The sequence below is a fragment of the Corella eumyota genome, chromosome 4 (assembly GCF_963082875.1).
Source record: "Corella eumyota chromosome 4, kaCorEumy4.1, whole genome shotgun sequence".
NCBI classification, from domain to species: Eukaryota; Metazoa; Chordata; class Ascidiacea; order Phlebobranchia; family Corellidae; genus Corella; species Corella eumyota.
Genome location: NC_137493.1, coordinates 13,313,417 through 13,594,936, shown reverse-complemented (window position 1 = coordinate 13,594,936; position 281,520 = coordinate 13,313,417). Strand labels below are relative to the sequence as shown.

Below are 281,520 nucleotides of genomic sequence, written 5' to 3'. Positions count from 1 at the left end.
TTGAGTTTATGTTTTTCTTTTGACGTTTATTTTCTGCGAATTTTTATTTGATTACATCCACCCATATTTTATAGTTATGTTAAAATATTAAGTTAAAAGGATAAAATTATATTTAAAAGTGATATTGATTCGTCATTTAAAAAAAATAGTCTCAAGTATCAGCGGAACACTAACCAGCAATTGCGACTACGTTTAGACTAAAATCCAGCAGACATTTGGTAAAAATTTTAAAAAAAGTATGTCCGAACAACTTAGGCCTAACTTGAACTAGACTAGCCTTGTCTTATTGCACTTATTTGACATAGTTATAGAACATAACTAATAACTTGTAGTTCCGGCACAAATGTTGAAAAAACTGCTGGTCGGCTGGCAAAATAAGGTACTACGGTACAGTTGTGAAACCGTAATATTTAAGGTTAACTTTTTATGCATAGGCTATGAATACATTAACTCTGTTATGGTATAGTTTAATGCTGGTGATCAATGTCATTCAAACGCGTTAAAATAATGCTACAAAACAAAAATGCTATAGTGAAAAAACGTCCGTTTACAACAAGTAATGTTAAAACAGGCTCGTAAAAAAGTATGCAAAAAATAAACTTGTTAAAATCTGGAAAACAAACGCAATTGTTACGCAACATAAATCCTACTGGACCTTTGTATCAATAGAAATCAGGCAAATTTTATATTATAAAAAATTGTTAGTAAAAAAACGTATTTTTTTGTTAACTTAATAAAAATCGCATGCTAAAGATGAAAGAACAAGTTGACAAATTGGTAAAACAATTGTTTTTTAATTAAACTAATACACAAATCTGTGTTGATATGTGTAGCTTACCAAAATGGTTTACAGCTAAAACCAAAGTTAAACGACTACGTAAAGTTCAAGCGCAGTTCATTTGCTGAATTAAATATATTAACACGTATTATTTTATCAACATTTAACGATTCGGAATTAAAGAAAACGTCGCTGTTGCTACAGAACATTATTAAAAAAATCAGTGGTGACTGCTGGCATTTTTATAACAAACGTGCATAAAGGCAGTGGAGTGACGTCAAATCAGGTTTTGGTGTGGTGTTTTTACCATTTCTTTTTTCGGCCAAGGGTACTTTTACTGTAAAAATTAACAGAAGGTTAATTACAAATAAAAACTTGCCAAATTTTGTAAAAAAAAATTCTTTTTCATTTTTAAACCAAATAATACACATAACTTTTTAGATTAAAATTTAGTTATTACCTTATATTTTATATATTTTAAAAATATATTTTTTATTAAACTAATTACAAAAGTTTTAAATTTTTATTTGAAATGTTGATAATGCAAACGTTACAATAATGTTAGTAGGTCGGGTTATTGCGAAATATTAAAGAACGAAAAAAAACAGTAACTTAACAATAATATATTAAACATTGTTTAAAATTTACTCATATATATTTAAATATATTTTGTTTTAGTAAATAAATGTGTTTTTTCTGTGTTTATAATTTTGTATTACATAGTACTGTTAGTTTTTAAATTGTAAATCAGCAACATTTATTAAATAATTACTAAAAAATTCTTTAAACTGTAGGAAAAACCTTAAAAATTGGCAACACTGGCATTCCGGGGGAAAATCCCCGATTTGCTACAAAACTTTAAATATTTAACACAAAAAATATTATTCGAAAAAAATTATATTATTAATCCCCAATGTCTTTGTTAAAGATGGCAAAAAATGTCCATGGTTACTTTAGAACAGTACGCTGGCATGCCATGAACACAAAAATGTGATTAAATAGTTATTAAAGGCTGTGATGTTATATTTATAGCATGCGATAATGGTATGAGGGCACAAAATAGGGTGTATGTTCAATAGCTCTTCAATATTATTTCCACACTTTTTTCGGATAAAAAAACAAACTTAAATTTCGGCGATGATGACATACCATCACCTGACTTAGTTCTAGAACAAGGTTTTTGTTTTTCTCTTTTTATCAAAATTTCTGTAGTCGACCAATTACAGAGCAGAGAGTAAGCCATGCAAAGATAAAAAAAAATATCGAAATTAAAAAAGTGCAAAATAAGGGAATTTAACAACCACCATAAAAAATAAATATCTTTGAAATTAAAATTTAAATCAATTTAAAAAAAATACCTTTTAAATAAATACTGCCCACTTCTGAACATCTCCTAACTCCTAACAAAAGATAACACAGTTTTAGAATCTCAAAATCAATATTTTAATTAAATTACAAAGTAAATAATTCACAGCATAAACATAGGCTATTTCAGGACTTTTTAGCCACTACAACACACTGTCTTTTTGTTTGTTTTAGTTATCATTTTTTTTGTATATATTTTTATCCTCAATGTGGGAAGGTTGAATGCGCGACCTAAACATAGAGTAACATCAGTTACTCCAACCCAGTCTCGAGTTGCCTGTGGCAGTTTGGGATATTATAGATTATAATTGCCCGGTAATTATGCTGCTGATTAAGTGCTGGCTCAGCAGGAGTTCATACCGCCTTATTCAAGTGCGCTACAGCATGAGAGCAGTGAGAATTAAACCCACAACCTCATTGTGGTGTAGCAAGTGTTCCTACCAAAAACCACACTGCCGAACTCCTTAAGCATTAATGCAGTAGTAAAACCAATTAAAAGATATAATAATTTTAACACTTAAAAATAAAAACAATTTAGTATTAAAAATTTACATTTTCCAATTTGTTTCATTCTTAAAATTTAAATACAATACAAAAAAGCACTAAAAATGTGCCTTTTTTAACTTACCTTTAAAGCTGTGTTAAATCCATTTAAAGTTGTGGACCACTGTGAAGTTAACTTTGCAAATCTATTGGCTTGTGCTTGTAATTTTTTCATTTCTGTGTCGAGGTTTTACTTGGTTGACATATGCTACTGACACCCTAAAATATTCAAATAAGTATTGGTAACCAGAAAAAATAAAGATACTCCATTTAAAAACAGAACAAATTAATATTTATTTTATTATTACTTTCTATTTTAAAACAAAAAATTTTAAAAAATATTGATTTTGATAAGGACTGCCAATCTGCCAATTGAATGCAAGCTTGGCAGATGTTCAAACCAGTTATAATTTTTAACTTAAGGGCGTTAGAGTATAAAAACAGTCAGAATCAAACACAAGACGTTAGGTCAGTAAGTAGTGAAGCCAAGTGTACCATATTGCAGACTTTCAAATGTAACACTAAAATAAGGGAAGACAGGGATAAAGGGAAGAACTAATGGGAGGGAAGGAGGGGCTAAAGTGAAAGCATTTTACAGTTATTTTTATTAAGCAGTGAAAAATGTCAATGCAAAAAGGCATTAAGAAAGCATTGACAATTTCTGCTGCTAACAAAAAATGATTGCAAAATATTTTTTTGGATCTCTATTACTTTCGCACGCCCGAATTTAACAAGGCGTTATAACCTAAGTATGGCAATTGTTCAACCAGACATTAAAAATTAGTTAAAATATGTTTTAATGAGTATAACTTAGTCCACTTTACGAGTCAGATGTGTTAATGGGTAAACTGAATAGGTGAGGGTTAGGGTAAGGGTTTAATTTATGCAACCTCTTTGTTTAATTACATGTGCCGCATTTTGGTTACACACCCTGTTTATGTAGGGCGTGCGAAACTAATAGAGATGCATTTTTTTTCTTGAGCCTTTCCTTCCCCATTTTATTTTATTTTAGTGCTTCCCTTCCTCCCTGTCTTCCTTTCACCCCTTTTTTAGTATTGGCCTTTAGAATTGGGGTAAGAATTATCTAATGAAAAAAAAGTTATAATTGCCTTAACCCTAAGTATAGAGTTATAGAGTTATAACCAAAACCAATATATTACCGTGAGTTTATAGCGGTCATCATTCCCTCATTGAATTTGTAAACAGCAGTTATTGCGTCTTGGTGTCTCTTCGCTTGCACGGTTTTCATCTGCTGTTGTTTCGTGCGGTGGTTTTTAACCATTGAAGACAACATTTTAAAAAAGTAGTTGAAAACTAAAAGCCAATCTCTGTTTTTTTCTAGTGATATAATTCATTTACCAGTTACTTGTCAGCTGATAAAGTGGGATGTACTAAAACCAGACACCCGACACTTTTAAAAACTATTTTATAACCATTATTTTTTAATAAAAACGACTGGGGCAAGTTAATTTAAGCGTTCTTATGTTATTTTAGGAGTTTTTGTTAAAATATATGTTTATTTAGTTGGTTTTTAGAGGTGTCTGATGAGGATGAAATTGCCGCAAATTTCGGCACCCCTAAATTTTATAAAGTTTGCCCCAAATTTCAACACGTTAAAACAAAAACAAAAAAATTGTTGAAGCAAGCTGAAACAATAGTCCTAAAGTCGGAAAAATCATTTTTATTAAAAAATAACAACGATAAAGTGAATTTTAGAGGTGTCTGAAAAAGTGTCGGGTGTCTGGTTTTAGTACATCCCTGATAAAGTTAAACTATTTACAATTTCACGGTGAGTTTTTGGTTAGGGAAAACCCGAAAATAATAAGTGTTGCCAAGTATATTTCAGTAATTAAAATTCCTATTTATTATATTATTAATAAAAAATTTTAAATTTAAATTACAAAATAAATTTTAAGTGAATAAAATATTTAATTAAAATATTTTAGTTACTTTTATTCCTCATTTAAAAAAAATTCACATTGTTTAGCGATGAAAAAAATTATTAAATGTATTTTTTTCTTAGTTGTTTAATTTTTTCACGTGACGCGTCCCAATAAAATGGCAGTCTCGCCGAACACAACATAAATTTTAATTTAAATTGGTCAACTTTAATAAACAAAAAAACTTCACTCAAAAATATGGCCTAAAAATAAACTACCATTTTTTTCCAGCAACTAATAGACAAAACAAAAGATCATGTAACATAAGACGACATTCCAGCTATGTTAACCGTTTTATGAAAAAAATTTCATTACAATATATTAAAAAAATGCAATGTTGGAATGACGAAACACGCCTACATGTTTTTTAGATGTTTACTAATACATAACCAGGTCAAATTTTTACCAGTCTTGCCAAATGCGTCATTACATAGAGGCATTGAGGAAAAAATGTTAAGAGTAGAAAACACCATTGTTTTAAAATGGCTTAAATGTTAAATTTATTTTTTGGTCGAACCCGTTAAAATTTCAATTGCGCAGCGCGGTTTTAAATTCCTACAGTGAGTCACTTCTCCCAAACAAGATCGCGCGAATTTGCTAACATCCTATGACGTCATAAGGGCATTCAAGACTGACAGGTAAAATTGAAACGACGTTGGCAGGCGGTTAAAAAATTGTGTTTTTATCTAATTTATTCGTGGTCTTTGTTTTTGTTTAGTTAAATGTAAATGTCGATCATAATTTATTCGATCGATGTCAAATGTCAATTTTTTTCACTTAAAATGCAGAATCAAGGCGATAGAAAAACATTTGATGAAGGTAATAGAATTTACTCGTCTATTTCAATCCAAGTTACTGAAAACCTTTTTAAAAATAGAATAAATATTTCCCTTTTTTGCAAATAAGGTGATATTTTAATTGTTATAGCATAAATATTTTATTTAAATTGAAACACCCAAATTCTGAAAAAAAAATATTATTTCTTTATCGGATATTTAGATATAGTTACATTTACAATCTTTTATTTTTTTTAAATTATGTCAAATAAATATGGTAAAAAATTGTTATATTTTTTGTAAAATTGGATTTTAAAACAGTTATGTAGTAAATAAACCTTTGTTTTTGTAGTAACAACTTAAATAATTAATACATCTAGTCAAGAGAGGTATAAAAAAAACAATGAGCCAAAAATATTTCCAATTCAAACGCCCAAAATAATGCTGACGTCATAGCAAAGCCATAAACAACTAAAAGCTAAACTATTACAATAGCAGAAAAATTATTTTAATCATGCCTATTTATAATATGGGTTAAATATTCTTACCTATTTCAACAAAATGATTAAAAAAATTCCGCCAAAATTTCTGAACTTTAATTGGTATTTTGCATTAGGAATTTTTAGAATATATGCCAACGCAGCAATAATAGGAAAAATAGATCATAAAATTTTTTTTTTAAATATTAAATTATTTTAAAAGACCAACGACACAATAAGAAAAAAAAACTGATTGCGTGTGGCACGACCCGATTTTTAACGTGATATTTTGAATAGGTGGAAGACATGCTTAACCGCTCTGATAGTCGATTGTAGTCTTGTGATTCACCTAGCTCAGTTTAGCGCCCAGTTATTCAAAATAAGTATGTGTATTGTATGTGCTAAAAGCGAAACGGTTATAATGCATTTCGAGTATATATTTTAAATTAACACCAGTAATTTGAGCCGGTATTGTGGTATTGAAAGTAACTGGCTGTTGAAGCTACGACGCCAATAATAAATCAAAATGTAACAATTGCCAAATTCTCGGCTGCAGCTAAAAAGGGTGATTTTGGTTTTGAAATTGCCACCTAATAATATTAAATGGTCTAAAACCTTTTCTGGGCGCAGTTGCAAATTTTATTGAAAATAGTTATAATATTAATAATTCAAAAATTCATTTTTCATTCGACAATTTTTGAGATCAATACTTAGCTTACTCGATTTAGTTTTAATCCACAAATCGAATTAGAAAGTGAAAAGACTTAAATTATTTATTTAAATTCCAAATGTTAATTAAATTAATTGAAAACTTTAAACTACTACATAAAAACAAATTCAAAATATCGGCGACGAACGGCAAAAATACCTGCAACGAGCAATACTCTTTCGCCGATAATAAGCTGTTAGTAGCAAGGCCGAAGTTAGTTCAGATTTTTAGCGGTCGTCACTTTTACACGCACGATCAGCTTTGCGTAGGGTGGCCTCTTTACCTTAACTCGAGCGTCTAATAAGGAATGTTTAGTCACTGGGTATTCAAGTCAGTTCAACGGCAAATTAAGAACATAAAAGTTTATTGTGGTAGCTGTTAAAACAAAAAAGATAAAAATAATGAAATTGTACAGTTTTTTTTGAAAGCTAGGGAAGACAAACAATTTAAGTTATTGACATTAATTTTATACAGAGCCTTTTTTACTTAACCACTGTTGTTAAAAGCTTCCTAATATCTAACAAAAATATGTCAATTGATGTTCCTTTTTTTCTATAAGGTACTGTGCCATTAGCGCTAAAATTCGAACAATAGTGACATTGAAACTTGATCTACAGCGTCAAGACGGACAACAGAAAGGTATCCTCTGAAATTGAATACGCCAAGGTAGGTTAGTTAGATTAGGGAGAATAAAAACAAAATAAAAATAAGCGCCATCTTTGTGGATAAAAAAATAAAATACGACAACGTTTTATTTTTAAAAAATGAGTCATTTAGTTATGTCTGCCCCTAATTAAAACATCAGAAAAAGTTACAGTTCAATGAATTTACGTATGAACCAAGCGAAGTATATTCATCGGTTAATGTAACAATATTACCACATAGAAAAGTAAATGTACTAACACAACAAAATAAAATAAGGCTGTAACTTATCCCTGTTTTTGTATTAGAAAATGAAGATATTTACAGTTACTAGAGTCGCTTATCTTGTATTTTTCGCCGTGACTATGGGTTTGTGTCGAGTAAATGGATATATGAAAGTGGTTCAGTGTTCACCGCCCATTATCCCAGAAAATCACGACGATCTTACAAAGTCTATTGGCGAAGATTGTAAATTTTGTTTAAAAAGATCATCACCAAGTAAGTTACTTTTTATTTATAAACAATATTAAGGGCAAAAAACAAATAAGATAATTTGATTCTTCGAATTTTGCTAACGTATTGTGAAGACCAAATTATTTATTAACTAAACTTAATTCAAACTCCAAGTTTAATTTACGTAATATGTGCTGTTCATTAGGCCTAGTGTCATTTTTGTTTAACAAGTTTTGATATGATCGATTGATCCAATTGGTTTACAATTAAGAAGCCGATTTACTTTGTCGCTTCGATATAGAAGTGAAGTGGGAATCGAACCCTTGACCGTAAAGAGCAAATAATATGTAATATCCGTCACCACCAAAAAAAATCAAAAATTTTACAACATTTCAAAAATGTCAGTTTAGTTGTCAAAAAAATAACAATTGCTGTTTATTCCTTCGAAATTTTACAAGGAAATCACTTGTTTTGTAGTACGTCCCGTTCCATTTACGAACTTGACTGACATAAAGAGAGACGGTTATAAGTTCAGCTGGAAGTATAACGGGCCAAGTAATTTTAGCGAGGACGTTACCGTAACTGTGTACGCCTTCTTCAATAGCGAAAGGTAAAACAATAAAAAAATGCTTCTTTTAAAGCATTTTATTAACCTGATTGATTTGGCTTATAGCTATATGTAAGTTATGTATTTATATGTATTAAACTTGACATGTTAAGAGCTATATTGAAAAGTTTTGCAATTTTGTAGGTGATGTATAGCACGTTAGTATGGTTGACACTAAATCATAAAATGGCTTTAAACCTTTAAAAAGTGTCTTTGGTACTTACAGTTTAATTAAAAAAAAACTGAAAAATGATAAACATTAATAACCAGGGTACCATATTTTTTCGTGTGACGTAGAAAGTACTACGTAGCGTAATACAAGCTATTACTTTCTACGTAATCACAAACAGGGCTTTTCTTTTAATAAATTGATTTTTTTTTAAATTTGTGTAACTTAAAAAGTAAGTAAAATTATTCAAAGTTGAAACCGTTTTTGTGTTCAATGTCACAACTTTGCTTAATTTTTGAGTATAAAAATATCTCCGATATAGGACTTTAAGGAATAAATTAAATAACCGTATAGTAAAATAAAAAAATTTCAAGTCTGTCATTCAATTTACCGCCTTATTAATTCACCTAGAGAATTATTTCCTCTTCACGGATGCTGTGGTGTCCCTGCAAAGGAAGAAAGATGCAGATTTGAACAATGTGATGCCGGAATGAAAGTATATTTTGGTGTTACTTTTAACGGAACAAGAACTGTGGTGGATAATTCAAACAATCAAATCGACAAATGTCTAAAAACAGGTTTGCTAAAATTTAAGTAGTTTTTCAGGTTTTATTATAGAAATGTTGAGGCAAAAAGGAATGGAAGATTTTACTAAAAAGCAGCATTTTCCACATGTGATATTGTACATCTACTACCTTGGATTTTAATAACATGATTAACTGTTATTTAAAAACACACCGCTTCATTTCCTGCTACCTCACAAAACCATAAAGCAAAACCTAAACTTGGACCAGATGGGTTTGTTGCTATATTAAAATTAGCAACAACATAACTGACTGTCTATGAAGTTTGTTACGGTTCACTTGTAAAAGCGCTTTTTGAGCGGCACTAAAAATATTGTGACGCATTCGTAACATCGTGCAGGCCTAGATTTATTTTTCCCTGCTGCTTTTAAAATAAACAATTTTGAGGCACATTGCCTGTAAAAATCCTTGAATAAGCTCCGTGGTACTTTTATACAAAAATAACTGTTTTTTGGATCTACCAATTTATTTTATATTTTTTAGAAGAGGAATTTTGTCAAAATAAAACCTGTTTTGAATACAATGTCAATACCGGTACCTACGAATTAGTACGTTCGATTAACAGCCATTTTGAATCGACTAGCAGAAATGAATATTTAGAAACATATTCAACGAGCTGGTTTAACACCTATTCATGCACTTTTGATCTTCCAAAAGGTAAGATACACAATCAACACATCATGCAGACATTTATTGATTGGCCTTGTGTATTGTTTAGCATGAAAACAACTAAAGTGGGTCTACTTACATGATAGCGGTCTTTTTATGAGTTCCACCCACTTGCTTTTAACTAATTTGTATACATTTTCTTTTTTGCCATTTTTAGCCCAGGTTATGGAAAATGGAACTTTAATGAGCAGCTCGTCCAAGGTGTTCGGTCGCGACGTTTACCTTTTGTCTGATTACACATGGGACGACGACGTGGTTTACAAATACAATCAACCTACAGAGCACAACTGCATAAAACAAAATTACACACCGCTGACCTTCATTGATATATCGCGACCGACTTCGGACACTAGTAACTTCACCTGCTTGGTACTTAAGATTGAAAATACCGAAATAACGCGTCAGAAGATTAACTGTATGCCTCATAACAGTAAGTAAACTGAGCGATACTTTATATATTAAAGCCCACTAAGTTAAAGGGTATATGTAATTCAAGAAACATAATGTAGTTAAGGATTCGTGACATTATGTTTACGCTTGAATTAGTGTTGTATTATATCGGAAAGTTATATTGAAAATACAGAGATCAGCCTTAAACGAGGCATAAAATTCAAGTACACCTGGCACATTACAATGCTGGCGACATTGTTGCAAATAAGCAATTTTTATGTTGTGTAACGGACTCTTTCTTGTTTAGAAACAAACATTGTGCTAAAACCACCCGTCCGTGTGCAAAACACGAGCTGGATTATGATTGTTATAGTATCTACTATCGTTGGCATTTTTATCTTGTCTTTACTTGCGATTGGGGCCTGCAGGTGTCGAAAAAAAATCAAACGATTTTTCCAGCATACACATCTTGTTAATGATGAAGCAGTAAGTATTTACGCTACAGTTAACTGATAAATAAATAGTTATAAAGCGTGCAGTAACCAGTAGGCTTGGCACGGAAATTCAGATTGCAATTTTTTTAAAGATTACTCAGTCTTATTGTAGATAAAATGGCGTTTTCAGGCATTTGTTATTAACAAAATGTTTATTCGGTACATTGCGTTTTTGGTAATATGTTTTTAAACCTTTTTACTCTTGCAAAACGGGGTTTAAGCAGTTATAAACCTGGCGCTTAAACTTAATCTAAATAGATAATAACACAATGTTGTAAACAAATCTGTTAAACTTAGGCTGCATGCCGCAACCAGTTTATTACAACACAATTCTGCAGAAACATTTCTAATTTTACCCTTACCACTCTTTTTAAGCATCAAATTAAAAAATACCTTAATTTGTTTTTCTGAATTCAAGGAAAAGGTTTTGCATTCCGACGGTCGTTTTAAAAAAGCAACTAAACCAGAAGTTGAACATTGTGACGTCATGATACGACCTATTCCCACAAAAAAAGGTGTTTAGATTTTTTATTACATGATTTCTATGCTTTGAATTTTTCGAATTTGTTTTTGCAAAACTGTTAGGCTACTAAAGTGAAACAGGTTATCAATTAGCCTCCGCTGTTGCAAGTTTAATTTCTTTAAATAATTACTTAACGTTCGTTGCTTTAACGAGTCTATTATGTTTCAATTAAAGGACAGCTGAAATAACTAAGGTCACATAAAATTAAAATTAGTTAAAATTACAGAACAAAAAAAAAGAAAGTATTTTTGAACGTAAATTGGCTACTATAACAACAAATAGGGCTTTTTATTTGAAATTGGCGATTATAAAACATTAGAAGTTTGTGTCTTTAAAGTCACTTTAAAAATCTAGTTTATTTTTTAACCCGTTAAAGTTTAACAACCCCCGTCCATTTTACCTGTCAAGATTCAAATTACCCTTAATCAAGATCACAGTAATGGCGGTGGCCCTGCCCTGTATATATATCACTTTACATAACACAATAACGTTCACGCATGCTGCTTAACCCAATTTCCTAAACTGCCATTAATCAGTATTGGAGCCTTATTTTCTATTCATCTTATAGAATTTTTCCAGCGATATGCTTATTGTTTTGCCGCTATGTAACCGCACTGTCATACACAGGAAAACTATAGCAAAAGATTAATATTATATTCAAGGTAATGTTCTTATTGTATTTTAGTCGAATCTAGCACCAAAGATTATGAAAAATTAAAGAAAGTTGTTTCTGTTGATGATGCCGACATAGGTGAGCAACCAGGTAAGCAACCTTGAGGCAAAAAATCATAAATTGTTTTATCAAAAAGAAGTTTGATGTTAAATAATAACTAACATATAATTAGATTTCAAATTAAGATAAATATCACAAGCTGACCTCTAAAACATCGTGTTTATTTTTTTAGTGACCGACAATATAGACCAAGACAAAGTTGAACTGCCAAATGCAAACGTGCCATGCGACTCCGGCATGTTAAGTATAACCGAGAGTGAAAGCGAGACCAGCGGTTTGCCGATCCAACGAAAAATATCTGTGGTAAGCCGAGACAGTGGTTATGCCCATGCACATTCTAAGTCAGACGATGTTCCCGTGTTTAAAAGCTTGGACGAATTTCGCTCGTGGAACCGCAGCGAGGAGGCAAATAAATGTTGTAAGCTAAATGGTAAACCCGCTCCCAAGCAAATGGTGGGCTCCTATATAAGTAAGACGGTATTGGAGAGTCCAACTTTCGAGACGTCGTCAGACGAAGAAATAAGCCTACTTGCTAAGCACTCGGAGATACCAGAAAAAATTGCAATATAAACCTAAATTTGGTTAAAACAATTGTTTTTTGTCAACTATTTTGCACGAACTTTATATAAGCATTCGTACATTGAACTTGCATATTAGATACGATAAAGATTATAGACTTTTTACTATGCTAACTGGTAAAGGGGTGTATGTACCTGTAAATTTACTCATTACTGTTACGGTCCACGCCATTATTTTTTACTTAAACTCTATATACCTTAATTAAACTTAATAAGCTCTATATTTGTTACTTTTACGGTTTTACATCTTATTACCATGGCCATGGGTCTTTAAAATTTAAAGAAATGTTAAGTACACCCAATGATTACAAAGGTTTAAAGCATTGCCCATAAAGCTGCCTAATTTTTGTACACAACAAACGTTTAAAAACCGCTATCCACTGTCAGTTTAGTTAAATAGAAAACAACTTTAAATATACACTGTTAACCATTATCTGTATTTGTTAAACGTATACATTTTTTAATTCTATTTTCTACACAAGTAAGTGTAGAAAATGTATAATCACCTTTTGGCAAAAAATAATCTATAAAATACAAGTAATCTATAACATACAAGGCCATCACCATTATTTTAGCTGCCAGCCAGCAATTTTTAAATATAAAACATATTATATACAATCCTAAATCTATTAAAAAAAAAATGCTGTAAAATATTAATATTTTTTATTTTCTGTTACTTTTGCCTGAAAACGCTCGTTAACTCCACCATGTAAATAAGAAAAAAAAAATTCTAAAATTTTTTATATTCACCTTTTCAAAATTAAAATTTTTGCACGATACAGGCCCTTTGCATGAATATGTATGTATGTTGTTTTAAAACTAATATGCTAAATATATATTACATAATAAAGCCTATAATGTACCAACTATAGTCTGAACCTATTTTAGAAAAATGTGTTTTAAAAATGTGTCATTTTTGTGCATGCTTTTTGTATATATTTACATTTAAATGCTGCAATTCGTGTAAATGTTTGGCTTAATCAAATGACAAAACTATCATGTTGTTTAATAGTATCCGAGGCAATACAAGCAGACTTAATATTTGGTTATTTTTTTTATAAAAAAATAAATAAAGATAAAAATACAAAAAAAAAACAGTTTTCTAAATGTAAACGCGTGGGTTTACAACGAATAGTAAGATTGGCCTTTTTGGTCAGTATACAACACTACCTGATCAGAAATATTTTTTTACCTTACTTTAAGTACTAAAAGGAAAGCGTGTTCAACTTATTCGTACGCGCCGGGCTCAAAGGCGAATAGTGTGGAAACCTTTCGGCCCAAGGGCAAATAGTGTGACGTTAGTTCGAATCGAACCCGAAACCTTTCTGCTCTTAATCCGACGCCAAGCTAAGAACGCCAACTAACGGTTGTAAATTTTGGCGAAATAAATAGGTTTGTTTTAGGCATTTTAAGTCAAGTTAGCAATTAAAATATAGTAGTAAGGTTAACTAAGCCCAGTAATAACGGTTTAAAATGTTTGGGGTAAAAATTTATTCTAGAACCAAACTATTATAATTTTTTTAAATCTTTCTGTGGTAGCATTTACAGTAAACAGCCAAGCTATTCTTTGAAACCACTTTAACAAACAGGCTTACGTATTACCTATTCAATAAACCTGAGAACCTATCTAATTAAATTATTAACGACTTAATTATTCACCTGCTTTGGAAAATTTGGTTGTGGTAATATTCCTCCTAAGGCAATATATTTTTCTGTGGTCAATACAATAACGATACATAGAATCGAGAAAACGCCGTAAATGGTCTGTTTTAGACTTGTGGTCAAAAAATTAAAAACAATGCGATTTATTGAATTAAAGCTGGCAAAAAACACTTTTTACGTTTGTAAAATAACCCAGGCTTTGCATTGTTATTACACGCGTACTTGTAAAGGGGTTTTTGAAGGAATTAGTAAAGTAATGAAAGGTAAGACGCAAAACCGCATGCCATTTTGACAGAAAACAGAATTTAAGCGACAGTACTGTACTTGCTTAAACACTTGTGTTATAACAGCCTTATGGTATAAGAAAAGTATCTTGCTAGATTTTTGGCTAAACGAAAGTATTTATGACTAACATTTGAAGTACTTATTTACAGTTAAAAACAAGTCAACCTCAAAATTAGCTGTACTTGTTGTTGTCAATAGTGCACACAAATGTAAGTGGAACTACTGCGGTTAAGCAGGTAAATCATATAATTGTAACGCCCTTTCAACGTAAATAGACTGTTTTTCTGGTCTTTTAGTCCAAATATGTATTGCGTTCGATTTAGATTTAGACAATGCACGCTGGCGTAATAGTAAACTAACCGCCATAAATGAACTTTTAAGAGTTCGTAATACATTTTTGTTAATCTATCCAATTTTGCAAAAAATATTGACATTCAGGGCGGAAAAACTGGCTCTAACATTTGGGGTGTTTAAAATGACATTGACTTTTCGGGCGTTTAAATTTGATCTATTTTGAGAGTTTAGCGAATTACGTATTAAGTAAAGTGCAAACGTCAAAAATTAGGTACCGTCGTCAAACTATAAAAACACACCAAACTAAACAGCCAAGTCTTTATCGAACAAAAAACTATTTAAACATTAAGTGAAGTACCAAATTTAGAGAAGTCTGCATTTAAAACAGAATGTGATAGCGTATTTAAAAAAATAAATTTTTTGTTGCGTTTTAAAATTTGATAACAAATCAACAGCAAAAAGTCCCTGCCGTTAAATAGAATTTCCTTTTTCTTAAAATTGGGCGTTTTTTATATTAAAACCTGTGATTCTTAGAGGGAAGACTTAGTGCAGTTAAAACAACTCTAATAGCTAGCCGATTTATTTAGTCCTATTTTAACGTTTTTACAAAAATAGGTGATAGATAGGTTATTATAATACTAAACTATTGAAATAGACAGATGCCAGATAATAATTGGGCTTTATTATTTAACTTTTATTTTTATTATTTAGGCAGAAATATAGAATTGCTAAAAAAATGAATAAACTTTGTATAAACCTATGTTATATTTACATACTGTGTAGCCTGCTGTTGGCCACCCTAAGCAAAGGTAATCGAGTAATGAAAGTGGTCTCGTGTCCACAACCCACCATTGCAAAACATTATGACGAAACAATTAAGTCTATTAACGAAGATTGTGAATATTGTTTGCGTCCTGGAAGAACGCGTAGCGAGCACAACGGTAAATCACATTTTCACCAAAACTTGTTTTTATTTAAAAATCCTAAAATGTTATTACTTTCTTTTTAGAAAACCAGTATATTCACAACTACCTAAAAGGTTTAAACAGAAAAGAGTTATCGTTATCGTGGAAATATCTCGGGGCATTAGACAAACCAATTACCATAACAGCGTACGCGTATTATAACAACGAAAGGTAATAATTCTAAACACATTTTAATTTTTTTCTCTTCACATTTTTTTGCTTAAAAATTATTTTTTATTAAAGAAAACTTTTCCCGCTATCTGGATGTTGCGGCATCCCTGCGCAAAAAGAGGGATGTAGATTCGAATCTTGTGAGAATGGAATGGAGGTGTATTTAGGTGTTACGATTAACGGGACACGAACTACTTTTCAATCTCCCAAATCATTTACAAAAAGTGTCGTTTGTCCAAAGGAAAAACTGGGTATGTTAAACTTTAACAAATAACGTGAGCAATTTATTTTAAAGAATATTAAGAATTTATACCCGCTAAAATTACCAAAAACCATTTGACCAAATGCGCATTTCTCTTAAATCAAAATTTCTAAAAAATCATTTACCGAAATACCTTTCAAAAATTAAAGGACGATTCTTAGATAGGGGTCAGTTAAGTTTAAATGGATGTTAAAACAGTTGTCCCATTGTTGGTAAGATGACGTTTCCAGTCAAATGTATATTTAGCAAATTGGTTTTTGAGTAATATGATCATAATCCACTTAATCCCGCATATTTCTCAGAAATATCTGTCTGCGCCGATAGGATGTGTTTTGCCTACAATCTAAAAACAGGAGACTACTACATTAGCCAATTGATAAACAGGTATTTTATGGCAACTAGCAGTAAAAATTACGAAAACCCTTCCTCCCCAATATGGGACACCGTTCAAGTGTGCACTTTTGAACAACCAAGAGGTTTGTAAACTCTTTAATACAGGTCTAAGCATGTATTTGTTATTGTTTCGCTTTTATATTTATTTGTTTATTTTTAACGTAAAAAACTTTACTTTATAGCTATAAGCCACCCATGTTAAGTCTTAAATTGCCTTGCCAGTTTTGGTATACTTTCTTGGCAAAATTGAGGTGCTTTAGCGTCTAAATATTAACCGCCTAATCATTTCCCAGATAAAGTTATTAAAGGATTAAGATCGAAAAATTCATCCACCGTCTTTAATCGTGATGTGTACTCACTCAATTCGTATCGGTGGATCAACAACAATTTACACGATGAAAACAACTTCACTGTAAACTGCATGCACCGTAACATCACGCCAAAACAATTTCTTGACCCAAACCAATTTGACGACGTCGGCTCTGGGAATAACCTTTGCGTGGTAATTAAATTAAAGACGCAAATCACGAACACTGACGCTAAAGTCAACTGCATGACTAATATTGAAGGTAAGCACTCATTACCGCTGAGTCAACAGCTTATTTCTCTGTTTGTTTTCTGCTGAATCAAAAATATGTCACTCGAATTTTTTTCTGCGGTTGAAAATACCTGATTTCGCCGAACTAACGCAATGGTAAACTGTTTTTGAAAGTTGCTAGACAAACAGGGGTACATATTCGATAGTAAGGCATACCGCTTTCTCCATTGACTTATTAGCCTAAAGATATGGGGTTTACCACAATAAATACTCCTTAATCAGCGTTTGCGGAAAGCTTAGTTTGACTTAACATGTACTACCAATGAACAACAAACTTTGCTTTTTTTTAGCACAAGAACAATCAAATACACTTACCTCAGAGATGACAATTGCAGTATTAATCGTCCCTGTAATATTGGTAGTCGTAATTGGCTGCCTTGTTTTCTTTTATTGGAGTTCTTGTAGAAAGAAGAAAACCGAAAAATCTAAAACTGAAGAGGTAACAGACTTTTTACTAAAAAAATGGCATTTTTATAAAGTCTAGCAACAAACTACTTTAATCAAAGCAAGTTTGGTTGTAGTCAGAATTGGCTTAAAAGCGCAATTAGCAATGGGCATACTGTTGGAATTTTCAGTTCGGCAGGCACATGTTTTGCTTTAATTTAAAATCTAGCAATAAAAATCGTGTTGCTTCCCAATTAACTTTAAAAATCCAAGATTTAAAAAAATGTTATCTTGTTTTGTTCGTTACTTATTTAAAAATGTATTGATTAGATCAATAACACATTCCTGTGTATAGTACAACACGTTTAATGCGATTACAATCAGTTTACCACGGGTTTTGGTAAAATTTAAATTCCGACGAGATAATGTGACGTATCGCCAGCATGAATAATCAAGTTGACATCATTAAGTAGGCGGCCTTCGAAATTATGCATCTGTTATAGTATGTGACTATCATTAAAGGCATGTTTAGTAGCAGTTGGTTAAGAATTGCTGTTTTTTTTGTATATACTTTCTACTATTTCTCTTTTCTCCTAAAAAATTAAACAACAATCGTGCCTTTAGGAATCACATTTTTATCTTTAAATATACTTTTATTAAGGTAGGGCGCATTTAAACCAGGTAAATCACATCCTATAACAGAATTAAAAAGGCAGGCCACATACTTGAACAGCATAAATAAATTTTTGGCGTTTGTTGTGTGAAGGGCAAAATCCAAGGTTTAATTTTCAATGCTTGTTTGTTGTACCTATTGTGTGAAAGACGTTAACGATACCAGGTACTGCTGCCAGGTCAAATATGGGAGGCTTATTTAATAAACCGTATCAGAAATACAATATCACATCAAACTTACAAACGCCCCTTAAAAGCAAATGCATACTACGAGTTGCTTAATTACTAGTACCTTTTACCAGATCAAAAGGCTACCCTAAATTTACAGTAAACACTAATTTGATATTATTTCTTGCTAAACTTGGGTTCAAATAATACGTTCAAAAACTTGAGTTCAAAAAATACGCTTAAAATTTGCCTTTTTATGTTTAAGGAACGCCTGAACGGTGTTACTAGTTAAAACAACTACAGGACCACCCACCTTAAACAAAGGAATAAATTTTAAATCGGTGCATGACAACTGCTTGCAGCTAAAGCTATTTTTGTTTGAACTTTTTATTTAAAATTGTTTTAGAAATTTGGTAACTTAAGCTTTGACTGTGTCTGTTCTTTTAAGCATTTTATTCAGTGTTGAGTTTATGTTTTTCTTTTGACGTTTATTTTCTGCAAATTTTTATTTGATTACATCCACCCATATTTTATAGTTATGTTAAAATATTAAGTTAAAAGGATAAAATTATATTTAAAAGTGATATTGATTCGTCATTTAAAAAAAATAGTCTCAAGTATCAGCGGAACACCAACCAGCAATTGCGACTGCGTTTAGACTAAAATCCAGCAGACATTTGGTAAAAATTTAAAAAAAAGTATGTCCGAACAACTTAGGCCTAACTTGAACTAGACTAGCCTTGTCTTATTGCACTTATTTGACATAGTTATAGAACATAACTAATAACTTGTAGTTCCGGCACAAATGTTGAAAAAACTGCTGGTCGGCTGGCAAAATAAGGTACTACGGTACAGTTGTGAAACCGTAATATTTAAGGTTAACTTTCTATGCATACGCTATGAATACATTAACTCTGTTATGGTATAGTTTAATGCTGGTGATCAATGTCATTCAAACGCGTTAAAATAATGCTACAAAACAAAAATGCTATAGTGAAAAAACGTCCGTTTACAACAAGTAATGTTAAAACAGGCTCGTAAAAAAGTATGCAAAAAATAAACTTGTTAAAATCTGGAAAACAAACGCAATTGTTACGCAACATAAATTCTACTAGACCTTTGTATCAATAGAAATCAGGCAAATTTTATATTATAAAAAATTGTTAGTAAAAAAACGTATGTTTTTGTTAATTTAATAAAAATCGCATGCTAAAGATGAAAGAACAAGTTGACAAATTGGTAAAACAATTGTTTTTTAATTAAACTAATACACAAATCTGTGTTGATATGTGTAGCTTACCAAAATGGCTTACAGCTAAAACCCAAGTTAAACGACTACGTAAAGTTCAAGCGCAGTTCATTTGCTGAATTAAATATATTAACACGTATTATTTTATCAACATTTTAACGATTCGGAATAAAAAAAAACGTCGCTGTTGCTACAGAACATTATTAAAAAAATCAGTGGTGACTGATGGCATTTTTAAAACAAACGTGCATAAAGGCAGTGGAGTGACGTCAAATCAGGTTTTGGTGTGGTGTTTTTACCATTTCTTTTTTCGGCCAAGGGTACTTTTACTGTAAAAATTAACAAAAGGTTAATTACAAATAAAAACTTGCCAAATTTTGTAAAAAAAAATTCTTTTTCATTTTTAAACCAAATAATACACATAACTTTTTAGATTAAAATTTAGTTATTACCTTATATTTTATATATTTTAAAAATATATCTTTTATTAAACTAATTACAAAAGTTTTAAATTTTTATTTGAAATGTTGAAAATGCGAACGTTACAATAATGTTAGTAGGTCGGGTTATTGCGAAATATTAAAGAACGAAAAAAACAGTAACTTAACAATAATATATTAAACATTGTTTAAAATTTACTTTATATATTTAAATATATTTTGTTTTAGTAAATAAATGTGTTTTTTCTGTGTTTATAATTTTGTATTACATAGTACTGTTTGTTTTTAAATTGTAAATCAGCAACATTTTTTAAATAATCACTAAAAAATTCTTTAAACTGTAGGAAAAACCCTAAAAATTGGCAACACTGGCATTCCGGGGGAGAATCCCCGTTTTGCTACAAAGTTTTTAATAGTTAACACAAAAAATATTATTCGAAAAAAAATTATATTAATACCCCAATGTCTTTGTTAAAGATGGCAAAAAATGTCCATGGTTACTTTAGAACAGTACGCTGGCATGCCATGAACACAAAAAAGTGATTAAATAGTTATTAAAGGCTGTGATGTTATATTTATAGCATGCGATAATGGTATGAGGGCACAAAATAGGGTGTATGTCCAATAGCTCTTCAATATAATTTCCACACTTTTTTCGGATAAAAAAACAAACTTAAATTTCGGCGATGATGACATACCATCACCTGACTTAGTTCTAGAACAAGGTTTTTGTTTTTCTCTTTTTATCGAAATTTCTGTTGTCGACCAATCACAGAGCAGAGAGTAAGCCATGCAAAGATAAAAAAAAAATATCGAAATTAAAAAAGTGCAAAAAAAGGGAGTTTAACAATCACCACCAGCAACATGCAAAGAAAAGTTAAGTGCCAAAATAAGCCAAAACCATTTTAACTTATGCGCCTGCTTAACAGCCAGAGGTTACAAGCAATAAAACTGTATTTTATCACTGAATTTCGTGTTAAGTTATTGCAAATTACAGTTAGTTGTAAAGCATTTTTCAATAATTTTTAGTTTTAAACTTTTTTAACTTTTCTTTGCCTGTTTGGCCGATTGTTATATAGTACCATATAAAAATGAATATCTTTGAAATTAAAATTTAAATCAATTTAAAAAAAATACCTTTTAAATAAATACCTTTTTTACATTGCTTAACAAAAAAACTTTTAAATGTTTAAAAAAGTAACAAATGTTTAAAAAAGTATGATCGTGAATTCACGATCTAATTATGCTAAACCATTTTCAGAGGAGTTTTTTGAGTTTACCCTCTCCCCCCTCAAAAATTGAACCTACAAAATATCTTCCACCCCCAAAAAAATACCTTCTTCAGGCTAAAATAGCCTCCCCGCAAATAAACCTAATCAGTGGATCTCTTTAAATAGATTTAATTTTGTTGGGGAAATATCCAAAAATTGACCCCTCAAAATATTTTCAAACCCCCAAAAAATAACTTCTTCAGGATAGAATAGCCTCCCCCCAAAAAAACCTAACCAGTTGGTCTCTTTAAATAGATCTAATATTATTAGGGGAATTTCAAATAACATTTAAATATAGTAAAAAAAATAAAAAACTGAAAGCTTACTTGTCCAATTTTTTTTCCTCGGTAAGTCGTTGAAGGTTGATCTCATATTCTTGTTTTTCTTTCTCGAATTGTCGTTGACGCTCGTCAAGGTTGGCGTATTCGGCTTCCAATTTCTTTTTCATGGTCTCGTGTCGTCGTGACAACTAAGAATCGAAATGTTTAAAGTTTAGAAAGAAATTGTACAAAAAAAAAAATATCTGACAATTTTACAAAAAAAATTGTAAAAAATATTTTTGGTCCCTACATCCGCTTCTGAGTCCCTTAGCTTCTGCTTCTTTTCCTGCACCTTCATTCGGAACACCTCCTCCATCTCGAGCTCCATCTTCTTCATCTTTTGCATGTGTTCTCCTTTCTCTTCTTCCATCTGGGCTAACGGGGATCTAACAATAAAAAAAATTATTTTAAAATAATTAAAAATTACCTTAAAGTTGGTAAAAATGGCACTGGCATTTGCAACAATTTTGTAACTTGTTACTTAATTCAAAACACTCCATTACAAAAATATTAGTTTAAGGCACATGTCATTGCTTTAATTGTTAGGTCTGGATTACTGTAATATTACTAAAAACCAGTTTACTTAATTGAAAAAGCATAAAATGGCATTTTATCAACCATAAAGCCTGTATAAGTTTATAAATATAACTAAAATCAAAGCACTTACTTTGTTTGTGATTTTGGCCTTCCATCATTTGTCGTCGTAGTAACACTGCTCAACTTTCGACTTCTGTAGTTCTCGTAGTGAATGTTGTTGGTAACATCCTTGAGGTCTTGCATGTGTGTCCTGGAATTTAAAAAAGGAAAAAATAATAATTTTAGCCAAATGTTTAATGGTTTAATGCTAATTTTTTTAATAACACTATGAACAACAATTTTACATTGTACATAAATGATTTTTTTTTTAAATGACAGCATTGTTGGCAAAACTTTTTAGTTTTATCTTAATATAAAACAAAACTACCCCTCACCCTCAAGTTACCCCCTTTGGGCATTTTTATGCCAACCAAGGGTGGTAAATAACCGCTACAAAATATCTAGCAAGTATATACTGTTGTGATCAAATAGGTTAATTAGTAAATTGACATTGAAATTAACTTACCTGATGAGCATATCTCTTAATACAGTGAAGTCGCAGTGATCAATATTTTCAACTAAAAATAAAAAAAAAAGTTGAAAAATACTTTAAAAACAATTACAATTAGAAAAACAGGGTTAACATTTTTTTAAATAAAAAAAAGGGTTAAAAAGATATATATAATTTAAAGTACTAACAAAGTTTTTTTTTAATTACTAAAGAGCCAATAAACTTATATTTTTTCGGTGGAATATCATAAAACGAATCTTACATAAAAATGTACTGTTACATTAAAACACATATCACAAGAGTTAAATTAATTATGTGGGGTTAAGACTGACCTTCAGCGACCCCCCATGGGTATTGACGACCCCTCACCCTTCGACCCCCAATTTCAAGAACTGTGTTGCTACCGACAACTGCAAATGGAACTCGACTCTAAAACAAAACAAAAAATTTCTTCATTTAAATTAATCTGCAGTGTACTGTACAAAATAACATTTTTTCCCATATTTTTGAAAACCATTAAAAAAATTGAGTTTTTTAAAAACAATATTTTATCAAAAATGTATGTAAACATTTTTTTTATAAAAAAAACGGAAGGGATTATTTTTAGAGAATGGTTAGAGCTTATTGCCTGTAAAATGGTTACACAAATTCCAAATAAAAAGAAGTGCTTATGATATGAATTGTAAGCATTTTAAGAGGAAAAGTGTATACAAAATAAAATATACAAAACAGAATACATAAAAGACTTTTATACATATTTTTAGATATTTGCCAAAAGTGTATTTTGTGGTCATAAAGTAAATTTAGATAGGGAAACCTCTTAGCTTGTTATAAATTATTAATCTAGTATAAGGGTATTAGAACATCTGTGATAAAAAAAATCAAAAAATGTTAACCTTTAATTTTCTGTTGAGTCGATTTTCCTCTTCATCCTCACATTCAGGAAACTCGTAAAGTTGAATTTTGTGTTCGTGGATTTCCCTTAGAATCTTAAAAATACAATAAATATATTATTATAAAAAATAAATTAAATTTATTTATGTTAGACAGGGATCGACGTCAATTTAAAACTGATTTTAGTGTTTTACAAATCTAACTTTGTTTTCTTTTATATATATATCGGAGCTTAGTGAACTATATGTGTACAACTTATAAACTCCATATGTTAGTTGCGACTATATAACAACAGTTAAAATACATTTTTTGTATGGCAAAAATCGACCAGCATAAATAATAAACAAATTATTGTAAACACCTAATTTATATCAAACTTAAAACTTTGGAAATATCAACAAACTAAATACTTCAAAGCAACAAAAAAATTAAATTATAATTTTGTCTCCAGTAAGTTTGCAGTTCAACATTAGTAACAGGCAATAATTGCAAGTTGTAAATATTATAATTATCGTAGCACACCTGTTTTTTAAACCGCGAACATTCTTCTGGGGTCATTGTGTCAGCCTTTGCAATTAGAGGAATAATGTTAACTTTGTCGTGGAGATACTTCATAAACTCAATGTCTAAGGGCTTTAATCTAAAATCGAAAACAAAATCAAAATACTGCTACTAAATCAAGGTTGATTTTTAAACATTTAAAGCTGCATTTTTTTATTACATGATTGTATTGCAAAATTATTAAAATTGATTTCTTTTTTCGTTATAGTAGTTAGGTCTTCCATACAAGCTACATTTGTAAAGGCTTATAAATTGGTCATATAATGTCTAATAATCTTTATTTAATTTAGTTGTTTATAATATTTGTTTTTTGTCTATATCTTTATCCTCGATGTGGGAAGGTCGAATGCGCAACCTAAACATATAGTAACACTAGTTACTCCGACCCAGTCTCGAGTTGCCTTTAGCAGTTTAGGATTTAGACTTACTATTAAAAAAGTTTTAAAAATAGTGTCAGGACTTTAAAAAAAAAACATCGTTTACTCACCCATGGCCTGTCGGGGCAATAAAGTAAAGACAACAATGAACCCGATTGTCCCCCATTGTACTTCTCGTTACTTTTGATTCAGCGTTGAGATAATCTTCAAATTTACTCTCAATATGACCAATCACCGGTTGCCAACTAAAAAATTAAATCTTCATTAAACTTTGCATTTTAAAATAGCCTTTTTTATAAAAAATTTTACATTGTTTTATTGTTTCTGTTAAGAAATAAAATTTTACATTGTTTTATTGTTTTCTGTTCTATCAAGTTTTTATAACCTATGATATGCCCCCTTTATAGGAAAATGAATTCGAACAATTAAAAAAAAATTCAACAATAAACTATAAAAAGAAATTTTAAAAGCTAATAAAAAGAAGCGTTAATAAAAGATTTTTATATACCATTGTATTAGCTAACCAGTAATCTAAATAACAAAATATTGTATACAAATAGCCTATTTAAATAAAATTTATTACAAAATACCAAAATTTCACATTAGCTTAAATCGTTTTATTATGGTTTGCGAAAAAACTTTTCAACCGAAGAATGTTTTTATAAGACATTTTTCGTGGTTGAAGGAATATGCACTCAAGCAAGACTAGATTATTATGATGTCATGAATGTGGTATGCAAGAAAATAACCAGACTTAGAATTTAAATTATTATTATTACAAATTTACCAATTTTATAGAAAAAAGCATAACTCAGTGTTCCATAAAATATTGTACAAAATTTGCAACAAATGACAAGTAATTTTTCTTTGATTAATGTTTAAAAATGGCAAACTAAGAATTAGTCTTTCTCTAATTGAAAGCTTAAAAATTAAAAAACTGAAATGATTACCAAATATGGAGATAATTTGGTGAAAAAAAAATTACAATCTTTAAAACCAGCAGAAAAATGAATGACTAATTAGTAATCACACCATAATCATTAATCAAATGTGAATTTAAGAAATTTCGAGGCAAAATGTTAGATAAACTCTAAGACATTTGAAGGAAAACCTATGATTTTTAGTGTAAAAAGATTGTAAATCAATTGACGCATTGCACATAGCGGTTTGTTTTTAATATGCCTTATAAATGACGTATCCACACACAATTTGCACAGCTTTAAAAACTAAAACCAATTCAATTTACAACACAGGAAATGCTTGGTATTTGCAAAAAGAGAATTAAACTAAAAATTCCAAAAGCAACTGTAATCACAGGCACGCCAAAGTGCCAAGAAGTGATTTTAATACCAACATTGGTAACACATTTCCAAATTAAACTTTAATATGCTTTAAACATTAAGATTTAAAATTATGTGTCATTATAGTAAACAACAAAATGACTTAGACTTAAAGCACAAGGGATAATACCCATGTTTGTTTTAATTAAAAAAACTAATTAAGAAAAACAAAAGTCATGTTTTTACGAAGCTCTCATAACAGGATCTGAAATTTGGTAATTATTACATCAATATTTACTATAACAGTAATTGCAGGTCATGTCAGTACATAGGCAAACATTTAAAATTTAAGCAATACTATACTTAGTTCAAGTTTAAACAATTAACACGGCAGTACATTATAAAACCTTAAACAAATACTAAAACTAACAAGAACTTGGTTAAGTACACTTTAACTCTGAATGACCCTAGTCCCTTTACACCAGCAAAGTCGCACCTAAGTACTATTTTCAAACAAAAAATATTGAGGCAATTTTGCCCTTTTCGAGCAAATGTCAAACTCGTAAAAAAGTTGCCAATGATTTGTAGCATTACATAATGTTATTGCTGTTATGTTGTAATGACATATTTCAAATTCTTATAAAATGACAACTTTAATAATGCCGAAAATAAATGCCCTCTGGTTATAGAACAATTTAATATTTATACATAGCAAGATTGTAAAAATATTTTGCAAAATAATGCGCTCTGCAAACATACCGGTAACATACAAATTGAGGTAAAATTTTTCAAATTGTTTTGGTGTTTTATAAAGTTGAGTCGAAAATAAGTAATAAATTACTGGAAAAAAAATTAAAATTTAACAACTAATACTTTGTAAGAAAATTTCTGACTTAAATATTATAAAATTAAATAAAAAATGAATACTATAAAATCACACCACGCTGTTAAAAGTAAACTGTCAAAATATAACAAAAGAAATTTTTGAAAAAAAATTTTAATTCTTTTAAAATTTGAAAATACCATATTGTAAGTGGCCTTATAATCTAAACTATAAAACACTATTAACATTACTAAGAGTCATAAAATTTTTTTATGGCCTTGTCATAAACTTTGTCTAGCCTAGAAGAAGCTTGAATTTAAATTTTACTTACCAGTTACTATTGTCAACTGCATCTCCAAATCCTGGGGTGTCACAAATTGTTAAACGTAACGAAACTCCATTTTCTTTTATCAGAACCTTTGTCGTTTCAACCTTGCAAAAATGGAATTTTTTAAATAACAGAAAATGCAAATTTTAATTAAAAAAATTCAATTAAAAAAGGATCCAAAAATAAAAAAAAAATGTTTTAAACCCATTTTTTTAAAATAACAAACGGGTTTACGTTTTTTTTTACAATTTAGTTGATTATATATTTAAATTAAAATATTGGTGCCTTACTTTGACTGTTTTCTTAACTCTATTAGAAGGACCTGGGTACTCTGGGGCGTAAAGATCCGACAAAAATAGAGAATTTATTAATGTTGACTTTCCCAACCCAGACTCACCTATAAAAAATTTTTTTTTTAATTTTTATAATTCACTATAATTAATTTTTTTATATAGTTACATTGGTTAAACATGGTATATACATGGTAATTAGTGTTTAGGATGCACTACATGATTAAAACTATGTAATACAACTAAGCAATGTTTATTTACTTTGGAATCTTGTTAAACAAGAGGATATCGAGTAACCGGTCATATAAATACAATAATGAAGTAACAGTTTAAATCAAAAAACATATGGAAATACAAAGACTGTATAAACATATTAAATAATTATACATATGTGAAATTTTTAAAACCTAAAAAAATTAAAAGTAAAAAAAATTTTTAAAGAACATTGAATTTTTTTTAACTAAAATAGATTGTTTTTTTAAATTAAAATTTTTGAAGCCGCTTTTTTAAACTGCATTATAATATATGTATATACTGTTAAAAAATATAAATTTGACTAATATGAGTATTTAAGTTTGTAATTTATGTTACTTACCAACAACCATAAGAGTGAACTCGAATCCTTGTTTCACAGACTTTCTGTACAGTTGGTTTGGAAGGTTTGCAAATCCAACATAATTATCTAGTGCTTTCGTTTGTTGCTGTTAAAAAACATTTATTTTAAATAAAAAAAAAAATCAATAATTAACTATAAACGTAAAGTTACTTTTGTTATCTAGTTTTAAGTTGCAAAAGGCAGTTTTAAGTTGCAAAATGGGCTTAATAGGTGTTTTTACCGTTAACAGCACCTTACTTAGGGCCATTTGATATAAAAGCAATGGGAATCTAACCCATAACCTCACAAGCAAAGTGTTCTAACCATAACACAATGCAATCTGTTTTATAAATAGTCTAAAAACTAATTTCATTTTAAAAATAAACATATGGACAGGTTATTAAAATACAATTATAATAAAACAGTTTTTTATACTTACTGCTAATGGTCAATTGGGTAGAATTGTACAATTTCATTGAAGAAAAATATAAAAATAAAAATTTTGAATTTAAAAAAAACAATTTTTTTGTTACAGATGACTCAAAAGTAAATACAAAAAAGTTTTCGAAACTGCATTAACTTACCCATTTCTCCACTCAATAACACCATTCTATGTTGAAAAAACTCAGTTAAACTTGTTTTCTTTTATCCAGAAACAGCAAAGTGTTGTCCAATTTGAAAGATATCAATTTACTTACTTCAAACTAATTTTATATATGATATCCAATTACTGTGACTTTAATTAATTGTCTAAAAGAAATTGGACGTTTTGTTAACAACAGAAATAAAACACGCTTCAGATTAAGTTTAAAAATGTAAGTTACACAGTTGAGCAAATGAACGTTTAAAAATTTGCATAATTTCGAAAAATAATTTGAAAGATTAAAGGTAAATTTCGTCTTTGTTAATCAAAAGTCAGAATAGTATATGTTAACTATGTTCGATAAATATTAAAACAATTGAATAAATATATCAATCTAACTAAATCTCTATATATATACAATTTGCACACATACTAGATTTATTATTTCAAAGTATTGCTATAATTTTGGATCTATAAATTTGTGTTTTATAAAAATCTTTGACCATGTATATTAGTAACTTAAAAACAGATATATTCTTTTAAATAAACAAAATAAATTAAAAAATTAAAAGCACCATATTAAGAAATTAATTTTAAATCTGTGTAACAAATTACTAAATATGTTGTTTTATATAAAATAGAACTAGTTTTGCTGAATATTAAGTATATATAACATAATTAATTAAATAAATAAAGGCTAAAATTTCTAAGCTACTATATTTAATTAAACATGATTAAAATAAGTTTATTTAAACAGTTTTTTAACTTCTTCAAAAACAATTTCTGGAGATTCGGTAGACTGTACCGTTCGAACTTTTCCCAATTTTTCATAGTGTTCAATAATAGGCATAGTTTCGGTGACATAAGTGTTAAAACGTTTTATCAAACTGTCGATATTGTCGTCCGTGCGTCCGCTTGTTTTTCCGCGATTTAAAATCCTCTCCGTGCATACTTTTTGCGGACACTCGAGGTACAGAACAAAATCAACATCCACTTTGTCTCCCATTTGTTCCTCCCATCCAGTCAGGTTATCCTTGTTCCTCGGAAAACCATCCACTAGGATTTTTGTTTTTCCGGAGGCAAAAACTGCCGTTTCAAGAAGACCGCATGTAATTTTGACAGGCACTATCCGCCCTTCTTTAATATAGTTCGATATAAGCTGCCCAACTTCTGATTTTGGGTTATTTCTTTCGGCGCGCAAAAGATCGCCAGCTGACAAGTGAGTATAGCCTAAAGTTTGGACGATTTTTTCACACTGCGTACCCTTTCCTGAGCCTGGACCCCCAAGAACAAAAACTATCTGTGGTTTAGTCGACATAACTGCAAAGCATTTACGTGCAAACACTATGAATGAGGTAACTTCGCCTAGCATAAAAACTACAAAAGATAAAAGTTTTTACAACCGGCTTTGTGTGTAAACACGGAGATATCAGCGTGACAACAGCGCCACCAAAGACAACGCCCAATTTATTACGTTCCCGGTCATTTTCCTCATTTCTAGATTTGTTTATTTTCAGTATTAGAACGACAAAATAAATGTTTCATTCTAAAATAGTGAAAGTAGACCAGAACACAAGGCTTAGATTTATGCTTGTATTTGTAGTTCAAATTTTAAAAAGTTTATGTTATAACAGCAAAGACGTGGCTAAGCGGTTAGAACACTTGACTTTGCAGCATAAGGTCTTACGTTCGATTCTCACTGCTTACTTAATGCAGCGTCCTTCAAGTAAGGAGCCAAAAATAATATAACTTGTGCCCAGACCGAAATTCATCAGCAGGTTTATTATCTGGCAATAACGGTTAGTAAAGTCCAAAACTTCAAAAGGTAACTCGAGACTGGATCGGGATGACAAAGTTTACCCTATGTTTAGGCAATAAAGTCGTTTTTTCCACATCAAGAACAATTTATAAAAAAATAACAAACAAAAAACACATTGCAATTTACCAAATTGAAATAGCATTTTATTTTTGTTACATATTGTAATACTACGCATTTTAAACAAAACATTGGTTCAAACTTAATAATACAAAACGTAACAGCGCAATAATGGCTTTAGAAAAACAAGTATAAAATCACCAATAAGGTAAAGTTAGGTAAGAAAAATAACTTTGCTCATGAAATTATTTTCTATAAAATTAACAACAAATAATTATACCGAAAATGAATAAAGTAGTACACTAACAGTTAAATGCAATAAATAAGGAATTGCATTAACGCCATAAACTTTAATTTTTTTATACTATTTCTATAGATTTCACAAAAAAATAAAATTTCAATTCAATAAACAATAAAAATTTTTCGTAATTAATTTGGAATGCAGAATTTACCTAATTAAATTCATTTTTTAATTATTAGTACGTATTTATCATTTGAACAGTCAAATTTATCATAATTGCTAAATAAACGCATGAAAAACTAGTTTAAAATTATAAAAATAACAGCAAAACTGCTTACGATACATAAATATCAGTTTTAAGGCCAAAAATTACCACTACTTAGTTTAACTAACACACAATGTATAAACTACGAGGTGATAAGGAATATTTTAGCATACCTAAGTAAATATGCAACTGCCGAAATAATGTAAAATAATTTTAAAAAATGAATCGCAAATCATTTTTGCTGTGACAAGAACCCGTATCAAATAAATTCGGTAATCGTGCATGTGACCGAGAACCATTTTACCGAACAGACATATTCCCGAAAAAGTTAATTTTAAAAATTAGATTTTACCGAAATGTAGGTCGACATTTTTTTTAAAATTAAAAAGACTTAAAGAAAACAAAGATAAAATAAAAAAACTACGTCCAAACGTCAGTTAATTAGGGTTTAAGGCATGGAGTTTTCGGCATAGCATCTATTCGGTAAAATATGTTTCGGTATTATGCCAGATATCAAATATTTAAATGTGTATATACCAAACAAATAAAAAAAAAGTAAAAATGAAAAAGAATTGCACAGCTTGCAGTGAAGACTTTTGCGCGTATTCTCCATTACGTCACAATCTCGCTTCGCCTATGACGTACTTCGTGACGTCATCACCGGTGTTGCATTTCGTAGTCGCGCGAGGTTTGCTGGCGGCCGCCGTGACGTTGATGGTTCACCTGGCGCTGACGTCGACGCCGTAAAGTGTCTGCGCCTACGTCATCAAAGTTACGTCATAAAATTTGGTAAAGAACGACTTGCACATTTTTGTAATAATTATAAAAAATAAAATATAACGATTAAGAATATTTAAGAGAAAAACATAGGGTGAAGCAGTGTAATGAGGTGGTTAAAACACGTGACTTTACTACATAAGGTTCTGGGCTTGATCCCTACTGCTTCCACACCTAAGTGTCTATTAAACAAGACATTAAGAGTCCTAACTTCGGACAAGCCAGTGCACAATAGTAAATGTTGGGCTTGGGCAATATCACAAGGTAAATAATATCCAAAATTCTTTAAAGCAAGACCGACCCTAGTTAAAATTATTAAAAAAAATCAAAATGTAATTAAGATGTTTGTTCTTACCTGGTAGTTGCTTGTGTTTAGGTAATCTTGGGTTGTTACTTGGTGTATGGACACTACACACTTTAATAAAACCTGCCATCAGTAAAACTAAAGCGAGCGACATAAGAGCAACTGCCCACCAGTATTCCTGTAAAAAAAAATAAGTTTTTGAAATATGAACATTGAAATTAAGAAAAAATATATTTAAAAAAAATCGTTAAAAAAGAATTATATAAAGTCTTATACATGATTTTAATAAACTGTGTTATTTTTTGACTGTTTTGCTTTTTATTTAAAAAAAATTTTTTTTAGCTACATCCAATAATTTTAAACGTAAAGTAACAATTTTTACCCCGACTCAAGTTGCCCTTTGCAGTTTGGGATATTATAGATTATATTTGCCCGATAACTAAGCTGCTGATTAAGTGTTGGCTCAGCAGAAGCTCATACCGTTTATAGCGACTTACTTAAGGGCGCTACAGCGTAAGAGCAGTGGGGACCGAACCCAGGATCTCATGTAGTGAAGTCACGTGCTTTATTCACTTTATAACACTGCTTACTTTAAGTGTTCTGGCCTATACACTACGCTGCCGAATTTTATTAAAGGCAAAATCAAATTTAATTAATTAAAAAAGGAACCCGTAAATACCCCAAACATAAATTAAAAAATAAATAATGTACTGTAAAAAATGTAGGCTATACTACTAATCAAATAAAAAAACAACAAATATAAAAAAAAATTATTCTTACTACTATCCAATTTCTGATGGTGCTGTACAATTCTGGGTTGAAAATCGCGTTCTTTAAACGAGACAACGGCCCATCCGCGTCGACTTTCCTGCATATTGAGAACACGTCACAGTACCCTGTAATATGACGTCATAAACATTTGGAACAATAGAAAATGAATCACAACGAGTAATTGACTGGCTTACTGTACATGGGTATATTTATATATACATACAATTTATGCTAAATTATAATATTTATTAAATTATTGAATTATTAATCTATGTTTGTTAATAAAAAACAATTTTCGTTAAAATAAGTTTGAAATAAATTTCTTTTTAATTAAAAAATATAAAAACAGTTCATTGGCTAATTTTTTTTTTTGTATAAATCTTTATCCTCGATGTGGGAAAGTCAAATGCGCGACTTAAACATAGAGCAACATATTTTACTCCGACCCAGTCTCGAGTTGCCTGTGGCAGTTTGGAATATTATAGATTACAATTGCCCAATAATTATACTGCTGAATAAGTGCTGGCTTAGCAGGGGTTCGTACCGTTTATAGCACTTTACTCAAGGGCGCTACAGCATGAGGTCAGTGGGGATTAAACCCACGACCCCATGTGTGGTGTAGCAAGTGTTCTTACCACTACACCACGCTGCCGGTTTTAGATGGCCCATTTCTAATATTGTACAATATGGTATAAAAAAAATAATAATTTAAAGTAATGAAAAATCCAAAAAGTTGATATCAAAAATCCTTTAAATAGGATGTTATTTTACTTAAATTAAATCCAACATAATAATTATTTCAAAAAGTTAATAAATTAATCTGATTATTTTAGCATATGACCAAGTATTAATCTTACCATTAAAATTATCACATGCAGAACCAGGTTGAAGGAAAATAACACTTCTGGTTGATATGGATTGGTAAGGTTCTTCTTCTATACTTTTACACGTATCCGGATCACCTTAAAAAAAATAAAAACTGACTAAAAAAAATTAAAATTTATGTTTTCAAAAAAATTAAAATTTATACCGCTTTCAAAAATTAAAAAAAAAAATAAAATTTTATATTCTCGCTATCCTATAAATATACACGAAGAGTAATTAAAAAATGAAAACAATATATAAATAAATAAAATTATTTTATGTCAAAAAAATTCTTTTTATGTTTAGGCTGTTACCATAAAATATTTAAAATTAAAAAAAAAATGAAACAGTTATAATTTAACTTTACATTCGTCACTAAAATTCATACAAAAAAATTTATAATAACAATAATACAAATAAATAAAAAAAACAGAAGTGAATTTAAGTATAGTAACTATGTCGTTATATGTTAACTATAATAGTTATGACCTTTGTAAAACAATTATTTAAATTAAAAACAAAATTTTAAACAATTAATTTTATTTTAAGTAGTTTTTATTAAACAAACTAAAAAAATATTACCTTTAACTTGGCAGCATGTATGACATAAAGTAGTTCTATTTTTAGGATCTTCAACAGGAGGAGAACATAAACATTGCTCCCATTCTGGATTGCTTTCACATATTGAACCAGAACAATCCTATATTAAAAATTGAAAAAAAAATTATTTTTTTATAAATTAAATATTGACGGTGTAAGGGTTAGAACACTTGACTTTACTACATGAGGTACTGGGTTCCATCCCCACTGCTTTAATGCCATGAATGCTATAGTCCGTTAGAGACCTGCCTGCCAGAAAACAATCGGCCAATTAAAATTAACAACATCTCAAACTGCAAAAGTCAGATCGAGACTTTGTCAGGGTAACCAATATAACTTACTCTGTTTAGGCCACGAAGTCGGCCTTTCCACATCGAGGATAAAAAAATATATAAATTTTTTGTCAAAAATGATTAAAAAAAAATGAATATGTAGCTATTAGCTCAGCTAAAAAAAAGTGAAAACACAAATTATGTGATAGCCTATACATACCCCATCTTTGCATATTTGTGTATCATGGTTGCATTTGATTGTTCCAGTTTTAGATACAGGAGTAGGACAGTTAGTCATGCTACCAGTAAACCACAATAAAAAATGTTAAGGAAAAATTAGTGAATTTAATTTTTAAAGCAATTAAACAACAAAATTCATCTCTAAAAGGGAATAAAAAAATGAAACACTTGTACTTTATGGTCCACTAAAAATTTAATACTCTAAAAAAAATTGTTAAAGTTTAAATTTAAAAAAATTAAAAAAATATTTTTTTATTTAAAAATTAACAAAAAAGGATATTTGCAAGTTTGTTCCTGACGACATTCAGTTAAAACAGAACAAACATAACTATTTGCTCGACTTCTACAAGTAACCCCATCACAGCAAGGCCCTTGTGTTAAACTAGTAACAACAAAATAAAGTTCAGCAAAAAAATTTTTTGAATTTTCAAAAAAATGTTTTTTTAATAATTTTTTACTAACCTGCATTCGGCGTTGGGTTTTAACCTACATCTTCTCTCGACGTTTGGATCACCCGCAGGAGTGCAACAATCATCTTTTAGAGCCTCACAGCCTTCAATAAAACCACAATCACATTCCTCTCCTTCATCTATGATATTGTTTCCGCATATAGGCTGGTTTGAGGCTAAAATCGAGTGAAAAAAAAATTGTGAAACGAAGTTGTCAGAAAAATAATTTCAAACAAAAAAATTTAAACTTCGTTTGTTTTTTTGTTATTTTCAACAAATATTGTTTGATATATTATAAAACTGTATGAGGTCTCAAGTTTGATTCCTACTGACTTCCTAGCTTTTTTAATCAAGTGTTACGTAAATTTACTTTTAATAAAAAATAAAAAGCTATTCTAGGTGGTTAGATAATAATTTTTTTTTTAAATACGACAAACTATTTTTTTATTTTAAAAATAAAAATCAAATAAATGATATACTCACGAACAAAACAGATATCTTTTTTCGCCTCGAGAACCTGACTAATATTCCGAATACTACAAGATGAAAATAAATCGTTGTTAGCCTCGTTTCCACTGGTTGCTCGGGGAAACATGATGTAATTTCCTTCTTGTCTCAGAGTAATGCTTCGGGATTCGCCGGGTGTGCACACTATTCCACTGTCATGCTGAGAAAAAAGACAAATTTTTTTTTAAATTACAAAAAAATTCAAAAAAAAAAATTTGATTTGTTTTTAAATTTTTTTTTTTTGTGTAAAAAATTGTTTGTGTAGTTTTATCTGTTCATATTCAATAGTTTTCATGCACGGGAAAATAAAAATAAAAAATTTTTTTTGCAAGCATTTTGTGCAGTAATTGCATTAAGTAAAACAGTTTATTTTTATCAAAATTTTTAAAATAAATTGAAAAAAATTTGTCCAAATAATATATAAATTTTTTTTTAACTATAAACAAATATTAAAAACTATTAACAGTAAATTTATTTATTAAAACCACTACAATTAATAAAAACTATAAATACATAAAATGGCAGCGTGGTGTAACAATTGCTACACCACCATGAGATTGTGGGTTTAATCCCCACTGCTATCATCCTGTAGCACCCTTGAGTAAGGCGATATAAACGATATGAACTCCTGCTGAGCCAGCAATTAATCAGTAGTGTAATTATCGGGCAATTATAATTTATTTTATATCCCAAACTTCCACTGGCAACTCGAGACTGGGTCAGGGTAACAAATGTTACTCTATGTTTAGGTCGTGCATTCGCCTTTCCCACATCGAGAATAAACATATATACAGAAATAAAAAAATAATAAAATAAAATGTTTATTTATTAATATTAGAAACGTTTACTTACAGGAGATCCAAAATTATGACCCAGTTCATGAGCAAACGTGATGTGAGTAACTCTTGCCGGCATTATTGCACCATAATTCTTAAAAGTTACAATCCCTGTGTTTAATGACTTTGCTGATCTGTCAGAGTAGGTTTTAAATTTTTCGCAAATACCACCACTTGTGCCTGCGCAGAAAACTTTTTTTTAGTTGCGCAGAAAACTTTTTTTTAGTTGCGCAGAAAAAAATTTTTTAGTTGCACAGAAAAAAAAATTTTTTTTTTTAGAGTTGAAACCATATCACGTTGCCAATTAAAATGCAGCCAGTAGGGCAATAAACTAATAAAACTTTACAGAATTTTAAAACATAAAGTTAAATTTAAAATACAGATTATGCTATAATGAAAAGTAAAGCCTATTAGACTCTTTAATAGGCTTTTTTTATTGTCAGGAAATTAATAGCCTATTTATTTAGATTTAATAAATGGAATCCATTATTCACACTAATTAAAAAAAAATTAAATAGTCAGCCCATTAAAATTGTATTTACAATGGTAGTTATATATACCGGCAGCGTGGTGTAGTAGTAAAAACACTTGCTACACCACACATGAGGTCGTGGGTTCAATCCCCACTGATCTCATGCTGTAGCACCCTTGAGTAAGGTGCTATAAAGAATATGGACTTATGCTGAGCCAGCACTTAATCAGCAGTATAATTATCGGGCAATTATAATCTATAATATCCCAAACTGCCACAGGCAACTCGAGACTGGGTCAGAGTAACTAATGTTACTCTATGTTTAAGTTGCGTATTTGACTTTCTCACATTGAGGATAAATTTATACGCAAAAAAATATATATATAAACCAATGATTTTTATTTCATAATTAAAAAAAGACAAAAGAAAACAAAAAGGCCAAAATCTGAAAATAAAATTTATTTTTACCAGAAGCCGATGCAACCCAGGCAAGACCGAGCACACCGTTGTCAAAATCCCTGTTTGTAAAAATATAAGCTAAACAGAAATCATTGTGGTTTTCCAATGAGATGAGATCCAGAAATTTTTCCACTCCAATGTTACTGTCATCAAAAGGTGGAATGTTTTGATCAGTAGTGTCATTTATCTAAAATTAAAAAAAAAGTAAATTAAAAATATAATTTTTTTAACAATTTTGAGCATTTATCTATCCTCAATGTGGGAAGGTCGACTTTACGACCCAACATAGAGCCACATTAGCTACCCTGACCAAGTTCCAAGTTGCTTTTGGCAGATTGGGATGTTATAAAAAATAATTGCCCCATAATTAAGCTGCTGACTAAGTGTGATTCAGCAGAAGTTTATAGCACCTTACTTAAGAGTGCTACAACATGAGAGCAGTAAGGATCGAACCCAAGAACTCATTTAGTGAAGCCAAGTGTTCTGGCCCATATCACACTGCCGACCAATTTTAAGTTATTTTTCGTTTTCAGAAAAAAATATATATAAAACATTTTTAAAAAAATAGTATGTAAAGAAACACAGGTGATGGAGTTAAAATGAAAGCATAGTATAGTGTTAGAACTGTTTTTAAATACAAAGTTCTAGGTTCGATCCTCACTGTCTCCATGTCAAAGCTACACAAAGCTACAAGTCAATCAGCGTACTAACATGAAAGAATATGCTAGGTCTTTAATATCGAGAATTGCCAAAGACAACTTAAGACTGGGTTAAATTTACAAATGTGACTCTATGTCAGAGCTTTTAACTAAACAAACATATATTTTAAAACATAATTAAATACAGTACTCTCTTACCCTTAATCTTTTCACCATAAAGTTAATATTCCTTATAATCACCCCCGTATTAGTCTCGAAAGGGGTGTTAATATAAATTTGATTCACGGCTTTGACATGCTCTGCTATTTTGCTAACAATAAGCTCTCGAGATGGAAAAGCCTTCCAAAACACCCAGTCTGTTTGTACGTAGAGCAAGCATGTTGTTTTTTCTTGATCGAGGGCACGCTTACGCCTTAAAGGGGTGGGATCCTCAAACTGTTAAAAAAATGATAAGGACCATGAATGATTTATTTACTCATAAAATAACAAACTTTTACTTATATAAATAATTATTTAATATATCTTAAGAAGAAATGTTTTATTTTACAAATGTAGATAACAAAATAACATTTTACTAGTCCAGCACTTGCCCTACAGGCTTATCTTAAATTAACAACATATCACAAACTGCAGTTTTTATATTTCTAAGGCTTATAAATTGGACATATAAATATTGCCATTATGATCTACTAAATATAGATTACAATTTCAAATGCATCTTAAGTTTAGTAGTGTGGTATAGCGGTTATAGCAATGAACTACAAGCGGAACGGTTTGGGGTATAGGCCACTGAAAAGCTACACTATTCACCCTTGGAATTTGTCACATGTCATAATAGGACTGGAATTTGTCATAATAGCACACCTTTTCCAATAAAATTACATAAAAATGTATATACTTAGAATACTTTAAAGTTTTTTTATAAAATAATATGCTTACTGAGTCATAGACAGAACTGTTTTGAAATTTCATCATCCGATGTAAAATATCATCTTTCGAAGCACCACAAGTGTGATGATCAGAATACCTTAAAAACAAAAACAGTTTTATTATCTAAATTACTTAAACCAACTCTTTAATTATGTGTAAAATTTTATAGGCCTACTGATAAACATTACATCATTTATTTAGATCACAGAAGGCCCACATTGAAGAATTATATATGAGTCAATATTTTTGTAGGTAACAAGAAAATCAAGTTAGTGATTAACTTAAGTAAATAAGTATATAAAGCTTTTATCTTTATAAATAGAATAACGTCCTAAAATACCATAGGCAACTGTAAATTTTGCAACCTTTAAAAGTAATAGATATCTATATATAATGGAGCTTAGTGGACCATTCAGCTTATGCATTATACGAGTATGTCCAATTTAAAGACGTTCAAAATAAAAAAAGGGCTTTTTGTATTACGTAAATAAATTAAATCACAGACATTTATTAGTTGCAACCATATTACAACAGATAAATTACACCAAGTAGGCAGGCCATTTGACTAGTCAAGTCAGTTACAAGAAAAAATCTTTATCAGAAGGAGATACTAAAACACAATTTGAAATATCCGGATAACATTACAAACGTAACAACACAAAAAACTAACTTACTTGTTGTCACTGTTCGGAAAAATTACTGCCCTGTCGTGGTACATGACAGAATGGCCGTTAAATCCCCCTAGTGGAGACTGTCCCTCGTCAGCCCCATGGAAATTGTAAGTTTCCTCGACGTAGTAAGTCCCACTGGTTGGATCTGTGATAACCCCACGAAAGATTCCGTCTATTATACTACCATGAACTTTGCTCTTTTCAACACCTATGTAAAAATGTCACAGTTTAGATTGGTAAAAATTTATATTTGCCTAAAATCCCAATTTTACTGACGAAGAGACAATTTGTATAAACCACTTTTTATTCCGATCTTTTATCTGAAAAATAACCTTTAATTTTTGAAAAAAAATTAACCTTAATTTTAAGATTGGTTGAAACAAATATGCCCAAAAACCCAATTTTATTTGCAGCGGGGCAATTTGTATTTACCATATTTTACTTTCATTTTTTACCTGGGAAATTAACTTTAACTTTTAAAAAAATACTGGCCAAATTTGGGCTAAATATCGTTATCGAATGTCCCTTGATCACATGGATTTCCGTTACAAGCATTGCTTTTTAAATCATATACCCCACTATAACATGATTTTAAAAATGTTAATAAACAAATGTATTATAAAGAATGTTATAAAGAAAAGTATGTTTTACATAGCAATCTATTGTATTCAAGTTGAACAGATCGACATTTTCCTATTGTTAGGGTTTATTATTCCATAAAATACAATGCATTAACACTCCACATACTAACATATTACATTTTATAATATATTTTTTAATTTTATTAATTTTTTCTTTATTACAATTTTTTTAAGGGACTTACCATAAAGAGTTCCATGATAGAGATGGGACAAATCAGGTTTAATTCCCTCCCCCCTTCCATTTTCCATAATAAAATCGGGATGAAATATTGTGTTGTCTTTGAAAAGTCTAAGATTAAAACTCCTAAAAAAAACAAAAAAAATAAAAAATCACAAAAAATTCGTGTATTCAGAAAAATAATAAACAAAATAATATGATGTTTTAAAAATAAAATAAAAAAAAATTTGATATATAAACTTAAATTTTTAAAATATTTTTGTTTAAAATTTTACTATTATATTAATAAGCACAGATACATAGAGCAAGACTGCATTTAAAAGATTGTCATTTACATTTCCCAATAATAAATTCTGCAAAAAAAATGCCAAGCTAATTACCTAATGTCATACCACAGGAAGTCCTATTTTTTGATAAAAGAATGACTTAATCAAGCATTAGCACAATGATGTAATGTTTTTTTATATAAAAGGCAGAAGAATTGAAGGCCTTAGTGCGTCATTTGCGAACCTAAGTAGGCTGGATATAATCACAGTTGAGATTTTTTATTTACTTTGCAATGGAAAGGCCCTTGCAGTTACAATTCAAGGCACTTGACTGTAAAATCCTGTGCTTTTTGATCTTGTGACCATTTTAAATGCAGTTTAAAAGTTTTAATTTTGAAATGCAAATAATAAGCCTATTAATATTGTGTTTTACACTTTAAATATCCAATAAAACTAAATTATTAGCCTATCCAATTAAGTATGGTACCGCAAACATCAAAAATGTATAACAAATACAAATTTTTTTAAATAAATTTTGAAAGCATTAATTTTAAACTTCAATAAAAAATCATAAAAATAATTTATCATCCAATTTAGTTTGTACCACATAACAAAAAAACATTTTTTAATTTTTAATTGTTTTTCTATAGGCTATAAAAGTTCAAAATATGACTAATTTATTATTAAGCTTACTTTTTAAACAATTTTTATACTTTTAAAAAACCATTTTATAAATCGTTTTTGGGTCATTAGGTAAATAAATACTAAAGCATAAAAACCAGTGAAGCATAAATACTAAGAAAAATTAATAAACAAAATTTAAATTTAAAATTAATAAGCCTACATCTAATTCAAGTTTAAAAATTAAAAATAATAGGCTATGTCACAACAGGAATGAGAATTATAATTCAAAACAAACAGATTACAAAGTTTAAATTTGTACGATAATGTAAACAATGTCTATAAAAAGATTGGCTTAATTTTATCGTTATATTTATAGCAAAATTTAAGACTTAAATTTTAAGGTGTGGCGATGTCTATAATTTAGGTAAAAATATATTTTCAACAATATCAAATACAATATAAAGAAAATACATTAATATTAAAACTTTGCTAAAACTAAACAATACTGTTAAAAAATAAATTTTCATATTTTAAATATAAAAAAGTATTAGAGTATATAGCCTATATAAAAAGTAAAAGTCTAAAATATTAAAATTTGATTTGAAAGAATACAACAAAAAAATAAAGATTATAACTAAATATGACCAATGTTTATTAAACAGATTTATCAGAAATTTTCTTAAAACCTTACATTAATTTTTAATGACTAACACACTTAACTATCTGACCTTTAGTTTCTCAAAAATTAATTTTAAAAAAGAAAGTTTTGATTACATACCTTCCATGTGAACTAAATTGTAATTGAATTGGTTGATTTGCTGCTTGTAAAGACCTTTTCGATCTTCTATGTTGTTGTTCCAACGTTTGTGTGTCGTAATTTAGGTAATCAAAATAAGAAACTGACTTGCTCATTCCAAATACAGAACATCCTAAAATAGGTGTAAAATAATTTATTTTTACTTATTTATCCAAGATGTAGAAAGGTCAACTTCATGACCAAAACATAGAGTAACATCAGTTACCCCGACCCAGTCTTGAGTTGCTTTTGGCAGTTTGGGATATTGTCAGTTATAATTGCCTGATAATTAAGCTGCTGATTAAGCGCTGACTCGGCAGGAGTTTATACCGTTTAAGGTGCATTACCCGAAGGTGATACAGCACAACAGTAGTTAAGATCAAACCCCAAACCCTTCTATTACAAAGTTATAATAAAGTTTATTAACCAAAATATTGTGTAAGTTATTTCTTTATACAATGGCCATATTTAGATACAACCCATATTTTGTTTTAGTTACTACCCAAATTATGCTTTATGTTCTCAATGGCCGAAGTTTAAATGATGATACATTATTTCTTAATTAGTTATTATTTAAATAGCTATTGTGTTAACAAAAATAATAGTTTAAACTCGAACTTACCTTGTATTGATATCAAGAACAACGTCACTAAAATACGAAAAATAATCATTTTTTGAGCACACATAAATATTAAAGCTATTTATAAAATATCTGTAACAATACAAAGTTAGCTTTATTAAGTTAGCTTTCTTTATATAGTAATTTATATATCTTAAAATACACAATAACAGCTGATCAGACAGACAAACAAACAAGAATAACTGACATACATCATAAAGCACTTTTCTACAACCCATTATGACGTCAGAATGAAGTGATTCATGTGAGAGATTTAGTCGCTATGTTTATTTTTGTAAATCTCTTTTTTTAGGTTTCCCGGTGATTTCTACTTTATCCTCAATTTGCATAATATTTTATCTTTTTAATGACAAAAAAGAATATCTTACACTAATTTAAAAACTAAAATCTTTAAATTTGATTTGTTATTTTTTAATTATTTGTTATATCATCTAACTTTAAATAAAAAGTTGAAAGTAAAAAAAAATATATTGTGCGGTTTTAGCTATATTTTGGTTTAAACTTTAATAGTAAATTGCATTTTCTACTGTAAAATGTTTAATTTAGCCTAATATTTTATGCATAAAATTATAACTAATCAAATAACTTTTATTTACCATTTGATGCAACCTTAAGATTTAATAAATTTAGAACAAAATGTCTATCCTTTAATACATACCTATAAGTGATATTCAAGCAATAAGAAAAGAACATTAACAAAATAGCAAACAGATTGTGTTTTTTTGTAGTCTTATTATGATAATTTATGTTTTGTAATATGTAAAATTTAAGAATAAATTAACCTATAAACTTTAAGCAATGTATAGTTAAGTCCAGACCAAACATTTTTAAAAAATTTCAAATATTTTCAACACTTATTACCAAAAATTAAAAACCAATTTTAAACTTTAGCCTAATGAGAAGTCAAAAATTAAAAAAAGTTTCTGAAAATCTCATTTTAACGAACAAGACCCGATAAGGCATATGCTAATGCTCATCCTTTTTCTTTCATTATTTCCGCTTGTTAGAATACACACATACCAAGTAATTGCCGACAATTACAAGCTTTGAAAAGTTGGCATTAAAAACTGATTGCCATAATATTGTAAGGCGCGTTGAAAATTTAACATAACTCAAGATTTAGTTATAATTTTTTCCCCACGAGAAATAGGAAAAATAATTTTTAAAAAACTGATAGAATCAGAAATATTTGAAAGGCATATTCGTTAATTTATAAAATTTAAAATATGAAAGAAGCTTATAGTCTAGTTTAAAGTTTAATTTTTTAAATAAAACATATTGTAAAATACTCATTTATTTATTAAAAGTTATGTAATTTTTTCTAAGACTGGGCAAAAAAGGTTTTAAGGCCTAAGTGAATGTAGAATAATTTAAAAAGATATAAAATTAAGGTTACTAAAAATAAAGATTAGGATTTACCTAAAGTTTTAACAATAAGAAACTAGGCCTAAGTTCTTATTGCCTATCCAATATAATATTATATAAGCAATAATTATATATATATATTAAAAAAGCAATAAAGGTCGTTATTTAAACTTATTAATATGTTTTAAATTTATAGGTTAGAGACAGACTTTGTCCGAAAAAAATAGGCTTTTTTATTTACATAATTAAAACATAAGAAATAGAAAAACCTAATTTTTACTTCGAATAAGGTAAATATAAATTTGACTTTAAAATTCATTTACAAATTCAAATGCCACGTTAATTGCTAACGTCAGTTATTAATTGGATCATAAAGGCCAAATCGTGCAATAACTAAACGTTTTTAAATAGTGTTTAACAAGAATATTAATATATATTAAAACAAAAAAAATCAAGTTATAATGGGGCAAATTTTTAAATTAAATGTGTAAATTTAAGCTTAGGACATTTAATAGAACTTAAAGAGGCTACAATAAAGCAATAACTTTTTATACAATTAGTAATTATCATGTTTTATATAATATAATATCTTTTGGTGTATATAGGCTGCTGAAGAATATTGCCGGCAAGCTGTTTTGGGAAAAAAACGGATAGAGAGTTTCCTTCATTTAGTCGTAAGTTAAACTGTAAACAATGAATTTTTAGTACGACCAACTAAACTTAAAACCGCATGGATATAGTCCACATAAAATAGGCGTAAAAGTCCATATAGCATATATTGACCAAACCCATTTTGTGTATATATACTAATTGCACGTAGATCGTGATAGTAAAAACATATGTTCAACAGTCATAATCAAATTATTTCAATTGTTGAAGATATTTCTAAACCGGATTTAATATACACATACCCAAAACATTACAAATCGGATGCTGAGGTCTTATTTTAGGAGCAAAATCTGTTTATGTTTATAGTTGCCCAAACTTTGAGGCGACCTAATTGGCTGATAGTCTTTTTACCGATGTGACGTCACAAATGTTTGTCACCGGAAATAAAAATCTAAGCCAATAAGACGCGAACATCTCATAATCAAAATTGCTGGCTAAAAATCGAGTCATTTAACGAATTTAGAATTAAAAGTTTAAATTTAAGAATGAAAAAATTCGTAATTTTTTTGTGTTTAACTTCTAGGACTGATTTTACCAAAAATTCCCAAATAAGTTAAATTATTTTAAAAATTCTGATTCATACAGCAGCTTTGATTTTTAATTAATTAAAATTTTGACATTTTCAGTTTCGCAAGTTGTAAAATCCATAGTCATCCTATGGGCTACAGTATATTGCAATAGACTAAACATTTTTTGCATACAATTTAACAATTAATTTTGCAGTAATATAAAAATAAAATTTTTAATATTTTTTTTAACTTGTAAACCTCATGATATCATTTTACAATAACTAAATTTTAAAAAATAGTTTATTTATTTATAATAAAAATCATATATTATTTTTAAACTGGTTTAAAATTTTAAATAAAAAAAAAAAACGATAATAAAAACAAAATGTACATTAGCAAAAATATAATATTTGATTTTAAAATAACATTACTAATGTTTGTTGTCGATTTGTCAAAAGCTGTCACAAAAAATTCAGAAAATAATTTATTGCGCAATTAATAAGTTGCAACACTTTTAAAACTGCTCAAGCAAATTGCATAAAATTTAACTTTTAATTGAAATTAATGTAATGTAGTTTAAAGTTATTATAAATAATTTAATTATTAATATGAAAAAGTTTGATTGTGTATATAACTATAGGCAATAATTGCTTTTAAATATGTATTTATATTTATTATTTATTCTAAAAAAATTAATTTAAATGGATAAGATATTTAAAATCAACTTTTTCATTTTAAATTTTTTTTTAAGAATTTTAATTAAATTGAAAAGTTTTATTTCCACAAGTTTAAGTTAAATTAAATTATTCATATGTCCTTTTGAGTGACCCTACTTTAGGTCACGTGACATCACGACCTTCTACACGGAAAAAACTCAAAATATTCAAATAAAAATTCGGTCGTGTGTAATTAGCATGTCTGTTATGGATTAAATTATTGGGGCTAAATAGGTCCAACGGAATTATTTTTTGTCCAGTGCGTCACTTACACTAATTACACTCTATATTTAAATACAAAAATAAGGCTATATTAAAAATAAATTGTACAGATCGGATATTGTAAATATAGAACTAAAGTTTAGTTTTGTAAATACTAAAAAATCTAGCTGTTAAACAATCTATTATTATAAGAACTTTATATATTAAAATATAAATTATTATTCATTTTTTACAGCAATGTCATGACAATAAAAAATAATTTATTAAACGAAGTCAGCTGCCAATTAATTTACATCACAGTTACTTAACGCATGTGTTGTACGGATGCCAAGGCAATGATAATAAAGCGTGTAAGGCTGACAATGTAGAACACTTAATTTGCATTCAACATTAGCGTTTTCCAGGAGCTAAACAGTGCCTTAGAAAGGTCAGCTTTAAGCCTTCATAAGAAACACGACTGTTTCGAAATAACGTTATTCTGTGTACTCGGAACGGCCGACCGCATTCTACGAAACGTTTTAGATAATTATTTAGAATATTAATGTTGTGATCTTAAAAATTAAGGAGGCATGTGAGACTGGTGACATTTAACGTTTTGATAGACGCTAGGTGGCGACAAAGATGCATTACTGTAAGCCGAAATATCGCACCATTTTAAAATAATAAAACGATTAGGTAATGGCAATTATAACCAATTAAATTAATTTAAAAAGTTCTTAAGACAAAGAAAAAATTTTACATAAACTATATATATAAAAAATATAATTTTAACGTAATTATTGGCATTTAAAATTATTTTTAATGACATTTAAAAAGTTCAATCAAATTTTAAAAATATAATTGATCTTAAAAAAACAAATCTAAACGCTACATGGCAACACACGAACGGGAGTGGTTTCGTTGTATTTTAATAAAATTTATTATAGCCATTTAAGATCACGCTAAAACAACAATCTACAAAAACAAAATGTGAAAAATAAAATAAAAGAATAAATTTAATATCACCAAATTTAAAGGAACTCTTTATAGAACTCTAAAAATACAAGTTTAAATGGGCAATTAGGCCTCTATGGTAAGCCTAGTTACCACATACAGTTGGCATTTTAACATTAAGCACAAAACAAAAAATGCAAAAAAAAATCTCTTGCGTCATAACAGTGTTGTTAGATTTGAAACTTAGTGATCTATTTGTAGGAAAAAAAGGCATCTATTTATTTACTAGACCGCCGTAAAATAACTAACTGACGCACTCTAAATTCTAGACCCCGCGTCGCTGTCACTTTACCGGAACAAAAAAATCGCAATTGACGTCACAATATGACCTCACAATAGCGGAACGCCGTACGGAAGGATATATCTTACTTAAAACCTTTTTAAAAACCGCCAAAAAAATCGGTAAAAACGTTAATTACTCGATGACTCATATTTTTCAAAATTTTGTAAGTCCGTTTTGGTGTATTTGTTTATATATTTATTAAGGTAAATTTAGCTTAAAATCATTTACGGATCATTGAAAACGGGCATGTTTAAATCCGTATACACAGTATTAGGCCCAGCCTGCGAGATGGTATGCTAATTTACCCTCTAGCTATATTTTAACCTTCGATGTTGCTGAAATATTGTGCGGTCGATTACCGGACTTGCGTGTTCATCCGCCAGAAACATATTCTTCCGCGTAATTGCTTTTTGTTGGTTTCTTAATTGTACCAGCAGGATATTATTGTTCCGATGACGTGTTTAAAGATTTTTAACATAATTAACAAACAAACAAATTCTTAGAAAACCCAGCAAAATGAGCGGTTCGTTGTTTAATTAAATAATTAAGCAAGTTACACGAATTAAACAAATTCCTAAAACCCAAAACGGCGCTGTATTTAAATAGAAAACGTTGTAGCATAAATAGAAATTAGAATATATCCTAAATTTTGCAAGGTGAGGGGAATGAGAGAAACAAGTAACATTAATCTTATACTTAATCTCGACTAAAGGAGAAACTTTTTGACGGGATTAACGCTTTGTTGCGACGGCAAATTTCAAATTTAGGAAACCAAATATTGGAGAGAAATAATTTCCCATTTAAATCTTGTATAATTAAAGGTTATAACATGTAAACTTTTAAAAGGCCTCTTTTTTCTTGGCCTGTATGGGTAAATAAAAAGTAAATAAATATTATTATTAATAAAATAAATTTATAGCTATAAACAATTGTTTACCATTTTAATAAACTGAATATACTTACATTTATTTTTAAGTTTAACTCAATATTACAATATATAAACTTCTGCTACCATTTAAAACATTGATTTACCAAACTAACTGGTATAAAAAATATAAATATTGTATTTTTTATTGTTAAAAATACCCAAAAAATTTAAAGAAACTTTTAACCCTTTTTCACAGGTTTAGTTAGATCCGGGTTAAAATTTAATTAAAAAGCTGTTCTATTTATTGTTGGTATACAAACTCTAACAAACAATCAACTGCGTACGTGATATTAAAGTAATTGTTGATGACCCTAACTGTTATATGGTAAACAATATAAACTTTAATTTCATAGAAAGCAAGATAGCTATCAAAATCATAATATTGCATTTGGTTCAATCCCACCCGATAATAAATTGACAAATTTAACCAAGACTCTGTGACGTAATTATTGTGTTTATTTATTTTGTGCGATTCTTAGCCCTAGGGTTTAATATTACGTCATATCCTAAATTCTATGTCAAATTGAATTTTAACAACCGCATTCTAATGCTTAAAATTTTATTAAAAACATCAGAAAAAACATTTTACATTTTTTCAACATTCCGAAGTTAAGTAATAAAATACTTTACAACACAATTATTATGAGTGTTGTAGATTATCAAAGAGCTTGTTGTAATGTTAACGCCTTTGGGGTAAATTTTCTCCCAAAATTTTAGAGTCATTGTGGTTTAAGCTTCCAAACTGATAAAATTAGAATCATCTTCTAAATTTAGAATAAAATGCAATTTGTTGTAACGACAAACCCAAAAATAGAACCACTTTATTCCAAATTTTTTAAGCTTTTCAAGTTAATAATTTATTAAATTAAATAATAATAAATTTAAGCGCATTTAGGACATAGCAATTTTAGTGGAAATCTACTAGCCTTTAACATAGGTTCATTAGCATAAGGAGCCTAGGGCATGTTCTCAAAGTTTTCCGATCTCAGAGTTTAATTTCAAAACATTACTAAGTATATGCGATCCGATTAAACCAGATTAAAGATATAAAAAATACTTTGATATTTCCTAAAAAGGCGCGACTTCACCTATATGCTGCCAAAACGCCATATCTTATCTTAAAATCATTTTAGAGCATTAGCAATACGGTTAACCTAAAAGGCGTAGAAGAAAATGCGAATAAACACACAAATAAATATAAAAATAAATTGCACGTACACTTATGGTTGCATTTAAATATCAAATTGTTTTTGCCAATGTTTGTAATATTTATATTAACAACACTGAATTATAATTAAAATTCTTGCGCGCTACTAATATTGTATAAACCCAAAATGTCCAAATCAAATCTCTTTTTATAGCACATTAGCGTATTTTAAAATCAAATTTAACGTTAAAGATAGCAATCTATTATTACTGGATCAGTGTCGCGGTCCGCTAAACCTGTACGGCAAAATGCTAGGCTAAACAGTGACGTACTTTCAATACGTAAGCTTTAACGGCGGTCCGTAATCCTGACGCGTTTAACAAAGCTTGAAAATCTCTAAAAAAGCGGCCTGGATCATTTTAAACGTCATTAGTTGCGCAAAGTTTAGGTCTAAAGATACATTTTACGCGCGAGCAGGCACACTACCTATTTCAGGCTAAAAATTCAACTTTTTAGTGCGTAGTTTGCCTGTTTCTAAATAGACATCAATACCATTTCCTTTGTAATATATAAAAATACCTGATCAGCGAAGCGAAAACGCACAAGTTCCTTTTCCTATAAATGAAAACGGGTTTTAACAATTGTTCGCACTAAACGCAATAAAAATTCAAACAGTCTTTCAATTTGGGAGTTAAAAAATTTTGGAATTACCATCAAAAAAACGAATATGAAACATAAGCTACAGCCGCCGCCATACTTCTATTCGTAAGTTGTTGTTGTTGTATAGGCTAACTTTCATGTAGTTATTAGTTGCTTGGTTTAGATTGGGTAATATAATATGATATTGCATCCTGTAAAATAAGGGACTATAGAGATCAGTAAATTTTCTGGTAATTCTTTTCCCTAATTGTTAAAAGTGTAGGATAATAGGAAGTTCCCCTAACTGTTAAAAGTGTAGGATAATAGGATAAAGGTGTTTTATGCCTATTCTGTATTTTGATAGAATTTAGAAAGTATAATGCCTTTAAAACTTAGTGTGAATAGCCTAAAGTACAATGGGCTATTGTATTAGAGCTATGAATCATTTAATAGCGACAAGGTCTTTTTTATTATAAGCAAAAATGAATACGGCATTATTCTATTATTTAAATTGCTTTTGCAAGGATGTAAACAACTCTAAAATAATATTTTACAATAAGAATATAATAAATTGGTTTTTAAATTTCGTTTAAAATATATTCGCATATTAACTCAAGGCGCTAATGATGTTGCCATTAAAAAAGCCAACTCTATTTACAAAGCATTGAAAAGCACAACCCGTGTCACAAATAATAGGTCCTTTTTATTTTTACTGGTATAAAAATATTTGTTGTTTTTTTTGGCGTATTCGCTTCGTTTCACTTATTTTAAACAAATGTTTTTTGTTAGCTAAGGCATTTTTAAGGGTTATAGAATAATAGCATAAAAACTTGCCGCTTGAATTAGCCTGTTAAACGCGTCAAAAAAACAAGTTTTATTTTCAAAATATATTAAGTTTTTGGTACATTTCTATAGTTTTTTAATTGGCAGAGTTTGATATATTTAATATACTTAAAATTTAAGAGAGTTTTTGTTAAAAAGCACAAAAATTAAGCTAATTTTTATCAAATTAATGTTAAAGAATTTTAATAGATCTCTAAAAGATTATTTGTGCATTAAATTGGTTTGTATAATTCAAGAACATTTCTCAAATTCGCCGATATATTTTTAAAATCCCGCTAATGTCGTTTATTTTTGGGTAACGACATAATCGGCCTAAAAAACAAGCGAAAAACGAGAGAAAGAAAGAGAGAGAAAAAAAGAGCGCGGCGAGGAGAGCATTAGGAAAAAAGAAGGCCTACCTATAACCAAGCGTTAAGCGCGGAGCCTTTATACATACAAAGTTTAGGCATAGAGAGCAGACATATACGCCATTTTCTATTATTTACTAAAGTTTTCTCCGAAAAGTTAGAGATATTTTTTTGAGTAAATTGCAAATACTTAATCAAGAAAAATGGCGCCCAACGGAAAGCCATCGTAAGTAACAAATTTTAAGTTGTATTTCAGAATTAGATTTATTTTTAATTTAAGTAAGACTAAAAAATCTAACTTGTTTTTTAAGCTTGTTTATATTTTTTTAATAAGTGTAAATGTTTTGCGTCTTTAAAAAGTTTTAACCTTGATTGTAATTGGGAAATAACAATTTTTTACGTTTTGTTATTTTCAAAAGAAATTTGTAACGTGTTTATTATTAAATAAATTTGTTTTTTTTTCGAAGTAACTTAACTCAATAAATTAGGCGTTAATCATTTTTTTAATTAGTGTTTTATTTTTTTTAGCTTTTTTTGTACAATATTAAGTTTTGTAAATTAATTTTAAGTGACGTTGTTGATTAAAAATTAAATTTTAGTTGGAATTTTAATGAGTCCGTTAATTTTGTCAATTTCAAAAAATCGCGATAATAAAATAACCTCTAATTGGAAGTCGAAAATTACTGATAACGTCATTGTTTAGTTGGACAGTGGAAAATTACGGCAAAGTTTGAGCAATTTTATTCCAATTAAATGTAATTACGGGCTTCGTAATATGTAATTACAACGGGCCTGCATTTGATATTTGATTTTTCAGGTTTTTGAAAACTTTCCAAAAAATTTAAATTTCGCTAAATTATAGTCATTTTAGTCTGGGCCGTTACATTGCAAAAAATCTCAAATTTTTGCCTTTTTTTCCTCTGCGAAAAATGCAAATCCGATAAAAAAAACTTTGGCCTGCCTTCAAGCTACGCTCCAGGCCGTTCGCGGAAAATCGCGCTTAAGCTCGCGTCCTGATTGGTCCAAATATTTAATTCGCTAAGCCTCCGACTTCTAGGTATCGGAGATGCGTTAGGCCAGTCACGTGACTTGCAATGCCCTTATATGGGACGACACGCAGACGCATTCTTGTCAGGCCGTGTCTGCGACCCAGATAAATGAATATGCCGCACGCTATACTTACAAACATATCGCAGTCCAATAAAAATATTATTATTCTAATTAATCAACTCAAATCACACATAAAAATCCAACCTTATCTCGATTTGTTAAGTCATCATTTAATAATCACCCGCGCAATATCGGCTTGTATATATTTACAATATACATTAAGACCAGGAGGGCATATGTGTTCACATAAAAAAATGTCATAAAAACGTGCAAAGTTTGCGACCGTTTTTATTTAATTCGATTGTGGGTAATTATAACTGACACACTAATATTCTAACCTTTACTCGACCTATCCAGTAATAAGAATTCGGGTCATTATCCGAAAATAATCCGTGAAACCAAATTAGAAACTAATCGGTAAATGGCATCTTTTTTTTCTGCGCAGAAGTTACGTTATGCAACACCAGAGGTCGCCACTACAATCGATGATCGAAGTGGCGCCACCTAAAGACACAAATATCCAAGTCAAAAACGAGTGCATCCTTTTTTCACAGTCAATTATGAGCGGGTAAGTCTATAATTTTTCAAAAAAAAAAACACTTAATGCATAGCACGATAGACAATGAAAACGTTAAAATGCTTTATTTATGACGTCACAGACGGTGGAACCCATCGAGCAGCGTGCAGCCGACAGAGCCTACGCCGACAAACACGGACGGCCCTGAGCCCCGAATCCTTTCAAAGAAACGACGCGATTTGATAAACGCCGAAATTCGGGAACTCCAAAATTTGCTGCCGCTAAAAAAGAGCGCCCGAGAGCGACTCTCTTATCTTGGAATTCTAGCGCTTACCAACACATTCATAAGAAAGGCTACTTTCTTCAAGAAAGGTCAGTATTTAAACTAGGCTATTGTCCGGAAAGAATTGAGTTCTATTATCGTTAGATATATCCTGAAATCGGAGAAAGTGTTACAAAATATCCGTTAATAAATATCTACGTTGAAAAAAAAACAGATCCATTCTATAAGTATAGGTGGAGTTTTCCAAAAATTTGAATTGTGTTAAACAATGGTATATTAGCATGGTTACCTAAGAAGCTGACGCAATATTTTTATTGTAATCAAGTTCCATTCTCTGTGTTTATTGTTTCCTGTTTGTTATAATTTTGCAAACGTTAGACATTCAAACGCATTGTTTCTTTGTAAAACAAACGCTTGTTGTTCTAGAATGCATCAGTTGCGACGCGTCGATGAGTTGCGGACTGGTTCCGGAATTTTCCGCATCTCTGAGTGGATTCCTTCTGGTTTTTAACCGCGATGGTAAAATTCTTTACTCGTCCGATAACATCCTTGACTACCTCGGCAACACAGTGGTAAGCACTTTTTAATAAACAATTACACATAATAAAAAACCTGAAAAAGTATCTTAGCGACTTTCGCGTACTAGACAAAAATTCAAACTCGATTTTAAACATGACGCCATTTTGTTTTTTTGTTAAGGTTGAACTAGCTAGCCAAGGCGACAGCATTTTTGACTTTGTTGACAAGGACGACCACGACCAAATAAGAGCCCAACTTGACGTTCCACCACATAACGACCACGGTGAAGGAAGGGAATTGTCGTTCTTCTGCCGAATGTCGACATCTCGCTACATGAAAACCCAAATGAGAAGCTGGAAAAATAAGGTAGGTCAAAAACTAAAAACAAACCCATTTTATATCATGTACTAATTTGGAAAAACATGTTAAAATCTTGAACTGTCCGCTATTTTAAAAGTTGACCTATCATGACCATTGCTTTGTCATCAGATTGTTCACGTGACCGGACGCTACCACAGACCGGAGATGAGCAACGATTGGTCAGAGACTGTATTCTTCGCGGTGTGCACCCCGGTCGAATCCAAACCAGTGTCCGATGTACGTCATCACCCAAGCCCACGAGCAACCGAATTCAAAGCAGTGCATGGACCAGACATGAAATTCCTCGAGGTATGAAAGATTCATTTTATACAACCAATAGAAATATTTTTTCAAGTAATAATAATAAAATAACTTTTAAAAAGGTGGATTTTGTTAATGTTTTTTTTTTACAGGTCCCCAATACAGTCGAGGCATTACTTGGATACAAACCCGAAGAATTGGAAAATACAAGTTGGTATCAGTGGGTGTATCCAGAAGATCTGCCACAAGCAAAGCAACAACATCTTAAATTTGGTAAGTCAACAACATTTTCCTACATTAACCACTTACAAAACTGAAGTACTGTTTTGCTAACTGTGTCATATTGTTTACAGTTAAGGAAGAAGGTTCGGCCTTTGCCTGCGTTGTTCGATTGATTAAAAAAGATGGCTCCTATGTGTGGATGGACATCACTGCTGAAAAATCACAAGAGACTATCGGAAACTCTTTTGTATGCAACTACATCGCCATCAAGTAAGTCTTGAGTGTACGATAAACGAAAACATTTTTTTTCTAATTAATGTCTGTGTGAACGTTTTTTAAATAACTATTTTATTTTTGCAGTGAAGAAGACGTTCCATATTTTCGCATACACCACAACTTCCTTCCATTTCCCGAACATTATACCGACGAACAGCGACAATTTCTCGCCTACAGATCCACCTTGCTCAGTGCCGCTCTTAATACCGAGTCCAACTCCGCAACTACATCACCAATGACGTCACCTGGAGCCACACACGTGGATGGTTCTCACTACGCAATGGCGTTCGGAGAGAATGTTGATACAAAATCGATCCTCCGAAGACAACTGATCAAGCGAAAGATGAGCTCGATTGAGAGTCCGGTGGAAGTGAGCGCCCCCTATGGACCCGATATGTTCTCGATACCTCCTAATAAAATGCTGATCCGAGCTACTTCCGAGATGCAATACCCAGCAGCACCCAGTTATCACACGCCCCTCCAACACTCTACATCGTTCCCTGAAGCATCATACCACCCTCAAATGCTGTACAAACATGGAGCGGATGAAACATTTATGGCGCAACTGCACGGCGGAGGAACTCCACCATCCTCATACTTGTACGAGGGTGGGTACACTACATTAGCCCCAGTCCGACCCCAGGCTTTGACGATTCGTGGCATTTCACACCAAAGCAACTCGAATCCCTCGTCGCCGGACGGTAACCAGCTTAACCAAAATAACAACGTTTACCATCGACGATCTTACCAACCGTACATGGCAAACAACAACGCCCAATATTCCCCAGGACACTCTGTCTCAAGTCCGATCCACGAGACAGATTACTACCAACAAGGAACACCATCCCCTGCTTGCTCCCAAACTTCTCCCCATCCTGCCATGCAGCAAAGAAAATTGTCCAAGGTTTCTTCTCCTCCGATGCGTCAATCCGTCGATGGTCTCTTCCGAGATGTCAGTGAAATTATCGAAGGCGACCTTTGTAACGGTACCACCAACCAGGTTTCGTACACAAACAACCACAGTCCTGTGTACCAGCAAAGCGTGCATTCACCCCACAGCATGCACAACAACAACGTAGCGTATAACAACCAAGTTTCGTGCGCCAACAACGGCATGCCCAACTTGTGCCAAACGATGAAAGAAGAGGTCCACTCTCCCCCAATGTGCGGGATGATGTCACCCACTTCAGCGGCCCAATACAGTCCCCAGTCGAACTACCCCAGTTCCAACTACGGGAATGTATCACCGGCACGCAGCTCACCCGGCTTCCAAACATCTTGTGTCGGGGACAGCTACAACAGCAGCAATTTGGTCAACAAGCGATCATATCCATCGTGTGGAGATCGTTCTTACCAGTTGCAATATTCCATCTCTCAGGCTCAGCCAAGCACCATGCAGCAATATGCAGCCGCAGCAGCGTTTTACGCAGCAGCCCAACATCAGAACTCGCGTGTTGATATGGTTGAAGGTGGACCAGAATGGATGAAAAAATACGGCAACATGTCGGCTATGGTAAGCACCAGTTTAGAATTTACTCCGACCTATACTTTTAAATTAGTTAACCTATAGGACAACTGTAGCATATATTAAACCAAATTTTAACAATTAATTTTTTTGATTTGCAGGAAATGCTCTTTTCCGAGTCGGAAGGTGCCCCCTATCTTGCTTGAACTACGACGTTCCCGTCAACAGACTTCTGCTTAACAGCGGGAGGCTACCGACGGTGAACGCTCGTGCCAAGAAACGTAACATGTTGGTTACGGCCTAGTCTTCCTATAATAGGAAATTAACTTTATTTGTAGAAACGACCACTCTCTAGAACACAGTCGAAAGGCTGTATGACTTTTTTATTGTTGCTAACCCACTGAACTTACAAACTCCACTAACAAACTTGTATTGACTAGATTCCATTTGTCTGAGTGTAAGCTCAGATAAAATGCAACGGACTAACTGACAAAGTTAACAAAACTAACCGTCAGTAAGTCGATGTGTAAATTATTATTTTTTGGACCAAGTGGTTAAAGTATTCTTCATTCGGATAAGTTTGAAAATCAAAAGAGATCGTCGTCTTTAGGTCGTAACAGCCCCAATTAACCCCTTACCCCCTTTCCTATCTTTTCTACGTGGCAACTTGGCACTAACAACACCTTGCGTTCAAAACAGATAGGGCTGGCTCTGCGCCGCCAAATTACACTAGCACAATTTCTGTAAGAAATAATTCAATGTTATGAATCGTTTGATTCCTTTACGTATTTTGTTTTAGTTAAATTTTTAAGTTTTTTAATGTTAAAAACACCTCATTTTTGTTTGCATGGAAATTAACAAAGCAACACACACATTTATGTTTTTTGCGCGCGAAAAATATTGACATAAACTCACAACGGTTCATGTCGATATAGTTTAAAACTTTAAACCACAATTTGCCGATCTAAGTTTTGCTACTAAAAACAACGAAAATTGCTCGCTGACTTCAATTAAGGCTTAGCGAAGCGTTTCCAAAAAGTTTCTGGTTATGCTTCAGGCGTAAAACTTGGTTTATACGCCAACAAATAAAGCAAAGAAAAGGCAAGTCAAAATAACTCGCGATTTTTTTTTACAAAGTCGTGACTGGCTTGGGCTAAATTTAAATAGCGATCGTCTCTCCTTGTCACGCGAGCGCAAACTAGATCTGTTACGTCACAAATAACACAACACAACACTCTTAAACACCTCCACAATGACTACGCATAATTAAAAAAAAAGTTTTTTTTTTTGATTTACATAAAATTAATTTGCACATTTTTTTTTTTTTTTTGCACGTGTGATTAATGTGCAATACCTGACAACGCAAGCCACCAGCCCATGTTCCCCTTTTTTAATTTTATTTGATTTTTAATTTTCAATTTATTTATTTCATTTCCCAATTGATCCGACCACAAAAAGCATGACGATTTCTTTTGATTTGAAAACCCATCAGAATGCATGGAAAAGAGTTTTGTTATTTTAAGTTCGCCAACTTGAGAACATTCTCGTTTTAAAACTAGCACAAAATTACCAAATTAAAATTACCCATACTTTGGTTTGGAAAAGCCGGGCAGGTCATGTGAGTGGTGAATCCTTGCGAAGGTAAGTTCGCTTGGCCAAGTGCCATTGTAATCACGTGACTTTGCCAGCCAATTAGAAGAGCTACGTGGCTTTGTCGAATTGGAGGCCGAATCCTTGCCCTTGTTGGTTAAAAAATCATGGGTCGAGGTAATATCGCCCTTATTTGCACGCGAATGTTTTCAAGTTGGCTGAACGTATTTTGGACATGGTGATTAGAGGAGGTAGAAAAAATGTGTTTTTTAGTTTGAAATCTTTTATTTTTTATTTAAAAAATCGTGTATCTAAAACCGTCCGTCCCCAAAAAAAGACGGCCTGTAAAAAACATTTAATTTTTCTCATTTTTTTGTTCGGTTGATATATTTATTCGTCACAACTTGTAATTTATTCGCTTAGCTTTAAGGTGTAGTTAATATTGTGAATTTATAATAAGTAAAGCCACAGTAAGTGGACTTTTAAAAGACGCGCAAAGAGAAGTTATTGTTGTTTTATTATTGTGTTGTTGTTTTATTTATTTAATGCTTTATTATTGTAAATTATTCGAAGCTGTATTAAATAAAATCAAAAAAAAAATTTTGTGCTATATTTTTATTTGTTATTACTAAGTATTAATAAAATAGGAATTTATTGACATACTTTTATAGCATAAAATAAATTAAAAATTGGTAAGTTTAACCCAAAAAATAGATTGTTGCCTAGAATAAAGTCTAAAAACCTTAAAATAATGTATATACCTTAAAAAATGGGCGATTCACATAAAATTTACATTTTGTTGGACTTATTTAGAGAATTTATTTTTGCAACAACAATCTTTCATTACATCTATTCAACGAACAAAAAACTAAGACGGAATTTCCAGACCCAATTTAAATACAGACCAAAGTAACCAAACTGTAAATTAAGTTCTCAAATCAATTGAAAAAAAAATTCCAACTGAGGCAGTAAAAAAAAACTTTGACCACAAGGCTTCACAAAAGTTTAAATTTTTGGTTTTTAGTTGCTTAGCTACTCGGGCTGTTAATTTGTTAAATGAATAGCGCAACAGCTTCCTGTTTTTACATGTTGTAAGATATACGGCGTTACAATAGACTATTTAGCTGGGAATTTCCACAGTCAGATAATGATAAAATTTACATTGTAAGTGAACCTTGAACAGTAATTCGACTCCTTTTTCCTTTCTTTATTTTCTAGGAATAATAAAACAAACTTTCCGAGGTGGAATCGTTATTTTTTTCTTGAATTTTATTCGAAAAACAACCGATAAATTAGTTTCTCCTTATATAAAACGCAACGGTTTTAAATACAGGTAAGTCTGGGGCCAGCCGCGTTGCGTCATCATTTAAATTTAAAAAAAGGGGGCACGTAGACCCATAAAATAAAAAGAAACCCGATACCCGACCAGACCCCCAAAATTTCCAAAAACTCACGAAAATGACGTCACTTTCCCCGTGACGTCATCCAATGTATGAGGCAAAGGTTAGATACCCAGTATGGCCGTATATTTCTTTTGGTAAGACACAAGTCCGACAAGAAAAGGCAAATTTCGTCGCAGCCGATGGGGTCTGTCCCTTTAACGCTAAATCTCCGCGACTTAACTCCTCATCTACCTTCCTCTTCTTCTTCTTTGAATTTGGAGTACCCCCTTGGTCCCCACCGCCCCCTAAGTTCGACCTTACCACTACTTCACCCACCGGTAGCGGACCCACTTTCTCGTACGAACTGGGGATGGAGCCCCTGACGTCATTCGTCCCAATGTCGGCAACAGGAATAAAGACACGCTTAACGTTGTGCGACTTCTGGACAATCTCGACCGTTTCGACGTCATAGAATCCGCTGTCAGGTTGGCGCATGATGGCGCACGTGCGCTGCGTTTGCTCCATGCAGGGCGAGAACGTGCAAATTCGACCTCCTTAAAACAAAAAATTGGTATTTGGAATATCAATAAAAATGTGCCTTTTTAGGTACTTTTGTTACAAAAATCGGAAAATTTAATTTTTAAATGCATTTTTTATGTTTAAAGCGGGACTGAAATTCAGTCAGTTAAACTTTAGTTCCCCTTTTATTGGTTCCGCTTTAAAAAAGTTATTACTCTGTATTTTGTATATTCATTATTCCTGGAAAAATTACTTAGTTGCAGTATTATATTTAATAACCACATTTTACTTGCACAAAATAGTGCTTACTGTATATAATAATAACGGTTAACGAGATTTACAAAGCCAATCTAAGCCTAAGAGACTATTAAAGGATCACTAATATCTAAATCAGTTTACGGAGCTCAGTTAAATCTCGGTTAAAAATAGACTTTAATGTAATTAAGATATAAACCGAGGGCCTTAAGTCTAAAATAGGGCTTTAAAAGATTATATTAATAATACCAATACACTGAGAGATAGATTGTGAATAGAGAAATTTTTTTGAACTCGTGAAATAACGGAATTTTACCTGTTTGTTTTAAAGCCTTAGCAGCATGCTGTATTACTAGATCAGGTCTGGGCAAATCCAGGAAGACTGCATCGGCTTGATTCTCGATCGGAAAGCCTAAGTTGATCACATCTCTATGATACACCTGTATAATACCAAAAAATATTAATTTCTTTAAAAAATTAAAAAAAAAAAAAAAAAAAAGCAAAAAAGATGATTAAATAAAAAAAAGAAGAAAATTTACTTCAAAGACATGACTAATATCAAGTTAAAAAGAAAATGTGATATAAGTTTTGAAATACTATTTTATATTTACTGTAACGTTTTTATCAAGTTTGTGTTCTTTAAATTCCAGTTTGGCTTTCTCGTATCTTCCTTCGTTGAATTCGCAAGTGTGTAAATGGCCCGTTGGCGCTACCGTGCGGATGATAGCGTGCGACAAAGATCCACTGCCAGTACCTAAAATCGAAACAATAAAAATATTTTTTTTAGTAAAAGTTCGGTGGTTTGGTATTGCGGTCATGGCATCGGACCACCAGCCGAAAGGTTTCGAGTTCGAGTCCTACCATTGCCACACTATTCGCCCTTGAGCTCAGCGTTTACGTATTGCCCAAAAACAAGTCATAACTGCACACCCTATTTGAAAAAAACATTACAAAAAAATATTTAAAAAAACCCCACCTGACTCACAAACGACCGAACCTGGAAATAACTCCAACTGAGAAACTATCATTGAAATATCAGGGGTGTACAATATTTGAGTGCGGTGGGGTAAACTCACTGTCCATAATTCTGGCGTTGGATTTAAAATGTAAACCCAACCCTAAAAAATGTAAAAACCAGGTTAAAAAATGTTAGTAATTTTTTCATTTAAATATAGTGTGCCATATTATAAAGTGTTCGTTAAAATTTAATGACAGAGTCAATTAAGAATTGGCGATAAATTACCAAAATTATATGCCCCAATATGCCTTTATACCGAAAAAGAAATATTTTATTAGCGTTCTTTTTAACCCTAAACCCTTTTTTATAAAATATCCTTTAGTATTAAAAAAAGTCGATCTAAATTTCAGAAAAATATAGTTTTTTGAACTTTAGTTTTCGATAATGTACGCATTCGGTAAAAAATCGTTTTTCGAATTGCAGTTTTCGGTAAAAAATACATTCGAAAAATGGTTTTCGGTAATACAACATTTATCTTAAAAAAAATACCCTTGAACAATTAAACTTTGTTCCAGTTTTGTGTCCAATCAAATCGTTGTGTTTTAAAGCTCCAAATTTAGTCTGCGTTATTTCATCACGTGACACCTTTACAGGGATCATCGAGTCGTGACCCATGAACACTATCACAAGATCACCATCTTCGACGTTTTCCTTGTACGAATCAAAACCCATGACGTCACAGAACAGTGACTATAACGTCACAAAGAAAAAATATTTTTTTAAAAACTTAAAATTTTTGCCCTAAAAATTTCTGTCAAAAAAAATTTATTTTTGTCAAAATTTCAAAAAAATTCTTTATCTAATTAAAAAAACCTTAAACTAAACAATGTATGCTTTTACCACGTGACTTCTGCGACCACGTGATCAGATCGCAGTCACACACGAGTAAGCAACGGTCACGTGTCAAAAAAATCTACCACAAATCAATCGAATACAGATTATTTATTATTACAAGCAAAAACAACGACATGTACTAAAAAAATCGCGCGATGACGTCACCATCAATATTATGATACTACATTTAAGTTAACTGAATAAATCTTAAGGTAAAATTTCCTATCTTAAATAATAATCCCATTGGCCTAACATGTATATTGCAATTTAATCGAAAAATTTGCACGAAATATTATTGTAATTGTAAATTCATTTAAAAGTTGCAAGTATTACAATATTGATTATTAATTATAATAAAAACCACATCACCAAGCATTAGTTGGATGCTGTTTACATAATTTTCACACCAAAATAAAATCAAAAAAATAAATCTAAAAACTGAAAATGCATTTCCTAATTTTAATAATCATAATTTTTTTTTTGCAATGGCGGATCTCAGTTTAGGTGGAACCCCTTTTCTATTGTGGCGGCCAAAAGTCGTTCCTTTAGGATTTTTTCGGAGGAGTAGTCGGGCAATTTCAGGTAGTGAACACAAGTGTTAACGGAGGGGTAACTGCCGTCGCCCGAGTCGACCTAAAAACATAAAAAAAATTTTGAAATCTGACCAAAATTTTTATCAAAAACGGTTCAAAAATTATATTTTATAGTTTTACATTATAGATTATAAAATGTAAATATTTTATTATTTTAACAACCTAATTTGCTAAAAAAAAAACAATGTATTTTAACAATATATATTTAAATGACGTAAACAAACGGATCACGTATGTTGTCCGGCTCTAGACAAAACAACGTTCCGTTTACCATAGGAGAGAATTTAGGAGGACGGTAGTTTAAACGAGAGAATTCAGGAGAGCCGTAGTGTTATTATGTTTTGTCTAGAACCGGACAACATACGTGACCGAAACAAACAATACTAGCAGCACTTGGTCGGCATTGAACCAGGGACCTTCGAATTCACAAAACGTATTTTATTACCTTTCTGACTATAGTTAGTCTGGGAGTCAAGTTAGCAAGTCCGCCAGGTGGCAGAGAAGAGCAGCCAGTCGTAAATTGAAGGAAACTTTTTCGTTCGTCTCCGTTTAAATCACACAGAACGTTCACAAAACGTAAAAATCCAGGACTAAAAAAATTTAAAAGAATTTTAAAGTAAAAAAAAATTGCAAAGATTGCTAAAGAGTTTATTTAAGTTTGTTTAGAAAAATCTTTGTAGATTTAAATTTTTAAAAATTTTTTAAATTTAAAAAAATATTAAAAAATTTCAAAAAAATTTGAGATTTTACCTTTCTTTAGTGAAACCAAGTTTGGGTTCAGTATAAGCAATAATATCTTCTTTATTCCAACTAGGAATCTGTTCTCCACATAACATTATCTTTAACTCACTTGGTGTGAATGGGTACAGGTTTTCAAAGGGAAAGACCAAATTAAAACCATCTAAAAAGTAAAAAAAAAAATTTAAATCAAAAATGTATTTTTTTAATTTATTATTCAAGAAATAACGAAATAAAAAAATAATATTGTTTAACGTTTTTTTTTATAAATTCACAAAATGTACAGATTTAATTTCTTTATTTATCTATGTTATAAGAAAGTCGACTTTACAGCCTTAACGCGTAGTAACTTTGGTTACCCTGACCTAGTCTTGAGTTGCCTTTAGCAGTTTTAGATATTATTGACTTAATATTTTGCCTTATTATTAAACGGCCCAGTAAGTTCGCCTTTGCAGTTTATACCACTTTAAGAATTTTACTCAAGAGCGCTACAGCATAAAAGCAGTAGTTATCGAACTCAGAACCCCATGTTGTAATGCCCAGTGCTTTTTCCAGTGTATTATGCCGCTTGTTTAGCAGACTTCTTAAAAAAATATTTATTACAACAAATTTTTAGTAAAAAACTGACCTTTGAAAGCAATAATTTGTTTTTCTATTCCTTTTTCGAGTATAAATCTAATAGTTAGATCGATATACTCTTTAGCGTTGTCTAGTGTCAGATCAATGTCGCAACCATTTTTCACTAGAGGGTGTGAAGAGTATTTGTAAATATCGGATGATGGTAAATATTCCATTGACAATCTAAAAAATTTAAATTTTTAGCAAACTTATTAACATAAAATATTACTAATATAAATGATTTGCTAAACAGAGTTAAAAAATAGCATATTTTCTTACCCTAGGTCATCGACCTTGCATTTGACCCCATTATAGTCCAACATAAGTTCGTTGATCTTGGTAAGCTGCTGCTCAGAGTTCAACTTTTTGTTTTGTTCAATTTCAATTTTTTGTTGATGCAAATTTTTTAGTTTACTTAAAAATTTATACCTAAAAAATTTAAATTATTAATTTAATTTGATACAGTATTCAAATAAATTATTAAAATTAAAATTTTTAAACATTAGTTTTTAAAAATTTAATTTTTTTTTGTACCTAGCTGGATCTATAAATTGCAAATCTTCGAAAGTAAGAGAAAAATTGTTTTTCTAAAAAAAAAATACATAAATTATTAAATTAATACAAAACTATTTAAAAATAAATTTTATTTAACAACATAAAAGTAAAAAAAATTAATGAACTGACCAAGTTTACCTTATTAATTTGATTTATTTTGTTACTTGGCAGCAACAACTTTAAAAAAGTTTCCGAAATTGGAAGATCAATAAGTCTACCATCCTACAATACAAAATTAATTAATTTTTTAATATATGTATAACTAGTCAATGCAACGATAACCAACTCAATCCTAAGACAACTTAACCTGAGTCAACTTAACTTTAAGTCAACTCAACTTTATGACAACACAAACCTTGAGACAAATCCACTTTAGACAACTTAGCATACAACAACTTAACTCAACCTAAGACAACTCAGCTCAAAGGCAACCCAACCCTAAATTAGCTTAACCCTAAAACAATTCAACTCAAAAACAACTTAACTCTTAGACAACTCAACTCTAAAATAACTAAACCATTAGACAATTTAATCTGATAACAATTTACCCACAAGAGTTTTGGAAGAAGTTTAAAAAATGTTTTAAAAATAATATAACTAACCTGCAAGCATTTGGCTAGTAAGGACCCAAGAAAGTTAAAAATCTTTGTAATATTTTCCATGTTAGTTCCATCTTGGGGTAATGGGGCTGGAAATAACCCGCAAGACCGTTGAACGTAATACCCCGCCTTTTTTACCCCCTCACCAATGTCAACCTTTCAAAAAAAATAAAATTATATATTTTTTTTTGAAAATTTTTTTTTAAATTTTTTTCTTTTAAATCTTTCACCTCTCTTTTGTTGTCTTCCACAAAGTTGTCATCCACCATCCACATCCCAAGATCTTTTCTCTGCAATTCAGCAGCAACAAGAGCATAAAACTCTAAAGTGGGACCCAATCCAGTTCCTTCCTCCCCATTAAACTCAACCTAAAAAATCAAAATTAACTTGAGTTTAGTTCTTATCTTAAGCTAAGTTTAATCTTAACTACAAATTCTAGGTAATAGTTGGCCTTTAGAATAATTTGCCTGTGCATCACAAACAGAAGTTTTATTTATTTCAAGGCCTTAATACAACAAACACGGTAACATATATTCAAAAATACATATTTGTAAATGCATACATACATTCTAATAAGCTTAAATACATGTTAAAAATAATACCTCTAATATTGACTTCTTTGCTGCATGAGCTTCTAATATATTTATCGCCCAATCTAGAATATTTCCTGAATCTCGTGGCACCTTCGTTCTCTCGTGCCGTAATCTTCCGAGGTGGACTAGATCCTGGATGCCGCCTTCTCCTGGTCGTGACATGGCAGCGGCCACTGCTGCGGCAGCAGCGAGTGCAGCAGAACGACCTGGGCCACGATTTTGATCGAACTGTGATTCGGTTCTGTTTTGAAGCCAGACTATTGACCTGAAAAGTAAAATTAGAAAATTTATTAAAATATTTATTTTTGAAAAAAACTTTGTATTAAATTTTTTTTTAAAAGCAATAAAATTTTGACCAAGGCTAGTTGTTTGACAAGACTAGATGTTTAAATTACTTTACCCTATTTAAAATAAACACATATCCAAATCTGTATATTTTTATAAAACTAAAGTTCATTTTACCAAAATTAAGGTTAAAACATTTCCTAGAAAAAAGTTCAAGTAAAAGGAGCTAACAGAAATATCTCATTATCAATATCAGATTGTATTAACACGTCACTAATCCAAGTTTATACCGGCATAATAATAATAATAAAAAAATACACAAAAAAAACAACCAAGTTATTTAGTCTACCTTGAAGTTCCGAAAGCAGTGCATGAAAAGAACTTGTGTCTAGATTCAAAAGGAAAGAGAAAGGGGGCTTTCCCCATTAGCATACCACACCAATCTGGCAAAGCTCTACAAGCTAGGCACAAGAAATCCTAAAAAAAATTAATTTAGAAAATTTATAAAAATTTTTTTTTTTCAGAATATGATAGGTAATAAGAATAAAATAGTCCTGTAAGAATTTAGTTAAACCAATTGATCGCCTGCCCCAAAAACCAATTTAAACTAATTGATTGCCTGCTAGATATTAATTGTTATAATTTAGTTGCAAATCTTAACTAATATTTGCCTGTTACAATTTACAAGTGCACCACAAATGGCAGTTGTTTTAATATTTTAAAGGCCTTTAGATTGGACATTATATAACCTTTATTATGCATTTACATTAAAGACTTGGAATAAAAGTTTTAATGTACATGGCCTTGAACTATAAGTTGAAAGGTTTCGGGTTCGAGCTGCACCAATGCCACACTATTCGCTCATGAGCCCGGCGTTAATGAATAGCTCAGACATGTCCCAAACCACACACCCTTACCCGATAAAAATATAAAAAAAATAATATTTTTTTAAAATTTAACAATGATAATTACCTCAATTTGTTGATTCAATTTTGTGTTAATTTTCTTGCTTAAAAAGTCGTCTGTATTTAAATTTGAATTATTTTCATGTTCGTTTTTGTAAAATTCGTACAAAACTTGCAACAAACTTAAAACATCGCTGATATTTTCAGTTTTTTGATCAGCAAAACTTAAACTTGAAGTTGTAACTTGAGATATTATTTCTGCCTGAGCAAAATCTTCCAATTTCTAAAAAAAAAAAAAAAAAGTTTTTAAAAAATATTTTATTTACGTTTTTGTCTTATAAATGTTAAAATAATTTTAAAAATATTGTTTGTTTTTTTTGAAATTACCTTTTCAGATCTGTCGACATCTTTTTCTGAATACACAATCCTGTAAACAAAAAATTTAATTAATTTATTTAAAAAAAAAAAAATTAAAACTAAGTTAATAAATAATTAGTAACTGGAATAACTCTTTGATTTAAATTAATTTTCTTAAAGAAAAAAATTTCTCAAGTTTTATAACAACCATTTAATTAATCAACATAAAACAACCAAAAAAAATTACCATTTTTAAACCATTACATTAAACAACAACCATTCTCAGAACCTTCACATAAACAACAATCATTTTCAGAACCATCACATGAATAACAATAACCATTTTCAGAACCATCACATAAACAAAAACCATTTTCAAAACCATCACATAAACAAAAACCATTTTCAGAACTATCACATAAACAACAACCATTTTTAGAACATCTCATAAACAAAAACCATTTTCAGAACCATCACATAAACAACAACCATTTTCAGAACCATCACATACACAACAACTATTTTCAGAACCATCACATAAACAACAACCATTTTCAGAACCTTCACATAAACAATAACTATTTTCACAACCATCACATAAACAACAACAATTTTCAGAACCATCACATAAACAACAACCATTTTCAGAATCATCACATAAACAACAACCATTTTCAGAACCATCACATAAACAACAACCATTTTCAGAACCATCACATACACAACAACCATTTTCAGAACCATCACATACACAACAACCATTTTCAGAACCATCACATAAACAACAACCATTTTCAGAGCCATCGCATAAACAACAACCATTTTCAGAACTATCACATACACAACAACTATTTTCAGAACCATCACATAAACAACAACCATTTTCAGAACCATCACATACACAACAACCATTTTCAGAACCATCACATAAAAAACAACTAATTTAAACATTCATTACATAAACAACCATTAAATAAATTACATACGTGTAAGTAGGATCCCATATTTTCCTCAATTTCTCTGGTTTAGTTGATCCATTTGACAAAACATAAAATCTTTGAACACATTTAAAAACCGATTCTTCAGAATCAATGTTTATTTCAACTTGCTCACTACTACCATCTTGTGGTGGGCCCCGTAGTGTAAGTTTTAATTTGTCGGGCACCTTTAGGTTGGTTGTTAGGTTTTCTGAACCACTAGGTGTGGTGTTGCAACCTAAAACATAAATTCACAAAAAAAAATTAGTCCGGGTGTGTGGCGAACCGTTTCGCTATTCGCTCTTGAGCCCGGCGTTTACGGATAGCTCAAAACACGTCTTAACAGCACACCCTTCCCCAATAAAAAATATAAAATCTATCACCTTAAGGTAATATAGAAAAAAAAAAATTATTCACAAAAATTATGGAAGTGTGGTATACAAGGCATCGAAATTTCAGCCAAAAGGTTTTGGGTTCGAGCCACACCAATACCACATTATTTGCCCTTTAGCCTGCCGTAAAAAATAACTTAAATACATTTAAAAAACACACTCGTACACAATAAAAAATACAAATTTATCACCTTGTGAAACAAAAAAAATATTCAAATTTAAACAACACAAATTTAAAGAAGCGGTCGGTCAAAATTTTTTACTAACTAAAAAAAAAACTTTAAATATTTTCAAACCAAAATTTTAGTAAAACTTCAAAATTTTGAAAAATAAAAAAAAGATTTCATAAAACGACAATTAAAAATTTAATAATATTTTACAAAACACACAAAAAAATCCCCTTACCTGGAACTGGGACCTCGAGATCGACAGTTTGTTGCAAGTTCATTCGACCAGGTCTTGGATCAAATGCCGGGATGAGATCACTCAACTGATGTTTGATTGTAAAATCATCTTCCCATGACCTCGAAGTCGTGACCTTGGTGGCGCTGTTAAGTAAGGTCGAGTCAGCACCTAACATGGTGGCTCGAGGGTCAAAGTTGTTCTCTCCCTCCATCTAGTGAAAAAAGCAAAATAAAATAAATATTTTTTTTTAATTAAAAAAAAATTTTAATAAATAAAAAAAAAAAAATTGTGAATATTAGCAAAAAAAATACTATTTTTTTTATAGAGTTATTATTCTGTAACAAAACTTTATAAAGTTAACTCACCAACATATCTTCAAAATCATTATCGTTAAGATCTTCGTTCTGATCAAAATCAGCAAGAATTGCTGAGGTAGCATCAATGTTAGGCAAGTCAGCTACTAATGATCTTAAAAAGTCTAAAAAAAATTAAATTTATTTAGCAATATAGTAAGATTAATAAACTAGTTTTTGTGTATAACTTTTAAATCAATTTTCTTGAACTGTCAATTTTGCCTTACTATATTTTTTTAGAGTACTAATAAAACATAAAGAATCAGTCCATAACCCTAACATAGAGTTATCTAGTATTTATTTAAATTAGTAGCTTTATAAATTATAACCTATTTAAACCTGTATATTTTATGAGTACCGTATTTTCACATTTACAAAAGTAGACTATCCTAAACTTAGGTAGCTAAATACATTTTTTAAATTATACACAAAAGCATTTTTCAAAACAAATTTAAAAAAAAAATTTATCAAATTTTTTTTTGAAACTTACCTCCTGCATCGTTTTCGTTTCCAGTGTTGGCAGCCAATACTTGAGACAGGGCTTGTAACACCGAACTACTTGCCACGGTGGTCGTGTTGGGTGCAGCACGTGAAACCGATGTTACAGGTGTTGAAAGATTAGGAACACTTTGTGCAGTGGTTAGAGGACTTGACACTTCAAAAAAATTATTTTTTAATATTTAAAATTTGAATTAAATTGACCCGGAAAATACTTTTACTTATTATATTTACCTAATATTTTTTAATTTAAATCTTTTTGCTGTTTATTTTTAGTCAAAAACTAAAAAATTAAATTATCTTAGGTTTGAATCCCACTGCTTTTATGCAATAAATTTTTTGAATGATATTAACAGAATAAACTCCTGCCAATTTCAAAACCAATTGGCTGATTATAGTCAACATAATTCTAAACCGCCAAGGCATCTTGAGACTGAGTCAGACTCAAGACTGGGTTAACATTATCCCAAACTGCCACAGTAGACCAGAGACTTAATTAAATTTACAAATGTTACTCTGCGTTACATAACTTGTGAAGTCAACCACCCTCGCTTTATGATAAAATAAATATAAAAAAAAATCTAATTATTTGTTGTAAATAAATAAAAAATAAAAAATTACCATTTGTATCTTGATCATCTCTGTTCGCTAGAGCCCCCTCTTCACTTGTACTCAAGTTGTTGACATCCAGAACTGCAGGAGCTCGAGTCATGCTCCTTACAAAACTCTCCATCAAGGAGGATGCCTCATCCGAAGAAGAGAGATTCGGAACACTTACACTTGCACTCACCTTGAGTAGTATAAAAAAAAACAATAAAAAAAAAATAAGTTTTTTTAACTTACTAAACTTGGATAAGGCAAATTTAGGTAAGAAATTGTGAATTTATTTAACTTATTTAACTTGAGTGGTTACTTATCTTAAGTTACACAAATTCAAATAAAAATAAGTGTTAAAAAATTAATTTCTTATCTTGAGTAGTTACTAAACTTGAGTAAGGCTTGAATAAAGTAAAAATGTTGGAATTTAAAAATAAATAATTTTTTTTAAACTTACAGGTTCTCCTGGAGATGGAAGAAGATTGTTGGTTGAGGAATTGTTTCCGGAAGATCCTGATCTGTGAGATGTACCACTAGAGGGCCGAGATGCAGAGAACTTCTGTTACACAGGATCAAATTTTAATTTTTTTGCTTGAGTATAAAACTTAATTTTTTACAAAAATTTTATATTTTCTTTACCTTTCCAGAGTCTCCTCCATGAACAGACTCCAAGGAGACACTCTTCTTTTCCTCCTCATCTTTCTCCTCCTCCTCCTGTTGTGAGAGGATGCTGAACATGTCTAGGTGGAGGTTGGAGAGGGAGGAATCAGTGCGCAAAGATTCACTGGAAGAAGACTGAACACTTTTCCTAAAATCAAGTTTTGTTCGACAAAATTAAAATTTTTTTTACAAAATTAAATAAAAATTTAAACCCAAAATATTACAAAAAAAATAAAAAAAAAGAGAATAACTAAAAACAACATATTTACTGTCCTTAAAAAATTCAAGTCTGCTAATTTAAAAATTAGGCTCTGACATAAGTGTTAAAGTTTAATAAAATAAAAACTCACCAAAGATTTTTGATATGTGATTTTGCAGCAGTAGGAGGTGGATTTGGAGAAGTTGAACCATTCAAAGTTGAATCCTAAAAAAAATTAACATTTATGTTAAAATAAATATAAAAATATATAATGGTGGTCTGTATATATAAGTACGTAAGTATGTCCAATTTAAAAGCCATCACAATAAAAAACTGCAGTTTTTGGTGCTCAAGTAAATTATCACTGGCTCATATTAGTAGTAAGTTTTAACTTATTACCATGTTAGAAATTTAAAATACAGGCTGTAGGTTGGCGACTGGTATACATTATAAAACACATAGGTGTGATAACATATGTTTAAAAAAAATGTATTTATATAATTGTTTAAATTTTTTTACTAGAAAACTATAATATTAAGTTGTAAAAAACATAACGTAAAAATAAATAAAAGACAACAACAGGATTTGAACCTTTAACCCCAAGGTTTTACTAACCCTAAATTTTAGCAACGACAGGCTAAGATTTTATGTGTTTTTTAATGTTTAAATTTCTCAAAAACTTACTTCAAGAAATTTGGGTTGTCGGGTTGGTCGCCGTGACAACATTCTAGAACTCTGACTTAATCCTCGATTGCTTAACCGGTCACCCATGACTGCACTGTTCCACGAATCTTTCATCTCGTCAGTAGGTGGCAGTGGTGAGTCGTAAAGAAATGACAGATCAAATTCGCCTCCCGGTGTTGAATCTTCAGCGCCCTCGAATGACGAAATTGAAGATATGGAAGAACTCGACTCAGAGCGAGCAACCGGTTCTTGAGGTTTTGGCTCACTTAAGTCAGATTTTTGAGTCAACTTTGTTGAGTTTTTCGAGTTCGGAGTCGCCTTCTTTGACTCTTTTGTTGCTTTGTGGAAGACTCGCATCATCGAGAGCACAGATCTTTGAGATTTTTGAGATTCAGTGTCACTCGAGTCAGAGCGAGCTCGATTTCGAGCATTTCGTCCACTGTCATTTGTGTTTCTAGGAAAACTCTGACCTCTTGAGTTAAGTGCAGATCTGAAACTCCTGTTCCCAGATGAAGTGGAGTCGGAGGTCCTTCTAGCTAAGCACTGAAAAATTAATAATATTTATTTTTTAGGAAAAAAAATATTTGTAAAATATATTTTTTGTAGCACCTTAAGGTGGTAGGTTTTGTATTTTTTATTGGGGAAGGGTGTGCTGTTATGACACGCTAAGCTATTAGTAAACGCTGTTTGTAAAAAGAGTGAATAGTGTAGCAATGGTGCAGCTCGAACCCGAAACCTTTCGGTTCGTAATCCGCTGCCATGACCGCTTAACCACATTGCCGAACATTTTTTGTACAAAAATATATATATTAATATAATTAAGATAATTGAATGTATGTCCAATTTACAGGCCCACAAAATAAAAAAACTGCCATTTGTGGTGCACGGATAAATTTTATGGGCAAATATTAGTTGAGAGTTGTGACCACATTCTGACAATTAAAATCTAGATCGTAGAGCAGGCTATTGACCAATATTAAAAAAAAACATATTTTACACTATGATTTAAAAAAAATATTAAGATAAAAAATGTTGTCAAAAATCTTGCTAATGATCCTTCAACTAACCTGTTCATATCTTCTTCTACTTGATTGGGCTCTGTTATTTCGAATCAGGGACAGTACATTCTTTTTAGTGGGGAGGGCTGCAGGGGTGGTACTGTTGTCATCTTTTTTAGGGCAAATCTTGATGTCGTACTTTCCCTCTGCCCCCATTCTGTATAAATTTGTCGTCCCATTGTCCCATGTAACATCAATCCAACCTTATTAAAAAATAAAAAAACTAATTTTTAATAAAATATATTTAAGTTTATTAAATGATTAAAATCGTAAAGTACAAAAAAGAATTAGCAAGGACTGTAAAGTACAAAAGAATATTAGCGAGGACTGTAAAGTACAAAAGAATATTAGCGAGGACTGTAAAGTACAAAAGAATATTAGCGAGGACTGTAAAGTACAAAAGAATATTAGCGAGGACTGTAAAGTACAAAAGAATATTAGCGAGGACTGTAAAGTACAAAAGAATATTAGCGAGGACTGTAAAGTACAAAAGAATATTAGCGAGGACTGTAGAGTACAAAAAAATATTAGCGGGGACCGAAAGGTACAAGAAAATAAGCGAGGACTGTAGAGTACAAAAGAGTATTGTTGAGGGCTGTAAAGTTCAACAAAAAATTTGCAAGAACAGTGCATAGTAAGAGAGCGAGTCGGCAAGGACGGTAAAATCCATAAGAAAAAACTGCTGCTTAAGGTGTGAGAACAAATTATTATTTAAGTTGTAACCATACTATGACAAATGATATAACAGTAAGTGACAAAATGGTAAAAAAACTTTTACTTTTTTTAAAATTTATACTTTTTGCAAAATTTAGTAATTTTTACATTGGTATTTAAACATATCTTTTATTTTAATTTTAGTTTTACTTACCATTAACTACTGCAGCATTAACAGTTCCGACTCCATGTCCATCCTGACTCCTCCACTTCCAATCAGGTCCTCTGATCACCCTTGTACCACAAATCATCTGTTTTAAAGCCTATAACAAAACAAAAAATACATTTTCAAAAAAATTTAAAAATTTAATTTGAAGTAAAAAAAATTTAAAAATATTGTTTTTTTTTAAATTATTAATGTTGATGATTTGTAATTCAAGATACTGGTATATATTGATGATTTATTATTGAATAAAATTGGCCAATAATTATGCTGAAGTTCATAGCTTTTATAGCTCCTTACAAAAAGGCACTACAGCTTAAGAGCAGTAGGAATCGAACCCAAGACCTCATGTAGTGAAGCAAAGTGTTCTGACCACCACATCCTGCTGCCAGTAAATAATAATTAATGAATTAACATATTAATTACTTACTTGATTTTTAAGTAGCTTTCGTTGTTTTCTATGACTAGAGCCTGGTCTATCTTCACAAGCACCAGTAATACTTCCATAAATTTCAAAACCAGCGATTGAAATATAAGCCATCTGATCACTTGAGTTATTTCCGTTTTGTTGAATCCTAAAATGTCTATAACCTTTTGTTTCATCAGTTTGTAGGGGAATCGGCCAGCTTGCAGTTGATCTGTTGTTAATTAAAGATATTTTTTTAGGATTATTTTGATATTTTAATAACAGACAAAAAAAAAATTAAAAAAAAAAAATTAAAAATTTTTTTTTTGTGATTTTATTTTGCAAAAAATGTTAAAACACCAACCCTGGTTCTTGTAAGGCTTGGTCATCAGAATGGGTTACCAGAGTGGTCCAAATTAAACCATCTTTTGAACCCTGAAATAACCAATTTCTTAAAGCTGATTTGCTGTAACCTCTAGCATGTCTTATTGTGTACATTGTTGGTATTACCCACATTGCTATAACATAATAATAATTTTTAATTTAAAAAAAGGCTAGTAACTTTAAGAGGTGTTTTTTATACAAAAAAAATGTCTATTTTTTAATGACCATGACCTGTTTTATAAACATAAGTTTTTTTTGTATTTTTGTATTGCATAATAAAAATGGTCAGAACACTACATCCCTGTGTTTGATTCCCATTGCTTTTTAATCTGTAACATCCTTGAGCAATGCTCAATAATCAACACTAAATCGTGCCAACCCAAAAAACAATGCACCGAATAATTTTAAGGCAATTCTGATTAGAAATATAGGTTAGAATAAAAAAACTGCTTTTCTATGTTTAGATTATAAAGTTGACCTTTCCACATCAAGGTTAAGTAAATACAAAAAATTATAATAATTATTTATTGTGTCATAATTGCATAAAAAACTAATAAAAATTTACCAAAATCCATAGAAATCCATGAATCAACATCATCTCTAGTGTGACAGTTAACAGGGTTTGTTTTTCTGCTTAAAACATCCTCTAGTTTCCCGTAAGGTAAACTTTTACCATCTGACGATGTCATATACACTAAACCATGCTGGGATGGATTCGACCACTCGAACGCCGTTCTAGAATTATTTAAATACAAAAAGTATTTTAACTAGAAAGTAAATAATTTATAAATTATTAAAAAAAATTTTGTTATTAAATTTATGATTTTTTTATAATAATTAATACAAATGCTATAAATATCAGCTAAAAACAATTTAAAATTCTACTTCTTCGAATAAAAAAACCTTTACAAAATTTTATACATTTATTTTTTTTTTAAATTTAAAATAATAAAAAAAAAAATTTTGCAAACTTTGCGTTTGTTCCTATCCAATAAACGATTCCATTCTCATCAAAATCGCTGCAATAATTAAACGACAATTTTCCCTGCTTGGCTTTCTTTATATAATGGTGATGTGAATATTCATAATCATACCATTGCTTACATACCTAAAAAATAAAATTAATTTAAGATAAGGTTTTTTGGGTAACTTAGGCAAGTAATTTTATTTTAAGTAATTTTTAATTAAAGCAATAGAAAATATCTGTACACTGTATAGTGTTATGCTAGTTTTTATGCTCAAGTAAAGTATACAAAAAATAAAAAACAACTTCATGTTGCTAAACTGCAGTTATTGTTCAAATTGTCATTTTTGTTAATTAGGCATGGGGTTGCGATAGAAAATTAAGTTAAAAAGGCCATAAAAAGATGGTTTCTTTTCAATTTAATTAACCATATGTCAACTCCACCCTGAAAACTTAACCTAATAACACCATTTTTATTTCCTTATTTTAATAAACTTAATACTCAAAGGTTGCATTAACTTTGAGTTAGGTTGTCATCAAGTTGAGTTGTCCAAATTTAAGTTTACTAGATTTGAGTTTTCCAGAGTAAAGTTGTCTATGGGTTAACTTGACCGCTTACCAAAATATAAATCGTAACCCATAGTAAGAAGGCCCCTGTTTTGGGGTACTTTCAATGGGGGCCAGGGGTATTTTCTTTAAATATAAATTAACTTAATAAAATCACGAAAATTACCATTTTTAGCAAATGTTTTTTCAAGTCATCCACCGTCGACAGGGTTTCCATTTTCAAAGTCCTTCCTGTGTAATCGATCAACGATTTCTCACTATCACCACTCGATGTCCCTCTTTCCATTACAAATTTTAGTTTACGAGTTAAAAGGTGAAGACCACCGTTCAGGTTGGTATGTTTGTATATGTAAAGTGGCAGACTAAAAAAATGTAAAAATGTTAATTTTAAATTAAAAAAAGTAATGTAAAAATTTACATTCAATTTTAAGTTATTAGAATAAGTATTTAATTTACAAAACTATGATATTTAACAGAAATATTTCGAAAACCAATTTTTTATAACAAAATTAAAAAAAATTTAGGTCATAGTTTTTTAGAAATCAATGGGTATTTCCCAAAGAGGGGGTTAGAATAAAAAAGGATTAGTAAAAAAATGGCTAATTGTCGTAAAAAAGAGGGCTTTTTCAGGCATATAGTTTTTATTAAAATGACAGCAATAGAAATCATCGAAATTTTTTTTTATTTTTTACCGTTCTATAGATTCCAAAACTGAAATCAATTTTTTCACTAATTGTCTGATTGGAAAGTTTTTTTCATTTACAAATATTTCATAAAATGCATTTCTGCGATCGTCAAGTGAAACTGTACCATCAGTTTTCTCCTTCAAAATTAATATAAAAAAAAAATTTAACTAAAATAGTTTTAAAATTAAGTTTATGTTTAATATCTGCAAAACCCCAAAAACCCTTGAGGTCCCAGGTTCGATTCTTACTGCTTAAACATAGTACTTTGAGCTAGCTCAAAAATTAATTGGCAAGTTAATATTAGATAATATAATAAATAATATCCAAAACTGACAAAGACAACATAACGCTGGGTCAGAGTTACACAGTCATCTATATATAATAAATCTGTTTTTTTTAATATACTATAAAATCTTTGTGTAAACATTAATACTTTTGGCATGTTTTAAATCATTAAATTGATTTTGTCATTTTTTCCTGTCGCATTGTTGTAATATTAATTGTATATTATATTTATTATTTACTTTTATCAATGCGCGAAAAACCAAAAAAAATAAAAAATTAAGCGGTTTAAATATGTATGTCTAATTTATAGGGTTAAAAAATAAATAAAACTGCAGTTTGTGGTGTGTGGGTGAACTATTACAGTTACAGACAAATATTAGTTAAAAGATGTGACTATATTATAACAATCAAAATCCTAACCATAGAGCGGGCCATCGACTAGTTCTTGCCAAAAAGGTTAATAAGTTAAAAATTTTACTAATTATTTAAAATAACTTACAGTAATTGATTTTAATAAAGCTGGAATTAGACCGCTGCTGTGAATATCAAATGGGGATAAAGATTTATCTTCAAAAAGTGAAGTTCGAAGATCTACTAAAGCACTTTTGTATTCTTTTAAAGAAATACCTAAAAAAAAATTAAAAATTGTTTAAAGCAGAATAAAAAAAAGTTGTCTATAATTTTTTTTCAATATTTTAAATTTAAAATTTAAGAGAGTAACGATTATTTGACCAAATGCCTAAACAAAACCATATTCCTAAAAATGCCATTTTACAATTAATAAAACTTTTTTATTAACCCCCTATTTACCCCAAACCTCCCTTAAAAAATTCTTATTGAATTCCGATAAATTTTTAACTTAATTTTTTAATAAAATGTCGACTTTTTAAAATTGTAATATGTTTATTCTCCAAAATAGGTGGATATCAAAATTTAAAAAAAACTTTTACCCAAATCATCGGATTTTTCGTCTTTATTCGAACAAGATTGTTCAAGTGTTGATGCAATAGATTGTAAGTGGGTTACAACTGCACGTGGCACACCACTCACCACTTTAAAATATTCATCGTACAAATTCCTGGCCAATCTTTGAGTTTTTTCCTGAATTTCTTCCTAAAAAAAAATGTTTTCAAATTTTAGAAGCTCAAAATAAATTTAAAAAAATATATTTTTTTTGAAAAAGATTAAAAAAAATTTTAGTCGTTATAGGTATGCTGCAAAACATTATGTTATCGTGAGACCTGATATCTTAAGTTTAATTCCCACCACTGGTATGTACTATTAAAGGGTTATTGTTTTAAAACTATGCCATAGCATTAAAGTATTCTAAATTTAGTACTATATATATACTTTAAAGTTTTTCATTAAAACAAAAAAAATGATTTTTTTAAACTTTTTTTTTAAATTGTAATTTTAAATTTTTTTAACTTCTTACCTCTTTAGATTTTTGCTGCACTTTTTTTCCTGTCCACCCACTGAGAAAGTCAGTTGGAGTGTTAGAAGTAGGAGTAAAATAATGTTTGGTACCCCTGTTCGACTCAAACTTAAACCCAGAAACTCCTTTTCTTAACATTGTACACTACAATAACAAAATAAATAAAAAAAAAAAATTTGATACTTTAGACCAGTGGTCGGCAACCACCGGGCCAAGGCCCGGTACCGGTCCATGAGCAGTTCGTTACCGGGCAATATTTTTTCCAGGTTAAATGCTTAGAAACAGAAACGTCTTTTCTTTTTGATTTGTAAGTTTATTTTGTAGTAGAAAAATTTAAAAATGTTTATTATCGATTTGATGAAGGAATAAATTGCAAACTTATTTGCGTCCCTTGATACATCATTATTAGCTAAACTGATTGATTTCTTTGACCCAAAAACGCAAAAACAAAGTGTTTTTTTAAGGCTGGTCCGCAAAAAAGATTCCAGTTTTAAATCGGTCCACAGTGCGAAATAGGTTGCCAACCCCTGCTTTAGACTATAAAAAACACTACACTAAGGCATTGAGTATCCCTACATTAGGTCCAAGGTTTGATCCTCGCTGCTTCCATGTAAACCTTATTAAGTAAGATACTACATACACTATTAAAACCTGTCAAAACCCAAAAACAAATGAACAGCAGGTTAACTAATAAGCACAAAATCTGATTAACTTCTATTTAATGATCAAATCTGTTTAACCAAAACTAATTAAATTGCAACTTAAGAAAGCATCAAGGTAAATAATTGTTCCCTATATTTACTTGTAAAGTCGGCCTTTCCACTTTAAAGATAAAAAAAACCTAAAAAATTTGTTAAAATAAATTTCAATTTTAACAATATTTTACCTGTTGTCCTTCTGCATTACTTATCGTCAATTCCTCTTCTTTATTCGAGCTCAATATCCAATTTCCCATAGAAATCTTGCAACTTCCGGACTTACTGAAGATTGGGGTCACTTCATCAACCCTTGAGGTCTCCGAGTATGCTCGCTGGAGCTTGTCCATAAATTCACCTCGATTTTCTAAAATGAATGAAATTTAATTGTAAGATAAAAGATAATTGTAAGAGATTTTAAAAATTAAAAAACAAATTTTTATGCTTTTAAAATCAGTAATAAAATATTTTTTTGTTTTATCTATTTTACTGAATCATTTTAAACAAAATGAAACTTGGCAATATTATTTTGGTAATTTGTACTCTGAGTTTAAGAAAATTAGTATGTTAAAACCATTTTGTCCTTACATCAAAAAAAAAATCCACAGCAAAAAAATAAAAAAAATATCACAGCAAAAAAAATAAAAAAATTTTACAGTAAACAAAAAGAAAAAAATATCTACAAAAAATATTTACAACAAAAAAAATTACAGTAAAAAAATTAATTTTGTACCTGTGCTATCTGTCCCTCCTTCAGGGCTGCCAGAGGAATACATCGTCGACAATTTCCCATCAAGAATATATCTAAACCATCCGTTACTCCCATGAGACAACTCCAGTGCCGTGGTATCATTCCACATATAAACACAGTCTCTTCCCCTTATCAAAGTCCAGTATTTCAGCCATGAGTAAGTTATTCCTGATTTGATGGAGACTGCATCAGGTAACAGTGGTTTGTTAGGTAATTCTTTACCTAAATAAAAATAATCTATAAAAAATTTTGACAAAAAAAATTTTTTAACATATTTTTTATACAATTACAGATTTATATAATGCTTATTTAGATAAAGTTTTTGAAATTACATAAATATTTTCTTAAAGAGTAAGCATTGGCCAACTACTTTAAAAAGTAAGCATTAAGGTCCCCTCTTACTTAAAGGCAAAGCTTTATGAGTCTTCCCTAATTAGAGGGTAAGCACTTTTTATTTGAAAAGAGACCCCTAATTTAAAGGATAAGCACATAAAGTTATATTTACTTAAAAGATAGGCTAATTACAAGGCCTTTTTTTTAGAGGGCCTTAAGAAAAACTTTTAAAAAACTGACATTTAGTAAAAAAAACACAAAAGTCTAAAGAGTAAAAAGTTAAAAAAAATTTTCAAAAATTTAAAAAAAGTAGGGTTTTAAAAATTTATATAAAATTTTAATAAAACCGAAACTTGAAATATTTATGTTATCACGTGCCTTGTGGGAATTGAACTTAAGATAGTAGGTCCACAATACAGCAAAAAAATCAAAATAAAATAATAAATTAAGATTATCAACCTTCTTTTTTCTCAACTTTTTTCTCTTCGATCTTGATTTTCCCGTCTCCAATTTTCTGACTTATGACATCACAATTCACATCAATTCCATCGCTTTCCCCGGCAATCATGTGAACTTTATTAATCACCCAATCACGCATGAGCGCCTCGGAGAAACTTGATTTTCCTTTTTTGAGTAAAGATTCTAAGATCTCTAGCGCAGCCAAGTGGCCTTCATCATCACCCTAAAAAATAAATTGAATTTAAATTAGAAAAAATTTTAAAATTAAATATTAAAAGAAAAATGAGATAAGAAAATTAAAAAACAGTTACAATTAAAAAATGTTCACTATTTTAAAATTAAATATAAAAAAAAAATTAAGATAATAAAATTTTGAAACAGTTAGAATTACAAAAATGTAACTTTATTTTAAAATTAAACAATAATAAAATGTATTGAAAACTTTGTGTATTCAAATATTACAATTATTTAAAAAAAATTTTTTTAAATTATTCCACCATTATTTTTAAGTCATTAAATAAAGCTAAAAACTACCAAACCTTATTCAAAAAATCTAATTCACAAATAAAACCAATTTACAATAAACAAACTTTACCTCACTATCTAAAGCTGTAGAAACCACATCAGCAAATTCTTCGACAATATTAGGTTGTTGTTTAACCACCGAGGTGATCTGTGTCGAAGTTGCAAAGTTGAGAGTTTTACGAAGAAGACAAAGGGCACTGAAAGAGACTTGCTGGGATAGGGCGAGATGATATGTTGATAGAAATATGGGCACAAGTCTGAAAAAAAATTAAAAAAAATATTTATATCATTAGTACTGGCATGGTGTAGTGGTTAGAACACTTGGTCTTACAACATGAGGTCATTAGTTTGATTCCCATTGCTTTCATGTCATAACTCCATTGTGTAAGGTGCTAAAAACAATATGAACTCCTACCCAGCCAAAAACCAGTTGTTATTATGTAATATGCTCAATAACATCCAAAACTGCCAAAGACAGCTTGAGACTGGATTGAGATATCAAACGTTACAAATATTATTCTATATTTAAGCTGTGAAGTCAACTTTTCCACACCAAAAATAAAATTTATTAGATATTTAGAGCTTAAGTTTCAACATTATGAGCATAAAAATTTTATAACATTCAAAAAAGTTATCAATTAAAGTGTTTGCTTACGTTTCTAAGTAGACTGGGACCATTTCTGGATCTCCTTTGACAATTGCCTTTTTCTCGACATCTCTCTTTTTCTTACTTTCCATCTCTTTTAATTTTTCATCAACTTTTTTCTTTTTGTGTTGAGCTGCTTCATCAGATTCAATCCAAGCTTCTAAAAATAAAAATCAAATAAAAAAAAAATAAAATTAATTACAACAATTTTAAAGTAGTATATATAATGTAACTGAGAGCTTCTGATAATTTTTAAAATATTCTATTTTAAAGGGCCATAAGGCCAATATTGACAATTGACCTTTAACATATTTATATAAATAATTTATAAACAAATTGGATCACTTGTACTTTACAATTCTCAGAAAAGCATAGGGCCCGTTCAGTCTAAAGGCAAATTTACAATAGCCAAAAGTACAAGAAAAAATTAGGCAGTATTGTAAAATATGACAAAGAAATTGCCAGAAACGTGAGCACAAAATTTTTCTGAGAACTGTAAAGTACATGTAAATCAACAAATTTAGTGTGATATACTGAAAATGGCATTAAAAACTGGGTTATAAATTATAGTTGCATCTATGCTACACTTTTTGTCAGTTACCCAATTATAAAACCTATTACCTTAAAGTGATAAAAAAAAACTAAAATAATTTACCTGGATTTTCAAGTAGTTTAACGACCTCCCGATGTCCCTCGTCGCTTCTTTCCTTTGCTTTCTCCAGTGCCGTTTTACTTTCCTCGTCTCGCAGAGTAACATCACCTTGATGTAGAAGCAGTGTTTTGACTACTTGTGGACGTCCGAAACATGCTGCGTAATGGAGCGATGATGAGCGTAAACCCCTGTTTACATCGGCGTCTCGATCACACAAAAATTCAACCTTAATAGAAAGATAAAAGTTGATATTTTTTTAAATTACGATAAACTTTTATTTCTCAATAGTTGTCATTTTGCAAATTATTGTTTAAATCACCTCTTAATAAAAAAAAAATTTTAACGTCTTAATAAAAATTTTAATTTAAAAAAAAAAATATTTTTTTAAAATAAGAAAATAAATTTATTTGTTTGGGGTTCCTTGTTTAACCCAAATTTCACTAAACCCTAGAGAACTTAACTTAATGACAACATAACAAGCTGATAAATAAGTTTTAAAGATTAGGTTTAGATGTCTATATGTTGAGTTGTTCAAAGTGAGATTGCCGTTTGGTTAAAGTGTCTGATTATTCAATTTTGTTTACATGTCTAATATTTTAGAATAGAAATTGAATAATTACCATTTCCTGAGTTCCGAAAGCTGATGCCCAGTTGAGTAAAGTCTGGCCAACATCATCCATAAAATTTACATCATATGCTAAAAAAAATTTTTAATAGAATAAAAAAACTTTTATAAAACTTAATTAAGAAATAAATTAATATTTAACCTTTCAGTACAAAATCATTTCTTACTTACTAAACTATAAACGTTATAAACAGCAACACTTAATGCTGCAATTTAACTTAATTAATCAGCTACTATTAAATCACATGTTATAATGTAGTTGCAACAACAATTTGCCAGTAGTATTTTGCCTGTGCACTACAAAAAGCAGTATTTTCATTTAAAGGTCTATAAATTGAACACAAATATTTATATATAGTCCACAAGGCTTCAATCCCTAGGCTTCCCTTTTAGCATATAGACTTTTACATACAAAATAATCGTCGAAGATTTTAAATATATTAGTATTATTGCTCAAAGAAATAGTTGTACAACAATTACTAACACAATTTTATTTATGTATCTACAAATGCTTAGAGTAACAGTTTTAAAACAAAAATTAAAAAAAACGAAGAATTTTTTATTTCAAATAACTTTTTTCTTACCTCCACTTTCTACTGCATCCACTAGAGCATCTGTGTCTTTACTTCGAATGCAATCAATAAGCTGTCGATGTGACCTTTCTCCATCCAACATCTCCAACCTCCGGACTCCAGAGCTCCTTACGCATCCGAATATAAAGTGTTTGGGAATGCAATCTCGACCTTCATAGAGGAGGATCAAAAGAAGATCACATAGCCGCATCGTGTCAAGGCAGCATCTACAAATGTTTTGAATTAAATTTTTTTTTAAATTTTATTTTAAAAAAAATTATTTTTATTTTTTAAATTTAATTTTTTAAATAAATTTAAAATTGTTAGTATTTTTTTGAATTATGTTAAGTAGAGAATTAATAGCCTATTCTTCTAAACGTCTTAAAATTTCTTGAAAATTTAATAAAAAAAAAGTTAAACAATACAAAATCACGAACAGTTTTTAAAAATCATAATACTTATTATATAATGGCATTGACAGATGGTTATATACACTTAAGGTAATGTGTAGACATATATAAAACATATTTAATCCCTAGCATTAAGCTATTAGCACATTTCTATTTATAGAATACACAAAGTGCTGATGTAAACAATTTTTAAAACATTTAAATTTAAAATGAAATTTCCTTTTTAAAATGTCTCAATAACAGACAAAAAAAATCAATATTGTTATTAAGAATAATTATAATGTCAGTTTTTGAAACATTTTTTTGGAATTAGTTTAAATTCTTTTAATCAACCCAGTACTGAAATATCATGATTCATAAATTAAATGGGCTTTATTAAATCACGCTATTACATTATTTCAACAAAAATAGAATCACTCTATAAATAAATGATTTTTAAAATGGTGTAACAAATTCACAAAAGCTAAAAATAGCTTAAATTTTAGGCAGAACAAAATGTATTAGTCTTAACAAAATTAAATAATCAATTTAAGCCTTGGTTAAAGTTTTACATAATTGAATTTATTGAACTACCTTTCATCGCCATTCATTGCTTCTTGTATAGCACTGGGCAAATTAGATCTCAATAATTCCTAGAAAAAAAAATTAAAATTTAAAACTTAAAAATAAATTCGAAGATCTAGAAAATTGCTTTTTTTATTTTTAGTTGTAAAATTTTTTTGAAATACTGCAGTGGACTTATTAGAACACTTTTTTAAATATATTAAAAAAGTGTATTACAAAATGTTATATCTTTTTTTTTTAAATTGGGTAGGCTTTTTCAGATTGAATATTGTATATATAGGCTATACAAAAAAACACAAGATATAATATTTGCTATGCCAAAATATTAATTAAAAACATGTTAAAAAAACTTAAATTTCAACAAATATTTAATAAAAAGCTTATAATTACCTAAAAAAAAATATATTTATAGTTTATTTAACAAAACTGTTTTTTTATTTATTTTAAATTTAAAAAAAAAATTAAAACTTACATGAGTAATAGATGCAGAACCTCTACACAATGTAGATAGAAGATTTATAATTGTCGTAATTCCAAAATTGTTTTTCTGGTCCGGTGTTGAATTAACTTGAGCGCCACCCGATGTCGAGTTTAGTGATTTGTTAAGCGATGTGTTTCCAATTTTACTTCCGCAACTAATTTAAAATAATAATAAACTTTTAAAAAATACTACAATGAATCTTCTAATCTGATATTTTTCAGAGTAATGTTTATAAAAAAAAATTGCATATATTTATTCTCTATGTAAAAAATTCAACATCATAACTTTAGCATAATGTAAACTTATGAGTTGGCTGTTCCAGTTAAGAATAGTATTATTAATTATAATTGCCTAATAATGAATTTGACAAATTTAAAGCACTTTACTAAAAGAAGCTACGACAAAAAAGCAGTGGTAATCAAACTCAGTACCTCATGTAGTAAAGCCAAGTGTTCTAACCACTACACCATGTAGTAGATATAAATTGTAACACTGTTTATATTTAAATTCATTTTTTTATGAATTAAAACAAATCAAGCACGCTATTAAAAAATTGCCATAAATTTTTATAATGTTTTCATACTTTGCCAGTCTTTTAATAAGTTCAGAAGTCAAGCCATAATTGTTAAGCAACTCTGGGTCCATGTTTTTTCTTGTAAAACGATCAGCAAGTGAGGAAAAACATCTCAAAGAACCGTCAGCAACCTTAGTTTAACAAAATTTAATATATATATTACTTAAAAAAATACACTTTTATTTTTACCACCCAATTTAATATTAATTACAAATTGGTCTAAAAATAGGTAATCTGTTAAATGTATTATTTTTAACTAGTTAAAAGCCCGCCTACGGTTGGTAGTTTGATTGTGTTGTAATATGGTTGCAACTCTCAATTAATATTTGTGTGTGGTAATTTACCCATGAACCACAAATGATAGTTTTTTTTATTTTAAAATCTATAAATTGAACATATATATATATTGTCCACTAAACTTTATTAGATATAGATGAGTTAAAAGGTATATAATAGGCTAGTAAAATAGACAAACTAATATGACTACAAGCTAACTTAATAATATTAATAATCATAATAATAATAATATACATTTAACAATAGTTTAACAACAAAAATACATTTTTTAAATAAAAAACAAATCAATATAAAAAAAAAGTTCTAAAAGTATAAAATAAAAATGAAATACTTACGTATGGATCATCTGAACGTAGTAATAATGATAAAGCATGAACACAATCTGGTAATAAAGTGCTGGTGTGTTCAACTTTGCTGCATAATCTTGTTACCACTGACATTGCTGAGTGTAGAGTATCCTAAATTAAAATAAATTTTTGGTAAAAAAAAAATTTAACCTAAAATATTAAAGTTATATTTTTTCATAACTTGAAAAATATAGCCTTGAAAAAATTTATAAAGTATTGTAAAAGTATTAATAATTTATTTAGTTTTAGGGTAACTAATTGTGTAAACATTGATAATATAAATAAACAAAGCATTAAAAAAAAAAAATAACTTACATTTGTTTACATACAATTTTAAAAAGTTTTTAGCGTTTAAAAATAGTTTCTGCCAACCAATCAATGCATATCTTATTTAAAACCACAATGTTATGACCATAACATTAAATCAACTAAAAACTGTAAAGAATTTACAGGAAATACATAGGATACCTTATGCATCACATCGTCACAGTCACAAATAAAACTTAAAGTTGAGGTAAGTCCACCAGAATCAAACACAACTCCTGGTTCACGAGTGCAAATAAATTCCAACACCTAAAAATATATATATTTTTTTTAAATAAATAAAATTGTTTTTCAGTAAACAATACAATATATATACATACATTATTTAGTTTTAAAAACTGCACCAATTCCATATTTAAAAATGTAAAAGTCAAAATTGATTTGCCAGTTAAACTAGTATATTGAAAACTTAAATACCAATTAGAAATCTGCTTTCTAATTATAAAATTTTGAAAAACTTACATAATTACTCATAATGCCGACTAGTGTTTACATTCAAAAAAAACCTAGCCTTTTTTAGTATTTTTTCAACTGACCTTAATACATTGCTCAGCTAAATCTTTGCTTGTTCGATCTTGTTTGTTGACCGATTTTAATCGGTTGCAAATGGCTTTAATTGTGCCCTCGACACCCACAATCCGTCGAGTGCACTCTGCAGATACATCAAGGTAATATGTAACAGCTCGAGCTGCAACCTCCAAGATGTTGTCAGGGGCACTTTCATCTAGGAAGATCTTGCAGAGAGCAGGAAGAAAGCTCCTTGGTGGACACCTTAAACAGAAATTTGCAACAAATTTATGTTTGTTTAAAAAGGTCTAGAGAATTTTGAATCGTACAGCAAATTTGTATATATATGTTTATAAATGTTTTTTTATGTTATTTTATTTTTTATGTACAAAGGTCCAATTAACCCAAAACATAGATCGACATTTGTTTCTTTGACCCATTCTTAAGTGAACTTTAGCTGTTTGTAATATTATTTATTAACAGTACAGGCTAAAAACTAAGCAGAATTATTAAGTAAAACTGTGAATGAATATTATTGCAAGTGGCCTTTGTACATAAAAAATAAATTAATGGCAAGTTTAAACACATCCCTCATAAAGTCCAGTCTTAATAAGTTAATAAAACCAATTTAATTGTCTGTTAATATATAACATGTAGTTAAATCCTTAAAACTTACATTTCAAAACATCTGTCCACGTTATCAGACATTAGAAGAAGCATGCATAATTGTTCGAGGGCAATCATCTGCATATCCCTTTCTTCTCCCATTCCCATTTGCAGCCATTCCAACAAAGTGTCAGGGTCCACGTCCGCCATTGTCTAATTGTCTGATGTTTTTATTTAACTACAAATTTTTATTTCATTTTACTATTGTTTATTAAAAAAAAACTTAAAATTAACTACACAATATTTTTTTCTGCATAATTAGAATATATTGAATAATTTGGTTTAAATCTTTAGTAGAAGCCTAGCAAACTAAAATTAAAAAAGTACAGACATACAAACAGGAACAAATATTACAACAGAAACGACAGACGAGACAGCCAGAAACTGTGACGGTTTTTAAACAAGTATCTTAAAATCAAGTTTAAAATTAACTAAACGAACTAAACACATCTTTTTCAACCGTGGTTGATGCTTTAGCCTAAAGTTTTCTACACGAGAAAGTACTTAAAACTAAAAACCTTTCAACGAAACGCTTTAACAAAACATTCCAGAAACTGAATAATTTCAGAGTTGCCAGATTATATTTGAAACAATGCAGCGTTGTCAAACTAATCAGAGAAATAAATATTTTCCAACTTTTTTATTTATATTTTTTTTTATATAAAAATCCGATTTAACAAAGTACAATTTTTTTTTTTTTTTTGTTTACCTAACACTATATCAGGTTTTCAAAAACACTAAAAATTGTTCAATTTACGTTCAGTTAGTAATATTAATTTGAGTACTAATTCTTTTAAATGTACTACCTATCTTTAAAAAAGTGGGATTACTAATCCATTCTTACTATCATTCTACAAAACTTTGTGTGGATATTTAAAGGTTATAGACTCTGGCATGTTTAAAATCACTAAATATATTAACACATTATTGCAATCTTGCATAAACTTTTATTACAAAACAATTAAGTATTTAAAACAGTTTCCATATTTCATTTAACAATATTAAAAAAAACTGTTACTAAACAAGATGGCCCTTGTTTTAATTGTAAATAATATTTGCTTTTATTAATGACAGTAATTGCTGCCATTATGAATCATTAAAATGGATTCTGGATCTTTTATTTTATTTTCCGGTTGAAAGAATCATGGATCTTTTATTTTATTTCTCTAAAAATTAACAAAAAAATTAAACTTTTATTCAAAATATGGTAATATTTTGCAATATCAAATTATTTTAATTATATTTAAAAAGATTTAGGAGTTATATTACTTCTAAAAAACAGTTGTTTTCATTTTTAAGAAAATTTTATTTGTTATTTAATTTCGTTTAAATTGTAATATTTTACATTAAATATATTTCTAAAAATAATTTACAAACAAATGATAATTTAGTAAACTTACCTATCTTGTAAATATCACTTAGTTCTTCACCAAATTTTAAATCACCATTACCATTTAAGACATCACAATTACTCTATCTTAAGGATGCGATAGACTTCCACTTCTTCTGAAAGCTCAGTGTTTTTCAGGTATCTTTAAAGACTACTAAAAAAATTAACCAAAAAAATTTGAATTAATTTTAGTTTTTGTTGATGTATTTATTCCTTTTTTATTTTTACAAAATTTTTTAAAGGAAATTTAAAAAGTATGTTTTTTCAAGTTGAATTAATGTTTTATTTTTTTAATTTACATTTATTAGAAAAATTATTTATTGCAACTCAAATTAAAAAATATTTTGTTAATATTTAATAAATTGTTCTACGCTCTCGCTAACAGATTTATGTGTTTATCTTTAAAATATTTTTGTGAACTTTAAAAGTCATATAAAATAATTCAAAAAAAAAAAATTTTTAAACAAAAAAATTGGTATTTTAAATATATTATATATATTTTATGGTTTAATTTAAGTACAGTTCATAAACTAAACTTAAACGGTCGATATTATTTTTTATAGATATTATAAGGCACATAAGTACCAAATATGTATGCCGTTAAGGTAAACATTTGCACAATAATTCAAACAATTTTAAGATAAGGACCAAATGTAACAACCTTGATCAAAAACAATAAATCAAATATAAAAGGGATCTGTAAGGACAAAGTTTAATATTATATATACCGACTAATATTCTAAAAATGATTTGGAAACACTAAACAGTTATTTCCAGTTAAAGGTTATTGAAGGTTATTATAAATGTCTATGGTTAATAGGCTATAAAGAAAAATTAGAATTGATTACAACTTTAAATAGATTTGGTTGTATGACAGTATTAAATATTGAAAAACAGTTGTCCACTATCATATTTATGCAAGCTCACATTTTCTACATTATTGAAATTTATAAAAAATACTGTTGGCGTTATTCAATGTACACAAGTTAATAAGTAAACTAACTGTTTAAATTTATTTTTAAAATTTCTTTCATTAACGAAAGCTATTCATTACTCAGTTACAAACAAGGTTATAAACAGTTATCATTAATTTAGTAAAAGATATAAAAAATGTATTTTTACTTTGTCTTTTTTGGCATCCTGACCTTAACATCAACCCAAACTAAGGTAATAACAAAATTTAATTGTTAAAAAAACTAAATTTTAAAATATTTAGTAATCTAAATAAAATAATTAATGCTATAATTGCTATATTTAAAATGTTGGGACCTTACATTTAACTAAATTTTTTTTTATAAATAGACAGAAATATTATCAGTACCTAATTGGAGTTTTAAGTCGAAAACGTGCCTTATTTTTGACAAAAAACTTAATGGAGTTAGTCCTGGTTTATGTAAGGCAGGAACAAGATACATCCCAAATAGTAAATTGTGCCTGCCTTGTTTTGGGCAGTATACAACTTGTGTGGCATCATGTTCAAAAATTTGCAACTATCGTTTTAAGTATATTCAAATTTTTATGTTAATACTTTTATTATCGTTTCATTTGCTTAATGTTAAAACACAAACAATGCTAGAGGATTCACTTATAATTTTAGGACAAGTAAGGCAAAAATTTGTCTTTTAAGCAAAAATTTATGTTAGATTTACTTTTCAGTGAGTGCAAGTATTTGAACTTTCAAGAAACGACTTTAAAAAATGACATTTCACAGACAACAAGCTATTTGAAACCAGAAACTATAAAAACAAATCAAATTTCGACTCTGGTAAATATATTTTTTTTAATAAAATAAAAATTTTAAGTGTAAACGTTGAATAAATGTTTTTTTTTTCTATCAACCCAAAAACTTTTAATTTTAGACAGCAGCAGCAAAAACCACTATGAAAACAATGGCAAAGTTACCTGAGAATAATGCACCTGCAAATGAAATCGAAATTTTAATAAAAGTGATTATCTCTTTGATGGTTGTTGTGTTGATTGTTTTTGTCATTGCTTTTTGCTGGTATACCCTCTTTAAAGACAAATCTGATGATATCCATTGGATTCGCACATAATGAAATAGCTGAAAAAACCCAAATAGTTAAAACATTGAATTAATAAGTTTTAATATGTGTTTATTTGAATAGTTTGCATAGATTTTTAACAATATACACAACTCTGTATTTCACTTAACTTAAACTACACAAACTAGAAATTTTATACAAATACCTATTTGATTATTGCTGCATGTCTGATATTATATATTTCACATCGGTTTTGTAGGTTGCATATTTAATCATAATTAACTAAGGTTTGTTCTATTATTTAATATAATAATTTATAAATTGCATAAATACATCATTTTTACTTCTATTATCGATATTTAGAACAACAGCATTTGTGACATTACATAAAAGTTTTTTTTGTAAAAACGAATTTTTGTAAAACGTAAGACTTAATTTGAATAGTGTTTTTTACTGTATAACTGCTGAACCTTGTAAAATGGTTTATGAATCTTTAGTAACCATTGCTTAGTTAGATGAAAAAAATTTTCACATAAACATCATGATTTCCTAAGTTAACTTAAAAGATAAACTTAGAAATAAAATGTAATTTTCCATAATATAAATAGCCTATATAAAAAAAGTAAAATAAATAAATATGAAAATACAATTGACTATTTTTGTACACAAAACATGGTTCCATGACCAGGTATTATATAATCCGCCAAAGATAGAACAATTTTTCTATTGATCTCTTGAGTTGTATGGTCCTCACTTACAGATTTCCAAATTGAATCATCTTTGATATCTGCTTCTTTCTCAAATAAATCTCCAGCAACTACCACAACTCCTTTGTCTTTTGTCTTTACAACCACTGAAACATCTTGATGCATATGCCCTGGAGTTGGGATAACGTAAACATCATCGGAGAGTACATATTTTGCACCTTCAGCTTTAAAATCAAAATCCTCATAATAACAACCCTGCGAAATGTCAAATCCAACTATAAATTTAGCAGTAGGGAACAAATTCAAGTTTCCAACGTGATCAGAATGACCATGTGTACAAACGACAGTTTTAATGTCATTCAATGCATACCCAGCACTGTTAATGCTCTCTGTTAATTTTTTAGTGTTCCATGGACCACTGGTATCAACTAAAATCGGGCCTTTATCACAAGTTATTAAAGTAACTGTGCAATTCGCAGCAAACTTACCGTCAGCTTCCTCATTAGAATACCCAGTTAATAAAACATTTACACTAGTCATGACGAGTATATTAAAAAACACAATCTAGAAAATATAGAAAAAAGGCTATAAAAACATAATTTAGTATACTGGAATTTAGTTAAAACTCAAAACATATAATGAAGCTTAGTCAAATTTGAAAACCTTTATAAAAAAACTGCCATATGTGATGCTTGTTTAATTATTGAAACTATATTAGTTATTATTGGAATATATATTAGATATGACCATATTACAACAAGTAAAATGCAGCAATTTGGGCAGACAATGAAATAATATGTTTAACTTTATTTAATCATGTTACACTAAGCAATAACAAATGCAAAAAATAAAGGAATTTATTTTTAGTTAAAATACATATTTGCTTGTGCCTACAAAAAGAAAAATTACTAAAAGTGCAACACTTGTTGTAATATTATTAATCTTTTTGATCCATAAACCCACTATTCCTTACATCTATTCAAAAAAAAAACTTTTTTTTATTTTTGAAATCTACTAAAAATCCAATAGTAGTTGTGGTAATATTTTCTCGATATGCTCAACTTCACATGTCGGTGATTCCTCATTTTCCGCTTGAGTTGCAGCCCGCATCACTGTTTCCTGGATAAAAACCCTTATCAGTTCTGTTACCATGGCTCCCGCTGCATCCTTACTTGACAGTTTTGTTTTATCGGAGTCTTTAAAATGTTTTTGAAATAATTTTACTACAAAGGCCAGCTTAAATGATTTTCCATCTTCTGATGCCATTGTTAATATTTTACCAATTTTGGCAAATTTAAGTTTTTAGCATCTGAGCACGGCAAGCTCAAGCTGTTTATCAAGTTTTTTTTAATATAAAATTTGCAATCTTATCTACAGATATACAATGCATACTAAAACATGTGTTAGCTAGCTCTTATGCAGTTATGCATACAATTCTATAATTTAATACTTACTTGCAGTTTAGGAAATAACTAAAGGATTTCCTGCTTATGATTTATATATTTATTTAATTTAATATACAGTTACTTTGATTCGTGCCATGTTTTGGGGAAATCACGTGACTTTCTGCTTTTAAACAAGACTCATAACCTTGTAACTCGTTTTCAACCGTGAAATTAAAATATATAAGGTTGTAAAAATTATTATTTGATATGGTCACAATATTATGTTAAAATAATCAAAAACAAATTTGGATTATTATGGTAATTTTTTGTATCAATATCATAGTCATTTTTATGGGTCACATGTTCATCATTACTACTTTGTTTAAATTACTTTCCCATCTGCCCATAGCAGTTTCTATAATGAACGTGACGTTTTTAGTTGTCTGTAACCTAATGGTGATAAAAAGAGTGGCTAAGATAGATTGCTAAAAACTACTTTATAGGATACCACTTTTGAGATAAAGTAAATGTCCACTAACTGTTAAAATGACTTGTCTTTGTAGTCTATAGTCTTGATATCTGGCGCAGACATATTAACTTTAACGCAAAAGTTCCTAGTAAACCAATGAAACAACGGGGTATCTAATATTCAGTAAAGTGTCACTTATTAAAAGTTTTGAGCCATTGTTTGCCTAAAAACAGGGCAAATTAAGTTGCTAAAACGAAATATTTAAACGTTTGTGCAAGTTAAAACTTAATAAAATTGTTTATAAACAAACGATGTTTGTGTTAGGTTAGAATTAACATCATTTAACTAAGTGAAAAAGTTGATTAACATTTTTTACTACCTCACATTTTTTAACTTAAATGGATATCTATGAAAACGGAGAAAATGCCTATAATATGACAACGCAATTACCAGATAAAAGCAAAAGTTCTAAAAATCGTAAACAAAGACAAAAAGCAAAGAAAGGTGCGAAGGAGAACAAACCCGAAGAATATGACGAGGAATCTATTGCTGGTTTACGAATCAAAATGGAAAATGCCAGAGCTGAAAATGTATGATATTAAACAATTACATAAAGTATTATTAGATGTCTATATTGGATACGTCTTTGGTTTAATTGTTTTACTATGCGTTTTAAAACACGGGCATCATAATGCTGGCATTAATTTCCATATAAATAAATTTCTTTAAATTACGGACCGAAAGGTTTCAGGTTCAAACCCTACTGAAGCCACAGTGATTGCGCCAAAGCCTGGCATTTATTTAATAAAGGGCAGTGTGGTGTAGTGATAAGAACACTTGCTACATCACCATGAGGTCGTGGGTTCAATCCCCACTGCTCTCATGCTGCAGCGCTCTTGAGTAAGGTGCTATAAATGGTATAAACTCCTGCTGAGCCAGCACTTAATCAGCAGAATAATTATCGGGCAATTACAATCTCTAATATTCCAAACTGCCATGGGCAACTCGAGACTGGGTCGGAGTAACTAATGTTACTCTATGTTTAAGTCGCGCATTTGACTTTCCCTCATCGAGGATGAAGATATACACAAAAAAACGACCTCTTTCTTCAAAACATTAAAATGTAAAGCAACTTTAGAACCACAAGGAATAATTTATATTTTTTTGTGTCACAGGATAACGAACTAGTCAACAATTTGCGCCAAAAAATCTGGCTTCTTCAAGATATTGCTGCTAGTGTTAAGTAAGTTGGTTTTAAATGACTATAAATGCAAACTAAATTGCGTATCAGCATTTAAAGTATTTACTTTGTCTATTTATAGATCCAAAGTGTCTACTGAGAAGTTAAGTTCCATTCTAAAAGAGTCTAACAAGGTTGTAAAGAAAGAAGCTGCACAAGTAAGTTGTCGTTTTAGCTTCCTTTTTATATCTTTAGTATGGATGGCCAGTTTAACGAGGTTTAAAGGCTATTTTTAACTTACATGGGTCTATCTTTATTTAAATATTACAGTCCATTTAAGACTGTCTACAAATACTAGATTTTGCAGGCTGGATAAATAACCCCCAAAAATGTAAAATTTGAACTTCCCGACTTATTTTTACCCCCTGTAAAAAAGTCGTAATGCAACACTAAAGTAGAGGAGACCCCCTACCTTTAAAAAGAATTAAAAAAACTGTACAAACTAAGACTAACTAATTTCCTTAATAATTCATTATTAGGTTGTGATCTTAGATGCCCCTCCATTGCCTAACCAATCATTGGATAAAATACAAGAGGATGTGCTGAAGAAGAAATTAAGAAAGTTGCAGAAAAAGAAGGACGATATAACAAAGCTTAGGGAGAGAAAAAATCAAGGAGAAAAACTGGAATTGACTCAAGTATATTTTACCTTATAACATATAATTTATTTTTAAACATAACTTTTTAAATTTAACATTTCTTGTCTGTCTTTTATTAGCTTGCCAAAATTGAAAAAGAAAAATTACTCGACGACCAAATTGATGACGTAGAAGAAGACATGTTTCAACTGAAACGTCGATCAAAGTAACATGTGACATCATAGTGTTATGCGTTTGTGTGAAAGAATGTAGAATGATCGTTCCTAATTATGTATTTATTACAATAAATCGTATACTGTTTCTTTGTGTTTTGTGGTAATAAATTTCCAAGAAAAAATTATTTTACGGTCTAAAACATTTTTCTACTTTTTTTTATTCGGCCAATGCGTTGCATTTATCTATACGCAAAATCTGGGTGAATTGCAAATAACGTTACCCAGACAAGGCTTAAACTACAGACCATAAGGGCTACCAGATATAAAAGTATAAACACCAAACAGTAATTTAAACCCTCTTTTTAAGGTCCAATACGTTTATGTTCTTTGAAACTAATAATTTTTAGTTAATAAATTAAACAACTCTTTAAACAATATAAAGACTGTGAACTGCCTAGTAATGCAGCCAGTTCAATATTAGCAAGCATATCGTGCTAACACCGAGCGTCTTGCATTAGGAATAGCGATAAGTTAAAACATAAAACTTACAAAACTGCCTAGTAGTATGCAGCCAGTTCAATATTAGCAAGTTTATCATGCTTGCCAGCACCGAGCGTCTTGAATTAGAAATAGCGATAAATTAAAACAAAACGTAAAAACTTACAAAAAACAACGCAAACAAATACCATTACATATAAAACATGTTGCTTTAACTTTATTGTGTAGTAAATAAAAATATGGCAGGTTTTTTAACTGTCATTATTTTAGTCTATCTGGTTGTTGCAAATTATGCTTAATCAAACTTTTTTTATACAAGTATTGTAACTAACAAACACATAGCGAAAGTTGGGCTTTAGGTCGTCATGTTGGTTTCAACATGTTTTGCATCTTATTTATTTCTTTATAAAAAGGGACCGCTCGTTATAGAAACCTAAACTGTTTCGGTAGTTCTGAACAAATTAGGCTTACACGTTTTCGATTTCGTGCAAACTTTGTACGGCACATAGTCCATAGGTTACCACACTAGACTTTTATTTATACATTTCATAGCAAGCACCATCCTAAATCGCTTTGCATAAACATGATATGGTGAAAGTATTAGCAGTCGAGACAGCAGGATTTCCGTTACTATCCGATGCGATTTGGCCTAATACGGGAAACTTTATGTTTAGTAGTCAGCATTTTTCTAAGTTTGACAGGGTTCGAACGGTAATTAGTTTTTTAAACTAATGAGGAATGGGCAATACATCTTAAATTCGTGACCATTTTGTAAATGTGTCGTCATTTGAATAAGTAATGTATTATAAATAAACATTTGACTAGTTTTTTTTCATGTCAAGTTATTTTTAGATTTTAATCCAAAAAACTTAAATAATCGTTGCTGCCTTTTAAAAAAAATGGTTTCAATCTGTCGGATTATAGTATTTATTTATAATCTTATATTACATCTCTCAACAAAAAATACCTAAAAATAAAAACTTTAAAGGTAAATTGATTCGATTGGGGTATTACCTTCATCTTTTCAGATAACAGTGACGTATATATAGATGACGTCATTTTCTTAATTTGCTGATAAATTAAAAAAAATTATTTTGTATTTTATATTCATGCTGACGAAAAAAAAAAGTTCAAAAAATTTAATAGACAATCTTCGTTAGTAAATGTGTATATAAAAATAATAAAATTTTATCGTTTTTGCTTAGGCGTTATATTCTTAATTTATTTCATTTCTTAAAAAAATTATTTTTGATTTTTGGGCAAAGTTTACAAAAATACCTTAGTCATGTCCTTAATGCATTTAACCTAATTAACCAAATATGCATAATTAATTGGACACTTATTCATAGACTAGGATTTCCTATTACAAAGGTATGTCACGTGAATGTAAAAATGCCCTTAAACTGCCAGCTAAAAAATAATCACAATGAAAAATATGAATAACCAATAAAAGTTTTTCTCAATAAGAATAATAACATGCTTTGTTCAAAAATTTTTAATAATAATAAGTTTTAGCGTAATAACTAAACTGAAAATATGAATATCAAGTGTCTGCACTTAAGAGATCACATAACTAAAAATACCCTACAAGATTAGTCACAAAACAATAAAAAATTGCTTGAAGTTATATGACTTATAAGTACTTAAAAATTTCCTTTTTGTTAACCATATCTTATTTAAGCGCAGACGACATGACTTAGTTTGCAAATTGTAAATTACCTTACATGGTAATTAACCAACTAAAGACAAGATATAAATATACGGGTTATGTCATTCTAGTGAGTAATAGTGCATTCTAGTTGCTTAGAGGATGTGACAAAAATGAAACTAACTTAAGGAAATGATCCAAAAAAACTTAAAAATTTTAAATTTTAAATATTTAAAATTAAAAAAAAAATATCTCTAATACGAAAAGTTATATTTGATTTAATAAATTACGAATTTAGGCCATCAAAATAAATACGCCTTTTTTGTATACATGTATGAATCATTTTGTAAAAATTCAACTAATTAAAAATTTGTTCGTTAAATTAATTTAATGTCAATGTTTATATTTAAATTATAGTGTTTACAGAAAAACTTGCTAAACCTAAAACCATGTTTGCAAACATAATTCGCAATGCTTGGTACAAATGATTCATAAATTTGAACTCGACATTTATTTTACGTATGACCTCTGGTCAAAGAGAGGGTTCAAATTTCTTAACTTTAGCCTAAGTGACCTTTATAGTAATGGCTAATAGTAGGGCAACGATTTTGTGTCAAATATAAGTTCTAAAAATGTATATTAGATAAGTATACAATGAAGTATTGTTACATTTATTGAAAAAGTTTACAGTTAAGTAATCTTACAATAAAACCCTTTCACATGAATAACTTTTATTTTAATAACATTTACTTAACTTGCACTAACAAATTTCAAGTGCTTTTAATGCAACATATATATGTTGATACCGTTTATATAATTAACATTTCTACAAAAGCATTGGCGCACTGTTACCCGGTCAAATGTTAAGATAATAGTTATGCTAATTTTAACCTGACATTTCAAATGCAAAATATAATTCTGTGAATACGTGAATCACTAATAAACGTGTCCAAGCAAGTAATAACAGTAATTCAACAAAAAAACACGAAAAAAATCACAAGTTTAGCGAACAAGTCATTTTTGCGGTGACGCATAATTAATAAAAACAATTACTTTTAGATTTTGTATTCTGCTGAATATAATACAAAAGCTTTTGCAGTATACCTATGTGTCATAGGCAACCACGTGACAGTTTAAATCGTTTTAGTTTAAAAGTCACGACGTGTTGTATTTTGATAGTGACGTCACATCAAACCAAAAAAAGTTGAGATTTTTTTCTTTGATTTTCGGGTATATAAATGTAGGCTACATTCATGAAATTTAAGTCATTCTAAGCCAGTTAAAATTGATGCAGAATTTAAAGATAGTATTTTAAGTGAATAACAAAATTAAATTATTAAATAAAAAATAAAATTAATAAAGTTTTTTTAATTTTTTTTAGACTTAAATAAAATACGATAAAAAATGCAGCTTTATTTAAAATCGAAATTTTCCGAATTATTCGTCGCCTTCTTGGTTTTTGTGACCCAGGTCCGGGGCCACAGCTGGCTGGCCTGCACCGATTACGCGGAGAAAAACGCGGGGACCTGGGACGCCAGCAAGTGTAGGGGGTTCCCCCGAAACGCGGAAATTAAAGCAAATAAAGATGGCGTATTCGGATTCGATACAGGTAGAATTTTTATTTTTCAATTTAAATTTAAAAAAAAATTCAAAATAATAACGGTATGAGCGCTATGTAAATTGTAAATAAAATTGATGACAGTCGAATTATAATATCAACAACAAAATTATTATAAACGTTGACATTTTTTTAATTTATTATTTTTTGCGCCGAATATTTTATATTAAAAGCAAGGCAATTTTCAACGATATAAATTAAAAAAAAATTTAAACATTTAAAATTAAAAAAAGATTAATTCGTCGGCTTTAATTGGCATTGTATTATAAAGCCACTATAATATAACGCGGCAATTACGTATTTAGGTTACGACCATCAGCCTAACGAGAATAACGCATGCGGTCAACCTCGCAACGATGTCGCTTATTCATCAAGTCATCCTATGGCTGTGTATTATCCAGGCCAGCAAGTCATTCTAGTGCACCCTATGAAGGTAAACACGTAATATTGACCTTATCATGACGTAATAATCGTTGTTATTAACGTATTTGTTGTGTATAAATAAGGTAAAGTTGTCTGATTTTCGAAGAAATGTTTTTTTACTTTTTTGTAGAATTTTTTTGAAAAAATGTATTTAAATTACAATCACCTTTTCTAATAATTGACTTTTGATTTTTTTTATGTTAATTAATTTTTAATTGTAAAATTTTTTTGGTCATTTATATGTGACGAGGTTATGATAAATAATGGGTTTACAACGATTAATTATCATTTTAACATTTAGTTCCAAAATCTATTTTTAAAACTTGGCAAAAGTGTTTTGGCATTTAGACTTCCGTTTTTATAATTGAACAAGCTTTTTGCATTTCAAAGTAGTTTAGCAAATTTTTTTTCAATTTTTTTTGGCAAATTTTTAAAATAAATTTATGTCAAAAAATTGGAGATAATAAATGCATTTTCCTATATTTACATTTTTTAGTTCTTTTATCTAATTTTTATTTTTTTTGTAATTTTTTGAAATTTAAAAAAATATTGGCTCGCCTTTTTAAGATTTGCATATCTAAATGCGCCTTACTTTAATCATAAACTAAATCTAAAAAAAATTTAAAAATTTTTTTTGCAAAATTTGTTGTTTAACTAGGTGTTGGTTTTTAATCTAAAATCAACATCACGGGTGTAACCGGTGATTCACTTTCAAACTAATTAAGAATAAAAAATAAAAACTAAAACCCGGGTTTTCCCGAATGTCGTTTGTTTATACAAAATGTTACGCTCACTTAGTAGAAAATCACGATTTGTTAAAATCCTAAAACTACAAATATGGAAATGTTTAATGAATACTGCTTTTAGTAACTCCAAAAAAATATAAATTTAAATACAATTAAATTTTTAGTTAAATTTTTATTTTTTTGTTTAGAACCATGGTGCAGATGGTTCTTGCGGTACAATTTGGATGCCAGACTCTGGATCCTGGGTGTACGGAGTTCGATCCCAGGCGGAAGACCCTACTTTAAGTGAATTTCGTGCCAACGTTATCGCCGAATTAGGTACGAAAAAATTCTGAATACCTGACAATTAAAAAAAAATTTTAGTCATTTAAAATTTGAATTTTTTTTCAGGCCGATCGCCAAGAGGTCTTGATTTCGGGGGCGACACTTCACTCAGCAGCGTTTACCCCAAAGCGGGTTTTGGTAACGCCCCAAGGTTTTGCGACAACACCGACAAAGCGTTATCAACTTACAGTTTTAATGTGCCCAGACACTTAGGCCCAGGTAAAACAGTCTTTAAAATTAAGCAAGGTAGCATATACCATGATTAATAATGCAAAACTAGTTTTGATTACAGCTTTGACGTTTTTTACTCTTCATAATTCTAGGTTTTGTTAAATATATTTTATTACCTATATTTTAGGACTTTATACTTTCATGTGGGGCTGGTCTTTCAACGATGCCGGAAATCTTTACACAACATGTTATGAAGTCGAGATTGTGCCTGACAAAAGAGCTAGAGATGCTTATTTAAGGGTAAGCAAATGTTATGCTACATAAACCACCTGATATAGTGAATTAATGCAAATTATTACGTATGGCTGATCATTATCACCTATTGCTAGTTCTGTTTAACCACAAGGTTTTTAAATCGGAACTGTTTTAGTCAAACTAGCAACCGCGTATTGTGAGTCATCCAAAATTTTTCGCCTTAGGCATTTTGATGTAACCTGTCAACGATAGCATAAGTAGATAGTGGTTAAAAAATTAACACGGCGTTCATTGTTGTGTTTTTTGCAGGCTTCAGGTTTTAATAACCTATACGAACCATGCGGTGGCTTAACTTCAGAGCCAAGCATACGCGGGAACACTAATCCTGGATGCACTACGACACCTGACAGCAACCAACGAGCGTACGCAGCAACCGCTGGAGGGCCTGTGCCAACAGCAAGGCCAAGCGGTCCCATACCAGACGAATACGATTACTACGACGACACCACAACAACACAAAGGCCGACAACGACAACTCGATACAACCCAACTACCCCTTACTCTAATCCATGGTTAGGTTTTACACAAAGAAAAACTACCAAGAGCCCGTATATACCACAAACTACTACTGAGAGCCCGTATATACCACAAACAACTACTGAGCGGGTATACGAACCCGGATACGTACCAGCAAGCGTATACCCTAGACCAGCAAAGCCATCAAGGTAAACAAAACGAAAAGGTTGTTAAGTATTAGTTGCAATATCTTTTTTGCTTTTTTTAATGAAAATATTTTTATTTTAGTATAAGGATGAGCGTACGAGTACATATGAAATCAACACAATTTTCTGGCGAGATGTGGCTCCCTTCTTCTTTGGATAACACGATTAGAAGATACATTAATGTCGATTTTACATGCGAAGTAGATACGGCCAGCGTAAGTTTTTAATTTCAAAAGATTTAATTTGTAAAACAAAACTGTTGTAAAAATGTGCAGTAATGGGCTATAGTTTTACCAAAAATGTTCTAAGGTAAAACCTAAAGTGACAAACGATGTACTTACCCCTAATCTTTCTCTTAAAAATGACCTTTAATTTCTATAACAATTTTGACTTAAGTTGTAGTAAAATATCATTTTTGGAATTTTTCTTTCAAAAAAAATATTCATTTGGTCAAATGGGTATCAGTAAATGGGCTGAAAACGTAAAAAAACATTTTAAAAACCATTCAATAAAAAATCGACCTTTCCAAAAGAATTTAAATTTCTTATTTTTACATTACAACTTCTTAGTCCTTATAAATTCATGTTGATTTTTGCAGTTTTGGAATTGCCTTACTATCTCTGACATGGAAGAATCAACCAAGTCAGGCCACTTCGAACTTTTGCAGCAAGGCTACAAAGAAATTCAAAACAACAGAGTATATTACCATGTATCATACAAACAGCCTTGTGACTTGTCGCAGCACCCTCCTATAGTTAGGCTGGTACAAGAAGATTTGTATTTCTAACTTATATAATTTATGCTATAGAAAGTAAACCTGAACTATCGACATTGCTTTTTTTTATTTTTGGTGATAAAAATTTTAACCAAAATTATTTTATATGAATAATATATTAACATTAAATTGCTAATTAACAGTCGATAACTCAACAAAGTACATTGAAAAATTGTTTCGTTTATTTTTTTACTAATTTAATATTTTTGCTCTCTTAATTAACTTTCTAAACGTTTTTTTAATTGTTTGTTGAAAATAAAAATATGTTTATACTACTTTAAAGTCATTTTTTTAAATGGTATATTTATGTAGGCTAAGGCAATGCAAAATGCTATTTCTAATATGAAATATCCACTTTTCCCGATTCCTATTATTTATCAAGTAATTTTAAAAATTTTGACCATGTTAATTAGTTAAAATCGTGATATAACGCATTGTGTATGGTACCTAAATGACTGTCATTCTAAATTTTTAAAAGTTGTTAATTATAATTTCAAATTTAGATATGGAAAAATTTAGCAGTTCATCTACCCAGAAAAAAATAAATTATTTAATTTATGTTGTAAAAAATATTAAGTCATGAATATTTCAAAGCGAAAAGCAAGGAGCGGTGTTAGAATTAAATTACTGTTTTATTGAAAAAAGATTCGTTGGCCTTATCTTATAAAGCTTATATATAGTCCAACCGCAGCTATTTAAACTTAACCAGGGTTAAGATACTATTGTATTCAAGGCAACAAACAGGTTATCAATGTAGTAAGAGTATTCAGTAAAATAAGTAGGCAATTGCGTGACGTTTTACTACTATATGGTGTAATTTCCGCAATACAACAGTCTTACATTCAGCTAAATAGTGAATTGAAATCTTTTAACAAAAGTTAAGCAGTAACTTTGAAATAGATGAAACAAAAATTTCAAGTCGCAAGGGACTTACAATAGGTCAAGTATAGGCTTAGTGTAAAAGGAATGGGGACTACGTTAATAGCAAATCGGTATTTAAATTAAGTAAATCGTTTTACACCGATATACTTAAAACAGCAAATCAACTAAAAATAGTTCAGGCAATAATAAAACACTTGTATATATTTACCTATTTTTGCAAAGCTATTGCATGCTTTTTAACTTACCGGTTTCAAGTTCATTTTTTTTTGTTTTACAACAACAGAAATTCAGGTGCATTTTGCGACCAAATTAATGCCCTAAAAATGTTCCCACATTTTTAGCGAGTCGTTTTTTAAACCTAATTCCTTCAATCAATGTAATTGATATTGCTTGTTGGCTGATGTTCAGTAGAAATCCCATATGACTTTCTCTGTAAACAAGCAGCCTACGTATAAGAAACTAGTAGCATTATATTACGTAATTGATATACCATATATGTGCCAGCGATTTAAACAGATAAGTACAATATTATGAATTGCAGATAAATTAATTAACTTCATTTTGGAATATAATATTTTAGCAGTGCCGATTTTATATTGCTATATAGACAGAATAAGTAACATTTTTAAATGGCTAGGATATGGAGGCTGAATATTAATATCTAATTTTTGTTGTAGATTATTAACAAAAAAAAGGATATACCATACTATTGAATAAACACTGTATAAATCCATGAGTAGGTTTTTAAATAAACGATTTAATAGCGTTTAAAATAAATATAGATTTGTATACATTTTAGCAATATGTAAAGGTAATGGCTTTTTGAAACTAAAATATGAATGAATCGAATCTGTTTCTACAGCCTGGCCGAAATTTGAATCAACTTCAGGTCGACAGCAACAGAAGTTTGTCACATATTTATTCCAATCAAAGAAGCAGGTATTTAAAATTAAATTTTTAATTAAAATTTGACGGAATATGACAACATTGCTTTTTAAGGCAGATATTAGGTTACCCAATATAGTACTGTATAACATCAAACTTGAGTGTTCGTTTTAAATGATAATTAAATATGCTAACACAGTAAGATAGTTAGCAGTTTACAAGTTTCTGTTAATTTAAATGCTTAATTTAACTATAAGGCTAACATAAGGTTATTACCAATATGGTGGACAGTTTGTATTAAGCGTATTAATATAGCCATTGTATTTGTTAGTATAGTAATCAACAACAATATGCATTTAGTATGACTCATAGAAAAAAATAATAACAGTGTAGTAGTAGCTGTTTCAAATTAAAGTATTTGTTATCATTTGTATGATATTTATGTTGTTTTATTTCATTTAAGTAGGGTATTTAGGTTTATTAATAGTCCATTGAATATAACAAATTCTCGCTTTATATCGGGGAATTTTGTGACAATGTTTTTTTAACTGACACCCACACACAAAAAACTAATCCACGAAAGTGTGCTCGTTGTATTCTCAGCTCACCTAAATGAGATTAATAATAAAAACATAAGAGACGAAGCGAATATTATTCAATTCGAAACAGCTTACATTTAAAAGGAACAGCGGCAATTTGCCTATCACCTTATGCGCCGATCAATAGAGAGTAGGCATTAATTTGTCTAATCTCGAATTGAATATAGCATATGTCTAATACAAAAAGAAGCGCTATGCTTTTCTATAGAAAATACACCTAGCCGATGCGCTAGGGTAGCAATTATAGGGTTAGAATAAAAAAATTACGGTTCGTGTTATATGTATCTAAGTAACATTTGTCTGTTATGATAAACACGGGAATTAATAAATAATAAGGCTAGGCTATGTTATGATATTCGTCTAGTTATACTTTTTATCGTAAAGCAAAGGGGTATATAGAACTATAAATGTAAAAATAGGTAAAAATTGACCAAAAAAAAGAAGATATGAATTTAAAATTTTGCGCGCTTTGATATAAATATTTAAACTAATTAAATGTTTTTAAAACATGGCAAGCAATAAAATTCATACAGCAAAAGACGGCATGGTTACTAATACTGTAAAATCGGGCGATGTAAAAAATGGAAATTTTCTGCAAGTAGATACAAATGATTTGTCAGCTAACGGTGGTTCTAGTTGTACGTTAAGTAAAACTGAAAGGTAGGATAAAAAGCCATAGTAAAAATAACTCATATTTTTGTAGACTCTTAAAAAATTTTTAAAAAAATTGCAGTTTTATGCATATCAGTTTGTCCTCAATTAAATATGGCCGAATATACAGTCTAAGCGTTGAAGATTTTTTTAAGTTTAATTTATTTTTAGATTAAATTTGGAGCTATTTGTCAACGAAAGTACGTTTACCGAAAGAGTTAGATATTACTTCATCAAAAATCAAACCACAAGTGCGAATAGTCAATATTCCTTAAAACGCATACAATTTAACATTTACATTTTAACGGATATGTCTAGAAATAAAAGCAAATAAAGTCTATAAAATGACGTTTCCTTTTTACAGGTCTTCGAATTCGTTTATTCAAGTTTGTTTTGAAAATCACGACGGTCGTGTTGTATTTGATTGGTTCTGCCATAGATTCTGCGGTAACAACGACCTGGTTTGTATTTAAATTGATTTTCTTGTTATTACTGGGATTGTGCATTGTCTTTAAAGCTTATTGACAAAATTAAAACCAGAAATATTACACCAAATCGAGTATTAAAATATAATCAAATATATTTATATATCCTTATTACCAATTTTTATTTGATAAAAGAGCTATAGAATTATATTACTTGCTTTTTAATTAAAAATCTAGCTATTTAAAATTAAAAAATCACCCAAATTTACCTACCATCTACTAACTAAAGTTAAATTTATAAACACATTTTTACATTCCATACCCCTATTAAAAACACATTTAAATTCTTATTATAGTTGTGGAAGATGTATACAAGAGCCAGTTGGGCCAGACGGTTTAAATCCAACTTGGATTAATCAATATAACTTTTCATGGCTGCCTATTATATGGACAGAGCGTCCAAAACCAATATGGATAGCACAGGTAACAAATTGTTTAAATAAAATCAAAATTAAAACATATTTAAAATAAATGTCACATAGATTCAAAAATGTATTAACAATTGTATGAAATATTAATTTAAGTTTATATAACAAAACAACCTCACAACCTGTAAGAAGGTTGCCAGACATTTGTAACAATAATCTTCTTTTTAATAATTAATAGAATTGAAATCGATAATCTTTTATGGAAAATACGTCTGATGTAATGGTTAAGCTTGTTACGGTTTAGTAAAAATTATCACTTTTTTAACGAGGCAACAAAGCGGTCTTAGTGGGAATCAAACATGAAGGCCTACCTTTAAAATCCACTTTTTAGTGCTTCAATACATTCTATATTGTTAGGCAATATGTGCAATTACAACTTTTTTTTAATTTGGCTTAATTTTTAAGATGATGCTTTTTTATTTAAAAAGGAAGAAAAATTTGGCGTTTATAAGCAGTTTATAAACACTGTGTTTAATTTACAAAAAGGCTCAAAAAAGGGCAGTGGTGCGGCTCGAACACTAAACCTATCGTCTCGTAACTAAACGCTGCATACTACGTTCTTCTTTTCTAATGTTATAAAACAGGTATACTTGATTGCAGGTTGTTTTAGCTATCATCAGCTTGTTTCATGAAATAATCAACACCTTTGCAAACTATAAGGGTAATCTATCACAACAACTTATCAGCGTCAATTGGTTTATAGAAATAATATGTACAGTCCCCTTCATCGTTACAGTATGTAAATTTTTAAAATTTTGTGTTTTATTAATTTTTTTTCTGATGAAATTAACCGTTTGCTTGGTTTAGATATTTGGGGAGTATTTGCAATGCCTTTTTGTGCCCGTGTTTTTAAATATATGGCTTGCCAAATGTGGATTAGAAAGCATTATTGTAAGTTCTCTAAAATTACATCTTAATTTAAATAAAATGTGGATTTTTCTTATATATGTAAAAAAAAACTTGTAATTTAGAATGATCTACATAGAGTTGCTCACAAGCAACAAAGCGCAATGTTCAATCAAGTTATCGTATTACTTGCAATATTAATTTGCCTTTTTATAACATGGTAAGTTCAAAAACATAAACCTAATAAATAAACGATTACTTATTAACAAAAAATGGTTTACTTATCAGCAAATTCAAAACTATATTCTTGCTGCACTTAACAACAAATTAAAGTACAAAAGGAATTAACTATACGTTGATAACGGTTAAAAATCCACTTTTTATTTACCGAAGCTTTTAAGCAGTGTTAAATAACTAAACATAGCAGCCTAAAGTACTGAGTTTGATCCCAATGCTGCCATGTTTATTGGTGAACAATGTTACCTCATTCTATAAATGTGACCCGCCTACTTAGAATAAATATAGCCATTAATAAGATAGTTTAAAATTATGGACTTATATTTCTGTAGGCTACTATTTTGTTTTACAGTATATGTGGTGTCCAGCATCTCGAACGTGCTGGTAAATATCGAATCGATTTATTTGATTCTATGTGGTTTGTGGTAGTAACTTTCAGTACTGTGGGGTATGGAGATATTACGCCAACTATCTGGCCATCAAAGCTACTGGTCATTGTAATTATTTTTGTGGCGCTTGGAATAATACCGAGTCAGGTATAAAAATAAAGCTCAATTATTGTGTTTTAAATACAAGTCTTTAGACCTAATAGTACACACTATTATTGAAATGTTTAATGTTGTAGTTTAACGTTATGTTGTAGGTTTGAATTTAATACCTACTTTATTTTTACTTATTTTGTTGCCTTTCTGTACCTCGATGAATAATTTATCAATTTCAACAAAGTGTGTAATTTCTTACTGACGACAATCCTCAATTTTGATGAAAAATAACGTTACTGATAAATTTATTGAATTAAAAATATTCCTAAAACCAACGGCGTGAACTTTAACATATCGGTTTTTTATTTTAGGTTGAACAAATATCTTTTTTATGGTCTGAGAGGCAAAAGCAAGGCGGCGAGTATAGCAGACAGAGAGCAAAAACAGAAAAGCACGTGGTCGTATGTTCGACAGGTAAAAAAAAAGACGACGCTATGATATTAACTTTTAATTTAAAGACAATACAAACAAAATTTTAAGCTAAAATTGTTACACCCTATAGCTTATCACACCAGTTTGAAAGATTATGCTTTGTCACCTTTAAAAACCATTTAGCTAATAGGAAATATTACTTACTGTACCCAGATATAAGATAGCATAATACTGTGTTGTTTGGTTTATTAGCCTATTTTTCCTAAATACTTAAAAATTAATTTATCCGAATATGATTCTTTTTTTATCAAGTTCTACGTATGGATGTGACACTAGACTTCTTAAACGAGTTCTACGCTCACTCTATATTACAAAATTACTACGTTGTTCTTCTATCACCTTGTGAGTTGGACGAAACGTTAAAAAGGTTTCTTCAAGTTCCCATATGGGCTGAAAGGGTCATCTACATCCAAGGATCGCTGCTCCGTGATGAAGATCTTATCAGAGTAAAGTAAATAACATTTTTGGGAGAGGAATTTTTATCATTTATTTTCTGCAAAGTAAAAGTCGTTTACCTTACAGAATGGATGCCGCTGAAGCCTGTTTTATTTTGACATCACGTCAGGAAGTCGACAGAACGGCAGCCGACGAAAAAACAATTTTAAGAGCAATGTCAGTAAAAGACTTTACACCGAGATGTCCTTTGTTTGTCCAAATATTACGACCTGAAAGCAAGTTACATGTGCAGTTTGCAGACTGTGTAAGTTAAAGTTCAGACTTAAAAACGAATACCATACTCTAGTTTATATGGTTTATTAAATCGTTAGTTTATAACTGCTTTCTTTTAGTAAGTTGTACATGTGGGAGTACACCTTGTTATGCAATTAACAAAATAATTTGTATTTGGTTTAGGTGATTTGTGACGATGAATTTAAGTACGTTTTACTTGCAATGAACTGTTTTATTCCTGGTATATCGACTCTTATAACACTGCTAGCGCATACTTCTAAAGGACAGTAAGTTTAGATACATTTTGTAAGCTTAAATTTAACGACTTGTAGAGCTAAACAATTTTTAATTCAAATACTTCTGCAAAAATTTGCCAAAACATTTCTGAAAAAAATCTTGCAAAAATTTTTCTGCAAAAAAATTAGTAAAAAAAATTTTTTCTGCAAAAAAAAATTGCCAAAATATTTCTGCAATAAATGGCCAAATACTTTTTCAAAAAAATTTTCTAAAACACTTCTGCAAAAAAAATTATTTTTTTGTTATGTTGAGAGAGGGGAAGAGTTTAAAATCCGACTGGAAACGAGAATTTGGTAGAAGCGCGGGAAACGAAATTTACAGCGTGGTTGCGCAAAATAGCAAATTCTTCAGCGATTACGTTGGACAAAGATTCAACAAGGCTGCTATGCTGGCCCACTCTAAGTAAAAAACAATCTATTTTACAATCTGAATACCAGATAATCGTTACTTATTAATATTTAATAAGACTAACATCGTTTGTTTTTTTACAAATATATTACAAAATAAAAAAACGTATTTTTTTACTATGAACCCATTTTAAGGGGTAGCTCTCCATTGAAAAACATTTAAGAGTGGAATATTAAATTGTTCTGTTACACTTAATTAGATGCCTAAATATTAATGATTTTTTCCCTTTTTTCAAAGCATAGTTGGAAATACAGTCCGACAGCGTGGTGTAGTGGTAAGAACACTTGCCACACCACACATGAGGTCGTGTGTTTGATCCCCACAGATCTTATGTTGTAGCGCCCTTAAGTAAGGTGCTATAAACGGTATGAACTCCTGCTGAGCCAGCACTTAATCAGAAGTATAATTATCGGGCAATTAAAATCTATAATATTCCAAACTGCCACAGGCAACTCGAGACTGGGTCGGAGTAACTGATGTTACTCTATGTTTAAGTCGTGCATTTGACTTTTCCACATCGAGGATAAAGATAAATGCAAAAATATACAAAAAATACGGATATGTAGATGCTTTTCTAGATTATTTAAAAACTTTCTGTTTTAAATTATGTCGAATTTTTTTTCAAGATGTGGGGCCACTTTATTTGGGGTTGAGAGGTACGGAGAAATAAAAATCAATCCCGGAGGAGACTTTGTAATCGATTCGGAGGACCTTCTCTTCTACATCTGTTTAACGCAGGAGGAGGATGCAAAAATAGTGAAAAAGCAAAAAGAGAATGAAGGATCTGTTAAGAAAAGTAACGGACAGACAGGCATAGAGCTAAGTAAGCTTTTTTACATCTTCTTATTGTAATATATTTTATATTTTATTGGGTAAATTGCCTTGTTTTGATTTATTTAATAGTTTGGCATAGGTGCGGTTTGAACCCCGAACCATCATTTGATAACTATAATGAGAGATAAAATAAGTTTAAATTTGTCCCCCCCCCCCCCAAAAAAAAAAATAAATTAACGCAACGAAAGTGGTTTGAAACCATTTATTAAAACGAAAAAATAAAACACAGTATCTGCAATAAATAATACAGCAGAATAAATTTATAAATTAAATAAAAAAATATTAATGCACGGAGGCGTAACTACGCAAGTACATTACATTTGCTACTAACTAATAGCTTTTGTTTTTCAGAAATTGAATATTAATTTTTCTGACTAAATGTAGTCATTTTTCGTATTAACATAAATGCTATTGATAATGTGAGCGCTTCAAAACGCCAAACTGTATACTGTGCACATAGTGTCTAGTATACCTAATGTTTTTTAGTCTAAATGTTTACATTTGGAAGCTTACTGTGCTACTATCTGCCTTCCTTTTTTCTCCTTACAGTAAAGCTTTTTCCACTCTGCCTCCATTGGGTTTTTGACTGGTGAAGATGTGGCGTTGTTTTTCAAGGAAGACAGAACGCCTAATATGTTCTTGTTTTGTAGTTGGTAACTTTTACGTTTAACCCGTCGACTCACTTGTTGTGAGTACACAGCTAACCAGTAATCACTGTCCTTTGCAAGTGATGTGGCAGTTTTGGTGGTGTCACTTTTAGCAGATCTCATTTTCGTGGTGGTTACATCATTTATAGCAACAGTAACGTCATTGGCTGAAGCTTTAACAATCGCTATCTTTTCTTTCAATGCCAATTTTGATAATTTTGGCGTAGCTAATTCAAGACTGGCTGATGTTACCTTACTAGGCTTGCTCCAATATTGCTGAGGCTTACTGAAAGGCATTGCTGGCGAGTCAAGCTTTGTCTTGACCCATTTAATATTACGAGGTCTTGGTATTTTTGTAGGCGAATTCAACAAAGTGGTGCCACGCAAGAATGGCTTGCTAGATGGTGGTATAGGAGATAAGCGGGGTTTGTAAGTAGACAGAAGTGGGGTTTTCTGTACCGAAATATCAAAGGGATTTAGTGGAGTAACTTTGACATTTGAGTCGCTGTTGATATTAACAGATAGATCTGTAGTTTGGGTTTCATTGCAAATAAAAACCGTCTCATTTTTAGGTTTTATTGAATCTTCACACTGCGTTACTTTGGTAGTTCGATTACCGTCCAATGCCTAAATACAAAAAAAAATAGTCAAGTTAGTTTATTTAACGAATAAGGCACTTAAATATTGAAAAAAATTATTTAAACTTATAACATAAAATTACTTATTTAAACAGCAGAAATAGAATTAAATACCTTTAATAAATCTTTAAGGGCTTCATTGCATAGAATTGCATTATAATTTGATCTTTGTGCATCAATTCTATAATAAAAATAAAAATTAAATAAAGTAAAGTGACCTAAAAACGTAAATTTTGTAGAAAACTGAAGGTTTGACTTACCTTGAAATAAAAGTTTGTAAAACTTCTAAAAATTGGGGAAAAGCATTCAAATCTTGCTTTAACTCAATATAATGATCTTCGAGTTTAATAATTCGCTGTAATAGATTTGTCATGGCCATTTTTCGGTGGAAAAATGAAATTTTTCTTGTGAAAATAAACGATGCTTACTGTACTGCATACAAGAGCGAATAACTGATTTCCAAAAAATCAGCAAATTTTTCCTTAACTTTTTTGATTGTGACGTCTTGTATGACGCAATAAAAGAAAATTAGTTGAAATAAAAAAAATTCCAAATTTTAAATTTATAATTTTCATGATATTTTATTAAATACTGACCTTCATAAACCGTTTTTTTATGTTATAGTCAAATATTCCCCTGTTGAAATTGTCGAGTCGATTCCAGTAAAGCCAGATTTGTTAAAAAGGAAATTAAATACCAAGAAAAACGAAATACAATCCACTACAATGGGAAGGTATGTAAACTGTCCGCATATATGTTATCTAAATATTTCATTTATCTTACATTTTATTACTATTATTCTGCATATAAGACTAGCGGTTCAAGCCTTCACAAAGTTTTATACCTAAAAAATTACGAGAAAGATTTTTAATACCAAAACTGTTTGCTAATATCTTCATATAATAACCCATTTACAGAACTGAAATTGGTTTTCCGCCTGTTTCTCCTTACGTGGGTCATATAACACCAACAATGTGTCATATATTAATGGAAAGAGCAAAACTATGTTGTGTTCGATTAGACAGGGTAAGTAATTTTATATTTTAGGTGATATCAATAAATATTAACTTTTCTCTCTTTCTGTTTTAAGCCTTGCGAGCATTGTAGAAATACTTCAGCTTCCCACTACAACTGGACGCATGCCCCAATCGTTGTTATTGCTGAGTTTGCCTCTCAGAGTTTGTTTAATGCAATGATACCGTTGCGAGCGCACCACAAGTTAGAAAATTCATTTTTGTCACTCTTTTCTAGTTTTTACCTATGCTACTTTATGAGCCAAGAGTAGTGCGTTTTTAGAGCCTATATAAAACTATATATCCTGTACCACTTAGGTAGTATGATAAAAAAACTTGTGTTAAAATACCTTCTTTACAGCCAAAGAAGTTCCCTTCGGCCCATCATTCTTTTACTGGAGCATTCGCCCGAAAATAGCTTCGTAAACGCGATCAACTGCTTCCCTATGGTATACTACATGCTCGGTAGTATGAGCGGGTAAGTCCCTATATCAAATAAACCCATTTTTATATATATCTTTATTCTCGACCTAAACATAGAGTAACATCAGGTACCCCGACCCAGTCTCGAGTTGTCTTTGGCGGATCGGGATAGTATAGATATAATTGCCCGATAATTACACTGCTAATTAAGTGCTGGCTCAGCAAAAGTTCATACCGTTTATAGCGCCTCACTAAAGGGCGCTACAGCATGAGAGCAATGGGGATCAAACCCACGACCTCATGTAACATTGATTTTGAATTGCATTGTTTAAACGTCTAAAAATATCACACAAAAAAAAAGTTTTGACGTTTACGTTAGTTATTACATTTTAAATAGTTATGGTACACGGTATAGGACTAAGTCACAACGCAAATTTAAAAGAAGGTTAGTGAATGCTACTTGCACATGAATGATACCTGTTTGTGTAGGGGTGGAGTATGTTGTAATGTGTACTTTTAGAGCATTTTAAAAGAGTGTCAAGCTTACGTAGTGCGCGAAACACACATAAATGTTGTTTGTTAAGAAAGCCATGTTTGTGAAAAATTACCAAAATAGGTGTTGTAAACATATAGGATTAAATTGTACAAAAATCTATATCACTAATACACGCATTGTAAAATATGTCAAGTCAGTAGTCGTACGCTTGGCTTAGAACAGCAACAAAAACTTAAGCCTAACACAATAGACATATACGATATTATTGAGATAACACTACTACATGTTTGTTAAGTTATTGAACTTACATTTTAATGTTTAGATTGGATTCTTTACTACATGCTGGGGTTGCAAATGCACATACTGTTATCATAGTTGATCGTGAAACGTCGATGTACGCTGAAGAAGAATACATGGCAGATTCAAGGTAAAGAAATACAAATAAAACTATTACAACTACTGCATAATATAGGCCTATTTATTAAAATTTGTTAAATATTTATCTATCACAGAATGATCATATAATTAACTTACCTGTTATGTTTTCAAGGCAGTTGGTGGCTACACAGACTATGTACCGACTATTTCCACATATTACTACTTGCTTAGAGTTAACTTATGCTCCAAACATGAGGTTTATGCATTTTACACCACCTGACCCTTACACTGATGCCGAAGAATTTAGGAAGGTAAAATAAAGCCTACTACTATGGTTATTAAACTATTTGTAAGGTCTCATACCACTGAAAATATATCAAAATACATTATAACTACAACTAACTTTTAATATTTAAAAATAAGTGTTTGTACACAATAAATATACCCCTTTTGTAGTGTTTTAAAGTTGTTTAAAGAACACTAGACTAAAAGTTAAGTTAACTTTTTGTTGCACAACGTTTATGCCTTAACAAATACTTTTATAAAAGGAAAGAGAAAAGGAGAAATCTTGCAGCCCGCCTTACTTGTTTCGAGAGCCGTTTGCTTCTGGCAAAGTATTTTCGCCAAGTATGTTGGACACTTTGCTTTATCAATCTTTTATGAAAGGCTACCTTGCCACTTTACTAAGGATAATGCTCGGTTTACAATATTCGCCTGGGTCGGGATACTTGGCTATTGTAAGTAAATGCAAGCTATCTTCCAACTTTAGCAACGTAGCTAGGGTGAACTCTTTTAAAATGTTTTAGAGTAGGTGATATCACTTACTTGTGTTTATATTTAAATAATTTTTTACAAACACTTTACTTTACGAATTAAATTTAACCTTATATTATAAACACTTTACTTAACAAGCTTAATAAAAGGAAAACTGCTGTTAAATTAACTGCTGTAAACTAGAATTGCTTTTTTTTAATGCCGTAAGCTAACTACTTCCCCTTAGGCCGATTTTATTTCACGTTTTAGCATAAAGTGGAAGACAAAGAAGCGGGAAGGTCGTATTCTCACCAGTTTAGATTAATGAGCAAAAGAAACGGTTGCATACTGTTGGGTATTTATCGATACAAGGTCCCAATTCCTTCGCCCAAATCTCACGACTTTACTAAAATTAACATGGAAACACCGGAAATGGACGACTTTGAATCGTCAAGCGAAAGCCGGGGTAAATTTAATAAATAGTTATTTTTTAGACCAATAGCCAAATTTTTTTATAAGTATAAATTATATTAATTGGATATGCAATTTTATTTTTCTGTACAGAAATGGATAGCGACGAAGTGGATACAATGAATGTGGGCAAAAAAAGAAGGCAAAGCGCAATAAGCTTGGCCGGTATTAAGCAAACGTTTAAGTCAAAGTATAGCATTTATTAACTCATTTTTTTCTACCTTTTAAAATAAAATGACTATAAAAACTGTTTTAAAATAAAAATTATGTGGTAGAAGTTTCAAAAAAGGCTATTATTTTTTACAAAAAGTGTCTGCCATCAAAAGAAAACTATAACAATATTCTTGTTTTAGGTTTCGAATGAGCAAACGTCAAAGCCTTCGTAAACTACATCTTTTGCACAGCACAAAATCAGAAAGAGAAAACCTTGATGATGCTATAGAGGTATTATAACTTTGGGCCCTTTAAATTTAAACAACATTCTCTAAAAAAATTGAACAGTTCAATTTAATATAAGAGTTTTTTTCGAACCAAACTTATGAATATTTTATCTGTATTTGTCAATATTGTTGAACCTTGAAATGGTTGAAAGATGTACATTTTTAACAAGTTTTCAACACTCTTTTAAAATAAAAATACATTTGAACTTCTACTAAATTGTATTAACCAACAAATACTTGTTTTTTCACTATAAAATATACCTTAAAGCGTTGGGCTGCTAAATATTTAAAAAAAAAAGACAAACCATTTACAATTACTCATTTTATTGTTTTATAATAGGCTCGCATGACGGAGTTGGAAATTCCGCTTAAACCAAGTTACAACACAAGTAACAACGATGAAGTTAATGTTGATCGATTCGGTTACATTTTACTAAACCCACCAGCAGAAACCCGATTGCAGAGCGGAGATATTTTGTAAGTGTTTTTAAAATGCTTTCGTAGATGGGTTTGGTTACTGAAAAATAATTCACTCGGTGATCTGGGTGCGATTCCCACTAAAAGACCTTTTTGGTACTTTCTTGAGCAAGGCCCTAACAGTTTTAAGTGTTATAACCAAGCAACACAAATTAAAAACTGGGAAAAAAGCAACACCAACAATTTTGTATTTAAAAAGCTGACGTCACCCTTAAATGACGTCATAGTCTGTTTTTTTAGGTATCTTATTAACCCTGAAATAGCTCACGCCACGAACTCGGCTTCGTCGCGCGCGTCATCCAATCAAAACTCGTTATCGGAAGATGACGTCATGCGGGACGTGACGTCACCGCCTATGGCCAGCAAAGCGTCGCGGCGGATCAGCTCGATCACCGAGGAGACGCCCGACGGGGAAAAAGACGTCGACGATATTTTGGGGGTCTTCGGAGATTTTCCGAAAATGGCCGAGACGAAATTCTCGTCCAAGTTGTTAAAACGCGGGGAAGAGATCACTGAGGCGTAACATTTGGGGTAGCGAATATTTTTAGGTGCGAGCCTTGTTTTAAGAGGGTCGTATGTCGAGTTTTTATTGTTGTAGTCTGGCACGTAGCAAAGTTTAGTTTCTTGTTCAAGCGCTGCCTTCTTACATGACAAAGTAAATTCACCTTTGTGGGAATCTTTGTGGAAATTGCCAATCGCGTGACGTAAAATTATCTGGGACTTTTTACCCGTTAAACCTATAGGCTACAACTATATTTAATTAAACTTAAAAATAAAATAAAACAGTATCATAGAAAATATTTTTCTAAAAGAATTTTAAAAATTAATAAATTTTCGCACTTTCTGTTTAATGCAGTAATATATGTCTATTTTGGATGTGTGTATTTTTTTAAAAAGTTTTACGTGTCGTAGTTAAATTTCGGGCGCTAATAAATGTTTAAAATGTTTTCTTTAAACTATTTTGTGACTTCGTAAAAATGCGCAGCATTTGACAACAAAATTTCCACTTTAAATATAGAATTTAACGGGGTAATACAATGACCCTCATCTTTTGTATAAATCCACGTGCAAAACCACACTTTTAATGCATGGGTGAAAACAAAAACACAAAGAAAAATTTTTGGGAAATTTCGCTTAAAGGATCAACTCTTTGTGAGAAAACAAAATGGGCAAGTTCTTAAATTTCAAGAAAAATCGGGATATAAAAAAAATGTTATTTTGCTAAACATGTTATTTTTTCAAGTTACTCTTTTCAGGCAGTTTAAGAAAATGTTTCAGAAATTAATTCTTTCGGCGATTTTATGTTGCTTGATTTTAAATAAAAGTAAGTAAATACGCTTTTTTAAATTTATTAAAATAATCTAAGTAAAATTATTTTAAAATATTGGAAAATTGTAGTTTACCAATTTTTTTATTTTTTTCTAAATACTAACCGACCAATTTTTAATTAATTATAAAAAAATTCTACTTCATAAAGAATAATTAAAAAAAGTGATTGGCTTCAATATGTACAAATTGTGATAAAAAGTATATCGTTCAATTTTAGATATATTATTTTCTTAACTACCAAACGTGTTATTTAGGTTTAAAATGTATTAATAGATAACAACAAAATATTTAGTATGTTAGTTTTTCGAAAAAGTAAAAAATTATAAGAAAGTTAAATGTACCCAAATTTTTGAATTTGTATTACAGGTTACTTGGTTTTGGGCCAAACTTGTGGGACCAACGATTGCGGTGTGAATGCTACTTGTATCCCCAATGTTGTAGGGTTTGAATGCATATGCAATGAGGGATTGACTTGCATTAACATAAGTACAAACAATTTTTTTTAATATTTTTTATTATACTTAAAAAATAACTTTGGTATAAGTCTATAGGCAATGGTTTTTTTAACATTCTGTCTACTTGTGTCTTAGGCTCAATTTTTTTTTAAAATATATTTGTATGGTCAAGTAAGTAAACACTTACTTTAATCTTATGATTATTTAACATCCTAAGACAATGTTGTAACACCTTTTTTTGTGTAATGTGGTGATACACGGCACCATTTAATACAGTCTTATGTTGCTGAAATTAAAACTCAATAAAACAATGTTTATTTCAAAGACGTTTAGTTAAGTAATCAATCTAATAAAGTAAAAAACCTGGCTACAAAATTTTTACTGATTTTTACGACATTAAGTTACTTAAATGTGTTATATTTTTTTAATTATTTCAGATATTTAGTGGACTTATATAATAAATTTTGGTGGATAACGGTATAGCTATCTTTATATACATTAATAAATGTTTAACAGAAACTAAAAGTAATTGAAATAATCCTATCTAACAACATGTTGTTTATTTGGCAATTGCTGTTTTAACAGGAAATGTTATTGTTTAGATATTGACGAGTGTTTGGATTCTCCTTGCCCATTCCAGGTTCCGTGCACAAATACAGTTGGCAATTTTACTTGCAATTGTTCAACTGGATTTTTGTTCGACGTGAATAGCGCAGAAATTTGCGTTGGTAAGTTAATGTTACCATTAAGTTACGCGATCCAAAAAAGCAAAAAAAAAATCTGCTCATAAATTGTAAGTGATTAATAAAATTATGTTTAATGGGTGAACTTATAACTTGTTTGTAAGCAATAATGTGGAGATGACCGATAAAGCAAACCCTTTTTTTAATTTTTTTAAAATTACTCTTGGGTAGAAGAGTGTTTAGATTTTATCCCAAAGCTTATTTATTAACGCCGTTACAACGCCGTTGTAGTTTTACTTGTAATTGATCGAAGGGAATTCTGCTTAACAAAAGAAGTAGTGTATATGTAAAAAAAATCTAATTTCTCTATTATTTATTACAAAAATGTTATTATTTAGATATCGACGAGTGTATAAAATCTCCTTGTCCACTTCTAAGCGACTGCATCAACACAGTTGGCAGTTTTACTTGTGATTGCTCAATCGGATTTTTTTTGGACGTGAGCACAGAAATATGTGCACGTATGTACCAGGCTTTATTTACAATTCAATTTTTGATTAAAACAATAATTAACTAACAGAATAAAATATTAGCTGGTTAAGAATCTCTTGATAATCGAGGTACCTAATCTATTGAAATAAAATTATTGAAATTGATTTAAATAAAAAATAAAAAAATAAACGGAAAATATACAAACTTAACTTTTCATTATTTTCTTTTTATTTGTTTGTGTTTTTGCCTTAAAACGAATAACTGTCTGCCTGTGGAAAAATCCAAATAATAAACTATTTGGTCTAAAAATATTAAATATTTAAATAAATAACTATAACATTTTCAAAAAAAACCATAAAAAAATTATTACTATCTGTTAAAAAAATTTAAGCTTTTAAAATTTAAGCTAAAACTTTTGTTACAGAAATAGATGAATGTGCACCAAATAATACTTGCATAGATAGTAACCAAATATGTACAAATACTGGTGGAAACGTTTCCTGTTCTTGTCATAATAATTCGATAACCAATCCAGATGGGTCGTGCTCACCAATGTTTGGTATATTTCTTATTATTTGATTTTATTCAACAACCTGTTGCACCTGTCGGTAAAACTGAAGGCAAATTTTGTTATTGATTTTTAGTTTTGGATAGGTGTTCAAACTCTACATGCCTTACCCCCGTCCAATGCATATACACAGAAGGTTTTCAAAATTGCAGTTGTTCGCCGGGATATTTTCCTGATACCACTGCCTTAACTTGCTTAGGTATTGCACTGCAAATATTAATAAATCTAACAAAATGGAATCTACTTGGCGATTATTTTTAAAAGAAAATGTTTTTGTTTAGATATTGACGAATGTATGAATTCTCGTTGTCCACCACAAAGCCAATGCATTAACACGGTTGGCAGTTTTACTTGCAGTTGCCCACTTGGATTTACGTTCGACGAAAGTACAGAAATATGTACAGGTACGTTATTGTTAGTGGAACTCGTTTTATTAGCGAATTGTCACCAACACTATTTTTTACATTGAATAAAACTTATGACATTTTAAACTCTCAAATACGTTTTAAAAAACTGATTAGTTAACAAATCGTTTTTATTTTTTGCTCAAAAAAAAATTTGAGGGATTTACTTTTGACGGATTTATTTGCATTAACATAAGTACAAACATTTTTTTTAAATATTTTTTATTAGACTTAAAAAATAACTTTAGTGTAAGCCTATAAGCAATGGTTTTTTAAAGATTTTGTCTGTCTGTGTGTCTTAGGGTCAATTTTTTTTTAAATCTAGTCGTATAGTAAAGTAAGAAAACACTTACTTTGATCTTATGCTTATTTAACCTCCTAACACAATGTTATAACATCTTTTTTTGCTAGTTTATGTGAATAAAATTAATGATAGATTGTCTTGAAACGCGAAATTTATTGAAAAGCAATTAATAGATTAGAATAAAATAGAAAGAAAACAAATGAAACGGATCACTTTTACCTTATCGTTCTTAAAAATACTCAAAACTAAGGTCAACTGCGGTCCCAACTAAGTCCTAAGTTTTCCCGATAAACGTAAAGTACATGAAGTTTATATCCAAAAACAATAACAAATAAAACGAATTCAAATAAAATATCCGTTCCATTTGTTTTCATTTTAGAAAAAATACGCAGCCAGAATAAACACAAACTCTAAATTGCTTTTATAGTTGGTATTTGCGGTCAATTGGAATTTACTGAAGCTTCCGGCAATTTAACTTCACCAAATTTTCCAGGTGATTATCCAAATCGTCTTAACTGTCCTTACAGAATAAGCACGGTTCAAGGCCAGGTACGTTAAGTGTAGTTTTTTTCTTATAATAAGGCTGGAAACCGGCAGCGTAATATAGTAGTAAGAACACCTGCTACACCACACATGAGGTCGTGGGTTCAATCTCCACTGCTCTTATGCTGTAATGCCCTTGGGTAAGGCGCTATAAACGGTATGAACTCCTGCTAAGCCAGCACTTAATCAGCAGCATAAATATCAGGCAATTATAATCTATAATATCCCAAACTGCCACAGGCAACTTGAGGCTGAGTCGGAGTAACAGATGTTACTCTATGTTCAAGTCGCGCATTCGTGGAGGACAAAGATATCTACAAAAAAAATTAAAGTTGATTTGGGTTTGGTAGTTTTTAAAAACTAAAAATATAGAAATGCTTTAAACCCAGGACCTCGTTTTTTGACTTTACTCTGAATAAACGTAAACAACAATGAATGAGCGCTAACAACTAATTTGGCGAAATTATATTTTATTATTTTAAGGCCTGAATTAATGTTAAATACATTTGTAGGTACTGGTGGTAACATTTGAAGCATTTGACCTTGAAGCAAGATTTGGAGGTTTTTGCCAATATGATTATTTGGAAATTAGGGATAATGGAACACTAGTAAAACTTTTACATTTTAAAATTTAGTTGTAAAATGATTGCCTTGTTTGTTGTAAAATAGTTAAGTTTTTTATACTAAAATACTTTTTGTCTTAACTTAAAAGCAGTGGAGATTAAATTTATGACTGCATGTAGTAGATTAATGCACTATGTTTAATCACTATGTAGTATATTTACTGTTAAATAAATAACTGGCCGACAACGTGGTATAGTGGTCAAAACACTTGACTTCACTACATGAGGTCCTGGATTCAATCCTTTGAGTAAGGCTATAAACTCCTGCTAAGCCAACACTTAATTAGTAGCTGTTAACTATCTGAAATTTCCATCAATAATATTCTAAACTGCTCAAAGCAACTCGAGACTGGGTCGGGGTAACTGATGTTACTCTATGTTTAGGTCGAGAAGTCGACCTTTCCACATCGAAGATAAATAAATGTAAAAAATCTGTCTTAAATGTTAAGGTTCACGGCCGACGTTTTTGCGGGACAGAAACTCCCCCGTCCTTTACTTCTATGAGTTCAGAAATCACAATTACATTTCGTACTGACAGGATCGTAACTGCTATGGGTTTTAATCTTACCTGGTTTTCAATTGGTAAATTTATTATTTTAAATATTTCTGCATAGCCATATGTAAAGTGATGTTTGATTGATTAAAATGTTTTAAAGTTTAACTTGGAATCAAATCAATGATCTAATGTGGTGATACACGGCACCATTCAATACAGTCTTATGTTGCTGAAATTAAAACTCAATAAAACAATGTTTATTTCAAAGACGTTTAGTTAAGTAATCAATTTAATAAAGTAAAAAACCTGGCTACAAATTTTTTACTGATTTTTACTACATTAAGTTACTTAAATTTGTTATATTTTTCTAATTATTTCGTATATTTAGTGGACTTATATAATAAATTTTGGTGGATAACGGTATAGCTATCTTTATAGACATTAATAAATGTTTAACAGAAACTAAAAACTAAAAGCAATTAAAATAATTCTATAATTTATTATAAAAATGTTATTATTTAGATATCGACGAGTGTATAAATTCTCCTTGTCCACTTCTAAGCGACTGCATCAACACAGTTGGCAGTTTTACTTGTGATTGCTCAATCGGATTTTTATTTGACGTGAGCACAGAAATATGTGCACGTATGTACCAGGCTTTATTTACAATTTAATTTTTGATTAAAACAATTCTTAACTAACAAAATAAAATATTAGCTGGTTAAGAATATCTTGATAATGGGGGTACCTAATCTATTGAAATAAAATTATTGAAATTGATTTAAATAAAAAATAAACGGAAAATATACAAACTTAACTTTCCATTATTTTCTATTTATTTATTTGTGTTTTGCCTCAAAACGAATAACTGTCTGCCTGTGGAAAAATCCAAATAATAAACTATTTGGTTTAAAAATATTAAATATTTCAATAAGTAACTATAACATTTTCAAAAAAAACCATATAAAAATTATTTCTATCTGTTAAAAAAATTTAAGCTTATTTTAGCACAACTTTTGTTACAGAAATAGATGAATGTGCACCAAATAATACTTGCATAGATAGTAACCAAATATGTACCAATACTGGTGGAAACGTTTCCTGTTCTTGTCATAATAATTCGATAACCAATCCAGATGGGTCGTGCTCACCAATGTTTGGTATATTTCTTATTATTTGATTTTATTTAACAACCTGTTGCACCTGTTGGTAAAACTGAAGGCAAATTTAGTTATTGATTTTTAGTTTTGGATAGGTGTTCAAACTCTACATGCCTTACCCCCGTCCAATGCATATACACAGAAGGTTTTCAAAATTGCAGTTGTTCGCCCGGATATTTTCCCAATACCACTGCCTTAACTTGCTTAGGTATTGCATTGCAAATATTAATCAATCTAACAAAATGGAATCTACTTGGCGATTATTTTTAAAATAAAATATTTTTGTTTAGATATTGACGAATGTATGAATTCTCCTTGTCCAACCCACAGCGAGTGCTTTAACACAGTTGGAAGTTTTACTTGCAATTGCTCAACTGGATTTTCGTTTGACAATAGTAGCGCAGAAATTTGCGTTGGTATGTGATTGTCATTATAAATTTACCCAAACCAATAAAGCAAAAATACTACCAATATCTTATTGGTGATTCATAGAAATATATACCGCGCAATACTTTGTTATTTTTCGTAAATTCTTTGTATACTCAGTAAACAATTTAAGTGTTTATCAGAACCCTAAAATATTTAATACAGTAAAAATTGTAAAAATTGATTAGTTAGCAAAAGTTCAACTGGATTTTTTTTTAAATTACTCTTTGGTAGAAGAGTGTTTAGATTTTATCCCAAAGCTTATTTATTAACGCCGTTGCAATTTTACCTGTAATTGATCGAAGGGATTTCTGCTTAACAAAAGAAGTAGTGGATATGTAAAAAAAATCTAATTTCTCTATTATTTATTACAAAAATGTTATTGTTTAGATATCGACGAATGCATAAATTCTTCTTGTCCACTTCTAAGCGACTGCATCAACACAGTTGGCAGTTTTACTTGTGATTGCTCAATCGGATTTTTATTTAACGTGAGCACAGAAATATGTGCACGTATGTACCAGGCTTTATTTACAATTTAATTTTTGATTAAAACAATAATTAACTAACAAAATAAAATATTAGCTGGTTAAGAATATCTTGATAATCGGGGTACCTAATCTATTGAAATAAAATTATCAAAATTGATTTAAATAAAAAATAAAAAATAAACGGAAAATATACAAACTTAACTTTCCATTATTTTCTATTTAATTATTTGTGTTTTTGCCTCAAAACGAATAACTGTCTGCCTGTGGAAAAATCCAAACAATTAACTTATTTGGTCTAAAAATATTAAATATTTAAATAAAAAACTATAACATTTTCAAAAAACTTCATAAAGAAATTATTACTATCTGTTAGAAAAATTTAAGCTATTAAAATTTAAGCTAAAACTTTTTTTACAGAAATAGATGAATGTGCACCAAATAATACTTGCATAGATAGTAACCAAATATGTACAAATACTGGTGGAAACGTTTCCTGTTCTTGTCATAATAATTCGATAACCAATCCAGATGGGTCGTGCTCACCAATGTTTGGTATATTTCTTATTATTTGATTTTATTCAACAACCTGTTGCACCTGTAGGTAAAACTGAAGGCAAATTTTGTTATTGATTTTTAGTTTTGGATAGGTGTTCAAACTCTACATGCCTTACCCCCGTCCAATGCATATACACAGAGGGTTTTCAAAATTGCAGTTGTTCGCCCGGATATTTTCATAATACCACTGCCTTAACTTGCTTAGGTATAGCATTGCAAATATTTATAAATCTAACAAATGGGATCTACTTAGCGATTATTTTTAAAAGAAAATGTTTTTGTTTAGATATTGACGAATGTATGAATTCTCCTTGTCCACCACAAAGCCAATGCATTAACACGGTTGGAAGTTTTATTTGCAATTGCCCACCTGGATTTACGTTCGACGAAAGTACAGAAATATGTACAGGTACGTTATTGTTAGTGGAACTCGTTTTATTAGCGAATTGTCACCAACACTATTTTTTACATTGAATAAAACTTATGACATTTTAAACTCTCAAATACGTTTTAAAAAACTGATTAGTTAGCAAATCGTTTTTATTTTTTGCTAAAAAAAAATTTGAGGGATTTACTTTTGACGGATTTATTTGCATTAACATAAGTACAAACATTTTTTTTAAAATATTTTTTATTAGACTTAAAAAATAACTTTAGTGTAAGCCTATAAGCAATGTTTTCTGAAACATTTTGTCTGTATGTGTGTCTTAAGGTCAAATTTTTTTTAAATCTAGTCGTATAGTAAAGTAAGAAAACACTTACTTTGATCTTATGCTTATTTAACCTCCTAACACAATGTTATAACATCTTTTTTTGCTAGTTTATGTGAATAAAATTAATGATAGATTGTCTTGAAACGCGAAATTTATTGAAAAGCAATTAATAGATTAGAATAAAATAGAAAGAAAACAAATGAAACGGATCACTTTTACCTTATCGTTCCTAAAAATACTCAAAACTAAGGTCAACTGCGGTCCCAACTAAGTCCTAAGTTTTCCCGATAAACGTAAAGTACATGAAGTTTATATCCAAAAACAATAACAAATAAAACGAATTTAAATAAAATATCCGTTCCATTTGTTTTCATTTTAAAAAAAATACGCAGCCAGAATAAACACAAACTCTAAATTGCTTTTTTAGTTGGTATTTGCGGTCAATTGGAATTTACTGAACCTTCCGACAATTTAACTTCACCAAATTTCCCCGCTCCTTATCCAAATGGTCTTAACTGCTCATACACAATAAGCACGGTTCAAGGCCAGGTACGTTAAGTGTAGTTTTTTTCTTGAAATAAGGCTGGAAACCGGCAGCGTGATATAGTGGTAAGAACACCTGCTACACCATACATGAGGTCGTGGGTTCAATCTCCACTGCTCTTATGCTGTAATGCCCTTGGGTAAGGCGCTATAAACGGTATAAACTCCTGCTAAGCCAGTTAATCAGCAGCATAAATATCAGGCAATTATAATCTATAATATCCCAAACTGCCACAGGCAACTTGAGACTGAGTCGGTAACAGATGTTACTCTATGTTCAAGTCGCGCATTCGACTTTCCCACATGGAGGATAAAGATATCTACAAAAAAAATTAAAGTTGATTTGGGTTTGGTAGTTTTTAAAAACTAAAAATATAGAAATGCTTCAAACCCAGGACCTCGTTTTTTGACTTTACTCTAAATAAACGTAAACAACAATGAATGAGCGCTAACAACTAATTTGGCGAAATTATATTTTATTATTTTAAGGCCTAAATTAATGTTAAATATATTTTAAGGTTCTAGTAGTTACATTTGAAGCATTTCAACTTGAAGAAGAACCAAGTTGCCAAGATGATTATTTGGAAATTATGGATAATGAAACACTAGTAAAATTTTTACTTTTAAAAATTTTGTTGTAAAATGGTTGCCTTGTTTATTGTAAAATAGTTGACTTAAAAGCAGTGGAAATTAAATTTATGAATTCTTGTAGTAGATCAATGCACTACGTTCAATCACTATGTAGTATATTTACTGTTTAATAAATAACTGGCCGACAACGTGGTATAGTGGTCAGAACACTTGACTTCACTACATGAGGTCCTGGATTCAATCCCTTTTGCTTTAGAGCCTTCAAATGTAAACTTCTGCTAAGCCAACATTTAATCAGCAGCTTTTAACTATCTGGAAATTATATTCAATAATATTCTAAATTGCACAAAGCAACTCGCGACTGGGTCGGGGTAGCTGGGGTAGCCCATCGAAGATAAATAAATGTAAAAAATCTGTCTTAAATGTTAAGGTTCACGGCCAACGTTTTTGCGGGACAGAAACTCCCCCGTCCTTTACTTCTATGAGTTCAGAAATCACAATTACTTTTCGTACTGACAGTAGCGTAACTGCTATGGGTTTTAATCTTACCTGGTTTTCAATTGGTAAATATATTATTTTAAATATTTCTGCATAGCCATATGTTAAGTGATGTTTGATTGATTACAATGTTTTAAAGTTTAACTTGGAATCAAATCAATGATCTAATGTGGTGATACACGGCACCATTCAATACAGTCTTATGTTGCTGAAATTAAAACTCAATAAAACAATGTTTATTTTAACAACGTTTAGTTAAGTAATCAATCTAATAAAGTAAAAAACCTGGCTACAAATTTTTTACTGATTTTTACGATATTAAGTTACTTAAATTTGTTATGTTTTTCTAATTATTTCGTATATTTAGTGGACTTATATAATAAATTTTGGTGGATAACGGTATAGCTATCTTTATAGACATTAATAAATGTTTAACAGAAACTAAAAACTAAAAGCAATTAAAATAAATCTATATTATTTATTACAAAAATGTTATTATTTAGATATCGACGAGTGTATAAATTCTCCTTGTCCACTTCTAAGCGACTGCATCAACACAGTTGGCAGTTTTACTTGTGATTGCTCAATCGGATTTTTATTTAACGTGAGCACAGAAATATGTGCACGTATGTACCAGGCTTTATTTACAATTTAATTTTTGATTAAAACAATTCTTAACTAACAAAATAAAATATTAGCTGGTTAAGAATATCTTGATAATGGGGGTACCTAATCTATTGAAATAAAATTATTGAAATTGATTTAAATAAAAAATGAAAAAATAAACGGAAAATATACAAACTTAACTTTCTATTATTTTCTATTTATTTATTTGTGTTTTTGCCTCAAAACGAAAAACTGTCTGCCTGTGGAAAAATCCAAATAATAAACTATTTGGTCTAAAAATATTAAATATTTAAATAAATAACTATAACATTTTCAAAAAAAAACATAAAAAAATTATTACTATCTGTTAAAAAAATTTAAGCTTTTTTTAGCACAACTTTTGTTACAGAAATAGATGAATGTGCACCAAATAATACTTGCATAGATAGTAACCAAATATGTACAAATACTGGTGGAAACGTTTCCTGTTCTTGTCATAATAATTCGATAACCAATCCAGATGGGTCGTGCTCACCAATGTTTGGTATATTTCTTATTATTTGATTTTATTCAACAACCTGTTGCACCTGTAGGTAAAACTGAAGGCAAATTTTGTTATTGATTTTTAGTTTTGGATAGGTGCTCAAACTCTACATGCCTTACCCCCGTCCAATGCATATACACAGAAGGTTTTCAAAATTGCAGTTGTTCGCCCGGATATTTTCCTGATACCACTGCCTTAACTTGCTTAGGTATAGCATTGCAAATATGAATAAATCTAACAAAATGGGATCTACTTAGCGATTATTTTTAAAAGAAAATGTTTTTGTTTAGATATTGACGAATGTATGAATTCTCCTTGTCCACCACAAAGCCAATGCATTAACACGGTTGGAAGTTTTATTTGCAATTGCCCACCTGGATTTACGTTCGACGAAAGTACAGAAATATGTACAGGTACGTTATTGTTAGTGGAACTCGTTTTATTAGCGAATTGTCACCAACACTATTTTTTACATTGAATAAAACTTATGACATTTTAAACTCTCAAATACGTTTTAAAAAACTGATTAGTTAGCAAATCGTTTTTATTTTTTGCTCAAAAAAAAATTTGAGGGATTTACTTTTGACGGATTTATTTGCATTAACATAAGTACAAACATTTTTTTTTAATATTTTTTATTAGACTTAAAAAATAACTTTAGTGTAAGCCTATAAGCAATGTTTTCTGAAACATTTTGTCTGTCTGTGTGTCTTAGGGTCAAATTTTTTTTAAATCTAGTCGTATAGTAAAGTAAGAAAACACTTACTTTGATCTTATGCTTATTTAACCTCCTAACACAATGTTATAACATCTTTTTTTGCTAGTTTATGTGTATAAAATTAATGATAGATTGTCTTGAAACGCGAAATTTATTGAAAAGCAATTAATAGATTAGAATAAAATAGAAAGAAAACAAATGAAACAGATCACTTTTACCTTATCGTTCTTAAAAATACTCAAAACTAAGGTCAACTGCAGTCCCAACTAAGTCCTAAGTTTTTTCGATAAACGTAAAGTACATGAAGTTTATATCCAAAAACAATAACAAATAAAACGAATTTAAATAAAATATCCGTTCCACTTGTTTTCATTTTAGAAAAAATACGCAGCCAGAATAAACACAAACTCTAAATTGCTTTTTTAGTTGGTATTTGCGGTCAATTGGAATTTACTGAAGCTTCCGGCAATTTAACTTCACCAAATTTTCCAGGTGATTATCCAAATCGTCTTAACTGTCCTTACAGAATAAGCACGGTTCAAGGCCAGGTACGTTAAGTGTAGTTTTTTTCTTATAATAAGGCTGGAAACCGGCAGCTTGATGTAGTAGTAAGAACACCTGCTACACCACACATGAGGTCGTGGGTTCAATCTCCACTGCTCTTATGCTGTAATGCCCTTGGGTAAGGCGCTATAAACGGTATGAACTCCTGCTAAGCCAGCACTTAATCAGCAGCATAAATATCAGGCAATTATAATCTATAATATCCCAAACTGCCACAGGCAACTTAACGCTGAGTCGGAGTAACAGATGTTACTCTATGTTCAAGTCGCGCATTCGTGGAGGATAAAGATATCTACAAAAAAAATTAAAGTTGATTTGGGTTTGGTAGTTTTTAAAAACTAAAAATATAGAAATGCTTTAAACCCAGGACCTCGTTTTTTGACTTTACTCTAAATAAACGTAAACAACAATGAATGAGCGCTAACAACTAATTTGGCGAAATTATATTTTATTATTTTAAGGCCTGAATTAATGTTAAATACATTTGTAGGTACTGGTGGTAACATTTGAAGCATTTGAACTTGAAGCAAGATTTGAAGGATTTTGCCAATATGATTATTTGGAAATTAGGGATAATGGAACACTAGTAAAACTTTTACATTTTAAAATTTAGTTGTAAAATGATTGCCTTGTTTGTTGTAAAATAGTTAAGTTTTTTATACTAAAATACTTTTTGTCTTAACTTAAAAGCAGTGGAGATTAAATTTATGACTGCCTGTAGTAGATTAATGCACTATGTTTAATCACTATGTAGTATATTTACTGTTAAATAAATAACTGGCCGACAACGTGGTATAGTGGTCAAAACACTTGACTTCACTACATGAGATCCTGGGTTCAATCCTTTGAGTAAGGCTATTAACTCCTGCTAAGCCAACACTTAATTAGTAGCTGTTAACTATCTGAAATTTCCATCAATAATATTCTAAACTGCTCAAAGCAACTCGAGACTGGGTCGGGGTAACTGATGTTACTCTATGTTTAGGTCGAGAAGTCGACCTTTCCACTTCGAAGATAAATAAATGTAAAAAATCTGTCTTAAATGTTAAGGTTCACGGCCGACGTTTTTGCGGGACAGAAACTCCCCCGTCCTTTACTTCTATGAGTTCAGAAATCACAATTACATTTCGTACTGACAGGGTCGTAACTGCGATGGGTTTTAATCTTACCTGGTTTTCAATTGGTAAATTTATTATTTTAAATATTTCTGCATAGCCATATGTTAAGTGATGTTTGATTGATTACAATGTTTTAAAGTTTAACTTGGAATCAAATCAATGATCTAATGTGGTGATACACGGCACCATTCAATACAGTCTTATGTTGCTGAAATTAAAACTCAATAAAACAATGTTTATTTCAAAGACGTTTAGTTAGGTAATCAATCTAATAAAGTAAAAAACCTGGCTACAAATTTTTTACTGATTTTTACTACATTAAGTTACTTAAATTTGTTATATTTTTCTAATTATTTCGTATATTTAGTGGACTTATATAATAAATTTTGGTGGATAACGGTATAGCTATCTTTATAGACATTAATAAATGTTTAACAGAAACTAAAAACTAAAAGCAATTAAAATAATTCTATATTATTTATTATAAAAATGTTATTATTTAGATATCGACGAGTGTATAAATTCTCCTTGTCCACTTCTAAGCGACTGCATCAACACAGTTGGCAGTTTTACTTGTGATTGCTCAATCGGATTTTTATTTAACGTGAGCACAGAAATATGTGCACGTATGTACCAGGCTTTATTTACAATTTAATTTTTGATTAAAACAATTCTTAACTAACAGAATAAAATATTAGCTGGTTAAGAATATCTTGATAATGGGGGTACCTAATCTATTGAAATAAAATTATTGAAATTAATTTAAATAAAAAATAAAAAATAAACGGAAAATATACAAACTTAACTTTCCATTATTTTCTATTTATTTATTTGTGTTTTTGCCTCAAAACGAAAAACTGTCTGCCTGTGGAAAAATCCAAATAATAAACTATTTGGTTTAAAAATATTAAATATTTAAATAAATAACTATAACATTTTCAAAAAAAAACATAAAAAAATTATTACTATCTGTTAAAAAAATTTAAGCTTTTTTTAGCACAACTTTTGTTACAGAAATAGATGAATGTGCACCAAATAATACTTGCATAGATAGTAACCAAATATGTACAAATACTGGTGGAAACGTTTCCTGTTCTTGTAATAATAATTCGATAACCAATCCAGATGGGTCGTGCTCACCAATGTTTGGTATATTTCTTATTATTTGATTTTATTTAACAACCTGTTGTACCTGTCGGTAAAACTGAAGGCAAATTTTGTTATTGATTTTTAGTTTTGGATAGGTGTTCAAACTCTACATGCCTTACCCCCGTCCAATGCATATACACAGAAGGTTTTCAAAATTGCAGTTGTTCGCCCGGATATTTTCCTGATACCACTGCCTTAACTTGCTTAGGTATTGCATTGCAAATATTAATAAATCTAACAAAATGGAATCTACTTAGCGATTATTTAAAAACAAAATGTTTTTGTTTAGATATTGACGAATGTATGAATTCTCCTTGTCCAACCCAAAGCGAGTGCTTTAACACAATTGGAAGTTTTACTTGCAATTGCCCACCTGGATTTACGTTCGACGAAAGTACAGAAATATGTATAGGTACGTTATTGTTAGTGGAACTCGTTTTATTAGCGAATTGTCACCAACACTATTTTATACATTGAATAAAACTTATGACATTTTAAACTCTCAAATACGTTTTAAAAAACTGATTAGTTAGCAAATCGTTTTTATTTTTTGCTTAAAAAAAATTTGAGGGATTTACTTTTGACGGATTTATTTGCATTAACATAAGTACAAACATTTTTTTAAATATTTTTTATTAGACTTAAAAAATAACTTCAGTGTAAGCCTAAGCAATGATTTTTTAACATTTTGTCTGTCTGTGTGTCTTCATAAAAAAAAAAGACGCAGCCAGAATAAACACAAAATCTAAATTGCTTTTTTAGTTGGTATTTGCGGTCAATTGGAATTTACTGGAGCTTTCGGCAATTTAACTTCACCAAATTTCCCCGCTTTTTATCCAAATGGTCTTAGGTGTCCTTACACAATAAGTACGGTTCAAGGCCAGGTACGTTAAGTGCAGTTTTTTTTTAATAAGGCTGGAAACCGGCAGCGTGATGTAGTGGTAAGAACACCTGCTACACCACACATGAGGTCGTGGATTCAATCCCCACTGCTCTCATGCTGTAGCGCCCTTAAGTAAGGCGCTATAAACGGTATAAACTCCTGCTAAGCCAGTTAATCAACAGCATAATTATCAGGCAATTATAATTCATAATATTTCAAACTGCCACAGGCAACTCGAGACTGAGTCGGAGTAACAGATGTTACTCTATGTTCAAGTCGCGCATTCGACTTTCCCACATGAAGGATAAAGATATCTACAAAAAAAAATTAAAGTTGATTTGGGTTTGGTAGTTTTTAAAAACTAAAAATATAGAAATGCTTCAAACCCAGGACCTCGTTTTTTGACTTTACACTAAAAAAACATAAACTAAAATGAATGAGCGCTAACAACTAATTTGGCGAAATAATATTTTGTTATTTTAAGGCCTAAATTAATGTTAAATACATTTGTAGGTACTGGTGGTAACATTTGAAGTATTTCAACTTGAAGATGGAGGTTGCCAGTGGGATTATTTGGAAATTAGGGATAGTGGAACACTGGTAAAACTTTACATTTTAAAATTTAGTTGTAAAATGATTGCCTTGTTTGTTGTAAAATAGTTAAGCTTTTTATACTACAATACTTTTTGTCTTAACTTAAAAGCAGTGGAGATTAAATTTATGACTTCCTATAGTAGATAAATGCACTATGTTCAATCACTATGTAGTATATTTACTGTTTAATAAATAACTGGCCGACAACGTGATATAGTGGTCAGAACACTTGACTTCACTACATGAGGTCCTGGGTTTAATCCTTTGAGTAAGGCTATAAACGGTATGAACTCCTGCTAAGCCAACACTTAATTAGTAGCTGTTAACTATCTGAAATTTCCATCAATAATATTCTAAACTGCCCAAAGCAACTCGAGACTGGGTCGGGGTAACTGATGTTACTCTATGTTTAGGTCGAAAAGTCGACCTTTTTTCCCCATCGAAGATAAATAAATATAAAAAATCTATTTTTGATATTAAGGTTCACGGCCGACGTTTTTGCGGGACAGAAACTCCCCCGTCCTTTACTTCTATGAGTTCAGAAATCACAATTACATTTCGTACTGACAGTACCGTAACTGCTATGGGTTTTAATCTTACCTGGTTTTCAATTGGTAAATATATTATTTTAAATATTTCTGCATAGCCATATGTAAAGTGAAGTTTGATTGATTAGAATGTTTTAAATTTTAATTTGGAATCAAATCAATGATTTCATGTGGTAAAACACGGCACCATTCAATACAGTCTTATTAAAACACAATAAAACAATGTTTATTTTAACAACGTTCAGTTAAGTAATCAATCTAATAAAGTAAAAAACCTGGCTACAAATTTTTTACTGATTTTTACGACATTAAGTTACTTAAATTTGTTATGTTTTTCTAATTATTTCGTATATTAAGTAAACTTATATACTTATATAAAAACTTAAAATAGTTAATACAGTAAACTTTCGATTATATTTTTTTAAATAAATTATATACATTAGAAGATACCTAATGTATAAATTTTCGATGTCCACCCGAAGCAGATACATTAACACAGTTGGCAGTTTTACTTGCAACTACTCAACATGATTTTACCGACAATGATTTTATAGTATTTTGAATAAACTAGTGATTTAAATTTTTAAATACAAAATATTATTGTTTAGATGATGACGGTTGTATAAATTCTCCTTGTCCACCCTTAAGCGACTGCATTAACACAAATGACAGCTATATTTGCAATTGCACAATCGGATATCTGTATGAGGAGAATACAGAAATATGTGAACGTATGTACAAATTAGTAAAACTAGCTTTATTGGCAATTTGTTTATTAAACTGTTTTTTTTTACAATAGGAAAATCTATTACAATTCATTTTTCAAACTATAAAATTTTTTTTTATGGTAATGCGGTTTAGTAAACAATACTAATATGTAGCATACCCGTATAAAAATGTTATAGATTTGTAAAAAAGTAATTTTGTTGAATTTAGGGTTAAAATATATTCTATATTTGATTATATTCAAAATTAAAATATCCTAAGTAGGCAATCAATCGCTTGTTTAGTTACCCCTAGTGACAAAGCGCTTTTTAATTAACTTGAAACGAATAAATGTTTATTAACTGCCTTAAAAAAAATAGCTAAATTACAAAAAAAATTGTCATTTAATTTTGTAAACAAATATATTCTATATTATGTTTATCATCCTTAAGAGAAAAAATAACCGTTTTGTTTCAGAAATATTTAAATAAATATATGTAAAATAAACAAAAGAACTCCACGAAAAAATTAACACTATATCTTAAAAATATAAAAACCATTTTTGACACTATATTTTTTTTAAAGTGATAGATGGATGTTCACTTGGAAATCCTTGTATAAATCTGAACCAAGTATGTACAAATACTAGTGGGAATGTGTCTTGTTCTTGTAGTGATAATTCGATTACAAACCCAGATGGGTCGTGTTCACCACCGTTCGGTAAAAAAATAATATTATTTAACTGTAAAAAAACAACTGTAAGTAAAATTTTCGTAAAATTTTGTTGTTGATTTTCAGTATTTAATGGGTGTTCAAACTCTGCATGTCTATCCCCTCTCCAATGCATATACACAGACGGTACTTTAGACTGCGATTGTTCACCTGGATATCTGGCCGACAATTCAACTTTCGCAACTTGTATAGGTATGGGATTAAAAAATAATAATACACAAGCCAGCACTTATAAACCGTTTATGAATAGATAAATTTATCTTTCCTTTAACGTTTTTTTAAACATATTCATATACCCTTGCCCTATATACACCCTTAAATACTCCCTAGCCTAATCTTCATTTTATTATTATTATTACAAATGTAATGACATGTTACTTGTATTTTATGTTCACGATAATTAATTACATAATGATCTTGTAACTTACAGTTCTAACTTTCATTCTTTTTACTATTTTTTTCTAGAACTAATTTCTTTTGCGTTAAGCTTTTTAGGAAAACAAATTTAAATTATTTAATAAAAAAGTAAACAACCCAAATTAGTATTTTCCAATAAAATTTTGGTGGATAACGGTAACTATCTTTATAAACATTAATAAATGTTTAACAGAAACTAAAACTAATTGGAATAATCCGATCTAACAACATGTTGTTTATTTGACAATTATTAACAGGAAATATTACTGTTTAGATATTGACGAGTGTATGAATTCTCCTTGCCTATCCCAGATTCAGTGCATAAATACTGTTGGCAGTTTTACTTGCAATTGCTCAACTGGATTTTTGTTCGACGAGAATAGCGCAGAAATTTGCGTTGGTATGTGATTGTCATTATAAATTTACCCAAACCAATAAAGAAAAAAAATGCCCATATCTTGTTTGTGATTCATAGAAATATATACCGCGCAATACTTCGTTTCTTTTTGTAATTTCTTTGTATATATTAAGTTAACACATCAAATTTTTATAAGAAACTTAAAATAACGCCTAAAAATATCGGTGATTAATAACATAAATAATTGTTTAACAAAAACGTATTATACTTAATATAATTTAGCTAACTTTTAAAGTAATTGACCTATCCAACAAAAGAGTTATGGTCACTTAAAAAACTGATAAAATATTTCTTTAACTAAAAACTTCATTGTTCAGATATTGACGAGTGTACAACGGAGTTAATTTGTCCACCTCAAAGTGACTGCATCAACACACTTGGTAGTTTTACCTGCGATTGTATAAATGGATTTGTCTACAACGAATTTGACATATGTGAAGGTATGTACATGTTAATGTAACTGGCATTACTTAAAAAATGTATTAATTTATGATTTGTCTTCAAAATTATTTTTATACTGTAAGAATCTATTTTTATATTCACCTTTATTATAGACGTAGATGAGTGTTTAACAGCTAATTCTTGTCCATTACCCAACCAAGTATGTACAAATATTTATGGTGGTTACCTTTGTTCTTGTGATAACAATTCGTTTTCAAATCCAGATGGGTCATGCACAGAAACACCTGGTAATCAACAATGTTTAAACATTTGACTAATTAAAAAACCTTTGGAAACCGCAGAAAAAATTTGGTGCCTTTTATTTTTCATATTATCTACTTATGTTAAATTTTAGTTGGTGGGTGTTCAAATATTTTATGTCCTCCTCCAAGCCAATGCATAAACACAAATGGTATCTCAAACTGTGTTTGCACACCCGGATATATGTTCAACGAAACTAACTCTGAAATTTGCGTAGGTATGTCACTAAAAACAATATTATTACACAACTAAGCTTTAACAACCTGTTTATAGACTTTTGGTCGTTAAAATTGGGGACATATTTTGTAACTTAAAAAACTTTTTATACAGACATAGATGAATGTTTAACAGAAACTCATAATTGCACACTTTCCAACCAAATTTGTATTAACACAATTGGCAGTTTCAATTGTGAATGTGATAATATAAACGGGGCATGCACAGAATTGGCAGGTATAAATTTTATTTTCCATTTTTAACCTATTAAATTAATGTTTTTATTAAACAAAAAGGTATATGTAAGTTTACTAATGGGTACCTTACATTTTTTTATGTTTAAAATAGGTTCTTGTGCACCTGAACAAATAACTGTTGAAGGGGAAACTTATTTTTTTAATCGAACTCTTCCGTTTTTGTTGGCTTACTCTGAACAGAGATGCCCGGCTGGTAATCTACTCACAATTTGAATCATATTTAGTTTAAAAGTTTTCAAACTTTGTCGTTAATTTTATAATGTTTTTTTATGCTATGTTGTTAAATATGTATTAAGAGTGTTCGAAAATATAAAAGTGTTAATTTTTTCTAGGGTATCCAATTGCTTCGATTCGCTGTGAAGCTCCAGAAAATGATTTCACGTCAGAATTTGCCTTTTTTGACCTTCAAACTTTTAATGCAATGGAGTGCACCAACCAAACAATATTAGGCCTCACTTCACAGGTTTATTATATTTAACATTTCAAAATAACATTTTATTACCTTTACATGCTAAATTTTTCATTTACCAGCAGCAGGGTGTCACAGTTTTGGCAGCGTGGTGTAGTGGTAAGAACACTTGCTACACCACACATAGGGTCGTGGGTTCAATCCCCACTGATTTCATGCTGTAGCGCACTTGAGTAAGGCGGTATAAACTCCTGCTGAGCCAGCAATTAATCAGCGGTATAATTATCTGGCAATTATAATCTATAATATCCCAAACTGCCACCGGCAACTCGAAACTGGGTCGGAGTAACTGATGTTTCTCTATGTTTAAGTCGCGCATTCGACTTTCCCACATCGAGGATAAAGATATATACAAAAATAAAAAAAAATATATATATGGTAACTTCTTCTATCCTGTAAAGCTCTTGAGCAAGGTTTTAAACTAACTTTGTAAGTTTATTATCGAGCTAATAAAGTCAAAATTTTTAAAAATGTCTTTTTTTTAAAAAAGGTACTCAAGTTTATTACATTTTTGGGCCTATATATCGTTTTTCCAAAGAATATATGTAGCCCATATAAAAATGTATGTAAGTATCTTGATACCAACATTAAGAATATTTGTAATATGACAATGCAATAACAAAATCGAGTGCATAAGGTGATTAAATATATTTTTTAACAACACTTTACCCATATAAATCACTTTCTTTTGCGACTTAGATTGAAAGAGGAGTAAATTACACAGATCAGTTTCTGAATGATCAAACTAGAATACTTAGTCTTCTTCTGGAAGAAAACTCTGGAAATCTTACCGTCGAAGAAACTATGATGGCCATTGATTTTGTTGATATTATTTCAAACATTAGTGACAATCAACCTGTAAGTAAAAGTAATTTTTGGGGTTTGAACAAGACTTTCATACCGTTTTAAAGTTATTCAAAAACAGCATGTAAACTAAAGATCTTAATTAAAACAGTAAAATAAATATAAACTATTTTTTTATGCTTTGATTAAAGCAAAATTGTCCATTGTACAACACCTATTCAAATAAACTTAATAAATTCAACACATTTATTCAAGGTGTCATCATCAATATTTGAGAACGTTGTGGTAATTGGGGATCGTATAACAGAGCAGATTATGGCTCCTAATGTCAACCAGGGTATGACTGACATGGCTACATCCTTGGTTCAATCTCTAGCCAACATTGGCTTTTCCGTTGAAACAAATAATGGAAATCTACAAATTTTGACACCCAATATTGCTGCTGAGGTAATTTATTACTACCAACATTATGTAAATAAGGGAAAATTCAGCTTTATATCTACTGCAAATATACAAACCATTTAAAAAGATTGTTTTAATTTTATCAAATATTTTTTGGGCTATTTATAACTCTCCCAATTTAGAAAGGCCAACTTTATGGCCTTAATGTAGAGTAATATATGTTACCTTAAAAAAGACATGATTAAAACCGTGGGCTTTAATTAGTCTGTCGTTTGTTTAATGGATCAACAGGAGTTATCGCCACTTAAAAGGCCTTACACATTGGCGCTACAACATGAAATCAGGAATTAAACCTAGGACCCATGTAGTAAAGACAAGGGTTCTTTCTATACACTACACCAAGCTGCAGGTTACCCACATTTACCAACAGATTTTTTTAAACTTAGATTGTTGATATGAGTGACCTAACCCAGCCAGTTACATTTCAACCAACAGTTTATAGTACAAACTCAACACAAACTATTCAGCCGATTTCAATAAACATTCCTGCTGAAGCACTTGAAATGGCTCGAACCTTGCAAGATCAAGATATTCAAAGTCACTTTTTGGATCAAACCATTGTACGAAGTGTGTTTTATCTGTATAGAATGAGCACCTTGTTTCCAAGTCAAGATACAACTGATTGGGTGAGAAAAAGCTTTGTTATACTGTTTAACGTTACTGTAATAATATGTTTTGCATCTTTTAAACAGTTAATTGATTTTTAGGTCGCATCAGCAGATATAGCAAGGCAGCAAATAACAGGTTTAACTGAGCCTGTGACAATAATTCACAGAGGTGTAACTGCAACTTCAACAATTATACCAACTGATAATAGATTCGAAGTATTTACTGTAACAGTGAAAATAATTTAATTGTGTATCTTACGCTCATGAGCTGCCTTTTTACCCCTTCAGCCAGTTTCCATTCAGTTGCTTGTTGCAGTATGGTTTAAAAATTTACAACACACCACAAACAGCAGTTTTATATGAACATTTTTTATAAATTTTAAACCGAAGTTTGTTCAATTTTAGGAAGATTTCTTAAACCAAACTTGTGTTTCATGGGATTTTACTATAAATGATTGGTCATCAGAAGGTTGCTTTTTAGTTGAGGGCACGAACCCAGCTGAATGCAGATGCACCCATTTGACAAACTTTGCTCTTTTATTTGTAAGAACAATTTATTTAATAAAAATAAATATTTTAGTCCAATAAATTTAAAATCAGTGAGAATCAAACAAAGGACCTCATGTAGTAAAGCCAAGTGCGCTTACTACTACTACAGGTCATTAGTTTTATTTGTGTAATATACTTTTTAAATTTGCTTTAGAATTTACCCATAAAAAAACTTTGAAATTAAAAAATTAGTAAAAAAAAAATAAAAAACAATATATATAATTTATTATTTAGAATGTCTACAGAGTTCCAGCAAATTTTGCTTTATCTATTGCATCAACAGTTGGATGTAGTGTATCAATTGCGTGCTTAGCTCTAACTGTAGTTGCACTAAGTGTACCAAAGTATGTATTTAAATTACAGACAAACCTCTTGTCAAATGATTTGTGTCAAAAATGGCATAACTATGTATTTAGAATTTATTTGAATATTTTTTGCATTTGTTATGTGTATTATTGTATTTTAGAATATAAATTATGTTTAGTTCTGCAACCAACTTTTAAACCTTCTTTATTTAGGGAAATACTTGAAAGAAGATCCAGCAAGGTGAATATACACATTTGCCTAAACCTTATTTGTGTTTATATGATATTTTTGACTGGAGTTGATAAGAGAGATAAAGTTATCGGGTGCATTATTGCTACAATGCTGCTGCAATATTTTCTGCTCTCTACAATATGCTGGACGGCAGTATATGCTTATACCTTATACAAGTCACTAGTTAAGGTAATTTGTTTTAAAACACTTTTTATAATTTACAAGCTTTTAAAACACTAATTTATAAATCAGCAGTATAATATATATGGTGGTTAAAAGATTTGGCAATACTACATAAATAAGGTGCTGGGTTCATTCAGCAGTTTCCATGTTAAAGCGACTTTAGTAGGGCGCAAGAATTGGTATTAACTTCTGGCAAAGCATGAAAATTGACAGTTTATTTATTGGGCAATATAGTTTATAGTACCCTAAATGTTAAAAGCTTAATATTGAGTCAAGGATTTTTTTTGTTACACTTTGTTTAAAGATTTTCGACCGGGTTTGGAGTTCAAATTACATGAGGATTGCTGTTATCATTAGCTACCTGACACCTTTGATAATCGTAGTTATAAATGCAATTGTAACTCTTGTTCTTTCTGATCCAAGCCAAGATCCTCGAATTTATCAAGAAGGTTTGCTGAACCTAATTTATACAAAAACTTTAATTAAGTTATTTTTTTAGCTAAATTTACACAAAATCTTAAATTTAACCTTATTTTTTTTGTTAGCCCAAACTGCCTTAAATGTACTTAATACTTAATTAACACAACCAGTGATGTAGTAAATGTAATAATAACATAAAAATACAATAGAATAACAAGTTATACCTACAGCTCCAATAAAGTTAATTTTATAGTTTTTATTGTTTTGTAAATAGCTTCTCCAGTTGCAACATCTGCAATGTTATCAGATAGTCTTTGTTGGCTCCATGGCTACTCCCTGTATTTTTCTTTTTTTCTTCCCTTTGGAATTGTAATCATTTTCAACGCTATCATGTTCTTTTTGGTGGTTCGAAGCATTACATGGAATCGAAAGAAAGTAAAATAATTGTTATTATTAAATTAAAACAAATAACCATTTTGTATTGTACTAGTCAACTATGTTGCTGTTTCATTTTTTTCAGGTTAGTTCCTCAAAAAAATCACAAGATGACATAAAGAGACACTTGACTATTGCCGCAACAATCTTCTGTTCTTTAGGTTTAATTTGGATACTCGGATATTTTATGCTTCTTTCTGATTCTCTGACCTATTTCTATACTGTAAGCTGGCTGTTCACAGTATTCACTTCCCTGCAGGTAAGCATTATGTTTCTCTTTAAAGTGTTTAATTACTAAAATCTCTATGTCTAGTGTAAAATAATGGACTTCCAAGCCTCATTATGATATAACATTTGTCATCCAGACCAAGCCCTTGAGTTTTTGGTTTTAGATTTTAAGTTTGTACTGTTTATGGTACCTTAAAAAAGCATTAAAGATCAATTTAATGACCTTATGTTATGAAATCAGGTGTTTTTACTAAAACACCAAGCAACTAGTTAAGGTGTTGTGGGCGCTCTTAGAAATGTAATGTGTATATTTTGTTGCCTTTATCATATTATTATACTAACTATATATAATTGGTATACAAAATGTTTTAAGGGTGTACTTATTTTCTTGATGCATTGCCTTCGAAACAATGATGTTAAAAGTGAATGGTGGCTAATAGTGTTCGGTAAAACGCCTGCAAAGTATCCCTCAAGTTCTGGTACAGGAGATTCAACTCTTAAAGGTACAAAAGATACAACTCTTTCCTCAGTTACGGAACCAAACATATATTCCACCGTTCCAAACAAAGTCTAGAAATAAGATTATGTTTTTGAGTTTAAAAAGACATTTTGACTTATTTTATGTAATGTTGATATTAGTAAGTGTTCATATTATTACCCAGTTGTTTTATAAATAATTTACTAAATACTGTATATATACTAATAAATTATAAAAGAAATCCCTATGTTAAAAGATCAAAAGTGATTTTTTTATATTAGAAATTTTTCCGACATGTTTTTGTTATAAATTTTTTAAAAACAATTTATGTATACAAAATTGGGTGCCTCAAAAAAGATTTAAAAAATCAACTGTAAAACTTTTTTTGTTTTGGTATAAGATTATAAATATTACACATTAATGTAAAACAGTTTAAAAACAAATATAACCAGATATTTTAAGTTGCTAAGGCTACATGAAAAATCTTAAAGGCATTAATACACAAGCCAATGTATATACAATTTAAAATAAAATATGAAAATTTTATAACTTTGTTTATTATGAAAAAAATTTAAATAGATAAAATAAGAAAAACTACCTTTTGTTAATGAATTACAACTTAATTCACCTGACGAGAATATATTTTCGGATCGTATGGATTGATTGACTATTAGACGGATAGAAGGATCGAATGGGTTGGATGTGTTAATGGGTAATCTGAATAGGTGAGGGTTAGGGTAAGGGTTTAATTTGTGAAAACTTTTTGTTCAATTAAATATCCGTCAAATATGCATTTGAATTATGTAATATCTATTTAATATATATTCGATTTAGTTAATAAAACTTGATCCATTAATCCGTTCGATCTGTCAAATATATATTTTCGTCAGGTAGATTAAGCGCGATTCTTGTTAATGTTCGACAGCCTGCTATATTAACAACAAAAATTTTGCTTGGTCTGTTCTATTCTATCAGCCCAGCTTTGTTGGGTAGTAAAAGCCCCAAGTATTTGATCTTAGTAATGAACTTAGGTAGGATCAAATTTTTTCAGGATGTGTTAGTGTCACTAACTTCTGCTTGTAAATTTTTTGTTTACTGTTAAATTTATTGGTAAACGAGTTCTATATGGCAGTTAGCTCTACAAGTTTAACGACAATATTTACTTAAAAATTAACATAAGAGAAGGTTTTTGGTTTGATCCTTATTAAATTGCTTTTTTAAGCAAGGCACTAACATTTTTTACTTTGACATTATAAATTAATTGTCAGGGTTATTAAAACAATTTATCAGTCATATACACCTGTAATACATGAATACAAAAAACTACACCAAATTAATCCTGTTAGTAAGGTGATAGTTAAGTTTTAATTTATCTTTAGTCATGGCGTCAATATTTGTTTTTTTTTTCAATTACCTTTTAACTCCATAACTAGCACAAACCACGATCTACGCTTTCCACGTGCGACGACAAAATAGATCTCAAAATTGAAAGATGAAATCAACCGTGACAAGACGTCATATATTGTGGTTAGTAAAGCGTCGAAGCGCTTCTTACTTTAAAAAAAACTTTTTTTCCCTAAATATAAATTTACACTATTTCACCTTTACCGAGCTAATGTTTATATTTTTTACGATTTTTTTGCAGAATAACCCTGGTATAATAAGAAATATTTTGCCGAATTATATAGGACCGGCAGAATAAGAACACTTGCTACACCACACAAGAGGTCTTTGGTTCAATCACCACCGATTTCAGGCTGTAGCGACCTCGAGTAACGCGCTATAAACGGTATGAACTCCTGCTGAGCCAGCTCGTAACCAGCAGTATATCAGGCAATTATAATCTATAATATCCCAAACTGCCACAGGCAACTCGAGACTGAGGCGGAGTAACTAATGTCACTCTATGTTTAAGTCGCGCATTTGACTTTCCCACATCGAGGATAAATATATATACAAAATAAAAAGGCAACAATTTTTTTTAATTCTTGACTTACAAAAACATAACCAAAAACAGTTACTTGTTATTAAACCTACATAAGCTACAATTATATTAAATTAAACTTGTTATTGAAATATGTAAAAATTAAATAACACGGTATGGAAAAAAGAAAATATTTTCGTGATAAATTTTAAACTTAATCAATGGGTAGGCTCGATAAATTTTTGATATTTTGTTTTATGCAGTAATGTCTACCTTTTTAAGGTGTGTATTTTTCGTAATAAGTTTCACCTGTTGTGGTTTAATTTGGCGCCAATAATCTTTTTTTTCTTCAATTAACTGTTTTGTTACTTTGAAAAAATGTTTACGCTTGATTACCTATGCAAAACTTGAAATATAAATTTCCTCTTCAGATATAGAATTTAACAGGAAAAAGAATAACCCTTTGTGTGGAATTGCTGCGAAACAACCACACACGTAAGAAAAAGTTAAAAAGGTATGTTAATGCAAGAAATGGTAAAACAAAAAAGCAATGGGTAAAACAAAATAAACAAAGTAAATTTTGGGGAATTTTACGGATCAATAAACATTATGGGATAACCAGAATTAGCGTTTTTTTCTCATATTGAGCAAAGTTGGTGTTAAAAATTTTCATTTCGCTAAACGTGTTATTTGTTTAAATTGCTCTTTTCAAAAGTTTTAGGTATAATGTTGCAGAAATTTATTTTTTTGGCTATATTATGTTACTTGATTTTAAACAAAAGTAAGTAAATACGATTTTTTAACTTAATAAAATAATAAAAATGATTTTAAAATATTTAAAAAAAATTGCACAAAATTTGCAATTTAAATTTGAATAATTTTTAATTTATTAATAAAAAAAAATTATCTTAAAAGTTAAATTTAACGAAAATTTAACTTCATAAATTAACGATTAACGGTTTGGTGCGCACCTTTTGCTATTGGTAATATATGAATACGCGGTAAACTGTGTTCCCTTAAACGAATACCTACCTAAACTGTGTAATCTAAATTTACTTTGGCAGACTTATTTGCATATAACTTAAGTAATTGTTGTTTGGTGTTTTGCACTTGCTTTACCCTGCCCAATTTGTTTTGGAATTTCGTCATGCACGAAAGAAGATAAAAAGGGTTTAAGTTAAGGATGAGATTTTATAAACTAAATAGTAAAAAATGTTTTCGTTATTTGTTAAACAATAAAATACATATAGCCGTTATTTATAGAAAGCTTTTTTTAAATTAATTTATAACCCGTGACCATATGTTACCCTTTTCAGATTATATTTTAATATTTTTAATTTTTTGATTTAGTTTGGCCGTAGCCAAAATAAATAACTTAACAAAGCTTAATGCACTCTTAAAAAATAAATTTATTATATTTTTACAGGTAGCTTAGTGTTGGGACAAGGCACTACATGTGCAACTAACAATTGTGACCAAAATGCTGACTGTAACGACATTCCCGGTGAATTTGCATGCAATTGCACAGTGGGATATAGTGGCGACGGAATAACTTGCTCAGGTGCAAAAATGTTAGAATTATTTTCCATAAGTTTCTGTTCATAGCATAGCCTACCTTAAATTTCGGTCTTCGTGTCGCGAAATTTCAAACAGCCTTTTATCCTTCCCGTTTTAACTTTCCTTTCCATTTTAGTCCCATGTTAATTTAAACTGAAGCCAATTTACCCCTTAAACAACCCCAATACCACATTCTTGTTGGTCTATTTTACTAAAAAACCTACGAGTTGTGTTGTATACGAGTCGAAATTAACGCCAATTTTTTTACAGCTTATTAGGTTTTGCTACGTGTACGATACCAAGTTTGTATATATACTTAATATAGTCAGTTTTAAAATTAATTTGTTAATTTAACCACAGATTTAGTATTAACCTAGCCCAATCTTAACTTAAACGCTATTCTTTAGATATTGACGAATGCTTAAATTCTCCTTGCCCATCTCCAAGTCGATGCATAAACACGGTTGGCAGTTTTACTTGCATTGGTTCCAGTGGATTTATGTTTAACGACAATAGTTCTATAGTATGTGAAGGTAATTAAGTGAAATAAAAGGAAATTTGCAACTTATGTTTAAAAGTAAAAAATTTCTTTAAAACTACATCTACCACAGCAACAAACTAACAGGCTATTTTTCAAGAAACTAGTTAAGAAAAAATAAATACACAGCCTAACAATAATTCCAAACTTAGCAAGGAATAATTTTTTTATGATATTTTGCTTAACATAAACCTAAAAAAATAAAATCAAGTTATTTTTTGAATTACAATTAATATTCTTATAAACTTTGAAAACTTCTTCATAGACATAGATGAATGTTTCACAAGGACTCACAATTGTACACTTCCCAACCAAATTTGTGTTAACACAATTGGGAGTTTTAATTGTGAACGTAACAACGAAACTTACACCAATGAGAATGGGTCATGTACAAGAAATACAGGTATCAGAATAGTTTTTATATTTTTAACCCACTAAGTATATCTTATCTTAAATGACCGGCAGGTGGTGTAGTGGTAAGAACATTTGCTACACCACACATGAGGTCATGGGTTTAATCCCCACTGATCTCATGCTGTAGCGCCCTTGAGTAAGGGGCTATAAACGGTACGAACTCCTGCTGAGCCATCCCAAAATGCCACAGGCAACTCGAGACTGAGTCGGAGTAACTGATGTTACTCTATGTTTAAGTTGTGCATTCGACTTTCCCACATCGAGGATAAAGATATATACAAAAAAAAGTATTAAACTAGAGAAAATTGGTAAAATATAAAAGTTTATAATGATGAGAATCTAACAAATTATTATTCTTCATCATTTATTATAGGTTCATGTGCACCTGCAAACATAACTGAAGATGGCGAAACATATTTTTTTGGTCGCACACTACCGTTTTTGTTGGCTTACTCTGAGCAGAGATGCCCAGCTGGTAATCTACTCACAAATTGAATTATAAAAGTTTTTAAACTTAGTCGTTAATTTTATGTTTTTTTTATTTTTTTTTGTTTTTTGTTGCTATTTTGTTGAATAGGTATTGAGAGTGTTCGAAAATATAAAAGTGTTAATTTTTTCCAGGGTATCCAATTGCTTCGATTCGCTGTGAAGCTCCAGAAAATGATTTCACGTCAAAATTTGCCTTTTTTGACGTTCAAACTTTTAATGCAATGGAGTGCACCAACCAAACAATATTAGGCCTCACTTCACAGGTTTATCATATTTAACATTTCAAAATAACATTTTATTACCTTTACATGCTAAATTTTACATTTACAAGTAGCAGGGTGTCACAGTTTTTATACCGGCAGCGTGGTGTAGTGGTAAGAACACTTGCTACACCACACATAGGGTCGTGGGTTCAATCCCCACTGATTTCATGCTGTAGTGCACTTGAGTAAGGCAGTATAAACTCCTGCTGAGCCAGCAATTAATCAGCGGTATAATTATCTGGCAATTATAATCTATAATATCCCAAAATGCCACAGGCAACTCGAGACTGGGTCGGAGTAACTGATGTTTCTCTATGTTTAAGTCGCGCATTCGACTTTCCCACATCGAGGATAAAGATATATACAAAAATTTAAAAAAATATATATATGATGACTTCTTCTATCCTGTAAAGCTCTTGAGTAAGGTTTTAAACTCCTGCCGAGGTAACTTTGTAAGTTTATTATCGAGCTAATAAAGTCAAAATTTTTAAAAATGTCTTAGGTACTCAAGTTTATTACATTTTTGGGCCTATATATCGTTTTTCCAAAGAATATATGTAGCCTATATAAAAATGTATGTAAGTATCTTGATACCAACATTAAGAATATTTGTAACATGCCAATGCAATAACAAAATCGAGTGCATATGGTGATTAAATATATTTTTTAACAACACTTTACCCATATAAATCACTTTCTCTTGCGACTTAGATTGAAAGAGGAGTAAATTACACAGATCAGTTTCTGAATGATCAAACTAAAATACTTAGTCTTCTTCTGGAAGAAAACTCTGGAAATCTTACCGTCGAAGAAACTATGATGGCCATTGATTTTGTTAATATTATTTCAAACATTAGTGACAATCAACCTGTAAGTAAAAGTAATTATTTAAAAACTGCATGTAAACTGAAGATCCTAATTAAAACAGTAAAATAAATATAAACTATTTTTTATGCTTTAATTAAAGCAAAATTGTCCATTGTACAACACCTATTTAAATAAACTTAATAAATTTAACACATTTATTCAAGGTGTCATCATCAATATTTAAGAACGTTGTGGTAATTGGGGATCGTATAACAGAGCAGATTATGGCTCCTAATGTCAACCAGGGTTTGACTGACATGGCTACATCCTTGGTTCAATCTCTAGCCAACATTGGCTTTTCTGTTGAAACAAATAATGGAAATCTACAAATTTTGACACCCAATATTGCTGCTGAGGTAATTTATTACTACCAACATTATGTAAATAAGGGAAAATTCAGCTTTATATCTACTGCAAATATACAAATCATTTAAAAAGATGGTTTTAATTTTATCAAATATTTTTTGGGCTATTTATAACTCTCCCAATTTAGAAAGGCCAACTTTATGGCCTTAATGTAGAGTAATATATGTTACCTTAAAAAAGACATGATTAAAACCGTGGGCTTTAATTAGTCTGTCGTTTGTTTAATGGATCAACAGGAGTTATTGCCACTTAAAAGGCCTTACACATTGGCGCTACAACATGAAATCAGGAATTAAACCTAGGACCCATGTAGTAAAGACAAGGGTTCTTTCTATACACTACACCAAGCTGCAGGTTACCCACATTTACCAACAGATTTTTTTAAACTTAGATTGTTGATATAAGTGACCTAACCCAGCCAGTTACATTTCAACCAACAGTTTATAGTACAAACTCAACACAAACTATTCAGCCGATTTCAATAAACATTCCTGCTGAAGCACTTGAAATGGCTCGAACCTTGCAAGTTCAAGATATTCAAAGTCACTTTTTGGATCAAACCATCGTACGAAGTGTGTTTTATCTGTACAGAATGAGCACCTTGTTTCCAAGTCAAGATACAACTGATTGGGTGAGAAAAAGCTTTGTTATACTGTTTAACGTTACTGTAATAATGTGTTTTGCATCTTTTAAATAGTTAATTGATTTTTAGGTTGCATCGGCAGATATAGCAAGGCAGAAAATAACAGGTTTAACTGAGCCTGTGACAATAATTCACAGAGGTGTAACTGCAACTTCAACAATTATACCAACTGATAATAGATTCGAAGTATTTACTGTAACAGTGAAAATAATTTAATTGTGTATCTTACGCTCATGGGCTGCCTTTTTACTCCTTCAGCCATTTTCCATTAAGTTGCTTGTTGCAGTATGGTTTAAAAATTTACAACACACCACAAACAGCAGTTTTATATGAACATTTTTTATAAATTTTAAACTGAAGTTTGTTCAATTTTAGGAGGATTTCTTAAACCAAACTTGTGTTTCATGGGATTTTACTATAAATGATTGGTCATCAGAAGGTTGCTTTTTAGTTGAGGGCACGAACCCAGCTGAATGCAGATGCACCCATTTGACAAACTTTGCTCGTTTATTTGTAAGAACAATTTATTTTATAAAAATAAAATTTTTAATCCAATAAATTTAAAATCAGTGGGAATCAAACAAAGGACCTCATGTAGTGAAGCCAAGTGCGCTTACTACTACTACAGGTCATTAGTTTTATTTGTGTAATATACTTTTTAAATTTGCTTTAGAATTTACCTATAAAAAAACTTTGAAATTAAAAAATTAATAAAAAAAAATAAAAAACAATATATATAATTCATTATTTAGAATGTCTACAGAGTTCCAGCAAACTTTGCTTTATCTATTGCATCAACAGTTGGATGTAGTGTATCAATTTTGTGCTTAGCTCTAACTGTATTTGCACTAAGTGTACCAAAGTATGTATTTAAATTACAGACAAACCTCTTTTCAAATGATTTGTGTCAAAAATGGAATAACTATGTATTTAGAATTTATTTGAATATTTTTTGCATTTGTTATGTGTATTATTGTATTTTAGAATATAAATTATGTTTAGTTCTACAAACAACTTTTAAACCTTACTTATTTAGGGAAATACTTGAAAGAAGATCCAGCAAGGTGAATATACACATTTGCCTAAACCTTATTTGTGTTTATATGATATTTTTGACTGGAGTTGATAAGAGAGATAAAGTTATCGGGTGCATTATTGCTACAATGCTGCTGCAATATTTTCTGCTCTCTACAATATGCTGGACGGCAGTATATGCTTATACCTTATACAAGTCACTAGTTAAGGTAATATATTTTAAAACACTTTTTATAATTTACAAGCTTTTAAAACACTAATTTATAAACCAGCAGTATAATATATATGGTGGTTCAAATATTTGGCAATACTACATAAATAAGGTGCTGGGTTGATTTAGCAGATTCCATGTTAAAGCGACTTTATTAGGGCGCAAGAATTGGTATTAACTTCTGGCAAAGCATGAAAATTAACAGTTTATTTATTGGGCAATATAGTTTATAGTACCCTAAATGTTAAAAGCTTAATATTGAGTCAAGGATTTTTTTGTTACACTTTGTTTAAAGATCTTTGACCGGGTTTGGAGTTCAAATTACATGAGGATTGCTGTTATCATTAGCTACCTGACACCTTTGATAATCGTAGTTATAAATGCAACTGTAACTCTTGTTCTTTCTGATCCAAGCCAAGATCCTCGAATTTATCAAGAAGGTTTGCTGAACCTAATTTATACAAAAACTTTAATTAAGTTATTTTTTTAGCTAAATTTACACAAAATCTTAAATTTAACCTTATTTTTTTTGTTAACCCAAACTGCCTTGAATGTACTTAATTAACACAACCAGTGATTTAGTAAATGTAATAATAACATATAAATACAATAGAATAAAAAAATTATACCTACAGCTCCAATAAAGTTAATTTTATAGTTTTTATTGTTTTGTAAATAGCTCCTCCAGTTGCAACATCTGCAATGTTATCAGATAGTCTTTGTTGGCTCCATGGCTACTCCCTGTATTTTTCTTTTTTTCTTCCCTTTGGAATTGTAATCATTTTCAACGCTATCATGTTCTTTTTGGTGGTTCGAAGCATTACATGGAATCGAAAGAAAGTAGAATAATTGTTATTATTAAATTAAAACCAATAACCATTTTGTATTGTACTATTCAACTATCTTGCTGCTTTATTTTTTTTCAGGTTAGTTCCTCAAAAAAATCACAAAATGACATAAAGAGACACTTGACTATTGCTACAACAATCTTCTGTTCTTTAGGTTTAATTTGGATACTTGGATATTTTATGCTTCTTTCTGATTCTCTGACCTATTTTTATACTGTAAGCTGGCTGTTCACAGTATTCACTTCTCTGCAGGTAAGCATTATGTTTCTCTTTAAAATGTTTAATTACTAATATCTCTATGTCTAGTGTAAAATAATGGACTTCCAAGCCTCATTATGATATAACTAGGGATGGGCTGAAATCCAAATTACTCGGATTCGACGAGCCCGAGTATTTTGTCGCGATACTCGGCCGAGTCCGAGTACTCGGTTATGACGTCATTTAAACGTATATAACTGTTCACGAGAATCTTTCCCGCATAATTTTAAAACTGCGAATTTGCCAAAAAACACGTATTCATGAATTATAAAGTGTTTAATGTTGGCAAAACTACTTACCGCTGATAGCAATATCATTTTAAGTCCAAACGAAAATGTAGAAGTCTCAAATCTATTATGCGTAAAATTTTACGAAGTAAAAAGTGTATTTGTTGCGCAATCGTTGCTTAAATAACGTTATATAATTGAGAGTAGATTATAAATTATTAGAAAAAGGCGAACCTCGCGTTTTTTTATGTTTAGTAAACCGTATACGATCTTAAATGACAAATTATTACTCGGCGTCCGAGTACTAAAAAATGCTCGACGAGCACGAGTATTAAAATATTCTTAATACTCGGGCCGAGTACTCGGACTCGGATTCGATTGGCCCATCCCTAGATATAACATTTGTCATCCAGACCAAGCCCCTGAGTTTTTGGTTTTAGATTTTAAGTTTGTACTGTTTATGGTACCTTAAAAAAGCATTAAAGATCAATTTAATGACCTTATGTTATGAAATCAGGTGTTTTTACTAAAACACCAAGCAACTAGTTAAGGTGTTGTGGGCGCTCTTAGAAATGTAATGTGTATATTTTGTTGCCTTTATCATATTATTATACTAACTATATATAATTGGTATACAAAATGTTTTAAGGGTGTACTTATTTTCTTGATGCATTGCCTTCGAAACAATGATGTTAGAAGGGAATGGTGGCTAATAGTGTTCGGTAAAACGCCTGCAAAGTATCCCTCTGGTACAGGAGATCCACTTTCTGGTACAGGAGATCCACTTCTTAAAGGTACAAGAGATACAACTTTTTCCTCAGTTACGAAACCAAACACATATTCCACCATTCCAAACAAAGTCTAGAAATAAGATTATGTTTTTGAGTTTAAAAAGACATTTTGACTTATTTTATGTAATGTTGATATTAGTAAAGGTTTCTATTATTACCCAGTTGTTTTATAAATAATTTACTAAATACTGTATATATACCAATAAATTATAAAAGAAATCCCTATGTTAAAAGATCAAAAGTGATTTTTTTATATTAGAAATTTTTCCGATATGTTTTTGTTATAAATTTTTTTAAAACAATTTATGTATACAAAATTGGGTGCCTCAAAAAGGTTTTAAAAAATCAACTGTAAAACTTTTTTTGTTTTGGTATAAAAGTATAAATATTACACATTAATGTAAAACAGTTTAAAAACAAATATAACCAGATATTTTAAGTTGCTAAGGCTACATGAAAAATCTAAAAGGCATTAATACACAAGCTAATGTATATACAATTTAAATAAAAAACAAGAAAATTTTATAACTTTGTTAATTATATAAAAATTTTAAATAGATGAAATAAGAAAAACTACCTTTTGTGAATGTTGGACAACCTGCTATTTAAAAAAAAAAAATTTTGCTTGGTCTGTAATATTCTATCAGGCCAGGTTAGTTGGGTAGTAAAAGCCCCAAGCAATTAATCTTAATAATGAACTTAGGTAGTTCAACTTTTTTCAGGATGTGTTGGTGTCACTAACTTCTGCTTGTAAATTTTTTGTTTACTGTTAAATTTATTGGTAAACGAGTTCTATATGGCAGTTAGCTCTACAAGTTTAACGACAATATTTACTTAAAAATTAACATAAGAGAAGGTTTTCGGTTTGATCCTTATTAAATTGCTTTTTTAAGCAAGACACTAACATTTTTTATTTTGACGTTATAAATTAATTGTCAGGGTAATTAAAACAATTTATCAGTCATATACACCTGTACATGAATACAAAATACTACACCAAATTATTCCTGTTAGTAAAGTGATAAGTAAGTTTTATTTTAACTTTAGTCATGACGGTAATATTTGTTTTATTTTAATTATCTTTTAACTCCATAACTAGCACAAACCACGATCTACGCTTTCCACGTGCGACGACAAAATAGATCTCAAAATTGAAAGATGAAATCAACCGTGACAAGACGCCATATCCTGTGGTCAGTAAAGCGTCGAAGCGCTTTTTATTTTACAAGAAAAAAACACTTTTTATCCCCAAAATATAGAATTGCACCTATTTTACCTTTACTGAGCTATTATTTATATTTTTACGATTTTTTTGCAGAATAACCCTTGTATAATAAGAAATACTTTGCCGAATTATATAGGACCGGCAGAATAAGAACACTTGCTACACCACACAAGAGGTCTTGGGTTCAATCACCACCGATCTCAGGCTGTAGCGCCCTCAAGTAACGTGCTATAAACGGTATAAACTCCTGCTGAGCCAGCTCGTAACCTATAATATCTATAATATCCCAAACTGCCACAGGCAACTCGAGACTGGGTTGGAGTAACTAATGTCACTCTATGTTTAAGTCGCGCATTCGACTTTCCCACATCGAAGATAAATATATATACAAAATAAAAAAGGCAACCATTTTTTTTATCCTTGACTTACAAAAACGAAAACATAACCAAAACCAGTTACTTGTTATTAAACCTACATAGGCTACAATTATATTAAATTCAACTTGTTATTGAAATATGTAAAAATTAAATAACAATGTATGGAAAATAAAAAATATTTTAGTGATAAAATCTTAACTTTAAACTTAATCAATGGGAAGGCTCGATAAATTTTTGATATTTTGTTTTATGCAGTAATGTCTACCTTTTTAGGTGTGTATTTTTCGTAATATGTTTTACCTGTTGTGGTTTAATTTGGCGCCAAAAATCTTTCTTTTCTTCAATTAACTGTTTTGTTACTTTGAAAAAATGTTTACGCTTGATTACCTATGCAAAACTTGAAATATAAATTTCCTCTTCAGATATAGAATTTAACGGGAAAAAGAATAACCCTTTGTGTGGAATTGCTGTGAAACAACCACACACGTAAGAAAACGTTAAAAAGGTATGTTAATGCAAGCGGTGGTAAAACAAAAATGCAAAGGTTAAAACAAAATAAACAAAGTAAATTTGGGGGAATTTTGTTTTACGGATCAATAAATTTTGTGGGATAACCAAAATTAGCGTTTTTTTCTCATATTGAGCAAAGTTGGTGTTAAAAATTTTCATTTCGCTAAACGTGTTATTTGTTTAAATTGCTCTTTCCAAAAGTTTTAGGTATAATGTTGCAGAAATTTAATTTTTTGGCTATATTATGTTGCTTGATTTTAAACAAAAGTAAGTAAATACGCTTTTTTAACTTAATAAAATAATAAAAATGATTTTAAAATATTTAAAAAAAATTGCACAAAATTTGCAATTTAAATTTGAATAATTTTTAATTTATTAATAAAATAAACAATAGTGGTACCCGCTGTTATATTGGGGTGCTAAAAACTGTTGTAAAAAAACAAATGAAACGGAAACAAGTGGAACCTAATTAAATGGAACGTAAACAAATAAAACAAAATTAAATAGGGCAGAATTAAATGGAACGGAATTAAATGATACGGAAACAAATAAAAAAGAAACTAATGAAACGGATCGTAATCAAGCGAATTTGTTTGACAGTTTCTGCTTTAAAGAAAGGAGGAGAAACGGGAACAAATAAAAAAGAAGAATTGGAACAGAAACTGTTGCAACGAATTTAAATAAAACAAAATAAATAGAAAGAAAAAAAAAAGTTTGAACCGTTTTTGATTTGTTTCCGTTTTATTAAAAATCTGTTTCAACAGTTTTTGGTCAATTTGTTTAATTTAAGAAAAATTCACTTTAAATATATATTATCCAGTAAAAATCAGTTTTACCGAATTCTGTCCCAAAGGTTTTTGCTTTATTGGTTTCCGTTCCATTTGTTAACGTTTTATTTATTTCCGTTCCATTTCGGTTCCCTTTAATTTAAACCAGTTTCATCAATTTCTTTCCTACACATTTTGGGTGCGCTTTGGTGCGAAAATTGTTTTAATTTTTTTTATTAGAATTAAAAAATTCTTTAAATATTAGCCTTGGCTTTAGGCATTTTTTTAACAGTCTATCTTAAGCCTGTTTAATTTATTTTTAGCCAGAATAAACACAAACTTAAAATTGTTTTTTTTAGCTGAATGCAGTCAATTAGAATTTACTGGAGCTTCTGGCAATTTAATTTCACCAAATTTTCTTTTAATTTTTTTTTTAATTAAAAGCTGAAATTAAAGTCGATGTGGGTTTAGTGGTTTTAAAATACTGATAACGTAGAAAAGCTTCTTTAGCTGTTTATCCCAAACTAAACGATAAATCTGCTGAGTTAAATTGACATATTTGGTTTAGCGCTTTCGAAATGTTACTTTTTAACTAGTAATCAGTTTTAATTAAAATAATTTATAATAAGTTATTTACAAAAAAAACTTTACAAATATTGTATTTTATTTACTTTTGATTATAGGGTAGGCGTCTAACTTTATACGCAGGGGTAATATATTTAGAAAAAAATTCACGCTTTGTTGGCTATAGTTAAGGAACTGCATCAATTTTTTTAATTGTTTTCTAGTTTAAGCAACCTCTGTTGGCGGATTAACTTTTTAGCCATTTAGCTCAAGTTTAATCCGGGATAAGCGTTTACTCGACGTTATAGTGCCTTCACCCTAAAACAATGTATACTATAATGGATGTGGCCTAACAACCAATTTGGCCAAATACTATAATATTAATAAAAGGCTTAAATTAAATTAAAAATACATTTGTAGGTACTGGTGGTAACATTTGAAGCATTTGAACTTGAAGCAAGATTTGGAGGATTTTGCCAATATGATTATTTGGAAATTAGGGATAATGGAACACTGGTATAAATCTTGTTATTTTTAAATTTTTGTTGTAAAGTCGTCAATTTATCACCTTGTGTTAAATACTAAGGTTAACAGCCGACGTTATTGTGGAACAGAAACTCCCCCGTCCTTTACTTCTATGAGTTCAGAAATCACAATTACATTTGTTACTGACAGTATCGTAACTGGCATGGGCTTTCATCTAACTTGGTTTTCAATTGGTAAATATATTATTTTAAATATTTCTTTACAACCTTATGTAAGTAATGCAAAGTTTGATTGTTTACAATGTTTTTAAGTTTAATTCGGAATCGAACCAATAAACTTGTGTGGTGATGCACAGTGCACGAATAAAATAAAGTTTTTAATTGCCTAAAATAAACGCACAACCGACCGCAAACTTGCATCACGAAGATTACTTAACACTATGTATTATATTCATTTGAAACACGTAAAAACGACAGATCACGTGATCACAGAAAAGCAAGCACAAATAAGTGTTTAGGCTAGTAGTTACAAAACGCAATAAAAATTACGACTTTTAAAGTAAACAAGTGAAAACGTGGATTCGTTACACTATTAATAATTTTACAAAATTTACCAAAGTAAAAAAACTATTTAAAAAATATTTAGTGATTAATAAAAAATACATTACAAAAATATGATCTCTTTTTAAATCAATTGTGAATCCAACGAAAGATTTGTACTTATAAAACTAAAACTAACAACTAATTAAAAATAACTGTTTAGATACGGACGAGTGTATAAATTCTCCTTGCCCACCCTTAAGCGAATGCATTAACACAGATGGAAGTTTTACTTGTAATTGTCCAATTGGATATTTGTTTGAGGAGAATACAAGAATATGTACAGGTATAATAATGTTAGTACAATTGAACTTATTAACAATTTATCTACAACGGCATTTCTAATATGGAACAAAACCTTTTATAGCTATTTTTTAAACTATAAAAAAAGCTTAGAAAACATTTGATTATTTAGCAATAAATCGCTTATAGCGACAAGGTGCTGATGCCACCCATAAACCATCTAAAGAAGATTATAACTAATTGCCTATAGAAATATTTTTAATGGTTAATTTGCATCGCGCAAATTTTCAGTAGCTCAATTGACTTCATTAAAGTTAATGGCACAAAAGTATGTGCATGACATGTTAATGTTAGTACAGCAATCTTCACGTTGTAACCAAAAATATTTGCTATAAACTAAATCTTGTTGGATTGAAACTTTAAGGTCGTTGCAGTCATTTTTAAATCAGTTACTTATAAAACTGATAATATCACTTAATTCAAAACATGTTTTGTTAGATATTAACGAGTAAATAAGTTTCCCTTGCCCATTTCCAAGCGAATGTAACAACACAAATGACAGTTACAATTGCAACTGTCCACCCGCAAATCGTTGATTTAGAAACATATTCTTCTTTGTCAGTATTCTTTGTCTTATATAAGCTTTACCTTTTTAAATGAAAAAATTTTAGTCTCAAACTTTTTACAGTTTAAAAAATATTAGTATGTTGTTTATTATTGTGTAAGGCCGTAACTGAATATTCATCATAACTATGTATAGGTAAACATAACATTTACTTTCGCTTTTTTGTCGAAATCTAAAATATGTGTATTAATTTAAAAATTTATTATAGCTTTTATTTAAGCACTTCACTGTTCTTCTAAATATTTTAAGAATTTTCATATTTTTCCACGGAGCAAACACTAACCTAAAGTTGTTTTTAGCTGAATGCGGTCAATTAGAGTTTACTGGACCTTTCGGCATTTTAACTTCGACAAATTTTCCCGATGATTATCCAAATGATCTTAACTGCACTTACACAATAAGTACAGTTCAAGGCCAGGTACATTAAATGGTTACTTTTTTTAAATAAAATCCGAAATTTATTATAATCAACAGCTAGTTTTGACTTGGGTACAAAAAGATGCAGATCTTGTATCTGTATAATAAAATGTTTTTATGTTTTTATTAAAGTAACGTATTAGTGGGTTTTATTGATTGATTGAAGTAAGTGACCACACCTACTGTACGTGTTAATATAAATAACGAAGTTAACTAAATTATTTTTAGGGTGAGCTTTTCAAGCATAGTGCCTATATGCTTTAACTAAGTTAGAGAAATTTTCTACCCGATAAACAATTCAAAGTGTTGGTAATATACTATTAAAACCATTTTTTTGAATAAAATCTGAAATTAAAGTCGATGTAGATTTAGTGGTTTTAAAATGCTGATAACAAAGAAAAGCTTAGCTGGTTATTCCAAAATAAACAAAAAAATCGGCAAAGTTAAATTAAAAAAATTAGTTTAGCGTTTTCGAAATGTTATACTTTTTACTTAGTGACCAGTTTTAATCAAAATAATTTATAATAAGTTATTTACAAAAAAATAACTTTAAAAATATTGTATTTTATTTACTTTTGATTTAAGGCTAGGCGTCTTTTTTAACTTTATACGCAGGGGTGAGGTATTTAGAGAGAGAAAATTCACGCTTTGTAGGCTACAGTTAAGGAACTGCAGCAGTTTTTAAAGTTACTTTCTAGTTTAAACAACCTCTGTTGGCGGATTAACTTTTTAGCCATTTAACTCAAGTTTAATCCGGGATAAGCGTCAACTCGAAGTTAGTGCCTTCACCTTAAAACAACGTAAACTATAATGGATGTTCCCTAACAACCAATTTGGCCAAATAATATTAACACAAGGCTTAAATTAAATTAAAAATATATTTATAGGTTCTTGTAGTTATATTTTCGGCATTTGTACTTGAAGGAGGAGGTTGCCAGTGGGATTATTTGGAAATTAGGGATAATGGAACACTGGTAAAAATCTTGTTTTTAATTTTTTGTTTTAAAGTCGTCAATTTATCACCTTGTGTTAAATATTAAGGTTAACGGTCGACGTTATTGTGGAACAGAAACTCCCCCGACCTTCACTTCTATGAGTTCAGAAATCACAATTACATTTTTTACTGATAGTATCGTAACTGCCATGGGTTTTAATCTAACTTGGATTTCAATTGGTAAATATATTATTTTGAATATTTCTTTATAACCTTATGTAAAGTAATGTAAAGTTTGATTGTTTACAATGTTTTTAAGTTTACTTAGAAATCAAACCAATAAACTTGTGTGGTGATGCACAGTGCACGAATAAAATAAAGTTTTTAATTGCCTAAAATAAACGCACAACCGACCGCAAACTTGCATCACGAAGATTACTTAACACTATGTATATTATATTCATTTGAAACACGTGAAAATGACAGATCACGTGATCACAGAAAAGCAAGCACAAATAAGTGTCTAGGCTAGTAGTTACAAAACGCGATAAAAATTACGACTTTTGAATTAAACAAGTGAAAACGTGGATTCGTTACACTATTAATAATTTTACAAAATTTACCAAAGTAAAAAAGCTATTTAAAAAATATTTAGTGATTAATAAAAAATACATTACAAAAATATGATCTCTTTTTAAATAAATTGTTAATCCAACGAAAGATTTATACTTATAAAACTAACAACTAATTAAAAATAATTGTTTAGATACGGACGAGTGTATAAATTCTCCTTGCCCACCCTTAAGCGAATGCATTAACACAGATGGAAGTTTTACTTGTAATTGTCCAATTGGATATTTGTTTGAGGAGAATACAAGAATATGTACAGGTATAATAATGTTAGTACAATTGAACTTATTAACAATTTATCTACAACGGCATTTCAAATATGGAACAAAACCTTTTACAGTTATTCTTTAAACTATAAAAAAGCTTAGAAAACATTTGATTATTTGACACATGATCAAGGTGCTGAAGCCACCCATAAACCATCTAAAGAAGATTATAACTAATTGCCTATAGAAATATTTTTTAGTAGTTAATTGGCATCGCGCAAATTTTCAGTAGCTCAATTGACTTCATTAAAGTTAATGGCACAAAAGTATGTGCATGACATGTTAATGTTAGTACAGCAATCTTCACGTTGTAACCAAAAATATTTGTCTATAAATTCAATCTTGTTAGATTGAAACTTTTACAATGGCTCTTATATTGACACATTCAGGTAGGGAATAAGCCATTACAGTCATTTTTAAGTTGCTTACTTATGAAACTGATAATTGATTTTTAAATATCACTTAATTTTAAAACAAACAAGCATTACATTCATTTGAAACACGTGAAAACGACAGATCACGCGATCACAGCAAAAGCGAGCACAAAAAAGTGACCAAGCTAGTATTTACAAAACGCGATAAAAATTACGACTTTTAAAGTAAACAAGTAAAAAGGCGGATTTGTTACGGTTACACTAAAATCACACTAATATACTAAAGAAAAAACCTGTTTAAAAATATTTAGTAATTAATGGAAATTATATCACAAAAAATGATCCCGTTTTAAATAAATTGTTAATTCAACAAAAAACTTGTACCTATCAAACGAGGCGTTAGAAACTGTTGCGTCCCCCTATCAAACCAACAATTAAATATATAACTAAAATTATTTTTCCTCTTTTAGTTTTTGCAAGAATTATTAAAAGTAAATATAAAGAAATTCAATAAATATTCCATAAAGCAACAGGCGAAATGACAAAACAAATTTTATTATTTTATTGTTTAGATATTAACGAATGTATATTTTTCTCTTGTCCAACTCATAGAGAATGCATTAACACAGTTGGAAGTTTTACTTGTAATTGCTCAACTGGATTTACTTACAACAATAGTAGTTCTGTAGTATGCCAAGGTATTTGATTGCAATTTGTTGGTAATTAATAACATAAATGCGTTTACCAGGCGCTCATAAATTTTAATAAAAAGTATCTAAAAAATAGTATACCGTTTACAAAATCTTGCATAAATTTCGCTTCAGCCACAAAAATTTGCGCAATCTCCTATAACTTTCGCAAAAAAGTGTACGTGTAAATTTTTTTTTTGTATATATCTTTATCTTCGATGTGGGAAGGTCGAATGCGCGACCTAAACATAGAATAACATCAGTTACCCCGACCCAATCTCGAGTTGCCTCTGTAGCAGTTTGGATATTATAGTTTATAATTGCCCAATAACTAAGCTGCTAATTAAGTGCTGGCTCAGCAGGAGTTTGTTCCATTTATAAGGCCTTACTCAAGGGCGCTACAGCAAGAGATCACTGGGGATCGAATACAGGACCTTGTGTATGGTGGGAGAGTTCTGACCACTATACCACGCTGCCGGTTTATTTTAAATGGTTGCGCAATCCTACATCACATTACGTTGCGTACGTCATGAAAACAGGCCTTCCATTATTTAGCCCGGTTATTTATGAAACTGAGAATTATTTTTTTAATAAAAATGTTATGGTTTAGATATTGACGAGTGTATAACTTCTCCTTGCCCATCCCTAAGCGACTGCATTAACATAGTTGGCAGCTATATTTGTCACTGCACATCCGGATATTTGTATGAGGAGAATACACAATTATGTGCAGGTATGTTAATGTTAATACAACAGTCTCCAAGTTTACCTATAAATATATGTCTAAAAAACTATTTTTCTTGTTGGATTGGAACTTTAACATAGTCCTTACATTAACAAATTGAGGTAAGGTCCATATATAAACAGTATACATGCTGTGTCTATACTGCTATATCTATATATATATACTTTAGTAAGGACTAAGCTATTGCAGTTCTTCTCAAGCCGATTTTTTATGAAACAGATGATTTTTATTTAAATAAAAATGTTATTGTTTAGATATTGACGAGTGTACAAATTCTCCTTGTCCAACCCAAAGCGAGTGCATAAATACAGTTGGCGGTTTTACTTGTAATTGCCCAATTGGATATTTGTTTGAGGAAAATACAGAAATATGTGCGGGTAAGCACTGGTTTAATTTACGATTTGTCCACTTTAATATTTATAGTTTTAAAATGTTTGGCATGCTAGTTAAGTAGTAAATTGTAAAATTTTAAGCAAATGCGTATTATAAATTTAGGACCAATTGTTTACTAAAAAAAGGTGATCTAAATTTCACATAATCATATTTTTTACTTTGAATACTATTATTTTAGACATAAACGAATGTTTAGCAGAAACTCACAATTGTACACTTCTCAATCATATTTGTGTTAACACAAATGGAAGTTTCAATTGTGAATGTAACAGCGAAACATTCACCAATGAAGATGGGTCTTGCACAAGAAATACAGGTTTCAACAATTTGTTTTGCTTTTTTTAACCAACAAAATATTTTTTTTAAATATCAAACTGGAAAAAAAGTTTATATTGATCAGAATCTTACTTACTATTTGACATTTTTGTTTAAATAGGTTCTTGTGCACCTGAACAAATTACTGTGGATGGGGAAACTTATTTTTTTGATCGAACACCTCCATTTTTGTTGGCTTACTCTAACCAAAGATGTCCAGCTGGTAATTACCCTAAAATCGAAATTGTTTTAGTGTATGGTTTTCAAATTTACTCTTTACTTTTAAGGCTTTCACAAAATTTCTTATTACTCTTAGATAGGCAATTGTTAAAATTTAGTTTTACCCTATACTCAACCTTACTCGATAATCACTATCTTACGTTAATGTTATTTTTTGACTTCGGCACTTATTATATTATGCTTTTGCTACTAAAAATATTTTTCTAGGGTATGCAATTGCTACTATTCGTTGTGTAGCTCCAGGAAATAATTTTACATCAGAATTTGCATTTTTCGATCTTCAAAGTTTTAATGCAATTGAGTGCACCAACCAAACAATAGTTACTCTTACCTCTCAGGTAGTATATTTAGCATAGATGTTAACATTTCATTTCATATGCTAGATTTTTTATTTACCTACAGCATCAATCTGCAAGTTTGTTGTTTGGCTATTAAAAATTCAATACTGTCTTTAATAAATATGTATATTTATGTATATATATATATATTTAAATTATTATTATCTTAAAGTCAAGACTAAAAATGTTTGTGCTAAAAAGAGCATGTAGAAATTATATAACTCCAGACAAGACAAAAGCGAAGTAAATTTTTTTGTTACAACACAGATTAATAGAGGTGTGAGTTACACAAATCAGTTTTTAAATGATCAAACTAGAATTTTGAGTCTTCTTTTGGAAGAAAACTCTGGAAATCTTACCGACGAAGAGATTATGATGGCCATTGATTTTGTTGATGTTATTTCAGATATAAGTGACAACCAACGTGTAAGTTACTGTAATTTAGTTGCTTAAACAATTTTGTAAATGCATTACAAGATCTTATATCCTATGTTAAGGTCATTTAAATGCTGCATTTTAAACAGGATATTAATTAAAACTATTAAAAAAATAATCTAATAGAATTCCTTATTAATGCTTTTATTGGGGCAAAAATGACCCTTAAACCCCTATTTTATACGATTCAAGGTGTCTTCATTTTTGTATGAAAATGTTGTGGCAATTGGGGATCGTATAACAGAGCAGATTATGGCTCCTAATGTCAACCAGGGTATGACTGACATGGCTACATCCTTGGTTCAATCTCTAGCCAACATTGGCTTTTCCGTTGAAACAAATAACGGAAATCTACAGATTTTAACACTTAATATTGCTGCTGAGGTAATTGTTCACTACATAAATAAAAAGCTTATTTAACTTACACGACAATAGCTTATTTCACTTATCTGACTTATCGCCATCGTAACAATAAAGTTGGAATTAAACATAGTACCGCATATAGTTAAACCCAAGAGTTCTAAACACTACACACACTGCATGTGAAACTATTTTAACAGCATATCTTTTAAACTTAGATTGTTGATATGAGTGACCTAACCCAGCCAGTTACATTTCAACCAACAGTTTATAGTACAAACTCAACACAAACTATTCAGCCGATTTCAATAAACATTCCTGCTGAAGCACTTGAAATGGCTCGAACCTTGCAAAACCAAAATATTCAAAGTCACTTTTTGGATCAAAGCATCGTCCGGAGCGTGTTTTTGCTGTATAGACTAAGCGCTCTGTTTCCAAGTCAAGATGCAACTGATTGGGTAAAAACAACCTACTGAATAGTTCCATTCGTATAAAGTTTCAAGGCATTCAATTATATGTTGAATATAATAGATTTATTGATTTTTAGGTTGCATCGGCAGATATAGCTAAACAACAAATAACAGGTTTAACTGAACCTGTAATAATAAGTCACAAAGGCATAACTGCAACTCCTGGAAAAAGGCCAACCGATAATAGATTCGAAGTATTTACTTTTTCGATAAAAATATATTTTAATTCTATATCTATACCTATGTTAGAACCCATTTTAAATTTTAAACTAATATTTGTTTAATTTTAGAATGATTACTTCAACCAAACTTGTGTTTCATGGGATTTTACTATAAATGATTGGTCATCAGAAGGTTGCTTTTTAGTTGAAAGTACGAACCCAGCTGAATGCAGATGCACCCACTTAACGAACTTTGCACTAATATTTGTAAGAGCAATTTAACTTAAACAAAATATTACTGAAAAATATAAAAAAATACCCATTCTTAATCGAATATATTCAGACTTAGTGGAAATCAAATTCAGGACTTTATATAGTAAGGTCAAATGTATTAAGTATGAGTTTACCAGTTTATTTATGTAACATACTTTAAAACTACCAGTTTTTATTTATGTAACATCATTTAAAACTTGATAGTTCAGATAATATTACAAAATAGCTATTAAAATGGATAGATCACCTAAAACCAATTTGCATAATTGTTTTTAGAACGTCTACAGAGTTACAGCGAATGTTGCTCTATCTGTAGCATCAAAGGTTGGATGTGGTATATCAATTGTGTTCTTAGTTCTAACTGTGATTGTACTTAGTGTACCAAAGTATGTTTTTAAATTATCTACTTACCTATAACCGGTGAATTAAAAATTTATCGTATTTTATAAACTTTCTTCGTGTGTATCTGTATATTTTAGTATATGAATTCTTTTAAATTCTGCAAACAATTATTTAAAAATTTCATATTCAGGCAAATACTCGAAAGGAGATCTAGCAAAATTAATATACATATTTGCTTGAACCTTATTTGTGTTTACATTGTATTTTTGGCTGGAATTGATAAGAGAGATAAAGTTATCGGGTGCATTATTGCTACAATGCTGCTGCAATATTTTTTGCTCTCTACAATGTGCTGGACGGCAGTATACGCTTATACCTTATACAAGTCACTAGTTAAGGTAATTTGTTTACTGGAAGTAGTATTAGCTTTAAAAAAAATTTATAATTGAATGTCATACCAAAATTCTAAGATACCAATTTATAAACCAGTGGTATCGTGTATTGGCTAGAACACTTAATTTTAAAGTAAGGCTCCAAATGTAATTTTAACTGTTCCCGTGTCCCAACAACTTTGAAAAAGTCTTTCGAATTGCCAATAGCTTTTGCTAAAGTAAAAAATCAAACCACAGGTTAATTATTAGTCAATTTAATTTCTAATATCCAAAAATGTAAACGGCAACTTGAACCCTTGAGTAAGGGATACAGATATTACTTTTTGTTGAAACCTTGAAATTCCCCTTCACGTGTCAAAGACAATAGTATATCAAAAACATTGTTCTTTTTTTAAAGATTTTTGACAAAGTTTGGAGTTCAAATTACATGAAGGGTGCTGTTATCATTAGCTACCTGACTCCTTTAATAATTGTGGTTATCAATACAATCATCACTCTTGCAGTTTCAGATCCAACCCAAGATCCTCCAATTTATCAAAAAGGTTTGACAACTTTGTAATATACTTACATTTAAATTAAGTTATACTTTTTAATTTTATTCAGCCAAAAATACATGGAATCATTATTCTTACCTTATTTTTTTTTATTATTGGCCGATAGCCTCTTGGGTGTATACCTATTTGACATATTATTAGTAGTTTAGTGGTTCTAAGCAATATACAACTTTAAATAAATTTCATGAAAGCAAAAAAAAACTATACTTACAGCCTTATATTCTTAAACACAGTGCAAAGACACTAGCAGCTAATTTAAACAGCGAGGTTAATAAGATATTTTTTTATCATTTTGTAAAAAGCTGCTCCAGTTGCAACATCTGCAATGTTAACGGAAAATCTTTGTTGGCTTCATGGCTACTCCCTGTATTTTGCATTTCTTCTTCCCTTTGGACTTATCATTGTCTTCAATGTAGTAATGTTTTTTTTGGTAGTGCGAAACGTTACATGGAAACGAAAAAAAGTAAATTACCTTTTATTACGTTTAAACAAATAACTACAATGTATTGAAGTAGTCAACTATCTTGCTGCTTCATATAGGTTTCGTCCTCAAACAAATCACAAGATAGCATAAAGATACACTTGGTTATTGCCATAACAATCTTATGTTCTTTGGGATTGATTTGGATACTTGGATATTTTATGCTACTTTCCGATAGCCTGGCTTATTTTTATACCACCAGCTGGCTGTTTACAGTATTCACTTCTTTGCAGGTAAAAAGATGTTACAATAATAATTTATAAATTGTTAAACTATTAGTTTTTTTATGCTTGATGTAAATTAGCCAACTTTATATGGTAACATTTTTTAACCTGACCAAGCCTCAAGTTTTCAGTTTCAAATGTAAAGTGTGTGTTAATGGCACCTTACTTTATTCATCGATTTAAGAGCAGTGGAGTCGACTCAATGAACTCATGTTAGAAATAAGATGTTCTAATCAATTCATTATGTCACTAGTGGATCAAATTAAACTAATTTTTACCATTAAAAACTACTTTTAGGGTGTACTTATTTTTTTAATGCACTGCATACGGAACAACAATGTTAAAAATGAATGGCGGCGAATACTCCTCCATAAAAAGGGTGTCCCGGCCAGCAAGAATGACTTAAGTGCTGGTACAAAAGATACAAATCTTAAAAACCAGTACGACAACACTTTGTCATTTGTGGAAATGGATCACATATATGCCACAGTTATAAGCCCAGATTAAAATTAAGGGTCGTATTTAAAAAAGAAAAAGATTTTTGATTAATGTAGATATCTCAATTTATTAACTTCATGCTGTATATATCTTGATTAATAATGCTTATTAAAAAAAACAAAATTGATTTTGTTTTACTGGGATTGTAATTAAATCAATGTATAATTGTGACTGTTGATGAACATAAAACAGCGTAAGCATTTTTTCTACATGTTTGTATGTTTCAACGTTTTTTCGTATGTACAAAATTAAGTGCCTTAATAAAGCTTAAGCAAAAAAATAAATGAAAAACATTACCGCAAAATGTTTAAAAACATTTATAACATACTTTTAAGTTGTTTAGGCTACATAAAAAACTAAAAAATGACAATTAAAAAAATAATATATAACAAATTAAAATAATATCTAAATTAAAAAAAACTATTTCATCTATTATAAAAAATAAATAAATGAATAAAGAAAAATTACCTTTAGCAAATAAAGTTTTCTAGTATGTTGGACAACATCCTTTACTTATGCTTAGTCTGAAATATTTTGTCCGATCAGCTTTGTTGGGATAGTAAAAGTCCAATCAAGTGATCTTACTACTTTTAACAAATCATTTTTGTATTTAAACAAACCTTTTCTTAATACATGCACTGTTGATACTTTTTTAAATAAATGGTTTTAGTATGGGAGTTATAGCTCTACAAGCTTAAAGACAAAGGTTAATTTAGAATATCATTTGGTAAGAATCAAGGTTAAATGCTCAATATATTATCTTTCTTAATCGAGGCAGTAGCAGTTTTTTCATTAACATCATAGATTACTAAGAAGAATAATTAGAGAAAACCAGATATATACATTTTTTGGTATATATCTTAACCTCTGATGTGGAAAGCAGAATGCCTGACCTAAACATAGAGTAGCATCAGTTACTCCGACCCAGTCTTGAATTGCCTTTTGCAGTTTTGATACTATAGTTTATAATTGCCCAATAATAAAGCTGCCTTTTAAGTGCTGGCTCAGCAGAGGTTTATACCGTTTATAGCGCCTTATTTAAGGGCGGTACAGCATGAGAGCAGTGGGGATTAAACGCACGACCTCATGTAGTGTAGCAAGTGTTCTTACCAGTGACCACTACACCACGCTGCCGGTCCTGTAAATAAAATCTGTACATAAAAAATGAAAAAACTACACTTAATTACCCCTGCTTGTAACAAGATAGTTTAGTACTTTAAAGTAACTTTATGACGTCAGTATTTGTTTTATTTTTAGTACCAAAACACCATAAATAACACATACCACGTGCGTCAGCAAGAAAAACTCGATATTGAAAGACGAAATCAAGCGTGACAAGACGTCATATCCTGTGGCCAGTGAAGCGCCTAGGCGCTTCTTACATAACAAGATAAAATCACCTTTTACCCCTGAAATATATATTTACAATTGACTTTTGGGGAAATTGTTTTTAGAGTGCGAAAAAAAATTAAATGGGTGTTGCTGTCATGTAACAACCTTATTATGTAACAGCAAACGATATGCTTTATTAAAAAAATATATAATTATAAAGTTTTAAAAAACGAAAATAAAAAAAAATATTCTCTATAAAATGTAACTCATTACCTAAATCGATGCATTGATATTTATGTTATATATGTTTGCACTTTCTGTTCTTAGCATTTTTCACGTGTTTATTTTTGCTGTAAGAAATATTACGTGTTGTAGTTCAATTTTGGGCTTTAATAAATGTTTTAAACGTTGGATGTAAATAATTGTGCGGTTATTTTGAGATTTTTACGCTAGATTGCCTTTGCCAAATTTAACAGTGGAATTTTAGGCTATATATAACACAAAGCAATAACACAACTACTTTCGACATTGTCTATAGAAATCACGTGCAAAAATAAGCGAACATTAAAAATAGATAAAAAATTAGTTAATGCAGCGGGAAAACTACAATACAAATTAGGGGATTTTTAGGAAACTCCTTTTTCACGAATGAATGTACTTGTATTTGCGGCAGCAAGCTCGCCAATTTATTTTTGTGTTAAGCATAATCAAGGATAACTCTAAAGTTATAGTTAGTACAACTCTAAGAAGTTTTTAAAAATGCTACAGAAATTGATTCTATTGGCGATATGTTGCTTGATTTTGAATCAAGGTAAGAAAACGGGTTTAATTTGGTTTAAATAATATCCGTAACTATAATTTTTTTAAATAGTAGGCTCATAAGTACGATTTGTTAAAATAAATTGTAATTTGCAAAACATTAATTTTTTTAAATATCCACTTTAAGTAATTGTCAGATTTTGCGTTAAAAAAGTTATTTTTTATAACATAAGCAATAGCGTATATAAACTCAATACGTTATGTAGGCTATACTATCACGTTTAAATTACTGTGCTTTTAAAAATATAAAAAAATCGATGGTTTGCGTATTTATTTGCTAGTTTTATACTTTATTAAGCCTTGAATTCAAAATGGCAAGTTGTGTATAAACAACATATACGTCATTTATTAGTCATTATTACGAATCCATTGTTTACCTAAATTATTTTGAAATTTCGACATGCACGAAATGAAAACTATAGGCCTACCGATAAATTAAGAAACGGAATTTTTAAGGATATAAAGTGCTTTTGGCATAAGTGGGCACAGTTAACCAAAAAAAGTAACTTCGTTAAATGTTAATTCGTTACACAATACTTCGTTAACGTGAATTTGTTAAATTGAAGGGAATGTAACGGAAGTAATCGACAACCGTTAACGTTAAAATTTAAATAAAACAAACAAAAAAACAACCCTCTTTTATAAAAAAAAAACAGTTTTATTTTAGTTGATAATTTAACTAAACAAACGTAAGTTTTTAAAACTAGCATAATGCCTAAATAACGGCGACCAGATAGTAATTACGTACATCGTTTAAAAATTGCAACGTTTAAACCCGATAAACGGTCATATTAAACATATTTAAACGTATATTACCATGGTTTACTTGTTTAAATAATGAATTAACGGACTTAATCTAACGAACGAAAGATAACAGGTCCAGTAAAAATTTTTTTAAATTATCTTAAAAGTTAAATTTAACGAAAAATTTAACTTCATAAATTAACGATTAACGGTTTGGTGCGCACCTTTTGCTATTGGTAATATATAAATACGCGGTAAACTGTGTTCCCTTAAACGAATACCTATTTAAACTGTATATTCTAAATTTACTTTGGCAGACTTATTTGCATATAACTTAAGTAATTGTTGTTTGGTGTTTTGCACTCGCTTTACCCTGCCCAATTTGTTTTGGAATTTCGTCATGCACGAAGGAAGATAAAAAGGGTTTAAGTTAAGAATGCGATTTTATAAACTAAATAGTAAAAAATGTTTTCGTTATTTGTTAAACAATAAAATACATAGCCTTTATTTATAGCAAGCGTTTTTAAAATGAATTTAAAACCCCCGACAATATGTTACCCTTTTTAGATTATATTTCAATATTTTTAATTACTTGTTTTAGTCTGGCCGTTTTACGGTGGCCCACAAGGGCAAAACATTTAAAAGAGTAAAAACATTTTAAAAACTAAAAACATTTAAAAAATTGAAAACATTAGTTTAAAAAACATTTCAAAAATTAAAAACATTTCAAAAATTGAAAACATTTCAAAAATTGAAAACATTTTGAAAATTGAAAACATTTTAAAAATTGAAAACATTTCAAAAATTAAAAACATTTCAAAAATTGAAAAAATTTTAAAAATTAAAAACATTTTAAAAATTGAAAACATTTTAAAAATTAAAAACATTTTAGAAATTGAAAACATTTCAAAAATTGAAAACATTTTGAAAATTGAAAACATTTTAAAAATTAAAAACTTTCAAAAATTGAAAACATTTCAAAAATTGAAAACATTTCAAAAATTAAAAACATTTAAATTTTTGAAAACATTACAAAAAAAAAACACTGACTAATTTATTTAATTATGTATGTCCATATTCCTTTTTTACACTAAATAAATATAGAAAAACCGTCCAAAACTATTGGTAACTTGGATTCAGCGGGAATTGTGTCGGTTTATGTATTTTGTTAGGTTTAAACGCTCGGATAAAATTAAAATATTGTGAAATTATTATCAGGGCTGAAACCCGAAACCGTTTTAGCGCATAATACAGGTTATGGAATATGGGCATACATAATTAAATAAATTAGTCAGTGTCAGTTTGACATAGTGACAGCGGTAGCCTGTGGTAACGTACATGGCGTAGCGGTTTAGTGACCTTTTGGCTAGTGGCCTGCAGAACTAACTCTGCTAAATTTTAGCGAATTAATCCGCTTTATATTTACCTAAAAATACAATTTAACCTCTTATTACTTTTTAAAATGTATATACTTTGATTGTACAATGAATAATCCAAGACTGTGTTATAATTTTTTTTATTTAAGTATATATAACAATTTGATTTATCACAAATGGTAAAACAACAAAGATTTATTAATAAGAGGAAAATTAACACAGTTTAGAACCTTAAAATTTTAATATGTAAAAATAACATAAAATACAATCCATATACCATAGGCTGCTATTTACAACTTCTAATAAAATACAGTAGGTATATGGTAAAATTTTTTCAAAAGATTACTTAAATAATAAATAAACTGACACAAATTATGTTTAACATTGTTTAGTTAAAGTTAAAAATAATATCATTATAAAAAAATGAAATATTAAGTGTTTCAAAAACAAGTGAACCTCATCAAACCACAAATTTTACTTAACTCACACACAAGGTTGCATTTTTAAAAGACTTACTCTCATTGTCATAAAAGTTTTTTTTCAATCAAATGACTACAGTTTACGTTGATTAGGAATGGTTTCAGTATTGTGTGAACATTTAGGTTTCATATTAACAACTGTTTCTTGAATCCTATTATCAGTAACTTCTGTGGTAAAACAAATATACAACACAATTCTTCCATAGGTTATTCCAAGCTCGTCTTTGTTTGCTTAAGGGTAAATGGAATATGCTTTTTTCTGGTATAAAGATTACCTCAGAGCCTTGAGCAATTAGGACAATATTTAAAACTTTCTTGCATGTATTCTTCACAATGTTAGCAATTAATTCTTATAACAATTTTTATTTTTTAAACTTATTAACCTTGTACAAAAAACACTCCGTATACATAGGTAAAATGTCTAGTCACAAGTATACATGTATGCCATGTGTGTACTGCAAAACCAAGCTCTGCAATCTGGTTTAAAGGTGCCTGTTTTACTAGCAACTATTCTGACTGCTACTTGACTTTATTAATAACAAATCAAACAACATCAAATTCTAAATAATGCCAAAATTTAAAAAGAAATGTATTAACAGTCAGGGTAGCCCAGTAGCCCACAGTACAGAAGTCGGAATTCTATTGCCACAACGAATACAGTTATACCCAATTGCAATTTAAATTTTTATATATTAAAGTTAATGTATTTTTAGGTTAATATAAAGCGACCGGTACGTAACCGGTACGCCATGTACTTTACCACAGGCTACCGCTGTCACTATGTCAAACTGACACTGACTAATTCATTTAATTATGTATGCCCATATTCCTATTTAACACTAAATAAATATAAAAAAAAACGTCCAAAACTATTGGTAACTTGCATTCAGCGGCACAGGTAGCGCCTCGTGGTCGACTTTTAATATCTTTAGAGTTCCGGTACTCTGTCTTGGGACCGCGTAAGGTCTGGTTGGCGCCGGAAAAATGTTTTCGACTTTTGAAATGTTTTCAAAAATTTAAATGTTTTCAATTTTCAAAATGTTTTCAATTTTTAAAATGTTTTTAATTTTCAAATTGTTTTCAATTTTTAAAATGTTTTTAATTTTTAAAATGTTTTCAATTTTTAAAATGTTTTTAATTTTTTAAATGTTTTCAATTTTTTAAATGTTTTTAATTTTTTAAATGTTTTTAGTTTTTAAAATGTTTTTACTTTTTTAAATGTTTTGCCCTTGTGGGCCATCGTAGGCCGTAGCCAAAATTAATAAATTACCAAAGCCTAATGCAATTTAAAAAAATAAATTATTATATTTTTACAGGTAGCTTAGTGTTGGGCCAACCCCTTTCATGTGCAACTAACAATTGTGACCAAAATGCTGACTGTAACGACATTCCCGGGGGATTTGCATGCATTTGCATAGCGGGATATAATGGCAACGGAATAACTTGCTCAGGTGCAAAAATGCTACGACTATTTTTCATAAGTTTCTGTTCATAGCATAGCCTACCTTAAATTTCGGTCTTCGTGTCGCGAAATTTCAAACAGCCTTTTATCCTTCCCGTTTTAACTATCCTTTCCATTTTAGTGCCATGTTAATTTAAACTGAAGCCAATTTACTCTTCAAACAAAGCCAATACCACATTCTTGTTGGTCTATTTTACTAAAAAACCTACGAGTTGAGTTGTATACGAGTCGAAATTACCGCCAATCTTTTTACAGCTTATTAGGTTTTGCTACGTGTACGTTACCGAGTTTGTAGGCTATATATACTTAATATAGCCAATTTTAAAATTAATTTGTCAATCTAACCAGAGATTTTGTATAAACCCAGCCCAATCTTAACTTAAACGTTATTCTTTAGATATTGACGAATGCTTAAATTCTCCTTGCCCATCTCCAAGTCGATGCATAAACACGGTTGGCAGTTTTACTTGCAATTGTTCCAGTGGATTTATGTTTAACGACAATAGTTCTATAGTATGTGAAGGTAATTCAGTGAAATAAAAGGGAATTTGCAACTTACAATCGACATTTTTTCTTATTTTATACGGAAATAAAAATTTAGTACATAGCATTTTGTATTTTAGCACTCCGAATTTTGGTTAAAAATGGGGGGTTATTGTTTAAATTTTTCTGTGTTATAGAAATAGATGTATGTTCAAGACCAAATACCTGTATACTACCTCACCAATTGTGTTCTAGTAACGGTGGCAGTTTCTTTTGTTTTTGTGATGCAAATTCAACTGCTAATCCAGATGGCTCTTGTACACCTTTAACTGGTAAGAACTGTTTAAAAATATAGGCATTGCTAAAAAACTGTGTAAGTAAAAGTAGATGCAACATTGGTATTAAAACAATTTTCGTTAAACTTTAGTTGCCGATGTTTGTTCAAATTTTGAATGTCCATCACCCAGCCAATGCATGAACACAGATGGTAACTTAACTTGCGACTGTTTACCAGGTTTTAGATTCAACAACACTAGTTTGGAAATATGCATAGGTTAGTGATTGCTATAAATTTAAATTACAATCATAAATGCATTTCCATTAATATTCTTATAACTTTGAAAACTTCTTCATAGACATAGATGAATGTTTCACAAAAACTCACAATTGTACACTTCCCAACCAAATTTGTGTTAACACTATTGGCGGTTTTAATTGTGAATGTAACAACGAAACTTACACCAATGAGAATGGGTCATGTACAACAAATACAGGTATCAGAATAATTTTTATATTTTTAACCCACTAAGTATATCTTATCTTAAATGACCAGCAGGTGGTGTAGTGGAAAGAACACTTGCTACACCACACATGAGGTCATGGGTTTAATCCCCACTGATCTTATGCTGTAGGGCCCTTTTTAATCCCCACTGATCTTATGCTGTAGGGCCCTCAAACTCCTGCTGAGCCCTTCCAAAATGCCATAGGCAACTCGATACTGGGTCGGAGTGACTGATGTTACTCTATGTTTAAGTCGCGCATTCGACTTTCCCACATCGAGGATAAAGATATATACAAAAAAAAGTATTAAACTAGAGAAAATTGGTAAAATATAAAAGTTTATAATGATGAGAATCTAACAAATTATTATTCTTTACCATTTATAATAGGTTCATGTGCACCTGCAAACATAACTGAAGATGGCAAAACATATTTTTTTGGTCGCACACTTCCATTTTTGTTGGCGTACTCTGAGCAAAGATGCCCAGCTGGTAATCTACTGAAAAATGAAATAATTTAAAGTTTTAAACCAAGAATTAAAAGGCCTTTAATAAGGCCAAAAAGACATAGATTAATAATTTTTCAGCAAAGTTATTAAATAAAAATATTTTTTGATGTCAATTTTGTGTTTTTTTTTTTGACACCATTACTTTAAAAAGAAATCACAAATATTTTATTTTTATCTAGGGTATCCAATTGCTTTAATTCGGTGTGTAGCTCCAGAAAATGATTTTACATCAGAATTTGCCTTTTTTGACCTTCAAACTTTTGATGCAATTAATTGCACCAATAACACAATATTTACTATAACCTCTCAGGTAATAATATTGGGCATTCAAAACTTAAGTAAATTTTATTTGCTAGATTTATATGTAGTCCCGTGTATATTGCTTTTATGTTGTAGAACACCTAAGTAATAAATTATAAAACATACAAACTGTTGAAGTCAAAAAAAAAAAATTTTTAAATTAATTATTAGCCATTTGGAACCAATAACTAATTGCCAAAGTCAACGCAAAAAAAACAAAATACAAAGATTACCTATACCTGATGCGATTGAATATATTTTAAAGACAGGACAGTTTTTTTGTAATAATACAGGTTGAAAGGGGAGTTAATTACTCAAGTCGCTTTCTGATTGATCAATCCAGATTACTAAGTCATCTTTTAGAGGAAAACTCTGGAAATCTTACCAATGAAGAGACCATTATGGCTATTAACTTTGTTGAGACAGTTTCAGAGATTAGTAATACTCGACCTGTAAGTTCAAGTGATTGCTGTATTTTTTTATATTAAGAAAGTTGTAATGCTTTATAGCACATTAAAATTAAAATTTTTAATTCACGTTGTGTAAATACTTCAGTTAACTAAAAGGTCTTGATCGAAACAAAAAAAAAAAAATAATTTTTAAAAAATAATATATTTTTTATGTTTTAATTTAGTCAATTTACTGTTAAGTTATACACTGTTTAATTAAACTTCATTAGGCTAATAATACTTACAATTCAAGGTGTCATCATTTTTATATGAACATATTGTGGCAATTGGAGACCGTATTTCGGAGCAAGTTATGGCAACAACTGTCAGTCAGATTCTGTCAGATAGAGTTACATCATTGGTCCAATCCTTAAGCAATATTGGTTTTGCAGTTGAGATAGATAATCGAAATTTACGTGTTTTGACACCGAACATTGCTGCTGAGGTAATAATATAGCATTAGTAAATATTAAATTATTATATCTCGATGTTCATTTAGTATGGAAATTTATGAACAACTTTTCTATTTTAAATTTTAACATGTTAAAAATAGCAAACAAAAACTTGATATTTTCTTCTTGAAAAGTCAAACCCATAATTGGACAGCAGTCCTTTTTTAAGTCTTTTCAGGCATGTCTTTAAAGTATTTGAGGAGTGAATAGCAGTAATTTTGAGGAGTGAATAGCAGTAATTTATTATAATAAGAAATACCAAGGGTTGTATGCAAATGAAATTGTTTAGCACCTATTTTAAGAAATAGGGGAAATAAAGTTAAAAAAAATTTAAAACATTTCTCCGTTTAAAAAAAAAATTTTAACAAAACATTTTTAACTTAGATTATTGACTTGAATGATGTGACCCAGCCAGTTGCATTTCAAGCGACAGTTTATTCTGCAAATTCCAGTCAAACAATTCAACCGGTTTCGATAGACATTCCTGCTGAAGCACTGGAAATGGCTCGAACCTTGCAAAATCAAGGTGTTCAAAGTCACTTTTTGGATCAAAGTATTGTGCGAAACGTGTTTTTACTGTACAGGATGAGTACCTTGTTTCCAAGTCAAGATGAAACTGACTGGGTAAATAAAAGTTAAAAATCTGTATTTTAATAGTGCTTGATGGTCATAATTTAATATTTTTTTCATAAATATTTTTTAAATCAACCTACAGCAATAGGTTTTATATATTTTTGTAAAATAATGTTTTTGTTAATGTGTTATGAAGCTATCTGTTAATGCCTAGCTTAATCATATCTAAAACTGGTTTTCATGACTTAATGACATAAGCAGTTGAAAAATATAACAATCCTATTTTTAACCTTAATCGCATAAATTTAATGTGTACCGCAGTATTTTACAATGCTATTTTGTTGTGTTCGTGTCTATAGATTTAATAATGTTTAGGTCGCATCGGCAGATATAGCTAAGCAACAAATAACAGGTTTAACTGAGCCTGTAATAATAAGTCACAGAGGCATAACTGCAACCCCGGGAAAAAGGTCAACTGAAGATAGTTTCAAGGTAGGTACCAAGATTTAAAAATGGAAAAGTTTCAATTTTATACAAATTTATTGATTTTTAAAATATATTAAAATTTTTTACCAATATTTGTTAAATTTTAGGACGATTACTTCAACCAAACTTGTGTTTCATGGGATTTTACTATAAATGATTGGTCATCAGAAGGTTGCTTTTTAGTTGAGGGAACAAACCCAGCTGAATGCAGATGCACCCATTTGACAAACTTTGCACTAATATTTGTAAGAACAACTTGAAATTTTATAAAAAAAATGTAAAAAATAACATCTCTTAAAATCAAATGTTTTAGTACATTTATGTGAACCATTTTAAAAATTGTTTTTAAAATATTTGTAAAACAGCTCAAAAGTATACCCAATTAAGTTGATAACTAATTTGTTTATTTAACCTTTTAGAATGTCTATAGAGTTCCAGCAAATGTTGCTTTATCTGTTGCATCAAAAGTTGGATGTAGTGTATCAATTGTGTGCTTAGCTCTAACTGTAGTTGCACTAAGTGTACCAAAGTAAATATTATTCTACTTTTAACATTTTTTAAAAGAAAGGGATTTGTGTTTAAAGTATTAAAAATTTTGTAAATGACTTTTTACACCATTCTTATTTTAGAAAAATACTACAGAAAAGATCCAGCAAAGTGAATATACACATTTGCCTAAACCTTATTTGCGTGTATATTGTATTTTTGGCTGGAATTGATAAGAGAGATAGTACTATTGGATGCATTATTGCAACAATGTTACTTCAATATTTTCTACTTTCAACAATGTGCTGGATGGCAGTATACGCTTACACTTTATACAAGTCACTTGTCAAGGTAATTATTAAAAAAAAATCCTGATTAAAAACTGAATATACTCAAAATACAGTTCCTATTTATTTTCAAATGTCAATGTTAAACAAAATAATAAAAATTAATTACCTTTTTTTTAAAGATTTTCGATCGAGTTTGGAGTTCAAATTACATGAGGATTGCTACTACCTTTGGATACCTGACTCCTTTAGTAATTGTAGTTATAAATGCAATTATTGCACTTGTACTCTCAAAACCAAGCCAAGATCCTCCAATTTATCAAAAAGGTTTGACAAACCTGCCTTTTATTTATTTTGTGCTGCATAAGCCTCCATCATATCTATGTAATATATCAATTGTAGCTGGATGTTATGTAACAAACGATAATATTTTATATGACCTTAAAAATTTACCTACAGCATTTTTTCCTAATCCAACATGGCAAGACAAAAACAATTATTTTTAAACAAAAATTGCTTTAATAATATTTAATGTTTTATAAATAGCTGCTCCAGTTGCAACTTCTGCTTTACTGGCGGAAAATCTTTGTTGGCTTCATAGTTACTCCCTGTACTTTGCATTTCTTCTTCCCTTTGGACTTATAATTATTTTTAATGCAGTCATGTTCTTTTTGGTGGTGCGAAACGTCACATGGAATCGAAAAAAGGTATGACAATTTTTTACCAATCAATTTCTATGGTTAGAAAATCTACAGCCTTACCTTTTACAGGTCAGTTCTTCAAGAAACTCACAGAGAGGCATAAGAGAACACTTGGTTATTGCCATAACAATCTTCTGTTCTTTGGGTTTAATTTGGGTGGTTGGATATTTCATGATTCTTTCTGATACTGTGACATTTTTCTTCACGATAAGCTGGCTGTTCACAGTATTTGCTTCTTTGCAGGTAGGCATGATGTTGAAACAATGCTTTATAAATTGTTTAGTAGTTTAGCCTATAAAAGCTGATTTTAACATTATAAATAAAAATGTTACTTACACAACACCATAACTATTGGGTCATCTTAAGCTATGATTTACTAATTAAACTAAAGGTTGAAATTGTAAATCTTTCAGGGTGTATTTATATTTCTGCTGCATTGTGTCCGAAATAGTGATGTGAAAAATGAATGGGGACAGAGATTTGGTAGAAAAAAAGGTGCGCCTGTTAACAAGTACATATCAAGTGCCGGTGCAAAGGATACAAATTTCAAAAACTACGGCAAAACCACATCCGCGAATGGAGAAAGTAGACAAAACACACTCTCCACAAATCCAAGCAAGGCTTGAAGAATGTTTAAACTGTGTTAAGAAGTTAAAAAAAGACTTTTTAAATTGTCTTAATGTAGATATTTGAATTTACCACTAAATGTTTATACTATTAACCAAATGTTTTATGCATAGCTGGATCAGTAGAAGTCTTCATTTGTATAGCAATTCTTAAAATTGAATTTGTCATAATAGAATTAAATTAAAGTATATCTGTATTAGGATAATATTTTGTTGCATAGACTAAGGCTACATAAAAAAAATTCAATTAGCAAGATAAAAGTTAACTAGATTTTTTTGATTTAAGACCAAAGTAAAAAATTACCTTTATGGAATAAAAAAGGTTAGCAAATCATCATTTAAAAGTACTTTTAAAAATCACATTATCTTATAACAAGGTCAAATACCATATAACAATATTTGCTTACATAACTAAAAAACTTTTGACGAAATGGACATCTCCACAACAACAAAATTTTAAAAACAACATTTTTTTAAACTAAATTTTGGTTAATTTCTTTTTAAAAATTAAAAAATAAATATATTGTTCTGTTGTTGATAAAATGGCTTACTTTGTCAATTGTCTAATTAGTATTTAGGTTAAAGGACAGTTATCCAAAACTTTTCTTAGTTTAAATAATTAAATAAACTCTTCGCTACAAAGTTTCTCAAGAATGAACACATGTTCCACGAAATTTAAAATATTTTAAGTGTTTCCAAATAAACTTAAATATTTTTTATAAGTACAACATTTTAAGAAAATAAAATTTAAATAATTACTACAAACTTTTGTTATCTAAAGAATAAAATAATTAACAATAGTTTATCTTTTTTTATTGCTGCAATAAGTAAATATTTATTCTGTTATCAATCACCGCGGGTGGGAGGTAGAGGCCTCGAATCGATCGAAATACAATTACACGCGGTTAAAAACGCGGCATGTAAGATAATATAATATTTTTTTATTACATATAAAGGCTATAAAAAGCTATCAATTGTAAAAATATTTTGTTGTTAGTCATTATTGAAGTTGAATTGGCTAGAATGCAGACAAAACACGAGTTTCAAAGAAAACCAGAATAAAACAAGTTTCACTTCTATTTTTAGTTTTTTCTTATTAATAAACAAACGTTTTTACTTTATTGCTTTCACTCATAATGATAACCTAGTCTTATCTTAAAGGTTTATTTCAAATAAGTTATTTCTATTTTAAAGTATATAAATATAAGGTTAAGAGATGGATTTAAAAAATATTAAAGACAAAGAGCTGCGTGAAAAAATAAAGTCATTCAAAGAGAATATTTCGAAGGAAGCAGAAGAGTTGGTCATGAACTACTTCCCCAAAAAATGTATTGAGCTGGACACGATGCTTAAGGAAGATTACATGCAACTAGATAAAACTGCGAATATTGTCGTTAAGGTAAATTTACCCATTCCGGAACCAATTCTGAACAATCACACGAAAAATGACTTAACTGCAAGCAAGAAACGAAAAATAGCAGATGATGATAACCATGGCGATTTAACTTGCCATTCTAAATGTTTAGGATCAAAAGTCTTTGAATTTACACATGGCTCTGTACCATGTAATGTCCATCTTCTTAAAATTATTAATATTCTTAAGCCTGAGATTCGACTTTTGGTAGAAAAATGCAACACCGTTAGAATGTGGGTTACGTTACTAATCCCTAAAATAGAAGATGGTAATAATTTTGGCGTCTCTATCCAAGAAGAAACTTTATCTGAGTTACGGCAAGTGGAAAGCGAAAGTGCTTCATTTTTAGACCAAATTTCAAAGTATTTCTTTACCCGAGGCCAAATAGTTGCAAAAGCAGCAAAGTATCCACATGTTGGAGATTACAGACAGTTCATCACTGAACTCGACGAAAAGGAGTTTCTTAGTTTACGCTTGATTGCATCAGAATTACGAAATCACTATTCCGTTCTCCATGACATGATTATTAAAAACATTGAAAAAATTAAGAAACCAAGAAATGTGAATATTGACGGAATGTATTAAAAAGGCCTAAGATATCAAATTTTAGATAAATACATCTTTAGTCATGGGAAGAATCAGTTCAGAAAATGAAGATGTGTTGTTTTAGAAAATTCAGCTTACCTTTATTTTTGTTTTATTGATCGTTTTTTGACTATGATTGTGTATATACATACTTTTTATTGTTTGGTAATAATATGGGATTTTTTTTCTGCCTCCTTACTTTAAAAAACGTCTAGTGTCAATGTTATTTGTGACTTACTGCCAAAATAACTTAACACAAAAAAATTTATGAAAAGCAACCCAAACATATTGGGTAAGGTTGAGTATATATAACTTTTGTCACATTCCTAATAAGGGTCAAGGTATATTAATTTTTGTTTTTAAACATTAAATTTTCCTTTGCAGTGCCAAACAGTCCCTCTGTTATTTATTTTGCTTTTAGAGTCACCACTTCAGCATAGTGGTTTTTTAAAACTAAGCTTAAACCTGACAATATTAAACTTTGCTTTTATTTAAACTTTTCTGTATTTTATGTGGTGTGGTCTAGTCGAATAAATAGCATTTCTCTGTTATTATTGTTAATTAAAAAAAATCTTAATCTATAGCTTTAAAAAAATTCAATCAAGACATTTTACAGTGTTGTTTTAATTTAAAGTTCAGAACGCTTAATCAATAACATTCAATCCGTTCTGTATATGTAAAATGTAAATCAAATAAATTATAGCACAAACAACTTTTCACTGATTTGTTGTACTTTACATTCTATCTCTTATGTTTAATTCAATTTTTATTAAGATATATAATATTTTTTGGGGTTATTAGAATTTTTTAGGTCTGTTACTATTTGGTAATAACATCTAATGTAAACAACTCAGAGCATAAATAAAATAAAAGATATTTGAAAAGCAAGAAATTAATATAAGTCATTAATTGCACATTAAAAAAAAACAAATTAGAAAAAACATTAGATAAAAGAAAATAAAACAAAACATTATTAGGGTACGATAAATAATTAATTAAGTTAAATTAAAATAAATACTTCAGTACCGAGCATTTTTCTTTAATTTTAGCTTATTCTTAATTTTTTTTATTTGGAACATTTTTTTATGTATTAGGGCAATATATGTTATCTATAAATACCACTTAATCAATTTGTGTTTTTTTAAATCAACAAAAATATATGCAACCATGCATTTTATTTGATTTTGAAAGTCACAGTATATGGAACAAATTCGTTAAACAGAAATACTTTGTAATGTCGGTAGTACTAAAAGAAAATCTAATTAATAAAACACACGGCAAAGCACCATCTAATTACACTACACTCAACACATATACATTCATGCTTTTTAAAGTACTATTTGAATATATTTTATCCAATTCGACGGTTACATGCAAAGATGCAAATCTATCTTCTCTTTATGAGTATTTAACTTTAAGGAGCTTCAGCATGGTGATTTGAATGTCTTGCAGCCGATCTTCCTTGGACCTGATGAGGACTTTCCAATCTTGAGTTAAGCACACCGAGAGATGTAGCCCTCTTCATGTTGGTGTTAGACAGAGGATCTTGATCAGGTGCGCCAGTTAACCTGCCTACTATTTTTGCGCTGCTTCGTTTTAGGGATGCACGGAGGCGATTAAACGAACCACTTCGACGTAGTGCACCACTGCCATCACTTGACCATTCAGCCTTCACTTCCTCTCCCCCTTCTTGTGTTCGGTTGTATTGAACACGATCTTTACCTTGCCCACCAGCGTAAGAACTAGCAGGTGAAGATTTTCCAGGAAGGGGTTGACGATCAGAGCGTGTTGCACAGTTCTCTAGAGTTTGTGCTGCCTCATATTTGCCTTGTCGTCGATAAAGGGCACCAAGGTTTTTTAAAGTTGTAGTAACAGTCGGACTGTCAACCTTCGCTGCCTTGTACCAACCCCCATACTCACCATATGGAGCCGTGTCCTTGTGTTGCCCAGTGTAAATCGATGCTTCCCTTTCTTCAGCATGCATCCAGATTGGCTTATTTTTCTCGTCAATGCTTCCAAAATCTTTTTCATGAGCTTGTGTCAAAACTTGTTTATACAATGTTTCTGCTTGCTTAAATTTGCCCTGTTTCATGTATGCCGAGGCCAAGTTGTTTTTTGTTTTAGCGACATTTGGATCATCTGGCCCAAGGTTATTTTCATAAATGTGTAGAGCACGCTGGTAATACTTCTCCACTTCATCGTACTTGCTTTGGTTCTGACACAAAAGAGCAAGGTTGTTTAATTGTTTTGCAACATCAGGATGATCTTTACCCAAAACTTTTTCTCTTATCTCCAAAGCTCTCTTGCAAAGTGGTTCGGCTTCTTTATATTTGCCACGCTTACCATATAAAACAGCCAAGTTATTTAATGTAGCTGCCACAGCTGGGTGGTCCGGTCCCAAGGTTTTCTCTCGAATAGCCAAAGCATCATTAAGCAAGTTACCAGCCTCCTTGTACTTGTTCTGGTCCCGATAAACAAGCGCCAGAATATTTAGCATGGTCGCTACATCTGGATGATCATGCCCAGATGTCTTTTCCAGATCTTCAAGTGCCTGTTTACATAAAGGCACAGCAACTTCGTATCTACCTTGACTTGCATACTGGATTACCAAGTTATGTAGGGTACGTAGTCTGGCTGGAATTTCATACCCGCCACTTGCAACCGTGCTAGTGTTGATTTGGTTTAAAGATGTAGATTGGATGTTAGATTCTCCGCTAGCAGGTTCATCCTCACCAGGAGGGAAAAGATCGTCACTTCCAGACTTAGTCGCAGAATTTCCTCCCGTTTGGCCAGTTACATCATCATCAAACTTTTTTATTGACTTTAAAAATTCGAGATGATTCTTTTCTTCTTCAAGTTGTACGATTTTTTGTTCGGACATTTGCAATTTGTTCTGGGTGTTAGCAAGTTCGTCTCTAAGCCAGGCATTTTCTTGGCACAACCTTTTAATAAGTGCCTTCGAGCGTTGCTTTTCAGATTCCATGGAGTTTAAATGACCAGACAAGGACACCATCATTTCTGCTTCACCAAGACCCAGCTCAATCATTTCCAGCGATTTTTTAATAATATTTGACTTTTCTTCGACAAGATTTACATCTTCGTCTTTTTCACGACGAATAGCATTTAGTGTTGCTAACAAACTATGCAAAATCGAGTTGTGCTCGTTCTTTAACTGCTCGAGACCTTGTACAACAGCCCTTGTATTGGCAACAATTTCGTCTTGGGATAATCGGTGATTATCCTGAACATCAGAGACAATAGATATGCTGACATCATTTTCTAAGGTTTCGTTCATATTTGAATTTGCATCTATGACCATCATACCACTCGTCATCTCTTCAGATTTCATGTGAAAATTTAAAATTATCTATTTTTGAACAGTATTACTTATCCCCTAATACTAAAAACAAGATTTTAATATATTTAATGTATATATACCTCTATACAACCCTATACTTACACGGTACCAATAGTCTATTTAAAATGTTGTTTAATTACAGAGACATCATATAGAAAATTAAGGCAATTAAAATAGGTAATTAACCATAACATAAAAGCACCCTTACTTGTATTAATTTTATTGTTAATAGGTCTACAAGTTTACCTCCCTACAATTAAAACAGTCCATTAGTATTATTTTTTTTTAAGTTTTTTTTTTGTAAATGTTGAAATTTTCGTACAATATTTTATGTATATACTAATATATTTATCAAATTTATACAAACTTACAGACCTTAAAAAATCAAGACCATTAGACAACCCCCTTTTAAATAATCAATAAAGGCAAGAACTTAATTATTGATCTTTATTTTATTAAAAGAGCTAACGAAAAACTACATGTTAGTTGCCACTACAATATTTTAAAAAAATAATATTTATGGTAAATAATTAGAATAAACTAAAAAAATACATCTAAGAGTCATTTTTTCAACACACGTACATATTTTCAAATAAGAAAGGTTAATAATTGAATCAAAACCAAAAATTTAAACATAGTTGATTATAAAAAACAAAAAAATCCTTATTACCTGCTTTCTAAAATCTATCATTGAACAGGTCACAACACAACGCCCTTAACGTTAGCCAACAATAAAAAGGAATAGCGAGACACCATTGAAAGTAGACTATTTCAGACTGATCACGTAATGCAAAAACGCCTGGCCCGACATTGATCAGAAGATACTAAATTATTTATACTCGCGACTACGTCACAGGCAAAATATGACGTAACCATAGGGAAATGCAATACAACTTGGCCCTAAGTTTTATTCAACGAAATTTAATTAATAAAAATTTCGAAATGTTTAAACAGCTATCACATCGTGATAATATTTGTTGTCAAACTACCCTTTGCATTTATATCCGCTCAAATCGCTTAACCGTGACGCTTTTCAAAACGCAACTAAAACGACTAATATAAAAGAAAAAGAAGCAATATTTCTTTCCGTTTTGTGGCTATTTAAGGGTGAAAATTTGAATTTTTTTCATCTCACATCATACTAGGACAGCCCTAGTTTATTTTAAAGCATGACATGCAACATACCGTGCCTTATTTCGCCTACATAATTGATATAAACTGAGCAACCTGGTCGCTTTAAAAGCTTCCTCATTTATGTCCGCCTGTCTGGCCGCCAACAACGAAATACCATTAAACAGCGCTCTTGCTCTTTTCTCTCACTGACGTAACAATAAAGAGATAAAAATTCTCCGCGGTAGCCAATCAGTCGCGAGAATTCTGCTCGAGGCTAAGCCTATCAGAACAAAGTAGGAGGGTCATAACCTTTTGCACACGGCTCGAATGTACTATCATGTTGTTGTGCTCATTTTTGTAATTTGCGAGCAAGGGCTTTCTTATTTTATAGTCAAGTTTTTGGTGTTTAAACGATGTAAATGCACCAAAAAGTAGCTTAAATACCTAGAAATAGGTTTTGCTAAGTGTGTAGTGTGGTTTGCAGGTTGGTAATGTAGAAAAGGTTGTATTTTCAGGCCTAACATGGAAGTTGTAAAAGTCTGTCATTGGCTGACAAGAAATATATTTTTTGCTTGAAAAATGTAGTTTGAAAGTAATACTATTGTCTAATTTTGTGTGTTTTTTGTCATTTGTGTTCCATTTAGGAAATAGTTTTAAATTTTGATCAATCGTAATGTCTGTATTTTAAAATGTAGGTTAATAAAATATGGCATTTTGTAACTTTGAAATTTGAAATTTTTCCACATTAAAGTTCTAAAAAATGTTTTGAGCAAATCTTTGTAATGGTAGAATGGCAGCAAGTACTTAAAATGATGTGTTTTTTAAGAAAGAAATGTTTTTTAGTGTCATGAACTTAAAAGCTTATACTTTATTAGTTAAATTGTATTTTTTAATTTTGATAATATTTAAACATAGTCCGACAATTTATAGTAATTTAAGTTTTTCGAAGCGGTTCTAGTAAATCTTTAAATTTCAGTCCAAAGTTTGTCAGTTTGTTAAGGTTGTGATTTTTTGGGCTTTGAGACTTTTTTTAAATTTGTGAAGTTGTTAAAATTTAAATGCAAAGTGTTAGTATTAAGCAAAAATCAATTTTTTATGCAGTAAAAATTTATAAACAATTTTTGTGAATTTTTTGGCAGTAGTAGCTTTTTGTTTGCATTTTAAGTATTTTTTAAATAAAGTTAGCATTACTATTTTAACTAATTTTGTTACGCAATCAGCCATTAAAAAATGATTTGAATAAAAGAATAGAAAAAGCAGCATTTTAAATTAAGTTTAAACAGTTAGTTTAGTTTTAAATAGTTTAGTTCATCTAAACTTATGAACTTTTTTTAATTTTACCCAACGCAAACTTTCACAAACAGTGTATTTTTATTAAGTATATTCATGAATAATCGATTCATATATTTTATTTATCTTAAGTTTAAAGTTTATGCTACGTTAATTATTTTAAAATTAGTTTTTAAAAACAGTAAAGATAATCAATTTTTAGATAAACTCAAAATCTGTACAAAATTGTCATGAATTTGCCTTGAGGCAGTTAATATAGACTTGGAATAAACCTTTACACTTAAAAGAATGTATTTTATTTATGTCATGTCGAAAACTAAAATAAAACACTGTTTTTTTTAAGGATTTTAAATATTAAACTAATAACAAACATTTTTTTAAAGTTATCTTTAAATTTCAGAAGCAATTCAATCAATTCAATAAATTGTATTTAAGAAATGTAATTTGGCCTTACCCCAAATCTAAAGAAAACAATTTACTAACATGGCTGTTAACAACACATCGGCCCCAGCTGTGACCCCAGTATCTATCCCTATCGGCCCCACATCTTACTCTGTCCACAACGTCGGTGTTGTGGTATCCAGTGCGACAGAAAAGCTGACACCTCAAATTGTGTTTCAACCTGTTGTAAACAAACCTTTTCAAGTAGCAACAACTTTGTCCACTCCATCGGTAAGCAACTTATTTTTTCTTTGGTTATATACATTTTTATAACTAGGCATAATCATATCTTTTAAGCTGATTAGTAAAAAGTGCAGTCTAACATTTACATTTCAATCAGACATTCAAATATTTTTAACCAACAATAAAATTTTAATTTTTTTAGGATCTAAACACTCGTGGAAAGTTGCAAAGTTCAAGTCCGCCGATTAGTTCGGCTAACACCGTAACAGTTGCCATGCCGCAAAAGCCAATGGCCCCGAAAATCCCCCAAGTGGTAACGTCTCGATCGACACACCCAGCTAAAACGTTTGGGGTGCAACAGCTTCCTATAAACGCTCGACCTTCGGTTTCTGTCCCATCCCAAATGGTCCCGAGGCTGACCCAGGTCACTACTGCAACTGCACTCGGCGACCCCGGTGGTGGATATTTAGCTAAAACTGTTCCCGGACAAACTGCTATTATTCAGACATCTGTAAAACCTGCAAAGGTAAGGTTTTATTTTTTGTATTCTAAAATTTTAGAATTTAAAATGTTGAGTTTGTCATTTTAATTTTTCTATGTTGCCTTTAATGTATTAGAACTTTAGCTCCCCAATTTATTTGGTATTCCACTTATGACTATTTTACCTAAACTGTAAAAATAATTTTAACTTTGGATTTAAATACTATATATTCCTGAATATGCTTTTTAAAATTTACCTTTTTTGCTTTGGCAGTTTTGGATAATATTTAGACCTGTTTTTTAGTTTTTGTCTAGGCAAAAGTGGCATACATTAAGTCCTCCTAGTTCTAATGCATATTCAATAAAAAAACTGACCTTCCTATTTTTAATCTTAATTTTAATTTTAGGCTGCTGCTCAACATGTTTTTATGGCCCCAGGGCTACGAACTCCTGCTCCTATAAAACTACCAACAACTTACCCTCCACCGGTAAGCAAACACTTACGCAAATATTGCATAGTGTATTGACTCGACTTTATTAAATAAACAAGACCGTGACTTGATTTCCTATGTTGTTGAATTAATATTTTTTTTTTGTAAAAAAAAAAAAAAAAAATTTTAAACACACTCTTAAAAAAAATCTGACAAATGTAATAATGCTTTTTATTTTTTTTAAATAAGCACCTAAAGGAACCCTTTTATTTGCCTGCTTTTTTAAATTTATTTATTTTTTATTATTATTTTGTTTTAGGTTTACCATTCATTGCCTTCTTACCACATTCCAAGCAATATTTCAACCAGTAGCACTGGCCATAAATCTTCAGTTGCCTTTGCTACATCAAGAGTACTAGTAGGCCTTTTAAAATTGCTACTTTATTTTGTTAATGACATATTGATGTTAAAATTCTTGTTTACATAAAGCTGATAAGGTTATTATTTTTAGAAATGTTACTGGAGATTTTATTTTTAGAAATGTTTTTTGAATAAACTGATAAATTGAGGGGCTATTAAATTTGCTTAATAATTTTACAGCATTTTGGGCCAATTTTTATTACTTAATTTTTTAATTTGAAACTTCTTATTTTTAGGTACGCCCTCTTACTGCACCACCTGCTAATAGAACAACTGTTTCAATGACAAGTTCATCTAATTCTGACGTTAACAGAAGGTAAATGACTTAAAACTAAGGTCTAAAATACTGTTTCGTAGCCTAGCATACTAAAAAATTCTAAATTTTTTTTCTTTTATTTTTTTTAAATATAGGTCAAGTCATGTAGTGCACCAGCCAACCACAACTATAAGCATAAGCGTGCCTGCAAAACCGAATCATCAGCCGGATTATTTACACAACCCTGCTGACAGAACTAATTTGGCTACAGGTAGGAATTTAAAGAATTTTAAATATTGTAAACAAAATGCTGCAAACATCCATCTTTAAATATTTTTATATTTAATTAGTTTTTTATTTATTAAATAAAACCTATTTTTTGTTAAATTTTTACTACTTTCAAAATTTTTATATTTTTAAAATTTTACTGAAATTTGTTTTATTTTTTTTTAAATAATTTTTAATTATTTTTATAAAGGGGGTAAATCGATGTATCTAGCCCCATTATCTTCCACTTCAACTAGTAGTTTCACCCCAAAAGTGTTACCCCAGAAGAGAATGGTGGTGGGGGCTGTACCTGCATCTTTTAGCGTGGTACCAGCTGTGTCAAGTAAATATTTATATTTTAGAAATAATTTTTTTTTGATAAAAACAAAGTTTTTCCAAGTTTTTTTAATTTTAAATTGATTCAAACTATTTAAGTGCACATACTAAACATCAATTAAGTGGTTTTGGGTTTTAAATTGTGTTAAGTCCCTTAAATAATTCACATACCACAAGAAAAGAGGCCTTCCATAAGGTTTTTCCAATAAAAAAAAAACTTTTTTATTTTTCACTAAAAAGTTGCTAAATATTTTTTTATTAATATTTTCTTTTTTGACAAGGTCGAAATGTTACGAGTGCAACCTCCACAGTAGTAACATCAGTGACAGCATTTACTTACTCTGCTCCTGCTATTAGACTTGCTCCAATTACATCTATCGCTACAACTAACGTTCCTCTACCTTTTTCTAAAGTCTACCCACAGCAGGTTAGACAAAAAGTTAATTTTTTTTTTATTTTGGTTTAAGTTTAAATTATACATTCGCTTTAATGTAAAATACATGGTATCTATAGTCAGAAGTTCCCTTTACAAATAATAGAAATTTATTAAGGTAAATATAAAGTAAATTGTGTTCAAGAATACTACACAAAATTTGTATAAGTAGATTCTATTAAATCACTTATCATAATCTTTTTATCATTAAGTTATAATACATTACTTTATTATTAAAAATAGATATGATGTATATTGTACATTGTCCTTTATGCTTTTTGTATATATAGATTTTTCTTACAATTTTAGGCATAATTTGGTAGTCAGGTAGTGTTGTAAACCAGTTATAGCATCTGACTACCAGGCAAAAGGTTTTTAGTTTAAGGCTCACTAATGTCACCTTATTCACAATTAAAGCTTTATAAATAGCCTGCAACTTTAGGTTGTTTAACTGTCCTTTTAGCACATCCTATATAATAAAAACAATAAATAAGGTGTTATATTATGTGCTATTTATCAGGCTACGAGAATTCACACTCTTCAGCCCTCTGTGAGCGGAATATCAGCCCACGTTCGAACAACTGACCTCCATCAACTAACTTCGTCGTCACGCCAACCTCTCAGCATCGCAGTGACCACCACACAATCTTCTATTGCCATGCCAACAACAGTGACGTCACTGACTACAACAAGGGTATGTGAAATTAATCTTTGATTTTTTTTCAAACTTTTTAATGGTCAATTTTTTGTGTATACCTGTAATTTGGTAGCTGTCCTTTAAAAACCTGATTTTTTTCTTTTTCAAGAGGTCTGAGGTTTGAGTCTTGCCACAGACATAGAATTTTTTATTATATTCTAAATTCTAGATTTAGGAATTGAATAATTTTCATCAAAATACCTAGTTAGCAAAGAATTTGAGTCAATTCTCAACATAATTCTGAATATTTTATTTTTCCCAGCCCTTTTTTTTACCTTTCATTATAATTTCATGACCACAAAATCGTTGTTTATTTTTGTAGGCAACCAGTCAGCCAGTTATGCCAATGATGTATTGGCCAAACCCTCTTAACCTAAACTCCTCTACTTACGCAGCTAATCCTTCCACTTATCAAGGAACAACTATTAGACCTACAATAAACGTACCAGGTATGAAAATATATAATTTTCAGTGAAAAATAACAGGGTACAAAAAATGTATACAGTTTATTGTAATAATAGAAAATGAAAATGTAATTTTACAATATTTTTTTTAAAGCCAACTTTATGGTAAAAAAAAGTATATACCTCCAAAAATTATAAAAAAATGCGTGGGTAAATATAGGTTAAAATATCAGTTAAAATTTTTTAACAAGACTAGTTTTGTTAACACTAACATAATTAATAAGTTTAAAAGTTAAAAAATGAAATAAGGTAGAAGGAATTATAACAACTAACAAAATTATATATATTGTAAAATTATATACAAGACTGTTGCTTTAATATTGTATTTAATGCTAGCACAAAAAAATACAGAATTTTATGTAAATCTTGGTTCTGTTATTTTACTATTTTTAACTGATAATTATATTTTTAGTGACCACTCCAATTGGAACCTCAATTAGGATTCCATCGGCAGTTTTGGTGATGGAACCACCTAGGGGAAATACCCAAACCAGTATTCCTTCGTACTCACAAGGTAACTTATAACTAATTGACTTAAAAGAAAAAAAAATTATGTAGATAAAATTCAAATATATTATACAAAAGATTTTTAGTGAAAAAAATTTAATTTTTTCTTTTTTTTTCTTTTATTTGGTTAATTCTTTAAATAAAAAAAGATTTTTTTTTAAATTTAAATAAAATACTAAAAAAATTTTTTAGGTCAAGTTCCTCAGTCTGTGGTCCCATCACAGCGTGTAAGCACCGGTGCAGAACACGGTTCCCTGCACCAGCCCCATGTCACCACCACCCAACCCGGTGGGCCCCCTCATATAACAAACATGTCACCGAAACCCACCATTTTAAGGAGGCCAGCAAGACCAACAGATGGATAGTAAGAAAAGGCCTTTTTTAAATATAAAAAAATTTAACATTTTATTGCTTAAAAATTAAAAAAAAAAATTTTATTTTTTAAATTTTTTTAGTCCCAACAAAAAGTTAACCTTTGGTGCAGAACCCCAACAGCGGCAATTGAAAACATCAGAGCATGGGTAAGTGGACTTCTTTATTTTCAAATTTCTTAAATATTCTTTAATCTATAAATGTGCTTAGTGGACATATAAATATGACCAATTTATAGACTTTTAAAGTAGAAAAAGATGCTTAAAGCTTGAGTAAATTACATAAGACAAATATATTTATGACATATTACAAAATCTAGTCCATAAGGCAGTCACTTAACTAGTATTTTTTTTATACTGCACAAAAAGTATTTTTTTTAATTAATTTTTTTAACAATGTTGAATATTTTTGAAAAGTTTATAATTTATTTTATAATATGTGTGATTGTTTTTTTGTTTTAGTGTTGTAGAAAATGTTCAAAATTCCGGCCCAGCAAAACTTCGTTATGTAACACATGAAATATATCATCCTAATATAGCTGGGATTAAACCTGCACTACCAGGCCAAGGTAAACAATAAGTGGTTACATTTCTTATTAAAATTTTTTTTTTTAAAATTGAAAAAAAAAACATTTTTTTCTAAATTTTGTAAAAAAAAATTTATTAAAATTTCTTAGATTTAAAAATTTGTTTATTTTTTTAGTGCCATTTCATAAAGCTGTAACAAGCAACGGTCTTATTCAAACATCAAAAGTTCAAGCTAATAACACAATAAAAGATTACACAACGACTAACTACATTAAATTAGGTTAACACAATTTTAAGTTTATCTTATAATAACTTTTATTCTAAAATAAAGGTTGTCAACTTTGTAATTTACAATAAAAAAAAACATTTTTAAAATTAAAAATAAATTTTGCCAAAAATTTAAAAGTAGTTTTTTTATCATTAAGTTTTTTTATCCATTGTTTTAAATTAATTAATCTAATTTTATTTTGATTACTAGGTGGTGATAAAGATCAAAGCAGTAACATTCATGTTGGGAGGTTTCCACAACAAACTATAGGGGATATTAAAATAAAAACCGAGCCAGGATTCCATCGGTATCCCACGCAAGTTAAATCCGAAACAGGTTTGTTAAAAATCCACAGAAATACAAACAATAAAAAAAAAATAATTTTTATTATTTTTTAACCTAAAAAAATTTTTTTTATAGCGTCAAGTCACCTAGCCCAACATCAATACAATCTCTCCTACCACCAGCCTTCAAACAAGCCTCACGACGTCAGCATAGTCTCTCAGCAGCCTCACCATGCTGTCATCCACAACATGTCACAGCCCGGCAACAAGGTGCGGCACCTGCAACAGCGAGGTGGCATGCTGACCGTTACCAAACCACCTAACAGATTAACATCTTACCACACCCAACATGGGGCTAGCCCCACTTCGATACCCAACGCGGCAGTCCTGCGACAAATACCACCCAACATGGCACAAAATTACCGTAACGACAATCTAATACACACAAATATAAAACCAGAAACAGATTTAACTTCTGCCAATTTGAAACGTGATTATGATAAAATGAACGTTGTCGCTTCACAAGAGCACAGAACAATTAAAGTCGAACCGGATCCTAGGGTTGGTTTTAACCAGAATTCGCATCTTGCTGGTTCGGAAATGGTTGGTTTGTCACCAAGAAAGAAACCGAGAAAACAGACTCATATTATTGCAGAAGGTAAAACTTAAGTTTAAAATATTAAAAATTTTATTTTGCAAAAAATAAAAAATACGGAAAAAAATTTGAGGGAATTTTTTGAAAAACTGTTCCTTTTCTTTTCAGATGTTGCGGATCCTGTTCAGGATGCAATGGAGGAGATGTCGACCGATGATGCAGATGAATGTGAAGATGAACCCAACATCACGACTCCAAATCTTGACATCAAACCTTACGGTAAACCCAGTTTCCATATTTTTAGGACAAAGCGCTTAAATTTTTTGGGCAACCCTTTTTTCTTTAATACTAAGTCACCAAGTTAACAATGACTCCATTAAAAAAAATTAAACATATCTACACCCAATTTTCGGGGTGCAAACCCCAAAAAAAGTTACTTTATAAGTAGCTATTTAAAAAATGCAACCTTTGGTACCTAATAATAAAGTTTTTATTTTTTTTAAGTCAGAATATTATTTAATAACAAAGCATTAACTAACAACTGCGTTATTTTAGATTTGCCGGGGAAAAAGCGGGTTATACAACCCTACCTTCCAACCCCCCCTTCCACAACATCTCCGCCTCCCATAGAAACCACTACCTCCACCCCTAAACCCTCATTTCAAGAAAAAATATTAAAAGAATATACAGACGAAGAAGGTGTAAGGTAAGTCCCCTAAAAAAATTTTTTTTAAATTTAAAAGTTGTTTTTTTTGTTATTTAGGTTAGGCTACTTTAAAAAAAATTTTTTTACTATTTTGACCTTAATAATATTTTTATTTTTAGATATGTTCATGTAAGAGAGAGGCTTCCTATTTTGTTACTTAACGGTCAAAGATTACGGCAAGTTTCAAATCATTTTACTCATTATTCCGATGTTAAAGTAAAAGGTAAGAGACCACATTTTTACATTTTACAAAATAATTTGGATACTTGTTAAAAATCTAAAATATTATATATTTTTTCAATAAAAAAAACATTTAGTACGACACTATACATACTTGTTTATGATTGCAAATCAATTTACTGAGTAACATAAATAGTAAATAAATATATTGAAACACCTTTTTTTGTGTTTTAGCTGAAAAAAGAACCTCGTTTCATGATCCCTGTTTTAATCCTGGCAAGTTAAAGGCATGGAAGGTTCCACAATTTGCCCAACAGCTTGATAAACTAGTAAGAAAAAAAATGTCTCTAAAAATTTAATTATTAATCAAAAATGTAACAAAATTAGTAAATTTAATTAATTTTAGGCTTCACTTGATGCCGAGGCCTTACAAAGAATAGAGAGAATTAAAGATGGCCTTCTTCAATTTTGCCAAACTGTTTTACCCACTTCAACAAATGGTCACAACCACGACACCAGCGGTTGCATGTCCCCCGGCCATGTTATGAGCATCCCCTCACCCAGTACCCCCTGCCCCGCCACAACCCCAACTTCGGCATTGTCGGCGACTTTTGGAAAAGCATTCTCGCCAGCATGTTCGGGTAATGCCGGGGCTTTAAATTCACCGAAAACTCCTCTGGAAAAGAAGGCAGGACGATTTAAAGACGAAATTTTGAAAATAGAAGAAATGGCACAGGTAAAATTACCAGTGTTTATTTTTATTAGGAAAACTAGTCACAAGTCCACCCTACGGTCTGGATTTTAATTGCCATAATATGATTACAATTTTTAACTAATACTTGCCTGTGGTAATTTACCCGCACACCACCAGCGGCAGTTTTTTTATTTATTTTGTAGACCCATAAATTGGACATACTTTACATATATATATTGGCCACTAAGCTACGTGTACATGGATGATTTTCACTTTGAAAGAGATTTTAAAAGTTGTAATTTTTTTTCTAAATTAGGCAAACATGCAGAGATGCAATGTGATGCAGGAGCAACTAACTGAGGCAAAAACATCGCTGCTTAAAATCTTCGACCAAAAACCATTCGTAACCAGCGTCGTAACTGCTGGACGAAAAATACAAAAAACAAACAAGTCCGTAACAAATGGATCACGTTCCACTAAAAAGAAAAAGAGCTAGTTTCCATATTTGGATTATCCAAGACACAATCGTGTTTTTTACAAATGAGGGATCAAGTTAAGAGAGATGTTGTGGAATTGATATGGGCAGATACTCAGAATGACCTTAAAAACAGTAGCCCTCCTTGAAATAAGGTGGGGGGAGATATATATGTACTCTTTTATAGTTATACACCATTAAACAGACTCTACTGTAGAGCGAAAACAAAATCTCTGTCTTTCTGACAAACACAGGTTCTTTTATTTATTGTGTGCGTTTTGCACATACCCGATAATTGCATTATTGTTCTCTGAACACTTTTAAATGTCTGTGCTGCTGTGTTTAATGCAGTATTGCTCAATATTTTACTTTTCGTGCACTAGCTCAACTATCTTCAAGATTGGAAAATGTTTTAGTTACTTTACCCTTCCCTATTCAGGGGCAAAGTAATTTTATACAAGCTTCGAAAAAGGGCAGTTGGCCTGCTTTTCTAAGGTAAAATAGTAAATGGTGCACACAGGGATTTGGTAGTTAAAAACCCAGGTTATTTTTTAATAAATTAATTTATAGCACTTCAGCGGCAAACCACTTTTTTGAATGGGACATTATTGTGTCGTATTGCCCAACCTTACGCACTTTAAAAAGTTTCATTATTGTGGAAAATATAACCCAACATTTGTTTTTGGCCCAAAAAAGTGACAAATGTTATTTTTTCTGTATATATCACTAGAGTTAGCCAACCTGTTGTTGTTATTAATATTATTATTATTATGCTCATTTTTCTTATTCTTTGTGCGCTTTTTGCTTTTTATTTTATTTCTCTTGTCATTTGTAAAAGCTTATATGGTTCAAACCGTGTTTCTTTGGGGAGAAAACTTAATAAATTGCCGCCAAAAAATCAAATTGTCTAACGATTTTAGGGGTATTTACTTTTCTCTGTAACTACTTTGCCAGCAGTAACACTAGGCTGTGACTTAATAGAAAGATTGACAGTACATAATACATTAATGGGACAGAAAAATGACAAAATTAATTTAATGTTCTAAACATGCCATAAACAATAACGTATACACAAAATTTTAATGGTGTATTATGGCATGGTCACCTAACCCAGCAGCTTTGGCGCTTGCGGTTAGCTAACTAATGTATTACAAATTTAAATTAAGGTTTTATTAAATCTGTTAATTTTTTTGTAACAAAATAGGATGTTTATTAAGGTTTTTAGTAAATTTTGTTATTAATTGGCAACGTTACAAATTGGCGCACGTGTTCTTTGTTTTTTTTTACAAATAAGTAAATTAAAGGCTATTTTTACACAGAGCGTGTAACAAAAATAAAGAAAGGTGTGGAATATTAAGGTTGTCATTGGTTGTGGTTATTGTTTTTTTAGGGTACTGTAATTTAAACTAAAAGATTGTCGGAGTACATGGGTGGGACAGACAGACAAGAGGTTCATCAGGGACAGAAAGTCAATCACTTGTCAGCTTGTTTTGTCGACCGGCCAGATCGCATTGGATGACGGCCAGATCGCATAAATTTACGTAATTGAATAACTAAATGGTAGTTTGATGACAGTATTAAAGATATAAGTTAACTATTAATCACTCTCCTTTTTGTGTATCTTTATGCTTGCTGCCGGCCTGCCGGCAAGACTCTTTATGGCCTAAACATAATATTACATTTGTTGACGTTGCCCAATCCAATGTTAAGTTTTCTTAGACAGTTAATATTATTCAGAAGTTTGTACTGTTTTTTAAAGCCTTACTAAAAGGCGCTGCAGCATTAAAACAGCGGGGACTAAACCAATGTCCAGTCTGGAAAGTAGGGCAGCGTGCACGCACAAGATTTTTTCGTTGAAAAAAATGCACCCCTGAAAATGGCGTTTTGCACGCCTGGCTTTAAAAGTAAATGCAAAATTAAAGTTGAACAAGCTAATATAAATCATGCGTGCACGCGTAGACCGAAAAAAATTAATACGCGTGCACGCGTAAACCGAAAATTTTTAATACGCGTGCACGCGTAGACCAAAAATTTTTATTACGCGTGCACGCGCGGTCACGCCAATTTTGACGCTTGCATGCACGAGATCTAGTCAAAAACTGCCCTCTTTTTTAGACTGGCCAATGATCTTATCTTGGTATGTTGTAAAGCCAAATGTTTTAACCACTATCTCTCCATTTTTGTGACATTATGGGTTATTTGGTCATATTTTTATTTCTAATTCGTTTAAAGAAAGTAACATTACCAACATATTTTATTGTTACATCAACAGATACTGTGCATAAAGTTAATTAATTGCTAGTGTAACACTTATTGCAGTTATGTCAAATTCTTGCAAATTATTGTCAAGGTATTATAACAAATTGCATACATTTTATAATTTTAAATCATCTACTTCAGTCCAACTTTTCCGGTCAGTTTATTCTGGACCTGAGTCAACTAAAAACTTTGCCAAGGAACGTAAGTGTTAAAATTATAAGCTCAAACTCATAACTTAACAATGTTGTTATTATAACTTGTAGTTTTTTTTATGTTAAACAAAGTTATTGGTATCTAAATTTATGAAAGTGTGTTTTTTTTATTAAAAGGACATTTTTGTTTAGATTGTTTTGGGGACAGTTGGGAAGAAAAAAAGCTTGCAGCTATTCGAGAAAAAGTAATCAAAAGCTGTACGTAGCAAAACTTTTTTATTTTAATGAATATTTTTGTAAAAACTTTTTTTAAAAGAAAGAATTTAATAACAGTATTTTACTTAATAGGCCTATGCTATTGTTTTGATTTATTAATATATATATATTAAATCAATGTTTTGTTTATTACCAGTAACGTTATTAAAATATGTAGGTCAGGGTGAATTTGAGGATAAGATTCTTGATGAAGGAACTCGGGTTTTGTATGACCTTCCTCATCTTATAACAACTGATCAACCAAAGAAGTATCATGTTGAGGGTAAATTATTTTTGTGGTAAAATTATTTTTAAATTTTTGTATTATTGATAAAAAATAGTGTTAAATATATCAGAATTTTTTATAGGTTTTAAAGATAAGATGTTAGGCAATGTAGTGGAATCGGATAGACCTTCACAAATTCATGAAACAAATATTGACGAACAATTTGCAAGGTTTATATTTTTTAACAATAATTGTGTTAAATATTAAATAGTATAAAACCTTTTTTTGAATGTTGAAGTTATACAAATATTTAAAAATATCTTGGTTTTAAATTTTTTTTTTGTTTTAGACCGGAAGTACAAGAAATATTGCTTAAAATTACTGGAAAATCAACAGAAAAAGTGTTTACAAGAAAACTTGGTGATTTAGGAATTATGCCTGCAGTCAGATACCTTACCTCAGAACAACTTGAAGCGGTGAGTTACCTTAAAAATTGAAATTTAATTGTTAAAATTTATAGATCACTTGTATTTTGCGTTGTTGTTGAATGAACTCATGTACTCTAAGGTTCTTGCTGTTTTTCTGTTTTGCTTTGCAGAACTAGAATTCTCTTTGGCACTTTGTGGCCCCAGTAATTCTTTCCTATACTTTACATTCCCATTTTTTTTTCAAAAACTCGATTTTTTTCAAAAAAGTACAAGTGATTTGAGTTAAGTCCAAGTACTAAAAAGGATTAATCAAATAAAGATATACGAAAAAAAAATATTTAATAGCAGTAAAAACATTACTAATGAATGTTATATGTTTTGGTATATCCATAATCTTCCTATGTCTAGAATTTTATTTTATTTGACAAAAAAAGGAAAATTAAAAAAATTTAATATGTAAAAATTGTTTTCTAAAGGAATATTCCAAATCGATGCAAGAAGCTGACAATATACTTGAGATGCCTCCAGTTATGAAAAAACGTAAAAATATTGACGAGATTCTTGCTAATGACACTGAATTAAACGGGTACGAAGACCACAACATTGTGTTTATGGACATAAGTGAGGATAAAAAGGAAAGAGAACGTTTTGTTGTTGTACGAGAACCCACTGGTGTTTTAAGAAAGGCATTCTGGGAGGAAAGAGAAAGAATTATGCAAATTTATTTTCCGAAAGAAGGAAGAAAGATTATTACTCCAACTATTTTTAAAAACATAGAGGTAAACATAGTAAAATGAATTATTTTTTGTGTTTTATTAATTTTTTATGGTTTAAAAACAAGTTGTACTAGACCGAAAACAGTCTAAGGTATATCTTCTTTAAAACTTAAAGTTACAGTATTAGAATTACCAGCAGTGTAGTCAGAACACTTGTTTTCACCTCGTTAGGTCCTGGGTTTAATCTGTACTGCCTTTATGCTGCAGACGTGAAGCGCTATAAATGGTATAAACTCCTGCTGAGCCAACATTTAATTAGCAGCTTAATTGTAATTGGGCAATTTTAATCAAAAATATCCCAAACAGTCAAAGGCAACTCAAGACTGGTTTGGGGTAACTGATGTTACTCTATGTTTAGGTCGTGAAGTCGACCTTTTCACATCGAAGATAAATAAAAGTAGAAATAAATAATTAACTAAAAACACTTGTCATCTTTATTTCTACTTTACGAAATGTAAAGTTAGTGAAAATGTTAACTTTTTAACTATTACTGGTTTCAGAATGCATTGGAAAATCATCTCCACATAAATGTTATGGAAAATATTTTGATTCAATTTGAACCCGATTCTGCTGAGTTTATTGACTTGTGTCAACAAGTTTATGATCACATCAATGAGAAGGAACTTTTTGACATTTTCAGGTAATTTATTTGCTTTGTTTATTAAAAAATAATGAAATTTAATTCTGATTTAGATTTATTTTTATTTAAAAAGAAGTTTTCTTTCTCTTTTTAAATTCAAATTTTTATTTTTTTTAAACATAAACAATTGTACTGCACAGTCCAAGCCTAGGGTAAGTTAAGTTACCCAGGCTCTACTTGAACCCAAGGCCTCATGTTGTTGTTGTTATAAATGTATTTTTTTGTAATGTTAATACTTAAATTTAGTATGGTTTTTCATTTTTTAGATCTACTAGATTCTTTGGTGGCATGGCATTCTACTTGACCCAAACCAAAAATATTGATGGCATGTTAAAAGAAATGATCAATAAATCTTTGTACGTATCTCTTTTATTTATTTAATCAGCAACGTTATGTGATCAGAACACTTAGATTCACTACATTAGGTCCTGAGTTCAATCCCCACTGCTCTCATACTGTAGCATTCTTTGAGTAAAAGGTTATAAACTGTATAAACTCCTGATAAGCCAGAACTTAATCAGCAGCTTAATATTTGGGCAAATATAATCTATAAAATTCCAAACTGCTAAAAGCAATTAAGGACTGGGTAGGGTAACTAATGGGACTCTATGTTTAAGTCGTGAAGTTGACCTTTTGAAATTAAGGGTTAATAAATATATATAAAAGCCTTTGATCATTTTTTTTATATTTTAAAGGCTGTCGGATGCTGCTAGCTTGGTAAAATTATATTGTCTGCTTCATCCAAAATGTAAAACAGCAAAAATTGAAAATATTTCTGATTCATTAAGTGACAAGCAAGTTATTCAGGTACTTTGCAAATTATTTTCAAAATCCAAAAATTTGTTTTTTAGTTGATTGCACAGCTGTTTAATTTTTAATTTTTCTTTATAGGGATATATTTCGAATGACGCTAAAAATAAAAAGGAACTCAAAAACTGCTTAGAACTTTTCTTGCATTCAACATCACAGAAAAATGAAGAAATTTCTTAAAAATATTATTGTTGCTTACTTGTTTTTTAATTTTTTTTAAACCGTTTATGTGTACCTTTTTTGTATAGGTTTAGGAAATTTTAAAATTAATAAAAAAATAATGGATACTGAAAACTGCACAAATTTGTATTTGCAAGTTTGTCAAACTTTTTTAACAAGCGACCCTGAAAATTTATCGACCTACGAAGATTTATTTAAACTGTTGCCGTGGTTACGGCAATCTCTAACTTGTTGTGTTTGTGCAAATGTTGTTGTCAATCCAATGTCGTCCACAAACTCCCACTGCCAACATTTCATCTGTAAGTTAAAGTTATTTATTATTCTAGATTTAAAAAATCTAACTTTTACCAAATTTTAAGTATTTTTACTTATTTGTCTTTGAAGTAAGAAGGCTGGCTACACAGCCTAATGGAGTAGCTTTTGGTACCCTGACTTAGTCTTAAGTTGCCATTGGCAGTTTCGGATATAAATTGGTTTTGAGCCATGGTAATACAGTACCAATAGTGCCAATAGGCAAGTGAAATTAATTTCAGTTAAAATTCAATCCTGGACCTAATGCAGTTAAGCAAACTGTGTGTACATACATACACCGTAGAAAAATAAGTCCTTTAACACACTTTCGTCAATATTTACAAAATAAGTTATTTTAGGTGCTAAATGTAAAGGTGGAAAAATGATTCTGCGTCCACAATGTAGTTGGTGCAAAGACTCAACTGCTTTTGAAGCAAACGAACGCTTAGAAATCCTTGTCGCATGTTTTGGCCAAATATGTTTGCTTGTTTTTCATTCTCCCTTATACGCACACATTAAAAATAATGAACAGTTAAAAGGTACAATTTTTTTGCATTTATTTATCCTCGATGTGGAAAGGTCAACTTCATGACCTAAATATAGAGTAACATTTGTTACTCCGATCCACTCACAATTTGCCATAGGCAGTTTGAGATATTATTGAATATAATTTCCTGATAATAATAAGCTGCTGATTAAGTGTTGGCTTAGCAGGAGTTTATTCTGTTTATAGCACCTTACTCATTGGTGCTACAGCATAAAAGCAGTGGAAATCAAACCTAGGACCTCATGTAGTAAAGCCAAATGTTTTGACCACTACTTGTATTTTTTTTTGGGGGGGGTTTCGCACATTGATAAAAGTAAATAATAAATAATTTAATGATTTAAAACATGCCAAAAGTAATAATGTTTATACAAAGATTTTATAGTATATTATGACATGGTCACCAAAATTTAGAATATTGAAGTTTACCTATACTTCATAACTGTACGAAAAAATGCTCTTTTTGTATGATAGTCAGTGCCAATCAAGATAAAACAAGCAAATTAGAACACCTCTCTCCCCTGAAGAAAAAGAAGAAGAGCAGAAAGTGATTTAGTTTATATTCACACTGTACCATTTGTTTAAAATGTTGTAAATACTAACTTTTGTCATATTTAAATTTAAGGTCAACAATTTCCAACAGTCTCTTATCCATATCTGCCCTTCAAGTAATAGAAGATGGTATAAAATTATCTAAACCCACTCTTAAACAACCTTAACTTTCTAGGCCTTCAAGAAAATACCTAGTTTTTTTGTACATACAATCGTATTTTATTAAAGCAATAAATCAATTTTTAAATGCACTGCACTAAATTGCTAGTTCTAAAATTCATAAAAAAGAAGAATTAAAAAAGGGTAATATATAAAAAAAGAAATTAATCATTGCATAAAAATTATGATATATATAAACAATTTTGAAACAATTTTGTCCTAAGAAACTACTACCGTAAAAACTACTATACACAACTATTGACTATAAAAACATAATATCACAAAAGTAAAAAATAAAATAAACATTTAAGCAAAACTCCTACACAGTTATAAGTAACAAGTTAAGTAACATTGGACGATAAAACTTTGTCAATATATTTAAAAGGCTTTTGCCACCAGCTAACATCTTCCTTATTTGGGATGTTTGAACTTAATTCGAGCTGGCTAGAAGACCCTGAATTTTGATCATTTTTGATAGTCTTATTTATATCACTTATATCAACATCTGTTAAACTATCATTCGGCCTAGTATTCAAAGTTTTTAGGTCATTATTTTCCTTTAATTTGTCCTCATTAATTTTAGTTTCTGTCTTATTTAATTTCTTGTCTTCAGCTTTATCTGAACCATCAATATCCATTTCTATATTTTCACTGGTTTTGTTAATTGATTTTATTTTCAATTTATTTTCACTTTCAGATTGTGCATTTAGCGATTCAGAACTTTCACTTGAGGTTGAAGCCAATGATGGATAACTATCAGAAAATTTAAGATCACTTTCAGTTATGCTTGCCACCCTTGATTCTTCTTGGGTTGAAAAATTTGATTCTACCCTTGAGTCCTCTTGGAGAATCGATGCTGTGTGAAAAGATATACCAGTATCATCCCACTGTGGAAAACTTTTACCTTCAGTAGTGGTATCTTTGGATGGCTTGTCAAAAATGAATTGTGACTCACTCAATGGATTGGCTACAGTGCCGACTTCAACTTTAAATCTATTTGGTTGGGGTGGCAATTCATGTTGGATGCGTTTATCTAAATTGTCCACAGACGAGTACTCTGCAGATTGTGATGGATTTGAATCACCTTTTACTACTGAAACATTATTTTGTTGTGGTTGCAATTGACCTTGATCTAGTGTATTGGCAAAGGGATGTAGTACCGAAGGGGTTATAACTTCATTTGTAGCAGAACTTGAATGTGAGCTATACTTTCTTTCTTCTGTAATTTGATCTTCCATTCCAGGAATACTTTGGTAATATGGAGGTGGGCTATCATTATAATAAGGTTCGAGAGGAGCTGCTGCCTGAGGTACTAGAGGAAAAAATGGCTGTAGTGCCAAAGGGGTAATAAATTTATTTTTTGCAGAACGCGAATGTGAGCTACACTTTCTTTCTTCTGTTATTTGATCGTCTATTCCAGGATTTATTTGGGAACAGGGAGAAGGACTATCATTATAATCAGGTTTCGGTGGTGCTGCTGCCTGAGGTTCTGAAGCATAATCTAAATATTTATTAAGTTGGCTTTAATGGCTTTTTATTCACAGATAAGAGATATCAAGTAACTTTATGGTCCTATTAACTCATTACATTCAGGGTCCTCGGCTTATTTCTAATTACTTCAGGGTTTTAAAAATATACACTTTTACATATAATTTTTAATTACCTACCTGGGTGAAGAAAATTTGCAAGTTCAGCTTTATCAACATTCACCAATGCCTGTAAAAAATCATCTGCCCAACCTTTGTATTTGACTATTACCCTTAGGAAAAGTGGTACAGTTGAACAGGCTCCATTGTTGATTTGCGATCGTTCAACTTTTTCCTACAAAAAAATCACTTCGTGAAACAACACACATTATTATTAAACCAGCAAGGACAACTAAGTATTTATAATTTTAATTAAACTGCCTTAATTTTACCAGCTCAAATATAGGGAAATTGTGTTGGCCATACTCTATTTAAAAACCTGTATTTTGTAAGTGCTTGTGCAAAAGAACTAAAGTGAAACTTGACATACTATATCACCAGTAAAACCAACAGCTGGAATTCGATTAATTAGCACAGTGGGATCCAATTCATTCAAAAGGCGTTTTTTATATTTCATGCCATACCTAAAATTCCCTTCAATTTTATATCTTAAATCCTGAACTTCATCATCGCGTCTAAAAATTAATAAACGAATTGCTTAAACATGTTTTAATAAAAAATAACGTATATATTAAAAAACTTACAATTTTGGCCTATTCATTTCGTATCGCTGTATTAGAAGTTTCAGGTCAGCAGGTAGTGATGAGTAAGATAATATTTGCATACGTAGTTTTTTTTTCTGATTAATACCTACGTTGTATGTAATAAAAAACACGTAGTCAATATAAATAAATATTTATATAACAAAAAATATTATATCACCTACATAAACTAGTACCTGGTTATATATAAAATATAATAATAAATTATTTAGCATAAAGGAACTTAAAAGACAATGAAAACCTAATATTAAAATGGGTAATCCCCAATATTTAGCGTTTCGCCATAAATGGGTTCTGATTTGAAAAGGAAGGGTACCCAGCACCAAAAAATATATATAAACATATGTATAAATATATATAAACAAAGTATATATATAAAAGCTAAGAGGTGGGTGCTGGGCAAAGTATATATTGTTTATATATATATACTTTGTTGCCCAGCACCCACCTCTTAGCATGTAATCCAAAAATGTTGTTGCTTTGCCTAATGTTTGACTTTATTGTTCAATGTTATTATTTGTTGAATGGCTACGTTTACTGTAATTTTTATTTAAACATCCGAGCGGTATACAATTTGTATACCATAATACAAATACCCCGATCTTTATATAATCACTTTTGCCTAATATTATATATAGATATACCCTGGACCTCGTAAAAATAACATTTATTTAAGTATGCAACACCAAAACTTTATCTGTAACGATTTAATTTTATTTAAGATGCACGTTAACACAGCGGAGAAGGTTGGATTGGGTAAATCCTTTTCCGGAGAAATGATTAGGTCAAATATCCTATTCGGTTGTGAAAAGAGGGGACCTAGGGTTATTATAGTATTAAAAAGTTATTTTTCTTTTTTATTTTGTTTTAAAATATGTAGGCTTAAATAAAAGTACGTCAGCTTTTTACGACCGAAGGGTTTCATAATAAAAGTTAAAGTTAAACGCCCTCCTTACAGGCAGCTTTACATCTCATACACACAGAAATATTAGGCTGCAAATTTTAACGTCCGCACAAACTGTATTAATTTTATTAATACTTAGGCCACCAAATGCCTAAAACTTTAACGTGTAAAAACCACACAAGAACATTTTTTATTTCGTTAGGACTTCGAGATCAGGAGGCATTCCGATGTAGGTAAAATTCAGGTTCATCTAGATTGTGGTGTTTGTTGATACGAAAAAAACAATATATTCTTAATAGTTCCGACTTTTAACATTGCACTACTTTGCTTGTATATTTTTGTGTGTAGCTTTTAGGCTTTTAGTGTTTATTAGTTTTTGCTTCAATTAGTCCGTAATACTTTGAAGTTTAATTCATTTTATGCGGTTTATTTTTGTTTTCTTTTCCAGCTAGACTTTGCTTAAACACGTGTTTTACAACGAAAACGTTTCTCGCATTTTTAATCAGCGTTTCTTCTGGAGTGTAAAGGAATAGAGAAATTAAAAATAAAAGTATTATATGTATAGTTAGTTCATTATTGTACATATAAATTAAGTATAAGCTTTTAACATTGTATTTTTAGTTTAATTAATAGAATGTAGTGGTTGGAAATTAGGCAGAACTATACCCCTTACACATACAACAGTCAGAACTAATTTGCATTATAAAACTATAATAAAACGACAATAGTAAAACTGTGCTGTATAATTAAGCATAACTACTACATTACTTTTTAAAATATTTTAATATTTAAAAAAATTAATGAAGTGCCACCCATCATTTAATTATTATACCACCATTATAAGTAAAACCATCAGCTGGCAAGAACACTTACTACACTACACAAGGTTATGGGTTTAACCCCAACTGCTCATGCTGCTCTTGAGTAAGGCTTTATATGTTATAAACTCCTGCTGAGCTAGCACTTATTCAGCAGCTTATAATTATTGAGCAATTATAATCTCTAATATCCCAAACTGCTAAAGGCAACTCGATAATGGGTGGGAGTAACTGATGTTACTCTATGTTAAGGTCGTGCAGTCAACCTTCCCACACCTGGATGGAGAGATATAAAAATAAAACTTTTGCCATTTAATCTTGTGGAGGATTACTCAGGTTTTTTGTCTTTGGTTTTTGACTTGGTTTTAGATATTTTTTCTTTAAATCGTATGATTTGTTACGAGTGTATCGTACTGATTTTTGCCAGCTCCAAGTATTTATAGACAAAGGTCCTCGGCGAGTTGGTCTTCGATTTTGATTGGTAAGACTGTTTGAATTAGGTGATCCTTCGATGCTGACATCATTTATTTCACTACTACCATCATCTGTTAAACCATCATCTGGTTTATTAGTCAAAGTTTTTAGGTCATTATTCTCACTCGAACTGCTTTCATTCCATTTGGGTTCTGACTTATTTAATTTTCTGTCGTGATATTCTTCATTTAAATTCGATATAGCAGATGAAGACTTTTCAGAAAATTTAAGATCACTGTTAGTTATGCTGGCGATTTCTATTTCTGCTTGAGTCGAAAAACTTTCTATCGACACTGTTTGAAAGTTAGACACAGTATTGTCGGCCTGTAGAAGACTATGACTCTTTTCAACCATTTTGTGTTTTGCAGGATCAGAGTTATTAATATTATTGGCTTCTTGGGGAAGTTCATTCATGTTAGATGTAACATGATGGGGTTGGCGAATGCAATTATCTAATGGATCTGCAACCGAAAACTCCATAAGTTGTAATGAAATAAATTCCTCTTGTACTACCGGTTCATCAACTTTTGCTGGTTCTGTAGATGTCTGTCTGTCGGATAAACCAGAAGTGTATGTATTAGTACTACTAGTAGTAGTTGATGTAGGTATTTTAAATTTTGGGTTCGAGGTTGTTGGAGTGTCTGTTTTTGGTTTGAAGTTTTTTGGGGCTTGTGAAACTGGTCGGCTAACAAAACCTGGAGGGGGGCTTAACTTATTTTCTTGTAGTTGTTGATCAACAACATATGGTGGTGGGCTATCTGTTACCTCCAGAGTTGACGAACCTGGAGTTAGTGGAGGTGAATTAAAAGTAGTAGTAGATGTCTGTTTTTCATATTGCAGATTCAAGGCTGTTGGACTTTGGTTACCTAAGGATAGTGGATCTGATTGGTCATCAGAAATGGAGGATGGTTTATACTTGTTTTTTTGTCGTTGTTGATCAACAAAGTATGATGGTGGGTCTTCTGTAACAACTGGCATTGAAGGATCAATTAAATGTGGTTGCAAAGAAAAACCTGAACATTTATTTTATTTGTAAAAGTTTTTAAAATCTTGTTAACTATAAATAAATTAATATAATTTCAAAATATTCGGTTATTTTTGATTTGGCAAAAGAATGTGTTTGCTAACTGTAAACAGTTATGAAAACAAGTGTTTGTATTTTTAGTTTATTTTTCTTAATTTTTAGCTTAAAATTGTTAACCTAGGACCAGATGTCATGACTGGTGTGCCCTAGTTTTATAGTTAATTTACATCTTGTGAATTTTATATTATATATATATCACTAAGAAGTGTTTTAATTACCTGGAGAAAGAAAGTTAGCAAGTTCTGCTTGTCCAATATCTACCAAGGCCTGCAAAAATTGGTCAGCCCATCCACTGTACACAGTTACTCTGCGAAGAAGCATTTCAACTGCGCTTTGTGGACCACTGTGATCTTGTTTGTATATCACTTCTTCCTAAGAAAAAAATTAACTTATTGCTAAACAAATATAAGCAAAGTTTGTAAAGTATTTAAAGCATAAAAATAAAAAAAAATAAAAAATTGCCGGGGGATTGAACCTAATGCCATTACGTAGAAAAGTTGACCCCTATAAATATTATTTCCAACCATAAAACCTGTCAAGATTCCAAACCTTTTAAATGGGTTTTAACTAAAATAATTAGGCAAAACCAAGCATACCCTAAAACCGGGATAAACTGTCGGCATTCGATTTATTACATATGCTGGATTTAGCTCATTAAGAAGACGCCCTCTATATTTCATACCATATCCTTTTAACCCTTCGATTTTATTTTTCAGATCCTCTACCTTATCCCAAGTTCTAAAATATGAAAAAACAACTTTATAAATGTAAGTTAAGGTAACAAAGTTTTTAAGTAAATTCCTGTCATTTTAAACCCTTGTTCTTTTACTTAAAATAACTCTAAAACTCTGTGGCTTTATGATGTAGACTTCCAAAATAAAATATATTATTTAAAAATATGTTTTTAATTAGATAAGTAAATAATAGAGTTACTTACAATCTGGGCTTACTCATTTTCTTTCAAATAATAAAAAATGTATCCTTAACACACATGCATTTTTTATTGATTAGTCAATGAAGTATTAATAGTTATGTTTAAATGCTAAAATTATTCTGTTATTCAGTGTAATGATGGGCAAACAAAGACAAGTTAATTATTAAAATAAATGGGTAATCCCCAATTTGATCAGCTTTAATCTTATGATCTGAAAAAAGTACCTCTAAACTAAATAAAAGGTTAGTTTTTACACCTTTTTATATAGCTATATATTTTTTTTATATTTATTTATTTTTGATGTTGAGAAATGGACTTTAGGGCCTTAACATTAGTAACATCCGTTACCCTGACCCAGTATCGAGTTGCTTTTGGGAGTTTGGGATGTTATAGATATAATTATCACGCAAAAAGTTGCTGATTAAGTATTGGCTTAACAGAAGTTTATAAAGCCTTATTGAAGGGGGATAAAGCATAAGAAAAGTGGAAATCAAACCCCGAACCTCTGACCACACCACGCTGCTGTGTGTTTCAACTTCTTTTTGCTATTATGTAATAGGAATTGATTCGAGTTGTCTACACTAACCCTTACACAATATTTATCTTTTGTTTTTGGGGATTTAGTTTTGTCACTGTTTTCTAACTGCAATTTATATTTTATTAAAGCAACAAATCAAATTTATTTCAATTGCATTGCATTAAATTGCAAGTATTTAAAATTTGGAAAATACAAAAAATTAGTCCACTAATAGATAGTTAGTAAATCAATACTTGCATAAATGAAATTTTGAACTTTCGGAATCAACTGATTAATTACATTAACAATAATACACATTGGCAATAATACATCTAAAATACTACAGTAAAATCTGAAGAATTTTAACAACACAATTAAAACTACAATCACTATCTAATTAAAATTACTAGATTTTATTATTTACATTATTTTTGTTAAAAAATATGTTAAAAAGTTAAAATAAGGATGTTAAAAAGTCGTCAATATATTCCCAGGGCCACCTTCGTCTTACATTTTCATTATTTGGAATTTGATCTTGTGGAGGCTCATTTTGATCTAAAACTACCTCCTCTTCGGCTGTTGACTCATTATTTAAGTCTTCTTCAGGGTTATCATTTTCTGGTTGCAAATCGCTGTTTGTTGCTAGCACAGCTTTATTTTCAGGTGTGTTTGAATTATTTGACAAACTTACATTGCTTGTAGACGCCTGGTTATCGTTTGTTATAGTTATCAAATCCGTTTCATCTCCATTATTAGCATCATTTGGTTTGATTTCATTATTATTCATCGGATCCTCAGAATTTTTCTTAATTTCTACTTCATTTGAAGTTTCCAGGTTTGGGTCTTCCTTTGAGTTAAGATTGTCACAAGATGTTACATCAGATTTTGTTTCAGTGTCACTTTGATTATTGTTGTCAACCATACTAGAAGCATCCTTATCTCTATTACTATTTTCTGAAAATCGGTCTTCAGAGCTAAGTTCAATTTTATTTTCCAACTTTGCTTTTAATTTTTGCAAATCAGAACTCTCGCCTGAAGTTGATAGATCGAATTGAAAATCTGTTTTAGAAATTTTAACATCACTGTTTGTTGTGCTGGCTATTTTTGTTTCTTCCTGTGTTGAACATTGGCTTGGATATTGTGTTTGAAAATAAGAAACAGAATCGTCCTTTTGTAGAGAAGTATCGCTTCTTTTGTACCAAGATTTGGTTGCTGATTCCTGATGGGTGGGATCAGAAGAGTAATTTGGTGGTAAGTTGGTATTTTCACTTAGAGTACTGGCTTGCGAAGCAGCTTCAATCCTATTAAGTTGAGCTTGCGAGGCTTGTCGAATGCGTTCATCCAAATGATCAGCGTTCGAATATTCAGCAGATAGTGATGAAATCGAATCAGCTTGTACTACAAAAACATCATTTTTTGGAGGTTCCAATGAATCAGGAATTAGTGTATTGGTGGAAGTAATAAAATTTTTTGTAGGAGACATTTGATTTGCATGTGATGAACGAGGGGTGGTTATATTTTTCAGGGACTTTGATGATGGAGGAATATTTAATATTTTGTTACTAGCAGAACTGGAGGGTGGGCTATACTTTCCTTCTTTTTTAATTTGATCCTCAGCTCCAGGATTAATATCAGCAGCAAATTCATAGGATGGAGGACTATCATCAAGATCGGGTATAGGAGGATCAGATGCCAGAATTTGTGGGGCATAACCTGAATAATTATTAAGTTGTTTTTAAAGTCAATTAGATAAATTCTGATAAAAAAGGTGAAATATGCTGTACATATGTTTTTAAGAATATAAACTATGCATTTAAACAGTGAGACTTTTATAAACAATAACCTGGGTGAAGAAAGTTGGCAAGGTCAGCTTGTCCAATATCTACCAAGGCCTGTAGAAAATCATCTGCCCAACCGGTGTATATTGTTGCCTCACTTATAAAAGTTGGAACTGCACTTTGGGGACCATTGTTTCGTTGCATTTGTATAATTCTTTGCTAAAAGGTGAACTTATGTATTTCTTGCTCTAGGATTAGTTAGTATACAGATAAAACTATTTTTTTTTCATATATCTTTATTCTTGATGTGGGAAAGTTGAATGTGCAATCTAAACATAAAGTACCAACAGTTACCCTGACCAAGTCTCGAGTTGCCCGTTGCAGTTTGGAATATTATGGATTATAATTGCCTGATAATTGAGCTCCTGACTAGGAGCTGGCTCAGCAGAAGTTCGTACTGTTTATAGCGGCTTATTTAAGGGCACTACAGCATAGAATCACTGGGGATCGAACCCAAGATCTCATATAGTGGGGGAAGTGTTCTGACCACTAAAACACGTTGCTGGCTTACTACACCACCTGACCACGCTATCAGCCTAAATATTACCTTTATTCCAATAAATATTACCTTTACTCCAATAAAGACAGTTGGCATTCTAATAATTACATCTTCAGGATTTAATCTTTCCAAAAGAGGTTTTCTATACTTCATACCATACCCTTTTTTGCCTTCCATTTTATTTTTTAGATCCTTTACTTGATTATCAGTTCTATTGTTTTAAACAAAAAATTGAATAAATGCAAATCACCATAATGATAAGGGTTGTTGAAAAATCACCCAGACTATCAATTAATTTTTTTTTAATTTATGTAAACGGTTGAAGTATAATTTACTTACAATTTTGGTCTACTCATTTTTTATTGTTGTACTTGAAGATTTGTGTTTTTTAGGGTATTAATGAATACAAATTTGGTTTTATCTACCTGTTTTGAAAAATAGGAGAAATACAAACTAATTTGCCGAACAAACAATCCAAGCGTACCTTTACCTACGACTTTTGCCTACGTTGTATGTAAATAAGGAATTATGACGGTCACAATCAATTACTAAATCTAAAAACATTAAGAGAAATTTTTAGAAAAGTTTTTAAATTAAATGTTTGTGGTCATAATTAATTTTTATTATTTTTTTTTAATTACTGTGAAATTTTACTCTATAAAATGGAGGACAATTCAAAATTAATTATTAAAATTTATGGGTAATCCCCGATATAATCAGCGTTGCGTGAGATTTGGATCTGGTGACCTGGAAAAGGCGCGTGGTTAAAGCCATTTTACTTTTGAGGAACAAACGTTTTTTCTGCATTTTAAGTTTGGACTGCTTTGCTTTAAACTGTTTATATTCATATTTAACGTTCTTACGTTAATTTACTTGACTTACCAAACATTTTGGATTACTTATAATCCAAACTTTCAGTAAAATTATTTTCTTAAATGTCTAACTTCGATTTTAATTAAATTGCAATTACCTAACTCAGTGTTAAAGTTGCACCATGCAGATATTTCCAAAAATGTAAATAACGACTTTAAAACGATTTTAAAAAGTAATGTGGGCATGTTCTTAGCTTTTTTTCTGTCAGTAAGGTTTATATTTATCCTCGGTCCTGTCTGTCTGTTAAATAAAATAGAAACTTTACTAGTTTAAACACAATTATCTGACTTTTGTAATATACTCAGATACTTCCAGATTTGATTGTTTTGAACTTTTGTTTAATAAAAAATATTTAAAATTACTAGTATTTCCCTGCAAAAACACAGTTTAAATAATAAATATAAAACGAAGTGTTTTAAAATGGTTTATTTTATAAAACTTTATCAACACTTATTTATGTAGCGTAGCTTGCTTAGTGTAAACTATCATAAAAATATTATTTTTTGTTTAAACAGTTTATAAATTATAGCTAGTAAAAAGTTGTTTTAATGAACTTTTTGATATTGTCATGGATATGTTAAGTGGGTCCAGTGGATCAAAAAGGCTCAACGAAGACATCAACTTGGTGTGTGGATCAACAAACAACGGTGCAAAAAAAATTAAAACGGACAGACCTGCGAATAATTTTGTTTCTAAAGTCGTGCATTTGAGAAGTTTACCAGCTGACGTAACGGAAAACGAAGTCATTCAGGTGGGGTTAAATTATGGAAAAGTAACCAATATTTTAATGCTGAAAGGAAAAAACCAAGCTTTTTTAGAAATGGAAAACGAAAAGGTTGCGCAAAACATGGTAACTGAATGTGGTATGAATCCGCCTTCCATACGCCAGAGGCTCATGTACATCCAGTTCTCCAACCATAAAGAGTTAAAGACAGATAGCTCTCCGAACCAAATGAAAGCTCAAGCAGTGCTCCAGGCAATGCAGCAGACTGAAGGTGGTACAAATCATGTGTTACGAGTTGTGGTTGAAAATATGCTGTATCCAATCACCCTTGAAGTTTTGCATACTATTTTTTCCAAGTTTGGAATCGTGTTAAAAACGATCACCTTTACCAAAAACAACCAGTTTCAAGCTCTATTGCAAATGGGTGACGCTGTCCAATCTCAGACTGCAAAACTATCCTTGGATGGTCAGAACATCTACAATGGCTGTTGCACTCTCCGAATTGAATACAGTAAACTCCCTGCGTTAAACGTGAAGTATAATAATGATAAAAGTAGGGATTACATGCGTAATGATTTGCCGTCTGGTGACTCTATTCTTAATACTCCTGGTCCTGTACAGCAGTCTATTTTGCCAAATCCTTCTCCATTAAATTTCCAGTCTCACGCTGCAAGTATTGCTGCTGCAATCCAGCAATCTCAAATGAACCTACCATCTTCTAACTCGCCGAACATGCTAAAAAATGCAGCTGTTGCAGCACACATTGCTGCTCTCGTCGGAGCTGGTTCCGTTAATCAACAGCAACAACAAGGCAATATGAACCACATGCCGCAGCAACATCATCATCAGCAACAAATGCATCACCAGGGCAACAACGCGAGCGTTTTACATGTTTCTAACCTTAACGAGGATGAGGTCACTCCGCATGTCCTGTTCATGCTTTTTGGCGTTTACGGGGATGTAATCAGAGTGAAGATTCTGTTTCAGAAGAAGAGTAATGCCTTGATTCAAATGTTTGATAACTCGCAAGCTCTTGTTGCTATGAAGTTTCTGCATGGCGTGAAGTTGTATGGAAATAGTCTGCAAGTTGTGATGTCCAGACACAACCAAGTACAAATGCCAAAGGAAGGTCAGGATCTCTCAAATCTCACAAAGGATTTTTCGAATTCCCCACTTCATCGCTTCAAGAAACCCGGCTCTAAAAATTTCCAGAATATTTATCCGCCCTCTCAGGTTCTCCACTTGAGCAACATTCCACAGGAGGTCACCGAAGAGCAAATCAAGGAGAACTTCAGCCAGTATGCAGAAGTCGAAGCATTTAAATTCTTTCAAAAAGACAGAAGAATGGCATTGATCAAATTGGGATCTATCGAAGAGGCTGTTAAGTGTCTTATCATGTTGCACAATTTTAAACTGTCAGACAACAGCCATCTTCGAGTTTCATTCTCAAAGGGGCACATTTGAGTGCAAACTCTTATTTTAATGTTTTCAAAAACAAATTTTAACAGCTGGTGAATTTGAACAAAAATAGAGCAGAAAAAATCTGTGGTAAAAACAGTATTTTAGTTGTCATCCCGTTCTACCCACCCATTTTTAGTTTTAAAGTGTCAAAATAATTATTCAACCTTGCTTCATGCGTGTACAGATTTTGAAATTTTACTTTTAATTAATGTACTTTCTGCGATTTTGCTCATTTAAAGTTTAGCTATTAGTTTATAAAACTTGTTCAAAGCCATTTTTTAGCTTTATTAAGGTTTAGCTATTTGTTCACCAATTCGTAGCTATTTTTGTACCTGGTGACTACTCATACATTTTTAATTTTTAGTACAACAAAATTTGGACCAATGTAATTTTAATTGTACTGCTTAACCCATTCCCAATTTTTCTATTTTTGAATGTACATATTCTAATTGTAGCTTTACCGAATTACACTAACTAACGTACTTCAACGCAACCTGGCTTGTACATTTCATTTCTAACAGATTTTTTCTTCGTTCGTTTATGGTGTTAACCAGTTTTTATTTCCCAATGTCAACAAACATTCCTGTTATGTTATTGTGTAAAAGTCAAACGAAAACTGCCTCCTCGTTTGGCATTCTTGTAGATCATAAACAAAGTAATTTTTGCATGGTGTTCCCATGACATTGAACTAAGTATAACGTTGTGTGTTTAAAGTGTTGATTTGTCACTATAAACGTTCCTTATTTTTATTTGAATATAGATGTTAACTATTACGAGTTTTAAATAGTTGTTTAAGTATGCCAAGTCTGGTAAATTGTCGAAGAACAAAGTCTGTATCTATTGAAAAGCATTAGCAAAGGGTGTTATATGAAAATAGGTAAGTTTACTTTGTTATAACATTCATAAAAATAGTTTTGTATTCATGACACATATTTCTAAACAGTGCTATTTAAGTGGCCTAATTATAAGTTAAGGTTACTTTGTTATTTGGTCTCAGTTTAAAGATATTATTTTATAGTTGATACTGTAGGTTACCTAGTAATATTGTGTAGTTATTAAGTTAGCCATTTTGTATAATTTTTGCTAGAAGAGATAAGCATGGATTGCTCCATAGTTGTTTAAATTACAGCTGTTGAAATCTAACTTATTAATGTATTTTGATATCACAAGGTCTTCTTTAAATAAATCGTACATTTTTTATGATGCGTAAGGTGGTGCCACTGAGCTGATGTTTACAAATTTTATAGGCCTCTAGTGGCTTAGTTCGGCATTAATTACGAGTTTTTGTTTATGTTCCATTTTTTAAAGCATATTTATTAGTCCGACGACTAAGTCCCGGACCCAGTCGATTTAATGTTACTTAATGGCTAATATTTTGATCGTATAACTTGTTATTGATCCGTATTTTTATGGCGGTATGATAGCTATTAAAATTTTAATACAGATTTTTATATTTTGTTCTTACACCTCTGCGTGAATGTAAATATTATCGTGCTGAAATATGTGTGCAATTTGGTATTTGCATACTGTAGTTACACTTAATTAATATGCCCGTTGGCGACAGCTTTACTAAAAATACTCCAATTTATGTTGAGTTATTTATGACTTTTGCTGTCCACATTTCTATGAACTGTGTAGTGTGTAATGTTTTGCTTTTTTATATGCTACCCTTAACAAGCAAAGGTAAACAAAACCGAATGGTAGTGGAATTTTACCGTGTATGTGTCAATTCCTGACGTCACGTTCTACACGAAACAGTGTGCTAATACTGTTTACATGATTTTTGCATAACCTAATCGTGATATTTAGAATTTTTGCCTACCAACGGGAGGCGGTTTTTTAAACAACAAATTTTGAGCCATGCTTTACGGCTTTCTGGCTTTCTATACGCAGCCATCACGCCACATTGGTCACGTGATCAACGTGTTTCCTCTAACCAGCTGGTTATGTCTATGACGTATTCCACATCACAATCGGTCCATAGCCTTACCTCTCTCTCGCGTTAGCTGCCAATAGAACACAAAAACTGTTGATTACGATCCGATTGGCTGTCGCAGTCACGTGATTCCGGACGGGAAATGTTTTTGCCGTGGCCGTGTGGCTCAGTTCTCGCCTTTTCCTAAAAACGGCGACTTTAGCTGGGTTTGTTATTGCCTAAAGTACCACGTGCTGTATAATCGACATACCTAGTCGGCAAAAACACGAACATTAATGTAAGCTAAGACATTGCGGTTTAAATTAGTTCCTTTAGAAAAAAACAGTTAATAAAAACATTCTATTTTTGGACTTGTACTTAATCTATGACAAACCCAAATAGAAAATTAAGTTTAAATTGACCAATAAACATATTATTATTCTAAAAATGCAATACAATTAAAGTAAAGAAAAAAGTGTCCTCTAAATTTGCAAATACGCATTTGCATTTTGCTAAAACTTAATTCAGCAAATCAGTAAGCTCTACTTTCGGCCTCAAGATTTATTGGGACATTAAAACCCGATCTGTCATCGTTATTTTCGGTTAAATGGGACAGGCAGTGAAATTGCGGCTCACTCGATTATCCATCGAATGTAATTCGCGGGGTTTTTCGCAATCGAATGTGCATTTCAAAACTCCTCACCTCACAATAACAAGTGCTTCGAGTGGCAATCTCCAATTCACTTAGCCTCTCGTTGATGACGTCACAATAACCCATTTAGCAGTGACTTGGTGTTATTAATAAGTCGCGAGGGCCGGGGAGGACCGTAATTGGGCATGTGTAATGTGTTATTCTGTGCAATTTTGGTTAGGGGCTTAAGACCTTCTAATCTGGATATGACGTTAGTAGGTTAGTACCTAATGTTCGGCCTATGTTAAACCCATTTACGCTAGTACGTTAAAGGCTGCTTGCTCTAGTAGTAACCCGTATAGCGTTCATGTCACCCCATATCCCTGTTGCTGTCGCTCTGCTCGAGTTCTCACAGTCACGTGACCAGGCCTCAAACGAATCGGGCTCTTTGTTACCCAGGCTTCGGTTACAAACCAAAGACTATACAGCAATGAGAAAAAACTCGTGTTATTGTTGTTTCTGTATGTGGTACTTTGCTGGCCCCTATTTATAGTCCGCCTATGCGTCTTCGGATAATCGTTTTTAATAAAATCGGACGACATTCGCGTGCAAGAAAGCCATGTAATTTTACCTTGTTTGAATTTGTATGATTTGTGACGTCATATTAGCTCTAAAACTGTACTTTTAGCTGATTATATTCATTATCAGCCGTTTGTTGAAACCTATGTCGTACAGCGGGCCTATTCGCCATAAACAAGTGTATAATATCCTATCATAAAAGCCCAGGTTATTGATTTCGGCCCGGGTTGATAAAAAGAAAAAGGCCCGCGAATCAATATTTTTTTCAGTTGTTTAACAACCCATTGACGTCACTGCCACGCCTGAGTGGAAACGGGCCGGAATAACGAAGTTAGCACTTTGTTAGTTTCTTAAACAAGTAGCGTATCGTTTTTTTCTGTTTAAATCTACTAAGCCTTTGTCCGGGTCTGGTAAACAAAGTCACGTGACTTAGGGTTGTCAGTCATTTCATGAAATTGTGTTGTTTTTATCAGTGGTCATATATTGACGTACATTAATTGTGTGACATAATTCATAAAATCAACATATATGTACAACACACTTCGACTCCAGTATACAGTAATGTTGACCATTGTTCAAGTGGGCTTTAAACAATACCCTTGTGTTACGTCACATAGCTACTTGTGATATGCCGACGCACAATGAAGTTCCTTTCTTGGACTTTGTTTCAACGGTATCGAATATCGGTTCGGTACTCTTTTTTGTCCATGTTAACCACATATTTTTAATTGGAATTTCGGTGTGTTGCTTTTTCGAATATCTTCATGAAATATGACATGATAGCAGTACAAAGTCCCTATACGTGTGTGCGGTCAACGCGTGATTTTTACGTAATTTTTTTACTGGTAATAATTAACCTTTTCGCAAGTACAGTCAAACTGATTAACGTCGTTGTTTTTTTTTTGGCAAACCTTGCTAAATCTTTAAAACAAATTACAACAGCAATTTTAAAACAATTTGGAAAGCTAGCTCTCCCAAATTTCAGCAACTTTTGGCCCGACATGTTTTCCCATGTTGTGTTTCAGCCATTGTGGGTCAATTAAGGAAGCATCAGAACTTCCTTATGTGACGTAATAGTCTCAATTGGGCCGTCCACTCCAGGTGCGATTGGATTAATACGAATCCTATTGCTGTAATTGCGTCATTAGGCTTGTATCAACGCGAATTTGTCATAGCTCGTCCCGGAAAGTCGATAGTGCGATATTATGATAATGAATTGAAAACAGTCGTAACAGAATCTCGGTCGGGTGTTTTCGAAAAAAAGGCGCAATCGATAAACGCTCGGGTTATTAGATCGGTCTTGTTTTCGCGTATTGTTTTTCGGAACCCTGCTGAATATTGATCCGACTTGTGCTTTAAATTATTTATCCGCCAGTGGCAGGCGGCCTTGACAGTTGGAATCTAATCAAACCAAACCACCGGGAGTTCTTCATTTGCCTAATGAGAAACACGAATTATCACCGCAGCGACCGATACAAGCTGTTTTCTGCGCACCGACCTAAGGTCGAGCGTCTATTAACGATATGTTAACACACAAATAATCAAATTCTCTTTACCCTATGCAAAGGATTTCGTCATTAATTAACCAGTATCTCAGTCATTAGGCCGAATTTCAGACACCTACGCGTTATGTTCTATGCGGAATTTTCGTTTGCAAATTTGCGGTGGTCTATTCCAGAGTGCACAACGTCCTTTGGGGACGAAGATAATTTAATTTGTTCCACTGGGAAGCGTTGCAGTTCCATAAATATTAAAGAAAAAGCACCATGGCCTTTCTCTACTTCCCAGCGCTTAACTTGTTTATCATTCTGTTTAATAATTATTTGTTTAACTTGTGCCGTGTGCCAATCAATGAAAACAGTTTGAGTATTTTCTTTTTGGCTTGTATCAGCAAATGTTGTTTTATTTAATTGTTATTTCAACCTGGCTTATTTAAGGTCAATTACCAGTTATAATGTCAGTATAATGGCGTACTCGAAAAGAATGCTGTTTTTAAATTACTAAAAATAGGATTCGAATTATATTTAGCCCTTAGGCGCTGAAAGATTGATTTAAATTAAATTTGGGCTAAAAAAATGTGGCTATTATCCTCAAATCTTTACAGCTTTTATATTAAAATATCGCTTTTTATTGTTGGGAGTTGTTTTTGTTCAATTCCCCACTAAGCCTTTTGGGATTTAATCGTTAAAATTTGCGATTTTTTTGCAGTGTTTTTTGTTAGGTTATCGCTAAACTTTCTAGGCGAAGTTTTCGCTCCAGCGAATCAGCTGTTTACCTTTGTTCGGGCGCAAACGCTTTTAAAAAAGCGATTTTTTTCGCCAAGTCAGCGAAAATCGAATAAATAACAAAGAGAAAAAGAAACCAACAAGTTTTCAAGCCTCGCGTAACATTAAAAAACAAATTAGCCATGGATAACTTCACGGTATACACTTGTTGTTGACTTTTCAGGAGCCTATTACTAATTATACCCTATTACTGTCGTTAGGCTACCCTAATTGGTCTTCTTTTTATTGACATGATTCATGGGCGGTTGGGATTTGCGACGGCTTTGTTACTTGTTTGTGTGGTGTTTTTTCAAAAAAAGATTTGTTTTCGACCAGGTTTAGCGATAAACAAGAACTTGATTAATTTTAACGTCGAAAACGACTTCCCCGTGCAACTCTATAGTCGTTATCCGGTGGTAGCGCACAAGCGATCTACTACTTTGTTGGTAAACACATAGGCCCACGGCAAATCTAGCTCATTAGTTTTCAAGTTTGGCACAATAGATCCTTCTCTATTTTGCTCCGGTCTCGAATTTCTCTATTTTTTTTTCTGCAAAACCGTGAAATTTAGGTCAAACGGCGACCCGAACGGGCAATACTAACTTTGCGTGGTAAAAAAGAGAATCGCTTAGGTTTCTTTTTTGATTATTATTAAACCGAGCACGGTCTATTTACAGGCTATCCGCGTAAACTCACGCGCCGGTTCAAATTACCAGATAGCCGAGCAAAGATATGCTGCAAAGGTTTGTTGACAAGCGCCGTCTATCTTCGCCTGATCATAATAGCTAAATCTATTTGTTTTTACCACAGCGGCTTGGCAGAAAACGCGGCGCGTATTTCGTGCTTAAATACAGCCAGCAATGTTTTCAGTTAGGTCATGGCCTTTGGATACTAGCCCACAGATCCAACTTAGTCGTACCATAATCTTCTTTTCTCATATCGCCTTCGATTCCATCCAGTTTATTATGACAACATACTTATAAAGCTATCGTAAGTTAATAAATGAACAGGGGATTGGATGCTGCTATTTTGGTCAAGCGAAAGTTATTTGATATGACCTTTTGAGATAACAACTTATATTAAAACTAAATTTCGTGGTAATTTTTTATAAAAAAAAATAACTCGAGACTGGGTCGGGGTAACTGATGTTACTCTTTGTTTAGGTCGTAAAGTCGGCCTTTCTACACCAAGGATAAATAAATATAATAAAAATTAAAATATTAAAAATATACGAATTTTTACGTGTTAAATAAGTAATATTGGTATTTATTTGAAAAAAACACTATCAATTTTATATTTAAAGTAGCGTAAAAGCATCACGACCCAAAATATACATTACCCAACAAACCTATTTTTAGCAGGCTAAGCCTATTTTACACACACTTCGTTTATTTTTTAGCAAGCGTACATAATAAGTTGATAACCATTTGCATTTGACCTAGATATTTAACCTGGGCTTGTACAAAGGGGTCAACACATTTGCTGGTTTTTGATTCGTCGGCACAAACTTAACGACTTAGTGTTATATGGTCGCCGCCCATTCTATAAGTAAGTCCGCGAGTTTTGGCCCAGAGGGCCTTTGTTTGTTTCCAGGAATTGTTGTTCTACGCATTTGTAGCCCGAAGCCTTCTACTGCGCGCGGTTTAATCTTTACTGTTTTCAGGATCAGTTTATAAACCGTTTGACTTATCCGGTGATCGATATTAAAAAGCCAGATTAAATTTCGTTTTGGCATTTCTCAATGAAAAGTTGGCATTTCGCGACATGGCATTGTTTATGTACACACCTGTTCGTTATATGCAAGCATGTATTTACCTGCGTTGACATTTCAGGACCCTGCGTTTACGGGATTTATCAAAAAATTAAGGTATATACAAAAAATGGCAAAAATGTGTAATAAAAACATACAGAGCCGGCGCCAATTCAGATTTTTCGATTTCTGATAACTTAATATGATCACGTGATTAAATAGCAACGGTCATGTGACTTTAAACGTTGCAGTTTCTTTGTTTACCTTCTTTTTGTTTGAATATTGGGTTCGGCGATTGACCCTAGTTCCCCGAATAGGTAAAGAATGATTATTTAATCATCATTAAACATTTGTTCAACTATTCGGTAAACAAAATCGATTTATAAATAACAATATTGTTGTTTTCAATTTAGAACCAATTTCGAAACGGACTTTAGACCTATGTGCAGATACAAATTGTATTGATATTAGAGAACTTAATTATTTATACGTTATTTATTAATTGTTTGCAGTAATTGCGTGATGGATTATTAAATCACGATTTTCAGCTGGGCGATCGGCCTAAAAATACGCGAGTTATATCACTGCCCGTTTATCATTAATCATTGTGCTTGAAAACGATATTTTTATATAAGGATTGACCTATAACAGGTTTTTGGCATTTAAAAAAGCAAGATTAATCCTCGATTTGTCACATTTGGATTTTTTGCACGTGTAAGTTGCAATCCAATAACGTTTTAACAATTTCCTGTCACATCTGCAACAGGCCAATTGCAGAAAAAAGCGAAGTCTTTATCGAATTTTTTTCCCATTTTGGCAGAAAATTGGAAAATAAGCACCTGTTTGAGCCCGTTTTGCCTGTGGTGACTTTTAAAACCCGGTTATTTATATTCAACTCAAGTCAACCTGGCATAAGAAACCACTGAGAGTGAAATAGTGTGTTAAAAGTCATCCTTTTTTATAACACCGTTTACTTGTAATCATACCGATTTGGATAACCATCTTGTAAATGACGTCAATAGAACACTTTGGCTCAACTTTACAGCTCGCAAATCGTCCCCACATTTGCCTCATTGGCGGACTAAAACACACAGAATCGTGATTGCACGGTTTTCGTTTAGTTGCTGGCCTTAACCGATTGTTTATTTGGCTTTTAACGACGTTCGCGCGCCGTAAATTGATCTTGTTTGTTTAGATAAAAAGCCCATAAAAAGCCGGCCAATTGACGTCATTTGGAGCTAGTTCATTAAAAAGCGACATCGCCTTTTAAAATTGATATAGGAGTGATTTTTTCGTTAAACAAAAAGTTACATAACTATAAGATAAAAGTCGTATTTTATTTGGATATGGCAGTGTAACAAAAGGCCTACTCAAGCACAAAATGAGTCATACGGATTGCCTTTTTGAGCTGACCTTCTATAATTTTTGCAAAATTTCTGCAAACTAGTAATTGTGTATCTTTTTTGCGTTCTCAAAAGCAATTTTGCACTTGTAATCGTGGCTTAGTCCGTGCGCATTTAGTTGTATATTACTACTCGTGATCCGGCGCAATTTACATGACCCGTGGTATAAACCACTTTAAAACGGAGATATAATATACTAGTCGAATTGTCGTGCTTCGTCTTTCTGTAGCGCTTAACCTTATGGTTCCGCTTTTTTGGCATTTGCATTTACTTTTAAGAAGATTAAGCCAAGCCTACAGATCCACAACGGATTATGTAGCGTTCTATAAAAAGCCCTATTGTTTGTGTAAAGTTTGCTCCAAGGAAAATCGAGCGCTCGTGGGTAAAAACAATTTCGAACGACAAGATAAATTTGAAAAAGTACTTATGTTACAGACCGCGATAAATCGAATAAATCCTGATCATATGATATTATAAGCCAGCGGTTTAAGGCCAAAATCAATTGGACTCGAACCTCTAATCGCACTTGAACGTTAAATGTTTATACGAAGTGCTATTTCAAAATTTGTAAACAAAATTCTTTAACAGTTTTACGACCAGGTGTGTTATTGACTGTATAGTCTAAAATCTATTTAAACCAGAAACCAATGAAACTAAATAAATATTAGAATTACAAAATCCACCCACTGTCATTGTTAACAAGTTATGTCCAAACAGACTCGTAATTTTACGAGGAAAATTACCTCATTTTTGAAACCGTAAAACCGCCCACGTATAGCGTAATATTTACATTAAACCGTGTACAAAGCCTGTTTATTAATTCAATAAAAAGATGTCGCTATAGCAGATTTTGTTATTTAATATTTAAAATAATTTTAAAAGCAAAATTTTTTTAAATAAAATTTCCGTTTTGGAAAATTTTTGTTGATGTACCACTAAAATAAAGGATTATTTTTTTGTTTATAGTGATAGTTAAAGCTGGTTGCTATGGCAAATTTTGTTATGTAATATTTAAAATATAAAATAACATTTTAAGTAACTGATCTTTCTTCTTCAAAAAACGATCATTTTAATTTTTCGTAAATTTTGCTTAATTTTTGGTTTCTTTTTTTCTTGTTAAAAGCAGCAGCGAACGTCTAAATTTAGCCTCTAAGTTCGTGGCAGCAATTACGTCTCATGATCCGAAAATTATGCGTGTTAACCCCACTAAATACCAGATGTAAAAATAATAAACTTGACATGGGTATAGTCTCGTGTTGGCACCGTTATTGTTTTGGAAAAATTTTATTCAAAAAATTGTCGCGTGCTCCGATAACAATAAAATTTAATAGAGATCAATAACATTAGGTTTGTTGTGCAATGGGTTTTATAAAAAGTCGTAACATATCGGATTTTTGAAACTGTAGACTAAAGTTCATATAAAACCAATACTCTATTTAAATTTAATGACTTTGAGCCAGTTTAAATAATATACATTAATCATTACGACTTGTTTAGCGAAAATTACCTGTTTGGATATTTTTTTGGATGATGAAATCGTTAAAAATTGTTATCATAATATACAAAAAAACACCCTTTCAAAACAGATTTAGCCTAATAACTTACATTTCGATGACTTAATTAACGTTTACACGATTTTTCTAAAAATTTTGCCTAATTAAATTGTATTTTGTATGATACTAATGACCAATTAAAGCCATTTGTTTTCGAAAATAGAGTTCTCAATTGTGTACCCAACTAGCTTTATGGACTTTTCGCGATTATGTAAGTATCAGCATTAATTACACCAATTTCTCCATAATAAGGGGTTATTATATTTTCTCCGATCCCAATTATACCCAAAAAAGAAAACTGGTTATATTTTTTAAAGGCGACAATAAGGACACAATGCGGCAATTACCCCTATTCAGTAGCCCGTAAAAGATTGCCCTTTAATTTAAGAGTTACAGCTGAATATTGGGTCGATTTAAAATTAATATTCTGACCGCCAGCTATTATAATATCGCGCATATATAGCATTTAGATTTAATTTGAGTAAATCTTTTCAAACCTACACACTTCGCAATCTATTTTTGATTTTTAAATCTAAATCGGTAACAATTATATTCAATCTATAATGGCTTAAGTGCGATGGAGAAAATGTGCATTGCGTTGTCATATTATATTTTGACGTGTATTTTTGCGGGACGTTTTTTATTTTTGGAACAAATCGGAATAAGAGCACCGCGATTTGCGTAGCGAGTGACGTCAGCCGTTAATAAATTTAACCGTGGACGTAAAGTTTCCTGGCAAAGTGGATGATAACCTCTTAACCTCTATGAAACGTGCAAGTACACATGTTTATTAACCCAATGGAAAACTTTTTTTACTTTGTTTGAATTTGATTAGGCGTTCATTAGAATACACTAAACGTGTACTACATCACGTATTAGGAATATGTGAACTCCTGGGCTTTTTTTTCTTTCTTTATGGGAAATTTGTAAATACCTCCTTGGCTTAGTTACCATACATAACACTAATAAGTTATTTATGAGGTCATAATCACACATAAGGTCATGCTCTCCAGCGGTTTTCATTTACAAGTAATGTTATTCATCAGGCTTTCTGTCATTGGATTTTGTATGTTACACGCCTACCTTCGCGCCGACACTTTTTACCCAACTACTCCTCTGAAGCCGCCTCGTTCCATACTTTACCCCCTTTTATGGCGCCATTCCCACGAAAATTGAGTAAATATTGATGTTTTTGCGAATGTGTTAAAATGTAGTAATGTCATGCTGTTTATTAACTTGTTATAAACTTAGCCTAGTTCAAAGCGATTTTGTTTTACATGATAGGAACTGGTTTTACATGCTAAGCCGTATGTTGGCCTACTTATTTATCCTGTTTTCTTAGCAAGATAAGAATGTTACATAACGTTTATGAAATTTTGTTTTGCTTTTAACAACCTTAATATATCCTGTTTACTGTACTTTAAACTGTGGTTAAAAACGATTATTTTTTTTTTTTTTTTAATAGATTACATTTGGAGAATGTATTTGCATATTATTTCAATAGGAGTAGATGTAAAAAATTGGTTCTTAGATTTTCCAATATTATTTTTTTTAGAAGGTTACTTTGGGTTAAAAACCAGGTATTCCAGACATCAGGTGATCTATATTAAAGTACGAAACAGTAGGTTCCTTATTTTTGAGACTTAAAAATATCCTTGGTGTTTTTTTCGGGGATTTTTTTCGTTAAATTTTCTAAAGGTAGTTTCCCAGGTTAAACGTGTGCAAAACTTTTCCCCAATTTTATATTCTGTTTGCTTATAATTTGAATCAGAAATCAATAATTTAACAGTTTTTAAATAAATATAGTTGTAACACATTTTATATTCATTTTTTTACAAAAGAATCTATTTTAATATTGTGTTTTTTTCACTACACAAACAAGTGTTGAAATAAAGACTTCAAATATTTGATTAAGATTACACTATCCTGTTGTAAATACATTATATTGTTATGTGGAAGTTTACAATTAGTAATTAATTTCAAATTGCATCGCGCATTAGCGCTACAAGTTCCTGTTTCGGCTTAGCTGTTATAGATGTAACAGTGTTGACAGGCAAAACAATGCATCATTACATGCTGCATGCATACCCGTTGCAGTTATGATTCATATGTGGTATAGGTAATCAATATTACAAGCCGGCCGGCGTGGGGTGTTAATTGAACGAGCTAAATATAGACCGTATTATAATTGCACTCTTTGCATTGGTATTTCGGTCGTGTTTAGTTTTCTCTTATACAGATTTTGCACAAGAAGGTTTTTTTAATATAACCATATGTCTACCCGTAGGTCCTTTAGTCTATTTGAAGGGCCCTGCTAAATATAGAACACAAAGCAAATATTTTAAGGCCAGTTTTTACCACACACCTACCTATATACACAATAACGGCCTAGAAAAGTGTTCTATAATAAAATAAAACATATATGTGTCTAATTCGTTATGGTGCCGGTACGCGCTGACAGGTTGTCATGTAAGTTGCTTTTTTAACAAAATCATTTCAGTAATATGACTAGAGGGTTGTGAAATAAACAGCTAGTTACACTCGTTTGCGCAACTTCCCTTAGCAACGGTTTAAAAGGACAAAAGCCTCTTTAGCTGCGCAGCAGGAAATAACGTGTCCATGCAATGTCATAAATTTCAGGCGCTCACATTGTTTTTGTATTGACTGTCATAATATATTTAAAAAAAGGCCGGCCGCTCATTCTTCGCGGTTGCATGTATGATTATGACGTGTCAACGGGCTGACTCATCCATTATTCAGCGAAGCGAAACACAATGATCAGCTGACTGAAAACGCCGGCTCGTTATAATTCAGTGCCGACTCGGAGTGAACTACTTTCGATTCAATTTTAAATATTGATTACTTATCTATTGAGCAGTTCTATTTAACATACAATATGAATAGGTATTGTGTAGGCTTAAACATGTTTAAAACTTGATTTTTTTTCTTATTTTGTGTGGTTTATTTCGCTTAGTTACCGCGACTTTTTATGGACGACTTTTGAGCACCGTTGAGACCTAAACAATCTCTTGTTTCGAAATTTTGAGCGTGACGTCATCATCAAATTGCGAAATTCGGATAAATGGTACGGCCTGATGCCGTTGCGAAATAGCCTTAGCAACATAATAGACGATGTTGCGAAATATTGGTACCGTAATTTTCGGAAAAAATTGCGAAATAGTCTAGTAAAAATAATAGGTCCAAAAACGGGCTTAAATTGACTTTCATGTAATCAAAAGTCTGGTTTCCAGGCGTAAATTTAAATTCCCCCACCCTAAATCTTTTGTTACTGATTAACTGGTTCAATTATGCAACAGTCTATTTGTTTGTAATAACAGGGCCACGTACGTAGATATTTGTAAGTCGCAAATCAAGGAGTGTTAAAACCTGTTTGTCATTAGCTTGTTTTTTTTACGTAATCGCGCATTTTCAAACCGAGTCAATAATTCATAGAATTCGTTGAAGTACAACAAATGCTTATTTCGACATCGCTTCTGATTGGTTAATAAGCGTACATGGGCTTTGTGACGTCACAAAGAAAATTACGCAACCCTGTGCGAGAGCATAATCGATCCGCCGGCCGGCTAGATGAGTTGTGCCGTAAAATATTGCGATCCGTTAATTTTAGCGATGTAGCGTTTTTTATATACTAGCATTATGTAAATGCCTCAAATTTTAGTTTTTAGGCTTTTTATTACTAATAAGGGTTAACCTATGTTATGCTTTTAAACTTTACTTATTCATTTTTCTTGTGTAAACGAGTTGAAAGCTATATATCGCAAATTTTAACGCACCGCTTATCTTTATACCCATAAACGCCGGTTTCTCAAGCTCCAATTGGTCAACTTCTTTCTCATTCTTCGTTTTTCTCTTTTTATTCTCTTCATTATATTGTCTTGGCCGTGTAAACCTAACTGACCTGCAATATAGATTGGTTTAACGAATTATCAGTAGGGGCAATCTGCTACCGCAAGTATATATTCAGTTTAATTACACTTCCTTATATCGTCTTGTATTTTACATAAGGTTTTCCTGCACGTCATCGAATGAGGACCACTTAACCAGGAATTGGTATTATGACGTAGAGCTAAAATGGGATTTAGATGCTATCTTGCTCGATTTATTTTCGATAACCATTATCCAAAAGCAGTTTAGCCTAAAGTGCTCCGAAAAGTTCAAGTTTTCATTATTATCTTATTTGCGTAGCGAATCGCCATTGGCTGGTAACCAAATCCATTTGTCGGCGTCATTCCTTAGTTTAAATGGTATTTTCGACCGGAAAATTTGATAATAAAATAATATTCCTAAAGTTGAAACCCAAGTACTGCGTGTATGTCATAGAAGGTATTGTTAAAACAATAAAACAATTAATTGGGTACGTCATTTTTTCTGACTACCAGCGCTCGGGCCTTACCAATAAAATGATGTAATGTAATTGAATATATTGATAATGAAGCGTAGACGTAGATTGGCGTCATTTCGACATCTATTGTGAAATATATCCAACGCTATAATGGGTTTGAAAAGGAACGGGATTTTTGAGTAAATATGTTGCAACACTTTAGTTTTTTCAGGTGTTCCTTTTTTGAACTGAGTTTACGACTTGTTTATCATTAGTTGTTTGCAAAAAAACGCCATTAGGGAGATCATTAATTGATTTGTGTTGGCTTGCGAAATTTAAACTAATGAACTGGCGGTTTTATAGCTGATTAGGCCGCAAATATTAATATTTAGCGATAAACAAAAGCCGTTCGCTTGGGATAACAAAGATGCTAGCTTCACTCTGACGGTTTCCTAACATTGCGAAACAAACAGTTTTTCTCTTTATGTTAAAAACGAGAGATATTTCGCAACAATACCGGCTCAGTTTGGCTCGGGCACGACCAGTTATTAAGGGTTGGAATGTGTGCGCGTGTCCTTTATTTTTCATCTAAAAAAGTTAATTTTTACTTAACCTTATTATATATATCTTCATTTTTACATGAAGTGTTTTAGTGAACGAAATAATTTTAAAATTAGTTTAAAAACGTTGTTTACTTTATTTTACAGCTGATCGCGCAACCTTTTAGTGGTCGCGCCCATTGCTTTGCCTTTTTCTAGCGCTGGCGTCATCTCGCTTGCGCAAGAGTCAGTTTTTTTAATCGAGTTCTCTGCGGTTGTTTGCTGGGCCTAGAAATGCGAACGCATTTCGATTTGCAGTTTATTCTCAACTAATACGTGAACAAGTAAAGCACAACCTGAAATGAACTAAATGAGAGTTATGGCTCCACAATCAGCAGCAACCACCGAGGCTAATATTTTAGACAAAGCAACAGCAGGCGAAGGAAAGTTAGATTGCAATCATAATGAGGTATTCGAAAGAACAAGGCATCCTGCTGGCAATGCCCAAGCCCCGAAAAGGCCAGCCGGCGATGTAAATGAAAGAAGCAGAAAGTTAATTAAAAGTTGTTTTCATCATCTTAACACAAATCTCAATGTTCTAGTGATCGGGCCCAAGGCTTCAGGTAAATATTTACGACTTTAGTTTGTAGTGTTCTAATGTAAAGTTAAAGCGTAAACTCCGTTTGCGGCCTTGCGGCTTGTAAAGCATATACTTACACGACGTAGTTTTATATATTTTGTAAACACGCCTTAAACTAAATCCAATAACATTAAAACTAGTATGTCAATTTTAATTTACATGTGTTTTTTTTTCAGGCAAAACATCCTTGATCAATTCTATGAATATGGCCCTTACACAGGAATGGAAGGATCGCGCTAAATATTGCCCTGGCCGAAATCATGTTATAGACGAATGTGTGATGTACCACAACAAAAAAGCAGGAGGCAAGGTCGTGTTTTACGACACCCGTGGGTTCGAAGATATTCATGCCGACGATCATGCCGTTCTTATACTTCGTTACGTTTTGGAAGGCCGAATTCCGGCCAAATGCATACCCTGTGTATTGTTGATGTCGAAAGAAACAATCAAGAAGCGGTATCACAAGATACTCGAAGCCCATCGCCGAATTGACCTGGTGCTGAATGTTGCAGCGCTGAACCAAGAACCACAAACCCGTTTAATGAATTTGGTCGACCAAGCAATTCGGGCCTCGAAACACACTACAGTTAACAGTAAGTTGTATTTGTTATTGGTTATGCAATTATCATGTGTAATGTTGTTAAAAGTAATTCGGGTTACGTAACGGGTTGGCATAGGGCTTTTTCACGTGGCTGCGTTTTATCGCTTCGACTTAGAGAAACGATTTTGACAAATTGCCTTTAAAAACCTGGTAAACAAGCCTCTCTCGCGCATTGGCCGGCTTGCGCACGCTGATGCGTCTTTTGCCGGTGCTGTGTAATGAACTAAATGCGCGCACGCGCTCGCACATACACTAATGTCGATAAGAGCAGCTAGGGTTTTCTCTCTCCCGAGTTTGTTTGAACTTGGAGAGAATGGAAAGAGAAAGGCGGATTGCCGCACGCTGTTGCAACATTAACTAGGTCAACAAATTTAACTTTTGTTTTTCTTTCCTCAGAAATTCCGATCGTCACCGTTGCCACTAAGGCCGATTTGCTGGACGCCGAGAAATCAAGCGAACAGTTAGATCGCCTGCACGAGTACAGCCTAGAAACTTTGGTCGACGAGCAACGACGAATTAACGACCGTCGCCACTCTAGAAAATTACCCACCCTGCCCGAAGTCGGGTCCGGTGCCAAACTGGTCGACAACTACCGATGTGAACTTGAACCTTGGAGTGACGAATCTGTCAACCCCTCCCTGGTTCGACCCTCGCCCGAGCGAGATACCCAACTTTTAGCGGTCTGGCGCGATATTGTTTCCCGAACTGCAGCTTGCGGCGGTGGCCGTGACCGTCGAAAAAGAGCCTACTCTGCCACCTCGCGGCCAATGTGCAGATGTTTACCTTTTCGTTTTGACTATATGCGCCTTCGCAGCGCCTCGTTTTAGACGATTTTAGTTCCATTTTGCTGGTGCTCTTGTCTCTTTATTTGCACACCCATGACGCCTCAGGTACACAACGCTGTACCTCGCAAACAATGACGTCATAAAATGGGTCATTGTTTCTTGTGTGTTTTAAAATGTATGTGTGTCGACTGGAAGGTGTTCTTTTCTACGAAGGGCCGGCAAAGCCCGCGTTTCAAAGTGGACTATGGTTTTAAAGGTGTATTTTTGCTTGACCACTGGGCTTGCCCTGACAATGCTCGCCTGAGCTAACTGACTGAGTGACAACGAATAACAATAGCTTGCCACACTGCCTGCTCTCTAATTCAACGATTTCTATACTAGAACATTTGTTTTAAACCTTTTTTTTATCTTGCAGTTTCTGCTTCAGTGTTGTGTTTTTTCTTACTACTTTTCAAAATATTGTTGTCGTTTTATGACAGCCAAAAATAGCGTCGCCAAGCGACGATTATGAAGCCTTTTCTGCTAATTAATGTTAGTGGCAGTCCGCAGTACACACTGTTAAAAACGACTTTGGTAATTGTACCGTTTCTTAAAATTTAATCTTTGTTTTTTTTTGTTTTCATTTTTAACCTCAAATTTTATTTCTTATATGTTTTAAATCGCCATTTTTGTTCAAAAATTTCATAAAAAATACAAAAAATAAAAAAAATATTTGAATAGTTACCTAATTAAGTGATTTTAAGAAAGAGAAATTACAAAGTTAAGATTTCCAAGAATAAAACAATAACAAAAAAATGCCATTTAAAAAATAATAATAAAATCTGGTAAGGAAATATTTACGATATAGGAAATGAAAGAAATAGATTAGAATGGCGAATTGCCATATGGCCCGTAACGCCTACGCTATTTAATTTAACGGTGCAGTTTACTCTGCAAAAACGTTTCTGCAAATAGACGGATTTCAAATGACATATTGGCTCTCTGGAGCCACCTACCGCCTATATAATGTATCATGTTACACAACTACATTGCAAAGTAATTTAGTAAACAATGTTTTTAGAATGTGTTTTTAAACAATGTTTTTAGTAAACAATGTTTTAAAACTATATGTATTAAATAAAAGGTACAAAAAAATTATATTTTCAATGAGAAGTAAAGTTAATAAATAAAATTAACCAAACACATTTTATGTTAGCACTTTGTTTAAATAATAAAACAAATTACAGTTCAAGGCATTTCTAAAACCCTGTGAGTGCCATCATTTTTATCATGCCACAGTTTATAATCAGGATTTAGCAAAAATCTTTTTAATTCGCCGCATTCAGTACAACTTATTATAAGATGACCTTTTTTTCCTTCTGTTAAAAAACAAAACATTTTAATTAAATATATACATTACAATTGACCATATATATAATATGGTTCTTTTTAAATATTTTTTTGTTTTGTAATTGAAGTTTTGTCTACTTACTTTTATTTCTTACTTTACTCGTAATTCCTGGTAGTAATATGATATAACATTTTTTGCATATAGTTCTTTTTATATAAGGACTTCTAAAGTAAAGATATATATAGTTTAAGGTCTTTAGCTTTTGTTACTTGACTGTTAATTTTTTTTCGTTATATTTTTTAATTGGGTCTTTGTTTATTTATAGAGTACTGGCAGCGTTGTGTGGTGGTCAGAACACTTTCCATACTACATGAGGTCGTGGGTTGTACATGAGGTCGTGGGTTGATGATCCCCACTGCTCTCATGCTGTAGTGAGTAAGGCGTCATAAACAGTATGAACTTATGCTGAGCCAGCACTTAAACAACAGCTTAATTGATGGTTAAATATAATCTATAATATCCCAAACTGCCAAAAGCAACTCAAGGCTAGGTTGGGGTAACTGATGTTACTCTATGTTAGGGTTGTAAAGTCAACCTTTCCACATCAAAAATAAATAAATGAAAAAAAAACATTAGTAATTTAATTAATGTTTTTTCCGTAGTAATTAAACCAAACATTTTTTAAAACATAAAACGCATAAAACTTACAATCTGTCAACGTTTTTAAGTGCCAAGACCTTCATCGTGTTGGAATAATATTTTGATAATTCAACATTTGGAGGTTTCATCGTCAAAGCAAAATGTGCCGCCTAAAAATACATTGTTAAGATAACGTTAACATGCTAGACTTCAGATATTTTACCACACTTAATAAATGCATTTTGTTTATTGAAATCACCTGGTACAGGTAATTTAATCGATGAAAAACATCTCGTTTGTGAGTGCTCGAAATTCCTTTCTTTCCCATGTTGCATTTTTTTTCAAACAGAATGCTATAATTTGGGGGATTTCCCTGTGAAAAATAATTACAGGGTTGCCATTTTTAACGCAAGTTATAAAGTTTACGGTTACAAAAAGTGCTGAAAATGACTCGTTAGGATATTAAGGGCGTCTTAAATAATCCGCCTTATTTTATTATTATGCTCTATTTTGTTTATTACCTAATTACAATAATGAATAATACTGCAATGCAAGGTTTTTTTTTCATCAATATCGTCACGTATTTGAGTTGTTACCCAGGCCTTGCGCAAAATAAGTAAGGAAAAATAAGCTTATGCAACAAACTGAATATTAAGCTATATGTTTTTTGTTTTGTTTGCTTATTTGTTTTTAACATAAACATTTTTTTTGAATTCGCAAAGTGGAAAAGTCGTTGTACAAGATTAAGTACTAAGACTTGTATATTGGTTAACTAACATGGTAGGCTTGACTTTGTTTATTCTTGTTTCAAATTACAGAAAACTATACGGTCGACAAAACTTGAATTCCTTTTAGCAAAAGTAACTTAATCCGGCGTAACAGCCTATTTTTTGTTTCAACGAATTTCAACTATAATACCATTGTGGGCAATGAGTATATGCAGTTAAAGTTAGTGCATTTAAAAGTAAAAAATGCCATTGAATTTAAACTTAGACCTTAGTTTTAAGGACCATTTAACTGATGAAGAGATAGGCCTTCTTAATCCAATATCTCGATTTCAAGAATGGCTTAACTTAGAACTTTCGCATAATATATTTGCGACAACAATGTCACTAGCTACAGTGTCCAACGGTAAACCAAGAGTTAGAGTTGTAACATTGGGTAAAGTTACTGAAGAAGGTTTCTGTTTTGACACCTACATTCCGTCAGGAAAAAACAAAGAACTAGAAAAAAATCCAGTTGTTTCTTTTACGGTTATGTGGCTAACAACGCAGAGGACTGCACGAGTTGAAGGCAAGGCTGTTACCATACCAGCAGTTCATGATTCGCCTTACTATTCGTGGCATAGCGTAATGAAACTAGATGCTCAAAGTTCGGCTAATAAAAGCGGAATAATAACGGCGACGGAATATGCGGAATTGCAGAAAGGGCATGCGGTTTTCAGGGAGAAATTTGCCGGAATGGAGAATGATATACCGAAGCCAGAATTTATAAAATCGTTCCGCATTGTTCCCGAGTCGATTGAATTTCTTGAAATGTTTCCAAACGGATTGGATGAACGAATTCGCTTTGATAAGAACTCAAATTCGAAATGGAAATTTGTAAGACTTTGCCCGTAGTAGCGGACAATACTAATATACGGGATGCGGGATAGTGCGGGAAATCTAATTATTGTCAAGTTTTAATTTGTATATACCAATACATTTACTTTGAAAGGTATTAAATTGTTTGCTAAAATTTTGAACGCTATGTGCTTTGCTTAGTTAGTTGAAATACACAATAAAACAATTACTTAAAAACAAAGCATTATAGCAATTTTTGCTTATTGCGTAACATATAACTATCTGATAGGTATAACTATTGATGGTTTAAGTCGGCTGTCTCTATAAAGGATAGTGAAATGCAAAGAAAATGTGAGAATTTGTCTTGTTTAATAGAAATTTTCAGTTGAACTTGTTTGTGAATAATTTAATAAAATTAAAAATGTATTTTAGCATTTATCGGTTTACATTTTCAGTGTACAGTGTGTTAAAATTAACGATTTTAAGAAAAGTTTTAAATTAATTTTTTTCTTGATGATTAAGGCCTAACAAAAAAGTAATCAATTAATCAAATCTTTTTAATTATTTTAAAATACTTAAACATATTTTAAGTATTTATTATACAAAATAAATTTTACTGATAAAATCCATATTGATTTAAGATAACAAAAGGCACTTCGAAGATTTTATTACGGGAAAACCCAACAGAAATGTAAATATTTTTTTACCCGCTTAATTGATATCCATAAAAATAAATCAGAATTTGTTTAATCTGGAAAATATTTTGACATACTCAGGCTGAAGTGTTTGTCTTACAATTTAATTTATTCTAAATTGTGCTGAAATTAAAGAAAGACTTATTTGTGACCTTTCAGCAAAGTCACGCGCGCTAACAATCTCTAAACCACATGTAATAAAAAAAACGTGAATCTTTCTTCCACATCGTAAAACAAAGGCGATCAACAATTTAAGTAAATGTGTTATTGAAGTTTATTGTTTGCTATTGCAAGAAAACTTCGACGTGGGAGGTTCCTATTTTTATTTACGACGTCTGTTGAAATTAAAGCAAACAGATACAAAGGTTTCGTCGTATTAAAATGTAAATTTTACCTTAATCTTTAAAGTTATATTTATTCCGCTTTCAAGCTATATATAGAGGTTGTAACTTACGCATTTCAAATTAGTTTTGTCCGCAGTAAAAACGATTATATAAAATATGAAACTTTTGGTACTTCTTTTAGCATGCTTTTTGAGTGGGCGCGCTTCTACAGGCAAGTATTTTATAGTTAATTACAAAAAAAATACCTTATTTAAAATTTCTAAAAATTAAATTTAAATTTTAACTATAATTTATTTTTCATTTACGTTTTTTTACAATTTAGCTACAGATATAGATTGTACATTTTTACCAGATGGCAATTATAAGATAGAGGGGGTATGTGAAACTTATTACGAATGCGCAAACGGTAAGATCCATATTTATTTTATTATAAAAAATACATTCTTAACGCAAAAGTTGATATAAAGATATACCAAATATATTTGAGTAAATTTTTTTTTTTATTAAAGAAATCTATTGCAGGTATTTTATATGAAAGAAACTGTGCGGAAGGAACAGTGTTTAATGAGAAAACTGGAAGATGTGATCACTCTTACAACGTTTATGAATGCATGGAACCAGAAGGTAGATAATTAATTAGGCCAAATTTAAGTTTTAATATTTTCGTTTCAAATTTTTCCGGTTTATTTTTTTCATATTAAGGGAACAGTTTTTTTTAATTTTTTTATCGAGTAAGGGCGTGCGGTTGTGATGTGTTTAAGCTATTCGTGAACGCCGGGCTCAAGAACGATAGCTTAGTATTGGTGCGGCTCGAATCCGAAACCTTTTGGCTTATAAATCCGACACCATAACCTATTCGTAAACGTCAGGCTCAAGAGCGAATAGTGTGGCGTTGGTGCGGTTAGGTTTAAAACATATGACAATAAGATCCTTTGACATTTTTGTATATCATTGAACTTGCGATATATCCTGCTAATTATTAACCTAATGGTTGGTTTTGACACCAAGAGGTTTAATTTGCGCTATCATAAAAGTGAATAAAACCAATAGTTATAAAACCAAAAACATGGTTTATTGTTACAAAATGTAATATTTTATTTTTCTTGTGCTGGTATAATCTTTTCAAGAAGGTCGACTTTTTAGCCAAAACCTATAAAGTAATTCTCGGTGCAGTTTTGAGTGTTTTTGAGTATGTTGCCTAACTATTTAACTGCTAGTTGTTTTGACTCGACTCTAGAAATTTCCGTACTTTTATTGCGTTTTACTTGCTACAACATAAAAACAGTCGGGTTCGAACCAGTAACACTACGAAGTGAATCCAAGTGTTTTAACCACTACAACATGCTGCCAGTTTATACTACTAATTTTTACAATATGCCTAAGTTAATAAAAACAATTTTTATTTTAGCTCAAAAGTGCGTTGATGAGAACGGGAACTGGTTAGATATAAAGTTTCGGGTTCCTGGAAGTTGTACTGAGTATTATACATGCGCTGGAGGTAATTTATTGTAGCCAAAAAACAATATGTTTAAGAGATCGTTAAAATTATTCATAGTTAAGCGTTATGTACACCACATGATAAAATTCAAGAAAAACATTTAAAATAAATTAGTCAAATAAAATTTAATAATTTTTTTAAATTTATCAAGTTTTGGATTTTTTATCTTTGTTTTTTTATTATTTTTTAACACAAGGTGCCTTTCAAAAGATAACGTGCCCTAGCGGATTATTTTTCAACCCTGACAAGGGAGTTTGTGATCACGAATCATCCTCACCTATTTGTATACCAGGAACAACGAGTAATCATTAAAATAAACTTCTTTTCGAAATACAAGCTAAGCTAAGAACTAATAAAAGTCTACTTATCTAAGTTTCTTTTTTGGTTTTCTAAAATTTATGCTTTTGTTTAGCTCCATCAAATTCAATTTCAAAAACAACAACAACAATAACTTCAACGACAACAACAGATAACACCCCATTAACTACAACAACATCTACAACAACAGATAACAACCCGTTAACTACAACAACAGATAACAACCCATTAACTACCACAACGTCCACAACAACAACTGAAAACAAACCTATAACAGCAGATCCCGGTAAGTGTAAACCACTCATTTTTTGTTTCTTTTTTTTTTTTTATTAGAAAGAGGTATGCGTTGGATGTTGTAACGAGTTTTTTTAAGCTACCGGTATTTCTTGTGCTCAAAAGCGGCTCAAACCCGAAACTTCCCGGCTCGTAGTCTGGTGCCATGACCTTTATTTCGCATTACCTGACTGATTTATATTAATCTTATAACCACGTGAATAACTTCTACGATAAAAAACTAACTTGTGTCATTTTTCGTTTTAGTTGAACGCTGTGTTGATGAACACGGAGATCCAACCGACGTCAAGTTTCGAGTTCCAGGAAGTTGTACCGAATATTTCTACTGCGTTAACGGTAAATATAACTACTGTGTCCAGTATATAAGGTTAATGCACATCATGATTGGCAGTTACGAGTTGATATAACAATTCTGTTATATAGGTGCTGTTTACAAGCAAAGTTGCCCGGCAGGGACAGTGTTTAATCCCGACTTAGGGTATTGCGATTACGAATATAACTCACCAGAATGTATTCCCGACACTACAACACACACAACGACTTCTATAGATGGCTCATCATCGACAACAACCGTTTCTACAGATAAAACAACAACATTAACAACAACAGAAGATCTTACTACTTCTACCGCAACAACAAAAACAACTACAACATCTAAAAACCCAACTCACACTACAACAACTACAACAACAAAGCCTATTAACCCAACTACTCCCACAACAACAAAAACAACTACAACACCTAAAAACCCCACTAACTCTACAACAACAAAACCAATTATTCCAACTACTCCCGCAACAACAACAACAAAAACAACTACAACATCTAAAAACCCAACTCACACTACAACAACTACAACAACAAAGCCTATTAACCCAACTACTCCCACAACAACAACAACAAAAACAACAACAACAAAAACAACCACAACATCTAAAAACCCAACTCACACTACAACAACTACAACAAAAAAGCCTATTAACCCAACTACTCCCACAACAACAAAAACAACAACAAAAACAACTACAACACCTAAAAATCCTACTAATTCTACAACAACTACAACAACAAAGCCAATTAATCCAACTACTCCTACAACAGCAACAAAAACAACTACAACATCTAAAACTCATAGTAATACTACGATAACGACGACAAGTACCAACACTTCTCCTACTACACCTACAACAACCACAACAACGTCTACAACAACTAGTAAACCAAAAGGTAAACATATGTCAATAATTTTGAGTCAAAAAGACTTCGCCAAACATTATTTGATTACTCTGTTTTTTTTAAGGTCCATCTTATATAGGGTTTGTAGTGGATGACACAGGTTCAATGAAAAATGAGATAGAAGCGGTAAAACTGTGGCTTACCAACTGTATTGATGGGAGTTATGACGCTTGTGCCAACGCGCCGACTGGAGGCTGGTTAATTGGCACTTTTAACGATCCGTGTAAGAACTTTCTATTTTTATTAACAACTTTTTATTTGTGCTTGGTAGTTTGTTATTGGTGTTTACAGATTGATTTAAACGTTTAACAAACGCTACATTTTTGTATATTTAAAAATTATATACATCTCTTTATCTGTCGATTTATTTTTTAATTGTTAAAATGTGTTATAAAAATATTATTTACATTTAGACGTTGGTGCTGTTTTGGGACCTACTACCAACATAAATGAAATTATCGATTACATTGATGGTCTAAGCGCACATGGAGGTGGTGATTGCCCGGAATACGCAATGGGTGGATTAACTGTAATTGAATTGTATTTGTAGCACTACGCTTGTCTTATTTACTGCCGCCAAAAATTCTACTAAGCGTTAAACAAATATTTCTTGTTTGTCAGAATGTTGTTAACGAAGTACCGGACTTTAATTCGGGATGCAAAATATTTTTCTTTACTGATGCAACTGCAAAAGATGATTACATGGAAAGTTCTACTATAGCTTTATATGAAAAGAAAGGTGAGTTTTTTTGCATTTAGTACTAACTTTTTAAATAATAGAAGAGGAAAATACAACTATTATTACAAGATCCTTTTTTAAATTTTAGGGTGTACCTTTTTACCTTGGTTAACTGGTTGCTGTGGTGTATGTGAAGATCCTTGTATCTCACTTGATCCTGAATATTGTATTAACCATGTGACTGACAATACTGATAAAGACGAAATAAAAAAAAGAAGTAAGATTAGAATATTTATACATAGAAAGCGCATAAATATTAATATAATTTTATGTTATCACGAGTAAATTGAACACAATACTGTTAGAGTTTTTTTAGTTTAGTTAAAGGGTTAACTGTTTTATGTTTTAGCATAGGCCTAACGTACAACTAAAAATGCGTTAAGACAAGTTTTCCCCTTTCAACGATGCCTCATTTAAAAAAATTATAGATATATTTATATACCATATTATATTGTATCTATATATAAGTTAAATGTATATTTTTAATTAATATATTGTTCCAGGCATAGATGAGTTGGATTCATATTCAAGTAGTCCGGGAGAACGAATATATTACGATTTGGCAAGTAAAACAGAGGGAAGTATAGTTTTGAGCGACAAGCCTTCTTCTCCAGAAGATATGCTTGAAGAAATGGAAGAGGAGTTAACATTGGGTAATATTTTTTTGCAAGTTTTTGAAATTTAAAATTTCGAGATTTTAATATATACGTTAAATTGTATAACACTACTTTTAGTTGGACCTAAATAATTTGTTTTTTTTAATTTTTTGCTAAGAATTTTGTTTTTTTTATTGGCATAAAGTTTTGAACTACCTATAAAAGCTATTTTTATTTTTATGGTTTTGCGAGAGTGTCGGCGTTTTTTAAAAATTGAGTTTTGTTAAGAGCTTTTATTTTTACGAACTTTTTTCTTTACCTGTTTATGATAGTTAGATAGATACACTTATTTTTTTTATTAAGTTTATAGCGCGTTACAAATATTGACTTTAGCTATAACAGTAACTAAAATCACGCCGTTCTAAAAAACATTTTGGTACACTGTAAAGTTAAATTTTACTGCTTAATAAAAATTTAACTTTAATTTTGTTTTTTTGGATTATTTATAGGTTTTTGTCCTACTGAACTGATAGCAGGCCCTCCACCTTTAGGATACGAAAGCGAAAGCGATGTAAGTTAATTTTCGTCAATATTTAAAAACAAGAAAATAAAGTAAATCTGTTTTTATAAATCATATTATTATAACTTACCAAGTAAAATTATGCTTAATGAATAACAGTATATTTTTATTATGCAATAAATAGAGTAAGGTCGTTGACTTACTGTCATTAAATTTGAGTTGGGGCTGTAAAATGAATAAAGCTGAGAAACCGTTGGTATTGGTTAAATTAATGCTGACAGTGTGTTATTTAAACCTATCTACAATGTGAGTAAAAGTAACAATTAATAACACTGTAGAAATTATGTGCAGTGCAATTCGACCGGTTCCTGCTGGGACAGAAGTTTAACAAAATGCTTTTGCGCCAGCGAGACTGAACCGTGCCCGAAGGACCCGATCAATCACGTGAGCTGCGATGTTGAAACAGTGAGCGCGTTTTACGCTGTTCCTAATGACTGTACGTCGTATTACGAATGTTCTTTTGGAAATATGTGGCTCAGACCGTGTCCTAATGGTAAGTTAAAATAACACAATATTTCTTTGAGGTTCTTCTCACATTATTACTTTAAAACAATCTTGAGGTTAAGTAGGTCAGGTAGGTTGAATTTCGTTCTATAATAATTTTCAGATTTGGATTGCGTCAAGAGAACACGTAGATGTGCTTTTAAAGGTTATATAACAGTAACTTTGTATTTTTAGGTACCGTATTCGACACAAAAATTACGTTGTGCAATCATGTTTGGGCAACTGCACCCCCTTGCGGCACTCATACAGAAGAAGACATCGAATAACTCTTCATATGCTATTTTTACTTTGAATAGCGTTTACTTTATTGCTTGCAAATTTTTTAATAGCAATTTTAATTATAGACTATGTGATTACGTGATATTAATAATTTTTAAACGTGTTAACGTTAATAAAATATATGCAACAGCAGTAAGCAACTCAAGCTATATTTTTTAAAAAGGGAGCTAACGCTTGGCTTTAAACGATTTGGTGGGTCATTTTTTAAGTCGCGAGATGGGGCCCAAGAGCAAACAGCTGATGATTACTCCCCGGCTTCGGAGAAAAAACTGCCCAGAGCTCTAAGTGCCATTCGCAAACATTCCACAACGCGCAAACGTCGATTACAGACATTCGATGCCAAGTCTTTTGTTGCTAATGTTACAGGATTAAAAGTTGCCGTGCTGCGTTACAAGCAGAGATGAAGTGTCAATAGATAGAGAATAGCCACGTTTTTTAAAGATTACTGCAAGCTGTTGAAAAGCACAGCAAAAACAGTTTGTTTGTTAATAAGTCTAGGATAAACTTTGTTTATTTTATTTATATTACAGCAAGTCAAAGTTCCAGTAAGGTTTGTTGTTTTTTATGCAAGAATGAATTAATTGTGGACTTGCAACTACTGTTATCTTAAGTGAAATATCAGGACTTTTTACCTATAAACGCAGTGAAATGAAAATGAAAACCTCAAGTAATTCCTTTAAACGTAAAGTAAATAGTCGATTTTTAACTTGAAAGTTACAGGCCAGTTTTAGTTCTATTAATAAGTAACTGTTTCATGCTTGGCCTACTGTTTAAATATAACATAGTTACGCGGTTACCAACTATATATAAGCCATAAAAAAGTCAAAATAGGTCAATAAAAAATGTAGTTTAATAAATCAGTATCCGTATATCTATAAGTATATAAGAAAGTGCTTATTTCGTTGATTGGTTTCATATTCTGGTATTGATCTAGTGTCTTCACATAGAAAAAGTCGATATATTTATACATTCAAACTTGATTAACCATTGGCGCATAACGTAATACAAGTGCAGGATACATTACAGACCTAAGTGTTTATTGTCTGGCTTTAAAGAACGCTAAAAATTGGATTTTTTTTATTTTTGGGCTGATCCTGGCTATTGTGTTGCCGATCGCGGATTTATGTCGAAATCTCGACAAAGGCTGTTATTTAGAGATTAGTCACTAGTTTTATAAGGAAACGCATTTTTACACAGTAATCGTTAGAAGTTGTTGTTAGAGATGCGGTTTCTTCCTACGTTCTGACAAGAAAAGATTCAGAAAAGTGTTTAAAAACACTGCTAGATTTTTAAAACAGTTTTAATATGACTTTAATAGTTCTGCGATGTTGCCAATAAGGTAAACTATCGATTTTTCAACGTAAAAGTATTGTCTAATCAAATAGAAGGCAAGGTCAGATGCCTACTTCCTTACCTAACTGTGGTTTTTATTTATATTTATATGAAGATTAATCAGCACAAGTAATATCTCTGCCATGTCAAGGTTTTTTCTTAATCGATAGAGACCCTCGGGGAATTAACAAAAAACTAGTTTGATCAAAACCTCACGTTGACTGCCGATATGACAGCCTGTAGGGAAACCTAGGTTTCATTAATAATGTAAAACTTGACTGAGATTGGGTAATAATCTTGGGTTAAGCAATACGAAATAATGATGATGAATTTAGTATAAGCAGCGAAAGTTAGTGGGATATATAGACAGTAAATTTTATGTAACATGTAATTTAGGCTACTGAAAATTTGTTAAAGGTAGCCTGTAATTGTATATGAAGTTTATGGGTATACAAGGTAATAAAAACTTTTAAGAAGCAACCTACAAACTTAAATATTTTTGTATATTTAGAAATACCTTATAGTGAGGTAAAAATTGTATATTAGAGTTTAACTATCAATTCAAAATCATGCAAGGCAAATGCAAGCCGTCGTTTTTCTTTTTTTGTTTTCATCCAAAATTCGACACTGGTAGACAGTAAATTTTATGTAACATGTAATTTAGGCTACTGAAAATTTGTTAAAGGTAGCCTGTAATTGTATATGAAGTTTATGGGTATACAAGGTAATAAAAACTTTTAAGAAGCAACCTACAAACTTAAATATTTTTGTATATTTAGAAATACCTTATAGTGAGGTAAAAATTGTATATTAGAGTTTAACTATCAATTCAAAATCATGCAAGGCAAATGCAAGCCGTCGTTTTTCTTTTTTTGTTTTCATCCAAAATTCGACACTGGTACTTGGAGTATAGCTGCCGCATTTGGATGCTTCGTAAGTAGAATTTTTATTTGGTTACTTTAGAGTAATGTTACAAAGCCTCGGGCGGCTTTAAAACTGACTAAAAACATGACGGATAACCGCAAAATAGCCTGTTTATGAACTTAACTTGAAATAGAATTTCGCGGTATTTTATTGGAATTTGTAAACTTATTTCATTTCAAAGTTTTAAATTATGTTAAATCAAACCGATTGGTCTGTAATTGATTGAATTTAAACAATTACCTATTTGGTCCAACGCATTCATTTAATGTAAACAAAAAAAGACAATTGTGATTTTGCGGCTTTGTTTTACAATGGATTAATTGAACGCTGGTAATTGGAACTTTATTGTTTTTTAATTTCGCCGAAATCGGATTAAAAGTTTTTTTGGCCTCAATCTCTGCATATTTAAAACAGTAACTCGGTCATGGGAAAAACAGAGCAGTTAATAAAAATAAATTTAAGTTGTTTGAAAAAGGCAAAAATTGCTGGTATGTGTTGTTATTTATTAGTTGATAAGGCCAAGCTAAAATTGCAGCGTTGCCAGCAATTAAGCAATTTTGTTTACACTGATAAATAACATTTAAAATAAACAACAAGGCATACTTGTTTAACTTTTGTTTTTTTGCCACTTTGTTAGTCTGCCTGATATTATCAAATATATTTATAAGATTTCTATTTCAACAAAAAATATAAATTCGTTGCTCTTCAAAGTGTAATTGTTTTATCACGTGCCAATAAGTCCCAATTGTTACGTCATTTTAAGTTTTGAAGCCTACTTAAAAGTTGGATGACGGAGGCTTCAGCGCCCATTATTCAGTCTTGAAAATTTGATATGAATTTAATTTCAAAACGGCGTCGTGTATTTGAGTAATTTTGGGGAGTGTACTTTTGTTTTCTTATTAAATTGCCTATGAAATATATAAAATAATGATTTTTGTCTGGTTTTTAAGCATTTTTAGGAATATTTTTATAAACTGCTTACTTTGAAATTGGCATGTACATTATTGTTTAGTTATGCATTAATTAATACATGTGCGTCATCACCAATTTATAGGCTTGGTGCCATTGGTATTTTGCACTTGATTTACTTTAAATAAAAATTTTCCCATTACAGAATGCCAAGATCAAAAATAGATGTTGTTTTTTCCCATTTTTTAAAGCCAAATCATTTGTTTATACCAAGTTTCATTGCTGTTATACTTGCATTTTTGTGATAAAAACCCTATTAGATTAAATGCCAGGAATTGATTTAGGTAAATAAAGGTAAAATGTACAAATAATCGCAGTTTAAAGTAATCCTGGATACGCTTTACCAAAGCTTAAGTGACTTAAGTTCTACATGGTCATTCGTGTGAAACCTACTTTGATATGTAACAACAAGTCAAGTATGACCTATTGCCAGTTTTATTTACGTGTGTAACCCCCCGTTTTTACCCTATTGTGGGTAAACATTTTGGAGATCCGCCTTTCTGTTCCTCAAGTTAAGAATATATTCACAGTAAATAATGTTGAATTTTTGTTTGACTTTTGGGGCTTTTAACAGAACGGCCTAAAACTGTAGGCTACATAATTCAAGTTGTATCAAGTTATGATGCTTATAAAGTTGCCATTTTACTCTTTACCAAAAGGTAAATAAAAAAGTAATAAAATTAAACAAAAGTTTTGCCATGGCACACAAATCATAAACTTTTAAAGGTTTCACATCTGTATTTTAAACATAAATTTTATTCCAAAAAGAAACTACTTTACAAAACGGAGAGAGTTATATTTTAAGTTTATAACTTCACTGTGCACATATTGATATTGGCGTACCCGCACTGCGTGACGTCATAATCAAACTGCTTATTCCAAAAAGTACGCGGTCGTCAGACTGGTAGTTTTCGATAACTGCCTAGCATGAAATTCATGGAAATGGCAAACTGCTAAGGCGTGAAGATATATTTTAAAACTTTTCATATTATTTTTAGCATCAAAAATTAGATGTCTCATTGCTGACCATTCAAGCCCAAAATAGCGCAAATAATTTATTTGACATATTTCATTTTTTGAATAAAGCTTTTATACGATATCGCATTAATTTTGTGATTTTTATCGCCTTTTGTGTAACTCGTGACGTCACCAGAACACGTGTTCAACCATATCGACAGTTTGGCTTTATAATATTCCGTCGTCTACGTTTAACTTCGATTTTTAAAAACTTAAGTACTGAATAAACAATTATTACATGACGCTCTTGAGTTGGAGTTCTGTTAGTTTAAAGGTGTACGCTTCTATTAATTATTAACTTTTCTGTTTAACATGTTCATAAAACATAAATCCAGTTTCGCTTGAAATTTTAATTGTATTTTTAAACTATTGTGAATGTAAAATTAATATTAATTGTACACCAAGTTTAATTTTAACCTCAGGGCATTAAACTTGTCAAAAATAAACTATTTTTAATTGATTAATGGTGTAAAATCATTTACAGTCTTCTCTATTTCTAAAACTTGTACAAAAGTATTGACATACAAATGTACACCGGTGATTGTTCAATAAATTACAGTAATTAGCAAGACAGGTTGTAGAATTAACACACGCTGTGCTTGTTGTACAAAGGCTGAAACAATACAGGGCTCCTATAAACCAGTAAGAGGTTGTTTATTGTTGTAATTGGAAAATCGTTGGATAAGGTTTAGTTTGATTTCTGGCTTAATTGTTTATTACGAAATTCGACACCGTTTGGACTTACTAAAGCGGCTATAGAGAGTCGCCGTAGCGTGGATGTCACGCCATTTTAAGACGAGCTGACGTCATCCGATATCTCTGTGACGTCATTTTTTTCGGCGTGTTATGATTCTGTTTCTCCCTAACCGCAATCACGTAAAACTAACTGGACTCCATGACGTCACATGTTAAATAAGCGATGACGTAATGTTTGTTTTGCTGTTTACTTAAATTTTAAGGTGTTTTGTTTATTTTTAGGTCGTGTTCAGTGCAATATTTGTCCTCAATTTGTCGTACAGTTTTCCAAAGTGCCTTTGCCCTACAATATGGGAGCATTTAGCTATACTTCCAACAGGTGAGGTCGTAGTTCAATAAGCGGTAGTAACAGTTTCGTACGATCGTAATCCGTAGTACAAAACTTTAGGCTATTTCATATCTTGAAATTATTTTTATTTTAGGGGTATCAAACTTAAAATGTATGTAAATCGTTATTTTTGTTTTTCAGCTTACAAAATTCTTTACGTGTTCACACTTATTTACTTCTTAGTTCTCGTTGTATCTTCTGTACTAGTCATCTATGGAACATTCAAGGTAACCTAATATAAAATAAATTTAATTAAGTTAATTGATTTATGATAAAAAAAAACGTTTTTGCTACATGTTATGTCGAATTTGTCATTTTTAAGTGCAACATTTTGTTCATCAATAATTTAAAATTGTGGCTAACTTAATTTAATAATCTGTGATATTCGATTACAGGCGCAATATAAGAAACTGCGACCATTTATTATCATTATGGTTTTTACCGAAATCGGCACTTTCTGTGCGTCGATTTACATATTCGTGTTTTTGGCCAAAATTGATCAGTATTTATTGTTCGACAACGACACCTACTGGAATATGGCAAAAATGGTAAACAATTAAACTGTTTAGTTTTAAACTCTTACGTTTAGTTGTGTTTTTTTTTTAATGCAAAATGCTTTACATTTTTAATCGGTAGGAGCATTAAATGGTTCTGTCTTAAGTTAAACACATTGTACCATATGTTTTAAGTTAGATTCTCGGGGCTGGCAATTTTTGTTGTTAAATCAATTTTACCTTGAAAATTTGACTTATAAGACGATTGCCTTAAATATATAAGCGATTACAATAAAATATACATTCGTACTAATATTTATGTGTTTAATTTCTAGACACTTAAAGTAAAAAATACGTTCACAAAAAAATTAACATGATCGAATATATGGTAATAATAATATAACAAACGATAAAACCAGTATTAATAAACTTTACCTTATTCGTTAGGTTTTAAAAGAAGATCTGATATTAAGTTTGGAGACCATTATTGACGCTACGTCAGCTTTGCTCAAAACGTCGCTTGGGATTGACATGTCAGAAAGTTTAAATCTTGATGTGCTCATGGACGCCGTAAGTGGTGGTTGTTTACAGTTATTTTAAATAGATTGGCATTTGTAAATGGAAAGTTTAATCTCTGAAAATACTATAATTTTACTATTTTTTTCTAATATATTTATTTGGGTATTGAATATAATTTTTTTTATTTTTTTATTATTTTAGACGTTAAAAGATGGTGTTTTAATAGTTATGGGAGGAATGAAAAGAATGATGAAAATTTCAGCAATATTACTTCTTATTGGAATCAATACCTTTTTTGTAAGTTTTTTTTATTTAGTCGTTAATATTGTACTAAAATATAGATTTTCTAATTTAAAAAAGCTTTTTCTAATAAAAAATGTCCAAAATTTTAAATATATTAGAATTCTGTAATAATTTTTGTATATTAAATACCTACATTTTAAAAACAAAGGGCTAATCATATTAAAAAATCTATACAAGCGTATATCTCACCTTTTATTAATATAAAACTGTTACATTATGTTAGGTTGCAACTATAATGGTAGTTGCGGCACACTATAAAGGATTAAAGAAAGGAAATCTAAGAACTTATACAGGAGTTCCAGGATTGGTAAGTTAAAATTTTTTATATGATTTTTATGTGGTCTTTTTAATTTTTTTTGTCTATTACATGTTCACATTGGGCATTATTATTAATTTGTTACAAAATAATACATTTGTGTTTCATTTAGGTTATTCGCAAAGCTGTTCTTACAGCTTCGGCCCGGAGCACTGCATCTGACTCCTTCAGCGACGACTGGAGCGGAACTCCGATGAAAAAGATGAAAAGGATCCGATCCAAGGACTACAACTCTTCTACTCACAGCTCCAAGAGGATCTACAACACTGATAAACTGGACGTGGAGGAAAAATTTCCAAAGGGAGATTTTCTCTAATAGAAAATTCATGTTTTTTCCTTGTACTCAAACAAATGACGTCATACTCGTTCAGTTATGACGCAACGATGTGCAATCGTAGCTGCTTTTCGTCTGTTACGTGCCAAAATTAAATTAAATTGTCTTCCAGTAGTCCTAAGACTTCCAAAATATTATAAAAGTACGTTAGGTTACTTTATTAACAAGAGCATCAAAATGACTTTTCCACTTTTTGTAGAATTGTTTTTTTTTCACCTCACTTTAACGAGCAAAATTAGGAGCTAGCCAAATGTATTGTTGTTTATTTTTTTCTTACACATTAACAGTTGTATAGTGAATTTGTATAGATCAAAAGTTAGCTTGATAAAGCTATTTATTATAAAAAAAAGTCTAACCACGTTTAATGAAGTAGTTTGTGTAGCAATGTTACTGTTAAAACAGTTTTTAGGACGCTTTGCAACATCGACTTATTTTGTAATAAACATTTTTTTCTTATTTTTTTTTTTAACAAATCCAACTACATTGTGCCTTTTTTGCTTTTTATGCACTTCTGTTTTCTATTAGATAACACTTTTTTATTGAAAGTTTTGGATTTTTATCCGAATTTCAGTTTGAAACGCAATTTATCTTTTTCAATTACAGATTTTGTATATTTTCATGTTATCATAGTTTTATTTAAAACAAAGAAGCACTAAACTTTTTGTTTATTTTATATTAGAAGGGACAGCAATTTTTAATTTTTAATTGAAAAAATAAAGATGACAGGTTAGTTGTTTATTAATATACATTTGGCCTATGGTACTGGCCAAGGCCAATGCTATTGTATATTTGAGCTATTGTACTAGCCAATGCTATTGGATGGCCTAATAAATCAAGTAAAAGCACTTTTCAAAAAAACTTATTTTATGGATGGTAAAAAAAAATAAAAAAAAACAATTAGTGGTGTATAATTTACTAATAATTTAAAGTAAATCATTAATGCTTATGTTATAATTAAAAACGTTAAGAAAACTAACATTAGTTTGCTTACAAAATTTCTGTTCTTTAAATTAAAATCTTTATCCTCATTTTTATTTTTATGCTGTGCCCCTATATTAGACAAACGTACACATTTTACAGTTACAGGTCCCATCATAACGAAACATTGATTTTCTTTTGCAATTTTAGTTCTTCGTTTTTGTAAAACGTGAACTTAATTAGGCTGTTAGACTGTATACATTGTTTGTAGTATCGTTATAGGAAAAAAGTAGTAAAGAATCAATGTGTTGTGAAATAAATTTGCTAAAAATATTGTGAAAAGCCAACGGACGAAGATGGCAAGTTTAATAAAAAAACAAATTCTGAAACATTTATCAAAGTAAGTTCGTAATATTTAAATTTTTACTAATAATCATTTTGGATTGACAAGCCAGAGTATTAGACTACTTTTTGATCTTTAGTAATAACATATTGAAAAAAAAAACACATTTGTTATTTAGCTGTTATATATTTCTAAACTATACCCCTATATAAAGTAGAAAACTTTTTGTTTTTTAAATAGTAGTGCTATTGCTACATATTTTAACTAAAGACTTAAGAAGCTCTATTGGTGTTGTCTGCCCGCTTTATTAATGCCGGAAAGAATGGAATTTTTATACCTTACCCTAAACTTCCTTTGCGAATTCCGCCCTTTTTCCCATTCATTTTAGTACTACTCATTTAAACGATGAACGACCTAATAGAGTTTTAGACTTGATTTATAATTAGAAGTCGCTCTTTACTTGGTCACATACTAAACACAAATTTTTGTTTGTTTTTTAGGTTTGCGAAGAATTTGTCAGCAGACAGTATTAATTTGAGCACTTTAAAAGGAGAAGGGGAACTAAGTAATCTTGATCTAGATTGTGTTGCTATTCAAAACCTTATAAACCTTCCAACCTGGCTTCAAATTAATCAAGCAAAATGTAACAGGGTTCATGTAAAGGTAAGAACTAAAAAAAGCAGGTTTAAAAAATATGCTTTTTTTAATTTATTCATTCTCATTAAAGGAAGGCCGACCTTACAACCTAAAGGGTAACATTTGTACTTAGTCCAGTATTATGTTAAATTTGTCAGTCAGGGATATTATTGATTATTAATTGCCTCAACCCGTTAATTGGTTTTTGACTAGGCATAATTTTCTACCGCTTATAGCGTTTTACTCATATGGGACCATTGGGGACACCATGTTGATTAAATATTAAACTGTTGAATGCTAAAGGAGTTAAAACTTCGGCCTGGGTATCACCAGATTCGGTTCTTTGTTTAATTTAATTGCTTCAGAGTTAAACTTTTAAAATAAACAATTAAAAAAAATCATAAACACTAAAGAAAACAAAATGCCTAAAAAAAATTTATTTTATCTTTATATATATACATAACGTTTTTATTATATATTTATATTAAAAAATAAATTAACTTTTTGGATTTGCTCTGTAAAAATAAAAGCAATTTATTATTTGTGTCGTCAAGTTTGATACACATTATTTTCATGTATATATATACAAAAATATTTTCTTAAACCTTATTTGCTATCTTTATTTTAGTTGATGTAAACACATAGCACTGTAGTTTGTCGTTAATCAATATTTTAATTTTGTTAACAAATTGCAGATTTACTTAAAATTGTAATTTAATATTGCATACATTTTTATAAACCATTTTTTATTTAAGATACCTTGGACCAAGTTAAAGACAACGTCTATTATTATTGTAAGTATTTTAATTATAAAAAGTTAATAATCTAACTAGGTAGGCCAATTTTAATTTTGAAATCAATTAAAGATGAACCGGTAATATACTTCGTATCAATCATAATCTATCTAAATAATGCTATTACTCAGTAACCAATGATTGAGGTTGATTTCCTGTGTAAAAAGAGATAATAGCACATATACAAAATCTAATACGAATTTTAGATATTATACAATTCTTTATGTGATTGGGTTATCCTTTTTTTAGTTGTGATTTTAGTATATGTATTAAAATGCCTAAAAAATATTTACTGCCTAAATTACTTTATTATTATTTTTTGTATTGTTTGTCTAGTTTTTGGACACAGTTGAACTGGAAATGGTAACATGTGAAAAACCCCGTCCACCAAATGGTCCGTCTCCTATAGAAGCTTCAGCTTCTAGGTATACCTTTTTATTAACATTTATTAATTAAACCATATTTTTAAGATGGGCCTCTGTATTTTTATAAAATTTTGGTATGTGTTGATTGAACATTGAACATATGTTATTAGGCAGCATTAAACATATGAGAACTTCTTACAGGGTGTATTTTACCAATAATATTTACTTTAAAATTTTAGCTTTTTCTATGACAAATTTGTAGATTTCATTATATATATTTTTATTATGCTTTTTTGTTTAAAATTTTGTAAGAAAGCAGTTGTTTTAATAATGTTAGGTTGAAATTTTGTTGATTTAAAGATTAGATTTGGTTCAAATAAGTTGTATATATTGATTTTGTTGCTTTAAAGCTTTTAAATTGAATTTGTATTGGTTTGTGTAGAAGTATCATCCCAAGTTTTGAAAACTATTTTAAAATTTTGGATGAGTTTGTAAAAAAATTAAGCCACTTATTCTATACATACTTTACTCAAAATAAAAAATATAATTTAATTTTAATTTTACAGTATCTTTAAAAATCTTTATTCAAGAAATAATTACTTTAGATAATAATTACTAATTAATTATTGATTTATAGTGGAGACAGCAGTTACGGATTTATACAAAAAGTTCTGGAGGGAATAACAGTTCGAATCAATTCAATCAGTGTTAATTTTACTTCAAAAGTATTTAAAGCTGAATTTCAGGTAATATAACTAAAAAAAGGTAAAATATAAATTTAAAAACAATGTAAACATAAAAAAAGGCATTTAATTTTTAAAATACAAAAGAATTTAATTTTTAAAATACAAAAGAAAAAAGTGTAAATTACCTGCCATTAAAAGGTTATAAAATCTTTAACATTTGCCCCTTTTTGCTTCTTTTGTTTATCAATTTTGTGAAAAGGCCGGCTTTAAAATCTTAACATAAAGTAATATCTTTCACACCAACCAAGTCTGAAGCTGACTTTGGCAGTTTCGGATATTATTGATTATAATTACCCGATAATAAATCTATCGATTAGCTTTTGACTTACTTAAGGGCGCTATGGCATAGAAATCAAACCCAATATCCATGTAGTGAAGCATAGTGTTCTAACGCCTATAACAGGCTGTCTATTTATCACTTATAAATATTATATTTAACGTAAAAAGGTCAAATGTAAAAAATTTATTTTTTAATACAGATTACGGATGTAATTACATGTGATTAAATAATTAACATTGTGCTTTCTTGTTTTAAGTTGTCCCAATTAATGGTGATTAGCACTGACCCTGAAGGTAAACAAGCTGATTTGAGATTCACAAGAATATTAAATAAAGAATTTGGCCAGGTAGATTATTTTAATTAAAGAAAATGTAAAACATTTTGTAAAACTAAAATTTCAAAAAATTTTGGAAGTTAATTTAAGTCATTATAACTAATTTATAAAAAAGGCTGATAGGTCTTTAGACTATACAATCTAACGGCTTAGTTTTTTATTAGTTTTATTTGTTTCAAAAGTTGTAAATTCTATTTCAACGCTTGACTTGTTTGTCTTTTAAACTATTGTGTTTCGTATATTTGATTTTCACTTTTGTCCTCAAGGTGTTAACTTTCAAAAAAGTCACATGGCAGACAATGAGGATTGTGACTGACTCTGCCACTGCATTATCAGGTGGAATTACCACCCCTATTCGACTTATCACCAATCAGGCTTCAATAAGAATCGTTTTGCGACGAAAGGTATATAATTTTTTTTTTTTAATTTATGCTAAATCAATCATTTTGTTAAGCTATTTTTTTAAGACGTTAAGTGGTGTCAATGCATGGTTAACTAATTTCCTTTTTTACTTTTATAGAATAATAAACACTTACTAAATCTTGTTATTTTAACTTTTAAAATATTGATTATCAACTCTATTTTGTATATAATTTAAAAAAATTGAATTTTTTGTATATATATCTTGATGGCTCATTTTATAAAAGGGTTTAACATTTCTATTATGTTATAAATTTGTAATATATGAGTGAAAATCGGTGATATTTTTTTTGTAATTTTGCGCCAAAAAGCTCAGACTAGTAACTTTAAAATAAGTGTAGTTTTATTAACAAATTTTGTTAGTTTAAGAGTACATATACATAATAGAATAGAAGTATATAGCCTATACCTGATGGACCAAATGGCCTAAATGAATAGAACTTTAACCATTCTGAATTCATTTAATCTATTAAATCCTAAATATTTAATTAGTATCAAATGTAGATTGTAAATAAAGTAAGTTTATTTTGTAGGTGTCTGATCTCTCAGTATTAGCTTCGAAACTTCATATCCAGTTTGACGATTTACTATGGGTGTTAACCGATGCTCAGGTCCAATCTGCGTTACTCTGTGTTAAATCTATTAACGAAATTATCGAGCGTTCAGTGAAGCAATCAAAGCAAGATAAGAGTGAAGCTGCACAGGTAAATTTTAACTTAAACCGGTAAAAAATTAAAAAATAAGATTTAACTTCCTTTTTTTTTTTTAAACAATTGTTAGTGCCATATTTAAGTGTTTTTTTCCTAAATTGTTAAAATTTTAAAATTAAACATGCATTTTAAGCAGATTGTGTTGTTAAAAAATTAAATTTCTACTTGTATTTAATATCGTTTTTTTCTACTTGTATTTAATAATAATATATAAATTTCTACTTGTATTTAATAATATTTTTATAGATTTTTTAAATTATTCATAAAAATAATTGATTAATATTACTTACCATTTGAAAATTAGGGCTTGTAGCTATTAAAGTAAAATTAAAAACCCTAAAATAACTTTTAACTTATTTAAGTTTGATCCATTAACTTATATTTAAAAAAAGATAAATTGTTTTAAAAAAATGGTTTATTTAAAAAAAAAATTTTTTTGTTATTTTAAAATTTTTGTAATTTATTTTTAACAAATTTTTTTCCATTTTAGATTAGCTCGTCAAACCCTGCCCCTACCCCCCAAGTGTTTGATATACCCATGACCCCATCAAGTGACCCTTATTTTAATAAACATGTAATCCATGAGTCATCGTTTCATGTTGAACTTGATCGAATTGATCTTCATATTTGTGATGATGGTTCAACAACCAATCAAGAAGGTTTTTGAAATTTCTAAAAATTTTTTAACTTTTATTTAAAAATTCATTTGGTATAATGGTGTTTAATTAATATTTTATCAGCTAATATTGATTGAAAGTTGTGACTATTTAAAGACAGTTAAAATATTGTTCATAGATATTAATAGGGCTGGCTATTGGCTAGTTGTAATAGAGAAATACTGAATGATAAATATTTATATATATGTCCAATTTTAAAGCCTTTGTATTAAAAAAAACTTCTGTTTGCGGTGCGTAGGTAAATTATCGGGGAAAATATTAGTTCGGCCTAAATTACGTTCATTAAAATGTAACTTATACATTAAAAATGTAGAATTTAAAACAAATGGTATGGTATTAAATATTTGTTTTAAGATAAACCCACTAACCTTTTTTAATACAATAATCACTTAAAATATTGAATCAAAAAATAAAAAGTTTATATTTTTTTATAACTTTTTCTTATTTAATTTTTTTTGTTTCAGCAACCTATAAGAAGGTAGTGGAAGGTGGAGCTATTTTGTTAACTTTTTATGGACTAAAAATGGATCACTACGGCTCTCGTAAAGCTGGTATGTTATATGGCAATTTAGTTTATTTAATTTTGCTTTTTTTATTAATTATATTTATTCAAACAAGGTAGGTCAAAATGTTTGCGTTTTTTTGATGTTCGAACAAAACAAAACTAGCTATATAAATCACATTTTAATAAACCTAATAAAGTTATCTTTTATAAAATAAAGCGTATTTGAGTATTTAAGTTTTAAATCTTATATATAAAATTAGAAAGTACCTTGATATTTTTGTTGTTTTAAGTGTTAGTCATTTGGTTATATTAATTCTTGTAAAACTAGTTTCTAATCAGTTAATCATTTAACTTTAAAAAATAAGTGTTACATTATTCTGAATATCTAACTTAACAAATCAGTTAAATTTATGTATCTAGGTTTTTAAGAATTTTTTTATTAATAATTTTCTGTTTTATTAATTAAAATTCTCTTAAGATAAATAATGGGTCTTGTGGTTTTTAAATTTGCATATTACTTTTACTAAAGTTTAAACTTATATTTATTTATATATTTTCTCTTATCTATACCCTTAAATTATTAATTATGGTATATATCTAATGATAGGTTATTATTATTTTACCACCCCAAAAATTAATATATATTGTGATTGTAACTTTTATAGTTCACATAATTACTTTAATGTTTTTTGCTAAATTACTTATTTGTTTTTGTTTTTTGTTTAAAAACTGTAATATAGGATTTGTTAAAACTATTCTAGGTAAAGTACGAAGTCATTTTCGAGATTACGGCGAAATAGGTGTTTGTCGAGACAGTTGGGCGGAAGAAATTATCAAAAAGTTTAGAAAAGATTTTGTTGCTTTAAAAAAGGCTGCTACAGAAGCAGGGCACACTGGTAAGAAATAAGAATAAATAAATTTAGAAGTTTTTGAAAAAATATTTAAATTTAAAAAAAAAATTTTGAAATATTTTCATGAACATTATTTGACATAAACTTTTTTTTTTTTTCAGCAAAATATTACTCAACCAAGTTGCTTGAAAATTGTTTTGTTTTTCAACTAATGGATATTGAAATCGGGCAGGTAAAAATTTTGCCTAAAATTATTTGTAATATTTTTAATGATAAATATAATAATTTTTAAGTATTGACAATGGTATGCAGATAAAATTATAAAAAACTGTAAAATTATATCTCATTAAAAAAAAACGATTTTTCTTTTGCTATTTCATCATTTCATTGTTGTCTAAAAAACATGGCTTAGTCAGTATACTTGGCTTCACAACATGATGTTCTAGGTTCAATTCCAACTGCTTTCATGCTGTAGCTGTAACTCTTAACTATTTAAATTAAACCTTTAGGTTTCGTCATCGTCAGACAAAGAAAGAACGACCACAAAGATTTTGTCATCACAAAGAAAAGAGTTATTATTGCCCGATGACATGCCACTTATTTGTGTAAATAAAACGGATTATTATTTTCCTGATGGGAGAGATTATCCCGGTAAATCATTTTAAGTTTTTAAATTTGATTTGTTTAATTATAAAATGGTGTTTAAGCTTAATAAATTAGCAGTATTTTTTACCAAAAATAATGTGTTTAAAAACTAGTTTTAAGCAACAATAAGACGTGTTCCATAAACCCCTTTTACCCTTACCCCACTTTGTAAAACTTTATTTGAATTCCCCCAAAAAATTTAACCTAAAATTTGGTAATATATTTTTTTTTTCAAAATTTTGATTTTTAAGATAATTTTTATAATGTAAAATGGCATTTAATAATATGGTCGGATACTATTTTTAGGGGGTGTTTTGGGTTGTAATAAAGGCATTAGCCATTACAGGGAATAAGTTTAAAATAAAATTTAAAAAAAAAAATTTTCTTTTTAGCTCCTCATGCTAACATCTTTATTCGTGTCAATGCTCCTCGCATCCATGTGCACTATACCTCCCTCTTGTGGTTAAATCAGCTTGCCCTCACCACCATTCGATCCGTGCAGGAGATGTTGGATGACCTGGGGGTCATCATGGCAGGGGGTAATCCCCTAGAGGAGGAACATGTGGATATTAGAGTAGAAACTCTAATGCCCAAGGTCAGAATTTTTAAATTTTATTTATTTGTTTTAAATTATTTTTATTGATTAATTTTTTTTAATTATTTTGCTAACCAGTTTTATAAACGTTGTAAAAAGGTGTTTTGGGGTTTTGCACGAAGTTTTAATTTTATTGTGTTTGTTTATGTTTTGGCTGATTTCTTTTTTGTAAGTTTAATTTTTTTTTAAAACTCCTTGTAAAAAGGAGTGTTTTGTTAAATATACCATATCAGAATTTATTTTTTGATAAAAAAAAGTATACTTTTGAATAACTTTTAATTAAATTTTTAAATTGCCAATTTCTTTATTAATCTTTTAATAAAGCTACAAGATTACAACTTACAGTTGAAAATGAGTAAAGGAATGGCGGTTTTAAAAATATAAATTCACTTAATCACTTTTTATGAAGCGTTACATCATACTTTTAGCAAATTCGTGGTTTTTAATATGTAATCTATGTTAAAGATTGGATTTAGCGCAAAGTACATAAGATTAGTACACGGTACACAAGCAGTAAATATTTTTTTTTTTAAATGTCATTTGTTGATACCAGTTCGTAATTTTATCAAAAAAAAAAAAAAAACTTTTTATCATTTTTTATACTTTTTGCAATTTTTTTAGATATTTATCCCTTCTCCGAAAAAATCTGATGACCCAGAAATACCCCAAGGAATGGAAATCCAAATCTCACAAGCTACAATTACTAACTGTAGAGTTGGGGAAAATGCATCAAGAAATTCTTTAAAAAAACTACTAAAAGTTGTCAAAGAATCATATATTGCAAAGTAAGTCAAAAAATTGTTTTTTGTGATTCGTTTTTTTTTAATGTCAACTTGCTGCATTGTTATAAGATTACTGCCTGTTTTCAAGTTCAGTTTCAAGTTTGCCCTTTTAAAATAAGTGATCAGTCAACCTTCTGTTTTGTTTTTGAAATTGACAGATACTGTTATCAATAGTTGATAGCCTCCTATGATAGGGATTTTAATTGTTGTAAAATGGTTAAACTCTTAACTACTGCAGTATGATAATTTACCTATTTTTTTATTTTTTTTTTACTTTTAAATTGGACATACTTATACACATGTCCACTAAACTTTATTATATAAAGATTGCCTAACTTGAAAAAGCCATGACATAACAAAGAGTTAATTTAGACTTTTTAGACACAATTTATAATTGATATCTATTTTTTTTAGTAACCCGTCCACTTTTCCTTGCCAACCGGGTCATGACCTTGACATGTTACATCATAGCTTACAAGGTCATGCAGAGGGCGATGATATTCCTATAAATATTGCACTTAAATCTCCTAAACCAGAACTTATTGGTAAGCTATTCATATTTTATTAAGTTTAATAACATTTTTTCTTATGTTATATTACAGTAAATTTATCAAATTTACTAATTGCATTTTTCTAAAGCATAAATCATTAAGGTTAAAATATATGAAAAACAACTTAACTAGTTAGTGCCTTATTTTTTTCCAAAATTTTTAATAAAATCTTCATACCATTACTGAATTCCTATAATTAAAATAAAAGGACCCAAGGTCTTAAAAATTAAAAATTTTTTGGTTTTTTATTAAGCAATCGCATCAGACTTCTAGTATATACATTTAAACAACTTTTTTGCCTGGATTTTTGACATGATTTTGTTGTATTTAGGTTCATCTTTGAAGCAGAAAGCCTACTGTGATATCTGGTCAATTTGGTTTCGCCAAATTTGGATCGATTTTGTAATGCAAGATCAAACAAGCCCAACTCCGAAGCAAACCAAAACAGTTTCCTTTATTGACTCTATTCCTATATCATTATGGGTCTCTAAAAATCAAGATCAGTTAATAAGTACTACAAAAATACTAGAAGAAGATGAATTGTCTCCAAAACGGTCCGAATCTGCTCCCGATCTTCCGCAAAATCATGATGTGTGTTCGGAAGTTGATAAGAGCAAGAGTGATCACTGTTTGGAGGAAAACAGGGGTTCTGACTCGCCAAATGTTAACAAAGATCGGCCGAGAAGGAAAAAATTGCTTGAATTTTATCACCAAACACAAGAAGGTAAGTTATAAGAGTTTCTGAAGTTAAAACTTTATGATATTTCTGTTTTGGTCTGTAGGTTTTTTTTATATATTAGTCAACAACCTGCTGTGCGGTTGGCATTTTGATTGTTATAATATAGTCACAACTCACAACTAATATTTAGTCGCACACCACAAATGGCAATTTTTTTATTTTGTAGACCTATAAGATGAACGTACATATATATTGTCCACTAAGCTCCATCATATATAAATATATGTATATTACCTTTCATGCTGTAATTAATGTCATACATTATTAAAAATTTCTTAATCTTAGTTAACCCAACATAGTTATTAGTCCTTAAACCATTGTTACCATTTTTTTAGAGTTTATTTGCCAATATATTCATATAAAAGACTTAATATATACGTAAAATTCTTTTGTTTGATAAATATAGTCGGCAGCGTGGTGTAGTGGTAAGAACACTTGCTACACCACAAATGAGGTCGTGGGTTCGATCCCCACTGCCCTCATGCTTTACCGCCCTTGAGTAGGGCGCTATAAACGGTATAAACTTCTGTAGAGCCAGCACTTAATCAGCAGAATAATTATCGGGGAATTATAATCTGTAATATTCCAAACTGCCACAGGTAACTCGATATTGGGTCGGAGTAACTGATGTTACTCTACGTTTAAGTCATGCATTCGACTTTACCATATCGAGGATAAAGATTTATACAAAATTAAATAAAAATAGAATATGATTAAAAATACTTAAAATCACATTTAAATTATTTTTTAAATAAATTTTAATTACTTTACAGAATCACCCCAGAAAAAGAATATCGAAGTAGATGAAATATCAGGACCGGCTAAAAGTTATATTCTTATTAATAGTGAAAAGGTAAATAACATACTTGCATTGAACACATAAATAATAAATTCTATATTGTTAAATACACATATAATATCAGATTTTAAAGTTAAATGTGATAGTAATAAAAAAAAATATTTTTAGTAATCATTAATTTTTATAAACTTTATACTTTATCAGAATTATATATATAAAATTTTACATATTTTTATTTTATTATTATATTAATTTTATTTTTTTTATTTTTGTCTTATTTAATTATTGCCTTAAAATTTTTTACGTGCCTTTTTTCATGGATTTAAAATTTTTTAAATTTGCATTTTATTTATTTTTAGGCTTTAAAAATAATGTTGACTCATCACCAGTTTTTGTTCTTGGTTCATTTTGCCGAGTCGATTCAAAGCATTGGTGAAAAAGTTTTCAGTGATACTGAAACTATTTTATCTGACAGATCTTCTACCAGTGGATCTATTGGGTAAATACAATACGATAGTTTGTCCTTTTTAATTTAAATTTGTTTATTAATCACAGCTAGCAAGATGTAGTGGTTAAAACACTTAGCTTTACTACTTAGGATCCTTAGTTCGATCCCCACTGCGTTCATGCTGTGGGACCGTTGAGTAAGGCGCTATAAACTGTATAAACTCCTGCTAAGCCAACACTTAATCAGAAGCTTACAATTAATGTGCAAATATAAATCTAAAAGTTTCAAAAGCAAACTCTCAAGAGCAATTCGAGACTGGGTCTGGGTAACTGATGTTACTGTATGTTTAGGTCGTGATTTTTACATCAGGGATAAATAAACACAAAAAACAAAAAAACTTAGATGTATAAAAATTATGTTAGAAGCAATAGAGTTGCCTAAATTTATTATTTTATATAACTTTATGTATGTGTCACAAAATTAGAAAGCGACTTAACAGTCTAGCCATAGCGTTAGTTACAAATTAGAAACTAAAAGTTTTCATACTAGTAGAAAGTGCTTTGTACTATAAAGTTATTTTATATGTGGAATTTATTTTACTGGCACTAAAATTCCTTTTCTTGTAGATTTAAATAAACTTGTATTTTAGTTCACCAGCACACACTCCAACAGAAAAGGAAAAAGATTCAAGCGGTGTGAGAATAAGCTTCCCACAAATTGATGTTTTTCTTGTTTTGCGACCAGTACCAAATAGCACGGAGCTTGTAACTGAAGGTATGCACTAACTTGGCTTTGTTAAAAAAGCAGGAATTTTCACAAGTTATTTTTTTATGGTTTGAGGTTCATTGTAACTGTTAATAAAATAAGTCAAATTGCTCATTTATTACTTTGCAATTAAATTCAGTTCTATATTTTCATAGATTCAAAAAAATAGGCTTATCAGGGTACGAATTAACGGTTAAAAACGAATTAACGGTTAAAAAAAAAAGATTCGCTAAAAAGGAGGTCGCATTCTTAGAGCAATAGTTAGGTCCAAGTCATGAACTTCGTTTTTTAATAACGCTTGACGCGTTGCGTGGCATTTTTAAAATGTAACGTATTGTTAAACAATCGTTAATTATTTTTTGCACAAAACAAGACATCAAGACTGTTATGTATATAAAAAATTGGGCAACTACTTAACTAAACAAACTGCGAGAGTGAAAAATACGCATTGTGAGATCATGAAAAGTTTTTGTTCCTAAATGCCCTGTAGTAACCTACATTTACGCAGAATTATATTGATGTAATTATAAATGTGTGGAACCGGTACAAATAAATTAAAAAAATACACAAATATACACGAAAGTTTTAATGTCGGTTGAACTTGTTTGGTTGATTCGCTATTTCTAATATATTTGTGAAAAATGATCGGCTAATTTTAAAAACGATTCGCTTTTAGCGAATAGCGACCCGTTATTTCGTTCCCCTGCAAATTTAATAACCCAAAAACTTATGTTTTTGTTTAAAAAAAATTGAAATTACATGTTTTTGTCTAAATTTTACAACTTTGAAGAATTAATTACAATTATAATTTAGTAAATATTAATTACTTACACCTATTTTAATTGTAATTAAAATTAATAGCATTTAAACTTTTATAAAAATTTTATTTTTTTTTTTATTTTTAGAACATCACAGTTCAGTTACTGTACAAACCCAAAATTTAAACCCCTTTAATTCATCGTACAATATGGCCCCCTATCGTTCACCCACTGCAACCATGTCAGAATGTTCTTCCCTTGACACTGTCAGTATTTTGGGTGATGACCCTACTGATCCAGCCCCATTTGGGGACACTTTACCCGTCTCACCCAATTTGGGTAAGTTTGGGGAATTTTAATTTTTGTGAAAATGTTATTCATTTTAAAGTCCAATTTAGATTTTTTTAAATTTTATTTAGTTATTTTATTAATCCCGATTAAATGGTGATAAATTATTTAAATAATTTTAGGATTAAAATATTTGCTGCTATATGCCTAAGTTTCTTTTAGTCTGGGTGATGTATATATATATACCTTAGTTGTATCTTAAATTGTATACAGTCTCTGATTAAAAAATGTTTAGAATGGGCCAATTTAGTTAATTAAAAAATGGAAATTTTTGTATAAATCTTTTTTTTAATATTTTAGGTCAGCGATCAGTAGTAAATGGCATGGCCACTAATTTAAGGAAAATGGCCAGCAAAACTTTACACAACAAAATGAGAGATAATGTAGCAACAAGTGGTTCCTATGAATCCCTACAATACAGGTATATCAATTATCATTTTGATTTAAAAAACATTGCTCTTATATTTCGAGCCAAAAACTATTTTTAACACCTTAAATGTTTGATATTTTTTGGCATAGTATAGTGGTAAGAACACTTTGCTTCAATACATAAGGTCCTGGGTCCAACCTTTAATGTTTTGACAATGTAGGGCCTTTAGGTAAGGCTATAAACAGCATAAATTGCCAAGACATAACCACAAGCAATTGAGGATTTATCAGGAAATTATGCTCTATAATATTTGAAACAGCCAAGCTCAAGATTCGGTTGTGGTAGCCAATGATGCTCTATGATTTATCTATTAAAGTCGTCCTTCTCAAATTGAGAATAAAAGTACGAAAACCTTTTTTATTAATTTTTTGGCATTTTTGTTTAGAACTGCTACAATAAGTTCTAGTGGTTACGACACCGGTTCTGATTCCTTTATGACAACACAAGAAGAAGACAGCACCTCTGTTGCATCTAGTGGTGACATGGACCAGTTTGTGTATATCGATTCGCCGTTGCGCTTGAACGATTCTTTTAATAATTCAAACCAATTGTCACAGGAAAGGTTAGTCATCAAAAAAAGATACAGATTTTCAAGGAAACTAGTTAATAGCCCGCCCTATGGTTGGCATTTTAATTGTTGTAATTCCAACTCTTAACTAATATTTGCCTAAAATAATTTACCTGCACACTACAAATGCCAATTTTATTTATTTTGTAGGCCTACAAAAAACATACACATACATATATACTATTTATTTAGCTTTATAATTTAAAAAAATAAGTTTAGGATTCTAAGTTTTAAAAAAATAACATTTTAGGCTGTCTTACGAAAAGTTATTTTCGCTCATATATGATTTTCAACAGAGATATTTTAATGACAATATTTTGTTCAGTTTTGCTGAGCCAGTGAATAATTTAATGATGGCATCCATTGATACAGTTGTTGATACATCTGAAACCCAAGTTTTAGGCTCTGAAGAAATTTGTACGGTTGATATTAGCGAGGACAAAGTTAAAAACACAAGAAAAATGGTATGTAACCTTGTGAAAATAAGACTTTTAAACAGTTTTAACCATCGCCTAGCCAAAAAATCAATTGACAATTTAATTAGTTGACAATATGTTAATTAATATTCAAAACTGACAAAGTTAACTCGAGATTAGGTCAGATTAGCAAATGTTAGTCTGTGATCAGGCTTTAAAGTCAGACTTCCCACATTAAGGATAAAAACTGTATTTTAAAAATTGTTTTATATTTTAATCAAACGTTAAATTTTTTGTCTAAAATTTTGTTCCAAATTTTTTCTAAAACTTCAAATTTTTGTTTTTAATGTTTTTTTTTAGGTATCAGTATTACATGTAACAGCTAAACATGGAGTTGAATTAACGATTGATTCCCATAAAACCAACTCAACGGTTAAACTTGTTGCCAATAAAATCTCTTTAAATGAATTAGGAAATATTACAGAAGATAATGCTGCAAATTTGTACATAACTCCACCAGGTAACTATAACTTGTTTTAATATTAAACCTTTTTCTCTATTTTTTCTCTCTCTCTCTTGTAAGTTTTTTTCCCATTTTTTTTCTCTCTTCCTTTTTTAAAAGTCTTTTCCTTCCTCTTTTTCTCTCTTTTACCCTGTCATAAATTTTACAAATTTTTTTCAAGTTTGATAACATCAATAAATATTAATTAACATATTTTTGAATTGTCGTTCACTTGCACCTTACAACCCACAAGCAGTGGGAATTGAACTAAAAACCGTAGTATTTAAAATGTTGGGATTTCAGTTTTACTTTAAAAACCTTTTTACTAAATAAATAATATTTTTAAAATTCATTCTAGAAAAAACGAAAGATTCTTCAGAAAAACTTTTAACACCAAATTTGAGATTAAGAATTGATGACGGCCCCTCAGCTGCTCGCTACTCCCCTCAAGCGGCCAAAGTGGGGATGATGCAGATTCTTATGGATGGTGTTAAGGAAGAAATTCTAACTTCCACTCTAACAAATATAGGTGATTTTTTTTTTTTTTAAATGAATTTTAACTAATAAATATATATATTTTAAAATTTAAATGTTTGTTTTTTTGAGTAATTTGGTCCATGAAAATTTTAAAAACTTTGTTTTGGGGGTTTTAGGTGCCTTTCTTGAAGATGAGGTAATACCAGAAATTATCCCCATGAAAATTAAAGCAGAAAATATTCAACTTACCATAGAGGTATTAAAACAATTTAAACTAAAAGAAAAAACTATTTAAAGTTTTAAATCAAAAATCTAAATGACCAAGTAGTATTACAAATTGTTATTTCTAAGTTTTAAAGCTTAATTTTTTTTAAGGACGATGCCAAGCCTATATACCCGACTAGTATAACTATGCCACCTGTTGTATTGAATCTACATCACTGTGATGTTATGAGAGATGACAAGGGTGCTTTTCATGTTAATGGTAAGCTAAAAAATACATTTTAAAATGTTTAAATCCAAAGAAATTTTTTTGTCTTCATTTTCGATGGTGGAAGGATTACTTTATTGAATTTTTTTTTTCCTCGATCTTGTCTCCAGTTGCCTTTGACATTTTTGATTTTGTTTTTTTAATAAGTTATTTGTATTTGTTTTTTTGGCTCACTGTGAGTGAGTATAGTTTATTGTGTTTAACTTTAAAAACATGGCATCAATAGGAATTAAACTCAGAACCTCGTGTGGCAAATTTAAGTGTTCTAACCATGCTTGTACAAAACTGATGGCCTTATTAATTTATGGTTCATTTTTAGTAACTTTATTTTTTTTAAATTGTTAAACCTTAGCCCAATCATCTGCCCACTCCTTACCTGAAGCTATAAAAAGTATGTGCTCAATATCATCACAAAGTTCAACTGTCAATCAAGAACAAACCCCGCCCAAAAGCAACGGTGCATTATCATCAACTGAACTATCACCAGAATCTGGTACTGACAAAACATCAAAAAATAATGATCATTTGCTAACAAATGGAGACAATCATGTCATTCTGGCAGAAAGTACGATCACACCTAAGTGTAATGGGATAAAAGAACCGCATAACTTAAAAGTTAATGATAACATTTTGAACGAAAATATTGACCTTAAAAATGAACTTAAAACTGTTAAAGAAGAAAGGGATTCTCTTATTGCCGCTCTTCAAATGATGCAAGATGATTTGAATGCATCAGAGCAGGAGAGATCATTGCTTAAATTACAGATTGACAAAAAATCCTAAAGTCCTAATGAAGTTAAAAAAGGATTTTACAAGTCGATTTCCAACAAAAAATGAGAATTTAAGGGCAACTAAAAGAATTTGAAAAAAAAAGAAACATTTAAATCTAGTTTGCTGTATTATATTTGCATGGTATTTCAAAACTAGTAACTTGTGATGTACACGTAAAAGCAGAAGTGAACAAATTAAAATTCAAGTGAAACTTTAAAACTAATATTTAGTTCTGTTTGGCAAAAACTATAAAGAAAAATATGTGCCACACGTATAATTATCTTGAACTTTTCGTTCATTTTCGGTGCAATATTAAATTGGTACTACAAACATTAAATTGTAGTTAGCGCATTACTATACTAATTTTTTTGTTAATGTGTATGAATTGCATTATATAACCCTTAGATTTTTCACTGTGACATATTCACGTATTATGCCCAACCTATGAACTGAAGTCCAACTCATAATTAAATGATGCATAAAAATATGACATGTTTTTTTTCCTAGTCTTCTGTATGCAAATATTATTTATATATCGCCTGTTGTGCTTGCTTGATCGTTGATTTGTCAAGAATTTAATTGAATGTAAACATTTTGAAATTATAATTTCTGTGTAAATCATTTTTAGCTTAAAAAATGTAGGCAGTAGGTAAATATTCAGTAACATATATTTGACATAATGTTGGCACAACATTGTTTCGTTGACAGGTTAGTGTCAAATCATGTGTCAATGTCTATAGTTTATGTATTGACACCAGGACAACTGTAACATTATCCGCACTTCCTTTTCTGACGGCTTCGCTCGCCAGTTTATTACATGCTGTCTCAAATCTGTAAGCTTCTAGTGTTTTACTACTTCCTTCAGGAGGTTGATTACTGTTATCCTGTCAACAACAAATAATAAAATTAATCTGGTAAATAAAAAAAAATCCCAAACTAAAATTAACATGAATTTTTTTATATTGATACTACTTTTTTGCTCTTTATATTTTGTATTACAGATTGGCCTTCCATGTTTTTACCTGCAGTACTTGTAGCACAAATTGTATGGCCTGATCTGGAGTGTAAACTTTCCATAAGCCATCACAGGCAATGATAAGGAACCTGTCGTTGCTGGTCAATTGACATCTCTTGACATCAGGTACGCTGATCACACCACACCGCTTGAACTGGCCATCTCCAATTGATCTAGATACCTCTAGTATACCAAGTACTCTTCCCTCTCTAAAAAGAAGGTAAGAAATATTAAGAATGGTTTTTTTAAAGATCTTTGGAGATGGTAGCATATCAGTTAATAGTATGTTGAATTAGTCCATAAAATTTTGATTTTATTAATATGATAAGCTGGAATATAGAAGTCAGCATATGGAGTAAAATAGTGTTCTAAGGTACCTGACGTTTCCACCAGCCTTTTGGATTCTCATTCTTTCTTCATAATTTGTTGGATTATGTTCTTTGCTTAAAGGAATGGCAACATGCTTTTTCGAATTACTCTGATATCGACACAAAATAGCCTGCAACAAAAAAGTATTTAAAAAATGTGACTATATTGAAATAATTAAATTTTTAGTAAAATTCTACTTCACCTTACTGTCACCTAAGTTTGCGATATATAAGCTATCATCCAAAACTAAAATACAACAAGCTGTTGTGCCATCTTTCCAAACAGGTTTGCTACAATAATACAAATACTTTATTTACAAGTATTGTTTTTAAATAGAGATTTGCTTTTTCATAAATTTTGTTTTTTAAATGTTACTTATTTGATGCCTCCTTTAGAAATTCTTCATCTAAAGATTTAAAAGATGTCAAAATTTGGCGCTTCATTTCTTTGTCAAAGTTAGATACATCAGCTGTTGGAAATGTAAAATATTGATTACTGCCAAATTAAAAAAGAATAAGAGTTGTTTACATTAAAGAGATATAGGTTGTTTATTGTATAATTGATTGAACAGCAAAAATATTAAGGTACATAACTATTTTTTCAACCTTTCGGTAATTTCTCTGATAAGTGAACATGTAATCGTTTTGCTGCATGTAAAGAAGCACGGCTTCCACCATGGCCGTCAAAAACTGCAAAATAAGAAACCCTGGACCTAAAAGTATTTGAAAAATATTTATAAAAATGTAATTTTTGGGAAATTTTTGTTTTGATTGTATAGCCTAGAGTTAATTGTATAGCCTAGAGTTAATTCAAATTTTTCTGACCCAGGCTTAAGTTCAGGGTATTAAAAATGGTCCATAATTTTTCTTAGTAAATGTTTTTTTTGGTATTTTACTCACACTTTTGGAATGAGTTGTTGAAATTTATCTGTGCAGTCGTCTAAAAGTACATGGGCATCTTGCATGTCTTCCCGTTCTCCCTTTCGCTCAGCACAGTAACTTTGAAGTGTTGAAAGAAATCCTTTTTTTAAACAAAGCATAAAACTTCATTAAATTTATTTTTTTAATTATTACATATTTTTTAATTTAAAAGTTTTATTTTTTTTTCCATTTAAAATACTGACCATTAGTTAATTTTGGTTGCTTTGGCTCAATAACAGACTGTGTAACATTGTCAGTTGATACCCTCTTTCGAGATGAAACTAAATAAAAATTGAGGGTTTTAAATTTTTAAAAAATATAAATTTAAATAAAAAAATTATTTTTTACCTGACTTTGGTTCATCCTTAAGAATTTGACTTCCACTATCTGGGCTTATATTCCCATAAATACCTCCCTAAAACAATAAATTTAATATTACAATTTTTAAATCTATTTTTTTATAAAAGTTTAAAATTTATTTGTTATTAAAATTTGCAAAAATATTTTTTTAATTAAAAACTTACTGTTGGATCCATTTTACTCAAACTGAATACCTTTTTTGAAGAGCAACGATCAGTTAAACCTATGCTAACAATTTTAAATTAAAATGTGTTGGTACAGATGAATTTATATATAGCCTTCTGTATTAGACTTTATTGTCACATATTACTTGGAAATTATACAACTTCACACAATTTCAAATTGCTATTGAATAAAAAACACGATTAACGTGTGACGAACGCATGCGCCCGACTGCCCGAGTGAATATAAGATTTCGCAGGAAATCAGCAGGAGTATACAATACGCAAATTTTAGAAGAACTGTAATTTAAAAACATATGCCGATTTGTCGCAATTAAATGATTTAAAAATCAAATTAAAATAGTCAACTATAAATACGTTAAATGATGTAAAGTATGGGTAATAAAGCAACTTAATAACCGTATTATGTTAAATTATAACAACCAAAACTGCATAAACATAACGTGTTTACATTTTTTCTGCAAGCTTGTGTGGTTATGACTTTATCCTCTACACACATCCTAATATAGTTTAACGTTTTTACCTTTTTGTTGATTTACAATGATTTTTAGTTTTTTAGATTTTATCCACCCTAATATAAACAACAACAAAGTGAAAGGTTTTTATTTAATTTTTATGTAGTTTGCGTTGCAGTTGTCATATGACGTCACACATGAAGTACTTCTCAAGCCGAGGATAAAGCTAAACAATTAATTGTAGATCGCCTGACCTAATTTTTTTTGTACACGACCTGGCTCGGTTCTGTTTTGTTTAATGAAATACTATAACAGTGCTTTTAATAAAATAGTAAATATACTTTCAACTTTGTTTTTTTGTGTTTTTATTAACTCGTTTATGTAAGCAGTTATTACTGGCAATAGTCTGATGGTAACTGACAGGCTAAGTTAAGATACATTCAAGATAGAGATCTATATAATAAATATGAGTTTGAACCGTAACTCACAACTTAGAGTACAGTTTTACAGTGATACATTGTCAGTTTATTATTTTTTGGGGTTGCTACGTGAAAATAATTAAATATTGGGCTTTAGATATTTTTGTATTTCTTAGGCATAAAAGTCAGGCTAAAATTATTTTTATCTGTTTATTGAAAAAATTATGTAATACTTACTGTGTAGGATTATATATGTTATAACCTTACACAAGGCAATATGTTGTTAAACTTCATAAAGTTTTCCAGTCAATCTAACCTAATAAACAAAAATGTTTATTTTTTTTAGAGAAAATGAAGTATGTGTTAGCTTTTTTAATTCTATGTATTGTTAGATTCTGTAGATGTACTATTTATGCGGTAAGTGACCAATTTCCCTGGTATTCTTTTGATTAATATGTAAACTGTCTCAAAAACCAATTTTATTGTGAATTGTTATGTTTAGTATGATGATACAAATGCAACAAGTACATTCTCGGATTATGAATCAGAATTTGGAACAACAATTGGCCCAGAGGGAATGATTGTAAGTTAAACTGTTACTGTACGAAATTAATTTGGGCTTTGTAAATTCAGCTATTTTCATGTTTTTTTTTTGAATGATCAAATTTTATTGTTTACACTTATTATGTAAGAAACAAGTGTTATTTTAAAGTACCACCTTTTTTTTGAGTGGGCACAGTATTAGTTGGAGACTTACTATTATTAGTTTTTTTTTGCGTTTTGTTATTCTTCATATATAGTTTTATGAGCAATGTTTAAAGACTTTTAGGTTAAAAAAAATGTGCTGTTTGTAAATTATCATTGGTAATCTTAGTTTTTTTACCATAGGAAAATGCTTGTTGCTAGTAGTTTTTATTTTTTAATTTAAATTTAAATGTTGTTTATACTAATTTTTTTATTTTTATTAGGGGATTTTGGCAGTTACCAAACCTTTGGATGCTTGCCAAAAAGTTGATGAGAGACCATATCCATCAATATTCAATAACAAAAACATGTCGGTCAATGCCTTTGCACTTATTTCAAGGGGAGGATGTGATTTTGCTGTCAAGGTAAATGTTTGCCTTCTAAATGGTAAACAAAAAATTTAACTTTTTTGGTAAAAATTTTGGATTAATAAATAATTATTAGAATGTTTTTTACATTTGCAGTTAAAAGACAATGTTTAAAATAATCCAAAACCAATATTTGTCCTATTTACAATTAAACATTTTTTAAAATAGAAAATTAATATTTTAAATTTTATTTTGTATATGTTAAATTTTACATATATAAGCCAATAAAATTACATTGCTGTAGTTAATGTTATATCTACTTACATAATTGAATTTATTTTAGGTTTTAAATGCTCAAAAAGCCAATTTTAATGTGGCTATAGTTTACAACATTGGATCTGACAATCTCGTTCAAATGGGAACTTTATATCGTAAGTTTCGTTCAGGAAGTAGTTTTGTATAGTTGGCTACATTTTTGCTTACTCTTTAAAATCAGTAATATGATGAAATATGGACTTCACTCTCTATATATAGATTTAGACGTGACCGAATCTCAGCACTATGACTTATTATAAAATCTTGACATATTATTTTCTGCTATAATTTATGCCAGTTTGGTATTATATTACACTAATAACATTTTTTTCATTAATTTGGGATTTTGTCGAAGGTATATACAGTAAGAATTAAACCCTGGACCTTAGGTTTTAAAAATTCTTAACCTTTAACATTTTAAACACTATTATATGCGAAAAAATTCATCCAATTTTAATCCTGTTTTATTATAATAAGAGTCTGAATAATAATTTTAACAACTTATAAAAATTTTAGCTGATATCTCCAAGCAAGTTTCAATTCCCTCTGTATTTATCGGCCAAACTGCTGCAGATGTTCTGAATGCTTCCTATTTATATTACTACAAGTAAACCATTTAAAATTTGATGTTAATATTTTGAAATAAAAAATTAGTGTAAAAAATAGGCAATTTTCTATTTAAATTTAAATATATGGTATTATTAATTTTCTATTACTAAAAATAAACCTTTTATTTACATTTTTATTCAACTTTTTTTATTACTTAATAATTATGTTAAAAACATATTAAAATCATATTTTTATATTTCAGGAATTCACCTATGATTGAAATTTTTGATGACACCAATCCATTTTCACTAAAATATTACATCATACCATTTCTTATTGTTTTAAGTACATGTTTTGTGGGACTTATTTTGTTTATGGTAAGTTATACTTTTAATTATTTTTTGATGAGTATAAATATGTTAAAGTTAATCCTGGACTAAACATTGGCATTGGCAGTTTTTAGTAATACTCTTCTATAGTTAGTTAAGCTGATAATCCATGTTATTGTATATTAGACAAGTATGCACATGTCTGTTGTTGTAATATATAATATTGTTTACTCAAAAGATTTAAAAAAAAATAACTAACTTTTGATTTAACAATTTTAATACTCTAACTTTGCATTATCCTTAATAATCCAAATTATATTTGCAAAAAGCTTAATTAAGGGCCATTTTTGTGTACAATATCACAATAAAAATGAATTTAAAAAAAAATTTTTTAGACACCTTATAGGTTAATTATTTTTAATGTTATCAATCTTGTTTTTTTTTTTATAGGGTGTTAGATTTTTAAGGGACCGTAGACGAACCCGCCGTAACAGACTTTCCAGACAAAGATTAAAGCAACTCCCAACAAAACTATTTGAAAAAGGTCTGCTATAAATCTTTTCATTTAGATTAAGTTTACTTTTATTTAAAACATGTTCCTGTTTAAGAAATCTTACAAAAAGGCCTTACTTCTAATAGTGTCAATAGACCATATGATTTGCTTTTTAAACATATTTTTAAACAAGATATACCTTTTTTGATAACTGAAAAATCTGTTTTATAAGAATTTAATTATATGCTATAGCATTTTTAGTTTAAATTGTATAAATAAATATTTTTTAATTTTTTGTTTATTTTTAAATTTTTGTTAATTATTTTGTTCAGGTGATGAATATGATGTTTGTGCAATTTGTTTGGATGAATATGATGATGGAGATAAACTGAGGATATTACCTTGTCAGCATGGTAGATATAAACCTAATTATACTTACTTTAAAAAAACATTTAAATGTCATCATTTGAACTTGTAAAAAAAAAATTTAAAAAAGAAAAAAATTACCTATAAAATTTAAAATATATCATATTTGAAAAGGAAATTTATATTGTTTTTTTGCAAACATTTTGAAACTAACTTACAATTTACACTGTTATTTGGTAACACAGTTTTATGCTTGTGTCAATAAACAGAGCAATTTTTTTTAATTTAACGACTGTTTATAGTAAAATTGCAATTTCATTGTGTGGTCATATGACACAACATACTGAAACCTTTAATAATGAATATTTATTTACCAAGTAAACATACCATTTTGTATTTACAGCTTATCATTGTGCTTGTGTTGATCCATGGTTAACGACAAGCAAAAGGGTTTGTCCTTTGTGTAAAAGAAGAGTGCTAAGCGATGACGAATCGTCTAATAATTCCGACTCTGACAGTAAGAACTTTGTTTTAAAATTTCAATTTTTTTTTGAATTTACAATTTTAAAAAGCCATAGGCTATGTGGTTACCAACTGTATTTTTTTATTGCATCAAATTATACTATTCTAAACACTAAACACAAATATATATTATACTTCTAAAATATTTAGGAAGTATTTTATAACTTTGTTTTTTATGGTAGTTATATTTACTTTCTATTGTGTGTGACTTAAATTGTTAAAACATGCAAAATATTTCACTATGTAAATTTCAGGAGTATTTTTAAATATTGACTCAATTCTGCTTTGGATTACCTATTTGATTATTTTAAAACTTTGATTATTTAATGTTACAGTTCTTGGTTATATAAAGGTTGTGTATTTAATGGCCACAATTAGGTTTTAATTTTATTAACAACAACTTTTTAAACTATTTTAGGAAATTTTATAAATGTTATTGTTTACTGTTTTTTTAAATTTTTGATGCGGTGTTTATAGAATACGTTCTCACAAAAGAAGGGCATTTCCAATTTAATTTCATTTTTAAATATCCTTCAATTAAAATTGCCTTCGACTACTTGCGGTGTCTTGTTAATAACCAACTAAATGCCTATCCTACTTGGTGTATTTTTTACCCATTTACAGTTCACCATTTGATTGCTGGCTTTTACAAATTGCTGGTGGTAATTTACTGAAGCACCATAGAGCAATATTTTTTTTAAATTTTGAGTGCCTATAAATTGGAAAATAACAACACCACTTCTTGTAATGTGGTCATGAATTGTACTTTGTTGACAGGTTTCGGGTTCGAACTGCACCAATGCCACAATATTTGCCCTTAAGCTTGGTGTTTACGAAAAACTAAAACACATCACACATTCTTTCAAATAAAAACATAGAAACTGTATCACAAATAACACAACTTTTTTTACCCAACAAACATAATTTAAATAAGGTAACAGGTTGCCAAACTTCTGTAATAAAACCTTCTTTTCTTAATTTTAGGTGAAAGTGAGAATGCTCCCCTCATTTCATCCTCTCCAGCTTCATCAGCAAATGCTGCCAGATATGGAACAGGATTTTCACCTCGCAATCCTTTCTTGAGAGCTTACTCCAACTCTGTTACTTCTTCACAAACCAGGTTTCAATTTTTTGTTTTTAAACTTTGCTTATTTTTTATTCAAATGTAAACTTTTTGGTTACCATTAAAAATTTTGTACTTGACATTTTTTAAAGATTTTTGTACCTTTTTTATTTATTTTAAATGCTTAGATATTTGTTCAGATTTGGTTTTAATAAAACCTACCGTTTAAAAATATTTTTAATCTCTTATTGGTGTAGTATGCATTCCATCAATATTTATTAATTTAAATTGTTATTTAAAGTGATGAGGAGTCTGTTCCTACAACAAGAAATGTTCAACAACATCAACTAATACAACAACAACAACAAAACCAAATTTTAACAAGCACAGAGGAAACACCGAGTACATCTTATGACCCAAGATTTACTGTTCTTATTGGTTTGTTTGATTTTGAATTATTATTTGTAAACTTACCACATAATACTCCCAAGGCACAGTTTTGCCAAGTCAATTACCATTTGTTTGAGCAGTTCTATTAATCAGCAGTTCTATTACTTGTAAAGTACAATATCTCCTAGTGGTCAATGTTTAGGACTATTTTGATGTCTTTACCAAACTTTTGAAGTTAATTACAGTATTGTTTTCTAGGCAGCAATATGGAAAACTCTTAAATAGCAATAAAAAATTTAAAACAAAAAATTTTGTCCCAGTCTTCAAACAAATATTATTTATACTGTGACATTATGAATTGATATTCAATTATTTTTATTTTTAGATGTAAATTCAACAGATCCAAAACCATCTCCATCTAATTCTGTATCAAGGTAAATTTATTTATCAACAGTCTGTAATCAAATATTTTCCTGATATTTTCAGTTACTATCATTTCTTAGTTAATAGCCCATCATACTGGCTTTATTTTAATTGTCGTCATATGGATTCAACTTACAACTAATTGTGGTGGGATTAATTTACCTAGGCACCACAAACGGCAGTTTTTTTAGGTATATATATCAATTTGATATTCAAATACATTTATCTTAGTTCTTCCACTCTTGACTCACACCTCAGTCTGACACAAACCAACACAGAAATATGTGACACATCAACCTCGAACTATGAGGACGCACATCAAGATCTTAGTGATGACACCCCCCAGACCCCTCCCCCTGAAGTTACAGAAAACTCCCCGAGCTTCTACACTTTGTCTTCATCGTCGGCAGAGGATGATGTGGATGATTGTGCTGAAAATTCAACTCTTCTACGGAGTTGCGGAAGTTTTGAAGAGAATCCGAATTTGGGGGAATCACCGGGAGCCGAAGTGGTTGTCATTGTACAAGGTTAGTCATAAGTTACTTTAACTTCAATTTTAAACCGATGTTTAGAGCATTGCAAAAGCCTATTTACTAACCCATGTAATATTCCATGCAATTTTCTATGAAATTTAACAAATGTTAACCTTGTATGTACACTTGGTATTTCTTGCCTGCCTAATAAAGAGGCAATATTAAAAGCTTTAAAGTTACTGAAGCTTAAGTCAGCTATGGTTGTTATCATTTCCAGCGTAAATTATATTTTGAAAGATTTTTATTATTTTTTTGTATATATCTTTATCTTCGATGTGGGAAAATCGAATGCGCAACTTAAACATAGTGTAACATAAGTTACTCCGACCCAGTCTTGAGTTGCCTGTGGCAGTTTGGGATATTATAGACTATAATTGCCCGGTAATTATGCTGCTGATTAAGTGCTGGCTCAGCAGGAGTTCATACCGTTTATAGCGCCTTACTCAAGGGCGCTACAGCATGAGATCAGTAGGGAATGAACCCACGACCTTATGTGTGGTGTAGCAAGTGTTCTTACCACTACATCACACTGCCGGTTACATAAATTCTTGTATAAATTGTGTGTGAATTTTTAGTAAATGCCTATAAATGTTAGTTGAAAGTATTATTTATTTTCTACAACTTTAAACATTAAAAAGTTGTTGAGATAATTTAAATGTATGTTAATTTTTTTTAAGGTGGTGACAATTTGAAAGATTCATCATTTGCCTAAATCCAATTCTAATACTTAACAACATTGTACTTTTATTCACACTATACTAATTCTCCATCCTGCCTTTTTTACAAGGACATGTTTATACTATTAGGGATAAATTGACATTTAAATAGTAAGTGACACTTGGTGATGGTCACAGTTTTGCAGTGAAATTTTCACATGGTTTAATTTTGGAGGTTTATTTTCTGTTTTGGAATGGATTTTTTTTAGTTTATGGAACTACTTTGAGATAACATAGTTAAATCAGACTTGTTTATTTAAAAAAGGGTGCACTGACACTCTTTTTGGATGTCTTTTTTTTATGAAATATTTACTACATAAGGCAGTGTTAATAATATGTTTTTTTAACTATGTATTGATTAGCTAAATTTGTAAACTGTATACCGAGTAAGAATTTTACCGACTTCTAATGCAGTTTGCTCTAAAACAGTTAGTTAAATTAAGCTTTTTTTGTAATATATAATAAGCTATATTATTAGCTTGGCTTAATATATTGCAAATTTATTTAAAGCTTATTTTTGTGGCCTTATAAGCTGGCCACAAAAATATTTTTTTTTGTGGCCTTATATTTTGTACAAAAATTAGTTCTTGTTGCATATACCTGATTTTTTAATCCTTGTTAAGATTACGAACATTATTTTTATTTTCCTATTTTAGATATTGTTGTCAAAAAAAGATAGGGTTTTGTATATAAACGCTTAGATTAATAATCCTTACGAAATGATTTTAAATAAAATTTGTTTAATATAGCTATATGAAAACCTTTTATAATTTTTAAGTTTGTAAAGAAATAGTTAACCGCTAGTTGGCGTCGACCAGTTATTTTTTTAAAGATTTTAAGGCACATTTTTAAATGGTGGGCATTATTAATACATCTAAAAACTGTAATTACTAAAATAATTGATATTCTAAGTAACAAATTAACTATTTATAAAAACCATGAATATACAATTGGTGCCTAGTGGAATAATTTAATGTATAAATAGC

The 281,520-nt window shown here is 30.4% G+C and overlaps 33 protein-coding genes across 47 annotated transcripts in view; 21 read left to right on the top strand and 12 right to left on the bottom strand.

The window, feature by feature from the left end:
• LOC145750537 (uncharacterized) overlaps positions 1–71 on the top strand; it is a 3,429-nt gene extending 3,358 nt beyond the window's left edge. Inside the window, exon 7 of the mRNA XM_082566595.1 lies at positions 1–71. This exon is cut by the window's left edge and continues 197 nt beyond it. The gene's annotated coding sequence lies outside the window, so the exon portion shown is untranslated.
• A 381-nt stretch (positions 72–452) lies between these two features.
• On the bottom strand, positions 453–4,485 carry LOC145750538 (biogenesis of lysosome-related organelles complex 1 subunit 1-like). Its single transcript, XM_082566597.1, is given in 5 exon segments — positions 453–1,115; positions 2,137–2,178; positions 2,772–2,873; positions 2,875–2,905; positions 3,847–4,485. Coding segments are annotated over 4 exon segments (306 nt in total). The 5' UTR covers positions 3,981–4,485; the 3' UTR covers positions 453–1,115; positions 2,137–2,139.
• Positions 4,486–6,943: 2,458 nt separating this feature from the next.
• On the top strand, positions 6,944–13,489 carry LOC145751484 (uncharacterized). 4 transcript variants are annotated; one of them, XM_082567654.1, is made up of 10 exons: positions 6,944–7,229; positions 7,541–7,730; positions 8,163–8,295; positions 8,873–9,039; positions 9,529–9,702; positions 9,872–10,144; positions 10,412–10,590; positions 11,017–11,113; positions 11,807–11,884; positions 12,027–13,489. In XM_082567654.1, the coding sequence occupies exons 2-10, from the start codon at positions 7,544–7,546 to the stop codon at positions 12,422–12,424; spliced, it is 1,686 nt and encodes a 561-aa protein (XP_082423780.1). In that variant the 5' UTR covers positions 6,944–7,229; positions 7,541–7,543; the 3' UTR covers positions 12,425–13,489. The 4 variants fall into 4 exon arrangements, with proteins under 4 accessions (XP_082423780.1, XP_082423778.1, XP_082423777.1 ...); XM_082567652.1 differs by having other exon boundaries at positions 6,945–7,260; XM_082567651.1 differs by having other exon boundaries at positions 6,946–7,256.
• A 1,899-nt stretch (positions 13,490–15,388) lies between these two features.
• Positions 15,389–18,819, top strand: LOC145751273 (uncharacterized). The gene is made up of 7 exons (XM_082567382.1): positions 15,389–15,614; positions 15,683–15,809; positions 15,882–16,060; positions 16,374–16,547; positions 16,758–17,033; positions 17,353–17,501; positions 18,552–18,819. Exons 1-7 carry the CDS (start codon positions 15,410–15,412, stop codon positions 18,576–18,578), a joined length of 1,137 nt encoding a protein of 378 aa, XP_082423508.1. The 5' UTR covers positions 15,389–15,409; the 3' UTR covers positions 18,579–18,819.
• A 379-nt stretch (positions 18,820–19,198) lies between these two features.
• LOC145751272 (septin-7-like) lies at positions 19,199–27,907 on the bottom strand. Of its 2 annotated transcripts, none has more exons than XM_082567381.1 (12): positions 27,802–27,907; positions 27,207–27,313; positions 26,920–27,020; positions 24,596–24,730; positions 24,070–24,187; positions 23,550–23,642; positions 22,986–23,082; positions 22,669–22,720; positions 22,234–22,353; positions 21,817–21,952; positions 21,573–21,715; positions 19,199–19,864 (listed from the first exon to the last, which is right to left on the bottom strand). In XM_082567381.1, exons 1-12 carry the CDS (start codon positions 27,809–27,811, stop codon positions 19,831–19,833), a joined length of 1,146 nt encoding a protein of 381 aa, XP_082423507.1. In that variant the 5' UTR covers positions 27,812–27,907; the 3' UTR covers positions 19,199–19,830. The 2 variants fall into 2 exon arrangements, with proteins under 2 accessions (XP_082423507.1, XP_082423506.1); XM_082567380.1 differs by lacking the exon at positions 19,199–19,864 and adding an exon at positions 20,040–20,730.
• Positions 27,908–28,563: 656 nt separating this feature from the next.
• Positions 28,564–29,791, bottom strand: LOC145751275 (UMP-CMP kinase-like). Its single transcript, XM_082567385.1, has one exon. The coding sequence runs from the start codon at positions 29,754–29,756 to the stop codon at positions 29,130–29,132; it is 627 nt and encodes a 208-aa protein (XP_082423511.1). The 5' UTR covers positions 29,757–29,791; the 3' UTR covers positions 28,564–29,129.
• A 614-nt stretch (positions 29,792–30,405) lies between these two features.
• On the bottom strand, positions 30,406–42,796 carry LOC145751399 (disintegrin and metalloproteinase domain-containing protein 10-like). Its single transcript, XM_082567531.1, has 17 exons — positions 42,705–42,796; positions 42,065–42,215; positions 40,401–40,522; positions 39,581–39,785; positions 38,916–39,003; positions 38,175–38,411; positions 37,327–37,504; positions 36,403–36,566; positions 35,527–35,710; positions 35,057–35,219; positions 34,875–34,976; positions 34,575–34,659; positions 34,065–34,182; positions 33,476–33,580; positions 32,628–32,743; positions 31,899–32,025; positions 30,406–31,524 (listed from the first exon to the last, which is right to left on the bottom strand). The coding sequence occupies exons 1-17, from the start codon at positions 42,766–42,768 to the stop codon at positions 31,424–31,426; spliced, it is 2,310 nt and encodes a 769-aa protein (XP_082423657.1). The 5' UTR covers positions 42,769–42,796; the 3' UTR covers positions 30,406–31,423.
• A 7,395-nt stretch (positions 42,797–50,191) lies between these two features.
• On the top strand, positions 50,192–58,576 carry LOC145750142 (uncharacterized). Of its 2 annotated transcripts, none has more exons than XM_082566095.1 (10): positions 50,192–50,319; positions 52,939–53,061; positions 53,153–53,382; positions 53,720–53,865; positions 53,993–54,178; positions 54,302–54,481; positions 54,586–54,706; positions 54,787–54,925; positions 55,016–56,444; positions 56,558–58,576. In XM_082566095.1, exons 1-10 carry the CDS (start codon positions 50,282–50,284, stop codon positions 56,600–56,602), a joined length of 2,637 nt encoding a protein of 878 aa, XP_082422221.1. In that variant the 5' UTR covers positions 50,192–50,281; the 3' UTR covers positions 56,603–58,576. The 2 variants fall into 2 exon arrangements, with proteins under 2 accessions (XP_082422221.1, XP_082422222.1); XM_082566096.1 differs by lacking the exon at positions 50,192–50,319 and adding an exon at positions 51,246–51,609.
• Positions 58,577–59,068: 492 nt separating this feature from the next.
• LOC145750417 (tRNA (adenine(58)-N(1))-methyltransferase catalytic subunit TRMT61A-like) lies at positions 59,069–61,906 on the bottom strand. The gene is made up of 5 exons (XM_082566453.1): positions 61,650–61,906; positions 61,119–61,260; positions 60,754–60,896; positions 60,459–60,582; positions 59,069–59,922 (listed from the first exon to the last, which is right to left on the bottom strand). The coding sequence occupies exons 1-5, from the start codon at positions 61,830–61,832 to the stop codon at positions 59,468–59,470; spliced, it is 1,047 nt and encodes a 348-aa protein (XP_082422579.1). The 5' UTR covers positions 61,833–61,906; the 3' UTR covers positions 59,069–59,467.
• A 177-nt stretch (positions 61,907–62,083) lies between these two features.
• LOC145751270 (E3 ubiquitin-protein ligase HECTD1-like) lies at positions 62,084–88,335 on the bottom strand. Its single transcript, XM_082567378.1, has 48 exons — positions 88,103–88,335; positions 87,456–87,690; positions 87,064–87,168; positions 86,584–86,706; positions 85,961–86,082; positions 85,369–85,531; positions 84,906–84,964; positions 83,935–84,149; positions 83,346–83,422; positions 82,729–82,951; positions 82,083–82,233; positions 81,498–81,684; positions 80,903–81,125; positions 80,093–80,332; positions 79,551–79,726; positions 78,665–78,808; positions 78,180–78,342; positions 77,729–77,856; positions 76,951–77,081; positions 76,425–76,620; positions 75,699–75,835; positions 75,293–75,462; positions 74,708–74,861; positions 74,368–74,575; positions 73,929–74,037; positions 73,070–73,263; positions 72,003–72,545; positions 71,470–71,543; positions 71,099–71,267; positions 70,917–71,018; positions 70,484–70,652; positions 69,855–70,019; positions 69,377–69,489; positions 69,012–69,222; positions 68,224–68,452; positions 67,268–67,307; positions 66,948–67,163; positions 66,325–66,452; positions 65,700–65,955; positions 65,328–65,465; positions 65,101–65,253; positions 64,637–64,720; positions 64,478–64,530; positions 64,223–64,372; positions 63,954–64,126; positions 63,338–63,488; positions 63,033–63,177; positions 62,084–62,627 (listed from the first exon to the last, which is right to left on the bottom strand). Exons 1-48 carry the CDS (start codon positions 88,240–88,242, stop codon positions 62,490–62,492), a joined length of 7,773 nt encoding a protein of 2,590 aa, XP_082423504.1. The 5' UTR covers positions 88,243–88,335; the 3' UTR covers positions 62,084–62,489.
• A 3,450-nt stretch (positions 88,336–91,785) lies between these two features.
• LOC145750487 (metallo-beta-lactamase domain-containing protein 1-like) lies at positions 91,786–92,758 on the bottom strand. The gene is made up of 2 exons (XM_082566533.1): positions 92,681–92,758; positions 91,786–92,447 (listed from the first exon to the last, which is right to left on the bottom strand). Exons 1-2 carry the CDS (start codon positions 92,693–92,695, stop codon positions 92,139–92,141), a joined length of 324 nt encoding a protein of 107 aa, XP_082422659.1. The 5' UTR covers positions 92,696–92,758; the 3' UTR covers positions 91,786–92,138.
• A 6,813-nt stretch (positions 92,759–99,571) lies between these two features.
• On the top strand, positions 99,572–103,489 carry LOC145750291 (uncharacterized). Its single transcript, XM_082566286.1, has 8 exons — positions 99,572–99,795; positions 100,110–100,237; positions 101,162–101,291; positions 101,364–101,516; positions 101,656–101,768; positions 102,033–102,448; positions 102,528–102,660; positions 103,044–103,489. The coding sequence occupies exons 1-8, from the start codon at positions 99,591–99,593 to the stop codon at positions 103,230–103,232; spliced, it is 1,467 nt and encodes a 488-aa protein (XP_082422412.1). The 5' UTR covers positions 99,572–99,590; the 3' UTR covers positions 103,233–103,489.
• Positions 103,490–104,900: 1,411 nt separating this feature from the next.
• Positions 104,901–118,068, top strand: LOC145749407 (potassium channel subfamily T member 2-like). Of its 2 annotated transcripts, none has more exons than XM_082565165.1 (26): positions 104,901–105,041; positions 106,409–106,488; positions 106,602–106,698; positions 107,019–107,145; positions 107,751–107,885; positions 107,958–108,041; positions 108,122–108,216; positions 108,586–108,769; positions 109,087–109,189; positions 109,460–109,658; positions 109,730–109,907; positions 110,060–110,163; positions 110,426–110,575; positions 111,208–111,404; positions 113,325–113,433; positions 113,618–113,726; positions 113,791–113,918; positions 114,075–114,191; positions 114,955–115,059; positions 115,183–115,321; positions 115,559–115,747; positions 116,034–116,229; positions 116,328–116,424; positions 116,588–116,678; positions 117,015–117,151; positions 117,392–118,068. In XM_082565165.1, the coding sequence occupies exons 1-26, from the start codon at positions 104,938–104,940 to the stop codon at positions 117,672–117,674; spliced, it is 3,537 nt and encodes a 1,178-aa protein (XP_082421291.1). In that variant the 5' UTR covers positions 104,901–104,937; the 3' UTR covers positions 117,675–118,068. The 2 variants fall into 2 exon arrangements, with proteins under 2 accessions (XP_082421291.1, XP_082421290.1); XM_082565164.1 differs by lacking the exon at positions 104,901–105,041 and adding an exon at positions 105,182–106,246.
• Positions 118,069–118,373: 305 nt separating this feature from the next.
• On the top strand, positions 118,374–144,006 carry LOC145750145 (uncharacterized). Of its 2 annotated transcripts, XM_082566098.1 has the most exons (56): positions 118,374–118,475; positions 118,847–118,966; positions 119,538–119,663; positions 120,017–120,139; positions 120,535–120,669; positions 120,755–120,877; positions 120,960–121,082; positions 121,814–121,935; positions 122,442–122,537; positions 123,002–123,134; positions 123,571–123,693; positions 124,074–124,208; positions 124,294–124,416; positions 124,499–124,624; positions 125,025–125,147; positions 125,543–125,677; positions 125,763–125,885; positions 125,967–126,089; positions 126,821–126,942; positions 127,455–127,544; positions 127,958–128,090; positions 128,529–128,651; positions 129,041–129,175; positions 129,261–129,383; positions 129,466–129,588; positions 130,320–130,441; positions 130,948–131,043; positions 131,508–131,640; positions 132,079–132,201; positions 132,590–132,724; positions 132,810–132,932; positions 133,014–133,136; positions 133,487–133,608; positions 134,121–134,207; positions 134,683–134,815; positions 135,358–135,480; positions 136,040–136,174; positions 136,253–136,378; positions 136,878–137,003; positions 137,339–137,461; positions 137,576–137,710; positions 137,818–137,940; positions 138,054–138,176; positions 138,288–138,389; positions 138,529–138,659; positions 139,365–139,523; positions 139,725–139,916; positions 140,318–140,557; positions 140,639–140,755; positions 140,945–141,082; positions 141,323–141,432; positions 141,607–141,814; positions 142,113–142,257; positions 142,503–142,663; positions 142,749–142,922; positions 143,265–144,006. In XM_082566098.1, the coding sequence occupies exons 1-56, from the start codon at positions 118,379–118,381 to the stop codon at positions 143,463–143,465; spliced, it is 7,347 nt and encodes a 2,448-aa protein (XP_082422224.1). In that variant the 5' UTR covers positions 118,374–118,378; the 3' UTR covers positions 143,466–144,006. The 2 variants fall into 2 exon arrangements, with proteins under 2 accessions (XP_082422224.1, XP_082422225.1); XM_082566099.1 differs by lacking the exons at positions 139,725–139,916; positions 140,318–140,557; positions 140,639–140,755; ... (5 more) ...; positions 142,749–142,922; positions 143,265–144,006 and adding an exon at positions 139,156–139,231 and having other exon boundaries at positions 139,365–139,492.
• Positions 144,007–145,945: 1,939 nt separating this feature from the next.
• LOC145750517 (adhesion G-protein coupled receptor G7-like) lies at positions 145,946–155,947 on the top strand. Of its 4 annotated transcripts, XM_082566573.1 has the most exons (19): positions 145,946–146,074; positions 146,720–146,854; positions 147,258–147,383; positions 147,654–147,791; positions 148,176–148,277; positions 148,424–148,554; positions 149,266–149,424; positions 149,586–149,777; positions 150,179–150,418; positions 150,500–150,616; positions 150,806–150,943; positions 151,183–151,292; positions 151,467–151,674; positions 151,972–152,116; positions 152,356–152,516; positions 152,603–152,776; positions 153,659–153,803; positions 154,900–154,993; positions 155,825–155,947. In XM_082566573.1, the coding sequence occupies exons 1-18, from the start codon at positions 146,020–146,022 to the stop codon at positions 154,953–154,955; spliced, it is 2,532 nt and encodes an 843-aa protein (XP_082422699.1). In that variant the 5' UTR covers positions 145,946–146,019; the 3' UTR covers positions 154,956–154,993; positions 155,825–155,947. The 4 variants fall into 4 exon arrangements, with proteins under 4 accessions (XP_082422699.1, XP_082422698.1, XP_082422700.1 ...); XM_082566572.1 differs by lacking the exon at positions 155,825–155,947 and having other exon boundaries at positions 154,900–155,277; XM_082566574.1 differs by lacking the exons at positions 154,900–154,993; positions 155,825–155,947 and having other exon boundaries at positions 150,260–150,418; positions 153,659–154,188.
• Positions 155,948–156,083: 136 nt separating this feature from the next.
• Positions 156,084–169,021, top strand: LOC145750244 (adhesion G-protein coupled receptor G7-like). Of its 4 annotated transcripts, none has more exons than XM_082566232.1 (25): positions 156,084–156,179; positions 157,664–157,759; positions 157,830–157,962; positions 158,492–158,614; positions 159,496–159,614; positions 160,501–160,587; positions 160,655–160,787; positions 161,314–161,436; positions 162,390–162,515; positions 163,117–163,239; positions 163,506–163,628; positions 163,823–163,960; positions 164,081–164,182; positions 164,407–164,537; positions 164,805–164,963; positions 165,165–165,356; positions 165,551–165,790; positions 165,880–165,996; positions 166,093–166,230; positions 166,513–166,622; positions 166,769–166,976; positions 167,368–167,512; positions 167,827–167,987; positions 168,065–168,238; positions 168,527–169,021. In XM_082566232.1, the coding sequence occupies exons 3-25, from the start codon at positions 157,881–157,883 to the stop codon at positions 168,734–168,736; spliced, it is 3,264 nt and encodes a 1,087-aa protein (XP_082422358.1). In that variant the 5' UTR covers positions 156,084–156,179; positions 157,664–157,759; positions 157,830–157,880; the 3' UTR covers positions 168,737–169,021. The 4 variants fall into 4 exon arrangements, with proteins under 4 accessions (XP_082422358.1, XP_082422359.1, XP_082422357.1 ...); XM_082566233.1 differs by having other exon boundaries at positions 156,108–156,179; positions 157,039–157,759; positions 157,858–157,962; XM_082566231.1 differs by having other exon boundaries at positions 156,108–156,179; positions 157,039–157,759.
• Positions 169,022–170,601: 1,580 nt separating this feature from the next.
• On the top strand, positions 170,602–181,504 carry LOC145751325 (adhesion G protein-coupled receptor E5-like). Its single transcript, XM_082567441.1, has 19 exons — positions 170,602–170,870; positions 174,794–174,928; positions 175,337–175,462; positions 175,620–175,754; positions 175,850–175,975; positions 176,058–176,195; positions 176,592–176,693; positions 176,890–177,020; positions 177,304–177,462; positions 177,713–177,904; positions 178,296–178,535; positions 178,860–178,976; positions 179,078–179,215; positions 179,390–179,499; positions 179,600–179,807; positions 179,926–180,070; positions 180,290–180,450; positions 180,514–180,687; positions 180,858–181,504. Exons 1-19 carry the CDS (start codon positions 170,819–170,821, stop codon positions 181,068–181,070), a joined length of 2,802 nt encoding a protein of 933 aa, XP_082423567.1. The 5' UTR covers positions 170,602–170,818; the 3' UTR covers positions 181,071–181,504.
• A 730-nt stretch (positions 181,505–182,234) lies between these two features.
• Positions 182,235–183,775, top strand: LOC145751328 (proteasome activator complex subunit 3-like). The gene has a single exon (XM_082567443.1). The coding sequence runs from the start codon at positions 182,287–182,289 to the stop codon at positions 183,067–183,069; it is 783 nt and encodes a 260-aa protein (XP_082423569.1). The 5' UTR covers positions 182,235–182,286; the 3' UTR covers positions 183,070–183,775.
• LOC145751327 (kinesin light chain 1-like) lies at positions 183,693–186,462 on the bottom strand. The gene has a single exon (XM_082567442.1). It carries the CDS (start codon positions 186,416–186,418, stop codon positions 184,484–184,486), a length of 1,935 nt encoding a protein of 644 aa, XP_082423568.1. The 5' UTR covers positions 186,419–186,462; the 3' UTR covers positions 183,693–184,483.
• Positions 186,463–189,238: 2,776 nt separating this feature from the next.
• LOC145750075 (uncharacterized) lies at positions 189,239–198,735 on the top strand. Its single transcript, XM_082566010.1, has 23 exons — positions 189,239–189,502; positions 189,657–189,980; positions 190,342–190,422; positions 190,685–190,783; positions 191,022–191,101; positions 191,197–191,312; positions 191,520–191,651; positions 191,926–192,071; positions 192,598–192,771; positions 193,097–193,223; positions 193,651–193,752; positions 193,938–194,109; positions 194,201–194,266; positions 194,579–194,685; positions 194,820–194,924; positions 195,123–195,248; positions 195,333–195,854; positions 195,960–196,070; positions 196,347–196,497; positions 196,617–196,720; positions 196,912–197,006; positions 197,084–197,413; positions 197,688–198,735. Exons 1-23 carry the CDS (start codon positions 189,314–189,316, stop codon positions 197,865–197,867), a joined length of 3,639 nt encoding a protein of 1,212 aa, XP_082422136.1. The 5' UTR covers positions 189,239–189,313; the 3' UTR covers positions 197,868–198,735.
• Positions 198,736–200,122: 1,387 nt separating this feature from the next.
• Positions 200,123–203,681, top strand: LOC145749849 (small ribosomal subunit protein mS22-like). Its single transcript, XM_082565720.1, has 10 exons — positions 200,123–200,306; positions 200,450–200,515; positions 200,691–200,795; positions 200,881–200,968; positions 201,088–201,214; positions 201,643–201,945; positions 202,443–202,582; positions 202,849–202,938; positions 203,278–203,389; positions 203,474–203,681. Exons 1-10 carry the CDS (start codon positions 200,168–200,170, stop codon positions 203,570–203,572), a joined length of 1,269 nt encoding a protein of 422 aa, XP_082421846.1. The 5' UTR covers positions 200,123–200,167; the 3' UTR covers positions 203,573–203,681.
• Positions 203,556–205,818, top strand: LOC145749850 (E3 ubiquitin-protein ligase MSL2-like). The gene is made up of 4 exons (XM_082565721.1): positions 203,556–203,871; positions 204,223–204,402; positions 204,882–204,954; positions 205,033–205,818. Exons 1-4 carry the CDS (start codon positions 203,673–203,675, stop codon positions 205,124–205,126), a joined length of 546 nt encoding a protein of 181 aa, XP_082421847.1. The 5' UTR covers positions 203,556–203,672; the 3' UTR covers positions 205,127–205,818.
• Positions 205,134–207,447, bottom strand: LOC145749848 (uncharacterized). Its single transcript, XM_082565719.1, has 4 exons — positions 207,349–207,447; positions 207,135–207,279; positions 206,786–206,939; positions 205,134–206,619 (listed from the first exon to the last, which is right to left on the bottom strand). The coding sequence occupies exons 1-4, from the start codon at positions 207,426–207,428 to the stop codon at positions 205,460–205,462; spliced, it is 1,539 nt and encodes a 512-aa protein (XP_082421845.1). The 5' UTR covers positions 207,429–207,447; the 3' UTR covers positions 205,134–205,459.
• Positions 207,448–212,326: 4,879 nt separating this feature from the next.
• LOC145751088 (uncharacterized) lies at positions 212,327–215,035 on the bottom strand. Of its 2 annotated transcripts, none has more exons than XM_082567168.1 (4): positions 214,860–215,035; positions 214,504–214,645; positions 213,941–214,094; positions 212,327–213,810 (listed from the first exon to the last, which is right to left on the bottom strand). In XM_082567168.1, the coding sequence occupies exons 2-4, from the start codon at positions 214,609–214,611 to the stop codon at positions 212,552–212,554; spliced, it is 1,521 nt and encodes a 506-aa protein (XP_082423294.1). In that variant the 5' UTR covers positions 214,612–214,645; positions 214,860–215,035; the 3' UTR covers positions 212,327–212,551. The 2 variants fall into 2 exon arrangements, with proteins under 2 accessions (XP_082423294.1, XP_082423293.1); XM_082567167.1 differs by having other exon boundaries at positions 214,774–215,034.
• Positions 215,036–215,828: 793 nt separating this feature from the next.
• LOC145751086 (polypyrimidine tract-binding protein 3-like) lies at positions 215,829–218,253 on the top strand. The gene has a single exon (XM_082567166.1). It carries the CDS (start codon positions 215,876–215,878, stop codon positions 217,493–217,495), a length of 1,620 nt encoding a protein of 539 aa, XP_082423292.1. The 5' UTR covers positions 215,829–215,875; the 3' UTR covers positions 217,496–218,253.
• A 14,383-nt stretch (positions 218,254–232,636) lies between these two features.
• Positions 232,637–235,204, top strand: LOC145751089 (uncharacterized). Its single transcript, XM_082567169.1, has 3 exons — positions 232,637–233,091; positions 233,285–233,701; positions 234,106–235,204. Exons 1-3 carry the CDS (start codon positions 232,839–232,841, stop codon positions 234,534–234,536), a joined length of 1,101 nt encoding a protein of 366 aa, XP_082423295.1. The 5' UTR covers positions 232,637–232,838; the 3' UTR covers positions 234,537–235,204.
• Positions 235,205–235,290: 86 nt separating this feature from the next.
• Positions 235,291–236,796, bottom strand: LOC145751138 (ribonuclease P protein subunit p21-like). Its single transcript, XM_082567229.1, has 4 exons — positions 236,723–236,796; positions 236,533–236,633; positions 235,966–236,048; positions 235,291–235,852 (listed from the first exon to the last, which is right to left on the bottom strand). The coding sequence occupies exons 1-4, from the start codon at positions 236,789–236,791 to the stop codon at positions 235,722–235,724; spliced, it is 384 nt and encodes a 127-aa protein (XP_082423355.1). The 5' UTR covers positions 236,792–236,796; the 3' UTR covers positions 235,291–235,721.
• Positions 236,797–237,434: 638 nt separating this feature from the next.
• On the top strand, positions 237,435–238,082 carry LOC145750893 (pyridoxine/pyridoxamine 5'-phosphate oxidase-like). The gene has a single exon (XM_082566965.1). It carries the CDS (start codon positions 237,435–237,437, stop codon positions 238,080–238,082), a length of 648 nt encoding a protein of 215 aa, XP_082423091.1.
• A 1,138-nt stretch (positions 238,083–239,220) lies between these two features.
• Positions 239,221–245,095, top strand: LOC145750892 (uncharacterized). Its single transcript, XM_082566964.1, has 16 exons — positions 239,221–239,275; positions 239,387–239,470; positions 239,587–239,688; positions 240,473–240,562; positions 240,975–241,166; positions 241,214–241,219; positions 241,421–241,510; positions 241,598–242,401; positions 242,475–242,633; positions 242,824–242,939; positions 243,032–243,149; positions 243,238–243,366; positions 243,653–243,802; positions 244,255–244,316; positions 244,617–244,818; positions 245,004–245,095. The coding sequence occupies exons 1-16, from the start codon at positions 239,221–239,223 to the stop codon at positions 245,093–245,095; spliced, it is 2,451 nt and encodes an 816-aa protein (XP_082423090.1).
• Positions 245,096–245,508: 413 nt separating this feature from the next.
• On the top strand, positions 245,509–253,045 carry LOC145750379 (uncharacterized). The gene is made up of 8 exons (XM_082566401.1): positions 245,509–247,373; positions 250,329–250,425; positions 250,576–250,661; positions 250,830–250,982; positions 251,376–251,498; positions 251,649–251,744; positions 251,974–252,057; positions 252,179–253,045. The coding sequence occupies exons 1-8, from the start codon at positions 247,278–247,280 to the stop codon at positions 252,380–252,382; spliced, it is 939 nt and encodes a 312-aa protein (XP_082422527.1). The 5' UTR covers positions 245,509–247,277; the 3' UTR covers positions 252,383–253,045.
• A 506-nt stretch (positions 253,046–253,551) lies between these two features.
• On the top strand, positions 253,552–270,837 carry LOC145749864 (bridge-like lipid transfer protein family member 3B). Its single transcript, XM_082565744.1, has 29 exons — positions 253,552–253,718; positions 254,162–254,324; positions 255,053–255,091; positions 255,428–255,516; positions 256,094–256,202; positions 256,739–256,828; positions 257,083–257,220; positions 257,770–257,940; positions 258,437–258,605; positions 259,088–259,174; positions 259,890–260,024; positions 260,141–260,211; positions 260,489–260,630; positions 261,017–261,219; positions 261,841–262,004; positions 262,416–262,546; positions 262,884–263,276; positions 264,065–264,144; positions 264,450–264,589; positions 265,188–265,312; positions 266,209–266,400; positions 266,710–266,830; positions 267,225–267,401; positions 267,733–267,871; positions 268,184–268,343; positions 268,684–268,854; positions 268,979–269,058; positions 269,178–269,286; positions 269,645–270,837. Exons 1-29 carry the CDS (start codon positions 253,675–253,677, stop codon positions 270,073–270,075), a joined length of 4,263 nt encoding a protein of 1,420 aa, XP_082421870.1. The 5' UTR covers positions 253,552–253,674; the 3' UTR covers positions 270,076–270,837.
• Positions 270,182–273,330, bottom strand: LOC145749865 (integrin-linked kinase-associated serine/threonine phosphatase 2C-like). The gene is made up of 10 exons (XM_082565745.1): positions 272,892–273,330; positions 272,716–272,782; positions 272,571–272,648; positions 272,347–272,467; positions 272,053–272,159; positions 271,823–271,916; positions 271,650–271,737; positions 271,456–271,577; positions 271,086–271,287; positions 270,182–270,947 (listed from the first exon to the last, which is right to left on the bottom strand). Exons 1-10 carry the CDS (start codon positions 272,901–272,903, stop codon positions 270,798–270,800), a joined length of 1,041 nt encoding a protein of 346 aa, XP_082421871.1. The 5' UTR covers positions 272,904–273,330; the 3' UTR covers positions 270,182–270,797.
• Positions 273,331–274,133: 803 nt separating this feature from the next.
• On the top strand, positions 274,134–281,269 carry LOC145750276 (E3 ubiquitin-protein ligase RNF13-like). The gene is made up of 14 exons (XM_082566267.1): positions 274,134–274,200; positions 274,286–274,366; positions 274,752–274,892; positions 275,179–275,266; positions 275,667–275,757; positions 275,962–276,076; positions 276,479–276,572; positions 276,854–276,934; positions 277,291–277,404; positions 278,394–278,529; positions 278,774–278,910; positions 279,248–279,296; positions 279,517–279,812; positions 280,496–281,269. The coding sequence occupies exons 1-14, from the start codon at positions 274,135–274,137 to the stop codon at positions 280,528–280,530; spliced, it is 1,524 nt and encodes a 507-aa protein (XP_082422393.1). The 5' UTR covers position 274,134; the 3' UTR covers positions 280,531–281,269.
• Positions 281,270–281,520: the final 251 nt, after the last annotated feature.

What these genes read in the sequence shown, in the direction of transcription:
- LOC145750244 (XM_082566232.1), top strand. Translation starts at nt 157,881, where the DNA reads ATGAGTTCAGAAATCACAATTACATTTGTTACTGACAGTATCGTAACT. An exon ending in GAATACAAGAATATGTACAG is followed by an intron (nt 158,615 to 159,495) that starts GTATAATAATGT and finishes AGTTGTTTTTAG; the next exon opens with CTGAATGCGGTCAATTAGAG. An exon ending in GTCAAGATGCAACTGATTGG is followed by an intron (nt 165,791 to 165,879) that starts GTAAAAACAACC and finishes ATTGATTTTTAG; the next exon opens with GTTGCATCGGCAGATATAGC.
- LOC145750893 (XM_082566965.1), top strand. Translation starts at nt 237,435, where the DNA reads ATGCCATTGAATTTAAACTTAGACCTTAGTTTTAAGGACCATTTAACT.
- LOC145751399 (XM_082567531.1), bottom strand. Translation starts at nt 42,768, where the DNA reads ATGTGTGCTCAAAAAATGATTATTTTTCGTATTTTAGTGACGTTGTTC. An exon ending in CTGGGTTGCATCGGCTTCTG is followed by an intron (nt 36,567 to 37,326) that starts GTAAAAATAAAT and finishes TTTTCTGCGCAG; the next exon opens with GCACAAGTGGTGGTATTTGC. An exon ending in TGCATGTGATAATTTTAATG is followed by an intron (nt 32,744 to 33,475) that starts GTAAGATTAATA and finishes GTCATATTACAG; the next exon opens with GGTACTGTGACGTGTTCTCA.
- LOC145750075 (XM_082566010.1), top strand. Translation starts at nt 189,314, where the DNA reads ATGGCTGTTAACAACACATCGGCCCCAGCTGTGACCCCAGTATCTATC. An exon ending in CAGAACTAATTTGGCTACAG is followed by an intron (nt 191,313 to 191,519) that starts GTAGGAATTTAA and finishes ATTTTTATAAAG; the next exon opens with GGGGTAAATCGATGTATCTA. An exon ending in ACCTGCACTACCAGGCCAAG is followed by an intron (nt 194,686 to 194,819) that starts GTAAACAATAAG and finishes TTATTTTTTTAG; the next exon opens with TGCCATTTCATAAAGCTGTA.
- LOC145750145 (XM_082566098.1), top strand. Translation starts at nt 118,379, where the DNA reads ATGTTATTTTTTCAAGTTACTCTTTTCAGGCAGTTTAAGAAAATGTTT. An exon ending in AAGTACAGAAATATGTATAG is followed by an intron (nt 133,137 to 133,486) that starts GTACGTTATTGT and finishes TTGCTTTTTTAG; the next exon opens with TTGGTATTTGCGGTCAATTG. An exon ending in CGAATTTGACATATGTGAAG is followed by an intron (nt 137,462 to 137,575) that starts GTATGTACATGT and finishes CCTTTATTATAG; the next exon opens with ACGTAGATGAGTGTTTAACA.
- LOC145751325 (XM_082567441.1), top strand. Translation starts at nt 170,819, where the DNA reads ATGCTACAGAAATTGATTCTATTGGCGATATGTTGCTTGATTTTGAAT. An exon ending in GTCAAGATGAAACTGACTGG is followed by an intron (nt 178,536 to 178,859) that starts GTAAATAAAAGT and finishes AATAATGTTTAG; the next exon opens with GTCGCATCGGCAGATATAGC. An exon ending in CAAACTTTGCACTAATATTT is followed by an intron (nt 179,216 to 179,389) that starts GTAAGAACAACT and finishes TTAACCTTTTAG; the next exon opens with AATGTCTATAGAGTTCCAGC.
- LOC145750892 (XM_082566964.1), top strand. Translation starts at nt 239,221, where the DNA reads ATGAAACTTTTGGTACTTCTTTTAGCATGCTTTTTGAGTGGGCGCGCT. An exon ending in ATATTTCTACTGCGTTAACG is followed by an intron (nt 241,511 to 241,597) that starts GTAAATATAACT and finishes TCTGTTATATAG; the next exon opens with GTGCTGTTTACAAGCAAAGT. An exon ending in AACAACTAGTAAACCAAAAG is followed by an intron (nt 242,402 to 242,474) that starts GTAAACATATGT and finishes GTTTTTTTTAAG; the next exon opens with GTCCATCTTATATAGGGTTT.
- LOC145749850 (XM_082565721.1), top strand. Translation starts at nt 203,673, where the DNA reads ATGGATACTGAAAACTGCACAAATTTGTATTTGCAAGTTTGTCAAACT. An exon ending in CCACTGCCAACATTTCATCT is followed by an intron (nt 203,872 to 204,222) that starts GTAAGTTAAAGT and finishes AAGTTATTTTAG; the next exon opens with GTGCTAAATGTAAAGGTGGA. An exon ending in AAATAATGAACAGTTAAAAG is followed by an intron (nt 204,403 to 204,881) that starts GTACAATTTTTT and finishes TTTGTATGATAG; the next exon opens with TCAGTGCCAATCAAGATAAA.
- LOC145751089 (XM_082567169.1), top strand. Translation starts at nt 232,839, where the DNA reads ATGAGAGTTATGGCTCCACAATCAGCAGCAACCACCGAGGCTAATATT. An exon ending in GATCGGGCCCAAGGCTTCAG is followed by an intron (nt 233,092 to 233,284) that starts GTAAATATTTAC and finishes TTTTTTTTTCAG; the next exon opens with GCAAAACATCCTTGATCAAT. An exon ending in GAAACACACTACAGTTAACA is followed by an intron (nt 233,702 to 234,105) that starts GTAAGTTGTATT and finishes TTCTTTCCTCAG; the next exon opens with AAATTCCGATCGTCACCGTT.
- LOC145751088 (XM_082567167.1), bottom strand. An exon ending in CTGTCTTTATTGGAGTAAAG is followed by an intron (nt 214,095 to 214,503) that starts GTAATATTTATT and finishes TTCACCTTTTAG; the next exon opens with CAAAGAATTATACAAATGCA. An exon ending in TGCCAACTTTCTTCACCCAG is followed by an intron (nt 213,811 to 213,940) that starts GTTATTGTTTAT and finishes ATAATTATTCAG; the next exon opens with GTTATGCCCCACAAATTCTG.
- LOC145750276 (XM_082566267.1), top strand. Translation starts at nt 274,135, where the DNA reads ATGAAGTATGTGTTAGCTTTTTTAATTCTATGTATTGTTAGATTCTGT. An exon ending in GATGTGATTTTGCTGTCAAG is followed by an intron (nt 274,893 to 275,178) that starts GTAAATGTTTGC and finishes AATTTATTTTAG; the next exon opens with GTTTTAAATGCTCAAAAAGC. An exon ending in GATATTACCTTGTCAGCATG is followed by an intron (nt 276,935 to 277,290) that starts GTAGATATAAAC and finishes TTGTATTTACAG; the next exon opens with CTTATCATTGTGCTTGTGTT.
- LOC145750379 (XM_082566401.1), top strand. Translation starts at nt 247,278, where the DNA reads ATGCAAGGCAAATGCAAGCCGTCGTTTTTCTTTTTTTGTTTTCATCCA. An exon ending in TCATCTATGGAACATTCAAG is followed by an intron (nt 250,662 to 250,829) that starts GTAACCTAATAT and finishes ATTCGATTACAG; the next exon opens with GCGCAATATAAGAAACTGCG. An exon ending in TTGGAATCAATACCTTTTTT is followed by an intron (nt 251,745 to 251,973) that starts GTAAGTTTTTTT and finishes ACATTATGTTAG; the next exon opens with GTTGCAACTATAATGGTAGT.
- LOC145751272 (XM_082567380.1), bottom strand. An exon ending in GAGTTAAGAAAACAGTCAAA is followed by an intron (nt 27,021 to 27,206) that starts GTAAGGCACCAA and finishes CATTTTTGCAAG; the next exon opens with GTTGAAACGACAAAGGTTCT. An exon ending in GTTCGCGGTTTAAAAAACAG is followed by an intron (nt 23,643 to 24,069) that starts GTGTGCTACGAT and finishes TGTATTTTTAAG; the next exon opens with ATTCTAAGGGAAATCCACGA.
- LOC145749407 (XM_082565164.1), top strand. Translation starts at nt 106,095, where the DNA reads ATGGCAAGCAATAAAATTCATACAGCAAAAGACGGCATGGTTACTAAT. An exon ending in ATGTGCAGTTTGCAGACTGT is followed by an intron (nt 109,908 to 110,059) that starts GTAAGTTAAAGT and finishes TATTTGGTTTAG; the next exon opens with GTGATTTGTGACGATGAATT. An exon ending in ACCTTGATGATGCTATAGAG is followed by an intron (nt 116,679 to 117,014) that starts GTATTATAACTT and finishes GTTTTATAATAG; the next exon opens with GCTCGCATGACGGAGTTGGA.
- LOC145749865 (XM_082565745.1), bottom strand. An exon ending in TAAGGATGAACCAAAGTCAG is followed by an intron (nt 272,649 to 272,715) that starts GTAAAAAATAAT and finishes ATTTTTATTTAG; the next exon opens with TTTCATCTCGAAAGAGGGTA. An exon ending in CAACAACTCATTCCAAAAGT is followed by an intron (nt 272,160 to 272,346) that starts GTGAGTAAAATA and finishes AAATACTTTTAG; the next exon opens with GTCCAGGGTTTCTTATTTTG.
- LOC145750417 (XM_082566453.1), bottom strand. Translation starts at nt 61,832, where the DNA reads ATGGGTTTTGATTCGTACAAGGAAAACGTCGAAGATGGTGATCTTGTG. An exon ending in CAAAGTTTAATTGTTCAAGG is followed by an intron (nt 61,261 to 61,649) that starts GTATTTTTTTTA and finishes TACATTTTTTAG; the next exon opens with GGTTGGGTTTACATTTTAAA. An exon ending in AACTTGATAAAAACGTTACA is followed by an intron (nt 60,583 to 60,753) that starts GTAAATATAAAA and finishes GGTATTATACAG; the next exon opens with GTGTATCATAGAGATGTGAT.
- LOC145749864 (XM_082565744.1), top strand. Translation starts at nt 253,675, where the DNA reads ATGGCAAGTTTAATAAAAAAACAAATTCTGAAACATTTATCAAA. An exon ending in TGGATATTGAAATCGGGCAG is followed by an intron (nt 260,212 to 260,488) that starts GTAAAAATTTTG and finishes TTAAACCTTTAG; the next exon opens with GTTTCGTCATCGTCAGACAA. An exon ending in CACGGAGCTTGTAACTGAAG is followed by an intron (nt 265,313 to 266,208) that starts GTATGCACTAAC and finishes TTTTATTTTTAG; the next exon opens with AACATCACAGTTCAGTTACT.
- LOC145749848 (XM_082565719.1), bottom strand. Translation starts at nt 207,428, where the DNA reads ATGCAAATATTATCTTACTCATCACTACCTGCTGACCTGAAACTTCTA. An exon ending in GAAATGAATAGGCCAAAATT is followed by an intron (nt 207,280 to 207,348) that starts GTAAGTTTTTTA and finishes ATTAATTTTTAG; the next exon opens with ACGCGATGATGAAGTTCAGG. An exon ending in TGCAAATTTTCTTCACCCAG is followed by an intron (nt 206,620 to 206,785) that starts GTAGGTAATTAA and finishes ATAAATATTTAG; the next exon opens with ATTATGCTTCAGAACCTCAG.
- LOC145749849 (XM_082565720.1), top strand. Translation starts at nt 200,168, where the DNA reads ATGTCAAATTCTTGCAAATTATTGTCAAGGTATTATAACAAATTGCAT. An exon ending in CTATTTTTAAAAACATAGAG is followed by an intron (nt 201,946 to 202,442) that starts GTAAACATAGTA and finishes TACTGGTTTCAG; the next exon opens with AATGCATTGGAAAATCATCT. An exon ending in GAAATGATCAATAAATCTTT is followed by an intron (nt 202,939 to 203,277) that starts GTACGTATCTCT and finishes TATATTTTAAAG; the next exon opens with GCTGTCGGATGCTGCTAGCT.
- LOC145751328 (XM_082567443.1), top strand. Translation starts at nt 182,287, where the DNA reads ATGGATTTAAAAAATATTAAAGACAAAGAGCTGCGTGAAAAAATAAAG.
- LOC145750142 (XM_082566095.1), top strand. Translation starts at nt 50,282, where the DNA reads ATGAAACATAAGCTACAGCCGCCGCCATACTTCTATTC. An exon ending in ACTACCTCGGCAACACAGTG is followed by an intron (nt 53,866 to 53,992) that starts GTAAGCACTTTT and finishes TTTTTTGTTAAG; the next exon opens with GTTGAACTAGCTAGCCAAGG. An exon ending in TGAGAAGCTGGAAAAATAAG is followed by an intron (nt 54,179 to 54,301) that starts GTAGGTCAAAAA and finishes CTTTGTCATCAG; the next exon opens with ATTGTTCACGTGACCGGACG.
- LOC145751138 (XM_082567229.1), bottom strand. Translation starts at nt 236,791, where the DNA reads ATGGGAAAGAAAGGAATTTCGAGCACTCACAAACGAGATGTTTTTCAT. An exon ending in GATTAAATTACCTGTACCAG is followed by an intron (nt 236,634 to 236,722) that starts GTGATTTCAATA and finishes ATGTATTTTTAG; the next exon opens with GCGGCACATTTTGCTTTGAC. An exon ending in GAGTAAAGTAAGAAATAAAA is followed by an intron (nt 235,853 to 235,965) that starts GTAAGTAGACAA and finishes GTTTTTTAACAG; the next exon opens with AAGGAAAAAAAGGTCATCTT.
- LOC145751484 (XM_082567654.1), top strand. Translation starts at nt 7,544, where the DNA reads ATGAAGATATTTACAGTTACTAGAGTCGCTTATCTTGTATTTTTCGCC. An exon ending in CACTTTTGATCTTCCAAAAG is followed by an intron (nt 9,703 to 9,871) that starts GTAAGATACACA and finishes TGCCATTTTTAG; the next exon opens with CCCAGGTTATGGAAAATGGA. An exon ending in CGACATAGGTGAGCAACCAG is followed by an intron (nt 11,885 to 12,026) that starts GTAAGCAACCTT and finishes TTATTTTTTTAG; the next exon opens with TGACCGACAATATAGACCAA.
- LOC145750291 (XM_082566286.1), top strand. Translation starts at nt 99,591, where the DNA reads ATGCAGCTTTATTTAAAATCGAAATTTTCCGAATTATTCGTCGCCTTC. An exon ending in TTCTAGTGCACCCTATGAAG is followed by an intron (nt 100,238 to 101,161) that starts GTAAACACGTAA and finishes TTTTTTGTTTAG; the next exon opens with AACCATGGTGCAGATGGTTC. An exon ending in CAACGTTATCGCCGAATTAG is followed by an intron (nt 101,292 to 101,363) that starts GTACGAAAAAAT and finishes ATTTTTTTTCAG; the next exon opens with GCCGATCGCCAAGAGGTCTT.
- LOC145750517 (XM_082566571.1), top strand. Translation starts at nt 146,020, where the DNA reads ATGTTGCAGAAATTTATTTTTTTGGCTATATTATGTTACTTGATTTTA. An exon ending in CACCCAATATTGCTGCTGAG is followed by an intron (nt 149,778 to 150,178) that starts GTAATTTATTAC and finishes TTTTAAACTTAG; the next exon opens with ATTGTTGATATAAGTGACCT. An exon ending in CAACTGATAATAGATTCGAA is followed by an intron (nt 150,617 to 150,805) that starts GTATTTACTGTA and finishes GTTCAATTTTAG; the next exon opens with GAGGATTTCTTAAACCAAAC.
- LOC145751086 (XM_082567166.1), top strand. Translation starts at nt 215,876, where the DNA reads ATGGATATGTTAAGTGGGTCCAGTGGATCAAAAAGGCTCAACGAAGAC.
- LOC145751270 (XM_082567378.1), bottom strand. Translation starts at nt 88,242, where the DNA reads ATGGCGGACGTGGACCCTGACACTTTGTTGGAATGGCTGCAAATGGGA. An exon ending in TAAACTACTTGAAAATCCAG is followed by an intron (nt 82,234 to 82,728) that starts GTAAATTATTTT and finishes TTTTATTTTTAG; the next exon opens with AAGCTTGGATTGAATCTGAT. An exon ending in AAAAACATTTGCTAAAAATG is followed by an intron (nt 75,836 to 76,424) that starts GTAATTTTCGTG and finishes TTTATTTTTTAG; the next exon opens with GTATGTAAGCAATGGTATGA.
- LOC145751275 (XM_082567385.1), bottom strand. Translation starts at nt 29,756, where the DNA reads ATGCTAGGCGAAGTTACCTCATTCATAGTGTTTGCACGTAAATGCTTT.
- LOC145751273 (XM_082567382.1), top strand. Translation starts at nt 15,410, where the DNA reads ATGAATAAACTTTGTATAAACCTATGTTATATTTACATACTGTGTAGC. An exon ending in GCGTATTATAACAACGAAAG is followed by an intron (nt 15,810 to 15,881) that starts GTAATAATTCTA and finishes TTTTTATTAAAG; the next exon opens with AAAACTTTTCCCGCTATCTG. An exon ending in AAAAATCTAAAACTGAAGAG is followed by an intron (nt 17,502 to 18,551) that starts GTAACAGACTTT and finishes TTTATGTTTAAG; the next exon opens with GAACGCCTGAACGGTGTTAC.
- LOC145751327 (XM_082567442.1), bottom strand. Translation starts at nt 186,418, where the DNA reads ATGAAATCTGAAGAGATGACGAGTGGTATGATGGTCATAGATGCAAAT.